Source organism: Macrosteles quadrilineatus, unplaced genomic scaffold, assembly GCF_028750875.1.
Source record: "Macrosteles quadrilineatus isolate MER2022 unplaced genomic scaffold, UCM_ALF_1.0 Scaffold_8__2_contigs__length_117827958, whole genome shotgun sequence".
Taxonomy (NCBI): Eukaryota; Metazoa; Arthropoda; class Insecta; order Hemiptera; family Cicadellidae; genus Macrosteles; species Macrosteles quadrilineatus.
Window position 1 is genome coordinate 29,109,090 of NW_026542601.1, and position 243,793 is coordinate 29,352,882.

General features: G+C 35.0%; 3 protein-coding genes across 6 annotated transcripts; 2 read left to right on the forward strand and 1 right to left on the reverse strand.

Annotated features, from left to right (window-relative positions):
- The first annotated feature begins 4,920 nt into the window (after nucleotides 1-4,920).
- On the forward strand, nucleotides 4,921-16,645 carry LOC129000057 (60S ribosomal protein L38). The gene is made up of 5 exons (XM_054426915.1): nucleotides 4,921-5,010; nucleotides 5,149-5,186; nucleotides 8,763-8,823; nucleotides 13,604-13,726; nucleotides 16,581-16,645. The coding sequence occupies exons 2-5, from the start codon at nucleotides 5,184-5,186 to the stop codon at nucleotides 16,604-16,606; spliced, it is 213 nt and encodes a 70-aa protein (XP_054282890.1). The 5' UTR covers nucleotides 4,921-5,010; nucleotides 5,149-5,183; the 3' UTR covers nucleotides 16,607-16,645.
- Nucleotides 16,646-26,210: 9,565 nt separating this feature from the next.
- On the forward strand, nucleotides 26,211-63,672 carry LOC129001339 (casein kinase I-like). Of its 3 annotated transcripts, none has more exons than XM_054428613.1 (10): nucleotides 26,211-26,363; nucleotides 26,494-26,571; nucleotides 26,682-26,792; nucleotides 50,027-50,175; nucleotides 51,033-51,261; nucleotides 51,677-51,847; nucleotides 53,300-53,448; nucleotides 59,077-59,215; nucleotides 60,286-60,412; nucleotides 63,071-63,672. In XM_054428613.1, the coding sequence occupies exons 2-10, from the start codon at nucleotides 26,496-26,498 to the stop codon at nucleotides 63,120-63,122; spliced, it is 1,203 nt and encodes a 400-aa protein (XP_054284588.1). In that variant the 5' UTR covers nucleotides 26,211-26,363; nucleotides 26,494-26,495; the 3' UTR covers nucleotides 63,123-63,672. The 3 variants fall into 3 exon arrangements, with proteins under 3 accessions (XP_054284588.1, XP_054284589.1, XP_054284587.1); XM_054428614.1 differs by having other exon boundaries at nucleotides 60,289-60,412; XM_054428612.1 differs by lacking the exons at nucleotides 59,077-59,215; nucleotides 60,286-60,412; nucleotides 63,071-63,672 and adding an exon at nucleotides 54,753-57,020.
- Nucleotides 63,673-70,934: 7,262 nt separating this feature from the next.
- On the reverse strand, nucleotides 70,935-241,735 carry LOC128999264 (unconventional myosin-XV-like). Of its 2 annotated transcripts, none has more exons than XM_054425659.1 (61): nucleotides 241,589-241,735; nucleotides 227,342-227,414; nucleotides 204,068-204,178; nucleotides 156,951-157,039; nucleotides 155,881-155,944; nucleotides 155,401-155,510; nucleotides 153,073-153,181; nucleotides 152,390-152,550; nucleotides 150,068-150,245; nucleotides 130,451-130,574; nucleotides 129,746-129,900; nucleotides 128,394-128,588; nucleotides 127,565-127,699; nucleotides 126,705-126,992; nucleotides 125,902-126,059; nucleotides 124,899-124,988; nucleotides 123,841-123,975; nucleotides 122,996-123,217; nucleotides 122,283-122,388; nucleotides 120,613-120,763; nucleotides 119,583-119,716; nucleotides 115,944-116,117; nucleotides 115,671-115,831; nucleotides 114,554-114,714; nucleotides 112,689-112,909; nucleotides 112,364-112,438; nucleotides 111,699-111,836; nucleotides 110,544-110,737; nucleotides 109,445-109,552; nucleotides 108,694-108,839; nucleotides 106,796-106,934; nucleotides 106,112-106,232; nucleotides 104,600-104,717; nucleotides 103,639-103,725; nucleotides 103,321-103,505; nucleotides 101,376-101,465; nucleotides 100,752-100,853; nucleotides 99,544-99,744; nucleotides 98,677-98,807; nucleotides 97,422-97,645; nucleotides 96,343-96,425; nucleotides 94,089-94,186; nucleotides 93,545-93,633; nucleotides 92,728-92,885; nucleotides 92,175-92,303; nucleotides 91,498-91,626; nucleotides 90,851-90,954; nucleotides 90,221-90,416; nucleotides 89,846-89,876; nucleotides 89,002-89,096; nucleotides 88,115-88,182; nucleotides 87,700-87,793; nucleotides 86,983-87,153; nucleotides 86,670-86,874; nucleotides 86,027-86,199; nucleotides 84,370-84,540; nucleotides 83,535-83,690; nucleotides 81,996-82,200; nucleotides 74,871-74,989; nucleotides 72,192-72,375; nucleotides 70,935-71,372 (listed from the first exon to the last, which is right to left on the reverse strand). In XM_054425659.1, exons 2-61 carry the CDS (start codon nucleotides 227,384-227,386, stop codon nucleotides 71,350-71,352), a joined length of 8,217 nt encoding a protein of 2,738 aa, XP_054281634.1. In that variant the 5' UTR covers nucleotides 227,387-227,414; nucleotides 241,589-241,735; the 3' UTR covers nucleotides 70,935-71,349. The 2 variants fall into 2 exon arrangements, with proteins under 2 accessions (XP_054281634.1, XP_054281633.1); XM_054425658.1 differs by having other exon boundaries at nucleotides 96,331-96,425.
- Nucleotides 241,736-243,793: the final 2,058 nt, after the last annotated feature.

Sequence of the window (243,793 nt, forward strand, 5' to 3'; positions counted from 1 at the left end):
AGTTAAGTTACCTACTGTACTTTGGGCAACCAGATTACAGCACTTTAAAAGTAATTTGTTTTTTGTTTACTGTCATCATCTTATCTTATTCTTATCTAATGGTATATTTTGCAGTGTAGTCCTGTGCTTTACTATTTGGCTGTAGTATTTTTTGTTTATAAACTAAGGTTAATAACTTCAAGTTGATTTGGTTGTTATAGACATCAAGACGTTGCAGGTTGGATATTTTTAAGTAATTTTAGATAACGTATTAAATATAAAATACCCCCGCCGCCGCATAGAACCTGGCTGGATTTCTACTAAAATATTCCCTAAAGATTGTCTGATTCATTTCTTATTTAAATACCATTAATTTTAGTAAGTATTTAGGTTTGCTGCAAATACCTTTTAACACTTTAATACTTTTCAATGAAATGGCGACCATACAAAGTAGAAAGTAGGTATTTTAAGCCAAGTATGAGTGGAGGTGAATGCAGGATATAAAAATATAAGCAAACTACAACAGTTTAATAGGTTTATTATTATTCTACACAAGAATAACGTGGGAATTTTAAATTTACAAATTTTTTTATTATCTCTGTAACCGTTGGGAATACAACAACGCTTCAATATACAAAATTATTTATTTTTTAAGCTCTTCAAAATGGTTTGGAGAGAAATTATGAAGTTTTGTGTTTTTAGGGTCAAAAATGGGAAAAACCAATTTGTACCCCATAAAACCCCTCTTAAATCCCCGTTCCCATAGTCTGAACATGCAGGTTCGCAAATTCGTTTGAATAAACGTAGGTTGACACGTTTTTACCGAATTTCATCAAAATCTGATAATTTTTTTTAGTTATCGCGTTAACGAACACTTATAATATATATGATATCTTCTATATAAATAAAATTAGAGTTTTGTCTGTACTTTGCTCAGAATTATATACTTTTAGGTTATTTTTACGTTTTATACATTAAAGAAGCAGAAACGAGTCTTATCTCTATTTCTGTCTGTCTGTCTGTCTGTCTGTCTGTCTGTCTGTCTGTCTTTCCCTTTGTCTGTAACACTCAAGATGGCATTTTACGCAATCTTCTCCGTGAAAACCAGAGTACCTATCAAAATCCAAGTCATTTTAATGTATTCACTGGATTGGCGAGAGTGTCTTTAGTGATTTAAATATAGCCTCACTACTTTGTAAATGAAATTACGGACGTTCAAAAATGCAGTTTTGTGCGATTTTTGTCAAATTTTCGTTCAATTTTTATCACATAATAATCGTCTATGAAATAACGAAGAGCTGTTCGGATCAAGATTATTTTTTCTAGCTGTCAATGATATGTTTACAAATGTTGTTTACAAATACCGCAACCATTTCGAATCACGTTTTGAAAGCAAATCCCAACCAAGTGAGATTAAAAACGTTTTTCTTACATAACGGATTTAATTAATCGCAAGTGCAATAATATAGTCTTATAGTGTAACCGTAAATGAAATTAAATAACTAGACATCGTCCAAATCGGAACCAGAAATTCTTTGAGTATAAAATGTTTCTTGAGTTTTGACAACCAGAAAGAAGACCTTGAATCAGTGTTGTATAGGGCTGGGACACTGAAATGATCGTCGCCAATAGCTTACAAAAAAGGTTTCCACTCATTGCTTCAATGGCGGTTGTGTAAAGTGTAAAGTAAAAAATCACAACTGCAGTGGGTGATTGTAACAGAGGAAGTGCTAAACTCGCTTTTCCAATGTGTCACTTTCTGTTTCTACTCACCGTGTGATGCAATCGCTGGACCATACAGCCAATAGGCCCATAGCTTATATCTTGGGTACGTAAGCCTACATATTGATTCATAACAACCTTTTTGACGACGATCCTTGATACCGGTACTTTTCCATAGAATACATGGCCTACCTACTTAAGAAATATAATTACAAATGACCAAAACCCCAACATTGTGTGATTTTCGTCACATTTCCTTCTAATGTTAATGTTAATAGATATACTAATCATTGTTTAGAGAATGCGTAATCTATTAAATAACAAAAAGTTGTTTGGGTAAGTTTTTTTTTTCAAACTGACACCGATAAGTTTACGCTATAACTTTTTACGAGAAAATCCAAAAGCAAGAGATCAATAACCTCGGGATATTAATGTATTTAATTGGTCGGATGTACTATAGTTCTTAGGTAGGTTCTTACGTAGGTACTGGTTCTTTTCCTTAGAACCGTAGGTAGCTGCTAGAATCATTTTTACGTAGGTACCAACACAATGAATGAATGAATGAATGAATGAATTATATCTTTATTCCAACAAATATTTACAGAAATTTGTACACAAATCATATTTAAAGGAGAAAAACATAAGTGAATTTAAAGAATAACATAAAATTAACCTTTGCATTACATATATGTTTACAAAGCGTACATGTTTATAAAGAATAAGCCGACATGGGCAGCGAGCCTGTGCGTCGACTGCAGTTGCATCCAAACATTACATTATTTATCAAAACAAAATCTAAATAAATAACAGAAGATATGATGAGGTGAAGATATGGTCTAAATGGAGTTACAAGAGCAAACCATGTGAAAAAAAAAACTAGTGGCACAATTAAGTTTAAATAAAAAATAATATAACTACGGTACTACGGTTTTCAAAGTGTGTCTAGAGGGGGGTGTAAACTACATCACTGTAGTTTACAAATTAGTTATCGTTGGTGTTGCACCTTATTTATTAGAGCCGTCCGTATTCAATTTAAGTGATGTCTTAACTCTGTATAAGTTTATTTGCTTTTTCTGTCTGGATTCCAAATCTTAGCTTACCCGGTATGCTAAGAAAATGATATAACCTATTTGAGTAAAACATTTGTTGGGCAAACCATCATGAATTGTTAACGCCTTTATATTGTTTATGTATCAATAGTTCGTGGCCTTTTTTGGATTGTTGTGTGTATGTCTGTTGGTAACGCATTAATGTCCTTATTTCTCAGTGTTTCACGGAATGGACAAGAGCACCTTTGATACTGAAAATGTCAACCGGAATAAAGTGTTAAATGGCGAGGTTGAGGTAGTACTTTAAATACGTTTAAGTTAACCGATGTGGAAAGTAACTTTCAATTATAAGCCTACTTTAGGGCTACGCTTCATGGATCTATAAAACATTTTTTAGTTTAATCATTGGACATATGGACCATAACGATCCGGGTGACATTTAATTGCGAAGCATTTATTTTGGCTTGAACTGTCAGATACTGTATTTGCGAAGGTTTATATATAATAGTTTTGCCAGCATATCTGCAAATGTGCAAACTAACTGCTTTTCTTAATCTTAATATAAGAAGGTTTCAACTGACTACTATAAGATCCCCGTGCGTAGAACGGGCACACAGCTAGTATATAATATATATGAATTTGAGGATGGTGTTTTTGGCCTCTGTGGACCTCAAATGAAAAAGTAAATTGGAGGTCTTACCATGAGACCAACGGTAATAGCTCATTCCTTAAATTCGCTAGAACAAGCTCAGTCAATCAATAGGCCACTACAATCGGTCATGCCACAAGGTGTGTATTTTAACCCAAATATGAGTGTATAGGATGAATGGCAATGGCGCGATCTTATGTAGGTAGGTAGTCTTGTTGGTGACTAAGGCCGAAGTTTTAGACACAGCTGTTAATTAATAGCCCATAGAGCCAATGGTAGCTAAAGGGACCTACAGTTTATAGTGGACTCCGAACCACATTTTGGCCTTGTAACTAACGAATTGGTCTAATTATCAGGATAGCACTGCGACTGCGGGTAGTCATGGTACTCGCTAGTGCGGACGTTAATCTACACCAGGGAGTTTAGCATCCACAGTGCATGGCCACAATTCGTGACCTCCTAGTAGCTGGATTACAGGACACCACAATCCCTGTCTAAGGCCCCTATTAGCCGTGAGCAACATGTGGCGAAGCTAGCGGCGCCGCCGGCGTAGCCGCCGGTGGCCCACAGTGTTTTGGAACCTGGAGACTAGTCGCGCGACACATTCGTAGCTCGCTCAAACCGCGGAATTCACCACAACACTAGTGTCAAACATGGCTTTCAGCAGTTCGGAGCTCCTTCTACTTGTTCTCCTGTTAAAAACAAGGAGGCGAAGAATCAGGCAGTTTAGGAGACATCCTAGTGCCTAGGCTCAGCAAAGGCATTTATTACACTCTGTTCGACACACTTAAAAACACTTAAAAAGAGTAGATAAGTGAGCTTGTTAGTAGACTGAGTAATGCCCGCTGGACCAGTGGCCCTGCCAGTCGCTCCAAAATGTGAACAGTCCGATAATAAAGAAACCATGGTGCGACGTTGTGGCACCACCAGACTGGTGTTTTAGAAAATTGCAACCCTGAGCCGTGCACCTATCAACCCCATATTTGAATGAAAAGTCTTGATGTACGTTAAAAACTCCACTGAAAAATATAAGTTTTTTGATAAACCCTCTCCTAAGGGCAAGAACCACCTAATAAAAACAGCTGATCTTAGTCAGTAACAAAGCTACACATATCATCACACACCATTCTACACTCATCTATCACTTATATTTGAGTTAAAATACGCACCTAGGAGGCGTCCCCATCTCAATGAATACCTAATAATAATTATAAATTAAAATAGGATCTGGGTCTGGAAATGATCTCGCTTGAAATCCTTCAGAATAGAAGGCGAGCACTCTAAACACTCGGGTGTCTTGTTGCTATATCAAAACAATGTTAAAAATCGGTGGTAAAGAGGTTTGTTACTGGAGTGTAATGTTAAATAATGTATGGAGTTATTTATGTATTTGAATATTGTGACTCAAGCCATGCAAGTTACTGTGTTTTATATGGCAATAAGGTACATTTGATATGATTGTTTTATATACATGTTTTAGGTGGTGTTTATAGTTTAGGTGTCTTTGAGTATAATATATGCGCTACCGGATGCATGTATTGTAAAACAATTGTTTACATGTCTTTGCTTACTCCTGAGCTTCCTCCTTTTAGAACTAATCTTCATTGACAGGTTGGTACGGAAGTTATTTCATCGAGTTTAATCTTGAATTAAATAAGTTAAAAGTTAGTATTATCTAACGTTAACACATAAGCTACCGCAATTTATTTTATTTTAACCCTAAACAATATAGTTGATGTCTGATTTCAGGTTAGATACATCTGCCTGCTCATCTAACCTCAAAAATGGTGAGTCGAATTATCAATCACACCTAGCCTGGTAGGCTATTGTATTATCATTAGACTATTTATTTCATTTATGTTACTATCATTAAATAGTTCCAAAGTTGTTGTGTGAGTCATGGTAAAGTACATTCATCATGTCAGTCATTCATTAATTAGAAGTTCCTTTTGGGACCATCAATGTTAACATCGGAAAACATCGATGTTTTCAGGGCAAAAACATCGATAATCAATGTTTTTATTTCGTTTAGGCCTAGATCAAGTTATGTAAATGTTATAGGCCTATAAGTTACGTCGGCTGAACTTTACTTAACTAACACTCCACTCGAATGAAAATAGGCCTATTGATTGGTATAACTTATCGATTGTTCGATAAGTTACCTATATCATTTGGTTAGTTAGGTAAGGTTAACCTAACATAACTAATCAAACGATATATCGAATGAAACAATAGAATAATCAATATTTTTATTAGAATGAGTGTTGGACGTAATGTAAAGTGCAACTGTTACTTCCACATATTAACCCTCCGAGTGTCATGCGTCGCTGCAGCGACTCACGAACACTGTTTACGGCAAAGGCTCTATGACTGACTGAATCGGATTGAACTGGATCGAGTTAGGTATCGTTCTTTTCCTTAAAATTTAAGCTTTCTCCAGAGGTCTGTCTCAGCGCTGTATGTTCTCTGAGCCGATTGTAATTGTAGCAGACAGCTGACGTGCGTATTTGTAAATAGCTTGGTTATCCTCGGACTGATGACTGATGTGTTTTATTATGTTTATCATTGTTTTAGTGTTAAAAATCAAAAGTAGTGATATACGTGGTGCATTATAAGAAGATTTAAGTGATTTTGAAGGGCTGGTTGATGATCCTGAAGAAGTAGGTAGTGATATTGATGTAAATTATCAGCCAGATTCCTAGCTATGGTTAGGCTATGCATTCTTAGCTAAACGCAATGTACTGAAATCTGTTTTTCACACATAATTTATTCATTTGATAACTTACCTCACTATATGATTATATATTTGTAATCCTCATAAAATTTAGAACAAAGTGGCTTCAAATATTTATAGGCCTATAATTTATACAATTTCATTGAGCGCGAACTTATTTTTTTTTTTAAATTTTCCAAAATATTTTTTTTTTACCTAAAAATTTTTTTTTAACCCAATGTTCCTTATGTTTTATATAGGCCTATAATATTGAGGTAATTCTGAGCAATTACTTGGTCAACCCCAATTTTTTTCATATTTTACTAGTTACGGTCATCAGGAGGTTCTCAGAAAGCAAGAACAAGAGACATATAATTCAAGGCCCGCAAGGCCATCGTACAGGTTGCAGAGCGATAAGAAGGTTCAAAGTCCAAGCGATAACAGTGGCTTGCGGGAGACGCGCGGAAGGCCAGATGTGACGGTAACGTTATGGCTTTGGCTAAACCTAACCTAACCTAACTTATTATGTTTTTTTAGTCTCAAATACATCTCTAAGGCCAATTGTAACAGTACCGTTACGTTAAGTTAGGTTAGGTTAGGTTAGGTTAGGTTAATTAATAACCTAACTTAACCTAACCTAACCTAACTTAACCTTGCGGGGCTTGAATTATATGTTTCTTGCTTTCTGAGAACCTCCTGATGACCGTAGTAAAATATGAAAAAAATTGGGGTTGACCAAGTAATTGCTCAGAATTACCAATATTGAAGCCCATGATTTTCCAAACAAAATGGTATATAGAACAGTACAATTAACATTGTTTTTAAGCTTCTCAGATCCGTTTAAATAAAACCTTGCAAATGAGCTAAAAATAGGCAGACATTAAGGCCAAAACAAGGGACACTCGGAGGGTTAAACATTTTTTGGGTCATAGGCTATGCTGCTATCTAGCCTATTAATTTGAGGATTAAGATAATGCTTAAACTTGACTATAAGGAGACTAGAGTTATGAGAACTTGAGTTATAAGTTAGTAGGCTAGGCTATAACTTAATTTAAGGGCTGCACTTTACTTTAGGTCCTACACTCATTCGAATGAAAATATTGATCCATGTATCGATTAATCGATTGTTTCGTTCGATATAGCCTATCGTTTGGTTAGTTAGGTTAGGTTAACCTTACCTAACAAATCAAACGATATATCGAATGAAACAATCGATTAATCAATATTTTCATTCGAATGAGTGTAGGACTTGAAGTAAAGTGCAGCCAATTTAAGTACATTGAACCAGAAACTAGATTTTTAGATGTTAACATTGTGTCGAAATTGCCCTAACTAATGTTTGGGCCTACTGGGCGCCAAAACTAAACATAGCCTAGGCTGAACACCGATTGTTTAAATGTTGTTTAAGTTACCTGTAAGTTATGTTAGGCCTACTGAAATTCTTGAATGTCTCTGTCGTCATTACTGTAACTTATACTGTTACATAACCTTCTGAGCGTCCAACAGAGACACCTTTGCATCAAGCTGTTTTTTATCAAATTGCAGAATTTAATTAAAAACTATGTCTAGAGGCTATTTTAATTTGAGAAACTAATATAGGCTATGTTCTCATAATAAGGGTAGCCCAACTAACCGAATTTCCATTTACCTGGCTAGATTTCTAGCCTACTAAAATATTCCCTGAAATTTGTCATATTTTTTTCCTAGCCTATTTAAGTTAAGTGAACAACATAAATTTTAATGAGTACCTAGGTTTGCTGCTACAGGGAAGGTATTAAGGAGTGTTTTTATTTAAATGTTGATAGGCCTAATTTAAACAAAATTGCCAGATTTTATCTAACACAGAGGATACGCGCCCGGTAACCGGACGTGGATTAGAAGTCCGGCGGTGACGTCACCGGGTTGTGGGGGCCCGGAACGCCATTTTCACAACCATACGATGTAGGCCTACAGGTATTGGTGTTCGTGGTGTAGTGGATAGAGTGCTCGGCTGATATACAAGAGGTCCTTGGTTCGGAAACCCATCGGTATCATTAACTTTTTGTTAAAGAATTTGCTTTGAATGCCATTTCTTCATAACTGTAGGTACATCTTATGTTAGAATTTTATTTGGCATTTATAATTTTATTTTATGAACAGAATTTAACATTCATTTTAGATTTTTTCACTATCATCAAGTTTGGTTGGCTAGGTTAGGTTATGACAGTAACTGCCAGACGCCTAATCCACGTCCGGTAATACGTCCATAAACAAGCAAACTAAGTTACAACAGTTCCCTATTTATTCTCCCTTGTAAGAAAGTTCTTTAATTATCTCCTTAACCGTTAGGCATAGGCCTACAACAGGGCTTCATTATGCAAAATTATTTCTTTTTTAAGCTCTTCAAAATAACTTATTCTGGAAAGTAATTGTGAAATTTCATTTTTTAAGAGTCAAAAATGGGTAAATCTAACTTCAACCCCATTAAACTTAACCATTATTGGAAAGGTTAAACGGACATTCTGTAAAGGTTAAACGGCCGTGGTCGGCCTTAAAATAACTGACCGTTAATTCTAAGGCTGGAGCAAGCAAGCTTATAATAACTTGCCCGCCTTGCTGTTTGTCAAAGTATACTTCATAGGCTTAAGCTAACCTGATGTAATTTTTGCAGCCGAGGGAAATTAAGGAGATTAAGGACTTCCTGCTGAAGGCAAGAAGGAAAGACGCCAAATGTGAGTACTGTTAAGTAGGCCTATAGCTTATTAAGCTTAAAATCTGTATATTGAATGCTAAGCAAATTTCCCTATGATGAAGTCTCTATTAACGTAGAGGTGGTATGGTATGACCTAGACCTGGGACTGATTTACTGCCTACCCTATTTTATCTTGATGTTCCCAGAAGCCAAAAACACTTTTGTTAAAATTATACTAGATGTGTTACATTCTTAAAGTTTGTGTGATCTAAATTTGTGTAATCAGTGGCACAACAACCCCATTTTTTTTAGAAAGAAAATATCCCTTGATATGATCTTTTAAAACATACCAAGGCAGTTTTGTGACGTGTACGGCTGGTGACTTGTATCCTGGCACTTGACCGATGCCACGAAATGGCATCACATGGTCTGTAGCCAGCCTACAGTAGAGTCTAGCTATTATCCGGACTCTTCGGGACTGAGTCCAGTACCAGGTTTTCCGGTTAAACCGACGTCCCAAAAACTTGTTAAAATGGACCGTTTGAATGCATACTGCATACAGTATTTTACTTAAATTTAGGAAACCAAAACGGACATATCAACACAAAACTCAAAAATTTTGAGGATTAAACAATAGGCTACTTTCTCCATATGCTATGTAGGAGGACCATTTTTAAACAAATGGTAAAGTAGAGTCTCGGTTATCCGACTTTCCTGGGCACGGCTTCAACTTGAACATCTCCTGTGATCACGGAACAATCGTCAACATGTCCCAACGCTCGTGATGCGATCGTCAACACATCCTGCAATCACAGCGCCAGTGCGAACGTCGGTTTTGTCATTTTCCGTGTTATCCAACCTTTGCCGCGCCCGGTTTAGGTCGGATAATCGAGATTCTACTGTATACATTTATATTTTCCAACAAATGACATGTGCCTATGATTAACAATTTACATGGCAAGATTGAATGTTGCTGAGATTATCATTGGGATTTTAAGGACTTTAAGGGAGCAACCCTTTAGTGAAATCATTATTAAAATTGAACTTTCATATTTTACCCAGAATAATGAGTAGACCTATAATAAATCTCAGCCTTCTAGCTATTAGGGAGATTTAGAATTGGTGATACGGTGAATGACAGGGCTTTCAATTTTATATTTTGATTAAATTACCTACCTAAAGTTAGTTAACTGCATATCAGCAAAATCACAATCTAATCAATATTTAATAGAGATGAGTACAGATCTAGTTAGGCTTAAATATCATTGCGTAAACGTTAAAATTACTAAAATCGAGAATAAAAATGAAAGTTGCTGGTCACAAATTATCAGTCCCTAATGCAGTTTCAATCAGGGAGCACATAATAATAATAATAATAGAGAGGACACGGCGTTTATCCAAATACACTAAAAGTGTGGCCAAATCCGCCATCTTGGTCCGTCATACAGCCTGAATCCAAGACCCGCGAGCACAGTTCGCATTAAAAACCCCACGAAAAATACACGATCATAAACAACATTAATAGTTGACAAAAATTGCTGAAATTTTGCACACTTGTAGATCTGATACTGAGGATAACGATGGTGGTAATATAAAATTATTAGTTATGATAGTAATTGATTTATAAATATTTGTATTACTTAGGCCTATGTAGTTTAATTTTTCACATTCAGACATGAAAAAGTTGTATTGCGAGGAAATTTTTTCCTATTTTTTGGTCAGAGTAATTTCGTCAGCGGGAAAGTTGTGGATAAATAACCAAATTTAACTAGGCTATCCGATTCACCAAAAATTTTTATCGTGCGTGGTTTTCTAAAAATATCAGGTACAAAAGGGGTCCATTGCCGCTGCTCCGCGCCACGCCCGCTGCCCCGCCGGGCCGTTGTCTATAAATTTAGCGTGCAGTGTTTACATGTTTTATTTATACTGTTGTACTGTAATATTGGATAATTAATTATGTAAGTTAAATAAAACTTCCCAAATATTTGTAAAATTACACTCAATTTATTGTCCCAGAAAAAATACAGTTTTATTGAGATGTTGCCTGACTTGATTTTTGTGAAGACTTTCGTTACTTATTTTACAGTAGTAGCGAACTCTTAACATTGAAATATATTTGATCAATCGTTTTAATTACTAAACAAAAATGATTGTTGTCTATTTCATATCCTGAGAAATGTGTACTATTTTTGTAAAAGAACAATCACTTGACTAGTTCTCAACAGGATGTAGGTTATCGCCATCGCACCAACTCTTCAGTATAACAGCGTTACCTTAAGTACAAGTATTTTTTGTTTATGTGTTCTCAAACTGAATTTGCCCCATATTTTACAGCGGGCAGATACAATATTTGTTATTTGATTCTAGAAGTATCAGTTTATTTTTTATTATAAACTAGCTGTGTACCCGTTCTACGCACGGGGATCTTATAATATTCAGTTGAAACCTTCTTATATAACGAACAGCAGTTGGTTTGCATATTTTAAGATATGCTGGCCAAACTATTATACATAGCTTCATTTTATGTTGTTTTTTGTTGTTCCGGATCGGTATGACAATCAATAAAAGGTTAAATTACCTCTGTGTCTGCCGGTCGATCCTATAACGGTAGGCTTACTTTTATTTTTACTATCTGATCTCGTTTGCATGGCTCAATCACGTCCTGGTTGAAGTTCGTTCGCTACGCTCACTCACCTGTATGTTGGAGCTCGTTCGCTGCGCTCACTTTCCTTCAGGTTAGCTCGTTCGCTACGCTCACTTGCCTTCAGGTTAGCTCGTTCGCTACGCTCACTCGCCTCCAGGTTGCAAATTAGCTGTTGTCATAAATGTAAAAGAAATAATAGTGCTAGTGCTGCACCCTGTTGGTAATCCTTGTAACTTTAATGCTATTGAACATCACAGAACAGAACCAACTTGTTTAATTGAAACAGCTGTTAAGATTCAATAATTTCATTTCTCATAAGGTTAACATGGGCTTCCAGAAATTCCACGTCAAAAATCGACAAAAACTTGATTTTCAAGGGTTTACTGTTAAATATCTAACTGTCTCATATTCGATGAAATACGTCTAAAACCATCTCATATATGTATAGTATTTGGAAAATAAGTTTCAGGCGGGACAGTGCTATAGTTATTGAGGAGTAGTTGTAATAAAGTGCGTATTTTAGCGTTACCAAGAGAATGACAGATAGACAGACAGACAGACAGACAGACAGACAGACAGAAATTGAGATAAGGTTTGATTCGGTTTCTCTGACCTATGAAATGTAAAAATAACCAAAAAGTTCATTATTCTAAGCAATGTACAGACAAAACTCTAATTTTATTTATATAGATAGATAATGTATTTTACAGCTGGAAACACTACTTGAATAAAGACCAGTTTTAATATTTCAACAATTATAATTGTATACAGTGTTCTGAAATATAGGAAATAAATTCATTCATTTAATATTTTTTAATTTGTTAAAACTAAACAACACGTTTAGTATTATGGTTGTCTTGTATAAAAATATTTCAATAAGCCTAAACTGATGACTAACTAAGTAAAATAAATTACAACCATTTAGTAATTTCCGAAAAATAGTTTAATCATTAGTAGTACCATACTTTTGTGTGTGTTAAAGAATTTCTCTTTTGCCATTGCCACGTAAAATCAAAACAATATTTAAGTTGAAATTGAAGGTCAATAAATCGGGTGAACTAACCCGAGTGACCCGACACCCCAAAAACTGGAATGGGCTGTCGTAAAAGGGAAATCTAAGAAATTGCAAATGAAATCCATTCGGAGTAACATAAGGATTAACGGGACATCCCTGTACAATGTTCACCCCTAATTCATTTACATTTCCAAGTATTGACTTTTTATGTTTTGGACCAAACAATAGGTCGAATAGTTTATACCATATGCCTACGATTACAATTTACAACAGGTAGTAACAGTAGTAACAACAGGTAGTTGTTCTAATACAAACGAGAAAAAATCACAAATTTTTACTGTGTAATCGATATTTTAAAAATCAACCCCTGAGTGATCAATACACAGCCTGAAGCCGCATTTAAGTGAGACCAGTAGAGCAGGCAGGTTACTTACCTCTAATGTATTTCAAGCTACAGTACAGAAAGAATGACAATAACTTAAGATTTATTAATCTCTTATTTGATTCTAGACTCAAAAGAATTATTATTATTTTCTTCATAAATTATTCAATAATTTTTTTATAAATAATTTACTTCGTAACGTGTAACACTACTTAAATTAAGACCAGTTATAATATCTATTATAGTTTACTCTTTTTTTTTATCCATCCAGAGTACATGCTGAGAGTAATTATGTTTGTGTTTATTGGTAATCCGGAGGCTAACATCAACCTAAACGATTCTTAAACCATTACTTTGGAAATAGCAAGTAAACTCTGATTAAACAAATTTGTGCTTGTCTAATCAGTTGGGAATAATTCATTATAGGAACTTAAGGGTTAAGGTTTTCATTAGATAAATTTTATGTCGGCAATAATACAGTAAAACAATCAATTTACTTTAAGATATTTCCAACAATATACTAATACGACAATGTACTTCCAGAAAAACCTAAGTAATTTTTATACAAAAGTATTTTTACATCTAAACAAAGCCTATGTAAACAACCCTGACTCGAAGCATAGCAGGACCAGCGCGTTGCAGACGCCGGGACTAGGCTAGCGCCGCCATCTTTGTCCGTTTCATCGGCTAGTCAGACTGCCACGCTCCTGCGCTCTGAGTAGCGCTTCTATTTTGTTATGTGTTCGCTGGTTTCAAAAGTGTTTTTGTTTCTGTTTTAGCGGTTAAGATAAAGAAGAATCCTGAGAACACCAAGTTCAAGGTGAGGTGTTCCCGGTTCCTCTACACCCTCGTTATCCGAGACAAGGAGAAGGCAGAGAAACTGAAGCAGTCCCTACCTCCAGGTCAGAACACAACCTAACGTACCGTAGGCCTAGTTCAGGGTTGCCACCAGCCATGAAAACCTTGAAAAGCTTGAATTATGCATGAATTCTTGTGACCATGAAAAAAGGCATGGATTATGCATGAATTTCTCCATTGGACCATGAATTTTCAAAATCAGGAAACATTGTTCTACTAGTATCATTAAATTTTCCAAAATTTCATATTTAAAAACAGTTAAGTAAAACGAACACCAAGAGAGAATACCATTTGGAGACGAGTATTTAAAATTTTCCACGTTCAGAAACAATTGCTTAGTTCATTCCAATTCATTTTGGGTTAGATGCTGATGTCAGCTAAGTCTTCCGATGTATGAGATCTTTGACTGTATATGGTTTTAAAAATCATTAGGTGGCCTACCCCCGCGTATGAGTACAGGGGTATGGGGACTTTAATCACAAAAATAGAAGTTTGTAGACCATGCACGAAATTGAAACGGGGAACATAATAAAACAATAAAATTGAATTTCTGGCTCTCACGCCTGATGTTTTTAGCTTTGTGGATAAAACCACAGACAATAAACTATTAGTTGTGTCTATAATCTGTGATAAAACCAATAAGTACATTGTGTAACAAGATAAACTAGAACACAGGATATTTCATGACATTCATATGGGGGGGAAAACAGGACTTTTTGGCCGGGTGAACGAGACCAAACTCAAAATTAGTGTAACCGAGCGGTCAGACATGTTTAAAGATGATGTTCGTTTTCAAGCGGGCATACGAGGACTGTTTTCCACAGCAGCACGGACTCTATCGAATGTTAGTTGTCTGACGTCCGATCTGACTTTGGACGGCTTGTCAGCTTCTTTTTGAACGCAGAAACCATTGTTTTATAGTTGATTGTCTCCCACATGATTGTGCCACATGACGGAATCAACGTTGCCCTAATAAAAAAAAAATTCACCAAACTGCCGCTGAGTTGTAATGACTCATTATGAATCATTATTTTTTAAATTTGACTCGATAACAAAAGCACGATGCTCAGGTGAACACTGCTCTATGACCACAGATAATGGCATCGTGTAGGCTTTCCAACAAGCCTAACCCCACCACTCTCAGACGACATGTTGCTGAACAGTGTGCTACATAAAATAGATCGGTTTTTTTTGCCGCAACTTGTATGAGCGTATTGACTATGAATTTTTTCAAACTACGAATGAAAACCATGAATTCTGCATGAATTTTGTCATCTCACTATGGTGGCAACCCTGTAGTTGAAATCAATTAAAACTAGTAGTAGTTGAGAACAATATGTATCTATTTCCATGCTTGAATTTAACCCTATCACATTCCTATTTTAATGCTTGAACCTAGAGTTTTGCTGACAATGAGCTGGCAGAGTAGACTTCTTTTTCGAACAGCTGTCCAAATATCTTGAAAATATTTATCTTCATTAAATGCCAAATATTAATCTTGCATTGATTCATTTGTAGGCCTAAAACCCTTTCAAGGGCGTCAGGACATATACAAATTTCTGAACCATTAGATGTTTGTTCTAAAATGAATAGCCTAGATTAGTTTTAAAATCTTAAGAGGAATTAGTAAACTACAGTGTACTAAACACAACTATTGTAATAACAGCCTATAAAAAAATCTAATTTAGACTGTTTAGCTTAGAAGGTCTGGCTGGTAAATATAAAGTTAAAAATAAGGCTACCCTAAACAATAAAATGAGCTATAAGACTGATCTCTAAAGTTTTGGTGTTGTCAAATCAACATTTAAGTTCTATTTAATAAATGGCAACCCAAGAGTTAAGCTATGGTTCCACAGAATTCGGAATTTCTGCCTTGTGATGCGAAATTTGCCCGTTGCAGAAATTACGCCACGTAAAATCCTGATGGGTGGTTCCGCTGCGACTGCGGGAATTCAGTTGTGTCCGAACTAGCGGCAAGTATGGTTAGGAAGAGGAAATCTCTCGTGGCTTTGATGCTTACGATGATGTTGATGTTGTCGATCTTTTGTCTTTATTGGTGTCAACTCATTAGTGATCGGAGTGATATATTTAAGAATCGGGACAGCGAAAGAGCTTACAACAAACTCGTTCTTAAACATTTGGTAGACAATGAAACAATGTTTAAGCGGTACTGCAATGTGTTAAAAGACCAATTTTTATTTTGGTTGATGTCATTAAAGATGACTTACCCGCCAACCCCTCTAATCAAGACATAAAACTTTTGAATGCCGGGATTAAACTAACGGTAACATTAAGATATGTACTAAAATTGAGTAAACGTTCATAAACACCTCTTTTTACCGCACAAGATATAATGTAATTGCAATAACTAAACGGTCCCAATAGTTGATAGCTCATCTCCGCTGGCGGATTCTGTACTGCCGCTGATCTCAGACCAGTATGATTTGACCGCCATGCGGAACCGTAAATTCCGGATGCGTAAACGCACGTCAATGCAACCGGACACAGGGCACTCCATTGAACCAGTGTCGTAATTCCGCAGCGGAAATTTTTGCAACGCACGGTGGAAATTCCACAGTCTGTGGAACCATAGCTTTAAAAGTAAGATAAATTAATTAAAAGTTCTTGTTTAGAATTTAATTGTACACTGTGACCCTAGGGATTTACTGTATTTCAGTTTTAGACATGTCAACAATTGAATTATTATAAGCAGCCAAACCCCTCTTGTAATTTGATTTTAAATAACAAATTGCCAAAGAAGTTTTTTTTAAGTTACCAAAGAATTAGAATAAACTGTGCTTTTTTAAAATTAATGATTAGTTGACTTTCTTACAACTTTATTTTCTTTATTTTTGTATTCTTACATTAGTAAAGTTGTGCTTTCTTTTTTTGTTTCAGGTCTTCAAGTTAAGGAAGTAAAATGAGTGTTTTAATTTTTATTTAAATAAAAAAAATATTTTAAACCTTGTCTATTTTTTTACATTCCTATTGTATTTTTAATAACTGAGAAGTAGTCATAGTGTGGTAAATTTGTTTTTCTTTTGTTATCCATACAAATGACTGTAGTTGTAAGTCTTGGATCTCTGTTGTCCTGATTTCTGAAAAAGTGTGAAATGACTCAATAATGTCATAAAATATCAAAGTAAATATAGTATATATGCTGTAAAATCCATTCGTAATTCCTCCAGACAGTTCGCTTAATCCTTTGCGGTCAAATGGCGACCTATACTTAGAAAAAAATAGAATGGCGAGTATAGGTCGCCGGGCTCCATTTTCCCGACTGCTCAAATGGCAACCTAGACTTGCTGAAAAATAAAAGAAAAATCAACCTCAAAGGGTTAAAAGCTTATTGTACTTATTGCAGCACTGTTTTGTATAGAACAAAAATTGTCAAAACATCATTTAAATATAATAAGTTTGTCATTTAATTAAAAAGCCAACTTAACTTGCAACTGTTTTACAAGCATAACTCAACCAGAACAGCTTGAAGCCACACAGAAAGTTGCCAGGCAAGATTTATAGTACATATACAAATTAATTTAAAAATATACCTACTTCACCTTTTTTATAACTTAAGAGGTGAAACTGAACTGATTTTATTAAAACTAATTCAAAATCATGTTTTGAAGGTTGAATAGCCATCCAGTGAACACAAGGATGTTATTGACATTACACATGTACCAAATTTTTGCAGTTGTCTTTTGGAAATGGCTGTGCTATTTGAAACACTTATTTAAGTTACCAACTCAATAGGTTGGTTAAACCCAAATATAAATGGATAATGGAGTCAAATATCTCCTGTAGCTTTATTGTTAAGACAGTCAATGTTTCTTTAGCCAGTCATTTATTTTTCTCAGTATTTGACTGGGAGCCTTTGGATTTTAAAACGGTAACTGAACCATTACAGCTTGGTTGGCCACATCATAAACAAGACAGAATTTTTCAAGATCAGCTGTTTTTCATCTGTGTGTTGTAATGGCTGTTCATTCCCATTATAAATAAATAAATAAATAATAACAATTAGAACAGGCTAGGTAGCTGAGTGTAGAGTGCTTGCCTAACAATTAAAAGGTTGTCTGAGAAAAGTCAGTAGCTTTTTGATGGTACGAGACTGGACCCAGCTGTTCCTGATCATTGTGCTTTAGATAAATAAATTGCTTTGGCCAATGAAACAGATAATCTTAATGTGCGTTCACATAGAAAGCTGGTTACAAGCGCCTGCAAGTTCCAACCGGTGTGAGAAAAGTCTACATTGTATCAAGCGTGTGCGTTCACAGACAAAGCTTGCACCGGCTAGCAAGCGCTTGCTAAAAGTTCTGACAAGCACGCAAGAACGTTTTGTACTTGTTTTCCGGCTCTTGTTGACCGAACCAGTCAGTAACAAACAACTGTGCCGTATGGATGTCGATGAACTGATATCTCAAGGCTAAAGAAGAGGGGCTGTTTGGGACAAACACCTCAAACTACGTATGCTAATAGAATTTCTTGAGTATGTAACTAAACGTGGTAAACTCCATCTCATATAAGAAAAAACCTTACTTTGTCCAATGTCAGTTGAGGAAATAAGTGGTGGTATTCTGCATACCTACCTCTTCCGCGGTTAATTGCATAAACACCAACTTTCCTTCTAAAATTTTTTTTGACATTTTCAAGCAAAAATAACTCCTTAACCACTTGATGAAGACATTGTCCAAAACACTAAATTCTCAAGCGCTGAAAATATCTTACTTGTAACCAGATTTCTAGTGAACGCACTCTTAAGTCTGTAACAAGCTACACAGATCATCTCACTCCACTCTACACTCATCCTTCACTCATGCATAGCTACTAGTGGCAGCCACCAGTGGCCTTGTGTGAAAGGGCCCTTTAACTATGTTAACATGGCCATACGTCCGTCCCGCTTTACAGCAAGTTCTATGATAAAGAGTGGCTAACAGAATTAGTGTGCTTTTTTTATCAAAGACAGACTACAGCTGGGTTGTATAGATGGGGTGTCTACTTCAGTATCCTAAGTCTGATACATTAAAACAAACATTAAAAAATAAATAAAATAACAAATGGTCTTCTAAGCATTTCCGAATGGTGTTGAGTTGGACACCCATGTAGCAGTGACAACACCAAACTATTGAGCAGTAGACCCAAGGTAAGCAACTAAAGATTAATAATAGCTTATTCCCTATATGGGAAATTCGCTAAAAACAAAAAAAGTTTTTCCTAATCAAAAGGTTATGGTTTTTATGTGGAGACCCTTGTAGGGCTGCCCATTTTTGCACCCAAACCAAGCGCTGTAGACTCGTAGCGGCAGTTTTAGTTAACTTAAGTTCACGAGTACTGAGTCTACTCGATACTTAACGAGTCAAGTACTGACTCTTTACATTACTAGTTAGAATTACTGGTCCAACAGTTATCACACCTCACAATCTAGAGAGCTGCTTGTCTGTTGATCAGAGCACAGGACTTCTATCTTTAAGGGCTGGGTTCAAAATCCTGCCAGTGGCTTCTACGTGTGTTATAGTATAGCCCTCAAAGGTGTTGAGTAATATCATAACTTAGAGCAGCACCTGCACATTAAGCTTGGAAGTTATGAAAATGTTTAAAAAATCCAGAAATGGATTGTCCAAAATAGTTTAGAAAATATTTTGACTCTTGAGAAAACATACAAATAACTATCAAGAAGAATGATTATATTAACCATGAATATTATGACACACCTCGTATGAATATGTTTAAATTGAACCAAGAGGTTTTAGCGAATTTCCCATATAGGGAATAAGCTATTACTGTAGTACTCATGGTAAGACCTGGACCCGGCACCGATTTACTTCTTTGTTTTGAGGTCCCTATAGAGGCCAAAAACACAATTCGTTCAAGTTCATATATATATGTATATACAGGGTGAACAAAAAGTCAAGACCCTCCCCCTCTAATATTTTTCCAAGTAAATATACAGAAATATCCTTTTGGTGGTCGTGCAATCTTAGCAGGAAGTTCCATTTTATGATTTTAAAACTTTTGAGTGTCCCCCCAAAAGGGAGGATATGGGGGGCAACTAAAAATTTTTCAATGTAAACCCCATCAAGTGACACCTAATTCTGAAGTGTTTACAAAAACTTAAAGAATGGTGAAAACTAGAGGTCGCAATCTCTTCTCTATCCAAAATAGTAGCCCGTCAAATGTTGTGGAAAATCAATGGTAAAATTGGTTCGTAATGGTAATATTGGCTACCATTTTAGATAGAAAAGAGATTGAGATCTCTAGTTTTCACCATTCTTAAAGTTTTTGTAAACACTTCAAAATGAGGTGTCACTTGATGGAGGTTTACATTGAAAAATGTTTAGTTGCTCCCCAAATCGGCTTTTGGGGGGACACTCAAAAATTTCGCAGTCATAAAATGAAACTTCCTGCTAAGATTGAACGACCACCAAAAGGATATCTCTGTATATTTACTTGGGAAAATATTAGATGGGGGGTCTTGACTTTTTATTCACCCTGTATACAGTGTGTAAATTAAGTCTGGCACACATTTTTTATCTTTTTTTCTATAGTAGATAGAAGAAATCAATTTGCGGGACTGATTAATAACAAATGTTCGGCACTTTTTACAAATTTTGAAAATAAAAATTCCCTTAAGGGTAAGGGGGGGGGGTAACTAAAAATTTTCAAATGACAACCCCCATCTTGTGACCCCTCATTTTAAAGGTCATTGAAAGACAAATCCAAAGATGTGTCTGAAAAAAAATTCTTTGCACCCTATCCAAGATGGCAGTTTAAAATGTACTTAGGGTTGAACGGGTAAATTAGGTATGGCACACATTTCTTATCTTTTTTACTCTTTGTAGATAGAAGGAATTAATTTGTGGGACTGAGTAAGAACAAATGTTTGGCACTTTTTCATCATTTTGAAAAAGATTCCCCTTATGGGTAAGGTGGGGGTGTAGGGTAACTAAAAATTTTCAAATGACAACCCCCAGGATGCAAAAAAAAATTTTCAGATACATCGTTAAATTTGTCTTCCAAATACCTTTAAAATGAGGGGTCACAAGATGGGGGTTGTCTTTTGAAAATGTTTAGTTACCCCCCACCCCCACCTTACCCTTAAGGGGAATTTTTTTTCAAAATGATGAAAAAGTGCCAAACATTTGTTCTTACTCAGTCCCGCAAATTAATTCCTTCTATGTACAAAGAGTAAAAAAGATAAGAAATGTGTGCCATACCTAATTTACCCGTTCAACCCTAAGTACATTTTAAACCGCCATCTTGGATAGGGTGCAAAAAAATTTTTTTCAGAAACATCTTTGGATTTGTCTTCCAATGACCTTTAAAATGAGGGGTCACAAGATGGGGGTTGTCATTTGAAAATTTTTAGTTACCCCCCACCCCCACCTAACCCTTAAGGGGATTTTTTTTTCAAAATGATGAAAAAGTGCCTAACATTTGTTATTAATCAATCCCGCAAATTGATTTCTTCTATCTACTATAGAAAAAAAGATAAAAAATGTGTGCCAGACTTAATTTACACACTGTATGTGTCCGTTAGCACTATACATAACTCGAACAAGAATGATTCGATTTTGATGAAATTTAGTACAAACGTGTAAACCTACATTTATTCAAAGTGATTAATTTATTTTCAATCAAATCTATTTAAAAATAAACCATTAGCTTTAACGAGTACCTAGGTTTTCTGCTACAAGGAAAAAAATAAAGTGTGTTTAAATGGTAAAATATCAATAGCTTAGTATAAAATAAATAAATTTGCCAAGTTTTATCATAATATATATCTACTAGCTGTAACCCGTGGGCTTTGCCCCGTTTAACTTCTTAATTTTCAAGATGACCTCGTTCGCATGGCTCAATCACGTCCTGGTTGGAGCTCGTTCGCTACGCTCACTCACCTTTAGGTTGGAGCTCGTTCGCTACGCTCACTCACCTTTAGGTTGGAGCTCGTTCGCTGCGCTCACTTGCCTTCAGGTTAGCTCGTTCACGCTAACTCGCCTCCAGGTTGAAGTTCGTTTGCTATGCTCACTGACCTTTTGGTTGCAAATTAGCTGATGTCATAAATGAAAAAGAAATAATAGTGCTGCACCCTGTTGGTAATCCATGTAACTTTAATGCTATTGAACATCATAGAACAGAACCAACTTGTTTAATTGAAACAGCTGTTAAGATTCATTAATTCCATTTCTCATAAGGTTAACATGGGAAACTCCAGAGCCACTGGGGCGGAGCCGATTGGACGGATCACGAAATTGATGGTGTATAAACCTATTCCATGCAATTCTACACGTATGTACCAAGTTTCGTGGCAATCGGTTCAGCGGTGTCTGAGTTTATCACTGTCAAATATATATACAAACATCCTCTTTTATACTTATAGATAAACAAGCAAACTACAACATTTTACAGTATTCTCCATATGAATAACATGGGAATTTTTAATTTTCTCCATTACCAATGACCGTACAAAAACACTTTGATAAACTAAATTATTTGCTATTTTAGATCTTTAAAAAGACCTAAAGAGAAATTGGGAAATTTTGTGTTTAGAGGGTCAAAAATAAGAAAAAATACAGTAGAACCTCTTTAATCCGAACTAATTGGGACCGGGGGTAGTTTGGACTGTTGAATAGTTTGGATTACAGAACATATTGTTGTTTTTACATAACAATAGCTAGGGAAAACTGGAAAATGCTTTATAAAGTAAAATACAGTGTTTATTTAATACAGTATTAAACAAAGGGGAAAACAGTACTGTACATTACAATTGAAATAATTATGGTGCGTATATCAATATACAGTATACAATAAAGAACTACTGTCCTGTGTATAGAGTACAGCAATGAGGCGTTCGGATTAGTGGACGTTCGGATTACAGGGGTTCAGATTAAAAGAGGTTCTACTACTGTATTTTTACCCCATAAAACCCTGTTCCCATGGTTCGATCATGCTGGTTCGCGAACTCATTCAAGTTTATCCTGCCTTACACCTTTCAACCAAATTTCATTAAAATCGGACAAAAATTACTCAAGTTATTATGCATTCATGGACGCATATATTAAAAATATTAATCTATATATATTTCCCTACGTATATAAAAAATTGAACGAATGGTTTTTTTGGCCTCTGGGGACATCAAAATGAAAAAGAAAGTCGGTCCCAGGCCTAGGTCTGACCGTGCCACATACGGTAATAGCTTGTGATCGCTGAATAGCTACTTCTCTTTAGGGAAATTCGCTAAAAGAGTTTTTTCGCAATAGATATTTTTAATATTTAATGAAAGAATTTAAGATAGGGAAGAGGTTGATAGTAGGACTGTGTCTTATTGATACTTGAATCTTTTTAACTGCATAAAAAAGAATTCCATTAATTCTAATGGGCCCTATGTAGCTACCCAATAATTTCCTTTCAAAACAAAAATAAATGCATACACAGTAATAGTAGAATTGCCATTGTTAATGCTCCCTTTAAAAGTAGCTGTATGTTTTTGCATTAGATGTCCAAGTGTTATTTAAATTTATTTTTTGTTGAAAATGTATGAAATTTAAACTACTGTATTAAATGAGTTACTCATTTCTTTTAATATTTTTAAAATAATTGTTATACGTACACTATACAGGGTGTTTTTTTTAAAACTTGCATCTTTATTTATGTAAAAATAGCAATAGATAGAAATATGCAGTTTGTGGGAATCATCTATTGACGTAGGGGGCCCAATTTTTTTGAATTCAACGTTACATTCACATTCCCCCCCTTTCCCCCCTTCATCCAACTTAATTTTTTTAAATAGCAAGGTACCCCTTGTGACATATTAAATAAAAGAGCATGAAAAAAGAAAATGTTTGATGAAAAAAAATTGAAAATCGGTTCATAGATTTGCGAGATATATCCCTCCCCCCTCCCCGGAACTTAATTTTTTTTTATCGCAAGGTACCCCTTGTGACATATCAAATGAAAGAGCATGAAAAAAGAAAATTGTTGGTGAAATTTATTTTTCATTTGATATGTCACAAGGGGGGGTACCTTGCTATTTAAAAAAAAGTTATGGGTAGGGGAAAAGGGGGGGGATTATCTCACAAATTCATGAGCCGATTTTCAATTTTTTTTCACCAAACATTTTCTTTTTTCATGCTCTTTCATTTGATATGTCACAAGGGGTACCTTGCTATTAAAAAAAAATTAAGTTCCGGGTGGGGAGGGGGGGAATATCTCCCAAGTTTATGAACCGATTTTCAATTTTTTTTCATCAAACATTTTCTTTTTTCATGCTCTTTCATTTGATATGTCACAAGGGGTACCTTGCTATTTAAAAAAAATAAGTTGGGGGTAGGGGGGGAAAGGGGGGGAATGTGAATGTAACATTGAATTCAAAAAAATTGTGCCCCCTACGTCAATAGACGATACCCGCAAACTGAATATTTCTATCTATTGCGGTTTTTACATAAATAAAGATGCAAGTTTTAAAAAAAACACCCTGTATACACATGTTTAGTAAAAATTGCATACTCATACTTGAAAAATAAATGTTATCTTTCAAACAAATACAAGTTACAGTAGATATCTCTTTATATTTAAAAAATCCGTAGTTTTATTTGTTTTTTAGTAAATTACTGCAGGCTATTACTATGGATAAAACATAGTCCCTTAGTAGATTTCTCATCCTTATGGAAAAGCTGAAGCCAATTTTATTGTTAGTTCTGTCTGGTTTTCTGTAGATGTTTTGTGTTTTGTTTACAATTTTTTTTATTATTTAGGGTTATTTTCTCATTATTTGTGTCTCACTGTTTGGTTATACAGCTATAGTGGACCAGTGGACGTTGCTATAGCTTACCATAAGCCATTCCCTAAGTTTTACTTAGTAAAAAAGTTTGTGCATTCGACAGAATTTAGTGATTTAGATCAGCGCAATCTGTCGGTGGCTCACATCAACTACGACAATTTTGATAAAAAATCGGGTCGCCGGAATTTAATCCCCCTGGAATTTTACCCCCTGGGCAAAGCTGACATCACTATGACGTAGTAACCTCGTGGCCAAAACTTTGTTTGCGGCCGGAATTTTACCCCCGCAGGTTTGGAAGTCTAATGAAATTAGCCAGAGGGTGATTAATTAGATTAGCGATAAAAACCAGAATTTTACCCCCTGTCCATATAACTAGCGTTTAGACAACTGAAGATATACGGGCCGGATTTTTACCCCCGGAATTTTACCTCTGGATTTTTACCCCCTGGCCGATTTTATAAATTGAATGATTGATTTTCTTATTTCTGTTTTTAATTATTTGTAAGCATTTCATTATTTAGTCGCCTATCTTTCCTTATTTATTTTTTAATCTCAACTAAGCAAACAGAATTCGCTGTTTAATTTTGATGTTCGGGATTTGCATTTGGGGCCAAACTGTTGGTTAATAATAAGTATGTAAAATAAACTGAGTAGCTCATTTAAAGGATAATTGGGTGAGCATTTTTTCGTAAAGAAACAATAAGGCATATTTTGTTATTGTTACAATACAAACAAAAAACATTGTTTTACCACGGTTGTATAATAAATCGTTAAAGAAATCTTCGAATCAATTACCATTCTGATGTTTGTTTATACATCATTTTAATCAACAGTTGGCTTCAAAGATCGAATCCTGATACTCGAATCTCAAAAGTTAAAATCAAAAACCTGTTCGATTAGTTGATGTTACAAATAAATTAAGATAGGCTACTTAATAATAAAATCTTCAATAAATTAAAACAGAATGAAGGTAATTAATCATTCTCACTAATTTATATATCTGGCCAGGGGGTAAAATTCCGGGGGTAAAAATCCGGGGGGTGAAATTCCGGGGGTTAAAATCCCAATCCGGGGCCCAATTAGGGCCGTACACACTCTAGATTTTTATAATTTGATGTGTTCTGATTAAATTCACAACCATGAAAATATATGTTTAATTCCACGTTTAATCCATCGAGCTGATGTCGCAAAATTCAAAAGTTTGCGGTTGGAATTTTACCCCTTGGTTTGTGAAGTCACATTTGCCCAGGGGGTAAAATTCCAGGGGGATAAAAATCCGCTACCCCAAAAAATCTTGCTACAAATTTAACATAGAGATGGAATGTCTATAAGAATAATTATGTTATTTGATTTGTTATTGTCGTCACAATATTATTTTTCCCAAATGTTGTCAGATCATTGTTTTTTTTTTACTGCAAGTTTGAATGTTAGGGTCCACTATAAGTTAGTTCCAGACCTACAAAGTGTTTTTACACCTATGACATAAAATTATGTAATAGTACTTGTTTTACAGAGGCCTAATTTACAGTGATGTCAATTTCAAATCAAAAGTTCAGTATTTTCATGTTTACAAATACTTAAATTTAAAAAGATGATGCATTATTTTCTTATTATTGATTTCTTTGTCAATCAGCTGGTTTGAATTTCCCTCACTTGATTTGCATCCAATCAACGATTTCTATCTCCCACAGGGAGTCAGGTGGCGCCACCCACAGTGAAGCGGATGTTTCTGTAACTAATCGCGTAGGGTCGCGATCATCTGTCGTCTTGATGTCGGTCGGGGTTTTCAATAAAATTTTGTTCTAATTATGTTGTAAACTTTTTATTTTAAACCAAATGTCGTTATAACATTAGGATAGAACCTGACGGTTCGTTGTAGCGCCAGTCCTCGTCTCAAGCACCAGGTAATTTTGCATTATTTGATCTTATTTCACTATCTGCTTAGCTCAACTTCATTAGGAAATTTCAAATATGGCTGACACAATGCGAGGTGTTTATGTTTCCATTGTCTAAATGATTGTCGCTTATTTCCAGATATGGAGCTGAGAGTGGGCAACAAATACAGACTCGGAAGAAAAATAGGCAGTGGTTCATTTGGAGACATATATTTAGGTAGGTTTCTAACTAAATGCGTTTTATATTGGCCAATACGTAGCATGTTCACAAGGGCACATCCTAGGCCTCCTTATGAAAGGGTGATTAAGTAATTTGTACATTTTCAGGAACCAATATTACTACGGGTGAGGAAGTTGCAATCAAGTTAGAATGTATCAAGACCAGGCATCCACAACTCCACATAGAATCAAAATTCTACAAAATGATGCAGGGTGGAGGTAGGCCCAAGTCATTATTCTTTTATCATCACTAACTTAACTTAGGCTAACTTAAGACCTAGCCTAAAAGCTCACAAATAAGTTTAAGAATATTTCAGTGCTGGGACTAAACTAACGTTTGCGGCCTCGAAAGTTCATAGCCCAAGGGTTCTGTAGATACCTAACTTAAGGCCTACACATCAGGGTTTTTCAGCTTAAAGTGTACCCTAACAACTGACAAATGAGTTAAGTTATGAACTTTTTAGGCAATGAAGTTTTTAGGCTTGGTCAGTTAAGCTTAAGTAACTTAGCCCAAGTTAACTTGGGCAAATGCTGTGTGTGAATAAGTTGGCTTTTAAGTTAGGCACATTTCACTGGGCATGACTTATAGCCCACCAATGTGTTTTTAGTAACTTACTTAGGATAGCCTAAATATGGGATAGGTTAAAATTATAGGTCTAAGTTAGCCTATGTCCAGTCTTGCATCTCTACCATGTAAGCTTACCTGCAGTATCAAATACAACGCTAACAATAGGGGTTGAACCGTTCCATAATTCCCTAAAAAATGACAATTGTGCAAATGTCCGCAAAGTAAGTAGTCTTGCATCTCTACCATGTAAGCTTACCTGCAGTATCAAATACAACGCTAACAATAGGGGTTGAACCATAATTCCCATAATTGTTCATAATTGTTCCATAATTCCCTAAAAAATGACAATTGTGCAAATGTCCGCAAAGTAAGTTAGATCCTCTTAAATGACTTTGTTGATGGGTTGGAAAACATTTTCGACAGTTGTCTTTAATATTTTTATAGTACAGTGTTAACTTAGCCATAATTATTGTTCACCTGAAAAACACTACTAAACTACCTACTAATTTTAAAACACCCTGTAAGAGAGCAGATTTTAGATAGGTACCGGTACCTAGGCCTATAGGCTACAATCTTCTTGCAATGTGCCTGATCCACTATTATCAAATTTCTTGTAAACATCTAAACAGACAGGTTTGTAAACAAATTGTCAAAGTAGCCTGCATTCTGAAGGGTACTCCTAACTTAGATTTATCTTCTGGTAGTTTATCCAGCTGACTATTTCCCAAACACTTAACCATATTTTGTCAAGCAATTTTGTGCAAGCAATAGTCGCCAAAATTTGCCAAGTAATCTGGAACTGTAAAATTGAACACAAAACTTATCTGAACCTAATAGGTTACCTACCGGTAATTTCTAATTCTTTGTATACAGCCATGTCTCCTTAATACTTTTGTCATATGAGAAGTTTTGTACAGAAATAAAATGTTGTAAATAGGTCAGAGATTGGTAAATATTGTTACCAATATTTTCAGGGCCGGTTTAACCCATACGAGAACTACGCGGTCGCATTTGGCGCCACAAAAAAGTGGCGCCAACGGGACACATTTTTTTTTTTCAGTAGGCCTATACGAAATTGGAAACATCTTTACTGAAAAGTGAACAACTTAATATTTTTTTCACTCAGAGTACCTATATCCAAAGCACCACACCAAAGGCATTTATTCTGTTTGTACCAACAGCACTTGGAAAATGTGTATACTTGTACAGCACTTCAACTCAAGGACTCAAGGCATTGATTTGTAGTAAGCTGATGCTCGGCAGCGTACAGCGCGGCGCCTGTGGGTTTCATTTCATGACTCATGCTCCATGCTCGAGATAAGCGCGCAGGGCCACTTGTCACAACCCAAGAAACTTCCCCCTCCCTTCTCCCCTGATCACTCACCCCTCCTAGAGCAGAGCAGTACGTTGTTTTGCACTCTTATGTCTACCGCTACTGTTTTTCATTGTAATAGGCTTTATAAAAGCTTATATCGTATCCAAATTATCCTGTAAAAATTGATTTTACATTTAGAAATAAATTGTTAACTTTGGGTTTTGCTAAAGTGTAGGCCTATATCCCACTTATCCACAAGAATTTTTCAACCATCACATCTCCAATTTATTCTGTTTATTTATTCTGCAAATTAGTAAAAGTGTAAAAAATGTTAAATTTTGTGAATAATAAACAGTAGGTAGTTGAAAAACGTCTTTAATTGCAAGTATTCTTCCAACCTAAACTTATAAAAAGTTCTTCCCAAAAAAATTCACAAATAGGGTTAAGTTATGCTCAAGGGTGGGGGGGGGGAATTCTAGGTGGCGCTGATTCCCAGGTGTCCGCTTAACTCTGAAAAATTCCTAGAACCGGCCCTGAATATTTTTGTTATCAACACAGTGTAAAAATTATCAGGAAGAGAATGGTAGGCTTAATACTAGTAAATAAAAGTAGGCTATTCCATAAACAAGTTAATTAACAGGGTTGGTACGGTCAGGGAAAACCTGGTAAAGTCAGGGAATTTAATTATAAACAAATTCTGGAATTTCTCCTGAAAGACTACCTTTTTACAGATACCTATGCTACATTTTGCTCTAGGCCTAGACATGTTTATATCAGGGTGATGACTAATGGCATAAAGAACGACATTAGCACTGATGCACACTTTTATGTACCGGTAGGTAGTTAATGGTTTGGAAGAGGAATCGATATATGTATATAGTTTAAAACAAGTTTTGTTTGGGAGTGATTAAAAATAAGTTAAATATTTACATTTTTTCTAATATTTCTTGATTTTGATTAGTCGATATCGACTTACAGTATACCTGGAAAAAGTATAATATCAGTCCGGAAAACCTGGAAAAGTCAGGGAATTTTATTTTTAAAATTTAGTACCAAACCTGATTAATCTTTGTTAGGTTACAATTTCTGTTAAATGTTATGGTAAGCTTCAAAAATCTCAATACCTGAAATATCTTTGTACCATGAAATCTCAGCATTCGGAAACACAGCTTTAGGTGCTTCAATATCCCTTTCAATCAGAGTCTTGTTTTGCAAAGGTTCTTTTTTTCATTTTAGCAGTTGATTCAACATGCTACTCAGAGTGTATCTGCATTACATTGCATTATATTTCATATGTAGAACTATTTACCGACACTAGTTACAGCTTGATATGTAGGCCTATTATCGAAAAATTGCCTCTGATGCTATTTCCATGGAAGCAAGTGTGAAGGCCTTATGTCTGGTGCAGTGTAACAAGATACTGTTGGTGTGTGTGCTGGGTGTTCTTCTTAATTAAAAATTTGCATTCTAAGGTAGTAAACACTTTTCATAAGCATTCAGAATCCTTATTTCAGCATCTTAATCTGCCGTAGTGACAGATTATACAAAGCCACCCTTTAGCATCTTCTTCAGTACAGTCTTCATCTATCAGTATACTTAGGTTCTGATGGTTTTATATAGTTAGGCCTAGTTATCGGTAGGTTATATGGTTCAACTTAATTGTTTATCAACTCAGTTTTGATAGCTCCAATTCAGAAAAAAACACAAGGCTTAAAAAAAAAATTTTATTACAAAAGTGCAATAAGATTTTTATATTATGGATTGGTCGTTCATCCATTTTTACATCAGAAGCTCACCCAGTGTAGTCTTGTTCTGCCGCTAAAAATTAAAATAAAAACACCAATAATTTATGCAGTTAAGATTCTACTTCTGCGTGACGGATTACTTCTGGCTGTTCACCGTTTTCTTGTCTATGTTGTGTTTGATTGAAATTATCGCTACAGTCATGCATCCAATGAACAATTGTGGCAAACAATTTTGGTTGCGCCAAGACTCCAAAACACAATCATTGTTTGATAATGCACTTGTAGAGTTAAATAATGTTATGTTTTACAATAATTTATATTTATTTTTACGGAAATTAAATGTTTTAAGTGTTATAAGACGTTTATTTATTTACTTTCCGTAAATTTAATAACACGTACGATGCTGATCAAGAAGTTATTTATTTTTAGTACAAACCGGTGTGTTGTTGTCCGGAGATATCCGTTTGAAAGGGGGCCAACTTAAAGAGGTTGTTATGTTACAATGTCTTCATTTTCTCATGTTTTCGTCATTTATTCAAAACCTGTTTTTTTTCTTCAGTAAAATTTTCCACCAGCTCCTCAATATGCTTTATATAGGCTATTTTCATGAAGGACCCTACATCTTTATTACAATGTTTATCATTTTGGCACCTCGTTTATGAGTCGTTGGTGACTGTCACTGTTGTTTACTTACACTTTTATATGATCAGATTGAATAGTATTAATCTCTAATAAAAATATCATGGACAATTTCAGTAAAGATATTGGTATAACAACATTGAAAATGATTCAATACTGTATTTTGTTATACATTTTAATCTCCAGGTTGTTTGGTCAGGTTAGGTAAAACAAGATAGGTACATCACAACATTTATTGATTGACTAGTTTGGAAAGCAAAAACACCATTGTAAAAAATACTCAGTTCTGTGTTCCTGCATGAATGTGTACAAGCATCTTGTCAAATGGATTTTCTTCGTTAAATGCGTGGAAAGTGTGTCTAGACTGGCTGCGGTAAAGCCAAGCAATAAGACCAGAACTGAAAATACTAGTGTCGGGACCACTAGGAGTCTGCAGTTGGCGGCAGCCAATCACAAGACAAGGCTAGTGCGACGTTGCCATATCACCCTAACGGGTCAACACAACTTAATTAAAACGAGAGGTCGTCCAGTGGTCGAAACTCGACCAAAAATATGTAATGTACTCACTTAACTATTTTCACCCCACACTGTAAATAAAACATGTGATTGGAGTTTCCTCCATTTGTTTTGATTTTCTGTTTATATTTCGTTGTTATTTCGTAACCAGCATAGCAACGCATAAGATCCATGTTAATTTTTTACAACTTTTAAACTTATTTTTTGTGCTTATCTTTGAGCCTATTTAAATTTATAAAGGGATTCTGCACACCTACAGGAAAATAGCTTTCCAACGGTATGCGTAGATTTTCCCTACGATGCACACGAGCTGAGAAAAAAGGTTTTAAAGAAACATGCTTGCCTATTAATATATAGATAGATACTAAACAATATTTTTAAATCAGCTGGTATTATTAGATTTGGCAACACCACACTGTCCTCAAGGCTCCTCCCTCAACTACAGACTCTCGTCATTGCTCTCGTGGTCCCGACTGTAGGTGTAAATTGTTGTATATGGCACACAGTGGCGGTTCTTGGACCCTACCTTATCAAGGGTAGTGGGCTACCGGGGGGTGTCCCATAGCCAATGTGAAGGCAACAGAAGGGCACGTTGTCCATTTGAGCCGTGTCCATATTTTGTTAAATTAATAGTAGTTTACAGCAACTCGATAAAACATTTTACAATATTTATGTAGAAATATGTGCACAATTTAGAAAGTCATTAAGCTGTAAATCTGCAATTTACAGACTTTTGAGAGAGGTTGCTATAAAGTATTCATTCATCATAGTGAACACATAATATACAGTGTGGTAAAAAAGTCCCAGGACAGTTAAATATTTAAAAAAATAATGCAAATAGAGCTACAATACTTGGTACAAAGTTACAAGGCATAAAACTCTATTTTAACACATATTCAGTGATCCAATAACTCTTCAGGGGGACGGTCCACAAGGAGTCGGAAGAAAAGCTTAAATGGAAGCATAGGTCAATATGCACATCAAATTAAAGGTCTTTTTTAGTAGAATACAATGCTGCAAACCGCACTTCAAAAGGTTGATCCTGCGCAAAACGGCAGATGTTCAAAGATTTCTTGAATCCGCCATTTTGAATCTTTGAACGACTGCCATTTTTTACTCAGGCATTCTTTTGAGCTTGAATTTACGGCATCGTAATCTACTAGTGAAGACCTTTAATTTGACGTGCATATCGACCTATGCTTACGTTAACAATTTTCTTCCGATTCCTAGGACTGTGCCCCCTCAGGAGTAAGCGTATAATAGCAATGTAAATTAAATGAATCTTTGAACAACTGTCATTTTGATCAGGATCAACCTTTTGAAGTGCGGTTTGCGGCATTGTATTCTACTAAAAAAGACCTTTAATTTGATGTGCATATTGGCCTATGCTTCCATTTAAGATTTTATTCCGACTCCTTGTGGGCCGTCCCCCTGAAGAGTTATTGGATCACTGAATATGTGTTAAAATAGAGTTTTATGCCCTGTAACTTTGTACCAAGTATTGTAGCTCTATCTGCATTATTTTTTTTAAATATTTAACTGTCCTGGGACTTTTTTACCACCCTGTAGATATGTATACAAATAATAATTTGAACTCTTAGAGAGAGCATTTTAATGTTATTAGAATAACGAAATGGGTTGTACATGTTTACTAGCGCTACTCAGCAACAAAAACCATTTAATTTATCTCTAAAATAGGTAGATATTCTTAAAGTGCACTGAGCAGCAGCCTAAAAAAATACTATGTAACTTACCAATATAGCTACAAAATGCTTGAACTCGCATTGTAACATTTGTAATTCGGCTTATATTTCTCCAGCAGATTATTTATCTGCAGAAGAAGTTTATTGTGCTCTTATCATGTCCAATAACATCCAAAGACAGAAACCTTGCCTAAAATGGTAGCCTACCTATCTTGAGAAATTATTTGCAGTATCCTATAGGCTATTACGGACCACTGCCCACTGGGTTGTTAACATGATTGAAAATAACACGACATTTCGGCTATAAAAAAGGCATAAAGAGTAAATACTATTTAAGCAGCTACTTAAAGTATATTCCACTAAACCTAACTTTCCGTAGATGAATTAGCGTAAGCCTTGAGAGTAACCGTTGATTTCGACGGGTTTCACCAAGTCATTCTCTAATTCTCTAGATTTAACTCTTACAGTACTTAGGCTATGAATTTCATCAGGGGTGGCTCCAGGAATATTTTTTTGGGTAGGCCTGACAAGGATCAAGAAAAAGTTTGATCGGGGACGAGAGGTTTGAAGAGCTTTGCCTGCAAAAAAAGGGGGGGGGGGTTTAAAAATTTAAATGCAAAATAATTAGTTTGAATGTTTTCTCTTTACTTACACATATAATTAAATTTATTTATAATTTTTCTGCCCTCTGGAGCCGCCCCTGAGTTTCATTACTTGAATTGTGTTAAATAAAGCCTACTCACTCAAGGCAAACCATCTTTATTCATCAACATCCATACATCTTCTTATTAAAAGAGTACTTTTATATGGGTCTACAACTATATAATAAGCTTCCTTTATCACTGGAAGAGGTGGAATCATTAAAAAATTCCGGTTACACTTACTGTCTTAGCTGTCAGACAATTGTTTTTACAGCATTGAGGATTTTTATCAGTCTGATTGTAGTGGACATAACTTATTGGCAGTGACATAACTTTGTAAATTTTTCTAATAACCTAACTTATTTTATACTTGTTGTTTTTATTCTATACTACACAACACAATGTATCTTTTGACAATTTACCTGCCTGAGTGGAGAAGCGCGCCGTAGGCGTTATGTGATGTATTTTAATAAATAAATAAGAATAACTCAGTCCAAATTAATAGCTAAAGTTGGAATCGGATAACTACGGCTGTAAAACCGAGCTCCACCGTGTCCATTCCGCGTCTGAACCGCCTCGTGTAGAATGGTTCAATGTGTTTCACGCGACAAAGATCCCACCAAGTGTAGTTTGAATACAATTTTAGCGCGTTCACGCTGGAATCCCTTCGCAGTTTTCACGTTTGTGTAGAATAGGCCTAAGAGATCCTAAGCTAGTAGGCCTACAGTATTTTGAAATTTTGTCAAGATTTAGCATAAAACATTAAAGATTTTCTTTCTCTGTATATTTACTTTCCTTCTAATTCAATTCTTGTTTTATTCGTTCAAAAAGGCTAATACACTTGTCTGATTGACTTATCCAGTGTATGCAATCTATGTGTGTGAATGTTAACATTTTATTTTAGTCTATGTAATAATTAATTGCTGAATAAAGGACTACTTCAGGCAGTTTTGAAATATATTTGACCAGTTTCTGCTCTGCTCAGTTCTTTGCCTTTGTTTATTTGGTTAGCTTTCCTAGTCTACCCAGTTTAATGATATTGTGCCATCGAAGCATAACATATTCCGGATGGCTCAGCATTTCCTGTTTAACCAGTCGAACAAAGCATTGTTGATTTTATAATTCGTTTCATGTTGAAGCTGTAAAGAACGTTGACCTTTTAGATAAATCATTGTAAACCTTAGTTAGACTATTGTTATAATATTTTCAAGTTTATACTAGAGTAGAAATGATGTTGGCATGTATAAACTTGTTCTCTCGAAGTATTTTAATGACACATCAAACATTCACCTTAGTAGCATTTATAGAGATATTCGATATAGAGACAGGCAACAATAATTAAATTTTAAAAAATAATACTAATTTTAGTAATTTTGAGTCCTGAAATCTAGAATTTGAGGTTATTTATTTTTGTTGATCCTATGAGAAATAGAATTTGCTGAACTATAAAGCTCTAATAACTCCACTGAATTCTTAGTTTGCATTACAATCTAGAAACATTTTCTCATTTTGGTTTGACAAAGAACATATTTTCTAAGCATTAAATATGACTCCTATAATATGATTATATAGTTTTATATGACTCTTTTCTTTACCTGTGATTCGTAATGAGCTAGACGAAAAAAAATAATAAGGTCGCTAAATTATGTAAAACCTACCAGTGATTATAAATACTCCTGCAGCATAAAACCTGCAGACTAAGCAAATTTCCATTTACCTGGCTGGATTTCTACTAAAATATTTTCTTAAAATTGTCAGATTTATTTCCTATTTAAATAACATTAATTTTAATGAGTAGGCCTACTTAGGTTTGCTGCTACAGGGAAGATATTGAGATGTGTTTTTTATTGCAATGTTGATAGCTTAGTATTAAATAAACAAAATTTCCAAATTTGGTTTAAATCTATGTTTATAATACCCCCGCCGCAGCAAACCTGCTGACTAAGCGAATTTCCATTTGCCTGATTGGATTCACACTAAAATGTCTCCTTAAAAATATCACATTTATTCCCTATTTAAATAACATTAGTTTAACGAGTACGTAGGTTTGCTGCAACTGGGAGGTTAAAAAGGTGTTTTTTTTAAGTGTTAATAGTTTAGTATGAAATGAATGCATTTCCCAAATTTGACCAAAATATGATCATAAACAAGCAAACTACAAGAGTTTACTTATTCTCCACAAGAATAACATGGGAATTTTAAATTTACAGTTTTTTGGAATTTTCTCCGTAACTATTAGACGCATAATAACGCTTCAATATACTAAATTATTTGTTTTTTTAAGCTCTACAAAATGGTTTGGGAATAAAATGCTAAATTTTAAGTTTTTAGGGTCAAAAATGGGAAAAACCAATTTTAGCCAAATAAAACCCCCCTAAACCCCTGTTCCCATAGTCCCATCATGCTGGTTTGCGAACTCGTTCGAATATACGTAGGTTTACACGTTTGTACCAAATTTCATCAAAATCGGATGATTTTTGCTCGAGTTATCGCGCTAACGGACACATATATATATTTATATTAATTTGAACGGATGGTGTTTTTGGTCTCTAGGGACCTCAAAACAAAAAAGTAAATCGGTCCCTGGTCCCTGGTCCAGGTCTTACCATGAGTAGGCCTACTACGGTAATAGCTTATTCCCTACAGGGGAAATTCGCTAAAAACAAATTTAATCATTCAATTTTAAATTTTATTTTGTTCAACTCCGCGCGACGGAATAAAATTAAGCGTTAGTAAATGTTAACAAAGTCAATAGAAAAATTGTAAACGTTGTTGGGTTTCTTCTTGAAACGAATACTAATCAAGATTTACTTCCAACAGCTACTAGAAGCTTTAAATGTTCACAGTTTGTAGCTTGAGATAGATTTATGGACATGTACAATGTCTATTTGTAGGTTTTCCGTTTGGAACAAACACACAAGCAAGACATATAAACTCATAGAAACCACCTCTTCAACTTTTCATTTATGATAGGTAATGGCCACTAAATCAGATTATCAAAATCCAATTATATTCTTGCGAAAAATTCGAAATGTGTCTTTGTGAACTTTTGAGTCTGGTGTACCTCGTAAATACAAAATAAGAATGGCCAAATAGTTCATAAAGCACAAAACGATGAAGAAACTTTAACTAAGCAGTGAATGTAAGGGACAAAACAAGAGGACATCACTAAGTAATTTGGCATAACAGTCAACACTGTATCAACAATTTTGAAAAATAAATTCACCTCAATCGTTTTGCTTAGGCCTACTTCTTACCTGTAGGTTGATCTCTGATGAAAGATTCTTGATTCTATTAATAAATTATGCTTTTAAGGATTGGTTTTATATGATCGGAAAATGGAAGTGTTTTAAACCTTTATAAATCAAAATTTTGAAAGCAGTTTTACAAAGATTTAAATTAAAAGTTAATGATTAACTCTTTATCCCTGTCGAATACCTAAAGGTTTATCTAAAGTAAGAGTATAGGTTTGCTGCGTAGCAGGTTATTTATCTATACGGTATAAGCGGATTTAACCATTGTGTTTGCAATGTTTTAAGTCGCGGTGGACTGGCTGCATTAAAAAGTTGTCAAGGTTGCCTCAATGCAAAACATTGGTTAGACAGATGTGTTTTGAATGTGTAATGTTTACACTGCAATATATTAGCTCATGTGACAAATATCGAGTTAAAAGAACAGATGGTTGGGCACTTAATGAGTTTATTTGTCTCTTGATGTGTCGCAACTCATTTAAAATTTTAGAATATAAGTATAGTTTATTTCCCTAAAAATAATGTTTGGGAAACGGAGTAGCCAGTTAATACTTTTAGTGGATCACTAAACGTTTATCTACATACTTATATGTTGTAAACAAAACATTCAAGGATGATATGTTTACACAATTTAAAACAAAAAGCATTATGTGATTTGTACAGAAGCAACAAGTATCTCTAAATTATAAGTGTGTTTGCATTAGCCGAGAGATATATATTTTACAGTTAGTCTGCAAAATCGTGCTTTAAAAAAATTAAAAATAATAATGTAAATTTTATACTCATTATTAAAATTTCAAACTTTGTGTGTAGTTAGTGAATTTAACTTGTATCATTAATTGTAATAGTTTGTTTGAACACTTTCAGAATTTTTTTAAAGCAGTAATTTATAAAAAGGTTAATTCACATTTTAAGTATTCTATATTTTTACGAAACTTTATTTGTTGTGTCACACGAAGTGAATTAAAAGATATTATATTTGTTTACAATTAGTACGCCTACATTAATTGGTAAAAATATCAAAACCATAAAATTCAACTCATAAGCACAACACATTATTCAAGTTGAACCATTCCAATAGCCCTTATAACATTATGCAAGCTATGCTAGTAATTTACAAGTGAAGTTGGCAATGATCAAGGCTGTTTAGTGGTTTCCTGCAGTAGATATTTATTGTTGTTTCACCTACTGTGATATTACATGTCTAGCCATCTTCCTCTGGGGTTATTGCCATGGGAAGTTTTCAAGGCCATGATCTCTGCCTCTCCCCCTCATTCTCTCTCTCCCTCTCTCACTCAATCTCTCTCTCTTACTCATTCTCTCTTTGCCAGTATTGTTACAGAATATCTCTAATTAACACCTTTCCTCGTTTGATAATGATCTATCGCCACATTACCTCACAAAGATGTGTGTTGCGTGTTTGCCTTGTGTAATCTTGGGAGAGAAAAGTTCCATTGAAATTACAAGAAAATTTAACAATTGGTAATTTGGTTGTTTTGAAATCATTATAAAGCGGTGAAAATATTTGTCTAGTGGTAGTGTAAATATTTTTGATTTATTACTGAAATTGTTTTGGTGGGTTATCATAAGTACCTGCAATATATCATTTTGGTTATTGGTCTTGTGGATTTTATTGGAACATCTTTACTTCACATGTTTGTGAGTTTTTACATTAGAAGTTTGAAGCCAAATTTTCTTATAAAGACATCTGCTCACAAATCATCTTTATTTTAACTTTGTTGTTGTTTTGAGTTAGGAAACAAAAACATCTTTATATCCTTATACTTGACTAAAACAGTTTTCCTGTTATCTATTACATTTGGCCTTTTACATTGCTAGTTTTATGGTTTTCAGCCAACAATACATTCTAAAGCCTAGTTAAGTAAACCGTCTGAATTAATTGTAGAAAATTATCAAAAGTGTTGCAATATATTGAAATAAAAAAAAAATAAGACAAAGGGCAAAATGAAATCCGATTAGCCCATTTAAAAAAAATCTACCAACCCACAAAATTTTGACTGACTTTGAGGTAAGTTACTTCTGTGCAAAATAATAAACACATTTCTTCACTAATGTTTTCCTTGAATACATAAAAACATTCAATTAGTACAAAAAACTATGAAACGCAACAATCTTTAATAACTCCTTAAATCTATATTATTTTTTGTTCCGTACCTATTAACAATACATATTTCTGGTGTATTCGGTAGCAAGAGAGAACTCAAGAGTAAATGCATTTGATTTTCCAGTGTTGTCTAAAACCCGGTAAGTAGAACACAATGTTTCATTGTAACTCTCAATTTCTTAGGAATCATCAGTTGTATCAGTACTTCTTAGTAGGCTAGTTATCTGTTTACTAAGTACTTGAGAGTAGAGTTTTACTCCTAGGTTAACCAAACTGACTCAGTCCCTTATCTCTTATCTCAGTAGTTAGCTCTATATCAGTTATAATTCAGCTTAGGATGAATTCTTTTGCTAGAACGCTCTTAAGAATGAATCATACTTTTACAATATCAACAGCGCTTGATGTACCAATCGTTAGTGTACCAATCTGTCTTTACAAAAGCTCAAGTTTTTGTGTCCCATCTTTTTCTTCTAGTTTTCATAGGCCAATTTGAAATTTCCTTATTTTTCAAATCACACCAATAAGGTTTAAACAAAAAAATGTATTTTGATATATAGTGTTATTCAAGATAATTTATAATTTTTCAGACATGACACAAAAGATATGTGTTAGTCATTATACATTAGCTGTAAAACATTCTTCGACCTTACACTTTTAAACAAATATTTACAGTTTTGGCAAAACCTAATTATGACCATTTTAAAATCAATAGTTTGGCAAGTTGCTTATAATTTTGTGTAACTAACATAGATAAAAACAATCTGCGTTGGTTAAATAATCCAATCTTACGTCACAGTAATATGGAAGTGCTTATCACAAAATGCAAACTTGTTCACACGTTTCATATCTTGGATGTTTACCATCTCTTTGATTTATCTTATTTCCTAAACAATACTTTGAATAGTATGCAATCAATCCATGCTGTACCTACAGTTTAATATAGAACACTATATTTAAGCAGTATACATCGTTTCCCTTGTTTTTTTTACATAATAACTGATTTGTTCAGCCAAATCGCCAAGATGTAGTGCATCCGCTAAGTCAACATATTAAAATCAATTGACTTGAAATAAAATTATATATAACCTGTTTAGTTTGGTTACCTTAATTTTACGTTTTAAACCAAATTAAAACCTTGTTTTTCTTTGGTGAAAATTAAAGAGCTCATTGAAATTTGGATCAAGTATAAACATTTTGAATCATATAAAAAATACTGACATTAAAGTGTTGTTAGTACCCTTTCTGAAGTATGTAAATAAACTTACAGGTTAGATTCACTGGAGTGAGAGCTAGTTGTTCTGTTTAATGTAACTGCCTTAGCCTTCTTTCACACCAGTGCGGTGCGGGCCCGTCCCGTACCGTTGATGCGGGATGTCCCGGAAGGCCTTTTCACTCTAGCTGTCCGGATCTGGGCGTTTCCAGGCTGAAACTTAGTGATTTTTTTTGTGTATTTGTGAAATGAATAAAAGAAAGGTGGTTATGCTTTTTAAAATAAAGCACAATACTCCCTTACTAAATAAGTTATTTGGATCGAAGCCGTGTGTGTTAAATTGCCAATGCATTGTATTTTTAAAAGACATGGTAACAGCTGTGGGTTAAAGAAAGGCAGATCCCCCGATATAGGACGGTCCTGCACCGGACCAATATAAGCCGGCCTTTAAATAAGCTGTTGTAAAAAAAGCTAATAACATTTTTTATAAAAATTTAACCGTGCAAATGGAAGATGGTTTGCTGGGGCGGGTATATTGTCCCACATCACTTGCCTTCAAACCAAACCAAAATCTAATTACTGACCAAATCAAAATACAATTCTTAATCAAACTAAAATATAGTTCTTGTCCAAGCTCCAAACTAATAAAGTGCTCGATATAAATTGTTTCCTCCATATCGAAAACAACAAATCCTAACAAGTTAACAAGGGTACTACAAAATCAACCACTCTCGAACACTAATTTGCAGACTGTTAAAACTACTGATTTATGTACGGGCGAAACCAGCCTGTCCCACACAAGTGTGATAGCTTTGTATTTTTCTTGTACCAAAATAATAAATAATTTTTGAATAAATTTGATAAAATTTAACCTTATTTAGTCACAATGCAAACGTAATTTTTTTTGTTAACTGTTAAGTTAGGTTACAAGAAGAAAAAAAACATACTGTATTTAAATATCAAACACAGAACATTACATGAAAACTTGTTGTAACTGTACAACTTCAGTAACTCAAGCCTTTTGCACATATCTGTCAAGGTAGTTTCTAATATGGGCTTGTGAATCATTTCCTGAATGCAAGGTTAGGTTAGTTTACCCTGTGAGTATAACAACACTCGTTAACTTCTGATAAGGAAAAGCAAGTAGGCTACCTGTACTGATAAGGAAAAAAGACAGTCTACCGTAGTTGGCAAATTTTATACTGGTTTACGGTTAATTAAGGATTTTTGGATTTCGTGCAAACTGATTCAGTCACATGTCATGTAAATAAAAACTGGTGGGTGGTATAAAATAGAATGATAATATATATATTTAAAAACACACATCTAGCAATGTTGAGTAATTTAAAAAATAAGTATTGATGTGGAAACTATTTTATAAAATTCATATTTTTGTCTAAAATTCATATTTTTGGCTCCTGAACTATTTTGGACGACAATAGGTTTACATACCTCCGTCAAATAGTCCCAACGATTAAATTGCTCAGTAGCTTGTACATGTTTTGTTGCGAAGAAAACATTTTCAAATCCTGCAACTCGTCAAAAACACAATTTAAACAAACACATCACAAATATAAAAATGGTACGAATACACAAACCTTGCGCCACACTGGAGTAATTCAGTATTATGATAGCTCCTAAATGTTTGTGTATTCGTACCGTTTTTATATTTGTGTTGTGTTTGTTTTAATTGTGTTTTTGACGAGTTGCAAGGTTGGAAAGCTACTGAGCACTTAAATCGTTGTACTACAGAGGTAAACCTATTGTTGTCTTAACTATTTTCCGTATTAAAAACTAAGTTTGTACCAATATAATGTTGTATCTTGCTATTTATTAAGAACCTGCCATGTAATTGACTACGGTGCAATAATGTGTAGGATACATTTACTCTAATTTAACATGAACTCTATTTACGTTTTATAAAGATAATGTCATTGACTATTCACAGAAGAGACTTCCCATGCAATCTGTTGAGATGGTCACCAACTAATGACAATATTTTGTGTTAAGTGATAAATCAATCAGCTGTTTGCCATGATACTGCATTGGTTTTAGTTAATATTCAACCCATTACACTAGTAAACTCTCTGAAATTCATCTATTTTCTTGGCTTAAAAGTTTCATATCACATGGGAAGTCTATTCTGTGTACAGTCAATGATACTGTAATATCAATTGAATTCTGCCATACAGCTGATTGCAGATACATTAATTGAAGTGAATTCATAATCAAATTCATATTTATTCATGAGGAACATGTGAATGTATATTGAATGGTGTCAATTACAAACTAAACTATTAACCTTAAAAAGTATCAAGATTTTAAAAAAGCAAAAAAATTTTTGACCAGACAAGTGGTACAGGCGATTTTTAATTCACACATGGTAAATCAAATATGTATTCATTTTCTAAAGCAGATTTAAAGAATCGTGTTATTCTGCGTCCTCATCCGATCATAAAGAGTGGGCAAATCAACTACAGTTGTACTACTGTGAAGATGCATCAGTTGAGGATGGTTGGAGTAGTGTTTGCTAGGTTTGTTTGGTTGTGTAAGTTGAACAGCGTAGCTATGGATTAGCAATGGTAATGTATCTAGTGCAGTCTCACACGTAGGCACTGTCTAGTGCCTAGCTGTCCCTCAAATACATCTACAGTAGGTCTGTGATGAATAAATGTAAATGCACCATCTGTCAATTTAAATTTCAATATTACTTTTCAATCTAAACACTAGGCTGTGATTAAACACCAAGTTTGGCTGTTGTACAAGTTTACGACTGTGTATGTGTTTTGTATGGAAGACATTCACATAATTTAAACTGAATGTTATGAAAACCCTGAAAACTGAAATAATAGGGAGACCATTTAGTTCAATTGAGCCTGTTTGGTCAGAACCATTAGCATACGCATTACACACGAGGGTGAGGGTAACTGACGTATTGGTTAGAGTGCAGTGGACGTCTATCACCATTTTTTTTTACTATCTGATAATAATAATTGGGGAAACTTTCTCCGATCCCATCCCGATCCGACACCGACAGAAAAAGTGTTTATCCAATCAATGGTAAAATTTAGCCTAACCAAAAACCAAATTTGTTGGTTGTGACAATCAACATTTTGCCTCATGAACATTGCTGAAGCACAATACAATGCAAATTAAAAATGTCATGTTGAATAATAAGAAAAAAACATATGCCCTTCTTACTTGAATAGATTTTGTCATATGTACTGTACATACTGCAATGCAGCGAGTCTACATGACGATTAAATGAGCAAATAAAAAAATAAACAGCTAGATTAATAACATTTTAAAGATGAAACATTTGATTTCCTAAACCCACATGTATCTTCTTTGCTTTTTCTCTGTTTTATTATTTTGTTGTTTGTAGTTTCCTTGTTTGTTTCTCTGATTTGAATTGGGATTTAGTTGTGTAGTTTTACTCTTTTCAATACAGTACAGTATTTGATTTTGGAAGGAACCAGGAAGAAAACAAACTCTTTTTAATTTAACTTAAGAAAGAATAAGAATATTTTATTTTCTCCATGTTGGAACTATTTTGAGTCAAAGCCAGATTCAGGCCCGTTTTTGACCCTGTCAGCGCCCTAGGCACATCTAATAGTTAGCGCCCCTTTGCAATATATATATATATAACAGGGTGTCCACCGACCGGGAAATCCGGGAATCATGCGGGGGATTTTTGAACCGTGAATGTTGTATTTATACCTGGAGTTTTCAATTTACCGTGATCGCGCATGACAAAAGTGACGTTTCCGTGATCGCGGGAGACGATAATATGTCTACACACGGCCGCAAAGGATGATCAGAATTTTCCGCGATTGCAGAAGACTATGATGGTATCTACAGAGCCGCAACGGATAATTAGAGTATTGCCGCGATCACAGAAGACGATGATAATGTCCACACGACTGGAGGACATTATTAACATTTTCCCGCAATCGCAGGAGACGATTACGGTGTCTTCACAACTGCGGGAAACGATTACGATGTCTACAGAACCGCGGAATACAATAATGATTTCTACACGGCCACTAGGGATGATCACAATAATGCCGCGATCGCTCAAGACGATGATAATGTCCACATGACCGCGGGAAAAGATCAGAATTTTGCCTCATTCGCCGAAGACGGATATCTCCACATGTCCGCGGGAGATGATTACCATTTTGCCAATCGCGGGAGGCAATCACTATGTCCAAACGACCAACAGGGACGATATAATGATGTCTTCACGGCCGCGAGGGGTGATCAGAATTTTATCGCAATCGCGCAAGACGATGATTTTGGCCACACGATTGCGGGAAAAGGTCAAAATGCTGCCTAATTTGCGTAAGAGGATGATGACCTCCACAAGACTGAGGGAGATGATTACCGTTTTTCTACAATCGCGGGAGGTGATTACTATGTCCACACAACCGTGGGGCACGATATGATGTCTTCACGACCGCGAGGAGTGGTCAGAATTTGACCGCGATCGCGCAAGATGAGGATAATGTCCTCACAACCGTGGGAAAATATCCGAATTACGCCTCATATGCGGTAGACGATGATAATCTCCTCACGACCGCTGGATATGTTCATATATTGCCTCGATCATGGAAGACGATAATTTTATGTCCAAACGACCTGACTGCAGAAAATAGTAAGAATCTTGCCGCAAACGCGGGAGACGATTACGATGCCTACACGGCCGCGAGGGGTAATCAGAAGTTTACCGCAATAGCATGCAAATACTACCACGATTTTTTTTTTAATTTCCAAATTTTTGGCGCCCCCAAAAGAAGCCAATCGCGTCGCGCCCTAGGCACGTGCCTACCGTGCCTATTCGGTAAATCGGCCCTGGCCAGATTGAAATAGCACATTTTACAGTTAAAACTGTTTTTGGACATTATAGCTCACAGATTAGGCTTACTGAGGTTAGTCAGATAAGCTGGAAGGAAAGTTAAGATATATTTACCTTTCTGTGGTTTAGTCAGAGTGCATCACTGATATAGAAAGATAAGATTTTTTAAAGCTTTCAGTACAGTAGGTGGTTTAACTTTTAAAACTCACAATTAGTTATTTTATTTAACATATTTTAAAGTTTTAAGGCATTTAATAACCTTGTTGGAGTAGTGTTTTGTTTCAATACTATACTACAAAATCTTTATTTTATCATTTTCCTTGATCTAATTTTAGACTGTCTTATTCCTTGTCATATAAGACTTTAAATGTTAAGGAATTGTATTTATTATGACCAATGGGATAAGCTTTTTATCCTACTTAGATTTTGTTCAACGATTATCTATTATTAACAAATTATGTGTTCTATTAAATAACCTAATTGAACTTGACACCATCACTCTTTTTATAAAACCATTATCTGTAACTTTCTCCTCATATAATAATTAAAGAACAAGACCAACTCCTAAAAAATACATCTGTTGAAAATATCCATCATTAAAAAAATCAAGTTTAAAAAACCAAGTTATTAAACAAATATTCCAAGTATAATCAAGTGTCTCTGAAAAATATTGATTTTAAATTTGATGTTAAGGCTATTTTTTGTGAAATTATAGTTTTGTAATCTACTATCCAATTTTAACTTAAAAAGCTGAACAAACTAAGTTATAATATTTTTCCCTCACACAGGCGTGACATTTAAATTTTGTTTTTCTTCAATTTTAAATTTACAAGCACTAAACTCATCCTGATTATTTGTGTCCTTGCAACCAGATAAGTATTCACAACAACAAACTTATGCTCCTTAATTTACATTTGTTGGTTTACTTTGAGAAGTACCTTTTTAGTACTTAAAGTTTTATAATTTACATTGTTGTAACATGGAGTTTATTACAAAGGATGACTGTAATGCAATACAACTCGTGCAGCCAAGTTTAGGATGTAAGGATTTGTTATACAGGACGAGTTGTTTTACCAAAGTCAAACGTTTGAGGTCCAGTCACACCAATGACATAACATTAGCATTCCAATCTCCATGTATCGAGACTAGCCTCAATGACCTCTCGTCTTGCAGTGACAATTCAGTATTCAGTTATATATGTTTTTTTCGGTTGCCTTGTTTTCTTGAAGATCATAATATTATTCACTGGTGCACATTTTTCCAGTATCTTCCAGGATTACATTAAAATACAAAACTACATTCTACTATTTTTTTACACAACACCAGTCAAAACCCTACACAAAAACCCCACTTTGGTAGCAGCAAAATATTTAAATTAAAACCCCTTCCAGCCAATAGTATTTCCCGAATCCCTCACAATTTTAAACAAAACTCAATCTAAAGCCATAGCCAAGATACAGGAAAGCTCACATAGTATAAACATGTAACCGGATCTGGACCTGACAGCCTGCCAAACATAAAAGATTCAATCATTTTAAAACTATTTATTAAATATAATTCGGAGAAACTAAAGCCCAGTCCATCCACACCCCTGACACTGTCAGTCAAACTGTCCAGGTTTAGCACTGTGATGCGAGTGAACGTCTCGGAACAGAACTCTCGACCAGCATCTACTGCCACCGTTTAATCTGGAATATAATCATCATATTATTCCCAGTACATATTTTCCCAGTATCACCAGCCAAAACCCCACACAAAAACTCCACTTTCATAGCAGCAAAATAGCTCAATTAAAAGGGTCATTAGTGTAGTAGGGTTTCAGATCTTGACTATTAAGTGAATTTGTTTTCTCCTCATACAGAATTGATTCTCTCATGTAAAAGTTATTACTGTTAGAATTACCGAATTTATAAAACCGTCTTGTGAGCATTTGATATTCAGAACAAGTTGTTTGTAAGTGTCAAACGTTTCTCTTTACTTACACATTCAGTTTGTTCTGACCAATGACAGATACCGCGTAGATTCCCTTCACTGTCATAATTCCATCGTTCTCTGACCCCTGATTGTTTATTTATTGACAAAGGTTGACATGGATAAGAAGCGGTAGGCCTACTACAGTAGAACCTCGATAGTTCGACATTTTGTGGACTTAAGGGGTGTCGAACTACTGAAATGTTGAACTATAGAGAGTAAATTGAGTTAATATACAGGAAAGTAAAAACACAAGTTTTAGGCCTATATAGAAATCGCCCAAATTTATTAAATACTAAAAAGCTTAACAATTTCACTGTTCATTAGTCTCAAGTCAACAATAAATTACAAATTAATGTTCAAGTCAGCTTATATCACAATAGTAACCATTATATCACCAAATATCACTTGATAAGATAGCTCAGCCCGTGTCGAACTACAAGGAGTGTCAAACTATCGAAGGTTTACTGTATTATCGTTGACTGTAAATCCTTAACGGTATTATGTTAGAACTCAACTGGTTCAAAGTGATTTAAATAAATGCTCCCCCACCATCTCAATTTTTTCCTCATTGACAAACATAGCTCTAAATATGTTATGTGCAAACTCAAAATATATTATTGCATATATATTTTTTATGTGGTAGGTACCTTATAATTTATACTAGGTTTAAAAAAATATATTTTTAACTATATGACTACAGTTTATGATTTTAAATTTTGATTTTGAAAATAGATTACACGTGAGCTAACTATTCATATACCGTAGTTGGTTAGTAGCTACACTAAACAATCTTAATTTATTAAAAAATTACAGGAATAGTTTATATTTGTCCAAATCTAGTAACAATCAACCCAATCAAAGGTGAACAATTTATTGAACACAATAGTAAGTGAAAGAATATTTCAGTTCTTCTTAGTGTTTAGATTGTGGAAGGCTCATCTTTCGTACTAGTTTAGCTACAAACTAACAACATTCTATTAAAAAAATATTTGTTATATTTTTTAAAATGTCAACACTGAATGGCAAAAAATTAATGACAAAAAAAATAAGTTTCAATAATATTCAGAGTAGAACCTCAGTAACAAGACCCTTGATAACAAGTCACCTTGGATAACAAGAGTAATTTTCTAATACCCTTGATTTCATAATATGCTTAATATAATATGTTATTGCAAACCTCGATAAGAAATTAATCTTAAAAACATTTCTTATTTGGCAATCCCTATGAGAGACTTGTTATCGAGGTCGTATGTAACTTTAAATCTTTGTCTAGACTTTGTCCAAGACCTGTTACATATAGGGGTTGGTGATGTACTGATATGCGTCACTGTCAGTTATTATAAAACCGTGGCTTGCATAACAGTAATAAGAAAATGCTGGAATGTCCAGATTATTGGATTCATAACGTCAACAGTCGACAACGTCTCTCCAACACAACTCGGTTACACAACGGTGACAGAAAACACGCAAACACACGTGACGCATTTCGTTTATTTGCCCTTTAGAATGACGTAGTCTGATTTATTGGAAGTAAAACTAAAAGTCACCAATTGCTTTCGGAATCACTTAATGTTATTGGGAAAGACGTTTTTTGTATTTTTACAAATCAGTTTAAGTTATTGTATGTTTTTATTTTATTTGTTGTAATGTTTTGCATACCAAGTGATATAAATCTTGAAGTAAATCTACATAATTCCGTATAAAAATAAGGTGTCTCTCTTTCTCCCTCTTTGCATCTTGCAAAAACAAGCTTGAAATAATTAACCTGAAATTTCAGATATGTTACTTACCAATGATGACTATTAGTATATTCAGTTTTGATATAGACTTGAGGATATGCTCTTGGGGCTCCAAGTTCTGAGGCAGCATCTTTATCTAACTACTTTAGTTAGTATCAAGGCTTATACTGTCTGATCTATATATTTTCATTTCATTTCATTTAATTTCATTTAATTCATATATTGTAACTGAAAACGTGGAAAGTAAATCTTTGCATTAGCAATTTTTGAGTTTGTATGAGTTGTTTTTGAATCTCCACTAATTTATACAGTACACCTTTCTTAGGCATTGTACCTATATTCTAAACTATTAATTTTTTAATTTTTGTGGGTTAAATAACCCTTGTTGCAAAGTAAAAATAAATATACTTTTAACTGAAATGGCGACCATACGATGGTAGATATTGTAAGTCAAGTATGAATGGAAATGAGTGTATTTCTATAGAGTGGTCGATTCATAAAAAAATGAGGTGCCGCTACTGCAAACTATTAAATGTGATCTTTACCTATTTATGACAGTATTTTCATCTTCCTGAAAGAGAGGTACCGGTACTCGGTTCCGCCGCGTTCCCCACAAATCAAAAACTGCTTCTATGTGATACAAAAAAATTTCATATATTAAAATAGTGGGTGTTAAAAATTATTTTCTTGATCTTGTCTTGTCTTTGAATTAAAAACAAAATATATTTACCAAGATTGAGAGGAATGTTTTTGCAATGAGTGTGATAATTAAATTACCAACAAAGTTAGCATCATTAAAGAGTGCAAGGGAATAGTTATAATTTACTTAACAAGAAAATTATAATGATAGGGAAAATACTAAAAGAATAAGTCAACTTTGACTCTGCCCAAACTTAGCGGAGTTTGGTTATGAAACTCCTGGCAACGTAAAGAATTTACGAAAGAATGCCATATTGCGTCTTAAGTCTTGTTGTGGCCCGATGTGTTGACTGGTCAAAATCGATTGGTGTATACATATATATTTACCGTCTTGTAATGGTTAGAGTCTTAAGTGTGGATGTATCATAAAGTGTTAGAAAGTTATAGTTTCTATAGCCAAAACAGACCTATGAATTTTCAGATGAGAATGATTGGCTGGATTCTATTTTAATGTGGGATGTTTGTTACAGTCGGCATTCCCACTATAAAGTGGTGCGGCTCGGAAGGTGACTACAATGTGTTGGTGATGGAACTGCTTGGCCCGTCACTTGAGGATTTGTTCAACTTCTGCTCACGTCGTTTCTCCCTCAAGACCGTGTTGCTTCTAGCGGACCAACTGGTGAGAGGCAAATTCTCTGGTAGAACGAGAGTATGGATAGATTCCTGTTTACCCTTTGGCTCTGAGGAGCAATGTCGGGCACAAGAGTAACATAACCAAACTTTTGCTTTCTTTAACCCAGTAAACGTTGTTTGGTGCTATACGTGACATGTGCTGTAATAAAAGGATTGAGTTAAAGAACTATTACGCTTTGGGATTTTGGGTAGCCAGTGTTGTTAGGGAATTAGACAGTTAGAGCTGAGCAATGGAAGAGCAGTGCTAGACGTCTCCCCATCCAGGAGACTACAATGGAGATTGAGGCATTTAAATATTGAGGGATTGAATAGCCTACTTACTGGCAGTAAGTAATTATAACTCTTCACAAACTAAATACTTGACAAAGTACAAAAGATTATAAAGTAACAGTACAAATCAGTCCTAAATGATTTGAACTAACTTGTTTCATAAAATAAGTAGTTTACACTGAAACTGCAGGGGTGTATTTCATGGTAAAAAATCAAGAATCTTGGGAAATCGCTATTCTACCAATAACATCTTAACATCAGCCTTCGACTTCTATAACTGTAAAAAGATTATTCAGCCAATAACTCACTGATTTGAAAATCACTCCAGGAGCTACATAACTGTCTGCCAACCATGGATACAACTCCTTGGCCAACAAATATACCCTGATGTTTTTATAAAAGAGGTGGTACTGAAGCTCATGCATCAGCAGATTAAACTCAGTTTCCTCAAATAGATTGCAGCACATGCTTCAGCCATTACATAGAGTTATGTTTGGTCACTATTGCATAGTTTAAGTCTAGTTATCACGATCACTTGTTGATGTTTTACATAATATATGCTTAATGTTTCAGATAAGTCGGATAGACTATATCCACAGTCGCAACTTTATCCATCGGGACATCAAGCCTGATAACTTCCTCATGGGCCTCGGCAAGAAGGGCAACCTGGTGTACATAATAGATTTTGGACTGGCCAAGAAGTACCGGGACGGACGCACGCACCAACACATCCCTTACCGGGAGAACAAAAACTTGACGGGGACTGCGCGATACGCGAGCATCAACACTCATCTAGGCATTGGTGAGCTTTTTTTATTGCTTGCTGATATTATAACAATTCATCAATAAAATTGACTGGTGAATAATCAGCGTCTAAATAACAAGATTTTAAAACAAAATAAGAACATCAATAATTAGTTGCAGTAATGAAAATCATAGCAAAAATATTCATTGTAAAATACCATTATAAGAAAACCCTTTTTGGCTTTCACCAAGACAATTTTAGACATTACTGCTAACAAAACATTTAGGGCATTACTGAACTACTGACTTAGGTGAAATCACCTAATCACATTGTGGTTTATTTGTACAGTACACATTTTAAAGTTGTAAACTTTAGAATTGATCCCATATCACTTACGATCATGATAATTAAACTTGAGACTAATTTTAAAGGTTGGTTAGCAGTAGTGTTGATTACTTGTCTGTTTGTGCAGAGCAAAGCCGGAGAGATGACTTGGAGTCGTTAGGCTACGTGTTGATGTACTTCAACCGTGGCTCTTTGCCGTGGCAGGGGCTAAAGGCAGCCACCAAGAGGCAGAAGTACGAGCGAATCTCTGAGAAGAAGATGTCCACCCCCATAGAGGAGCTGTGCAAAGGATATCCTGGTAACCAAACTCTAGAACCTATTAAAACTATGATTAGGCTACAGTTAATCCCGTCTAACCCCACTCTGGGTTCACCAAAACCATAATAAAATATTTAAATCAATTGGCAAATTAACTAGGCAATGGGAATAGTTAAAAGTTGCACAGGTAGTTGCTCTGGCATGGTTAACACAATTTCATGAAGCAGACGACACAGATCTCATACTGTGATCAATATCAAATAAATATCAGAAAACAACTGTCAATTATCTAAAAAAAATAGGTTTTGTGTATTCAGTTGTAGATTTTGAATATTACAGTACAGTAGACTCCCTCTTATCCGGACTCCTCGGGATCAAGGCCAGTCCGGATAACGGTATTTTTGATTAAACTGATGTGTCCCCAAAAACTCATTAAAACGGACCGTTTAAATGCATACTGTACAGTGTTTGACTTAAATTTAGGAGAGCATTATATTTAGACACGTAATCCGGTGTCTAAATACCGGGGTTTGAATCACTGGTCTCAAATCCTTCCCACGAAAAGAGTTGTTTCAGTACCGCCCACTTCCTGCCGATCTAGTCCGGTTAATCCGATGTGATGATAAAAATTGTCAAATTAAAGAGATGTAATTTCCGCCGAGTGTAGTCTGGTTAAACCGATGTCTGGTTAAAAGGTGTTCGGATAAGAGGGAGTCTACTGTAATTCAAAGACAAGTAAACATGTAAACAAAGTCGGGGTTCTTTTTACAAGAATAGTCTTTAAATTCCAACTATTGATTAACTGAAAAATAGGCCATCTCATGTGGTCCAACTCCCTTATTTCTGGTTTATCTGTTATTATTTTCAGCCGTTCATTTTATTTATTTATTATCCCAATGGTACACAGGATTTGTCTACAAAGCTAAACCTGATCTCCCGTAAAAGACCCCAATATTATGGTCTAGACTCATTCACAAAAAAGCACCAAATATTGTATTACCAATATTTTTACTTGCTACTGTGTAGTTTCATTTATATTTGTAAAATATGATAAACAATCCATTTTTTTTACTAATATAAATGTTTCATGCTAATCTTGTGTCTTGTGGCCTACATTATATTACATCTTATCTTACAGTGACTTAGTTAGATTTCACCGTCTTCAAAATTAAATCTTGCATAATTTACACATATTTTACTAGTGATTTATCTCTGAAAGTTGCTTGATAAGATCTCAATAATCCCCTGATCGATTCTTGGTTTTAATACCCACCTCAAGTGCGGGGTTTGGAAAACAGGACTTGACATTTTATAAGTAAATGAAATAGTTTAAATAATAATGAAGATGGGATGGGTACACAACAGAAGTTACTGACTGTGTTCCTGAATGTATTCTAAGCAAAGTGCGCTTTTCTCAGAAAACTATTGAACGTACAAGTGTCTTGAAGTTAGAACGAGCAGTGCAGTTATTGAAAGTTTTGTCTGTGTACAGCTGAGTTCCCGACGTATCTCAACTACTGCCGAACACTGAGGTTTGAGGAGCGGCCCGACTACTCATACCTGCGTCAGCTGTTTCGCACTCTCTTCCACCGTCAGGGCTTCACCTATGACTACGTCTTTGATTGGAACATGCTCAAGTTTGTAAGTGCCCTAGTTTTCTTATTTATCCACTGAATAAAAAATTAGAAACCGTGGTTATGCCTAGTATGCATAGAGCAATGTGGCATGATATTAATTGTAAGTTTCCTTTGGTTACAAACCTGTTTGAATAAAAGGTATACAGTACACTCCCGATTAATCGAGGTTGTTGGGACCGAGACTACCTGTACCGAAAATCTCAGATAACACGGAGGTTGCGTAGATTTTGAGGTTAGGGTTTCGGTACCTTATTATGGAGTCAAATACTTGTAAAATATATCTTTAAACAACACATAGCAAATAAAAATGATTTTTATGTAACCTTTTTCCCAAATATCGTAGGATTGTTAAAGAAAAAAATGACACATTAAACATGTTCAACACCTTTTTAATCGTCTTGAAAAACTTAAAAGACAGTAGCCTAGTATTAGAATTATGATAAAAACCAACACACACTACATTATTTAAAACAAAACAATAAGGTGGATCCTTCTAGTTTAAAAGGCAGAAAATTACATTTTCAAGTTTGACGTGATCTATATCTTGACACAATCATGTCTACATTAAAACATAGAAATGCAGTAGACTGACTGACACTGCTATTGTTTATGATTATGTTCTGCAGACGACTCGTCCACTCCAGTTTGCCATTGGTAGCCGGCCAACCTAGTTCCATGTGATTTTAATTTTTAAGGTTTTTGCGGTTCATTCTAACTTTTAAAATTAAAATAAAACGTAATAATGGTTATTCCAAGTACTATATTCGTTTCAATAAATCGTAAATTATTTGCTATTTTTACGTTTCTTTAAATAGGAAAATACTTTAATAAAGTAATTATTGTTTTCCCACTGAAAATCCAAATAAATATTTAGGCCAAAAACAACCTCGGATAACCCGAGGGCTCGGATAACCGGGGCTTGGATAACCGGGGCTTGGATAATTAGGAGTTTACTGTAGTAAACGTAATGCAAATTTGCATATGTCAGCAAGGGGTTTATTTATATTATGATATTAGATTCAATGTTTACAGGAAATTCAGTAGACATATTACTAATATTATTTTGCCTAGTATGTATAAAAATATCTGCTTAGGAACAAAGAATAAAGAAGCCAGTAGTCTTTGTTTGCGTTTCATCTGAACTTCAGTTGCAGCAGCAGAAGTTTCGTCCTTTTTAAAATTGTACAAAGATAGCATGGAGACAAGATGGTGCCCACTACAGTGAAAGACACACTGAACAATTTTAAATTTTCCTTGTTCCATTTTCCTCGTCCTCTTCCTGATCCTTTTCCTCCTGTCCTGTTGCAGATGCCAAGAGAAGTTTGGGGAATGAAATGTAAAATAAAAAAAGAATTATCTGTGATGAAGCAGTCTATGGTGAACAAATATGCACTGAAACCTATGAAATGGAAGAAAAGACCAATCAACGAGGTTATTGACCAATCTTTCATCAAGAGCATTAAATCCAGAAGTATCGATGAAGCATTGAAGAAAGAGGCTATAGATAGGGTGATAGAGAGGTTGTTAAAGAAGAAGATGCCAAGTGAGGATGTTGCAGAAGTAGATGAAGCACGTGAGGAAAGTCCAGAAGAGGTGTTTGAGGGATGGTGCTGTGAGGAACTAGACGACATTCCACATGCCTTGTCCTATGGGTGGAACAGTGAGACAGATTTGTATTACGAAAATGTGAAGAAGTTGAAGAAGTTTGTTGAAAGGGGGTCTACTACTACTGTTGGACAAAAGATGGAGGAAAATGTCACAGTGTTAATTAATGAAGGAACTGATGATAAAACTGAAGCTGTAGAAGCAAATGAATTTGTGTCACCAACAAAAAGTGCAAAAATAGGTAACAATTTTTCAGTTGTATTTTTAAATGAAAACACTTCTGAGATGGAATTGGTTATCGGCAATCTTACATTCAGTAATGTAACCTCGTGTTATAAAATACATTGCCTCATAAAACATGATTCCCAGCTCAGTGCGGAATCTTTGCAGATCGCAAGGTTTAAATTATCTGTAATGAGCAATAGTAAGAAAAGTAATCAGATAAGTGCTGAATCTTTCTGTCAAAAATATGTAGTCAGTGAAACCAACAAGCACGGTATGTGTGGTAAGAATTTTGAGGAGTTGAGTAAGAATGTTTTTTACTTTGGAGAATCAACAAGCAATGACCATCATGTTCCGAAAGATGCAAACAGCATGATTAATGAAGTGGCAGACAATTCATTTACAGATGAATTTGGCTCTGAAGAGCCCTGTGAACAATTAACTTTAGAAAATGCGCATTGTGAATCTCAAAACGCTAAGGAAGAAGAAAACCCAGAGTTTGAATGTTCACATGGAGAAAGTATTAACACAGATGAGTGTAAGAAAAACGTTCTAAAAGATGCAAACAGCATGACTAATGAAGTGGTAGACAAATCACCTGCTGGTGAATTTGGCTCTGGAGAACACTTTGACCAATTAACTACAGAAAATACACTATGTGAATCTCAAAACGCTATGGAAGAAGAAAACACGGTGGTTGAATGTTCAGGTGGAGAAAGTATTGATGTTCCGAAAGATGCAAACATGATTAATGAAGTGGTAGACAAATCTTCTGCAAATGAATTTTGTTCTTTAAAACTCTGTGAACACTTAACTAAAGAAAATATACAATCTCAAAACGGCAAGGAAGAGGGAAACACAGAGGTGGAATGTTCAAGTGGAGAAAGTATCAACAAAGATGATTGTGAGAAAAATGTTTCTTTTGTGAAATCCATCGAGAATCTTAATGAAACAAAAATAAATAGATCTAGAGGAGTGAAGCGTCCTTGGGATGTTAAAAGAGAGAAAAATGAAGGTTCCTTAATGAATGTAAATTATGAAATTATTCCTCACTTTCAAAGTTTACTTAAAATGATAGTCTTAGCAAAGAGCTTTTTTAATTACTTGTGTACCAATTGGTCCAAGCAAACAACAGAATTGAAACAAAAAGGGCTTAGCAATGAATACATTAAAACAAACAGAATTAGAAGAAAGTCACGATATCAGATAGCAAATAACATTCGGTTTAAAAATATGTGGAAAAGAAAATGCAAACAACAGTAACAAACAACCCATGCCCAGAGACTCAATTAAAGCTATGTAAATAGTTGTAAAATCGTTCACCAATATTGTGATGACAAGTGTTTTGACTTTTAATAACAATAAAAAAACATAACATAACCATTATTGTTCCATTAACATACCTTAAAAAAATTGTAGAGACAGTTTGTGCTTAGCAAAGAAAAAAAAATAGCAGTGATGGAATTGTAAGACTGATGCAAAGACTGATTAACTAGAACAGGTAGTTTCAATTGTTCAAATTTTTGAAGTTAAATTCAAATTATTTACTTACTATTTTTAAGCTAATTTTTGGTTCCTTCATGGATTTTAAAAGTTATTTTAGTTTGGAATTTTCTGTGTTTTGTCAAATGTGTATTGTTTCATGATTTGTCACATCAGTTGTTTTTAATTTGTTTACTTCAGAGTTTGTAAAATTTTAGCTTAAAATGATGATGTTCTTGTTTCAATTTGATGTCAAATAAAGGTACTCTGCCATCAGTCATTTAGATTATTTTCAATCAAAAGTGTATATCCATTGTAAAATCAGTTCTCGAATTGATACAGGTCAGGTCACGTCTTATTTTACGACTGTTATAATAATAATAATAATTCTTATTATTATGTTTAGGCTATAGTTCTATGGTTTTATACCTTTTTATGAACTATCTAATGTTTTTATCGACACTCTTCTATATTATTGGTTAGTCATTTAGGTGAACTGGTGAAGAGCTATGCGTTGGCAAAGAGAGCGTGTGTGGACTAGTTGAACCCCCTTGTGCTGCGTCGTCGCATCAAGCCCAGTCAATAAATGCACAAACTGCCTTTTTTCATAGCTAAATAGTAGAAAGCTGGATTTGTTATATGTGATAGAATCACTTAAGACGTGTATTTTCAAAAAGTTCTTCTTAAAAAAATCTTCAAAAATTTTTTTTTAAAGAGATACATTTTATTTTAATTTTAATAATCTTAGTGTTTTTGTGTACACAATTTTGTTTTACCCTCTATATAGTTTTACAAATCAAAATACGCTAAATGTTTCAAACAAAAGTTTGCGTGTGTTTAATGTTTATAAATATATTTTTGGTTGTCTGAGTGAACTGATGAAACTGTGGGGCTTCTAGAAAGAGAGCGTGTGCAGGCTACTTTAAAACATCTTCATTCTTCGCAGCATTGGTCGCCGATGTGTTACGCCCCAGTCCTAAGTACTGTCACCATTAATGTACAACAAAATTATTACACTACCTTAAATAAATAAATATAGGATGGAGAGGACACAGCTAACTCACCTGATGAAAGGTTGCAGATGAGTCAAAGAACACATAAAATCACACACATAATTTACTTAATATTTCGCCTCTTTCAGAGGCTTCTTCCATAGCTATCCAAGCTAAATGCTTTTTCCTAAAAACATTACACTACCTTAAAAGTTTTAAGGTAGTGTAATAATTTTGTTGAGTCAAAATAAATAATTTATTTGATCCAGTCTTTATTAAGTTTGCCTTCTGTCTTCTGCTTGAAGATGGTGGAGCAAGTTGTGTCGATGATTGCACCACTTTATTAGTGACTAGCTGTACCCGCGGGCTTTGCCCTGTTTTACTTCATAAGTGAGCTCGTTCGCATGGCTCAATCACGTCCTGGTTGAAGTTCGTTCGCTACGCTCACTCTGGAGCTCGTTCGCTGCGCTCACTTGCCTTCAGGTTACCTCGTTCGCTACGCTGACTCGCCTCAAGGTTGAAGTTCGTTCGCTACTCTAACTCGCCTCCAGGTTGAAGTTCGTTCGCTACGCTCACTCACCTTTTGGTTGCAAATTAGCTGTTTTCATAAATTAAAAAAAATAATAGTGCTGCACCCTGTTGGTAATCATTGTAAGTTTTTAATGCTTTTGCATATCATAGAACCAACTTTTTAGTTGAAACAGCTGACTAAATTCTTTAATTCCCTTTTAATATGAATACTCATAAGGTTAATATGGGGAACTATAGAGCCACTGGGGTGGAGCCCGAAAGGATTTTTGAGATAAGAATATGCCTATATGTTAATCAGGAATGTGAGCTATCATCATGCCAAATTTCAGCAAAATCCGTCCAGTGGTTAATGCGTTTACTTGTCACAAACATACATCCATACATCCAAACTTTCTCATTTATAATATTATATATATTAGTAGGATTATTAGTCATCATTATTAGTCATCACTAACTAATGATTGCACACTGAAATAATCATCCTATAGCCTATTATTGATAATATTTTATGATAAATATGCCCTTTCAAATAGCTTTAAGTAAAATAATCATCATGGTTGACAATTTGATTTTTTTTAATGAGTAAATACAAATATAACCTATTAACTTGGTGCCGAAATTATTGTTACTGACATTTCACCATCGATTCTCGGTCCCCGTACTTTGAAGAACCGATAGAACCGACATTTGACTTTAAGTACCGACCTATCACTATTAAAAAAAAACCTTTATTTACTGGGCTAAAAACCGTTAACAGCTATCTTGAAGCCATCATTACCAATGGTTGTGTATGTTTGCAGGGAGGCACCAGACACTCCGGCACTGAGGGTGAAGCAAGGATGTTTGTGACGCCACCGGGAGATTTCTTCAGTGGCAGCCGGAGAGCAAGAGTCAACACGACCGCAACACCCCACACACCCACCGCGGGACTATACACTTGTAAGTTATACCACATGTCATTCCCATGTTGGATCTGAAGCCATTTTAAGAATAAGAAATAAACGTACAATACAAAGTCAGACAGGCCGGGACCGTGGCTGATTCAAGCGAAAATGTGTGTCAAAAGAGCAGAAGAACAAAAAATGAAAATGTATGTGTTTAACAATAATATTCTTTACCATGGAAAAGAAAATTTTAAAATATTTACACATTACAACTATACAAAAGCAATGATTCACCACTCAGGCATGCATCACTATAATCAGGCACCAGAAGTGCAGTCAAGTGGGAAACCGGCAGAAACACAATCACCGTCCGATTTTGTTCTCCTGTAAAGCAGTAGCGTTCCTAACATGAATATTTTATGTTGGTTTATATTTATGTTCATTTATTATTTCTTAACCGATCTGGGTTACCCGGAATTCAAACTGAGAGGGAATTGACTTAACGGGGTTGTACTGCAGTTGAATTGAACCACTTGCAAATTGTGCTTTTATTAATAACTGATTTCTGTTGAGTACGACTTTTCAAGCAAAATGGAAAGGATGATTTATAAAAGACATTTTTATGCCGCATAAAATATCACAGTACAAAAACTAGGAGCAAAATAGGACTTAAGCTATGTCCGGCTTGGATGGATTTTGACAGCATAGTTGGGGACCTGTTTTACTTTTTTATACTAGTAGTCAAACAGTAAACCACACCAGTACTACTGAAGTGAAGTCTGTTTGGTAGTCTAGTACAGAAGAGGGCACCTATTTACTTTTTTTGGCTTTTATTTTGGTTAAATATAGACATGTGGCAAAATAAACTATAAATAGACTTGATTTATAAAAAAATAAATTGATGGATAAACACTGCAAATAAAAACACTGTTTTCATCAAAGTTATTATTAATTTTTTTAAATATGTGTGATACAGTTACATACTTGTGCTCACAATTTAAGTTGAACATAGATGATATCGTGGATTGCATGTATGCGATTTGAGAACCAAAATCACATTTTGCTTCAATCCCCCGTAGTATCATTTTTCCACTGTACTTCACCAAACTGTGGTTGTTTTGAAAGCAGCTGCGGCAGGCCGAGAGCGAGGAGCAGACCCTGCACCCGAACCCCACCGTCGAGTGTCAATGCGTCTCTCTGGCCACCATCCTGCCGACGACAAGAACACGGCAACCAACAAGTCACTCAAAAAGTATGTGAAGGCTGTCATATACCCCTATATTAACTTAAACCTTAAAAAAAGCTTTGGTTGCATTTTCATCTAACCTTTTGTTTTGTACTTTCTTTAACAAAACTAAAATATCTCAAACATCTTTTTGTAGGAATTTATATTTGCATGTAAATTCCAGGTTGTTCAAAGTTAGTTAACCCTCGAGCTGGCCGGGCGCATTTACAACGTAACGAAAATTGTCGATTTTTGCACAAAAATGAAAAAAAAATTCACTTAATATAGTATTTATTCGGTTCAGAAATGAATAATCTGTCAATTGATGTGCATTTCAACTATTTATACGCCTTTGGGAAATCTTAAAACTCTATGAAAATAAAGCATCAGCTGACGACATTGTCATGGTGACGCAATCGCTTATTACCAGCGTCTGTTGTTGTTTATTTCGTTTTGTGTTTGGTTAGTTTCGGTGTTTTTTCGTTATAAGTTTTATTTTTTATTGAAATGTGAGTTGATTTCACTTCAAGATGAATGATTGTAACTACTGTGACCGATCTAGTGAGTTCCAATTCTAAGTAGCGAGGAGACATGCAATTCAAGTACTAGGCCTAGTGTAGGTTGTACACCGAATATGTATATGGTAACTAGCTGTACCCGCGGGCTTTGCCCCGTTTAACTTCATATGTGAGCTTGTTCGCATGGCTCAATCACGTCCTGGTTGAAGTTCGTTCGCTACGCTCACTCACGTTTAGGTTGGAGCACGTTCGTTGCGCTCACACGTCCTGGTTGAAGTTCGTTCGCTACGCTCACTCACCTTTAAGTTGGAGCTCGTTCGCTGCGCTCACTTGCCTTCAGGTTAGCTCGTTCGCTACGCTAACTCGCCCCCGGGTTGAAGTTCGTTCGCTTTGCTCACTCACCTTTTGGTTTAAAATTAGCTGTTGTCAAATATTTTAAAAAATAATAGTGCTGCACTCTGTTGGTAATCCTTGTAACTTTAATGCTATTGAACATCATAGAACAGAACCAACTTGTTTAATTGAAACAGCTGTTAAGATTCATTTATTCCATTTAAATATGAGTACTCATTAGGTTAACATGGGAAACTCCAGAGCCACTGGGGTGGAGCCCGAGAGTCCGATCAGAATAAAAACCACTTAGTTTTCCTATTTAATGCCTAAAGAATCAGTGTACCAAATTTCAGCCTCCTAGGTAAATGGGAAGTGGGAGAATTAGTGATGAGTGAGTGAGTGAGTCAGTCAGTCAGTCAGTCAGTCAGTCAGTCAGTGAGGGCTTTGCCTTTTATATATATAGATAAAAACTGTTATATGTATTTTTTTTTTTGAAACAAGGTACATGTATTATATATCATTCTTTTCCTCATGAAATGCTGCACAATTTGTATATTTTGGAAAATTATCTTGAGTTCATTGATTTGTGTTATATTACAAAATTATATATGCATATAAATAAAAAAAGTTTACGCTTAGTAAAAGAAAAAATAATCTTGATCCGAACATCTGTTCGTTATTTCATAGATGATTATGTAATAAAAATTGGACGTAAACTTGACAAAAATCGCACAAAACTGCATTTTTGAATGTCCGTAATTTTATTTACAAAGTAGTGAGGCCATATCATATTTTAATGGCTAAAGACACTCTCGCCAATCCAGCGAATACATCAAAATGACTTGGATCTTGATAGGTACTCTCGTTTTCCTGGAGAAGATTGCGTAAAATGCCGTCTTGAGTGTTACAGAAAGACAGACAGAAATTTAGATGAGACTTGTTTCGGCTTCTTTAATATATAAAACGTAAAAATAACCTAAAACTTTATGATTCTGAGCAATGTACAGACAAAACTCTAATTTTATTTATGTATATAGATACTAAAAAATCTTTTTTGTAAATTAAAATTTCATATCTAAAATTTATATAATATTATTCCTTGTTTTTTGCTGAAAAAAATGATGTATAATATAATGTGTTTTCTGGGTTATTTATATATTTTTTTAAGTATTTTAAAAAATGGTTGCGCGGCGCCTAAAAACCCTTGCCACTACAGAGTAAAATGACTGCCAGCTATAGGGTTAAATAGTTTTCTTCTGTTAAACAGTTTTCTTTATGTGCTTATTATAAGTAAAAATAAAACCCATACAGGGTCAAGTGTTTGATTATTTCAATATTAACATCGTTTCTACTCATTTATAAATCAGTTTAAATTTTCTCTACTGGCCTGCATTACATTGTGATATTCTGAATATAAGTTCAAGTTGACAGAATTTAGTTCCTTTCTTGAGCATCGGTAAACAAGATTTGTCTCTTTAAACTCACGGGAAAACCTTTCTGGCACTCACACTGATTGCTTTACTTAGTTGTAATAATTAATTTCTACTGTTCTTGCACAAGTTGAGAGTATTTTACGATAGTAAATGGAAACAGTCCAAATCTAAGACTTTTTACTGACTCTCAATCTAATAGACAGTGTTATCCTTCAAGAGACCATACAATTTAGCAACTGGGTACAGGATCGATCATTAAGAGCAAACCACCAACTTATTGAAGGTGAGCCCTGTCATTTGACTGCTTTGTTAAATTTGTTTAATAAATAAAAATTTCACAAGAAAGTAAAGTTCATCACACTTATAATTGACCTGAGCTGATCTATAATTGTTTGTTTCAGCTCGCTGCCGGGACCTGACGCAACTCCAGCTGATACTCCTCGCAAAAAATGAAGGCATTCTCCCCCCCACCGCTAGATCTAACCATCGTAATGTCAGTGTATAGTGTATCTGTGTCGGAGGGGGGGACGATTTCGTATTTGTTGTTTTGTCGTCTACCGAATTACCTATGGTCGAACCGTAAGTGTTCAGTCGTCGTAGAACCAGACGGTGGGCGGTAGTTAGGAAAACACATGTGCAATTATAAACATCGGTGTTTTTTGTTCTCCACGTTGAAATATGGAAAAATTTTTGAAGTTTGTTTGAAAATTGAGAATCTGTGTCAACATGCGTTAGTGAAAAGTTTTCTATGGACCACTGTCGTAAATATTGTACTGATGTAAATTTTTAGTTTTTCTTGTTATTGTTTGTTCGATGTTATGTTAATCTTTGATGTGTTAGTCTTACGATAATCGGTCGGTAGATTAGCTATTCCTCAGTTAACATGTTGAACTGTGAATCAAGTTTTTGAAAGTTACTTAAGATCGTGCGGATAGGTTAATTTTTTTTGTATAATTGTTTGTTATCGAAAAATTAGCAACAATTAAATTTACGTTTTGTGACAGTTTCGTAGTTATGATTTCATTTAGGTTTAACAGTATCTACACATTTTTTCTAGTTTTTTCCAATTAGGCTTAAGTGGTTTTGTCTAAACATGATGTTATGTCGCCTTAAAAATGTCATTAAAATATAGCCTCGGATGCTTTGGGTAAGTGTATCTTCGCGTATATTAAATGTTTGTGAAAAATAATGTCGCGACTGATTTGTTTGTCGTGCAGTAAATTTATGCTGTGCACAATCGGAGGGAATTTGAGTTAAAAAAAATTGCTTTTTCTTACGGTTATATCGAATACTTAAAAATATTTCATTTACGAAGGCCAACATTATTAATTTCATTTCAATTCATGGTTATTTAAGTTATTTAGAATAATGGTAATACTGTTAAATCAAAGAAACAATCCTCCATTGGCCTAACAAATTAAATACGCTTCCATGTAAGGTCTTGTGCACAGCATTTTCCTGTACATAAAACATGATTCGTGTTTTTCATGTAAATTATCTTATTCTTAATGTAAATTGTGTAAATAGAGTATATGCGGTAACTTTGAAATACAAGTCCAGGTTGTAAGAACCTGTGATGTTTTTAACAAGATTTACATCATTATCTGACTGATTTTTTTAAATGTATGTCAAGAAAAATAAAATCAATACATTTGTTTTAAAAGAACTAAACATTTGTTTGGAGAAATGTTTTTTGCATGTCGGTCATTAATTTGTTTAGTTAGTTACTAGTTGATATTTTTCTAACATAAGCAAATTATGAGTTTGTCAACACATCGAATAACCGCATTGCTGGCACAACGTACCAGAAAGAGTTCTAATTAAGCATGAATTCAACAATTGTTCTGTGAAAATGTTATTGTGAATATTGGTTGTGCTGCTTTTGGTATATTTTTAAGTGTTTTTAAATTGAATGGCATTAATTTTATTTTTGCAAAATTAACTGTTTTAGTTCAGAAACATTTTTTCAAACAAAGTCATCTATACCAATGTAGAAATGTAGCAATGAATCGCCACGCTTTATTCTTAACTTTTTATTTGTATTCACTGTTAGCTGTTAACGGGTTCTGTCTAAAACACATCTGTGAGTGTTTTTACTATGTTTAGTTATGTTGAAAATGTATTACTGAAAATACTAATGTAGTATGATTTCGTATCATATGTTAACTGTAAATACAATCTGTACCATACTTCTACTACTGTAACCTATCCCTTAGTTCGTTAATTGTTTCAGTTAGTTATTTCGTAGTGTCGCTAGAGCTCGTTTGTACTGCATAAACGTATGTTAAATGTATCGTAATTAGATAAACAGGTTTTAATTAATTGTTGGGCGCTAGTTTAACTACCAAATTTGGTTTTGTGGTCAATTTGTATCTCATTTCATACTATTTTTATGTATTGTCACAGAAAATTATTTTATTCAGCTTTGAAGTCTTAAGCGTTAATTATTTTTTGAGAATTTATTTGAGTTATATTTATTTTATAAATTGTGCAAGATTTTTTTTAGGCATTGGGTTACTGTTAAAACAGTTGAGTTGTTGAATCAATTTTTACTGAAATTGAGTATCAACTTAAAAAATCAAACCAAACACATAAAGTATTTACTTTGTATTAAATATAAAAAGCACTAGATTTTGCACACAGATTTATTACTACCAAGGTAAAATAAAACTGCACTGTAATATAAATGTTAATTTTCTTTTTTGCATCCACCATAGACCTTTTAAATTGAAATCTATTTCCAACCCTGTCTAAATTCACCTGAATTGTACTAGATTATTTATAGATTAAGCCTTAAATTAGAATTTTGTTTATTTCTCACTGTATTTTCAAAATTCTTTTTCAATTACATGTGTATTTATAACCTTGTTGTTTTAGTTCCTACTAATCTATTGGTTTGACAAAATTACATTGTATTTGGAAAGGTACTATTTAAAGTACTATACAAATTTAGGAAACCCCAGTCTGTTTGAAAGGGTTGTCTGTAAGTTAAGGCCTTCGACGAGCTCCTAGCATGAAAAAGCGAACTGATTTAAAAACTGAGAGAGACTCCTTTTTTTGTTTTTTGCATAAGTATTTTAACCAATCTCCACATCTACACAAAGCTGAAGTCTTCATGTGGCTGTTAATACAGTTGGAAAAATCATAATTAAGACTGAGCCAACTGGGCATATTTTAACCTAAACACATGTATGAAAGATGACTTTATAATGGAGTGAGATGCCTTGTGTAGCTTTGTTACTGACTAGATCAGTTTTAGCTGATTTCCCATTGGGAATAAGCTAATACCGAAGGTCTCATGGTAAGAGCTGGACCCAGGACCGATTTACTTTTTTGTTTTGATGTCCCCAGAAGCCAAAAACACCATCCTTTCAAATTTTTATATACGTGTGTGTGTGTGCGTTAGCACGAGAACTCGATTGTAAACGAGTTTCGCAAACCAGCTTGACAATGGGAACGGGAATTTGTGAGGTGAAAATTTGGTTTTCTAATTGTTTTATCCCAAAACATAAAATCTCCTAATTACTCCCTAAACCATCTTGAAGAATCTTAAAAGAAGAAATGATTTAATAGGTATATTAAAGCGTTTTTGTATGTTTATTTCCGTACAACTCATAATATTCCAAAATTGTAAATTTAAAATAACCATCTTATTCCGGGGATGCGGAATACTATCCCCCGGAAAACTACCCCCCCAGGTGAAACGTGACGTCACAAAATCTGCTAACTAACCAACATGGAAGCCGACTGGAATACTACCCCCCCTAGACAAATCATGCTATGTAATTTTAATTTTAATTCGACTAATTCCGTTGGATAATAGAAAATGCATGTGGTGAATATAAAACATTTTTGATTTTCGAAATGTTACAGCAAGTTTGGTTGGTTAGGTTAGGTTAGATTAGAACTGCTTGACAACTAAATTTGAGTGTCCGTGACTGGAAAACTGCCCCGCCCGGTCTCTGACGTCAATATGACGTAGGAACCTGCTTGGGGGGGTAGTCTTCCGGCGACCCCTTATTCCGTAGGATAAGTAAACTGTCATAGTTTACCATATACCACCCACCCACCAATTTGGAGTACCAACAAAACTCCAAACTGTACTCGTCAGTACAGTACTCGTCAAACATAATGTTATTTAGATAAATGTAAGTGAAAATCTAATCAGGCAAATGGAAATTCCCTTAGTCTGCAAGTTTACTGCAGCCGGGAACCATTGGTCGTTCAACCTATTGATCACTATTTACTTATTTTTATTGCAATGATGAGGACAGCTGGAACAGGTTTCAAACCAAAGTTACTGACTTTTTTCAGGATCAAAACGACGACCATTTATGACTAAGGAGAAGGGGAAAAACTGTATAAATTTTGACTGTCAAATTTAAACCATCCCACTCCATTATGGTGAAAGTTTAATTGAGACCTTAATTTACAGGCAACCCTCAGATTTATATATGCATACATATTTAAATGAATGTGTGATATTAATCAATCTTACCTAATACAGTGACATGTCCTTTAGTCAATTCTTTTTAGTGGTCCATCAAAGAACATGACACTTAACTGTAATATTAAAATATTCAGTAATTTATTAATCAGATTTTGGAATCAATTTAATAACAATGCCATTGACGGGATCAATATAATTTTACAAAGTCAATTTATACCAAGATAAAAGTTTGATTCTAAAATGTTTCATAACAATTAACGCTCAAAATCCGTTATGTGCCCAAAACTTTATATTTTCCAATTACACTTCTATGACTTATTGAAACCTTTTACAGGTTATAAATAATGAAAAATGCAATACTTAGAAAAGGTTTTTGATCACACACTATATAAATTTGGAGAAAACACTCTAAGTAGTAGAATAACTACTGCAAATTTTAAGCTGTCCGAGAAGTATAGTTGGCTAGCTTGATGACACTGTTCTAACCTTACCTAACCCAACCAAACTTCTCGAACAGCTTAAAATTCGTTATTTGAGTAACTGAACCAAAATTAATCGTTATCTCATTGTTGTGAAAAGTCAACAGTGATTCATTACCCCGGGCCGCTGCAGGCGACGCTACAGAGAATCGTTATCTCTCCCAGAAAGATAATATAAGAACGACAACAATACCGTCGGAAATACCTGGAAATTATTCCATTCTACTAAACAAAGTACCATGTCATTGAAAAACTACGTTTTGTACACTCTAATGTTAATACGAACAAGTTTTGGACTTGTGGGCATGTAACAGATTTTGACCTAATTAACAAGTAGGTTCTAGAATGTTTTAAAAATCAATGTTTAAACCTGCTATTTATATAAATGTCGTCACTATATGATGGGGATATGATAATTAATTGCTGGTTCACATTTAGTTGGCATGATATTTATTAAAATTTTTAACGATTTGCTTGTTTAAAACGAAAACTTAAAATAAGAGGTCAATCTTTAGTACAATCCAGTAGTGGTGTTTTTTTGCTGGTTTTGAACTCTTTAAGTGGAAAAATAGATAGAATCTCTAAAAGTTATAATATAGCTATAGATTGTACTGGTGACAATTATTGCTGGTATTTCTCTCAGTTTCCACAGTTGTTATCGTAACAGTAATGTTATTTCAATAATACTTTAGTTAACAGAAGGATTAATTTAAAAAAAATTTGCGATTCATTAGTTCAAACTAAAAATGCATGGGTTGCAATACTGCCCTTGAACATTTATTTGTCCAAACCACCAACTAAGTGTGAAACGACAGTAGGTTTTGCCTTAGTGTTATAACTGTAACATAACGATGTTGTAAATAGTAGTGTATATCTTAACGACATCCCAATACAATGTGTGTGAACGTTTTTGTTTTATTAAGACTGTACTAAACACTATCACTAAATGTTGAGGAGCACTATTAACTTTGGATACTGCAAGTAGAGAACACTATTATATAATCTGAAGTGTTTTGTGTTCAGTGGTGTTATTGCTTGTTGATGTTGACCAAATTTGATCAAATGATCAAATTTGGTCAACATCTAGACATTTTTACTTGGATAAAAGAGAGGAAAAGCAGGATACAAAAATATATTGTAGTGATCCAAAATTACAAAAAAAAAGACATCAACACACCAAAGCATCACTGAGCTCGGACATTATGGAAATTATCTTCCATAAGTATTTAAGGAAGTGGGATTAACCTATGGTAGCTCCAATCAAACAGGTTTTTAGGGACCAAAGAAATAAAGGAAAACTCTTTTACTTCTTAATTGGCAATCAGGAATTTGTTTGGGTAAAGTGAATTCTTTCCAAAACCAGGTACAATAGAGGAGTTTTAAACCTTATACTTAATAATATTTTCAATTCATATAACATTATAAGAAACAAGAAGGAGGGTTTCCACGGGCAAATTAGACTGTCAATCTGGTCTTGGGAGATGAGAGATGTTGTTTGACTGGCAAAAATATTGGCCAACATTTGAACTTAGGCCCAAGTTAAAACCATGTTATAGGGAGTTATAGGCAGCATTTAACTCATTGAATTGAATCTTGCTCCAAAGATGGATTTTCTCATCCAGTCTTTGTCAGTTTCAACTACACGATTATATTCCAAAGACAACATTATTAGCATCTTAGTCAACACTATTTTCAATTTTAAACTATTTTTATGGAAATCAGAAAACATAAACCCACTCACATTATCACTATTGCTTTACATAGTCTAGTTGTAATCTGTCGTAGTGCTTTTACAAAATCGTTAAAAATAATTACTAACCTTTTATTACTTTTAAGATATAGGTAACAAGAGTAGCAGCAAAGATAACGTCATTTTACATTTCAGGGACTAAGATCCCATCTGATACTGCCGCTTGCATTTATCGCAAACGTTCACACACATAGTATTTACGCTGAACTTAACCACGGCTTTGCTACCATTTAGGGTTGGGAGAGGTGCTAATCTAACGAATAGTCAAGTAGGCCTATTGTTATTTTTGAGGTACTTATTCTAAATGTGCTTTAAACAACTGTAAGCCCTTATATTATTTATGATGGTTTTTTAAAATTCAATTATGGTTTTTGCTTTGCGAATTGTTCAATGATAAGAATTTCAATGTATTTCTCTAAAACTAAGGAGTAGGTTAAATTATCAATTAATAGCTGCGTAAAATTATTTATAAAAACCGTTACTAAGCTTTGGACTAAATAATGCAAACAATGCACTGTTAGAATAGTAATCCCAGTCGTATTCAAAAGAGATTGAGGAATTCAGACCACAAAAACTATTATCTATTTAAAATTAAACACTCTAAAAATAAATTGGTGTAAGTTTCCTTGATGTTAATAAAAGCAAAACTCCAATAACGATGATTAGTTTACTTTTGAGTCGACAGACATAGTATATCTTAATAAAATAGCCTACCACATTTTTTTGAAGAGCCAAGCAATGTACTTGAAGTCTTTTCCATGTACATAGTGCACTCTCCCATCCCCTTGTATCATAGTTTCTATTATGTTTGTACGTGCTAATGAATGACTTTGAATGAATGTGTTTCAATGTTGTAACTGCGACTTTCATTTATTACCTACAAAAAGTATGACATAATTTTTTGTATTAAAATTTTAATGAAAATAATAAAAATGTGTTTTAAAATTGTTGCGGGTATTTCTTTATCCTTTATAATTTTATTATATAATTGTGGTTCTTATTTAGTGGGGAGAAAAAAGTTTTTTAGAATAATGGCTAAAAACTCCATCTGTAACTACTGCTGAAAATAGGTGTTTACCAGACGAGTGTGGTCATTCCCAAGCGAGACGAAGGCGAGTGCGGGAATACCATACGGATCCGCTAAACACATTTTGGAAAGTGATGTACGACAGTTTATGCCATACTACTCTAAGCTAACTTAACAATACAAAAATTGTACAAATCCATAAATATTCCTACTTAAAGGGCTAACAATCAATACTCATAACCTCCATTGAGTGCACTCATTGCCAAACTAGAAACTACTTATCATCTGGTGTCCGGTAAAAACTCGCGTAATGACAGCCTATTGATTAAGCTGGCGGCAAAAAGCTGTTTTATGGACTGAATCCTTTTGTGGGAATTTCGTTCAAACAGTGTAGTGGGACGTAAAAATAATTCTTCATCCCTTTATATTTGTTTTTAGCAGCAGACAGTATATAAAATGTTTGTTAAAGTATAGAATCTAGAGCAAACAGAAAAATCTTAACTCCTTAAACAGATATTACTAAAAATTACAAACTGGTAAATAAACAATGTAGAAAATTTTACGAAATTCACTTTAATTAATTTGGATTTACAATATCATAATTCTATTTTCATCTATAAAAAAATATTAACATACTAAAATGTAGACAGTAATCTCTTACGGCTCCACAGCCAAACAATATAACCTTCAACATCTTTTTTTTTACATTACAAACTGTAAAAGAATATTTTAAATGAGCACCATGAATAATATGATATTCTAACATTTAAAATGGTGGTTTGTGAAAAGTTTCATTATAATATAGCTATAAAAATATATCTTATCTACAATTTGAAGACTAAAAAGAGATTCTAAATACATCAAACTTTCTTGGCACTAAAGAAGTTTCTACATGCACATTTCTTGGAAGACAAAGTGGTAAGCCGGTTCATACGAAACCAGTTGTGGACGGAGTTTGAACTGATTCTTGAAAATCAGTGATCTGCATTAAGCCGTTCTGAAACAAGAAGATAATGTAAAGGTGAAAAGTTATAAAACAGTACGAAATGTGTAACTTTGTCAACCTTAACTTTTGTCTAGCAGCACGGATAAATTTTACCTTGGTTTTCCATGCCGCTCAGATAATTAGAAGGAAATGTTTGAAATAACAACAGCATTGACAATACTGGCACTACAATACCAGAAACAAAACCAACATTGCTTTAAACCGCCACAGATTAGAACTTTACAGTAAAAAACAAAGTTATTCTAGAGTAACTTAGAGTAAATCGGTCCCGGGCCTAGGTCTTACCGTGCCACCTACGGTAATAACTACTTCCCTACAGGGAAATTTGTTAAAAATCAGTAACTTTTCAGTTTAATAACTCATGTCCCAGTAAAATTAGTGACTTCAAAGAGCAGAAAACATACATGTTCCAATTGTTAAGAATTGACACAGACAATAGGATTTTTTACAAAATAAGTATATTTTTCTACAAGATGTTCTTCTACTAAAAATAAACACATATGAAACAGCCTTCTTCTGAGGTTGGAAAAAGAAAAGGTTTCTTCTACTTACATTAGCACTGTGTATATCAATGAAACACTTATTCAAAAATAACCTGTAGTTATGACATCAGACACATACTTTAAATAACATACGATTGAAACCGGTACTCAAGATTTAATTTACGGAGGATGCCCTTCCTCCTAACAAGTAAAAAAGCCTTAAAACGTCCTGGCCAAAAAACAGTAGTTCCCCAAAACATCAGGGTGTACCCATCACCCTGGGACCGCCACTGACTGGTACCATACACCTACATATTGATTGACTTACGTCTATGCAGGCTCATGTACTGCCGTATTAACCGAGTGATCTCATGAGCCTGGTCCGTCTGCAGCCGAGCTACTCTCTGTTGGAACAGGTTGCCACACTTGAGCTCCAAGTAGAGAGTTCCTGCCTCGGCTCGCACCTTGCGTGTAGAGATCACCTCCGAGTAGGACACACTGGACACCGTCTCCTGTACATCAGTCAATCAAGGATAGATTAAATATAGTATTGGTCACAATTCTCTCTGTTTAGCATTATTGTTATATTTGGTTGATTGTGTTAGTCGATGGCTCAGGGGGTATTGCGACAAATGGGAAACCAAAGATATTTATTTGTGTCTCTGAGCTGTAACGTATAAAGGTAACAGTTAAAGTTGACTAGCTGTACCTGCGTAGTTGATTCTTGTACTGTACTGCCTCACTCGTTTGTATTATAGGTTACACATGCCTTAGAGGCCTTTGGAAATAGGCAGGTACAGGATAATAAAAGGCCACTAAAGTATTTAAGATAAAATTATAAAATCCCCAAAATAGCCTCTCAATTTTAATTTTATTTTTAGCTGATTTATGAATTTACTTATAAAAATTAACTATTAGGTTCTAATAATAAATGAGAGTTCATTATATCACCACCAGTTTTTAAACTGTTTAGAATGTTAAATTGTTTAAAAGAACATTTTTTTTACCTAAGGTTTCATTTAGAATTTTCTGTGTGTACTCAAATGAGAGTTGGAGTTTGTATTATATTGTATAGCTTCACATCGATATTATTTAAGAGGCCGTGCCACTGCTGTTGCATATGATTGTAATTAGTGATGGGCCGATTCCAAAATTTCTCGATTCCGATTCCGATTCCGATTCTGATTCTTAAATTTAAGATTCGAATCTCGATTCCGGACTCGATTCCGATTCCAAATTCAATTATGTTTTATGAATGTGTTTAAAATTGTGAAATCAGTACAAGCTTACCAAGCATGTTATCTATATGTAGAATTTAGAATGTCACACATTCAATACACATTTACAAGGTTATTGTAAAATACTAGCCATAGAATATTATAAAATAACTTTTATATGTACTATAAAAAATCATTCATTATCATTATAAAAAATCAGCCCCTATCCAATTCTTGATTTTTAATTTATATACAAACTAACCTAACCTTATATAAACTGTTGGCAGACAATAACGGAACCTGCAAAACTACTCTGCCTATCGGCCATTAAAATACCCAGTGTTCGAAGATTTACCCGTTGATTGCAACACTAAACAAGTTTATTTACAATTTCGCGCACTTGAACATTTATAGGTAGTTAAAACCTTCCAATTCACTGTACAAAATTATATTCCCAAGCCCAAGCCCAAGTCGCTTTTAGGCTATATAAAAAGGACGCTCGCTCTAGTCTCGTTGAGTAGTGACGTTTCGGGACCGAATACGAAGTGTTTTGTTATACTTTGGTAATGAATGGTAGCTGAGCTCTGTTTAGGGATGAGCATCGATAGTAGATGTTTTCGCATCACCGATGTTTTTCTATAGATTTTCGTTGTTTTTCACATCGATGTTTTTGACCAAGTGTAATTGAGATATCGATGCTTTCCGTTACTGGAGAGTACAGAGACCAGACGAAAAATTGAAGAAAAAAATCTATGTCTTAGTCCCAAAAACATCGATGTTTTCACAACGATGTTATCGGTTACTGATAACATCGATGTAGCGATGCAATGATTCAGTTAGTAGCACCAATACTAGAAAAATACCGGTATGGATCATAAACATAAACAAATGACGTTGTTGGCCCGAATCCTCTACGAATAGCGTTGAACATATGTTTTGGCAGTTCAATTTAAGCAATGTGAAATAATGTGTATTTTCGGGCCAAAAATGTCATTTGTTTATGTTTATGATCCATACCGGTATTCTTCTACTTTTCTAGTATTCGTGGTTAGTAGCCTTGGTACCACTGGTTGATCTAAATCGATGCTCATCCCTTTCCTTGTATGTCTTGTGAGCTGTGACGCAATGCTTACTCGCTCCAGTCCAGTTTGCCCGAATCTCCAATTCCCATCTGTTAACTGTTTCTCATTGTAGGCTACTATCTGTATTGAGTTCGCATCTATTATTTTTGCAATACGCTCGCTCTAGTCTCGCTGAGTTAGTGACGATACGACCAGGACTTGTTGTTTGCTCAGAGTTGCAAGCAAATCATTAGCAATCTGAATTTATTTTGTTTCTTTGTTGCTTTATATGACGTTTATGGCTTATTTTAACCAATTTTATCAAAGAATCGAAGAGAGTCGGAATCGATCCCAAACCCACGGAGATTCGAATCGAATGCTCGATTCGATTCCGGCGGAATCGAGAGTATTTTGGAATCGAGAATCGGAATCGGCCCATCACTAATTGTAATAATGTAATAACAGCTGTGTGTATTTTGTTTTTGTACGTTAGGTTTTCTATTCGAAGTTCACACTAAAATGTTCTTGTCTCTTTTTACAGCATCATAAATACAACATCCTAATTATAACTTGTGCTTAGCAAAAGTAAAAAGAAACATGTTTAGAAAATTACAAAAGTTAAACTTAGGGCAACAAACATATAATCAAGAGAGCTGTATTGTGATTGTAACCTTTTAACAAAATAATACACAGTCAGAACCATCTGAAGGAGAGTAACTGGTTACTCACATGTGTGACAAGGTGTAGGAAGTGAACTCCGTGCCTGTTCAATGCCAGGATTTGTTGGTCTCCGCCGCGTTTGACGGCGAAGAAACTCGACCCAAACAGCGGCCACTTGCTGAGAATCTCTGTAACAGGAATACAAACATCAGTAACAATCGTTTAACTAGGTTTAGGGAATAAGCTAGGACCCGGGGCCCGGGACCGATTTACTTTTTTGTTTTGAGGTCCCCATAGGCCAAAAACACCATCCGTTCAAATTCATATATATATATATGTGTGTGTGTGTCCGTTAGCGCGATAACTCGAGCAAAAATGATCCGATTTTGATGAAATTTGGTATAAACGCGTAAACCTACATTTATTCGAACGAGTTTGCGAACCAGCATGCTCGGACTATGGGAACAGGGGTTTATGGGGAGTTTTATAGGGTAAAATGGGTTTTTCTCATTTTTTACCCTGAAAACATAAAATTTTGCAATTTCTTTCCAAACCATTTTGAAGAGCTCAAAAAAACAAATAATTTAGTATATTGAAGCATCGTTGCATGCCTAAGGGTTACGGAAAAAATCGCAAAATAGTGTAAATTTAAAATTACGGGAATGTTGCTGGAAGTCAACAGTCCCGGAAGATCAAATAATTTATACCTGTGCCGCTAGGTCAAAAACTACAATGTTTGCAGTGTCTGTAGATCAAAAGTCCCAGTAAGTCAAATAATACAGTCCGAGCTAAAAACGTGGTCTATGTTAAAGCAATTGACTTATTGGGAATTTGACCTAATGCAACAGCAGTTTTAATATAACGAAATACGGTAAAATACAAGTTCAGTTTCGCTGAGTCAACAGTGCCGGAAGATCAAAAGCAATAAAAGTGAACGTCGATTCAGTGTAAAGTAGACCTCCTGCAACGCTTACTACACCAACAAAACTCGCTTTTAGTTACTTCGTGTTTTGTCATAATTAGAATAGAGCTAAAATTATCATATTTGGTACATAGCTTATCTATTAATGCTTCTTGCCAACTGTTTGGTCAACACTGTAAATAGGTATAGTTTATGTAATTAAAAGCCTTTCGTCAAAATTTGTGGCATGAAATACACGCAAGGACGATCTGAAAATTTCTGGTTATTATATACGTTTGTAAAAGGAGACCCATTTAATTTTAGAACTATTTTATGAGTTATAATGTAGTCTACACATCAACTGTGTAAATGTATTACGCCTCGGAAGGGTTCAAACCTGTCCAAACTATCATATATATTATTAAAACGTAAATGGGGTTTTTTCACATTCTGAATCAACCAGTCGACGGATTTTCATTATTTTTGTGTTGAAAGAAAGATAATTTTGAGGACAAGGGAATGTCAAAGCCATAATTATAATTAAGGGTCCCAGTTTTTTAGAAATTAAGTTTTAATTTTTAAAAAGTCTAGCAGCCGACGCTAACCTTCTTAAGCTAGCTTTTAGTACAATATAATTTGCTTAACATAACAGCTGTAAACATTCAGCATTTGTGACACAAATTCAGCATTTGGAAACAAATTTAAAGACATATTTAGAGTTGACCTATTTATACTATGTGTAATGCTGACCATTGATACATTCAATTCTTAGGTATGAGGATGGCAGATTAATTAAATATGCATAGTAAAATAGTAGGATGTCCAAATGATTTTTTAAAGGAATCTTTGTTCTCATTGATTTGTTTTAGTCCCATATAATTTGTTTTAACTAACAGCTGGTTGAATGTAATATTGTTCTATATAACTACTAGCTGAACCCGGCAGACGTTGTCTTGCCTTTGACTATTTATAATCCCGCGGGCTTTGCCCCGTTTAACTTCTTAATTTTCAAGATGATCTCGTTCGCATGGCTCAATCACGTCCTGGTTGAAGTTCGTTCGCTACGCTCACTCACCTTTAGGTTGGAGCTCGTTCGCTGCGCTCACTTGCCTTCAGGTTAGCTCGTTCGCTACGCTCACTTGCCTCCAGGTTAGCTCGTTCGCTATGCTAACTCGCCTCCAGGTTGAAGTTCGTTCGCTATGCTCACTCACCTTTTGGTTGCAAATTAGCTGTTGTCATAAATGTAAAAGAAATAATAGTGCTGCACCCTGTTGGTAATCCTTGTAACTTTAATGCTATTGAACATCATAGAACAGAACCAACTTGTTTAATTGAAACAGCTGTTAAGATTCATTAATTCCATTTCTCATAAGGTTAACATGGGAAACTCCAGAGCCACTGGGGCGGAGCCGATTGGACGGATCACGAAATTGATGGTGTATAAACCTATTCCATGACATTCTACACGTATGTACCAAGTTTCGTGGCAATCGGTTCAGCGGTGTCTGAGTTTATCACTGCCAAACAAACAAATATACAAACATCCTCTTTTATACTTATAGATTAGGTTTTTGGCGAATTTCCCATATAGGGAATAAGCTATTACCGTAGTACTTATGGTAACACCTGGACCTGGGACCGATTAAATTTTTCGTTTTGAGGTCCCTAGAGGCCAAAAACACCATCCGTTCAAATTCATATATACAGGGTGATCAACTCAAGGAGGCCACCATTGGGAAATCGGAAACGGTAAGAATTAGAGAAAACTTTAAATGGGGGACATTCCTTTTTTTTTGTGGCAGTTAAAGATATGATTTTAGTTTTTTTATCATGCATTTGGATAGAATATGCAATTTAAAAACTTTTTAGCCTTGACATTTTTTCGATAAACCCACTCGATTAGGAGTACAGCCTATGGAAAAATGACTTCTGGTGTACATTTTACATCATGTAGCTCCTAAACGAGTAAGTTTAGAGCAAAATTGCAAAAAGTAAATTAGTCTTAGAATTGCATCTACATTCCTTAAAGACTAAAAAACAACAAGTTTTCCACTTTTCAAGTTTGCCGCCATTTTTTTTATAATATAATTCATATTTTTAATGAATTTTATGGTCTTTTTGGAATGTGGATGCAATTGTAAGACTTTTTTACTCTTCGCATTTTTGCTATAAACTTACTTGTTTAGGAGCTACATGATGTAAAATGTACACCGGAAGTCATTTTTCCATATGCTGTAACTCCTAAACGAGTGGGTTTATCGAAAAAATGTCAAGGATAAAAAAGTTTTTAAATTGCCTATTCTATCCGAAAACATGATAAAATATAGGGAGTTAAAATCATATTTTTAACTACCACAAAAATAAAGGAATGTCCCCCATTTTAAGTTTTCTCTAATTCTTAACGTTTCCGATATCCCAATGGTGGCCTCCTTGAGTTGATCACCCTTTAACTTATAGCCTATATTTATTTATTTATATATTTTCCCCGGGGGAAACCCCAGGACCCCCCACCTTTTTGGGGGGTATTCCATACCCCCAGGCCCCCGGTGACCCCCCCCCAAAATATATGTCTAGGATCGTCCTTGTCTTCTTAACCTATAAAACACGTGGGATACAGCCTTTCTTCACTGATCACGTAATGCATGATTTTCTATAAAGTCTTGGGAAAATAAAAGGTAAAATAGATAGAATACAGGTGTACTGTATGTGGTTTATAGTTTACACACAAATATTCATCAAACTGTGTGATATTTTGTTATTGCAAAGAACAATTTGGGAGTATCGTATTGTTTAAGTCGATGGAAAATCTCTGTTGATCCTGTTTTACAAGCAAACCAAAAAGATACAGTAGTCACCACTCTATGCGACATATTCTAACCAGAAAATTGTAATCGTATGATTCTATAAGCATTGGTAGGATTGCAAAGTACTTCACAAACATTATTTCAAGGGTAATAACAGTCACAATTTCCGCTGACTTTAAAAGAGTCAACTAAAATATTATACTAATGGACACACAACTAAATGGAACAACTAATGGAAATACTCACGATGTACATATAACAGTTCGATATAAGCATTGAGTATACACGTCAGTAGATACGTGTATACCCAATGATATAAGCAACAGTTCTTGCAATTTATTGTTTATTGTTTTTTAGAGTTGTTTCGGACTTACTCACACTCGTATAAGGTTGTCCACGTTTGTCAATGATAATGTAGACATGTTACACCCGTTGTCACGAATATGTTTACAAGTTTTCCGTCTGTTTTTGAATAGCGATACATTTTTTCACATACTTAAGAACCACCTGATTTCGTGCATTACATGTTCGTCTCAATTTTATTTGCTTTAGTAGGCATTATTTTGGTTGATGAGGACTTCAATAGGTCCTTTGCTCATGAAATATATTACTTAATTAATTTTTATTGTTTGGTAAAATGGATTAAATTATCCAGCAAACCCAAATAGAAATAGTAAATATAGTATTTCAAAAAAATCAGTAACATTTTAATAATGTAGCCTACATTATTTCCTTGAATTGCATAACAGCAATTAATTGAGCTGATCCTTATATAAATAAATCAATATGTTCTTCATAGGCATAACATGGGTTCTTTAAGAGCCACTGGGGCTGAGCCCAAGGGATTTTAAAACGTAAGGTTGGTTTGCAAATGTACGTGACACGCTCTTTCTAATAAGACATGAATGGTCAAAATCGCCTAAGAAATGCGGAAGAGTTCAACGGAAAAATTTCGTGTTGGCGTTACAGTATGGTTGAAAAGTCCTGGATTGGCTATATTTTTTTAACAATATAGATAAAGTAGTGAGACTTGGTATATCAATAATAGCCATAAATATCTACTGTCTTAAGCTATTATCACTTTTTTATCCCTTAAGGGGGGTGGCCCACAAAGACTAAGACAAAATTCTTATATAATTTTAATACTATTTTACCTGTTTTTGAAATGGCGACCATACAAATGTATGCATTTTAAGCCAAGTATGAATGGAGATGAGTGTGTGATGAGTGGGCTGTAGGCGGAAAAATAAGAACAAACTAAACTATTTATTAACATAACTTTTTTTGTGTTGAAATTTAAAGACAATGGTATCAAACTCTACACCGAATAATGCTAATTCATAATGGTTATTATATCTATGATCGATAATGTAGCCATGTTGCTTTGAAATGGCGACCATACAAATGTATGCATTTTAAGCCAAGTATGAATGGAGATGAGTGTGGGATGAGTGGAGCGATCTTGTTGTCCTGTTTGTGACTAAGGCCGACATAATCCTTAGACACAGCTGTTAATTAATAGTGCATACAGTCAATTAATAGCAGCAGAGGTCAAGTTTGGTATCAAATTAAAGGGTTTATTCATAAAAATACATTGCCGCAAACCCAAACTCAAACGATGATGATGATAAGTCGCTAAAACGTATCGTTTGAAATTTAACAGCTGAAAATAAGTGAAATAGAAAAGGTTTTGGTTAAATCCATCAAATTGTAATTGGACACTAGTAAATACTAGTGAACTTGTTGCTACCTCCCCCCTTCGGTTTCATTTATTCCTCTCAATCTGTTCAAACCTAGGAGGATTAAACATTAATGTTACCTAATTAATGTTAAATCCTCCTAGATTCAAACCTGAAACACCCAGATCGAAACTCGCCTGTCGTTATTTTACCATCGCTTTTTTTTAAATATATTTTTCAAAAAAGAAATATTATATTGATTTACTTTGGATTTTAAAAATGTTAACGTTTTATTTTGTTAAAGATTTATGGCGATACGTAAATATTGTGGTGTAGTAAAGTATATTATATTGTAGTTAAGTGTTAAATTTTGAAATTTTAGGGTGAATCGAGATGAATCTTTGTTTATAACATGCGTCTCTCCTACCTTAACATACATACCAAGTTTCATAAACATCGGTTGGAAAAGTGCAAAGATAAATATTTGTATGTAAAAAATACAAAATGGTGGATATCTGGTTAACGAAATGATTTTGTTAATAAAGAAAGATGTTTTATAAATAATATGAATGTACTGGTGATCTGTATATTCATCTTTTTCTTGTCCTTAAAAAGTCCACTCAGCAGTCGCATCGTACGATGTAGTTCTTTCCATGCGTTGCGAAATGCTAAATTTGCCGTCCTATCAACCCAAGTTATCTACTGAACCACTGATTGTAAAAAATTCAAAAAAATATATTTTACGCATCACACTTTTGGCTACAACTTTGCCACAGACAAAACCTCTCTAACCCAAAAACAAACAAAAATCTCGCATGCTAACTTTTTCATGTTAGAAATCACGATTTAAAACTATTTCACCATACAAATCAATTTTTATTAATTAGATCGGTAAATAGTTTAAAGTTCCAACAAAATAATCATCGAGTAGGACTAACCAAGAAGCTCTGTGCCAAATTTCAAAATTTTAGCACAACTTTAAGTACACCAAAACACGAAGTTATTGAAGTCATGCGTCGAGAGGACTATCGTTGTTTTTAACAGATTATAATTTTGACCTTCCGGCACTGTTGACTCAGCGAAACTGAACTTATATTTTATCTTATTTCGTTATATTAAAACTGCTGTTGCATTAGGTCAAATTCCCAATAAGTCAATTGCTTTACCATAGACTACGTTTTTAGCCCGGACTGTACTATTTGACTTACTGGGACTTTTGATCTACAGACACTGCAAACATTGTAGTTTTTGACCTAGCGGCACAGGTATAAATTATTTGACCTTCCGGGACTGTTGACTTTCTGCAACGCGTCCAAAATTACCATGTTATTCTTATGGAGAATAAATACACTATTGTAGCTTGCTTGTCTATAGACATATTTTAATGAAATTTCGTTTACTCTGTTAATATTTCAATAAAAACCCCCTATTTTCTTCCCTGTAGCAGCAAACCTAAGTACTCATTAATATTAATAATATTTAAATAGGAAATAAATCTGACAATTTTAAGGGAATAATTTAGTGGAATTCCAGCCGTGTAGATGAAAATTGGCTTAGTCTGTAGGTTTGCTGCGGCGAGGGTATTTATTGTTTGATAGACTTGTATTAACAAGGCATTAGAGTTGGAGATATCCAGGATGTCCCAACGGTTAAGGTATACTCAATCAAATTCCATTCAACTTAAACCTACCAGAAAGAAAATATGTAGACAATCCAATCCGACACCACAACATTGAGCCGTTTTTAAAATAGCTATGCTGATAAAATAGAAAATAGTTAACAAAAGCAATCACAAATAGGTGTATCTTACCCAGCAGTTGAGCCTTGGCCTGTATGCTGTGCAGTCCCTGTACTCCGGGCCAGTGAGACTGTACCAGCTGGACCCACTGGGTGGGTTTGATGTCTCGCTGGGTCAGAGCGGGTTTGGGCAGCAGGAACTTTGTCTCTTTCATGGCCGGCGGATGGGTCATGTCAGCAGCTCGGTGTAACAAAGCTGCCAACTTGGCCACTTCATACTGCCAACACGATAAAACATTAGAACTATCTTTTTTGTGTGTTTAACGCCAATGGCATTTTTTTCCAATCCAACATTAGCTATTTAGTTAGAGAGTACAGTAGAACTAAGGGAGAAGTACGGCCCACCGCGGCCGGCATAACCCTCAAGAGCGTCGAGTGATCACCGAAACGACCCTGCAACAACTTGCCCTGAGCGGGCGAAAGACACCATCTGACCCCTTGGGAGCTGACTCATGCGAGAGAGCGTGAATCTCCCCTTTCGGAATTTAAGGTCTTTTCCGTTTACCCCTGAATGGTTTCATCATCAATTGTCTCTAGGTAAATGATATTGTGTGAGTGTTTAGGGCAATTTTCGTAGAATGTATGGGCCAAGTCTCAGGCAATTCAAAATGATAATTGATTTGTACCTACATAATTTGTTGTATGTTTTTTTCTATCTTTGTTTTTTTTTTTACCTTTAATTGAACCAAAAGCAGAACACATACGTGCATGCTATTTTTGATTTATTTTTTGTATTTCATCTGTTCATTTTTCATTTTTGTTAATCAACAAAATTTCCTATTTCTCTTAAGTTTATTTAATGTTACAATAAATTTAAGTTTCTTTTTTAAATAAAAATCTTATTTTTTGCTGTGTAGATGATGGACTCGATCACTAACCACAGGCACTAGCCCATTTGAGGATCCATATCAATCTCTGAGCTTGTATTTATTTGTACGAGAGGTCGTCCAGTGGTCGAAACTCGACCAAAAATATGTAATGTACTCACTTCTCTATTTTCACCCCACACTGTAAATAAAACATGTGATTGGAGTTTCTTCCATTTGTTTTGATTTTCTGTTTATATTTCGTTGTTATTTCGTCACCAGCATGGCAACGCATAAAATCCATGTTAATTTTTTCAAATTTTCAAACTCATTTTTTGTGCTTATCTTTGAGCCTATTTAAATTTATAAAGGGATTCTGCACACCTACAGGAAAATTGCTTTCTAATGGTATGCGCAAATTTACCCCACGATGCACACAAGCTGAGAAAAAAGGTTTTAAAGAAACATGCTTGCCTATTAATATATAGATAGATTGACTTTGTTATTAAAATAAAGCATGTATAATTTTTTTATTCATTTTAATTTTAATTGTTTAATTAATTCATTCATTTATATGGTATCTGGGTAGAGAACTGACCTTGCTTAGGATTAAACCGGCAACCTTTTGATTCAAGGGTTCTAGTATTATAACACTGAGCTCTTTACAAGGTCATAGAAAAAAACCTTTAGGTCACGTGCTGTTTTTTCCTAATTGGTGTGTGTTTCTTATTTCCTAATAAACTCACCACAACATCTTGAGGAAGTTGTTCGTTAGGTAAAACTAACAGAAGGCCTTCGAGATAGTCCGGAGCAATCTGGTTGAACAGCACCTGTACGTACAGCTGACAGTCCAGACGCAGCGGGAAATGCCACACAGAACGGCAGAATATAAGGTAGAACACCTGTGAAAGGAAGATATGAGTATAAAATTTATTTGGAATTTTATTAAGGAGTTATGCAATTTAATAAATCTTTCCCCAACAAATTCTATTCTAATGTTTAAAACGGTTTACAATACCTGCAGTAATCCTTGGTTGTTGTAGTGGTAACTAGTTTTGGTTTATAATCTTAATCATCATCAGGTCTACAACGTATAAAGTAGGTATCGTACAACGTATTGTTTGAAGGTCGTCAACAATTTAATCTAATGATCGCTTGTGCTATGTCACAGAAACTGTATGGAACCAGTCATGCAACTTTCCTCAAAATACTTCTCACTTGTAATGGTAGAGAGAGAATATCTAATAAATGTCACCTTCCACAATACAGAAGAGCTGCAATCTCTCATGATCAATGATCAATTCACATATTTCATTCACCTGTTGGTTCTTGCACAGTTCCGTGGTGACGTCCAGTATGTACTCCTCCCTGGCTAGTGGCATAGTGAACGCATCACCTTCCACAATACAGAAGAGAGAATTTCAATGATCAATACACATATTTCATTTACCTGTTGGTTCTTGTACAGTTCCGTGGTGACGTCCAGTATGTACTCCTCCCTGGCTAGTGGCATAGTGAACGCATCACCTTCCACAATACAGAAGAGAGAATTTCAATGATCAATACACATATTTCATTCACCTGTTGGTTCTTGTACAGTTCCGTGGTGACGTCCAGTATGTACTCCTCCCTCGCTAGTGGCATAGTGAACGCATCACCTTCCACAATACAGTAGAGAGAGAATTCCTCCATCTCCAGAGGATCATGGACATTGATGAGCGAACACATCTCCTGGATAACATCTTGCACCACCTGTGGACCGATGCATCATGGGAGATTAAACAGAAGATTGTACAAAAGATGTTTTCAGGGATGCAAACTTGAAACACTAAATAGGAGATGTAGCTTCTTCCCTAAAGTGAGATTGGAAGTAAGCGAAGAGGGTTTTCTTATTTTGGGCCAAACTATTACAGAAGAACCTCGCTAATTCGAATTTCAGAGGAAAGACCATATATTTCGAACCATGGGAAGTTTGAAATATATAGAGTTTGATTTATAGAGGTCAGAATAAATACAATTCGAATTATGGAGGTCCCAGTTTTAAGTGGAGAGAGTTTGAGAGAACGGAGACTAATGAACTTGTCGTGGGAACATCAATAAGAGCGTCAGTTCATGTTTGAACAGGCGTATTTTTTGTCCTGAATTCAAATTACAGAGGCTTACAATAACACAGTTTGAACTGTAGAGGTTAACTTCGAATTTTTGAGGCAACAGTTTGAATTACAGCAACAAAATTCGAATTGTAGAGGCTCGAGTATGTGCAAATTCAAATTTTAGAGGCGGTATTAAGCGTAAAAATCACTTTGAATTATCGCATTATCGGTAATATTATTTTTAGAATTATAGAGGTTTTCTGAGGGGACAGACAAACATTTCTAATTATAGAGGTTTTCAAATTATGGAGATTAGAATTAGCGAGGTTCTACTGTATTATGACTTTCTCAGTCACTTTAAGGTGGGTGGTTATCTGGCTCTACAGAGGATAGAGTATAGGGAGTCCCGCGTTATACCTGTAGATGCTGTCTACACAATCCCTGCATTACACGTACCCACAAAAATCTGGAAATATTATAGCTGATGGGGGGAGAGCTGATCAAAATATGTTCCTTGCCACCTCTCAGCCGGTACAGTCCAGTTTGCCTTCGGCATTCTCACAATATTTTTATAGCACATAATGAATATTTTTCCTTTTTTTATAGCTGTGTATATTCATAACCATGTATATTGGTACCGCATATAAACCAGACTCCCTCTACCGTGATATTTTATGCTATTTCAGTATAGTATGAACAGTGAACACGGTATCAGGTAGGCTTATGCTAGACTTTGCCACTCCTGACTGTACTCAGAATATGCTTATCACAGACATCTGCAGTTGATTGTAATTTTTAAAATTTTAGCCAGGGTATAGGCTGGGATGAATTTTTTTTTGTGCAAAAATCCTACAAACTGTCAGACAACTGTAACAAAAATATTATTCTTTAAGCATTTAAAAATTTCCAATAATATAACATGTTTCAATATTATACATCTTAAATTTTATTTGTAGCCAATTTGCTATAGCCTGCCAAAATAATGTAGCATTTTTAATATGTGTATAGCAAAATTCTAAAAATGCTACTGCAGATTAAAACCTGATTTTAGCACCCTGCACTTCATTCATTTGTTGATTTTTTCATATGCTTTTTGGTCTTATCCGACCTTCTGCCCCTGCCATGGTCGGCTTAGGTCTACTCACCGTTGTACTCTTGGTGTTGATGACTGTCTCAGAGCCGCCTGGTAGTCTGTACAGTTGTCTCTTGCTATTACGTCCGGCACTCACAGCTGTTACCTCTTCTACACTCGGGACATTCTTACGTCCTCCGTATCGCAGCGTCTTGCGCAGGTTTTGTAGACAGACGTTAGCGGTTCCTGTGCAAAAACGTCAGGTAAAACGATCATGAATTAGTTATCGCTAATAAGAATGGATGTTGACTGTTACTCTAAAAAAGTGTTGCTGGTGGAAATTAATGTTGACACTTTTTTGTGAGTGGGCAAATTAAACTACAATATAGTTGAAATAAAAATCAAACCTCAGCAATACACATTGGCCCAGACTATTTGTTGTAACTGTACCTAGACAAAAGAATTCTAAACAACCCTATTTCCTGAAAAGATTTGACTTTTTCTTTATCTTCACAGGTGAATCTTCAGTTTGAAATAAGTAGTCTGGTTGTAGTATCATCAAAAACAAAAGTCATTGGGATTGACACTATATGAACTTGTGACTTCAGAATTGAACAATCAACACACAATCCACTTTTATATATTACATAATGGTAAAAAATTACAGTTTGAATACAAGGTTAAACTATAATGTTGATTGATTCTTTTCAACTAACCATGGAAAGCTCTGCGTTTGTCGTAGGCGGCTGTCTCCAGGTATTTGAGCAGGTAAGGTCGCAAAGTTTCCGAACATGTAAAGTATGCAGCAACAATACTTAACAACCTCCACCCTCTTTGGCAACTCTCGCTCTTGTTGTTTGTCGTCTGCTTCATCAGCTGGCAGTAGACTTCATCTCTCAGCTGTTCATGTTTGTGACAGTGCTGCCGACATATATTCACCGTTATTAAATTTCTCAGGTGTATTAGATAAAATTCCTTGAGTTTATGTACTAATTTTACAACAGGATCAGATTGTAGATCTTGACTCACCATCAGTATCGTGTAGACGCACTTGACCTCCGTGAGGTCAGGTGTGGTGGGGAGGTCACCCATGTATCTCATGGCACACTGGAAACACTCCACGGCCAGCTGATCCAGAGCAGGGGGCAACTTCAGCAGCGACTCTGAGATAGGCGCTGGCGAGTACTTTACTAGGTCTACCTGCGAACACAAAAGAGGTGATGACATGTTGTGTTAGGGAATAATAGTGTCACATATGGGACCAACATGTAAAATGTGAAAGTTAAAAGTGTTCGTTAAAATCTCAATTTTGTTAAAAAAATGTCAATGGTGTGGATAAACAAAAAATGCACAAGAGATGTTAAAAATGTAATGTTACTTAAAGCTTTATTTATGTTATCCAACGTTAAATGGAAGTAATACTGTAAAATAATGTTTTATCACTGTACTATGGGTTTAAAATTATACCCTTTATCTATAGAGGGCTCAAATCTTCTAGTTCTACTGATTTCTTGGATAAGACTTGTATAGTTGTTTACTAGTTTTAATTTTTTTCCCATATTATATTACATTTAAACTGCCCATTTCGTTCATGCTTTCAGAATGACCAAGACGTTCAAAATACAGTATTCAATAACAGCTTGTGTAATTAATTACAATTATAACTTTTTTAATAGCTAACATTGTGATATGGTTTAAAAATTAACGTAGGAATATTCGCTAGAAACAATCTACTTCAATCCCTACCTGTTCTTTCCATGTCCAGTCACCCTTTTTATGACCTTGAACGACCTTCAGAGACCCACTAATGTTTCCGTCAGGAGTCTTTAACATTTCAAACCTGCAAAATCACAGGCAATAATACAAAAATCCTTCAAAATATGCAAATAAGCAAAAAATATGGCAATAAGCAAATAATAAGCAACAATAATTATACAATTAGACAATTGATAATTAGTTTTTCGAGCTCCAATCTTCCAGCTCTGCCAATAATCTTTTAAATTTAAATATTAATCAACCTACCAATTGATTATTGTGTCTCACTAACAAACAAATTTCACTTTTATGTGAAAAACATCAAATTACCTAGAGTATTTATTTACTAAAGTAACCTTCCAATTGATAGAGACTAAGGATAATCCAAAGTCTAGAAAATACTTACTTTTCAGGACTCTGGCGGAAGTGATGCATTGCAAATTGTAGCAACGAGTGTTTTCCGTCGTCTGCCATCTGTATATAAAATTTAAAATAATTATTGCTTTAAGTAAAACTAACAAAATTTTAACAATAATTAATTAACATAATAAATACAGAATTCAAGCAAGATGAATACTTTAGACCGAAATGGCGACCATATAATAGGTATTTTAAGCCAAGTATGAATGAAGAGTGTAGGATGAGTGGCGCGATCTTGTAGTCTTGTTACTGACTAAGGCAGACATGTTTCTTAGACAGGACTGTTAATTAATGTCCCGTACAGCCAATGACAACTAAGGGACCTACAGTTTGAAGTGGAATACGAACCACATTTTTGCCTTGTAATTTACAAATTGGTCTAATTATCAGGATAGTAATGCGGATAGTTGTAGTAGTACTCACTAGTGCGGACCTTAACCCACACCAGGGAGTATCTCATCCACAGATCATGCCTATAAATATGCACAATTCCTAATCAGTGGTACATCTAAAGGTAATCATAAAATATAGTTCAAGTAACTAAGTGAGAAATTCTACAACAAAACATGGTATCAATTTTTTTTTACTTTTTTCATTGACCACCGAGAACTATCAATAAATTTTTACAAAAATCAAAGTGGGCAAGCAAACCTTATGGAATATTTTCATAGCAAAAATGGACCCCAACTCCATGTTTGTGTATGTTTGTGTTGATCGTTCCAAATCATTGAGTTGGGCTCTCCCTAAAAATGATATTTCTCTTTCCACAAACATTTTGCCTTATTGGCTTCATCAAATCTTGGCTGAAAAATCAAAAGAAGCCAATATATATATTTATAAAATCTGATAAAAATGATTAAAAACTAAACTCACAGTAGGCGTGTGATCTCGTGGGCTTGGTATATCCCTTTCCCTCTCTCTCTCCCGGTCCCTTGGAGGGGTGATGAGACGCATATCAGTCTGCCAACCTGACAAAAAATTCTCCCTTAGTATATTTAACTAATATACTAATAAACTATACTAATAAACTAAAATATTAAACTATAGATATTAACATTAAAATTCCCAGATGATTCTTTGCAATGTTTATAACAGTCGTTTAACTCTTTCAATGAGGCCGTCATGTTTACTCTTGAAAATTCCACTTATCTCAATGATAAGGAATCAGTCGCCGGCGACTGACCCGCACGCAATGTGTTAAGTTACTCGTCCTCTTTCAAGAAAGTAATTGATTTTTTGCTATTAGACAACAATACTGTTGTCATTTTAGAATCTTCAGGAGAATATAAATGCAAACAACAATAGTTTTACAGAAATAATCTAAAACAACCTAAGTGCTGAATTGTAACAGAAGTTTTAATTAAAAATTGTACTCAATCTTATTATAAAAAAAAAAAAAAAATATTGTATGCCATTAGTGGGAGAAAGTACTAAATTCAGATTACAAAATTGTCTTCTGACAGATCTACCACATCTTAGACTTATAAGACTTATATTACAACATCACCTAATAACATACTTCCATTAGTGGTGATTGGCAGAATTTGAACCAAGGTCCCCAGCACAGAAGCCCTGTCCTCTAACCACTAATGGTCTAGTGGTTTTACATATTCTTAACCTTTGTTAATTTTGCTGACAAAACATTTAGTTTTGCCATACCAAGCGTTATAGTAGCCTACATGAATAAACTAGAGAAGAACAAAACTAAATAACTTACCTTTATGGTCGATAGGTTTCACTCTCTCCTCCTGAAAATAATACATTTGATTATTCAGGTTTGTAAATTGTATAGGAATAGAAATAGTTTATATATAGTTTTAAATAAAAACTGTTCAAGTTCTATTGATTTATAAGCTTTTAACTTTTTTTTTAATCTTTTAAAATAAAAATCAAAACTTATACAAAAATTACTAAAAAAATACAACTTTAAAATATTAACATACAAAATTGAAAAAAAAGCCTACTTAAAAAAATAAAAGTTATTATGAAAGGTTTATAATTAAAACAGATTAACAACAAATGAATTCAAACAAAATGCGTTCTCAGATGGCATGGGAAATTTGATTTTCTCCACACAGGCACTCCTGCTTACCACCATCCTGGCGTGGTGCATCTCGCGATTAATGGTCGTGTTGGCAGCGCCGGCTGCTTCGCGTGTGAACGCATTGATGATTGCGTCTATCTGGCGTGCGCGTGCTGTGTACAGTGGGAAACGCTCACCAGAGCTCAGCACCAGTTGCAGTGAGCCTCCGCCCTTACTGACTCCAGTCTCTGCGATCTCCTCTAGGCTGGAACATAACGAGGAATAATGAATGTAAATTATAATTTATAGAAAGTAAAACCAAATACAATAGTAGCTCAGTCATATGGACTAAAGTGGTCATAGACTGAAAGTTATTGCTGGTTCCATACAAACCCTCTAGCAAGTCTTATCACTTATCACAACATTCTTTTTGTAAGTTTTTTAAGCTGGAAAGACAGTAGAGTGAGAGAATAGATTATTTCTCTATGAACAGAACACATTTCTAAACCTTGTGTGTACTTAAATGTTTTATACTGTTATGAATTAGTTAAGACCATGTTAAATAGAATGTCTAATCTGTGGTGGATGGGTAACTGTTTTCTACAGTAGATTTGAAGACAACATTATTATCTTCTGTCTTATCACCCAGTTGCAAAGCACATGTAAGGTAAGCAGTTTTGTACTAAACTTAAGACGTACCTGATAGTATGGACGACCCGCAGATGTCCGTTGTCTTTCCTGGCGAGGCGCACTCCAAGATGGCTGATGGCAAGCATCTGTACGTCCGGGTAGTGGTTGCCTCCCTGCAAAAAAAAAAATAGAAACAGTTGAAAAACTCCCAAAAATCACAGTGAAGTTGAGATTATAGGATAACAAGTTCAACATCAAATTACATATTTGTAGAAACATTCTGACAGATATATTTTTTGAAAGGTATAAAGTTCAGCTGGTTTACACCACAAGTACACAGGCTTATAGGCACACAAAAACATTACATAACTTAACATTGATACTTAGTCCTATGGTATTACTTTTTCAGATTGCAGATTGATCAGAATGTCAATTTCTCAAGATTTATGAGATTTAAATCTAAACAATACTCTAGTAAGTTTCACCCTAGAATTTCTAGACTACAATAACACGTCAGATACATCAGTGAAATATTGAATTTATTTTATTAACAGATTTCTCTACGATCTACTCTCAGAAGAAGCCATACACTAGAAAGAAATAAAGTCACTGAATGTCAAACAATTTTATTAGCACTTATATAAATAAATAAAAAACTATAAATCCTGAAAATTGAACATTTTCTTAATAAATGTTTCCATAAATTTTCTACTCACTGTTACAGGGAAGATCCGAGAGAAGTAGGTCATCCAATGCCTGGCTGTGTCGACGACGGCTCGTTTGGTAGAAGCTTTGTGCTTATCTGATTGATAGTTGGCCGCTGTAACTCCAAACCTCTCCAACAGCTGGTAAATAAATATCACAAAATATTACATTTTATAAAATTTGGGTACAAGTCAACATTTTTATTTTCCAAATATTTAGTCATAACAGAAAGTTTAACAGATGTAATTTAAGAATATTGAATAAAAAGTAAAATCGGTCTTTCCATGAACTTCAGAGAGCCTAAACTCTGAAAACATTCAGAAAAGTTGTTAGTCAGAAAATCAATACCAAGACTATGGGGGGTATCCATGTTATTTGAAAATAACAGGAGATGGATTATGATTATCCCAAAGAAATAAATTGTGTTCAATTCACTAAGTATTCAACACATTTGGAATCACTATTTAAAACAGGACCTATTTTCAAACTTTTGAAACTATCTTTATCATAAGTCTCAAAATACTTGATCCTATCCTAAAAAAAATTACAAAACCCAACAAAGTTAAAACTATAGGACAGATCAAGTCAACCATCCGTCCAACCAATAACTGTCCTGTAGAAGAGGTTCGCATACTTACAGTAGTTATAAACAACTCGGCACTAAACTACAATGCATTCACAAACAAACCTGCAACATTTCGTTGCGCTCTTCCCGGCTTATTCTGGGCGTCTGTTTGTGAAGACAGTCGTTGATGATTTGACAGAAGATCAAGTGCAAAACAAGCGGACTTGACACCACTTCCTTGGGAGAAAACACCTGTGGGGAAGACATACTAAATAACACATCCCGTTCCATAGAACAAGATTCATTGCTTAAAATGTATAAAAGTTTGGTAGTAAATGATAGGTCTATAATTTGTTATGTTAACCAACTTTTAGAATACTACTTAGGAATGTTTGTACACATTCTTTAGACATAGAGGTAGCCAATTCATTAAATTGACAAAGAGAGACAGACAATAAAAGATGAAAATTAGAAGGAAGACAAGATTAAACTAAAAGAGAAGAGAAGTTGAAACCAGCCAAAAGATAAATATTATTGGACGTGTTATTGTGAATTTGGTCAAGGTCTATTAATGTAGAAAAGTGCATCGAAGGTAAGAAAAGTTCTCAACAACATCAATTTGACTTCTGATCTTGAACCTTACTTTCTGGTAGATAATGTTCCTGAATCAACTAACCTCTTTTCGCACGTTGAGTTTCCAAGCGACCCTGTTGTAAGTGAAGTGTGCGGCAGAGGAGGGGGGATGGAGCCTGGTAGAGGGGTGAGCCTCCGGGGGAGTTGGTACGGAGGGGAGGGGGTCAGCGACCGTGCCAAGAAACTCTGACGACTCCTCCACTGTAATAAACATCAAAGTATAAAATCACCAGATAACATGTAAAACCAGGGAATACGTTAACTGATATTTCATTTTTATTTTGACTTTTGTGTGTGTTAACACCAATGGAATTGTCTACCCTTTTCCTTTTGTAAATTAAAAGCTCAAACCCTAGAATTATTCCTATCTGACGTTGAACTTTTGTTAATAATCAATAGTACCGTTAATTGATAGCGCAATGACAAATATGAATCTATGTCCAGAAACAATTTTGCCCATGATCAAACCCGTAACCTTCAGATTTGAAATAAGCGCTATAGCCCATACAAACCTTTCTATGTCAATATTGTTTCAGATTGATAAACAAAAGTGTAAAATTGAAATTATAACAAAACATTGTCATAAGAAAATTGTGATGATATGGTAAACTGGACACAATAATAACATAATAATCTGTTGGTTAGAAGGAAAAATTGTTAAGATAGATTAGGCTACATGAAGTAAGATGTGTTCAAAAGGAAAGTGCTAGAATATTAAATCTTATAATTAGCTAAACGTTCAGAAAACATTTTAAAGTTAAAACTAAACAACCCAAAATTTCCAATTTTTAACAAAAAAATAAGCTAATCTAAGGCTTTGACAATAACGATAAAGTAAAATAATTTTTGACAATACATACTGTCAACAGCATCAGAATGTGAAGTAGACATTGTGAACATGCTTTGGTCGTAGACATCCCGAGTAACTGGCTGTATGGGTGCCATGTTGCTGGAAAAATTACAATTCATTAAAACTGTTACACATAAAAATAAATTCAGTAAAAAAAGAATGGGCAATATCTAATCTCAAACTAAAACTGTAAGTATATCCTCAACGGCTGAGATACAAAACTGATAAGATATTAATAAAAAAGGTCAGTGCAGTGTACATGATGAATTAAAACCTAAAACTTACAGGTCGGAGAAAAATATGGGGGAAAAAATTATTGACAAATCATAAAACTTAAACAGTAAGTTTATTCTTTGAACAGACAAGATAAAATATAAAACTGACAAGGTCGATACTCAATAAAACAGTTCCCAGCATAATATATTTTAAAAAAATTTACAACTGTACAATTATTTGAAATAATCATTAACAAATCACAAAGAAGGTAAATCCAACCAACTTAACTTTAGTACTTTAACATAACACAAAATTTCTCCGTTTTAACCTAACCTCACCTGTGACTGTAGAAGCTACTAGATCGGGAAGGTGGCGCAAGAGGAGTAACGGGAGGAGGAGGTGGTCGGACACCACCCATGGACGTAGACTTCTCCACCTACAGAAGACAAGAATTTGATGTTGGTAATATTGAGTTAATGTGTAGAGACTAAAGTATGATTAATAGAACTTCCCACAACATCATCCCTTAAAGAAACCCTATTAGCATGATGGGGCAAGACTCTTTCACCTGGTTTTTTAGTGTCAAAACTTGAGGAGTTCACGACTCGTGGAAGATTCCATTCTGAGCTTGGCGTTCATGAATAAAGTATTCTGTGTTGAGATTTAGATCATGGGTTATTTTTGCAATTAGGTACAGACCTACGATTCCCTGTGAGTATGACACATTTGGGGTTTCACACTGGGGTATATAATAAGAGTTTACAAAAGAAAAAAACATATAACACCAAACAACAAACACAAATAATCTGAAACAAACACTACAACAACACACACTTAAAGCCGACAATCTGAAAATTAGATATGTTAATCAAAACCTTATAAAGAAGAAAAAAGTTGTCGTTTTCAGCTTAACCCAAAAGACTAAAACTTTGTTATAATAATCAGACGAGACAAGATCACTCACTGGCTGTTACGAACACAAACTTGAAAATTTTGAAAAAATGTAAAAACTATATCTTTGCATGTATATTGGTTCATATGCATTCACTATGGTAGTTTCAGATAATTTTACAGCAACAATAAGATAAAATACCCAGTGACCAAAGTCTATCAGGGTGTCCACCAGGCCAACCAGAAAAAAATCATGAGTAATTCCAGGTAGTTCAGGTCGTACTTTTCATTCTTAACTTTCCAACGCGTTTTTGCGCCAAATCCCGCAATGCTGTTTTAATGCCAACACAGTTTGCTATTTTAGTTATTGGAAAAAGCATTCTCAGTTAAAGAAACAACATTTATGATTACTGTAATATTGCCTGACACAAGTATGCAGTTTTTATATATTACTGATTAAATAATCAGGAAATTAAAAACTAATCCTTAAACCTAAAATTTATTGATAACTTCTTAATAATAGTGAAATGTCGATACCAAAATTTATCGAATCTCCGTACCGACACCAGAAAAATAGATTCTTAATAAATACTGATAATTTTAATTTTAACAAAATTTCTGTAAGGATTTCTACACCAACCCATGTCTTCATGTTCTTTCATATAGTATGTAGTTTTGGAGTTATGGGTTGTTTTTCAAGTGGCCTACAGAAATAATTAATGCAGAAATTACAAAAATTTCACATAGCCAATTTAAGTTTTAAACCCTTCTACACACAATAAATAAATACCAAGTTAAAGGTAAATGAAGATATTACAAAAAATAAAAAATAAACTTTCTAGAAGTGTGCAAGAAAAAAGTTATCATCATCTTCCGCAATAGTAGCTTAATTTTAATCATTTACCACAGTCATCATCGTCAAGCAATAGTTTTTGGACATAATCATCGTTTCCCGCGGTCACAGAAACGTCATCGACATCATGCGCGATCGCAGCAAAATCATTAAAAAATCCTGCGGCCGTATGGAGTTTTGAAATCATCATTGTCTTCCGCGGTCATGGAAACGTCATCGGCATCTCCCGCAGCCACGGAAACGTTATTGTCATCTCCCGCGTACACGGAAACATCAATCGGCAAATTGAAAATTCCCCGTAAAATAAGAAATTCCAGCATAATTCCCGGTTTTCCTGGTCGGTGGACACCCTGTCTATCCCATTAACATATAAGTTCAGGTTTAATAAGAAATTGTCTATTGTCCGAGAATTAAGGAGATAAAGGACAGGATATAGAAGGCTTACCTTAAAAATTATAGGCATCCCACTTCACTAAAGTAACACAAAAGTAAACAAAAGGATACACTTAATATATTGTGTTACTTTAGTGAAGTGGGATGCCTACAATTTTTAAGGTAAGCCTGCTTATCCTGTCCTTTGTCTCCTTAATTCTCAAAGAAAAATTCAGTAATTTGATAACACTTTTATTGTGACCAGGCTTTAATGCGGGATTGTTTTTACATTACTTCAGGCTTGGCCTAAAGGTTGCGGCATTACCACTTAGCCAAAATCTCCCAACCCAAGGCCTCAGAGACCAAACTCCCACATTCTACCACTAGACCAGCCCACTTTTAATTTCATCACACTGGTCGAGTACAACTTTTGTCGTTACTCGATTGTTGTTTGTCAATGTTACCTGGGTGCGTACAATGTTTGTTTGTTGTATCTCCAATCGTTCCTCCTTGATGACGGCTCTAGGCTCAACACTCTCAACACTTCCCCATCGCCCGGCTGGAAACAACAATCACATGTTAAACACAACATGATTGAGCCAAAAAAAAAAAAAAAACATTTTACACCTACACAAAAAATAGAGCTTTTCACCAGTAAAAATTGGATGTGTTAAGAACACACCCAAATATAAAAGTAAAGTAGGACCTGTCTTAAATGAAAATAAGGGTTAGTCATTTAGGGTAGCCAACATTTTGGTTTTTTAGCATCTAAGAACTATATAAGAATAACACAATAATGTAACTGGAAGTAGGGGCTACATGTACAAAAAATACTGTGTGTACATGTACATGTACAATGTATTGTAAGTTCTTTGAGAAAATAAATATATATTCTATTCTATTCTATGTACACCAGAGGCACATGAAAAATAAGAGGCTCTGACAAAACAGGATTAGAGGTAGTGAGAAGTTGGTGGAATCCTTTAATGAAAAAAGGGTTTCATGGTATAAAGAAGGGTATGACTTAATTGAACATTGTGCCGCACGATAAATCTCCATCACCAAACCATACTCCGAGCCTTAGTCTAATGAAATGTCTGTGGATAACCTTAGAAGCATCAAGAATCCATCTCCTTCAAGATTACATTAGACTGAGTATCCAAGTTTATTACTGTACCGTATTTTTTACAACATCGGCTATTTGATAACCAAAGTAGATGTCCCATATACACGGACTAGCTTTAACAATATTTTTGTATTTAAAAAATAAAATAGAACATAGGACCTAGTTTCTCCCTGTTTTTGTTACTCACTATTAGAAACTATCACATTAACAATTAACACATTAACTACCAAGTTAATGTGGAAATAATAATGTTACAATGAGTTTCCATTCAGTCTGGCTAGGTTAAAAAGTTGGCGTATTTGAAATCAGTGATATAGCCTACAGGTCCTATAGGATAATAGCCTATAGGTGACTCAATTTATTTTTTTTCAATTCTTCAGAGAATTTCTTTTAAAAAATTTACAAACACAAATTTAAAACACCACTTACCTAGTTGCTGAGCCAACAGATTCTTGCGATGGTTGTCAAGCTTGGTGGGTCCTGGGGTGGGCGGAGTCATGTCAGGGATGGGCGGCGCTCGGTGGGCCGGCCGTCCTGTGCTTCTCAGGCTGTGATTGGCCGTCACCATCTCCAGCTTGTATTTCATCTCCGAGCTGATTCTCAGTTTGCCTACACTGCCTGGACTAGGTCGCTGGGCGCCTACCTCTAAAGATCTAGAAGGTTATGTTTTCAATTACACTCAAAGAATCATCAACAACCCAAATGCACTCAATATTAAAAAAAATAAACCCTCGTAAGGATTAAAAATCTCAACTATTAGTCTTTTTATAAATTAGGTTCAATTATCTATCTTAAATTTAACATAGTTTTTATAACAAAATGTAAATCCTAGAGTTTCTTGTTTTTCAAGATCGCAATGAATAATAAATATGCTTATAGTCACCTTAATATATTTCTATCAAAGCAGGATTAATCTAAATAAAGCATTTTATAACAAAAGATACTTTATATCCACAAATAAATATTGAATACAAACCTGAATCATTTGTACATTTATCAAGCCACCTCTTGATTATTATCTACCACCATTAACTTTGGACAATACAACAAAACTACTTACTATACTATTGTGAATTTAGTCTATTTAATGTTTTAGTGCTTGGGTATGGACTAAATGTTGCTCTACAAATTTATCACTCTATTTGTTAAAATTACTTTAAAGTTAGTTTCTTATAAAAATAACTATTTGCAAATGAGAAATCAACTTAATGAAGTATGCTCGCCATGGGGATGACATATCTAAAACACAGAGGATACGCGTCCGGTAACCAGACGTGGATTAGGCGTCCGGTAGTGACGTCACCGGGTTGTGGGGTCCCGGAACGCCATTACCACAACGATGCGATGTTCGGCCAGCGTTGTTCGTGGTGTAGTGGATAGAGTGCTCGGCTGATATCCAAGAGGTCCCTGGTTCGAAACCCATCGGTTTCTTTAACTTTTTGATTTTGTCACAGATTTTGCTTTGAATGTAATTTCTTCCTAACTGTACATCTTTTATTAGAACTTTTGGCATTTATAATTTTATGTTATGAAGAGAATTGAACCTTCATTTGATTTTATTCATTATCAGCAAGTTTGGTTGGTTAGGTTAGGTTATGACAGTAACTGCCGGACGCCTAATCCACGTCTGGTTACCGGACGCGTAACCTCTGCGTATCTAAAACTAATCTATGTTATTACTCACTTGATGGCAGATTTATGGACTTGGAGGTCATGTTTGATGTTGGGAGTTGAAGTTTGAATCGACTGATCTGGGATTTCAAACTCCTCCCACTCAACGCTACCACTGACTCCACCATCAACTTCATTCAACTCCTGAAAATTTTCAACTTATAAACATATCAATTAAAAACTTAACTCAAAATCTAATTTTAAACTTCTTATTTACTCCCATGGCAATTCAAACCCAAGAAGATATTTGGCTTCACCCAATAATTGCCTTCAATTTCCTTGGTACGGTCTATCTTCTTCATCGGTTCCCAACATTCTCATGCCTTTGTTTACCCTACTTGATCTTTCCACGTCTGTGAGTTCCGGGGGACTTTCCCAGTCTGAGGTTTTTTTTTTATATTTGTATCATAGTTTCATCTTCCTTCATTTAACACACCAGCCTATCTCCAAGGTCTATTTTTGCAACAGCAGCACCGCCTGGTGCTTAATACAGATTCCTAAGTTCCCTATTTTGCTTGATTCTCCATTTTCTTTTTGTCGTTCAAAGATTTATCTGAGCGCCTAGCTAGTTTTCAATTATTAAAAGCTTTATCTCAACACCTTTATCTGTAACGTGGAAGCCATATTCCAAATCATTATGCAAATAATCTAAATTAATATATCAGTAGTCTCTAACAAGTCTCAAATATCAGTAGTAATAGAAACCACAATTTATGTATCCTACAATTAGGCTATGTGATTAAGTTATTATGAAAATAGTTTTAACTAGACAATATTTTTTATTTATCTCACCAATGAAAAACTCTGTAGGTGATTGTTATCACCCAACGATACCAAGGAAGAGTTTTGTAATGTAATCATTGATCTATTCTAGACCTACCTGGGAATGTTTCCTGCGTTGTTTCAGTTTCATCTGCATCTGCATGAATGGCGACTCATTGTCGTCCTTAGGCGGAGGCCAACGCCACTTGCCGATCCTGACAGTCTTGGCTCGTCCGTACGGGTCCATGAACGGCCGCACCTCGTTGGGATCACCCAACTCTGGTGGGGGCGGCATTGGTGGAGGCGGAGGCACCACGGACTGTAAATATATTAGAAAGAAAATTATGTAAAAATATCTGTTTTGTAGAATAAAAATTACAATACCCAATGGTAAAGCGTAGACTTGAATCTTTGATTATTCATAATAAAACTTATACATTTCATTCTCAAGCAATAGTTATTGGCAGTTTTAGAATAAAAATGGACGTAATTGAATTGGACCACAGATAGGGTACGCTTATATAAATTACTGACTTCTGTAGCATAAGCCAACTTTTTAATCCAAGTCTTTTAGCATCTTTTATGTCACATTAACTATGTCAGTAACAAAAAACTTTGGGAGAAAATATAATTATAGATTATTTTACACTCTGTGAGTGGCTCATTATGTTTTTTTTATTTATTTATTTTTTTAATAATAACCTAAAGCTGGTTTATATGGATGGGATGACTACTTCAGTATTCAAAAGTCAATCCTTGTATACTTTTAGATGATTGATCAATATGAACCATCTGCAACTAGTCTCTGAATTGATGGGGACAAAAGATAGTTTACAACAATTTACTATTTTATTTTCACATAATTAATACAAGGTCGCCACTAAAAATTAAATTAATGGTTTAATTTAACCAAAGATACTTTCTTAATACTTTCTTATTAAAGCCCATACAGCTAATGGCAACTAAGGGACCTACAGTTTATAGTGGAATCCAAACCACATTTTTGCCTTGGTATATTCAAATTGGCGGATAGTCATAGTACTCACTCGTGGGACGTTAATCCACACCAGGGAGTATTGCATCCACAGAGCATGCCTATAAATATCCACATTAAGTACCACTAGAGTAGGAAGTGACCCATCCATATTTTAAAGGTCAAACTGCAAAATTCATGAGTCATTCACTGTTTAATGTTTTCAAGATTGAGTGAGTTCCCTTTTCAAAAGTTGATTTAAAGGAACTACTACAGTATTTTACAAAAGGTACTATGGTGATGGGCATTTGAGTATTTTTACTAATAAAAGATGTACTGTATAAGTAACTTACTTTGATGTTGGAATCCACCGATGACTTCCGACTCTTCAATTCAGACAAGACGTTAGTAAAGGCAGAATGAGGCGAGCCAGAACCAGACCTATTGTGCACCTGCTGTAAAAGTAACAACGAGTGAAATAGAGTGAAATTTTACTGGTATGATTTCAATCAATCGATTCTTTGAAATGGTGACAGACACTTAAATGCATATTTTAGGCTGAAAAAAATGCAACGTGAGTGTAGAATGGAGTGCAATGATCTACGTAGCTTTGTCACAGACTAAGAGCAGATGTATCTTTAGTCAGGATTATTAATATCCCAACTTTGATCAAGGATAGGTGGACCCAGTTTCGGTTCATCAAAAAGCTTTTGATTTTTCTCAGGATCGCATCGCGACTTTAGGCAATCATTAGGCAATGTAACCACTCAGCTACCCAGCTATTCTTTTACTCATAATGAGTTGTTGTGGTATTGTTCATATACATATTGTCAAATCCTTAAACCAAGAATTTTGTTAATATAATGAATGATTAGGTTGGCGTTTTTATCTGCAGTATATTACGTATATTTTGACATAAACCGTTTCATCCTAGATCACCGTTTAATTGACCTTTTAAGACCAGAGTGTTTATTTACCTGTGCTTTGGTGTTAGACAACTGGGGTGGAGCTGGTCGACCTTTAGGTGGAGATCCGACCCAGGGTGGTGGCGTCTCATTGACTGCAGGCTGTCAACAGAACAGTAATTTATTAACTTGTCATTTTTACAACCCTAACTAAACTAACTCACTGACGAATAAGCCATTTGATTGAAGTATTCAATGCATTTGCAGGGGATGTTTTTCAAGTTAGGGCCGTTTAGTTTTTGTACAGCTCAACAAAACAGCTCGCCACTTACTGCACTTACTTGCATTATTGGGGAACAGAATGGCGCCACTTGCAGTTCTGTAGCTGACGAGTACACTAGTCTAGAAGTGTTTTAAAATTAATGAATCTCCTGCCACATGTGAGATAAGGTCTGTCGGTCAGTGATAAAGCCCCCCACACACTACCAGACCAGACCTCCAGACCAGACCGTCTGGTCTGGCGTCTGGCACTTGTCTTATCGTGTGTGGGACTGTCTGCAGACCGATTTTCTCGGACCAGACTGTCTGCGTGTCTGATGGTTGAACCCTCAGACCACAGACGGTCTGAGGTTCCCCCACCACTATTTTTGTCTGGTCTGTGAGTGTGTAGCGCTGTCTGTCAGACGGCCGACCATCGTGACAGGCTTCATCCATTTGTTGGAGTTCTCACCATGGTCTCTCAATTACGAATGTTAGACCGTCTGGTCTGGGAGTGTGTAGAGCCGTCCAAGACGGTCTGGTTGCAGCCAGACGGTCTGGTCTGGAGGTCTGGTCTGGTAGTGTGTGGGGGGCTTAAGTTTTTTGATCACAAGAATATATTTGATGCTAACATTCATCGCCAGATGACTGAAGTTTATGGCCCCAATGCAATGATAAAGAGGGTAAGGAAGGGAAACGGGTTAGGGAGTGTGAAAATGGCCTTGAAATCCTTTTTCCTTTGTGGTCTGCTGTGAGAAGTCTGGGTACCCATCAAAAACACAATTCCTTCCAAAATGAAAATTTTCTCAGCCATTTTAATATAATGCAGGATACTATAGTATAGAGCAAAGTAGCAACACATAAAAACAGTAATTAAGACTTGAATGGATAATCTATCTACATTATTAATACACTATAAGAAACTTTGTGAACAATAAGGCTTTTTTGTTTTAAGATTCAACCCCACATATTACATACCAAAATGTTCATCTAGGTATAGATTTGCAACCTGACCTTATATTTTTGAAAAAGGTCCCTTGGTCTCTGGCCCATTGACTTTTAAAAATTACCATGTTATCCTTATGAAAAACGAAATTGTTTACATTATGATCAACTGGATAATTTAATTGCTGTTAATATTTTAGTTGCAATTTAAGGAAACAGGTGCTACAAACATTTACTGATTTGGTTGAAATGAAATATTTACTATTTGAATTTGGGTTGGCGTGAATAGTATAATGGAAAAAGGCAAGAAAGCCTGGACAATTCGATATACAGTACTAAAATGGAAACTGAATTAACACTGTGCTGCATTTCTTGAGCAATTATTAAAAGAGCATATTTGCAAACTATGGAAACATAGGCAAGTCATAGAACACCACCAAGTGGAAGAAATAGAAATAATGTTTTTTTTTTATAATTTATAATCGTTATTTTATTTTGGACAACGTAAAAGCAGGTATGAGTGGGAAATATTTGTAGAAAACACTAAAAAAAACAAGATCAGCTTTTGAAAAATGATGAAGATATTTACAAGAAATGTTGATTATGTTGATCTGTTATGTACATTGTGAGTATATCCATAATCTTTGAGTCGACTCTTTTAAAGGCATCGGAAATTTATTAAAGTTATTTGTTTTAAAATAACACCTGTAATACTTCGTAATTGCTCAAATTTGAGCAACAGGTACTTATACACTAATGACGCTTAAAAGTGGACAATAAACAACACATCACATCACAGCTACATGACACTAACCGTGGTGGCCTGCTGCTGCAGAAGCTGTTGCAGAGCCTGGTTCTGCGCGAGCAGCTGTTGCTGGATCTGTATGTTCTGCGCCATGGCAGACTGCAGGAAGGCCCGGTGTAGGTTAGCTTGGTAGGCAAGGACATTTGGGTCGTTCTGCTGGTTGCCGTTTGACTGGTTGTTGGGCAGACTCAGGCCTGGAAATGTATTGGGAAATGTAACATTGTAAAATGCAGTCTGGAAATGTATTAGAAAGAGTAAAAGTAATCCTTACTAATAAAATTTAAACTAAAAAAAAACATTTAACTAACATGGCATTATTTGCTTTACCTTGCATGTTGTATATAGGCACAGGCATGAACCCAGGAGGCATTGAGGCTGGGTCTACCGGGTAACCCATACTAGCAGCTCCTGAACCTGACAATCCAAGGTGGTACATTAGGAAACTATGTTAATAAATGTAAAATGAATTGTTACTAGTTCAGAGGAATTTATAGAATGTCAATTAAGTTGCAAGTAGGGATGGTGATGCAAGAAAGACAGAAAACTCCTTCACCACTTTGCCCCTACTCTTAAAAATAAATCTCAGCGCAATTATGGGATGGCTGTAGAGAGTAACACAGGCGATGGTGGCAGGGGAAGGGACCTAATGTGCATGTGCATGATTTGATCTATACAAAAAGAACAGATCTTGTAAATTCCTAATGAAATGTTCAAACTAATTCTCAAACAAGAATCTCCTTTTCTTTCTTTAAAGTAGATTTATGTTATATTTATCTGAAGGAACTGGCTCTTTATTTCAGTTTAAACAAAATAAATGTTGAGATGACACAATTTCAGGGGTAAGTACAAATTAATTTTGCAAATAGGAGTTTGTTAAGTAAATAGGCCCCTACCCGTAAAAAAGCAAAACTCCTTAAAATAAAAAAAATAAATAGCGTGTACGAGATAAGCAGAACACATTGAACCCGTCAGCACAAGATAGTACCTGAAGTGAGACTGAGGTCTTGCGTCCGTCCGGAAAGTTTTTTTTTTTTTTTTTTTACCACTATACAGTTGTCCATGTGTTTTTTTTTAAATTGTGATTTTCCAACTTTGGCTGGGTTTGTACTATTATTGTTATGTTTTCGATACTTTATCTCCTGATCAGATTTCAAATTCCATATGTTGTAACTTACCAATCATTATGTACAATGTACACAATAATCTCTTACATAACATAAACATAGATATACCATAACATAGCTCACCATTACCGATAATGAACTTAAAATAAAGAAGTGCAATGTACCTGATGTGTTGTAAAGAGGCATGGTAGGCATGAGCAGCGGAGGTGACATGAGTGGAGACATGACAGGCTGAGGAGACATTGGCATGTTGTACATCTGCTGGTGTTGTCCATGAGAGTTCTGCAACATAGAGTAAACAGCTGATCATTACAGGAATACATTACAATCATACAATTATTCACTCAATACTACTCTACTACTACTTTTATCAAAAGACTACTCTTCATTAAGAGTCTTCTTCACCCCTCCGAAAACAGGGCATCCCTCGCACCCTATGGAATGTGTGAAGATATAATGTTAAAACTTTTTTCTGTTACAGATTAATGTTGGTTCTAGGGCCCTCATACGTGATATATCCAAGAAAATGAATAGTATAACTAAAAAAAATCTGAAAGTAACGTAAATTTAGTCACTTTTAAACACTAATAAAACTAAATACTTTTTTTTCATTTTCAACCTTTTTAGGTATAAGAGCTCTAATATTTCAACTATTCAACTATATTGATACCGGATAAAAAAAAAATTCTGCTGGAAAACGGCCTCCGAAACTGAGGACGAAAAATACATGTTTTGTCGGAGGCTACTTCGCTAATAGCCTTTACAAAACTTGGCTCAGGTGGCAGATGAATCACCGACGTGTCGATTTAGTAGTAATGTGTTTACAATGTTTTCAGAATGGCGTGCATAATGACCCCGCACTACCTGCCCATCTTTAAAACCTTTCCCCCAAGGCCATATCCCCAAAACGCAACTACACCAGGGGTGAAGAAGACTCTTAAGTTAGGGACTATAACAAATTAAAACGTACATATATGATTTTTTTTTTTTTGTTGTTGTAAGGGTAACAAAATTTATAAAAAAAAATCTTAGTTTAATACTATTTTCAATTGACCGCCTCAAAAACAGCTGATAGCCAGCAGTTGTGGCAAAGTTGTTTCTGCACATGACCTTCTGGGGCACTGGCATCGTGGAGGTGGGGAATAACCCCTATATATATGGCGCATACAGTACGAAGTCAGTCAAGTAACCAGCGAGCACCCAGGCACATCTCTCCTTGGTAAGTGGAGTGGAGTACAAGAAGGAATTTTGGATTTATTAGTCATTATTATTTGTCGCTAGGCGTATTTTTCATTGATATCCAACCATTAAATCATTCTAGTTACATTGTCATCACAAAGTGATAAAGATGTCAAAAGAGAATCCGTGAGACTGAATAAAGAATTTATTCCGAATGGAATGAAATTCAGTTTGCAGTAAACCACAGACTTAACAATACACAATATTTTGCTTTAAGTTAGGACTTCTTCATAGGGTCCATTCAAGAGAGAATTTAGTCAACATAACCAGTGTAGTAGAAAATCTTTAAGCCTCCGAACTCTTAATTTATCATGAAAATAAGCTGAACCTATCTCTTAAAAATTGGTAACACAGAGATAAAGTGACGTTAAATAATCCACGCCCAAGGAAAGGAACCATCAACTCTCCAATTTAAGGATAACAAAACACAAACTTACATCTTGTTGTGCCGTATGTCCTCCTCCTTTGATTGTGGCTACCAGCATCTGCGGGTCTGTCTTGCAGTCAACAAACAACGGGTCAAACACATCTCTTATGAAATCTTCTTCTCCCCCGCATCTGCTCAAGAATGAATGCTATTGTTTTACACTGTTTTAGAGCAATTATCTAGTTACAAGAATGTAACATCATAAAAATATGACAAAGCATAACCGAGGATAAAATAAACAAACTGGACAAGGACATAAATTGGATGAAACCAACCTTAAAATAACGTCTTCAGCATTAGCACACTATATTTAATCTAATATAATAAATCAACTATAATATAGTAAATAACTGTTTTAGATAAACAACTCAGTTTTAAATCTGAATTCTGCTCAAATAAAAATCTTTGACTATTGGCAGAATATTCATCCAATTCATATGTTAAATCTCTATCAAGTTTTTAAATAAAATAAAAAAAACTTATGTCAATTACTGATTTACTACTTGTGAACTGTAAAATATTTCTTTACATTAACTGTCTCACCAACAAAAGCTAAAGAAAATATAATTTTATACTATAGCACACTATTTGAGCAGTTCGTTCAACCATGTTCAAATAAACAAAATTGGATGCACCTGAACCATATGGACGACATCAGTATTCAAAATTGAATTATACAAAACAATCAGCTGACCTAGATGAGCCTCCTTTGATGGAGGCAGCGAGTGACCTTGCGTCCGACAGCTGATCCAGCACTGGGCTGAACAAATCGTCCAGGAACTGATCCACATCCGAGGCTTGCGACGGAACTCTCACTCTCCTCACGTGACTCGCTGAAACATACAATTGTCGCAAACTATTAACTATTCACAAAAAAAAGTAACATTTTACTGTTGAAGAAAAATATATAAAATATTGTATAAACTCTTTGATTATATGGGTGGAACTAAAAATTTCATTACTACAGGGCTGCTTTAGAAAATGGCGAGAGGTTTTATGTTTATTTGGGGGTGCAAAGAGAAAAAATCCCAGGCAATAAAAGAGCGGAGGGGGGGGGGAGGCTCAAATACCGCCTATACCACAGACCCTCATTTTCATATGTAAAAATGAATTCACATTCAAATTAGGTGAATATGCTACCTAATACGGCAAGTTTTTTACCAAGCTAAACTGAAAGAACACATTATTGTAAGCTGTAGAATATGTTTGCCGAATAAAATATCAAAGTAACAAAAAATAAGGGAGAAAATATAATTCTAGAGTGTAGCATACTCCATAAGTGAGTCTTTCAACCATATTATTTCTAAATAAAAAAAAACATTCCTGCAGATGATCCACATAAATGGAATGTGTACTTCAGTATTAAAAAATAAAATATACAAAATAATGGGCTTGTACTAACAAGAGAGACTGGTCTCAAATCTGAATTAGGAACAATCCTATAAGTATTTTGAAAATTGTGCTTATTTAGGACAGTACAGTAGTAGTTTTTTTTAGCTAAATCGTTTTGAAGTCAAATTGAGTTTAGTTTTTAATCGTCAAACAGTTTTATCCAACAGGTTTCCAGGAAATTGCATGAAAAACAATGATTTGGGAATCTGAAAACCATTACAACCGTGGATTTTCAGAAGTCTGTTGACAGTAAAAATTCTCTTTATCTTATCATTTTATTGATTTAAGTTATATTATCTACAGAAAACGAATTCCAAAAAGGGACGCAAAATAAGACTAAGATTTTAAACTGTTATTACTGAAAGTTAATACATTAATATACTATAAAACTTAATAGATAACTTTTTATTTTGCAGTTATGAATATTGTTTGTAAAATCATTGTGCTAAATTTATTTAATAATTTTATTTTTCAATATTTATGATGAAGGAAAAGTATTCTTCAATCAAGCCAATCTTCTTGCGAGTTTTTCCTTGAAGTTCTTCATTTCCAATCCCTGTACCTAACAAGAGTTTACAAATGTTTCATGTTCATTTGAGTTTAATGTTGTGGAGTCATGTAATTGCTGGTTAAAATATGTTACACATTTCATGGGCGTTTTGAAGCAGACGAATAATAATTAGGAATGAGATCTAGGGCGTTTCTCTGGGCTTTTTCGGGGAGGAAGACTCCAAAGAGTGTAAAAAACAGTACCACTGAGAGCAGCTATATAACTGGAAATGTAGAATTTCTGAAAAGCTGTAAAACCAGACATTTTGAAGCGGGTAAGGGAGGGGAAGAGAATAAAATTTTAACTTTACTACTATGGTAACTGACTAAAATGTGATCTTTCATTTTTGTGAACTTTTTTCCCTACACTCGACAAAGTCCTTAATGGAAACAAAATATTGTGTTTTGTGTCTTATTTGTGTTTTTACCTACACTAGTACTTCTTCTAAGGTAAGCAGCTTCTATTACCCTTTATTCTACAATTCAAAATACTTGAACAAAACTAATATGCGAATCTTGATTGTTAATAATGAGAAAAGAACAAAATTGGAACAATATTCATTTTAAACAGAGGACAAACATATTGATCGCATTGAGAGCATTTAAAAACAGACTTGGATGTATAGAGTACCACAGAATCCTGAAACTTACCTAGAGATGGAGCTTCACTAGTGTCGGAGAGAGCAGAGCTCTTCACACCAGACTCAGACTTGTCCGAATGCCTCGTCTCAATCTGCGCTCGACTAGAGTGACTCCCAGGTGCGGCACGCTTGCCTGCGTACTGGGACTTGATAAACCTGGAAAATGTAGGTCATTTCAAGGTTATGAACCAGAGGCAACAGGGTTTAGTCTGGGTACATTATCAGGGGTAGCCTAGAGGTTACAGTGCTCAAATTCAAATCTAATGGATGCAATTTTGCCATTGGAGTATCAATTTATGGAACTAACAAGGTCAAGATTAGGTAGTAACAAGACCAGGATATGGTCAGTTCCTTTACGAAAAACAGAAGCTGATGGCAAAAAAAAGGTAAGGTCTATTTTTTTAGAACCTTTAACAGGCTTATCTGAGGTAGGAAAAGTTCAGCCTAGCACATGAAACACAACTGTGAATCAATGTAAAATATTACCATTTGAATTTAAACATAAACATTTTAATATTTCACTGTCATTGATTAATTAGCATTTATCAAGAAACATTTTGAATGGGGAGAAAGAAAGAAAGTGGAAATTGAGACATTCCTCTTCAATTCAGAGAGAGCCTATGTTTTTACTGTTTGGATTTCTTGTAAGTGTGAATATTTATGTCATGAGAATCAAAATTTAGAAACAGACATTTGGATCCAAGCAATTAAAAATCTGTAAACCATAATATTCAGTAAGGTAATATCCAGAACTATCATACCTTGGATGACCCCTGATGTAAGATCCTTTGTCATCTTCACTCCTTGTGCTCAACTCTGGGAAGTCAAACTCCAACTGGTTATGAGACACCAAGACGTCTGAAGAAGCTCTGTAGGGGAAAACGATACAGATATTTATTTTAGCTCGCAAAAAGACTATTTAAAATCTTATTTACACTCAATTTTCCTTAACACTTAACCTCATGGTAACTATGGAACAATGCCATCTGATTGCAACCATCAGCTGATTGGTTAAAGAAATTAAGAAAACAGCGATACCAGCAGCTTGTTTTGCCTGCATGCGGTACAAGTAAATTGGGTTATTAAATAAAACAACCTATAATATAAACGCAATGTATCATTTTTTTTTATTAACTTGAATTTGAAATTTAGGACTTAATTGTTTTGGATTTGGATTTGAAATTCTTAGATTTACCAATAGAATATGAACAAACTTGATTGAAAGGTAAAGATTTGTGGGAATAAACCACATCACCGCCAACAATATGATAAGGTAAGAATCAAGCCCTATCAGCTGATCGGAGGGCAAGCAGACAGCTGTAGTCAAACACTTGCAGACCAGCGCTCCTGCCGAAAAAACCAGAAACGACCGGCCAGTAGGTTTGTCGATGGTGAACTCTCACGGTGTCAGGACCTGTTACTTCTCTCCAGTTGGTAAAGTACCAGTAGGACTAATGGCCAATTAGTTAATTAACTTTTTGGGGGAAAAGAGGGGTTAAGATCTTTTCAAAATTAGTAAATTTCAATCAGCAATAAAGAAAACAATGTTAACTAAATAAAATTACGTAATTATCAATAATTCAGGCTTGTTGCAGGCATCTAATCATGGCATGGGGTTAATTTAGAATATTAAAAAAAATTTAAAAAATGTGTTTATGTAGTTAATTTATTTATCCAAGACTTATCAAAGCTGGCTTACGCTGGGAAGGGTTTACGAGAGTGCTTTAGGGGAATGGATCTAGCACGGTTACATTAAAATGTGGCTCTGAGAGGATTAATTCCAGTCAGGACCGCACGGATTGTGAATTATGAGTTTTTCTAACTGACCGCAGACAAACCACTAGGAGACATCCCACTCACCCAGTCAGGCTGTATTTTCTGTTCTCTCCTCGCTGACTGACACTCTCAAGGTTGTCTTCGTCCGCTCGGTTGCTCGTTGTCTCCGCTACCTCTGCCTCAGCTATCCGCTCCATCGAGTGGTAACGCTCGTTAAGTCGTGAGTGTGACAGTCCAAGCGTATCGAGCTTGGAGCCTACAGAACTTGCAGCTGCAACCTATGACCAGAAAATAAGAATAAATATGGTTACATAAAACATAATTCATTTTATTATTTATCAGAACTTAGTAAATATTTTGGAAATCTTTCTTAATTTTAGAATAAGAACCAGAATAAGAATGCTCAATTGCCATTACCCTGGTTTACATGCATGGCACATTCAAGGAAATGTCTATTTCTCTGTACGGACACAGGTTTAAAGGTAATCCTTACTTTACTACTAGTTTTAGTACTGGGGTAATCATGGAACTTGACAAGTTAACAGTGGTACTGTAGATAGAGTGTTGAATCTCCTGTGAAAAAAAATACTTTTTGCGGGGGGATAACATTAACTTAAAGGGGATATCATTGAAATCCCCGAGCACAAGTATTTGAAAAACATAATTTTACAAAACTGTATATGCGGAACATGGATACTATTTATTTCAATTCATACATTAAGTTATAAAAGTGTAGGTTTGTTAAATTAAACCCATGAATATTATATAAAATATTATGAATATTAATGGTTACTTTATCCAAGGACTACTGTACTGATACTGAAGGATTTGGATGGACTGGCAAAAATGTTGACGACAATATTTTAATTTAGCTAAGCCAACCATACATTAACAACCTTTTAATTTAGTTATGGTAGCTTAAGGTTGTCAAACTTTAAATTTTGCTATGCCATCTAAAAAACGTTGACAAACTTTCAATTTGGCTAGCCACCAGCTTAATATTGCCAACAATCTTTTAATTAGGTTCGTCCAGACAAATGTTACCTTTAATTGATTTTTCACTCATAACAAAAGAATGGAATTGTTTTCACTAAACAACAAAACATTTCAACCAAAATTCGATTCAATAGAAACAATAAGACTAATAAGAGGCAAATTACTAAGATCCTAATCCCAACTACTAGTAGTCCCAATATTCTAGTGTCTTAACAATCATCCTCCACAGTTGGCGCTACTGACCGGAGACAGCAGATTGTCCAGACTGCGAGAGCGGCCGGGCTTGTCGAAGTATCTGTCGTTGAGAGCGGACTGACGGGACAAACCAGAGTCTGTCGTGTGGTCCCGGGAGATGGATCTTCCCTTGGCAGATACTGGCACCTAGCAACATAGGGTTTGTGTTTATTCACTTAATTCTGTCTTATTTTCAAGGCCATTAGCATTTCCTAACATTTTAAAGTCCAGACCCTGGGGAGCGAGCTTGTCTAGTGGTTAGAGCACGGGATTTTGGTCCCTTAAGTCCTGGGTTCAAATCCCACCAAATCACCAATGGAATTTATCTAAGTGATTATGCCGCAAGCCCTAGGTCTAGCCTGAAGTACTGTGAAAAATGAAAAACGATCCCAGGCTCGTGCCTAGGAAAATAAATGGTAACATCTACATTGGAATTACATGTACTCAAATTAAGGCACAACAATTGCTGTAAATAATTTGGATTTTCTGTTCATGTATAACATTATATTAAAATTAAACCACTTGTGTAATTTCCAAAAAGACTCATACAGTAGTATCAAAACTCCCAACATTTCCCAAACGATTTAGGCATATTATGACTAAACCAGTACTGCTTAGTCAGAACTATTGCAATTATGCTGAGATAATGTTGATTTGTTTCTATAAATACTCACCACATTGACGGGTGGTGGTTGTGGCGGAGGGACAGTTGGTCGTCTGTTGGTAGGTTGGGGTTCAGCTGGTTGTACCTAAACAAAACCAAAATAAACAGTGTTACCAATTTGACACATACTTTCCCATTAGCTTGTCAAAAACCTGTTATCATGTGTAAATGGTGGGAGTACAGTAACTTAGATATTTTACGGTGTAAATCACAAATGTTGCAATACAATTTTCACTGTAATTTTTACAGAAATCGGCATTTTATCATTTTGTTTAGAGTTAAAAGGACTAACGTAACTTGGACAAAAAGAATAAACAACATTTTATTTTACTTACCTTTGTGCTGATGACGGGGGCTGACTTCTGCACGGGGAAGGCCGGAGGAAGTTCCAGTTCAGAGATGGCGTCCAACACATAGTCCAGTCCGTTCCTCTCACCAGCCTCGTCCAATGACAGAGTCCAGCCGTGGGACTCTGCCACTCCCCGAGCCTGCAGAACTGTAGAGCAAAGGTCCTCACAACGTGTCCACGAGTCTACTGACGCTGTTGTGGTCTCACCTGTACATTTAATAGCACCATTGGTTGTTGGATACTGAAGTACACATCGCATTTAAATAAAGCAGCAGTATCATATTTTTATATTAAAAGGAATATACTTCAGTTGAATGAAACCACTCACAGTGAGTGTAGTTGATATGACATAAAAAACTATGTAGTTAGTGTGGACTATGTAGTTTACAATAAGTTATTCTTTCAGTCTGGCTAGGTTGAAAAGTTTGCATTTTGACAGATATCTTTAGTTCAGCAGCAAACTTCCAGTGACTTGATTCGAATGAAATTTAATTTTCCCCCAAAACTGGTTACAAATTTAACAAGGGAGTTGAAAATCTAGTTCCATCCAGAGTCATAATTCGGCTTGGAAATTGAAGTTCCTTTAAAAACACTGTGAGAAGATTTCTTCAACTGGATACTTCTAAGCTGTAGAAAAGGATACTTTTTGCCATGAAAGGTATTTATGAACACAATTATGAAGTAGTTAAGATCGCACTGGGTCGGGATAGCAAGGACAGACGGTACTGACGTTCCGCAATTTTTTAATGGACTGCTCCCACTGGATCGGTAGGTACGGGATGTACAGCTAATAAGGACTTTCCTCACTTTTATAGTAGGGTGCACACACTGGATTGGTCAGTACGGAACAGACGGACGATAGATTATTGTATATACCAATACCAATTATTTAAGATGGGGACGCCGCTATGTGCGTATTATAACCCAATTATGAGTAAAGGATGAGTGTAGGATGAGTGACAGAATCTTGTAGTCTTGTTAGTGATTAAGGCCTTCCTTAGACACAGCTGTTAATTAATAGCCCATACAGCCAATGGCAACTAAGGGACCTAAAGTTTAAAGTGGAATCCAAAATAAATTTTTTCCTTGTAATTAACGAATTGGTCTAATTATCAGGATAGCACTGCGGATGGTCGTAGAACTCACCAGTGTGCGGACGTTAATCCACACTAAGGAACATCACATCCACCGTGCATGCCTACAAACATTCACAATTCGTGACCTCATAGTAGCTGGATTACAGGATGAAGCCACCGTCCCGGATACCTCCATAGTAAAGCCTGGTATTTGTGCTAAAAACTACCTTATAAAAAAGCAAAATGTCCAAACCGAAACACGTGCGCACACTACAGATGGCGCGGGTCGGTGGATGTCAGATTGGTGCGGCACATCAGGATGTTCTAGAAATCTTTTTCCAAACTTTCTTCGGACGGCAGAAGGTGCGAATGGTCCTGTCCTGACCTTGACGGCCTAGTGCAAGCACACATAGGCAAATCAATGCTTAACGTTTTTTTAAAGTCCCGTTCGTACTGGCCGTCCGTCGGTCCTTCCGTCGGTCCGTCCGTCCCGGCCCAATGGTAATCAATGGTACTTCATTAATCAAAAGTCCTTCACTCATATTCCCCTTAAAATACACAACCAGGTGTATTACCATCATATAAATCTAACTTTAATCCTAAACTATACCACTATTTAATATGTTAAGTTAATTATGTTGAATTATGTGATGTGACACTGTTCTTCGCCATAATACAATGAAACTCTTCTATGCTATGATACAATTTCTTTACAGTATGAAACAACTGTGATACCAATAAGTGTTATGAGACTATTCTGTGTTGCGAAACTCACCGTCGGGGAACTGCAGTTGCAGCGCCATGTTGACTCTCTTCCTGTTAGCTCTCCACTCTATGAGGGACGGAGGCAGAGAGCGAGGCCACTGTCCGTGCGACTGCAGGAGTTTGTGTTGACACAGAGCCTTGTAGCCATTGTACGCGTGGTCTGACACATACCTATGGGAGATAGTAGTGGTGGATATAAACCCTGGCTTTGGATACCGGACACATTTAAAATATAGTTGTATTTTATTAAATAAGTGCATCTTTAACTGTCTGACAAATATATCTCAAAAGTGAGAGTGTTTAATTTATGATGTATTTTTACTATTTTTTAAATAATTATTTATTTTTATTAGATAAATAAAAGTACAAAGTGTTTATGATAAATAAAATAAATTTAAATGCAAATAAGGAAAGAAATTCTTCTGTTAGTGTCCACATCAGTGGCACATTCATTGAAAGTATGACAAACGTTCTTAAGAGTCTGCAGGAGTCAATAATTTTGCATTGTTGTTGACTGTCAGATACCAGGCTAAACAGTGGTTCCTAGCGCCGATCAGCAAAAACATGCGTTCACATTGAAGCATATTAATCATGCACCGTAAGCTTGATTACCAAGCGGAAAATGTTCTGTGATTCTTAAATATATTTACCGTGTGAATTGCTTTCTGGATTTTTAAAATTTTTGTTTTAGACGTTTGAAAAATTCACAGTTTAAGTCAATATAGTTTGATAATAATAATAACAATTAAAATTTGAAAGCAAATCACATCCACGGTTTTAATAGCTTAAAATGAGATATTTTGCAACTTTTTTATTTTAATAAACAATGCTATACCATATATATGCTTCAACCATTAACATTGCCGTTATGGACAGAGTATCCAAGATGGCTAGCGGTCCTGCCGACTCTTAAGTGTAAGTGGCCAACATTTTTGTGGGTAACCAAGCGATCAAACCCTTCTTACACAAAGTCTGAGACCCTAAACCACTAGGCAAGCAACACAACAATCTTGCAGAATACCAAGTTTTGATTCCAATTTAGAGGTAGGGATAAAATGTTTTCTAAACATCCATATAGATAGTGTGGCTGCTTTAGTAGCTATAAGTTGATGGGTTTTGTTACTCACTTGAGCAAGAACTTGTAGAGGTGGTGTGATGGAGGGAAGACAGACAGACAGTTGGCCATCAGTAGCCATCCTCTCTCGTTATTGGCCACCACGTCGTTGCGCCATGTCTGGTTGACCAACTGACACAGTATCTCATCCCTGAGTCGCTCATTGCTGATACCCTATGTTAGGACAAAATATTAGTTATGTATTATGATGTCTTACAGTGTTCCTATAGTCTGTGAACTTAATTTTCTCAGGTCAATAGTCTCTTTTTACACTTTATTATCTTACCTTATAGGCGATGTAATCTCCGAGCGCTTGTTCCTTTTTGCCACTGAGTGAATCATCGTTCATGAATCTCAGGATCAGTTTGAACAAGGCGAGCGAATCAGCAAAATCGGAATCTTTTGCCTTATTCAAGAACGGAGTCTTGATTGGCTCCCTCTTCATTCCCCAAACGTGTGACTGGAAATAAAGCAAAAAAACGATGGTTAGAAGCACACATGTAGTATGTCCATTTTTTTGTAAAATGAGATACCGCTACCACTGAATTGGTGGAGTCTTCATCTTTACAACTGCACACTCGTTATATGTCCAATATAACCCAAAAATTTTAAATAAATAACAAAAGAAAATACAGAGTCTTGAGTATTGACTCATTATAAAGTGCACACCTGTGTTATGTCCTTAAGTTTTACAGAGTAATAGTAGCTTTATTACTGGGTATCTTGGTTTGTGTGCACACACATCTTATGTCCGGACGTAAAACTCTTGTGCAGAAGAATATGTTGTTGTGTTGCTCACAGGGTATTACACAACTGGACATGGAACTGTTGTGCAGTAAGATTTTATTCCTCTGTGGTCAAGCAGCTGATTGTAAGTACATACCAGATTTATTTTTATGCACACATGCCACATGTCCGGGACATAAAACTGTTGTGCAGAATACGCTTGTACTTTAATTCCAACAGTTCGTTAAACATCTGGACATGGAACTGTTGTGCAGTAAGATTTTATTCTTCTATGTTGGCTTTATCAGTTTTTAAAGAAAGGATTGTTTAAAAATGGATCCTAAAAGTCGAGGATTGAAAATGTTGGAGATTTTAAAGCAGAAAACAGATAGAAATGCTCATCACAAACTATTTACAAAGGTGGAAAATATTTCAGCTTTGCTATGCTCCCCTACAGGTAAGCCAGAAGTGCTAAAAAGAAACACAGAAATGTATGTCAAAAGTTCCTTTGTGCCTTATTTCAGATAAGCACTCAAATAATTTAACTGGCTTTGGAAAAAACATCTTCAAGTAGAGTATTTTTATGAGAAGATGGTAGGAAAGGCAGGCCCGTTCCAAATGCTTCAAAGCCTGAGGAAATAGAACATGTTAAAAAACACATAGACAGTTTCCAAGGATGGAGTCGCACTATTGTAGGAAGGACTAAAAAAAACTCTGTCTCTCTCCAGAGTTAAATGTTTCTGAACTTTACAGATAGTATGTGACGAGTTTGCACAAAGGAAAACGTAAATCCTGTAAAAAATGGTGTGTTTCATTCAGTTTTCAAATCCTATGATCCTCCCCTGACAACATTTGTCCCTAAAAAAGATCAATGTTCCAAATGTAACCAGTATTGTGCTTCAGTATCGGGCTGCTGAAGATAAAACTAAATTTGGTGAGAACTACGAAACACATGCAAGGCGAAAAACAGAAGCAATGGACATGAAGAAGAAAGACATGAACTCTAAAGAAAAAGATCAAGTAACAGCTACTTTTGATTTACAAGCTGTGTTGATGGTACCATTTGCTGGGGACTGTAAAATTTACTATAAACGGAAACTTTCTGTTTACAATTTCACAATTTTAGATTCTAATTCAGATGGATTCTGTCATGTATGGGACAAGAGGAATGGAATGAATGGTTCAAGTGAAATCCGTACAGGCCTTATAATATACATGAAAAACCTACCTACTCATTTCAAACATGTTACAACCTATTCTGACACCTGTGGAGGGCAAAACAGAAATCAGTTCATAGGCTCTGCAATGTTGTATATTGTAAATAAGACAAACATTGAAAGAAAATGTAGATATGAAGTACATGGAACCTGGCCACACGTACTTTGAAGCAGATTCCATGCACTCTACAATTGAGAGAGCACGTAAACACAAAAAGATTTACACGACTGAGGAATGGGGTGTACTTCTTGAGATGTCTAGGAAAAAACCCAAACCTTACAATGTTAAAATTCGAAAATATACTGTAATGACATTTATGATCTAACAAGCCTAGGCAAACTTGCCATCCAAAATAGGACAATCAATATCAAAAGAAAAACAGTTAATTGGTTGAAATTGAAATGGCTGAAGTTTGACAATTAATTGATTAAAATAAATTAAATTGATTGTAAATTAATCAGTAAATTAATTGATTACTGATTGATTGGTTATAAAATATAAATTCAAAATTATTTTTTAACTTTCATGCTAAAATAAATGTCATAATTATTCTGCAATGAATTGTGTAAAACTGGCAAACCAGCCCTTTAATCTCTGTTATAGATTTAATATTACGTTTTTTTTCTACTGTTTTAGTCACATGTTTTATTTTTACTAACAGGGTACTTGCTATTAATGATTAGTAATTGAAAGTGTCATATGGTAAAATAGAAGTCTTGTTTACGTTCAAAAAAGAACAGGAGTTATCCTAACTATTAATTTTAAACAATCTCTTTTTAGACACTTTGTGTTATGCACAGATGTTTTATGTCCGTGGTTCCAGGTTTTGCTTAGTGCACAAGAGTTACATGTCCGACTTCTTCCAAAATATAATTTAATTTCTCTCAAAGTAGACTAAATAACGGTAAACAACTACTTAAAACATAAAATATATTAAATAAATAGGCATTCATATTTTACCCTAGTATATTAAGTATAATTAAGGATTTTAAAATAATGTTAGAAACAAAACTTCTTTTTGCGTTTCTCGAAAGTTTGGTAAAATGGACATATCATACGTGTGTTTCTAACCATCGAAATCATGCATAAAGGGGTAAAAAATAAAAATGGTTGAATGATTAACAGTACTTTAAACGTTTTTTTAGCTGATCGGTGTAATCAATTACCTAGTATAGAGTGTGTTTTAAACTACATATGTACGATGGGATGGACGTATTGCTTAAGGATCCAGAATAGAAATAGCGTGGAGGAAGTCAAGGCAGTCTGTGGAAACTGCAGACCATTTCTTTTATGAGTACACAGCTCTGAATGAGGTAAGGGAAAGCACTTTGTGAATCATGCTTGTAAGCAGACACATACCTCAGAAAGACAGGATTCTGCAGTTCATCAAGCACCTAGAGGTTGAGAAGCACTAAGGGGCAAAATGTTATGCCCAAAGAGTCAACATGTGTCTAATGTACTATAAGGTTTTATTCTAACACAATCAATCAATACTCATCTCAATATCCATCCAAAAATAAAATCTTGAGTCAGACTATAAGGAGTCTACTATACAAGTAAGAAATACAAATAACAATACTGAATCATTCAAAAAGTAATCCAAAACAGTGTATTCTGCATTTGTCTTGATCAACACAATGTTCTCCTATAACAAATGCAGTTAAAGCGAGAAGAATCCTAATTTTTCTGGACAGTTTTGATGAACAGTCACAACTGCTCCAGTTTGAGCAAAAAGAGACTTGCAAAACGCCATCCACCGCTTTGTAGTAGGTAGCCATTTAAAAAACAAGCCTGTTACAGTCAATCAAGTAGCCAAGAAAAAAACATTTATATCATAACAAACATGTTCTTCTGATTGCTGTCATCAAGACAAACAAAGAATCCACCAATTCAAATTTTGCCTCATTTCTTAAAATCACCCTTTAGCATATATAAAAGTATATCCAGGCCTATTTTCAATGAGTATTAACTTGCACAATACCTTAAAGTAGATGTTGGTGAACTTGGAGAAAGCGTGCTGGTCGATGTCTCCAGGTAGAGTAGACGGTTGCGGGCGTTCGACAACCGGACCGACCACCTTGACCAGCTGTCGCTCACTGTGGGGCGGCTGCCAGTCTGACAAACATCGGAAATTAGTAACATGGTGGTACGATGTTTTCAATCAGAAAAATGTACTCAATAGTATGTAACCAGCAATATAGGCAATAAGAAATTAGCCTACATAATTTAATAATTATTTAATTATCCTTAGAGAGGTATGCCAATTTTTTATGCAAATACAGTCAAATGTCAGTGATCCGACACTTACTGAACCATGTGAGTGTCAGAATAACCGTAAAGATTTTGGTAATGGAAAATAAAATAAAAATTAACCAAACTTGTGTAAACTCAACTTATAATACCTTATTACGTACTCTTGTGACTATTACAAGTTTAAATAATCAGCTCAGCCAATGTTTAAGAATAAGAATAAGAATAAGAATCCATTTATTGTCATTTGTCAATTTACATTGCTATAGACAACGTCAAAGAAATACATTAAAGTGCAGTATAAAAGGAGATGAGTACAATGTACTTGTCAGGATAACAGATTATAAACTGTTTATGAAGTACAAAACACTAAACAAAAATTTGCCAATGACATTTAGTGCTAGTGCAGCTTCAGGTACGGAAGGAGTCTGAAAATGACCGACCAAAAGTTGGGGAGGAGGAAGGCAATAACCTTGACTGGGTTATGTACCGCACAGTATTAGGTCTTATTCCAAACCCAGGAGGCGCTACGGTGCTCATTTTTCAGTACATTAATATTAGATTAAATTTGATTCATCGTAAATTATATTGTAGATTACCGGTACCGATGATATTTCTACATTGACTATATATGTTAATTCTAAGGATCAAGAGACAAATTTGGATCAAAGAAGTTTTTTTTTAAATTAAGACAATTTGGACTAAGCACGGCACGTGCGACGTGTGTATAACTAAATGTATATATAATGTTCAGCATTTACCATCTAGTTTGTTGAAGATAAACGCCAGCTCCGCAGGGATGTCTAGGTGGTTGACGCCAGCAACTGCGCGAGATGCTCGCTCCTGCTCCTCCTTCTGGGCTTTCACCTTCGCTCGCTCACGCGCCATTTCGGCTCTCTTCTTCAACTCCTCCTTTAAGTTAACGTAGGTTTTATGAGACAATGAAGTTTCAAAGTATGGAAGTGCAAGTACTGTATTGCTATTTATAATTGAAATCTCTATAACTCAAAGAACCTGTAGCATATGTGGGATAGTTTTTCTTCGACATTGTGTTTAAATCATTGTATTCAATAATTAAGCAGTAACTTTGAGTGGAAAGAGAAAATTAAGAATTTGAATCCGGTTTAAGCATATGTCAGGGATTTTATTGATGTCAAAAAGGACATTTACAAAGAAAATGCAAGGGTCAATACGAAAAGGAGGTAGTAGACAGTCTTTTAAGACCCAAGCATTTTTTCTTAAGTTTGAAACTGTTTTTGAGAAAATAAAATAATATAAAAAGTAACAAATTTAAAAAGTTGTATTGTGTACACTGTACAGGCTGTGTGATTGTATTTGGTGGGTACATATAAGTTTTCTAATAACACGCTAAAACAAAACACTTTACACATTTAAATTGATAGGGGGAAAAACTAGTAATTTACACATTTAAATTGATAGGGGGAAAAAACTAGTAATTTACACATTTAAATTGATAGGGGGAAAAAACTAGTAATTTACACATTTAAATTGATAGGGGGAAAAAACTATTAATTTACACATTTAAATTGATAGGGGGAAAAACTAGTAATTTACACATTTAAATTGATAGGGGGAAAAAAACTAGTAATCCACTAAACATTTACACATTACAGTTTGACATTTACACTATAAGCATTACAACCTTTTTTTACATCACTTCTAGCAAGTAAAGAACCGATTGACGACTAGTATCACACTAACCCATGTTAATATGTGATGCTTTGTTTAGTAAGGTCACATCACAGCCTTCGCTGACAAAGACTTGCAGTTCACAACTTTCTCTTTATTTTACATTTGAGCGCATTAGTCATGAAGTGTACCAGTGTAATTTATGAGCTTAAATTATAATCAAATACCATGTGAAAAAGTCCTAAACTTAGACTAAACATCGGCATGTTAATAATGTTATGTTGAGTAACCTTTATGTTTATCTACAAGCCACAGAACTATATTGTTTTTTTCTAAGCTAGCTGAACTTTATCTAAAAAAAAACCACAATCAAAATCAGCCACACTACTTTTTCTTGAATTAAAATATCACATACAATTAATTTAATAATGAATTGATGTCAGGATTCCGGATGTCTCAAAATTTGGATCTATAAAATACAAATTGTTAAATTTTGATAATATGTTCTCAAAGCAAATGGATTGAAAGGCAAATATAATCGTCAAAGCTTTTCAGTTTGTCCTGTAAAAATTATTGCTTTAATGTAGTATATTATCCAGACAGAACTACAATGTTTCACAAAACAATGCAACTAAATCCCTCTTTCGATAAAAACTAACACAACAAAATGTGTTTTCAACTGTTTTTAAAAAGCTGTTTGAAAAGCTCAATTGAGTGGCTTGAAAAAAAATCTCTGTAGGGAATTATTTTCCCCACATTTGTTATTGGCAGCCCTGCTTACCTTCAGCTGTGTGTAGCGTCGTCGCTGCTGCTTTCCTCGGAAGTGAGCTTGAGCTTTCACGACCCCGCGACGAATCTTGAGGAACTTCTTCCTCTCTTTCCATCCCCTGAAAGCAGAAGTAAATAATTAATTTCTATAATGTGTTCTCTACCCCCTTGGGACACTGAATGATTTTGCTGGATAAACCAAACCAACTATGGAAAAGACATGTCTGGTCTTGGGCTCCGGCAGGACCCTGACTCCTAAACACCCCATACCATTACATCCCAACACTTGATCCCAAGATCAAATACAGTAAGTAACCTAATTGGCAATAGACATAATATGTCTATTTAAAGCTCAAAGCCTCAAACTGAATGGTTGTGATCAAGTTTAGTAGAAGAGTTGATTAAAATGGTAGCCTATTTTCTTTTTTTGTGTTTTTCAAAGTTTTTTTTTATCCACTACTTTAAGTATTTGTTGTTTTTGGTCTGTGTTGAGTATTGGCTAGATGATCAATGTTTGGCTTTTTCAAAGAGTTTGCCAATGTTTGGTTTGTGTATTTGTTTACTAATCTTGTATTAATCTAGGTTCCTTCTTATTTGAAGACGGGAACAGATCCTACATTATCAATTTTGTGAGAATTTTTTTTACCAAACAAGAAAAAAAGTTGTCAATAATCCTAACATAAATTTACCATCACCAAAAATGAACTTTAAACTAGGAATCATCACCTCATAGCTGCCTGTAGCTTGACAGCGCTGCGCCGCGCCGCCTGGTAGTGCTTGCGCGCCAGGAAGCCCCTGACGTTGCGCTGCACTATGGCGGCCGCACGGTGGAGTATACTGGCACGCTCATGCTCCAGTACTCGCTCCAGACTCTCTCGTAGAAACACCTTGGTCGAGCCCAGCTGATATTGGCCGGAGTGGTCTTGGAGAATGAGGCTACATATCTCCCTATAGACAGAGACGAGGTATTCAGAAAATACATAAATGCTTGGACAGGTTCATGATGTAACATGGGGTACAAGAAACATGGGTTTTAAGCATTGTCAGTAGGAGGATACAATTTCTCGAATAAACTACCCCCCTTGAGTATGAAGAGTAATGGACATTGTATTTTCATGTTACTGGTTTTTACCAATTTTCAAAATGAAAATAAACATAGTTAAGCTATCCACTTTCAAAGTGTACTGCTGATGATTGAATATCTCCGCTGACAAATGTTGCAAAAGACATATTATGTAAAATTGAGATATTTAAAGAACAACGATGCAAATTACATTCCCTACTGCTGCAAGGGATGTTTCTTATTGTAAATCTAAATACATAGTTTGGCAGCACTTGCATGCAATTGAATGTGCAGTAAACTGGTTTTGTTTGCATTGGCACAGCCAGAAAATTTTTCTTTTCTAAAAATATTCACTTTTGTCATTTGCAATGTTGTTTGGTACTGAATTATTTATAAGTGTATTTTTTATATTTTTCAAACTCACTGTGTGAGCAAAAACATGGTTATACGGCTTATAACTTAATTGAAAAAAGTTGTTAAAATATAATTGGTTTAAGATAAAACTTACCTAGAGGGCGTGCCCCTTGGAGGGAGGTTTCTGCGAGGCAGGAGGTACCGATATCTGTCTGCAAACTCTGGGAATCTGATACGGACTGGGTATCCGAGTTTACGGATCCGTATTGTCTCAAGCATCCCTGAATACCTGAGCAGAACAAATTCTCTTAAACTAGTGAAAAATATATTTCTCTTTAATTCATTTTTAAATAAATTTACCATATTTAATTTTTTTTCAAACAACTACTATCTTGTAAGGTTTTTGAAGGCCAGCTTATTGAATCCTAGATGATTATATTACAAAATCAAACAAAAAAAGATTTTTAGACAGTGACAAGTTTCTAATTTGATTGAATCAGTAAATTAATAATGATCAATGATCATTGGGTTTTGTAGACTTCCCATCTATATGGACCAGCTGTAGCCAATTTTTTATTAAAAAACGTTTTAAAAAGAATGTAGTTGTGTGAGCCAGTCATAGAATGCGCTAGTGTCTAAAATTCAATTGTATACCTTATTTTTTGTTGCTGACTAGGTAGATGGGTCATAACAGTTGCTATAACTCATCATAAGTCATTCCCTAAGTTTGACTTAGTTAAAAAGATTGTGTATTCAACAGAATTTAGTAATTTACCAATCTGTAGGTGGCTCACATAAACTACGACGATTTTGATAAAAAAAGCTGGCTACAAATTTAACATGGGGATGGAATGTCTAGGTTTTACGTATCATAATTAAAGATATAGGTTAGTCTTTAGTCAGATATATTTTGAAAAGATTTCTTTTGAAAAAATTAAAATAAAAATAGAAGGAAAGAGGAAAACGATACCTTACTACTGTTGGTTGACTTTATCAAAGATTTGAAAAAGCACAGCCAATAAACAATTTAATAACGATTTATGCTAACAATAATAATGAACCGTTATAACAAATTTACACATTATATAGCATTATCTTTCAAGAATTTACTTTTTATCAAAGCAATGTGTGTGTTTTTTGTTTACAAACAATAATTTTATTCAAACAAAATATTTTTATAATTAGTTCAATAAAAACAGTAAAAAATATTACCTGAGTTGTTCCAAGACTGTTGGCATGTCAAATTTCATTGCAGCTTTGTCGTTGTTGGGTTTAATGCAACGGACAAACCATGGATTGCACCTGAAAAAAGTATTTTAATAGTAGAAATATAGTAGTTTACGCATTGCGTAAAGATAGTGTTTAACGACACAAGTAAAATATTTAAGGTACGAGCCTTGACAAGTGCCTTAAAAACTTCTGCGAGTGTCGTTAACACTATTTACCCAAGTTGACTACACTACTTTACCTACGATAGTGTTTTAATTACTAAAAATAACTACTCATAACTTCTAAGAAAGGTTATGTTTTCGTTTATAGCCTCTCATTGCCACTGACAGTGATACAACAAAACATTGTACCAAACACTACTTGCACCACTCAACAATTAAATTGGTCTGAACTGAACAGCTGATTAGTGGAAGTTCAAATCATTACAATTTTACATCTTCTCTCTCAATCCTTGAACCTCACTGGCCTGTACCCGTGTTGTTATGAGTAAAAGTATGCTGTTATGACAGTAAACAATAATGTTATGTGAAACTTTCCAATTCTAAGAACTCAACTGAAACGGCTACTTTAAAAAACGGTCGTGTAGGTAAAATTCATTATAGTTTATTACAGCATTTTTTAGCATCCCGAACATCATTTTAATACCACACTACTTAACACCTACATTTTATAGAATTTTGAACACAATTTTAACGAATCTAGTATAATGGTCTAATGATTCTTAATGAAAATTCTGTGATACACGATCAGAGAAAGAGTTAATTCATTTCCAGTAAGTAGGGCACACCCACTAACCTCCCTCTACCTTCCAGCCTTAGGTTGTCATACAGACCTGATAGTTCTATTAAATGGAGCCTTGTATAATGATGCCAAATAGACAGCTAATTTTTTTCCCACCAATATTTTCATATTATTGATCTTTAAGTTTCTTTCCTTTAAACTATAGTTTAAACTATTGGACCAAAGGTTGTAAACATATAAGTACTTTGACATGTTTTCCAGAAGTTGCTGAAGAGAGTCATGAAACCTTGCAGCGACCGTGGGAGTTCTCGGCTTCATGGTGACAAACCTTCCGTTGCTCTTGTTGAGGGTCTTATTGGCTTCATGGGAACTCCTCACTGCCGTGAACATTTTGCTCACCATCTGTGAAAATAGCAGTTGTAATCTCACGGTAATCAGAAATAATATGTCTCATAAAATTTTTTTTATTTTATGAGAAAAGCAATAGGCTTAGGAATAAGGAACTGATACATAAGCTGAGAGGGGGTTTCTTTATAAGGAAACTGCACAAAGTAGCTACTGGCTACTCTACGACTAAAGTACCGTAGCATGCTAATTTCAAGTAAGCCTAATGACATTAGAATACGGTATTTAAAAAATATCAAAAATGAGACAAATAAAATATTTATTTGTAAAAACAAAACAACAGAAGCTAAGCCAAGCTAACTAAATAAATTTGCTTATTTTTCAGTTAGCTGGTTCTAAACTATGATTAAATTAAAATTTATCTAAGATTGTTGTTAGACTATCTCAAACTCTCCATAATCCTCACCCTTTCTAAATTTAGATTAATTAACAAGAAATAATAATAATTTATCCCTATGGTTTAACAGTCCCAACAAAACACAATTCTTTTATTTTCCACTAATGAACTAAAATCAACAGCAAGATGTGCCAGGCCTTCAAGTATTCCTGTTTTTATCCCTAACGCTTAAAAATCAAAACTAACAAGACGGGTAAAATCATTACATGTTTTGTGGTCAAATCAAACTCAAATTGGTAACTCACAGGCAAAGAACTGGAAATCAACAACTCGACGACGTCAGGCCTTAAAGTATCCCGATTTTTGTCCAAGAAACCGTCCACATTGTACCAAACTGGGCCTGCGTAGTGACGGATACCGAACTCCGGTCCATTCAGCCTCGGGCGAGAGTACAGCTCGTTGAGAGCGTGGTTGTAGTGGCACTTCTCTAGGAACGAGAGGTCTGTCGCGCGGGGGAAGTTGCTCTCGTCATCCAGAAGATGAAGGATCCCCACGGGCTTCTTAGATAACAAGTGAATCACTGGTAGGTTGTCCTGAAAATGAAAGATAAAACATTGGCTTGTGTTGGATAAAAAAACAGCTTTTTTAGGCATCGTAGATAAAATATGTTTTGCAACAAAAATGTTTGAGCTTTTTTACAAATTCTTTGATATTTTAAAAACTAACATTTATTGTTAAAACCAAATTCTATTTTAGTTTCTTATGTTGGTTTGGATTTATAACTTTTTTTGTGAGTGTGTGTGTTTACCTACTCCAATGGAATTTTATTTGTATGGAAACGGCTTAAACTGTGCTCTTACCACTGTGTATCATTGATCTTTCGTTAGATAGCATCATTCATTTTTTTGATAACTCAAGGAGAAATGGCATATTTGTCCTGAACCTTCTGCTCGGAATAAAATTTTCAAATATGAAAGCAAATACTCTAAGGAACTGAAGTTGTGTTTAAACTAAGTGATTGCTACAAATTTTACATTTTTTAAAGAATAGTTTTGTTTTGTTACTTTTGTTTTCTCCATTCTTACAAAAATCTGCTTCTCTATTTTCACATTTCTTACTCTTATTACTTACTGATTTCTAAGTTTGCTTAAGTGCATGTACTCACAGCATAGGCAATATTCTGCCATACTATCTTCTCCTTGGCGTACTCCTGTTGTTCCAACTTGAAGATGTGTTTGTTAAAATAGAACTGAAGGTTTTCATTGGCATAGTTGATGCACAGCTGCTCAAAACTGTTCTCCTAAAAATATAGTAGATTATTTAGCTAGATTATTAATAGATTTTATTTAGATGATTCATAGATAATTTAAAGATTTTCTACAGATTGTATTTAAAAAATTCTTAGTTATATAAAAAAATCGTGCCATTTTAGTTCATGAGTTTTTATGTTTCTTTTAATTTAAATTAGTTTAATTTAAATTAGTTTGATTTAATTTAGTTTAATTTAATCTAAACTAGTTTAATTTAATTATTTAATTTAGTTCAATTTTATTTTAATCTAAATTAACCAAAGTTGTAGAATCGTAATCGGTATCGGAATCAACCAATTCAGGAATTGGCCCATCTCTACTGAAGACTATTCATCAATGTATGCTTCTCTTTGGTAAAATTGGAGTGGTTTGGTGTCTCCTCTCTTATTGTAGGTTATTTTACTAACATTAAAATTATAATAAGTTAAACTGAACAATATATTTGTAAAACTATTGGTTGTCCTGTGGAGTTATGTTAAAATATAGCCGATGTAAAATGTTACATATACTGTAAAATAAACTCTAAAATAATAATAGGAATATTAAGGTTGGTGTCAGCACACTTATGATCAGACATGAAACACGAACAAAAAACAGCTTAAATCTACTTTGCTTTTTAACACTCTAATGATGATCATAATAGTCAAAATATATCAATAAATGTGAAAAACAAGAAGACCATACCTTAAAATCTTCAAACCCGAAAATATCCAGGATTGAGATGGCAGCAGTTCGCTTTGTGCCTTTGAACACAATATGGTTGATTCTAGCAACAAGCCAAGCAAATAGCGAACTGTACAGAGCCTTAGCGAACGCATCTCTAGCATCCAAAGCTTGATCGATAGTCAGAGCCGTAAACAATCGTTCGTTGCGGGCTTCCTGCAAACATAACAAACATCTCGTTATTTTACTAAATTAAGATTTGTAATTAGACCAAACTGTAGTAATGACATTAGTTTACTGGAGAAGATAAGATAGGATAAATTTAGTTTCCTAACGAGGTAGCTTCCTACAGTATGACTATAATGTTCTTTACTTGTTGTAATACAAGTAAACCTGTAGATCAAAAACTTAAACTAGCAAGATAGATTAATATAAAATAAATTATAGTTCATGTAAAAAAAATTTCAACCAAAAAATAAACATAAACATTCTACTGTATTGTCATTCTGCATTGTAGATCTTAGTGTTCTACCCAGTCAATTCAAGATGGCGGCTAAATATGCTAATGTTTCTAAACATGCCTCTACGGTACAAGCTATAAACACTCCAAAACTAATCTGTTTCCAATGATTGTGTGCTTTTTCATGGATGAGCTTGGATGGATGAGATGGATGGATGATGGGTGACTAGAAATAGATGGGTATAAATGATTATTTAACGATGATTATTTATTTAATGATTATTTAGAAGCTAAAATCCCATGTGAAAAACACTAATTTACAGATTTGCAAAATGATTTTGTAAATACTTAAGGAAACAATTATGAAGTTTTAGTTCATCCAGGGCATAGTTTGGATCTTTGTGAATATTTTACAGTTTATTTCAACTCGATAAACACTTTAATAATGCCACGAGGTTCTTTTTTGTAGGACCATGTTTACGTGGTAACCAGCCGACAGGTGGTACCCTCATAGGACCAAAACGACTAATACCTCTAAAGCTCTTTTACACAAGAGTGATTTTACAGGCTAAAATCCAGATATTTTACACGCAACTCGTTAACTAGTCTCAGTAAATACTAGCCATACTCGCTCTTATAGCTGTTATTAAGAGAAGGTCTTGTAAAATTTGCCTCTACCGGTGTCTTTAAATGCCACTCACCAGATTTTGACTGAGGTAAATCGTCAAACCATTCAAGTGTATTTAAGCAACATATAGAATTAATCTTGATGACGTCGAAGGAGTTGGTTAATAGCAGTAGTTAAGTTAAATGTTGTTCTAGTCAAAAAGCCAGTGTTTTTACTCGCTCGCTAGCAGCATGTCAACTTGCCCTGTGTAATCGAGCCTTTAATGTACCAGTACACTATTCTCACCGTAGTTTTGGTAGTCAACGCCTGCTTGATACCGTCGACGTTCAGCTGCAACAGATGTCCAGTCCATCGAATCTCTGCGTCCGAACCGATCTCCACTCCTTCTTGACCGTGCTTCAGCTGTTTGCGGTGGAAATACACGTTGCCCAGGTGTAGTACTATGACAAAATGATGTTTAAATTACTATGATGCAATACTAATGGAAGATAATTACTGTAACACTCAATAACCACTATATCTCATAAGAAAATAGCTGAGTGGTTACATCGCTTGCCTTTGAATATGAAGGTCACCAGTTCAATTCCAAGCGAGATTGTTTTCAGACCTAGATGCTTTATCAGCATTTGTCATTGAGATGCCAAATAATGCTATAGATAGTAACAACACCAGGGGTTTGGACCATTTCCTAATAAAAAACTTTTAAAAAACCAAAGGCATAGTAACACCCAAAATATAAAATACACCTATAAAAGAAAAGATAAATATATCAAAAGATCTGAGAATGGGAATTTTTTATTTTCTGGTTCACAGATACTCACTACAGATCTTTTTGGCCAAAAATACCATGTTAAAATTCTTTTCAGTGCATAGAAGTTCACTACAATTATTTTTGGACTTAAAAATAATATACTGTTTTTTGTGTGTTTTTTTACTTCTCAAAGCTTGTTTATGTTCTTTTTTATCTCCAGAAGCTCACTACAATCATACCTGAAGCCAGAATGCGGAAGATGGTGTCTTGCTCATCAGATGTGAAACCGAGTACTTGCATTGCTGAGAGAAGAGATTGGAAATCTTCTGCGTCATATTTCCCATCAATTTCACAGCTCCCTCCCTAGAATGCATCTCAAACTAAACACTGCTTGGCAAGAGCGTTACTGTGACAAATGTGTTAACAACTTATTATGAATATCTAGTTAGAAAAAAAGCATTTGATGTTATTGACTAAAAATATTTACGTTGTTGTTTGTTATTTTACTAAACTGAATTTTGGCTTAAACAATATTGGGCTTGTAATAAAACTGATAAAGTAAAACTATTTTTTTATCTTGAGGATTGATATAACAGGGTTGTCAGCAGGATCTATAAACGAAATTCACGCATTTTTCCCGGTTTTCCCGGCTAAAAAGTACGGAATTCCCGGCGTCTATTATACTTATAAGAACGGCACAACACAAGTTACACTTATCAGTAAATTAAAAAAAAGCAAGCCAAATTGCCCAAGGGACTACGTAAGCCCCGACCGATGAAACGGTGAACACTTTGTGACACATAATTAATTAGTGACGCACTGATGGTCGGGCAGGAAGGGGGTAGCGCGGTGGGTCATTATGGGTGCCATTTTGATAACATCCACTCATAATACTATATTTGGCTAATAGTTTGTTCAGAATTATCAGAGGTTTTTTTACATTGCCCAAACACGATATTAAAATACACATATAAATATGTAACAAACACATTAAACATGGCTACTTCTGCTCTATTTTGACATCCAGTGTTTAACGCCTACGTGGGTCTTCGGGCGCCACGGTGCGGCGGGGTTGTAAATTTTAAATCGGCGATTCTGAAGCAGTCATTCATGTTTACTCGACGTTTCACAGGTCGACTTTGGCTAGTGTTAGTGTATGTAGACTTCACATCTTGTAAAATCTGAAAATCTGCTTATAATAATTGTGTGTGTCATGATTGTGTTGTATTTTACATAGTTCTTTAAAGTAACGGTTCATAAGTGCATCCAAAATATATCTCCGTGGGTTAGGTGTAAGAAAGGGTCATGAGGTCCTAGCTTTATCAGTTGAAAAAATTATTTTAATCACATTTCCCTACAAACTCATGTTAGATGGCAACATAATAGAAATTCCGTTCGAAAATGGCATCTAAGTCAAGAATTGATTGCCCTGGCAATCTGGGATCGACCCAGCGGCCTTCTGATTTGAAGGTGTTTGCTATAACCACTTGGCTACATACAGTAGAGAATGTTGGTAACATTTGACTTGAGTGTGTTTGCATAGTGATTACACTTTTGAAATAACAAGAAACTAATAGTAAACAACGAAACGTCCTCTTAATATACCGGGTGGAACTAACGTTTTAAATAATCCGATCGGTAAGGATGATAAGTTTTGACAGCGTGTAACGACAATCTGTTGTAGGTGTGGAGCTATAGGAATTAAATATATACATATATACATATCTACGAGATTCGCGCTTTGCAACAAGGCGAAGAAGAGAACAGAGAACGACATCAATGCCACACATGAATACCTGATGATTCATGAATTGTTCAATACAAATACACCGAATGTAATTTTCCGCGCTTTTATTGAGAAACAAAACATTTGAGACAAAAGATATTATAGATTTGTTTTAAATCTTAAAATATGCATTGTACAAAGGGGCCAATGCGCAAATTGCGCGTTATAATTGGTTCAAAATTCGACTGCTGTAGAGGTGTACATTTAAAATTCATTTTCATCAACTGTTCGGACTCCTGTTTGTTAACTGACTATGGTTAAAAAATCGACAGAAGGTAATCAGCTGTTAAATTACTATTCACGTTTAAAACCGTTGTAAAGACAGTTGTTCAGAAACACTGACTTTTAAAAGTCCCTTCTAGAAATAAAAAGGCTAGGGGAACGAAGCACTAAGTAAATTTTAATTCCAATTATTATTCGTCCCTCCGATAAATGATAAACTTGAAAATTACTTCTCAATCCACAGAATTATTCTGTGCTCAACCACTTCAATCACTTTTCTGACCGCGAACAAATATGTTAAATGTGACGGCCAAAAAAGTGATGTTACAGATAAAACCCATTATATATAAATTCAAATTTATTTTAAAAATTGAAATCTTACTACACATTGTAGTCTGCTGTAGAACAAAGAATAATATTACATTAAATTTTGCAAGTTTGATTAAACCTAATTATGATAGTTGTTATATAGGTGGTTTCTTATAATATTAATAGAAAATTTTATGGCTGTTAAAGATATTAAATATAGCACTTGATATTCCAACTTGAATTTCTTCCAAAATTTCTCAACTTGTTGAGGAATTGTTCCTCTTGATCCAATGAGTAGTCCATATACTTCGAATTTTGATATTTTATATTTCTCTGAATAATATGGGATAGTTTTCTTGTAAATATTTACTTTTTCTTCATGGACTTCCTGTGGCTGATTTTCATTTGTCTCAAGACGAACTGTTGGGTCTATAATGAGACCGAAATCTTTCTCCTTGTCTATAACAATGATGTCACTCCGCCTCACAGAGCCCTCTTCTTCTATAGCCGTGACCTCTTCATAGACCTCGTAACTTTTCTTTCTGAATTGATCTTTATTAAATATATAAAGTATATATTATTTTTACATAAGTATTAAAGATTTATAGAATATGTATAAAAGTGAGCCATAACTATAGTTTAGTATGGAGTTGTATTTTAATTAAGTTAATATAACATTTATTCCAAAGCGTTGTACAAAAAACCTCAATATTAACATAACTTTTATTAAATAATTTAAGATAATTGAAAACATGATTAATAAGGATGACAATGAGAAAGCTCGTTTGAGATTGTACAAATCATATGCATACACATCAAATACAAGTGGGCCAAGATATACATACATATTATATTGAACACATGGATAAACTTGTGAATTATTGACCAGTCAGGCAGTCCATGTTCTACAGATCTGGTGAACAGCTTGCATCAGCATGTGTGAATGTTCACAAGAGGTATGATTATTGTCCAAGGTAACCATTGATTATTTATAATAAAAATTGCATTGAAACTGTCTGTAAATTTCGCTAATCTTAATCACTATGCCTTTTTTTAAAGAATGGACATTTTGAGATGAATTTTTTTCTTCAGTTAATTATTTTAAAATATTTCAATAACTGTTATGAACATATGAAGCAGTTGTTACCATAGCAACTAAAATGTTAATCATCAAATGCTGTTTACTTTTCTATTCTGATCTTTAATATAACACAGTTACTTCTATTTCAACACTCTGTCTTTTTATATTCTAATATTTCCACTCGAAAGTCATCTCAGTTTGATCTTTAATATAACACAGTTACTTCTATTTCAACACTCTGTCTTTTTATATTCTAATATTTCCACTCGAAAGTCATCTCAGTTGGCGACGATTTGGTAAAAAACTATTATCAATTCTTGTTTTATTCTATTATTTTAAAGATATTTTATTTTGTTAAACATTTCAACTTAAAATGAATGAAGAACAATTTGAAAGACTCATGAATGTTTTGGCTGCAGCTCTAGGTAATAAAACTTCAACTCCTCAGATCAATCCTTTTGAACATTTTGATCCAAATAATGATAAATTCAAATCATATTTGGAACGTTTTGAAAATTATTGCAATTTGAAGAACATTAAAGAAGACAAGATGAAAGCTTAACTCCTGTGCTCATCCATTGGTAAGGAACATTACAATAATCTGACAACTCTTTTGGGCCCAGACAATCCTGTAAAAGACCTTAATTTTTCAAAATTAATCGAACATTTCACAGTGATGTTGTCACCTACAGTATCTCATATTGTTGCACAACACTATTTCCTCAGTGTTTCACAACAGTTGCATCAATCCATCTCTGATTTTGTCACAGTCCTGAAAGGTAACCTGAATGATTGTAATTTTTACACTTCTTGCAATCAATGTGAAAGTAAAATTTCAATTGCTGACAAATTTCTCCGCCCTCAATTTGTTAGAGGACTAAAAGACAATTGGATACGTGAACAACTTCTACAAGACACTAATCTCAACAGTTTTGACACACTCCTAAAAAAAGCAATTGCCCTAGAAGCTTCCCGCTATGAATCAAATAAAATTTCTAATCCTGTCACACAACCATCAAGTGAAAATGCAGATACACACAAAATTGATAGGCATTCAAGGTCTAAAACAAAGGAATATCAAAGTTTCAAGCAATTTAAGACACACAAATATGATGACCGCGGTTCCAATAGATCTCAATCACAACATTTCCGTAACAAAAGCTTAAAAAGACACGTTGACTACAAAGCTTTGGGTATTGATGGACTTTGTTTCAAATGTGGTCGATCAAACCATCAGTCTAATGAATGCAAAATTAATCGGAACAATCTTAAATGCACTTCCTGTGGAAAACAAGGCCACATATCAAAAGTGTGTATAACGTCTCTACTAAAGAACTCTAAAACAAACACCCTGTTGTCTCACTACACAGAAGATGAATCCAGTCACCCAGATGAGTATGAAATCACACAAATCAACGATGTGGAAGATCTTTACATAGTAGGACCAGACTCAGACAAATACATGGTTACAGTCACTATCAACAACAAGCCTCAAACATTTGAAGTAGACTCTGGTGCACGATTTTCCTTAATCTCAGAAACGGACTTTGATAAACTTGGACTTAAAGTGCCACTTCAACCAACTCCTATCTCATTTCGCTCCTACTCTGATCATATAATAAAACCTAAAGGTAAAGTAACTGTCTCAGTCTCTTACAATACAAAATCACTAAATACTGATTTATTTATAGTACCTGCAGGTCATTCTGCTTTGTTAGGACGAATTTGGATTCGTGGACTTGGAATTGAACTCAGTGAGGTAGACAACAGAAATCAATCACCGATGAATACAGTTGATGTTAATTTAGTTCCGTCTCTAGAGGATATATTCGAAAAATACTCAGAAATTTTCGAAGAAAGAATCGGATGTGTTCCCAATGTTGAAGTCAAACTCCAACTCAGAGATAATGAAAAACCAGTATTTACTAGGGAACGTGATGTCCCTTTCGCTTTACGAGAGAGAGTAGAAAAGGAACTTACAACCCTCGAGTCTCAAGGAATCATAACTCCAGTTGCATCAAGTGATTGGGGTTCACCATTGGTTGTTATCCCAAAGCCAGATGGAGGAGTCAGACTATGCGTAGATTACAAGTGTGGGGTTAATTCAAAACTTGTCTCATCTAACCACCCCATTCGACGCATTGATGATGTCCTACATAGTCTCCGCGGATCAAGATACTTCTGTAAGTTGGATCTTCATAAGGCTTATTTGCATCTAAAAGTCGATGAAGAGGGAAGTAAGATTCAAACAATATCAACCCATAAAGGAATGTTCAACATGAATCGTCTCAGTTTTGGAATAAAAACAGCCCCTTCTGAGTTTAACCGAATTTTGTCACAACTGTTAAACGGATTATCAAAGGTAGAAGCATACTTTGATGATATCATTTGTCACGGTGAAACTCTCGAAGAGTGTATGAAGAACCTTATTGCATGTTTGGAATGTCTCAAGAAGAATGATCTACATCTTAACAGAACAAAATGTGTTTTCTTCAAGGAAAGTATTAATTACCTTGGACATGTGGTGTCATTCAATAAGATTCAAAAATGCCCTAAAAAGGTTGAAGCAGTTACTCAGATGCCTCGCCCTCGAAATGTTGATGAGTTAAGACGCTTTCTTGGCTTAGTTACATACTATGCAAAATTCATTCCTAACTTCTCTTCAAAAACACATCCGCTACGATGTTTGCTTCGAAAAGGAGAAAAATTCTTTTGGTCAGCTGCTACTGAAGCCTCATTTCTGAATCTGAAATCTGAACTTTGTAGTGATACAGTTCTTATTCCTTTCGACCCATCAAAACCAGTTATTCTCACAACAGATGCTAGCCCAACTGGAATTGCTGCAATACTCAGTCATGATATCGATGGTCAAGAAAGACCAATTGCATATGCATCCAGAGCATTGACTCAGGCTGAAACCAATTACAGCCAACTTGATAGAGAAGCTCTAGCAATCATCTACGCAGTCACCCATTTTTACAATTACGTTTTTGGTAAAAAATTCACTCTTGTCACCGATAATGAACCATTGTCACATATCTTTCATCCAGGACGTGCCCTGCCACGAATGACATCATCTCGCTTATTGCATTATTCTTCATTCCTCAGTGGTCTTGACTATACAGTTCAATGCAAGAAAGGGAAAGAAAATGAAAACGTGGATTGTTTGTCTCGAAGCCCAGTTCAATCATCAATTTCATCTGAACTAACATTCGACAAAGAAATAAACACAATCAATGCAGAAACCTTACTTCAAATCTCCAGCACTGTTATAACCGCAGAAACGATAAAAGAAGAAACAGCAAAAGACCCTGAGCTTCAAGTTCTTTTGCATGAACTGAAAAATAGTCGCAAAGATAGCCCTTACATGATCTCAGACAACATACTTTTCCGATCAGATCGAGTCGTAATTCCCAAACGTCTTCAAAATCAAATTCTAAATGAGCTCCATGAATCACACCTCGGAATTACTAAAATGAAACAGCTTGCTAGAAGATATGTATATTGGGAAGGTATGGACAAACAAATAGAAAGACTAGTGAAAAGCTGTGAAGCTTGTGCAAAAGTTCGTCACAATCCACCAAAGGCTCCGGTACATCCGTGGGATCAGCCCGATGATAACTGGGAAAGAGTGCATATTGATTATGCCGGTCCATTGGATGGAAATTATTTCCTCATGTGTGTAGATGCAAAATCAAAGTGGGCAGAAGTTCGCATTCTTCGAAATGCTCCTTCCTCAGCAACGACGATGGCACTACTCCAAAACATTTTCTCAGTCCATGGGTACCCCTCGTTCTTAGTCTCGGACAATGCCACTATATTCAAAAGTGAGGAATTTATCAACTACTGTAAAGAACGTGGGATTTTCCAAAAATTTACTGCTCCTAACCATCCTGCAACAAATGGCCTGGCGGAACGAAACATACAAACCTTAAAGAGAAGACTTATTGCTGCTGCCGATGATCCAACCCCAATTACCACAAAGCTACAAAACATTATGTTCAGATATCGAGCAACACCTTTGGCATCAGGCAAGACTCCAGCAGAGTTGTATTTGAACAGGAAGATTCGGATTAGACTTGACACACTTCTCCCTAACCCAAAGGCAAAGCTTCCATCAAAATCGATTGCTCCTCTTCGCGTCCGCTCTCTTAAAGTGGGGGAGAGGGTTCAGGCAAGAGTTCACCTGGGAAATAAAGACATATGGCAGTTTGGTACAATCAAGAGAAAATTAGGTCAATACCATTACATTGTTGAATTGGATTCTGGACGAAGTTTAAAACGACACATAAATCAATTGATTTTGACTCTTGTATCCAAGAAGAAAGTTACCTTTACAACACAAAACAAACAAGATAGTTCTGTTGTTCCAAGAAGGATTCCTATTATAGACTGTCAAGCACCACCACAAGAGATCCATCCAGAGTCTGAATCAAATACAAACAATCCAACAGAACTAGACGATACTCTAAGGGAAGAAAATCTAGACAGACCTCAAGCCACAGAAGAAAAAGAAAACAAATTAACTCGTCCTTCCAGACAGCGCAAGGTTCCGTCCTATCTTAAGGACTTTGCTCTCCAGCGATTAAGTGGGGGAGAATGTTATGAACATATGTAGTTGTTACCATAGCAACCAAAATGTTAATCATCAAATGTTGTTTACTTTTCTATTCTGATCTTTAATATAACACAGTTACTTCTATTTCAACACTCTGTCTTTTTATATTCTAATATTTCCACTCGAAAGTCATCTCAATAACATAAATGTATTCAACATTAAATGTTGTACCATTTAAACCGTATTTCTATTTTTTAAATTTATACAATTCTACATTTCGTATTGTTCATACAAAACACACAATAGAGGTAAAAGTGACAAGTTGTCAAAACATTCAGCATTCAGCTTGAAACAGCAAATTCCTTTTGTTACTCTGTTTTGGTAACTTAAGTGTTTTGTCTGTTTATTATTGTTAATATCCATTACTTTGCACAAAATATTCCGAAGTAAAAAGAGTATGGATTCATTGATGGCTTAGTAACCCAATAATTTTCCTAACTAGTAGTAGTAGCAAAATTTTATAAAAATTATCCTTGATTATGAAACTAGAAACTACCGTTACATTGTTACAATTTCTTGGAGTTTTTCCAGTTGTATTGGAGAAGAATATATTTTTTGCCAAAAAGCGTAAGTATTTTGGAAGTCCACTGTACACACAAATAAGTTATACATTTTTAATACTACTAGGAGTGTACTAATGTAATGTAACACGTCAAAATACATTTAGAATTGGTGAATTAAACACAATACCTTAAATAGGTATATTTATGATAGCTCTATGACGAATTCCAGGCTAGATTTTGTTTTGTAAATCCGAACTAAGATGCTAAATTGACAGGGAAAGTAGTTAAATAGACTGAAAAGGAGTGAATACCGTACACTCAATAAATAAAAAAAAACAAATTTCAACAATCTTTCATCTTAAATCAAATGAAGAATGATGAATGTTGATTTGAAGTACAGTAGCTGATGTTGTTGAACAAAATATGTTGTTGTTGAAGTAATATACAGAGTGTCCCGGAACTCTCTACCAGTATTTTAGGGCATTGCTCCTGGGTAAGAAACATACCTAAATATCATATTTAAATTTCCGGAAGTCCTTAGTTATTACACAGCCACCATTTTGTTTTTTTCAGTTATATTTTTTTTTTAGAATTGTTAAAGATATGAAATGGAAAATTTGCACAAACATTTATGACAACTAGACAAAGCTACCAAAAAATTATGACGATTTTTCAGTCGTAAAAAAAATGGCGGCCATTTAAAATTGTGTTTCTTAAATAACTCAAAAATCGTTGATTTTACAAAAATTTTAAAAGAATAACTTTTTTAAGGCAATTTCATTACAAATCGATTGGCACCTTATTTTTTAGATTGGACGAGTATTAACTGAGATATGGCAACTTTAGTGATACGTGACCGCTTTCAGCATGCGCTGCAACTCCAGCGGTCACAGACTTCTGGACAATTTAAATATGATATTTAGGTATGTTTCTTACCCAGGAGCAATGCCCTAAAATATTGGAAGAGAGTTCCGGGACACCCTGTATACTATACTAATGTTTAAAGTAGATTCTGTTGTTAAAGTAGATGCTTTTGTAGAAATCGACGCTGCTGTTCAAGTCAAGTAAATACTGTTGTTGAAGTATAGATGCTGGTGTTAAAGTAGACACTGTTGTTGAAGTACATATACCAATATATAAATAGATGGCGTTTACTAGGTAGATTCTGAGGTTTAAGTTGATGTTTGTTGAAGTAGACGCTGAAAACTTCTCTTGTCTGGGTCTATGGACAATACACAGACAATTATCTTTATTTGTGATTTCTTAAAGAAATTCAATGACATCACAAAAACTAAGGGACAAGGACAAGGCTTTCGTGCAAGTCATGTTATACGAGTGACATTAATTAAATGTGGTTTTTTCAGGATCACAGCCACGGCTGAGAAAGCTCCTCATATGTTGCACTATTGGTCAGTTTGCTCTGACAGCCTCTAACCTTAACAGAATTGTCCTCATGATGTCTGCAGCCCCTCCAGACATGGTTTTGACCATGGTCATAACCGGGTTTTACCAACTCTACGACACAGTCACCATGCTTCTACCACTGATCAACTTGAAACATTTCCATAAATGTATCGAACTAGGGAGAAAGGTTATGGCCTCGAGTGGTGGTCATATGCCGAAATGTTCACATGCCTTCTTAAATTACTTTTTTCAGAACATGCAGTGTATTTTAATCATAGTACAATTCAACTTCCTATTAACGGTTTTGGGGATTCACAGGTGACTATTACAATAATTGAAGGATTAATTACAAACTAGTGTGCCTGTTGCTCGAAATCGAGCAATTGTCAAGTACCGGTATTATACAGGATTTATTAAAAAAATAACATTCATCTTCTATGAGTGCTTAAAATCGAGCAATTGTTAAGTACCGTTATTATACAGGCGTTATTTAAAACTGCAGTAATAACAGTCATCCTTATATAATTCTATAAAAATCTTTACCAGAAAATTTTGGACGTCTGGTAAGTCGCAGAAAAGTGGGAGGGGTCTTAAATTAAAGGTCTTGACCCCAGGGACTCGGGAAAAATAGCAGAATTTCCATTAAGTTACCAGAAAACGAGATATAACGTAAAATGTTCTCCATAAGAATAGCATTAGAAGCCATTTTCTGCTAATTTTTGTTTACTTCATACAGCTGATCGTGATTTATCATCAAGCCATTACGCAATGTTAACATTTGGATTATACTTATTTGCCAGTAAGTTCAGCAATGTACTATATAAAACCAGGGATAACGTTACCTATAATAATTAAGACTTTTTAGCTACGTTATATAGAATATGGAAATATATTATTTTACTGTGAAACTTTTCAAACTTGTGTTTAACAAGAAATAACCACATTGAATAAATAATTAACGAGCTACCTTAATAAACCAGTATTTATTCACAACCAATTATATGTTTGCTGCCTTTATAGTGTGGCCTTGCTTTAGCAGAGTTAAATCTATACTTACTTGATACTTGATACTTGAAGATTTCCCACTGGAAGCGTCACTGCGCCGTGGTCGTCAAAAAAATATTGGCCTTTCATTTATCTTCAAAATACTCTGTCAGTCTCTTCAATAAATAACTCTTGAGTAACGTCTTGAATTTTTCTATTTCTTTAATATTTTTGATTTCAGTTGGGATCTTGTTATAGATTTTGGAGCACATAAATTTAGGGCCATTTGCTACTAAAGTGGAGTTTACCTGGGTTAGGTGGACATTTTTACATTGCCTTGTGTTGTAGTTGTGGAATGCTGCATTTATTAGGAACAGTTGTGGATTCTTCTTTACGCTCAGTGCTGACTCCAGGATAAAAAGTGCTGTCATGGTAAGGACCTTGGCTTCTTCAAACAGTGGCTTACAGTGTGCGAGAAATGGTTCCAAGAAAATAGATCTTATTATTTTTTTTGTAGGAGAAGTACTCGTTGGGCAGCTGGGCTGTTTCCCCATAGTAGGATCCCATATTTCATGATGCTGTGAAAACAGCCATGGTATATCTTCATTAGTACTTCTTTTTCCAGGAGTGGTTGGAGCCTTCGAACCATATAGCAAACTGCCGTGAGTCTCACAGATATGTTGTCGATATGTTTGTGCCATCTCAGGTCATCACTGATGGTTAGGCCAAGATATTTTACAGAATTATCAATGTTAATGGTTGATCCTCCTGAGCGCAGTAAAGGGCAACAATCTGGTTTTTTTCTATTGTGTATCTGAAGAGCCTTTGTTTTACTTCTATTCAGTAACAGTTTATTGTCGTTACACCAACTACTCATTTCGTTAAGCCCTTCTTGGGCGTTGATTCTTAAGGATCGAGCATCACTACCTCTTACAAGGTGGCAAACATCATCGGCAAACAACCAGAGTTTTCCTGTCGTTATTGAATCAGGCAGGTATGTAGTGATTCGAATGATTTATTGAAAATAACATCAACAAAGACAAACAACAAACTGTTTTTTACACAAAAGATATGGCATATATACAGGGATATCTATTCTGACACATAGATAATATATTGCTTTGTTTGTTTAAATATTAGAATAATTTGTTTTATATTATTGAGCATTTTAGGGACAAGCCACTAGTTATTTTCAATTTCGATAAGTTTAAAAGACTCAAAGCTTATGTAACTAATTGAAATACTCACCCTATTAATAACGGGTTGAAATAATAAACACTTATTGTAAACATATTTTAACATTTTTTAGAAGCCGGCCTTATTTTTAGTGTTTTATACAAACGTTTCCCGACTTATAGCTGTTATCAGTAAACTTTTCTTGCGTGTATCCATTTGATCTGACGTTAGGTAGGTTTTCTTTACCACTGTGACAATATGATTTGTATATTCTTCATGATTTTTTTACTTGCAAAATAAGTTGCATAGCGGAACTGGTAAAAATTATTCATCTCTCCAAGTGATTGTTTATCTGGATTCTAGAAAGGACATGACGTTAATATAAGATTATGGTTAGCTCACTTTTGGCTGCTTGGTGGGGATTTTAATTTACAGACAACTCTATTATTGCAAACTTAAACAAAATTAAAGTTGTAAAGCTTTTGGAGTGAATTGCACTCGTTAACACCTCCAGGCACCGTAAACCTATTATAGCAAATACATATAAGTACATTATAATCATCTCACTCCAGTTCTACATCTCACTTCAGTTCCACATCTCACTCCAGTTCTACATCTCACTCCAGTTCTACATCTCGCTCCAGGTCTACATCTCACTCCAATTCTTCATCTCATCCAATGATTTTTTTTTTTTTTGTCCGTTTATGTTATTGGCGTTTTTGTAAGGGAACGGCCTAAACCCTAGTCTTGTTACTATCAAACTGACCTTTTGCTTGATGCATCATAAATTAATTGATCAGCAAAGGCTTCTGAGCCAGAAATTATCTCACTTGCTGGAATCAAACCAGCGACCTTCAGATTTGAAGGCAAGCAACATATCTACTCAGCTACCCAGTCAATTAAACCAATCATTAGAACTTAGTCAAAAATATTCACCCATAGAAAGTGTCACCACTTTTAAAAAAATATGCTAACACAAGGGCTATGAGTTGTTACTGTCTTGAGCACGTTGTGTTGGACAGCTATAAACATTTCTTCTTATCACCTGAAGAGTAAAAAAAAAAATTCCTTGTGTTAAATAATCGTTACTTGTTTGGTCTAGATATGTTCACTTTATTCACTTGTAAATCAATTTTTCAGATCAAAATACCAAACTGCTCTCCTGGCATTGGAAAAATGCAATTCTATAATTGTTGCAAACACAGTTAACTACACATTTCTAACAGTTTTGAACATCGCCTCGATGTCCTACAACCAAATCAACCAAAGATTATCAAAATTGTCAAATGGGAAGTTGGAAAAAGATGTGACAAGTGAAAAAATAGAAAATCTGCGGAGGAAACATTGGAAAACTGGCAACTTGCTTGTTCAAGTTTCCCGTGCATTTTCTTTTTACGTTTTTCTATTCTGCAGCACAACCTTCGTTAAAATGACTTTCCTTGTGTACCTACTGTGTGTGACCCCTGGAATCTGGAGCTCCAAGTTTGCTGAAAATCCTAAAACTTTCATCGCTTTACAACTGACACTCTACTCCATTTGTGGTTTATTGATTGATTTTGTCATTCTGTGCTCTGCTTGTCAGCAAATACTTGATGAGGTTGGTTTTTAAAAATATAATTTACTTAGACTATGCTACTTTTGCTGCATTTTAAATTTAACTGTAGAGAGAAGTAGACATTCCCCACTCTTGTTTAAATTGTAGCCAATTCTGGAATGAAAATTAACACAGTTAAATTGAGCCTTCGACAGGAAATTAAATTTACTGTAGCACACATGGTTAATATGTTGTATTTGAATGAAAAATTGACTACATACTTTCTATATAGATGTGAACAATTTGATATAAAAGAACACTAGCTCACAAAGATCTTTTAGGACAAAAGAGCCAGGCAAAACAATTTTATACTTTTCAATTGCTTGTCCTAGTACCCTAGTACTAAAACCACAGAGAAGTAAGGATCAGAAGAAAACTGGCTAATGGAACGACCTTGCGCTTTCAGCTTTTGTATGTTGTGCGTACGTAAGCGCTAGGGCAATACAACAATAGTGAAAACTCGAAACAAACAATAGTAGTGGAAGAGCTTGAGTGGTGATCATTGTGTGAGAGTTCCTATTGCACAGAGCACAAGGTCTTTGTCGAGCATGAGCGTTGTAGTACATGATGGCAAGAGGGGAAAGGAGTGTGAAAGGGGTTAGGAGAAGCAAACCAACAGTGGTGGTTACTGGGGTTGGACACCAAAACTAGTGCTAGACACCAGTGACTAGAGCTTGGCACCTTTTAAGTGCACCACTGAATGTTTCCTCCGTTACTTATTTCTATGTGCTAAAAAAACCAAAGAGTAAGCATATTATAAAGTATCCACCCTAAAATATGAGAAAACATTAATTTTATTGGTCTTCAGGTAACAACAACCTATAGTAATCTTCAGTTTTATAGAATAAGCAGTTGATCAAGTCAAAGTCGATGGTTTGATTTATATGGTACATTTGGATAAACCAATTTAATTAAGAAAAGCAATGTTTCTATTATATCCAATAATTGTTTTTCAAACCACATTTCAGAACCATTATTTAATTCCTTGTGGTTGTTTAAAACAAGATTTTAAGCGATTTTTACATTAGGAGTTTGGATAAAGAGTTCCACAACTGTATTGTTAGTTTAATTTTATAGAATGATTTTTTACTGTAAAAACTTAAACATGCCAGCCTATTTACTGTATAGGTTGATGATTGTATTTATTTTACAGGAAAATAAAACGCCAGTGATTTTATACCGTATTTGGAGGAAATAGTCTGTTGCTTCAGAAAACAGCACAATCCTAGAAGTAGGTATTTTATTTATAAATCTCTCTTCAAGGATATCACAAGAGACGATATACAAAATTCTGATTGTTTAGGTACCTAGCCAAGTGATTATAGTGCTTGCCTTCAAATGTGAAGGTTGCTGATTAGTTTCCAAGCAAAGCGAATTCCGATGATTGCTCAACCAGATCAGTGTTGAAGGTAACATCAAATCAAGGTTAAGTTTATTACAAATATTTTTATAAGTTTTGCATTATTTAAGCATCTGCTGTATTCAAATTATCAAGCTCAAGGTTGTATTCTGTTACAGATTCGTAAGTTTCTGTTCAGCATCTGGTCCAGGAACCTTACGTTGAATGGTTGGGACTTTTTCTATGTTTCCAAAGCCATATTTTACGAAGTAAGCATACAATATAAACTGATAACTAACTATGTTACTGAATCATATTAGTTTATTGATCAAAATGATGATTAATATAAAATCGATATTATAAGCCAAATGACAAACCAACCGATATTCGTGAACTAAAAGTCTCAATACGTAGTTCGAATTGAGTACGTAGTATATTTATCTCAGAACTAGTAGATCGAACTTGTACCCTTTGCTTCTGAGTAGTGTGCAAAGTGCAAACCTAGTAGATTAATTCTTTAAATCGAAGTGTAAAAACAATGGCAGAAATTTAATATACAACTCCATCATTAAATCAGTTGATCATCAAATGCTCCTATATGATGATATGATTATCGAGAATAGAGTAGTCTTAGATTGATAGGGGTTTACGGTTTCACAAAACATTCACACTACATTGGTTAACTAAATAAATAAATAAATCTTTATTGTCACATAACGTTTACAAAATATAGCAATGTTGTAAAATAGGTGTTATTGTCAATACAGTATACCTTAAAACTAAGGAGTTATAAAAGAATAAAATAAACTAACGCTATGAAAATAGAAATAATTGTTGTAGACATAATAGATAAACTTAAACATTGCATTTAAAATACCAACTAATTACACATCTTGCTTGATCACATAAAAACTCATCTATACTATAATATGTTTTCCTTAAAAGAAAATTAGTAAGGAAAACATATTAACTCGGTCATAGTAATGGAATATACCTTTATTTATGAAAACCGATGGTGCATAATATCAGTTTTGTCTGTTTCAGGTGGTTTCACAGATTGTTTCATACATAATTTTGCTAATTCAGTTCAAAATATTTCAGTAGTTGTAGATTTCCAAGAAAAACTAATTGATGATTAAATTTATGGACCCAAAATAATCTGGTGTATTTTTTTATAACATCAGTCATGAAATATTTGTATTATTTTACTCTTATAATTTGAAAACTAATAACAATTTATAAAAGATTAACCATTAACAAATTGTAGTAATATTTATAACTTTACAAATAGTTAGCAATATATTTCCCAACAGCGGCAGACTGCATTCTTACTCAATCGATAAGTAACTTAATTTACGAAGGTTGGAGGATTAAAATTTTAACAAACATTGTAGCCATGGATGGATATGTAATAAATCAAATAAATTAGGTATTTTTTTATAAATGTTTAGTTCATCTAGTTTTAGCGAATTTCCCATATAGGGAATAAGCTATTGCCGTAGTACTCATGGTAAGACCTGGACCCAGGACCGATTTAACTTTTTGTTTTGAGGTCCCTAGAGGCCAAAAACACCATCCGTTCAAACTCAAGAAAAACAAAAAAAATTCATCCGTTCATATATATGTGTGTGTTAGCGCGATAACTCGAGCAAAAATGATCCAATTTTGATGAAATTTTGTACAAATGTGTAAACCTACGTTTATTCGAACGAGTTCGCAAACCAGCATAATCGGACCATGGGAACAAGGGTTTATAGGGTAAAGATGGGGTTTTCCCATTTTTTACCCAAAAAATAAAAAAAATTTCAATTTCTTTTTTTAACCGTTTTGTAGAGCTTAAAACAAAATAATTTAGTATATTGAAGCGCTGTTGTATGCCTAACGGTTACGGAGAAAATTAAAAAATAGTGTATTTTATAATTCCCATGTTATTCTTATGGAGAAAATTAAAACTGTTAAAGTTTACTTGTTTATGGATATATGTTGATAAAATTTGACAAATTTATTTATTTCATCTTATACTATTGACGTATGGTTAAAAAAAAACTGTTTACCTTCCCCGTAGCAGCAAACCTAAGCACTCGTTAAATCTAATGTTATTCAAATTGTGAATAAATATGTCTTATTTACGGAAATATTTTAGTAGAAATGTAATCAGACAAGTTGAAATTCGCTTAGTCTGCAGGTTTGCTGCACGGGGGTATTATTTCCTTTCATGATGATATTTTTCTTGTGTTGGTAGTTTATAATGTTGTATTTCTTGTTACCTATTAATAAATTTGTGTTAGTAAAAATAAAAAGTAAAAATATAAGGTGGTGTTACATTTTGTTCCTTTTAGCGAATTTCCCATATTGGGAATAAGCTATTACCGTAGGTCCATGGTAAGACCTGGACCCGGGACCGATTTAATTTTTTTGTTTTGAGGTCCCCAGAGGACAAAAACACCATCCGTTAAAATTCATATATATATATGTCCGTTAGCACGATAACTCAATAAAAATGATCCGATTTTGATTAAATTCGGTATAAACGTGTAAACCTACATTTATTCAAACAAGTTCGCGAACCAGCATGATAGGGCCATGGGAACGGGGGGGGGGGGGGGGGGGGGGGGGTTTATGGGGTAAAAATGTGGTTTTCCCATTTTGACCCTAAAAACAAAAAAAATTTTGCAATTTCTTTTTAAACCGTTTTGTATAAATATTTTGTTTTCCTTATTTTTTATGTTATATTTTTTATATAAATATAATATAAATATATTTTATATTTATATTATATTTATTTTTTTTACATATTTTTATATTATTATTTATATTTTTTATATTATTTTTATATTCTTAACTCTATTACCTTAAACATTAATTGATCAAGCTAGTACAGTAGACTAGTCATTTGGTCAGTTTCAAACTCAAATAAAGGCCACACTTCTTACTTTGTGTGTAATAATTGTTTAGTAATGCTTATAAAAGGTTACTATAAAGTTGTATTACAGAGCATTCAATTTTAAACAAGCTGCTAATCGATCGAAACGCGTGCCAATCGATGATAGATTATGAAAAAAAGTTGCTGAGGTTTGTGCCGATGTCAAGGTCAATTGACAAGAAGTAAACAATTGCCGAACATTTCGCGAATGGCTAGTAGACAGTAGTACACAACAGCTGCGCGGTTAAGCCGAAACACGGTAGAGTTAATTTAGTAAAAGAGTTTGTGCACAAATACGTTAAAATGTTACAAACTATTTTCAAATTATTATAACCTAAAAAAAAACAATAAGATAAGATAAAAATATAAACTTGATGCTATTCGAAGTCAATGGTAAAGGTAGGTCCTAACCTCACATTGCGCTCAGCTATCTCAAAAGGCAGAGTTTAACGAGACAAATAATAACTTGTGTTGATTGTCTTAAATTTACCCATGTCTGAATGATGTATGTAAAAACAAATTCGATTATAATTACGGATTTTGGTAAATAATAAAGACAACACAGATGTTAAACATATACGTTTATTAGGTAGTTCTTAAAATCCATTAACTCTTAAAATTCACTCGGCACACATTGAAAATTGAGGCAATTTTTAGCTAAATAACCGAATTTGAATTTGAACATAGTTCAACATTTTGCAGAATAAACGTATACATGTAAGTTTGCAAAACAAAATAAACCTACCGGTATGTCGGTTTAGTTATAACAAAAATAAAACTTAGATATGAAAAAACAAATGACAATAATATATTTTGATAAACAACATTAGTTACATGCACTATATCTCGTAGATATTGGTAACTTCTACGAGCTTGCCTGTATTATTTATTCAAGTATGTCGCCTACTGTGATTTAACTTATTCCATACTTAATTACTAATGCATATATTATTTAGTAAGCCTGTCTGTATTATTTATAATTTATCTTATGAAACTTATTTATTGTGCATGTAAACCTTAATTGATGTAGTTTGATTGCATGTATCTCTCTGATTACCTTGTTTACTATTTATTGACATGATCTATTGCATTTTATGTATAATGTTTAATGATCAAATAAATCTATCTGTCGTTCACGGACACAAAAAGAATCCCGATCTATCCATCTACCTACAATAACATTTATGATATAAACTAGAAACAAACAGTAAAGACAAAAACACACTGCAGAAGTGCCGCTGCCGGCTACAGTCAACAGTCCTGTGAGAGTGGAATGGAAGTTGGATGGAAGTCAGTTGCAGTTCAGCACAATGTAGTCTGCTTCCGGCGACCGGCGGCGTCGGCTTCCCGCGTAGGCCTATTCATGGTGGTAGATAGTGTACACCCAACTTACCTTCTGCTTCTTCCGAACCATCGCCACTCGCCAGTAAACCGTAAATTTTGGTTTACTATAAAATCAATCAAGAAAGTATTGCAAAACGGTTTATAACTAATAAAATTACTTTAAAAAAACTGTAATAATGATATCAATTAAATTCACTGAATAATACGATTTTCACGCATATTTCACGGCTGTTAAAATTCACACATAATTCCCGATTTTCCCTGAATTCCCGGCCGCTGACAACCCTGTATAAGGAACCTTATTTCACCACCACAGGAGTGCAGGGGTTTTAGCCAACTGAACCCACTAAAAAAATCCAAACTGCGGTTATAACATTTTCTTTTGAAAGGGACTTTCCTCTAAGGATTCCTAGAAAGACAAGTATGGAAGAGACTTATGAGTACCTACCCCCTTTAGTTTATAGGAGATTGTAGCACTTAAATCAATGATAATTTAAATTGGTTTTTGTGCAATGTTAAATCCAAAGATCAGTCTTCAAATATTCATTTGGAACTAATCCCAGCAAAACTTACCTGGTTTAGGTAGAAGTACTTGTCGGCTGCCAACAGACCGTACTTGAGCTTGGTCTCATCACTCAGTCCAGCCAGTAGCTCGTAGAACACATGATAGTTGCGTTCATCAGGAGCTTGTGTCACTATACGCGACTTCTCTAGCAGATACTCCGTTACTTTGGCACCCAGAATCACTCCGCTGTGGATGAAAAGTTTTCAAATTTAATAATAGGTAGTCAAAACATTTTTTTGAAGTAGACATATTAAATTTACTTACGTTATTTGTATAGGCCTAATAGGCCCTACCTTTGAGCCTAGTGGTTAGCGCCTCAAACTTTGATGCGAGATGTACGAGTTCGATAACCGGCAAATACACAAAACATTCAAGGGATTTGGACTGCATTCCCTTAAAAGCGCATGATACAGTTGTTGTCTCTCACTAATCCAACACTAGTGTACATGTTGCTCGAATTTGAGCAATTGCAAAGTATTACAGGAGTTAGAATAATAGTCATATTTACAATGAGTTTAGAAGAGTCAACTCAAAGATTACCGGTGTGTAGCTCAGACCATGTTTATCTTCGTTATTGATAAACCTAAAGCATTCCGGCCGGTTTTCTCCTTCTCAAAATGCCTCGCTGTACAGGCAACACAGGTCATTGATAGAGGGCCAATTGAGAACAAAAAGTTGTTTTGGGGTAGTGTTAGGGCGCATTTGTAACCCAATAGTTGAGATTGTCCAGGGTCAGGTGCTGACTGTGATGAGTTAAGCCTATTACGCGCCACTGTTCTGTAGCTGCGGTCATTATCATGATTACGCCCCCTGTCTATGTTTCGTTGTCGTCGCATCGGAGGCATTTAAAAGAAAAAAAAAACAAATAAACAAATTATAGCTACTCAAAACAACGATAAATGCACAAATTTAAGTTACAATCATGCTAACACGATCCGTCATAGCGACACAAAACAAGGATAAATACACAAATTTAAGATACAACCATACTATCACGATCCGTCTTGGGGGTTATGTTTACACAAACTCAAATAGTAAATAAATGTACTCAATGCGTTTTGTTGAATTGAAAAATAAATAACAGCAATTAAATTATACAGCTGATCAAAATGTAAACAATTATGTTCTTCATAAGGATAACATGGGAACTTTCAAAGCCACTGGGGCAGAGCCCAAGGGACTTTTTCAAAAATGTAAGGCCAGTTTGCAAATCTAGGCGACACGCTCCTTCCAAAGAGACGTGAATGGATGAAATCGGTCAAGAAATGGCGGAGGACTTCAACCGACAAAGTTTCATGTAGCATATTAATTATATAGATTTTGTAGTCCAATATACTCGGTAGTTTACCACACTGCCGACAGTCTCATCAGTGGGAAAAGCCAGTCTTTGCGACAAGATTCCCCACACAATAGTATACTCACCGTCATTGTATAGCCTAGTATTTGTACTTTTTGTTAACCTAATTGTGTTTTTAAATTGCGCGCTTGATATCTATTAATAATGCGTTAGAAAATAATGGTCATATTTTATCTTGATCAAGTGGATTAAGGAAAAACCCCATCTTGATTCAAAAAATTTCTTCTGAATCAAAATTCAACACTATCCCGGTCTTTTACCTGTCAGATTATCAGGAGACAGCTGAACTTTCATTGAAAATACTACTGAAAGAAATACAGTTAAACTAGCTACAAACAAAACATAAATACCTAGAAAGAACATAATATACTATTGTTGCTAAGTTTTACACTGAATTATTTTTTTTTTCTATACATTTTTTACCTCCCATCTAAATTAACCTCTTCGCAACTCGAGTCTACGCACAGGCCCTGCCTATGTAGACTTTTTCCTTTGTTATAGAAGGTATTTGTTTTTTTTACACTTTTGTTTGCTTTATTTCTACAGTATATAATTTTTATTGTGTTATCTAGTAAGTAATGTTTGTTGTATTATATTTAAGTAAAGAAAAAAACAATGTACTCATATGTATATAATTAATGGGAAATAAAAATATTATTTCATTCATTCATAGAAACATCTCAACGCTATAGCTGAGTAACATATTTACTGTGGCAATGCAAACACTAAATTATTTGAAATGTATTTGAGCTTATGAACATTTCCTCCTTCCAACAACAAATAAAATAATACAAAAACCAAAGACAAACAAAATTTAGTATTTGACAAAAAATATGAAATTTAAAATCAACGACCATAGCTAGCTGAAATATAATCTTTTCTAAAAAAGTTCCGTCATCAACCATATGGCTTTACCTTACAAGATAAACCAATATATCAATTATATGAGAAGTTCAGAAAATTAAAAACTTACTCTTTGAAATGCACTTCCAGGAACTTTCCAAACCGAGAAGAGTTGTCGTTTCGGACGGTCTTTGCGTTACCGAAACTCTCCAGGAGTGGGGACGCCTCTAATATCTGCTCTGTGATGAGATTGGAGGGGGCTTTGTTGACTGCTGCAAGATACTGCATAACCTGTCATATGGGACACATAATAGTAGTTAGCATTGATTATAGTACCTCCAACACCGTCCTATAACATCTAGTTTAGCAACAGCCCTGGTTAGACTATGATTTTTATCATCTCTAAGGGACTCCAATCAGATAGTAAAAACATTACAAAAATTATAAACATTAGGTTCTCAGGTATGTGTATCATATTTCTTATTCCTAAGAAATACACTTCTAATTCCTTGAGACTTTGAAAAAAAATATTGGATTTTTGTTCCTTTATAATTTTTAAAGGAATGTGTTTTAATGTTCATGTCCTGTACTACATGCTCCCAACATATGATCATCCTTATCAATTGACTCTATGACTGATTCAACAAAATTCACAATTGACATAATAGTGGATGGGAACTTATCTTTCCTAAACAATTGGATGTCTAGAAACGCATGTAAGCTTTGTGTTTTAAATTTGGTAGTCCTCAACAGAAAATGACTAAAAAGTAGGACATGAAGTTGTCTGCATAATAATTTAGCGTAATTTCTCACCAGTTTTGTACTCTCAGTTTTCCCGCTACCAGACTCCCCAGAGATGACGACCACTTGTGAGCTCCTGGGCAGAGCTGCGTAAGCCGCAGACCCGATGGCAAACAGGTGCCTGTAAACAGTTGACACTTTTTAGTTACTAGTGTTTTTCATGATATTGCCACAGTGGAATATGGAAAAGCAGAATACAAGCTGGGCTATTTCGAGTAAAATGTTAAGAATTAAAAGATCAGAAGAGGGAACAGAACAGTTTAAGACAGAGTAGAAAAAGCAAGAAAAAGATGGTTAGGACTTGAGATAAGAATTTGTGGTATGGGGGGAATAATACCAATTGTAGGGATGGTCAAGTCTCGAAATTTCGGGAAATTTTCGGGAAATTTTCAATCTCGTTACACGAGACAAGATTACTTTTTGGCCGAGATTTTTATCGAGACGAGAAAAAAAAAAAATTAAAAACGCCTGCAGAAAGTCAATGCAATACCCGCAATACAGGAGCGTGTTGTAGTTGCGTTTCCTTTTCGAAGGCGTTCTTATTTAATCAATTCTTTTAATGTAAATATTACTTTAATTCTTTTAATGTAAATATTACTTTCATTATTTTAATAATATAATTTTAATAACATTTGAGAAGTTTTGTTAAGTGTAAGCAGTGTGAGGAATGTTTTGTTACTATAAAAAAAGTCAAAACAAGTAACTATTATATAAAAATTAATATTGCTTTTATTTTATGATTTATTTTATTTTAGGATAAGTTGAACTCTATCCTAACTGATATCACCATGTTTCCTAATCGTAGGCATTTTTAATAAGTTAGGCGTGATTAATAAAAAAATGTTATGCTGATGTTATTTAATGAAAGATTGTAAATATTCTTGCCTATTATCATTATTTTAGTATTTAAACAGTCATCTAACAATGTTACAAAATCAGGTAAAAATTTCGAACGTGCATTTCCCGTTGTGTATGAGAAGAGAAATCTCGTTTCGATCTCGTCTCGAAATTTTATGAGAAATAAAAAATCTCGTCTCGTCTCGTCTCGAACTAAAACTCCAATCTCGTCCATCCCTAACCAATTGTAAACATAGAACAAGGTTGATAGATTATGTGAAGAGGGATGAAGTAGAGAAGAGTGAAAAGGCAAATGGTAAAAGAAGAACTGAAGGATTAGGAGCAGATGGAGAGGCCCACTTGCACCTTAGAGTTTGTCACGCTACTATCTTTGAATGCCATATTCCCATTCTAAAATGTATCAAGGGAGAAGTAAGGTAGGGAACTTGCTTTTGGACAACCGTGCGCTTTCAGCTCTAGTATGTTATACCATTATGTTATGGAATATACTTGTGACTAGCAAGGTTGAGCCCAAACGGTGAGCACTGTGTGGAAATTCCTATCCCACAGGATCTTCCTTCACCGTGAGCGTTGTAGTACAATGAGCGTGTCGGGGAGGTGTTGGACTTTGACCTCAGCAACTAGTGCTAGACACCACTTAAGTGTACCATTTATTGAATGTTTCTCTGTACTTAAGTTTTTTGAGGATACATCAACCCTGTGCTTTTTGAAGTACAGTTTACAATGGAAATGCAGTCTGAAAATCATCCCCTTGTAAAGGACTAACAGTTTTTATAACAAAAAACTAAGTGATCTTTTATTTTGTTTAAAAAAAAAAACTGATCATTAGGAGGAACGATTCTCTCAGTTAAAGGACATACACAGGGTTTTTTCTTCAGAGAAGTAAGGGATAGAAGAAACATTTAACGGTGCACTTAATCTACCACTCAGCCTCTGTTGTCTAGTTCTCCACTACTAGTCGTCAAACTCCCCTACTAGTTCTCCTTTCCCCCCTCGCCATTATGTGCTCTAACGCTTACGCTGGAGGAAGACCCTCTCTGTGCGAAAGGAACTTCCACACAGTGCTGGCCGCTCAGACTTTTCTTTGCTTGTCACATCTATATTTCTCCAAGCGCAACAACATACTACATACTTACTAGCACAACATACTAGAGCTGAAAGCACACAGTCTCCCATTTAAGCAAGTTTTTCTCTGTACCTTACTTCTCTGTGGGGTTTTTAAAATAGGCTACCACCTCTATCTGAACTATAAACTGTACTCAAAGAATATGTGTTCTTAGAACCTACACCCAGTAGGCATATTTTGTTTTATAAAAATGAATTTAAACTATCTTATAGGCTACTTCATTTCACAATCAAACTAAAGTATAAGATCATCTTTGGTGGAACCAACAATTCTTCTATTGTTGTTAAGACAGGTATTTACAAATAGGCCTACCTATAAAATTTACTTAACAATCAGCTGTACATGTTTATACTTACGGAGGAAGTGTTCCTAAAATCTGCCCCTCGTACTTTTTCACGACGTCCAGGCCATACATGTCGTACATCTTGTAAGGATTTACAGCTACAAGAATACTGCCAACGTAAGTCTGAAATTTTAAATGTAAAAAATCAAATTTTTACAAAGAAAAATTTTCAAACACATTCTTTTAATAGTAACCTTAGTCAGAAATAAAGTAACACAAATACTATAATAATTTAGAAATAACTCCCTGTCCCAAAAAAACCAGCAGACTAAGTTAATTTCCATTTTGCTGGTTGGATTTTTACTAAAAAAGGCCTTAAACATGTAAGATTATTGGTCCCTATTTAAATAAGATTAAGTTTATTGAGTAGGTACCTACTTAAGTTTACTGCCACAGGGAAAGTAACAAAGTGTTATTTTGTTAGATAATATGAAGTAAAAATACATTTTGTCTAGTTAGGCCTACAGATTTTTAGTAAAAAAGGTCTACTCACGTAAATAAGTTCTCTGTCGTAGCGAATTTTTAAATTCCATAGTAGCGACGCTTCGTTCAGGTCCCTGAAAAATTTAAATAATTTTTAAGTTGAAAACAGGCCAACAACTGCAGGCAGTTTCATCTCAAACACAAGGCAAAAAATAATTTAAGCAACAGAGTAGTAAGTAGTAGCTAAGGGAGTATGTTTAATCTATGGTAGTAGAGTGCTGTATTTCCTTAAATTTTATTCATATCTCACTATTCAAGCTTCTTCTGTAGGGTTTTGAATACCGTATACACTTGAGATCAAGAATCAAGAATTTTTATTTCCACAAAATGCAGGGTTACATTCGATATTCAAAACCAGGGATATCATATTATTACTGTGTAAACTTACCTATGTGTATATACAGCACCTGCCAGACAAAAACCCAGGTGTTTAGAGAATTTTTGGGGAGCTTGACAAGCAGGGGCTTTCTGGAGACTTTAGGTGTTAATAGAGGTATTTTATACTATTACTATGCAGTACTGGAAAATTGCAAATTTGGTACGTTAATCTATGCCACAGTCAAGTGCTTAACTAATGAAATATTTACAGATTATTAATTCACATTAGTGACATAAGTCACATTGTTGTCAGTCAACTGATAAAAAGAAAACATTTAGGCTACAATCACTAATGAAAATTGGGGATACCGTTTATTAAAATATTCAATGGGTTTTCGGGGACATCCGGGATCCTCTACTAGTTAATACAGGGCCTCATTCTGGAGATCTTGCATATCTAAAAGACCCAATCACCCTGTGTATTGAGAAAACTACCTTTTTCATGTTAGGGTTATTATATTAAGCCAGGTTATGGCTTGTATACCCGGTTCGGCCAGATTTATGAGGGTTTACTGTACAAAACTACACTTCTTTGGGTCTACTTAGTACCTACTTAGTCATGACTGCTGGTAGCTATTGTGTAGAGGTTAGTCGAGAAGAACACCGAATACACATCTTATACAACTTAGATTGAGTCGCTAAGTTTTCTGAATTGTTCACAAGGAGTTATAATGTTGGACTAGTTAAACTGAAGTTACTTACGAGAGTTGTATCATGTCTTCGACACCATTCTGTCCGAGATCTTGCCTTCTCCTTACCCCAGTTGCGGAAGTCAACGAGAAAACTTGTGGCTGAAACATCACACAAATAAATTAATATCGGTCTGTATACAAACCATGTTATCTGTGGTGCTGTTTAATAAACTATTGACAAGCCATTCGTCTTTCCAAAAATCTGAGTCACATCCACCAAGGGAGTTTAAATACTTACTTAATGTGTATTAGACCTATTAACCTAGTCTATGTTTAATTTTTTTTTCACATTTTAGATGGAATTTAAGTTATTGCCAACTTAAACCCTGAAATAAACTGACAAATGAAGTTTATCTATTTATAAATGTTTTAATTTTTGAGGAACGTTAAAGTTAACTTACTTATTAACATTGAGTAGGCTATACACGTATAAGTTAAACTCAATGTAATAATAATAACACTAACTAATACAGTACTAAAACAACAACTACTATTTTTGATTACTACTACTATTTTTTGATACTATTTTGTTTCCTGTCATTTCAAGTTGTAATGTTTTTTCATTGTAAAGTGGCTATGCCGTTGGGTATAAAGGCTGCACTTTACTTTAGGTCCTACACTCATTCAAATGAAAATATTGATCGATATATCGAATGAAACAATCGAATAATCGTTATTTTCATTCGGTTGTTTGTGTAGGACCTAAAGTAAAGTGCAGCCGGTATAAATAAATAAATAAACAAACCCTATGTTGTGTCTCATATATGTTTTATTATTTAGCTCTGTTAAACGAACCAAAATTATTCAACTAAAATAATGAAGTGATCACCTGACACCTTAAGGCCTGATGATGGTTCAGAAAAACTGAAACTAGTTGTCAAAAACAGCAACAACTAGGCCCTATATGCAGGTATCATAAAAAGTTAACAAAACCCCTCCTTACATGGATCTCACTAATAAACAAATAGGCCTAACCACTAAAATGTCAGTTATAAGTTTGATAAGGAAAGAACAATTACTCCAGTAGGCTACCAAGTGATGATAATATGAAGGTTAAATGTTTGTATGTCTATGTTTTGTTTAGTTAGGCCTAATTATGTTTTGACTTGAGCTAGCCTATTTTAAGGCAATTATTGTGATGACTTAGGCCTACTATTATAGAATCTTACCAAAACATTCCAAATTCAAGAAAGATGCCCAATTCAGGATCTTCATAATCAGTATTGGAAGTTGAAATAAGTTATTATAAGTCACAAACAAACCCCTGCAAAGCCTGTTAGGATAGGACTAAAAAGAAATTTAATTTACAAGTGCTAAGTTAACTAGTGCAATGAAGAATCCAGTTCCAGTAACTCATTGAAAGAACGAAAGAAGCCAAAGTTAACCTAGCTTTCAGGGAATGTCAAGTGTCAAGTGAAGTGTTACAATACAACACAACATAAAACATAACAACAACAACCAAAATCAGCTGTCAAATAACATTTCAAACACAGATTTATTTAAAACAGCTGGTTGGAGTTTTTTCACTCTTTCGGTCTTTCACGCTGAAATCGATTAATATAATAAACCGTTGATCATAAACTGTGTTTAGCATCAAATGCGTACGGCGGGCATAAACATATCATTAAATTGTCTCCAGCTGAAATATAAATTTATTAAATTCTATGTAATTATTTTTTGTCCAGCGAGTAATGTTAATATGAGTACCTACATAGTTTACGTAAATTATCTTCATTAGGTTTGGCCCACAGAAAAATCCCATTAATTAGTTTATAGTCTGTGGTTTGGCCTCGCTGAAATATTTCATTCATCACAAGCGTAATTTTCCGCCAAACATTTACTTGGGGATAGTACCGTAAAAATATCATCAAGCAGTAGCGGTTCTAGGGGGGGGGGGGCAGGGGCTAAAGCCCACCCGAGCCCACCCCCCACCAATTGGACCATAGAAAAATTAATTTAATATTTCGTCTTAAAAACGTAACAGAAGTATTTGGGTACAGTTCTAGACGTAAAAAAACGTTAGAAAGTCGCCAAACGAATTTAAAATACAATTTTTTTCCGAAGGTGGAACACCAGACCCTTTCTCCTTTTGTTCCACTACACCCCCAAACCCCACGGTAGCGCCCCCTTGACAATGTTCAAGAACTGCCACTGCATGACATCAAGGACCGTACATAAAATGTCTGCTCTCCATATAAACGTTTCGCGGACGTTTCTCTTGTCTTTCTCCGGGCCGATCAGTCAGCCGTGTAGTATTTGCCCCACTGCCTGGGGGAAGGAAAGGACCACCATTACATCTTTACTCTATGCTCGACAGACGAAGAGTTGCTGACCGTCTGTGTTTAGCCGTTTAGCGTTTAATCGTAGTTCCCATGACGGCCACCGGCCACCGACAGCGCTAACAGTGCTTTGCATATTGCATAAAATTGCATATTACTACCGAGTATGAACATTTTAATGGGCTAATGGGCCTAAATAGCGTTACACTGCAAAATGGAGAAGTTTAGTTAAATTGCACTTTAAAGCGTTTAGAAGTTAATTTAGTTTTCAACCTAATAAGCATAGTTTAAGTTTACCGTGTATTATTTCTGATTCAAATAGTCAATCAAATCAATTATTTAAGACTAGGTGAAACCCGTCGAAATCGACGGTTATTTTCAAGGCCATTCATCGAACTGCGATAAATTGAGTGAAATTGTACATATTTTGAGCATTTAGCATTGTTTAAAGATTAATAAGTGTAAAAAAATAATGATATTGATATTAATTGCATTAGTTACCAAATATGGTTTATCATTCAATGAATAAAATATCTCCCATACTGTACGTCATCAGAGTTATTAGTATATTATCTGCTATCTCATCGTTTGGAAGAACCTTTAAATAGTATTAAAATCGTATTGGTGGATCTTTTGTAGCTAAACACTTCCGTGATTTCATCAGTGTAATGCAGATTAATCTATGATTTTATTTGAAAAAATATCTGTTTGTTGGGATGTCAGTTAGTTGTCTCAGCCATATCAATTACATAAAGTTGTCAATATAATCTCTCTACGGAATGTTAGGTGTAGTGGAATATACTTGAAGTGAAGTTGGCTTTTATTCTTAAACTGTTAGGGGCCTCCTCATTTATATGCGGCTTCATTGGCAACAAATAATGCAATGGCATAGCAATGAGGCATTTCCAAAAAGCAAAAATAATGTAAATTGGCTGTCACGTAAATATTGACGTTTACGTGCATTGTTCATCAACGTATCTTAACGTATCAACGTAAAGGATGATGTGATCTAGTTTAAAAGGAATACAGTATGACCTTTCTGTCATGACAGTAGCTGCTTAAATATTATTTACTCATTGGGCCATATTTACAGCCAAAATGTTGTGTTATTTTCAATAACATATAAGTAAGTTACATAGATTTTTTTGCTGCTGATCAGTGCACTTTAAGAATATATATTTTAGAGATAAATTAAATGGTTTTTGTTGCTGAGTAGCGCTAGTAAACATGCACAACCCTTTTCGTTAGTCTAATAACATTCAAAGGCTCTCTAAGAATTAGAAGAAGTTCTTATTTGTATACATATCTATATTATGTTTTCACTAAGCTGAATGAATACATCAAAGTAACCTCTCTGAAAAGTCTGCAGTATATTGCAGTTTTCCAGCTTAATGACTTACTTTATCATGCAAATATTTCTACATACATATTGTAAAATGTTTTATCCAGTTGCTGTAAACTACTATTAATTTAACAAAATATGGACACGGTTCAAATGGGCACCGTGCCCTACTGCACTTGTAGGCTATTTTTTTGTATTGTATTACACAATTGAATATTTTTCCAATGATTGAAAACATGTATGACAATTATCTCATGAACCTATGATGATCTGCCTAGTATGATAAAAATAAAGACAAAAATGGTGAAAAGGGCAGTCACCAACCCGTAAAATAGATATAAGGTCAATAAGAAATAATTTTAAGAGTTACTATGATAAAAGGATTTCCACTGATTTCGTCATGGAACACGTTATATATTGCAAAACATGATATAATACAGAATGAAATTAATTGAGCGGAGCGAGCGAAGCGAGCGAAGCTCTTATACGTCGACTTTTATGCATTTCGTAATACGCAAACTCCTCCTAGACGGCTGAATCAATCGTTTTCAAATTTTGCATGGTGATAAAGACCATATCGGTGAGTGCCAACATCTATATGGCGTTAAAAAAGTCTCTCAGGAATCCGTAGAAAAATGAAACTGAAAATCACATTTTCTTAACATTAGTCTTATGGGTTGCTAGGTAACCATGTTAGCTGAATTAAATAACAAGTAAAAAGTAAACAAAAGATTTGAAGTTTTAGCATGTGTTCATAATAAGCCAACTACCCACAGTATACTAGGAAATTACAAATACAGTACAAAAGGAAAAACATCACTTGTTAATATTGAGCAAAGATTATACTTAAGATTACTCGATACATTGTAGTCAAGGGTAGCAGTGCGAAGTCTAGGATCTGTTTATGACGAATACATTAAGGTATCTGCAATCCTAAAATGCTATGGGAAGGGAAGGAAACAGGTCCGTGACGTAGGAAGTAGTGAAGGAAGTAGTAAAGGCAATCATAAAATGCTATGGGAATAGAGGGAAACAGGTCCGTGACGTAGGAAGTGATATGAAGGAAGTAGTAAATGCGAGCAGTCCGGAGTGTGGGGACTGTTTATGACGATAAGATTAGGGTATCTGCAATCCTAAAATGCTATGGGAAGGGAGGAAAACAGGTCCGCGACGTAGGAAGTGGTGAAGGAAGTAGTCAAGGCGAGTAGTCCGGAGTGCGGGAACTGTTTATGACGATTAGATTAAGGTATCTGCAATCTTTAAGTGCAATGGGAAGGGAGGGAAACAGGTCCGCGACGTAGGAAGTGGTGAAGGAAGTAGTCAAGGCGAGCTGTCCGGAGTGTAGGAACGATTATGACGATTAGATAAGGGTATGGGCAATCAAAAATGCTATGGGAAAGGGAGGGAAACAGGCCCGTGACGTAGGAAGTGGTGAAGGAAGTAGTCAAAGCGAGCTGTCCGGAGTGTGGGAACTGTTTATGACGATAAGATAAGGGTATGGGCAATCCTAAAATGCTATGGGAAGGGAGGGAAAGAGGTCCGCGACGTAAGAAGTGGTGAAGGAAGTAGTCAAGGCGAGCTGTCAGGAGTGAGGGAACTGTTTATGGCGATTAGATAAGGGTATGGGCAATCCTAAAATGCTATGGGAAGGGAGGGAAACAGGTCCGTGACGTAAGAAGTGGTGAAGGAAGTAGTCAAGGCGAGCTGTCTGGAGCGTGGGAACTGTTTATGATGATTAGATTAAGGTATTTGCAATCCTAAAATGCTATGGAAAGGGAGGAAAATAGGTCCGCGACGTAGGAAGTGGTGAAGGAAGTAGTCTAGGCGAGTTGTCCGGAGTGTTGGAAATGTTTATGACAATTAGATTAAGGTATCAGCAAACCTAAAATGCTACGGGAAGGGAGGAAAACAGGTCCGCGATGTAGGAAGTGATGAAGGAAGTAGTCAAGGTGAGCTGTCTGGAGCGTGGGAACTGTTTATGATGATTAGATTAAGGTATTTGCAATTCTAAAATGCTATGGAAAGGGAGGAAAATAGGTCCGCGACGTAGGAAGTGGTGAAGGAAGTAGTCTAGGCGAGTTGTCCGGAGTGTTGGAAATGTTTATGACAATTAGATTATGGTATCAGCAAACCTAAAATGCTACGGGAAGGGAGGAAAACAGGTCCGTAACGTAGGAAGTGATGAAGGAAGTAGTCAAGGTGAGCTGTCCGGACTGTGGGAACTGTTTATTACGATTAGATAAAGGTATTTGCAATCCTAAAATGCTATGGGAAGGGAGGGAAACAGGTCCGCGACGTAGGAAGTGGTGAAGGAAGTAGTCAAGGCGAGTAGTCCGGAGTGTGGGAACTGTTTATGACGATTAGATTAAGGTATCTGCAATCTTTAAATGCAATGGAATGGAGGGAAACAGGTCCATGACGTAGGAAATTGTGTAGGATGTAGATGTGTGGATTTATGTATCTCCAATACTACGGTGCTTTCAGAGTGAACTAATGATTTTCCCCGAGCAAAGCTCGGTCCCCAGGTACTATAATCAAATGACGACACTAGCTTGAGGTTCGTGACGTATGAAGAGGTTAAGGAAGTAGTAAAGGTGAACAGTCTGGAGTGTGGAAACTGTTTATGACGATTAGATTAGGGTATCTGCAATCCTAAAATGCTATGGGAAGGGAGGAAAACAGGTCCGCGACGTAGGAAGTGGTGAAGGAAGTAGTCAAGGCGAGTAGTCCGGAGTGCGGGAACTGTTTATGACGATTAGATTAAGGTATCTGCAATCTTTAAGTGCAATGGGAAGGGAGGGAAACAGGTCCGCGACGTAGGAAGTGGTGAAGGAAGTAGTCAAGGCGAGCTGTCCGGAGTGTTGGAACTATTATGACGATTAGATAAGGGTATGGGCAATCAAAAATGCTATGAGAAAGGGAGGGAAACAGGCCCGTGACGTAGGAAGTGGTGAAGGAAGTAGTCAAAGCGAGCTGTCCGGAGTGTGGGAACTGTTTATGACGATAAGATAAGGGTATCTGCAATCCTAAAATGCTATGGGAAGGGAGGAAAACAGGTCCGCGATGTGGGAAGTGGCGAAGGAAGTAGTAAAGGCGAGCTGTTCGGAGTGTGGGATCTGTTTATGACGATTAGATTCAGGTATCTGCAATCTTAAAATGCTATGGGAAGAGAGGGAAACAGATCCGCGACGTAGGAACAGGTGAAAGAAGTAGTAAGGTGAGCAGTGTGGAGTGTGGGAACTGGAAACCGTTTGTAGCAGTTTTAATGTATCTGCAATGCTGAAATGCTATGAGAAGGGATGGAAGCATGCCCAAGACATAGGAAATTGTGAAAGAAGTAGTAAAGTCTAGCAGTACGGACAGTGGGGATGTTTGTTGCAATTAGATTAACGTATCTAAAATACTAAAATGCTATGGAAAGCGATGAATATAGGTCCACGACGTAAGTGGTGAAGGAAGTAGTAAAGGCTGGCAGTGCAGAGTGGGGGAACCGTTTGAGCAGATGGATAAGTGAATTTGTAATACTTAAATGCTATGAGAAAGGAAGGAAACAGGCCAATGACGTAGTAAATGGTGAAGGAAGTAGTAAGGCTAACAGCGCAGAGTGTGGGAACTGTCTTTGGCAATTACATTAATGTATCTGCAATTCTAAAATGCTATGGGAAGAGAGGGAAACAGGTCCACGACGTAGGGTGTGGTGAAGGAAGTAGTAAATGTGAGCAGTGTTGAGTTTGGGAATGGATTAATGTATCTGCAATGCTAAAATGCTACGGGAAGAGACTGTAGACTGTAATATGTTAAAAATGATTACGAAGCACAAATTGATACATATTTTCGATACATGCAATCGTTTACAATCGAAATTTACAACTGAGTTGACAACAGCTGATTTTTACTCCATAGAGGCTAAAAACGATTTTTACTCCCTAAATATTAAAAATGCTACTTTAGACCCGCAGCGCATGCATGAAAAAATACTGTTTTTACTGCAGTAAGACAAAAACAACATAATATGAACCCTTGATGACTCCGCTCAATTTTGTGGATGCCTCTGCGAACGCCACCTAGTTTTTAAATCAGACAATAACATTGCAAATGCTTCTTTTGGACAATTCAGTAGCTCCCAATAATTAATGTGTCTTGTTTAAAATACAATTTAAAAATTAACAGCTGTTTCATTAAAAAGTATTCATGGCCAAAATGTAAACAAATCTGTAGAGGGATCTTTAAAGGCTTCTGGGGCAGAGCCCTAAGGGAATTTACTTCGTTTTTCTTTTGATAACTCATTTACAGACCAAGACCTTTCTTTTGACACCCCTACCAAGTTTCTACGCCCAGCGGTTCTCTCAAATTAGTGGAGACAAAGTTTCCAGTTAAATTTTTAGATTCCCCCATGTTAATCTTATGGGAGAAAATCCAACTTTGATGGAAGATCCTGCCCAAACTAATAAAGATATCAAAAAACGAAAAACACTTTGCAAAAATACAGATCAGGGCAATTCTTTTGACACTTTAATCATCGAAATCGGTCAAAAAATGAGGGAGGAGTTCTGTTCTCAAAAATTGGCTTAGCGTATTATATAATATATAGAAGATAGATAGATGGGGACACTACTATGGGAGTATTATAACCCAAATATGAGTGAAGGATGAGTGGCGCGATCTTGTTGTCTTGTTAGTGACTTAGTCCACACCTTTATTAATTACCATGATTACTAATGGACTCTACTATAAGAGAGGTAGATATTTATTTTTTTTACTGCAATACACTATTACAAAAATGTACAATATTTGATGGCAGTAGAAAACAATAATATATAATCACACAGTAAATAACGTTTACAAATTATTGTATGCCAATAAAAATAATAATATAGTTCTTATACAGTGATTGATCACTGCAATAAATCCATATATCAACAATTTACTTTATCTTTACCCGGTACCTAATTTTTAAACGTTACACTTATCGTCATTTCTATTTGCACAATAATCCAATAATAAGATTCAGGAATCTTGATTACGGTACAAAAATAGACTTTCTTACCTCTTATGTAAGTGAAGTTTTTATCTACGAATTTGCTGTTGTCTAATAATTTCGTTTCATGCGCAACACGTCAAAACAAAACCGTGAATGCCGCTGTTGGAAGTGATCGATGCATTTTGTTCGTTTCATGTTTTACATGTTTTGTGTTGCATTGCATGTGTAATTAATTTAACTCATTCATTTTATGTTGCTACGGTCCCCTTCGTTAGTTATTGTGTAGGTGGATCGGCTTTAGGATTTTTGATGAAAAACCACACAGTAATAGTTTATGTAGTTTTAATGTAGATGAAAGAAACGAAAAAATGTCACATGTTAGGCTACACAACTTTACTAACTAAAGCCTACTTTGAAACTATATAAGAAGTAGTTGATACTGTTATTACTGTTCAATAACTAAAATGTGGAGTGGTGATAGTTCTATTATGTCGAATAACTCGAGGATATAACGTGTAACGGTCGCTACTCAGTACGCACTCAACTCACATGGCGTCACAAGATGGCGTCGGCGTGGTCTGTTATCCACCGCGCACACGTACAGCTCACTCCCTCAACGTTCTATCTCAGACTGCCTTCACTACAAGAAACGAAATACTTTTGCAACACGCACCCCCTGGTGGTCTTTTTTGGCAACTCTGTACTTCGTTACCGGCGCTCCGTCAAGTGGCGCGCCTGGTGTTTAATTCTGCAAATAGTTATTGATTTGTTTTTTAAGAACTATCGCTGTCGTCCGTTTTCCGTTATTGAATTTGTGTTAGTCCTTAGATTTAATATTATTTAATTTTAAAGATTTGAACCATCACAGATTACCCCCCTGAATTTTTATAAAAATTTTTTGTTTACGAAATATTTTTTTTAAAAATTCACGATATCGCGTATCACCACGTCCACTTACATTGTAGGTACCTATAGATAATATCATATAAAACATAAAAATAACTTTTGCATTGAGCACTTATATTGTTCCTGAATTCTCAAATTCTACCTACTATTAAAGTCAAAACACCAAAATATAAATAATATGTTTGGATACCTTAAAAACAATAACACTGTTGCAAAGCGTCTTTTTCATACTAATATTTCACTTCATAGAGCTACAGATACCAATAACAAACCTTTCTTCTTCTTCTTTTATATGTAAATAAAAATGGATAGGTAGATCTTAAATCACTAACCCTAGGGTTCCAGTGGCTTATATACTCTAACCTACGTAGAGCTCCCAATTTGCCCTTATAAAATCATACACCTCAAACATTTTTTTATACATTAGAAAACCCAAAATTACTTCACATTACAATCTTTTCATAATTACCTTATTTCCTACCTAATATTTACACAATATATATATATATATATATATAAGAAATAAAAAACATTAATACAACAATTAACTGAGTTATGAAAAATAAGTATTTCCATAATAAATCAAAAATGGTCACCATTCATTGTTGCTTCAAATCCAGGAGATGATGAAAAATTGAAATTGCGGAGGTTATCCTAAAAATATTGTAGGCCTATATCTATTCAAAGTATTTCTTTAACTGCCTAACATTGTATGTACCCTTGATTTTGTTTTTACTCTCATCCCGCAATACATATGCATTTTCCATCTTGATATCAACTATCAGATATGGTCCCTCATATAACTGGTAATATTTCTTAATTTTCTTTCCCAGTTTATCCGATAAAGGGTGACTCTTAATCAAAACTTTGTCTCCTATTTCGTATTTCACAGTGGTATTCTTTGTATTAAACATGTCTTTTCTCCTTTTTGCCTTATCTCTCAATTTGTTCTTAACTAAAGCTAATACTTCCCCATAATTAAATGAATTTGATGGGTAGTCTATTAATCTACTGAATATATGATCACAACGTTTACCAAACATCAATGTGTAAGGAACTTGTTCTGTAACACTACTGACGGAAAAGTTCAAACAGTCTTCTATATGACTTAAATATTCTGTCCACTTGGTATGTGTTTCATAACAATAAATCCTACAAAGGCGGTTGATTTCTTTGTTATACCTCTCCACTGGGTTGCTTTGTGGATTATATATTGATGAATGAATACATTTAATATTTAACTCACCTAACCCTTCATACCATTTTTTCGAACTCATTTGTGTTCCATTGTCGCATAATATACACTCAATTTTCCCTACTGAAGACAAATAGTCTTTCACTTTGAGTAAAAGAGTCGCTGAATTTGGCTTTCTAATCGCATATACTTTTACGTATTTACTAAAAATGTCTACCATCGACAGTATATATTTTGCTCCAAACCTACCAGTCGGTAATTCCCCAATAAGGTCTATGCTTACTAGTTGTAGTGGCCTATCAGCCAATATTGGCTGAAGTTCTCCTATTTGTCGTTTGTTAGTATGCTTTGTCTTTTGGCATAGATCACATTTCTTTAGCTGTTGTTTAATTACCTTTTCCATATTCTTAAAAATACAAAAATCCCTCAAAATCAAATACACTTTATATCCCCCAAAATGTCCATACTTTCTATGTGTATAGTCAACCAACTGCTCGATCTTACTTTGAGGTACGCATAATCGCCAGTGTTGATCATCGTCTTTCTTATTTTTAAACAATAACCCATCATGAACTTTGAATGTTTTGCTAACTTTATTTTTTAAATCATCGTTATCACAGTTAAGTATGTCTATTACACTACTCCATATTACGTCGTTTGCTTGGCTTGCTCCGAAATCTTTCAATATATCCCGGACTTCTTTTTCCTCATATCCAACCTTTAATTTATTCTTATATACTTTGATGTTATTATGTACCTTATCATCCATACCGCCATCTCCGACTCTTGACATTACATCACAAACAATGTTTTCTTTGCCCGGTAAATATTGAATGTCTAAATTAAATTCCTGTAAAACCAACGCCCATCTAAGCAATCTCCCGTGGGTTAATTTGCATGTATTTAAAAACGATAATGCCTTATGGTCCGTCTTTACAATGATTTTAGGATGACCTGTCAAGTACGCTCTAAATTTATTACAGGCGAATATTAAGGCGAGTAACTCTTTCTCAGTTATTGTGTACGCCTTCTCTGCCTCTAGCAGCTTTCTACTTGCAAACATAATTACTTTCTGTTCTCCGGAATCGTCTAGTTGATACAATACACTAGCTATTGCGTTATCTGATGCATCAGTCCCTATATAAAAATCTTTATAGAAATCAGGATGACTTAGCATTACTGACTTAAGAAACTCTTCTTTCAACATCTTAAAATTATCAGATTCTTCTTTGTTCCATTTCCACGTCTTTTTTCCACTTAACAAATGGCTGAACTTATTAGTCATATCAGAGTATTTATGATGGAATGCCCTATAGTAATTCATAAGTCCCAAAACAGACTGTAATTCTTTTAAGTTTTTTGGATCCTTCAAATTCAAAATTTTGTCTACTTTTTCAGGATCTACTTCAATACCCTTAGCTGAGATTACATAACCCAAAAAATTCACTTGTGGTTGTAAAAAATTACATTTACTAATTTTTACTGTAGCACCATATGTTTTTAATCTATTTAGTACTAAGTCTATGTGATGTATATGTTCCTCTAGTGTCTTAGAGTAAATCAAAATATCGTCAACATATGCAATCATAAAATCGTCAAAATCTGAGCCAAAAATGTGAGTCATTGCTTTAATAAAACTAGCAGAAGATATTTTAAGTCCAAAAGGAAGTCTTTTAAAACAGTAATTAGCCCCATTGAATACAAATGCGACATATTTTCTAGATTCCTGATTTAACTTTACTTGTAGAAAACCTTGGGTTAAGTCAATCGAGGTTAAATATTTTGCCCCCGAAAATCTTTGCAAAATATTCTCTATTTTGTCTGTACGTTCGCAATCATTGATTATGTATTTATTTATGCGCCTACTATCGAGACACAGTCTGATCGATCCATCTTTTTTTGTTACAGCCACTAGGCTATTGCTAAATGGACTATCTGACCTCTCTATTATCCCGTCTGCTAATAACCGTTCAATTTCTCCCTGTACCTCTTTTCTTTTATGGAATGGAATTGGATATGCCTTACCTATAAAAGGCTTCTCATTTGTTAAATTTATTTTAGTCTCATAGTCTTTGATCAAACCTGGTTTGTCTGAAAATACCTCACTATGTTTATGCAAAACCTGGGAAAGCTTATTTAATTCATTACTGTTTATTTCATGATTTCTTAGTTTAACATCTTGTACTACCTCCACTAACTTGTCCTCTACTTTTAACCCAGCATGGCTCACTCTAACCTTTATTTCATGACTATTATCACATGCAATACTATTTATACTACTGTCAGCGATTTTATTTTGAGCAAACTCCAACTGGTCCTCGTCAGCTACTATACGTACATGTTTATTATAAATAATTTTTATTCCACATACGTATTCCTCGCTATCACTCCTGTTTAAAGCTATTACATGTCTTCTGTCCTTACCTTGTAACTCTACTGTATATTTGGCATAGTCTAGTACTGCCTTATATTGCTCCAGGAAATCACTACCCAAAATTGCAGTTAAAGGAATGCCTCTCACTACAAAGCAAGATATGTCAAATAATTCATCCCCTATTTTACAAGGTAACAAAATCTGTTTATGTATTTTTTTGGATTTGATTCCTGTGACCCCCATTATTGATATATTGGTTACAGGTAACTCAGGAATGTCTATAGTACTTTGGGATTTTATGATGTCAAACATATCTTCAGACAGTATTGTAGCCTGTGAACCAGTGTCCACTACACACTTGATTGGTACACTCCCTACCATTACATTTAACTCCGGTAACTCTGTCCCTAATCTTCTAGACATTTCGCTGTTAAAGTTACTTTCATTTGTTAATTCATCTCTGAGATCTGGACTGCCTAAAAGTGTACTATGGTTCACCCCTATTTTTTGTTTCTGCACTTTATTTCCATGATGTATTATAAAATCATGGCACCGTTGGTACACTAGTCTCAGACCTTCTCTATTTAGATGCACCTCATCAATCCTATTAATTCCCCTTAAGTAAATATGCTTCTCAAATAGTTCCTCTCTACAGGCATCATTATTCATAATTATGTCACTAATTTCCATATATTTAATTTTATTCATGCCATCAAAACTTTTCAAAAAATTATTAATTTGATTCACTTCATTAATGTGGTTTCTGTTTATTTTAACAAGCTTAGGTACCACTGGCACACCTATAATCAATATGTTTCTCTTTAGATCTATTAATTTTTTTTAATAGAGCTCTATACAGGCTACACACTTGTTCTACGCTGTCACCTCCTAACAGATTATTTATACCTATCCAGGTTACTACATTAATACTTAAATCATTCGGTCTTTCCTCAACTAATTGGCTTAAATCCTGTATTTTATTCCCACTTACACAAAAATTAATCTGGTTTTTCCCATTTTGCGAGCGCCCAATACTATTATGCAATATTTGATTCCCCAATCTAACCCCAAAACTGTCAGATAACAACTGAAAACCTTTAATACTTGGTTCATAGTTGTTATTTGTAATATTATTCTGAGTTCTAGTCATATTTATTTGTTTCGTATTATCCGAGACGCTCGCCGCCTTATGTCACTTTGGAGAACCGTCGTTTTGATTAGGCCTATTATACCTTCTATTGCCATTTACTTCTGACTCGTTACTGTTTCTGTACCCCCCTGATCTTTGTCTTTGAAAAGAGTCATTTCGTCGATTATCAAAGTTTTTCGAATTTCCCTGGCTTCCTTCAACACTATGCTTGCTTTCGACAATGTTCGACAATTGTCTTAATACTACTTCAAGATCTTCCTTAGTATCAACGTTCCTGGCAGTAGCGATTGCTAGCCCTAAACTATGTGGGAGGTGTCGAGCAATTTCATTAATAAATTCTGTCATGGTGAATGGTCTATCTAAATAGGAATTTTTATCATAATACTTTAGTACATAAGCATACAGATCAGACCTACCCTGAACAAACTCCCCTTCACCTAACAAGTCATTTTCAAATTGTCTCTGAATGCTTTTGTTCCAGTATTGTCTCCTAAACGCACATTCAAAATCATTGAAAGAGCCAAGAGTCATAATTACGTCTCTTGCCCATAAGTTAGCTGGTCCTTTTAAATATCTTAACAAAATTAATTTGTTAGTCTCCCATGAGTTTTCAGACACCTCCGAGAACTTTTTGGCAAATTTTAGAAAATACATGGGATGGACGTAACGCTCATTTTCTCCATGAAAATCTACAAGATACATTTCGGCGGCACAACTAGTTTGTTTAACTAAAAACTCGCTACCTTTATTTGTTTTACTTAAATTTTCATTGAAAGTCGGCCCTTCGTTAGTTAAATCAGTTTGTGATGTAGGCCTACTTCTAAGCTCCCTAATATCTTTAATTAACTGGTCCCTAACGTCAATTAGTTCACTTTTACTTAACCTAAACTTTTTTTCAACTTGTTCATCATATGAAACTAACTCCTGCTTAAGCTGACTCTCTATTTCTGACTTAAAGAACTCTCTCCACCTTTCTTGTTCTACAAGGAAGTTACTAATTGTTTCTGAATTGTTTTTAACTAACGTACACTGCTCAGAAACTACGGTCTCGACTCTGTCAACTCTATCTTTTACATTAACTAATTCTCTTTTACAATCAACAATTTCCCCCTCCATCAACTCCACCTTTGAAACAACAATGACTGATTTATTCTCAACAATTTCAACTTTAGTTTGGATTTCACCAATCATTTTGTCATGCCTATTTACAATAGAATCTAACTTTTTATTAAACTTTTCTTCAAAATAGTCAAATTTCTTATTTAGTCGTTCATCGACTGCCTTAACTTCATTTTTAACTTCATTTAGCAACTCTGCTGTCTTATTAACAAAAAGGTCCATTAGTTTATTCATAAAATCATCAGAATTTAAGTTAGGCCTACTGTTAACCTCTGACAAACTAGGCCTAGCCATTTCAGTTTCATCAGGACTAGTCAACTGTTTTTGTGACTCACCCCCCTCTTCCGTATTCATATTTACATTATTTAGGTCTAGCCCATTTAGTCCTACCTGCTGTAAATCTATTTCAATATTTGGGTCATTTTCCTTAGTATCACCCATTTTATATTTTAAATAAATCAGTGGACATTCCTCAGAAGATATCGAGCCAGAATCGCTCATCAGGCTAATTCTTAATAAGTTTAAAGTTAATTGCCACTGGCCCTTCACAATACACTAACTTAAATAATAACTTAGATTAGGCCTATGCCTACCTTATTCACTTACTTAAGTAAAAACGTTTCTCAAGTCGTAAGGTCGTCATGTCGTGAAGTCGTGGGATCATCTGGTCGTAAAGTGGTCAGGTCGTCAGGTTGTCGTGAAGTCTCCAGGTCGTCAGGTTGTCGTGAAGTCTCCAGGTCGTCAGGTTGTCGTGAAGTCTCCAGGTCTCCAAGTCGTCAGGTTGTCGTGAAGCCTCCAGGTCGTCAGGTCTCCAAGTCGTCAGGTTGTCGTGAAGCCTCCAGGTCGTCAGGATGTCGTGAAATCTCCAGGTCGTCAAGTTGTCAGTATATCACTCATCAGGTCGTCAGGTTGCAATTCATCACTCATCAGGTCGTGAGGTTTTAGCCCTCAGGTTGGCGCGCCATCTGCTACGGTCCCCTTCGTTAGTTATTGTGTAGGTGGATCGGCTTTAGGATTTTTGATGAAAAACCACACAGTAATAGTTTATGTAGTTTTAATGTAGATGAAAGAAACGAAAAAATGTCACATGTTAGGCTACACAACTTTACTAACTAAAGCCTACTTTGAAACTATATAAGAAGTAGTTGATACTGTTATTACTGTTCAATAACTAAAATGTGGAGTGGTGATAGTTCTATTATGTCGAATAACTCGAGGATATAACGTGTAACGGTCGCTACTCAGTACGCACTCAACTCACATGGCGTCACAAGATGGCGTCGGCGTGGTCTGTTATCCACCGCGCACACGTACAGCTCACTCCCTCAACGTTCTATCTCAGACTGCCTTCACTACAAGAAACGAAATACTTTTGCAACACGCACCCCCTGGTGGTCTTTTTTGGCAACTCTGTACTTCGTTACCGGCGCTCCGTCAAGTGGCGCGCCTGGTGTTTAATTCTGCAAATAGTTATTGATTTGTTTTTTAAGAACTATCGCTGTCGTCCGTTTTCCGTTAAGCTGGGTTTTCCTAGACGCGGAGTCGGCCAGCGGAGAGCGGACAACGGAGAGCGGACTCAGCTTGTCTTAGGTAATTTAATGTTACTGTTTTCCTAGCAGCGGAGCGGAATGCCATGTTAATTTCAATTCCGCTCTCCGTTGTCCGCTCTCCGCTGGCCGACTCCGCGTCTAGGAAAACCCAGCTTTATTGAATTTGTGTTAGTCCTTAGATTTAATATTATTTAATTTTAAAGATTTGAACCATCACAATGTTTACATGTGTAGCTAGCTAAAATTACTCTTTCTTGCTACAAATCTAGTCAGCAGCACTTTATTGACAAAAACAAAACCTACCGAGATAGCAAGGAGGCATATTTTGTTCTAATTCCACTATTTATTTAGTTTACTTTTAATTCCATTAAATTCTTAATTTAGCTTTAAATAAATTAAAAGTTATATTGATAATGCCTTTTATGAATTAGCTGTATGTTTACATTCCCAACAATATAACAATTATTATTAATTTTTCCAAATTTTAGTTGAGTTTTAGTGGACTGAGATTAATGTCAAGGGGGAGGTTTGACCTATTAGAAGCATGAATTACTTTGAGAATATATAGCAACAAGTTTATGGTTTGTTGTTACAAAAAACTTCTCAAAATGTATGGCGCAAGATTATGTAAATATATGCGATAAATGGAGAGAGAAATAAGCATAACTAATGTACATATTTGTAAAACTACGATAAACAATAGTAACATCTTCAAATATGGCACGTGATTTCAAATTGATTTAAAAACCTAACAAAACTTAGCTTTTCGTTTTTATATTTATTCCATTTTACGGTAAATGGTTTATTATAGATGACCACGGCTAAAAAAAAAAAAATTGATGATCTTAGTAACAAAGCTACACAGATCATTCCTTTTCTACACTAACCCTATATACATTAGTTAGTCTCCTTAAAATACGTACGCAAACAGAACGTTCGTCCACGGTCCCAATGGAGTGATTAGGCCGGGGACACACACGGTGGTTTTGTCCGCCACGGATTATTTGTCGAAGCTAGTACTTACGGCCACGGCCGAAAACTCGGTAAAGTTTAGTTGCAACGCGTTGATCAAGTTCAACCAACCAATTACGCGTTGAATATAAATACCAGTAGTGTAGCTTATGTATAGAATCGAAAAACTGTTGATTCGCCAAAGCATTTAGGCTATATTATTTCCTCTAACTTGAGAAAATGGAAATGTAAACAAGAATGTGTTAACCTATGCCCTATGATTCATGTTCCAAATACAACTACTGTAGTAACCTTTGTAGCGCTTTAACGTAGAAAATCAAATTAATAAGGTGTATATTAGATACCTCATTTATAACTCTTTGTGCCAAGCTTACAATTTAATTATCGTACGACTTTTGGTGTAGGGAGATCTTATATAAAGAGATAGCTCTTTTACTACAAGAGACCAAAACTTGTTTACTGATAGTTAAGCTTAGTGTGGCGTATTATGGTGAACTCTTAGCCGCCGATTAATTTTATTGTGGAATACTACAGCTAAACATCATTGGTGTTTGACGAGATGGGTGCACGCCTAATGCCTTATGGGTAAAGATAGTAGTTCTGCGCTTTAACCACCCTAGCCGCTCAGCTAAAATTCTAAAAGATTCAGTTTTCTTTAAGTTTTCCATTTTTTTACGAGCGATACACCATGGCTGATGCTGATTAGATCAGATACTTAATACTGACCCTTCAGGAAATGTGTTATTATATTGCTGGTTACCATATACATTTTTTCTGTTAAATTTTGAAACAAATAAGTTATATCCATTTTATTTCGAGTTTAGTTTGAGAATGCAATTATGGTACACACCATTGGCGTTTCAAAATAACATTAAATATGTTCAAACTACAGGAATCAATTTATGAAAGATTATCAGGGTAACGTTAGTATATGGCAGAGATTATTCCAAAAAGTTAGTTTCATCGCAATAAACCACTGACACCCGTCGACTGAGAAAGAAATTTACATTTATTTTCAACTATGACTTATATAAGTTTGATATGCGTACATTGATTGCTACACCTCAATCATTCAACATCCCTAAATCACAACGAACTCATCTAATAATTTACACATAGACTAGAAAGATGCTGCAATTTCATATTTGACCAATCCTTCACCTCCTAAAATTTCATCAGCTTCCACACTACCAAGGCTGTGCGTTTCTCTTATCAGTATCATACCTGCTCGATAAGAACTTGCACGCAGAGCTGAGTCAACCTTGGTACAATCCTCTCCACTCTCTTCCTGGACATCAACCTCCTCTGGCTGTGTCTCCGGTAGACCATCCTGATAGGACAAGGCTTCTCAAACACTTCTCTATTAGTCTTCTCCACACACAACATTCTTTTCTCCGCACTAGAAGTAACTTTTCTTACACCTGTCCTCACAGTACACTTCGTATCTTTGCAACAAGAGTTCAAGGAGTTGGAAGATCGTTCGAGAGGTTTTGGAGGTTCCAACTCCATGTAGATAGGATTGTCATGTAGGAGTTTATCACTTTGGGTTGCACTTTTCTCCGAGTTGGAACTATCGTTTTCTAACATTTGATAAGGGGTGAAAGGTAAACTTTGACACTCACTCACTTCGATGGGCCTTGAGCAAGGCACACTATAACCGGGTTCTTCTACACAGAAGTCACTGCACACTGAGAAATCCATTTCGACACCAGTTGAAGTAGTCGCAGTTCTGTCAGATCTTCGGTCGTCCAAGAACATTCCGGAGTCTAGACTGTTTGTTTTCGAGTAGTAATTTTCAAAATTTCTTTTGCAATCCAAAGAGTCAAATTTTCTCCCTGGGAAATAGTTGCCTTTGATAAGTCTCAGTCCGTTTTCGTACACTACCGTCTTCTGGTATGAAAAGTCACCACGGTATAAATCAATCGACTGGAAATTATCTTCTTTGATTTTGTAGTAGTTATCTTCTTCGCTGCTTTCCTCACTGAGACTTTTCAAGTAGAATCCGTTTTCGTTCTTTTTTTCGACGACGTATTGACTGTCGATATCACTGATGCTGATAAGATCCGGTTCTTTACGTTGACTCTTCAGGTAAAATCCATTTTCGCTTTTCTTCTCCACGCTAACGTATTGACTATCACGATCACTAATGCTTATCAAGTCTTGTTCTTTTCTTTGGCTCAAGTAAAATCCATCCTCGTTCGTTTTCTCCCCAGAAACGTACTGACTGTCAAGATCACTGATGCTTGCATGTTCACTTCTAGAGCTGACACTAAGGGAAGCCCAGCTTGTTGTTTTGCTCGTCAGACGAATCAAGGGTTCAACAACTGGTGGTTTGATCTCGTCCATTTTGCCGCACACGCGAAACTGGCCACCGCCTTCGGGATCTCTTCGCTGACTGCGGTGCGGTCTTCTCCCGCTCTTCTTCTCCCTCTCTTTTCCCGCCTAATCGCCGGCTATGGGGACCGTTTCCCGCGACACTGACCCAATTTTTACGTCCGAACAATAAGTGTTATATTACTATTGATTTGCATAATTTAATTGGATGGTATTTTAATTACTATACTTTGATTAAAAATCAACTAATGGGCTCGTAAAATTATATTGGACGCTAACAAAACTAATATATTCGTAATTTTTAGTTCTTCAACATAAGAAACCAAAGAGAAAGATAACATAGGTAAATTATACAATGATTATGAAATATTTTCAAATAAATAATTTGTATAAAGTGTAACTATTAACCATTTTCATGTTTATATGATTTATATTTTTTGCAATAAACCACAAACATACAAAAATTTACACAGCATGGAAATAAAGTGACGATCCTGTTAAATTTATATTGGTTAGCTGCAATGAAAACTTTTACAATAATTACCTTTTTATGCAATCAATACTTTCTGTCATACATTTGTCCTCAAATTGCACTCCCACTAAAAATCTATTGGAGCATATTTTTCGCACCGTGTTGCAAATATTTGAACCTCATCTTCAAGCTTTGCTTTGAAATAATCACACTCATCTGTAAGAATCTTCTTCATTTTCCCGCGACTCTCAATCTAGATGAGTACTGAGATCGCATAGTCCGTATCCATGATCCGCTACCAAGTCCCAGGTGCACTAATCGCGTATAATTGTAGGACACCTGACCATGACTGAGGCACCTGAGGCAGGAATGTCCCCTGCTCATCACAGGTGCTCTGACAGTTACAGTTGTGGAATCCCAGCTTTCATAGACGTGCTGACAATACTACTGAGACAATAGTTGTGATTTTCTAAAATACAAGTAGTCAGCAGAGATTCTTCTTTGGCTTGCTATACTGTGAGGGTATAGAGAGAGTTCCTATGATTTTCCAATCGCGGAATTCCAGATTTAGTAGACGTGTTGACAATATAACTGAGACAATACCTCAATAGTTGCGAATTTCTAAACAAGTGTAGTATGCAGAGTGCAGAGATTCTTCTGATATACTGTGACGACGGTGGTGAAGATACAGAGAATTCCTATGATTTTCTAAACTATAAGTGTATAAATATCCTACGGAAATTATTTAGTTTAGCTATACTACTAAAACTACAGGTAGTGTGCTCTACGGTATATCTTCAGCTACGGTCTATTGTGAGAGGAGGATAGTGTACTGAAAGAATACCTGTAGTTTCTAACCCATAAGTATTGGCCTACTCTGCAAACCTCTTCAGCATTGCCCTATTGGGCTGATAATACAGAGAATGTTGATACATGTAATTTTCTAAATCACAAGTGTGAAGAATCTTCAGATATGGCTGTGCCAAGGGAGGGAATGTGGTTATGATATGAAAGGACAAGTTCTATATTCTATTTTAAACTACAAAAATGTAGACATAGTCCGTGGAGACTTTAACTTTGCCGACAATAGAGCTACTCTTGGTACTCTTGATTTTTCAAACTACATGAGTAATTTATGAAACTGCTACAGTTGGAACGATAATAGGGTTGGTACTGAGAGAATAACTACAAGTGCGAACTTTCTCTGTAGAGATTCTTTAGTTTTGCCATATTGTGTCGAGAATAGAGAGGCTGATCACAGAATACTTAAGATTTTTTATACTGAGCCAAGAATTCGAGTATGGTAGGTACAGAGGCAGTACCAGCGAGGTTATAAATCACAAATATACTCTAAATAGACTTTTCATGCTCAAATGTAGCCTAGAATAGATGCTACTGAAAGAATAGCTGAGATTTTCTTCATCTTCTTCAGCTTTAAATATTCAAAATGCCTTTTGAGCACAGTAAAAGATTATTGACCAACAGAAAAAAAACAAATTTGATCTTACACCAAAGGTCAAAATCACAAGAGTAATTTTTTTTACCTAACCAAAACATCAAAACTGACGAGATAAAATAATGCAGCTAGATTTGAAAATAAAATCGGATACCAAGAACGGGACACACAAACTATACAGAATTCTTACCAGATCAAATAATCCACAAGGATGATTCAAATAGTCATCACAATGAGAAATCGAAACTCAAACTGTCGCCGGATGAAAGAATATAGGCCAGGGAGATCACGGTCTTCGCAAGTGACACAATTTGCAGCCTGGGACGGTATGGCACAATACTAACAATTGGGGACCGTTATCATTGGGATATATCTGGGCCGTCTCTACGTGGATAATGCTAATGATAATACTGTGGTGCAGAGAAATATGGCCAAAGAAAACTTCAGTATCCATCTGTCAGAATCTGCATTGTATTGTAAGATATTATTACAGATTCTCTAATCATGGTACATGGGACTGTCTGAAATGATACACTTCTTCGCGGCAAACCTGAAGGAAATTAAAGGAAACTCACGTATTGACTTTCGATACTAAAAGTAAACCTTGTCTTACTGTAAGTAAAATCTGAATGTGTGTGATTATGGCAGGTTTCGTTTAAGTTTGCTGGTTCTAAAATCCTAGAATATGAACGATTGTTAACGTGTATTTCAGTTCTGCATCCATTTTATTACGGATAGGCCTATAATAAAATATACAGCTAGTGTTTCTGTGTGTTTCAATTCTCATTACGTTTGGGCGTACTGATTATGACGAGATGCGTAGTTTTGGTTCAAGGTTACTTGAGCGAATACAAGGACTTCATAGCTCCATAGCACAAGTGGTAATTTATGATTAATATAGCTTTCATTTGGTTAAACTTGCTTCAAAGATGATTAAAAACAATACATAATAAATGAAACAGGTTCAAATAATAACGCCTTCTACAATATACCAGACAGTAACATAAATTCGTGTTTTAGCTTTTCTATAAAGATGATAAATCTATAAGGGATACTCTATGGTCTATTTAATATTTCAACATTTATGTGAATAGTGTAAGTAAACTTCTAATCATAATAAAAAATCTAAAGCTTATTTTCATACGTTACAAAATCAGTAAAGTTTGAATTAGTTAAGGTCGACTTAATATTTCCCTTTATTTTAGAGTTAAGTTTACAACGTAACTGTAGGCCTACTCTTCGGTATCAACTACAGAGGGTGAGTAAAAGATTAAAATACAAAATACGTAGGTCTGATTTGACTAAAAATATAAATAGTTAATAATCTTAATAAGACACTCTAAAAGGAGTCTAGAGGCAGAGCTCGGTACTTCGGAGCCCGAGGTCCCAGGTTCAAATCCCACCAATCACCAATGGATTTATACATGTGATATTTCCACGACCCTCTAGGACTAGCCTGAAGTAATGTGTAAAACCGTTCCAGGCTAGAACTAGCGTCCTAGCATGTGAAGGTGGGACATAAAAAATACACCCTACATATATATATGTGCAGGACGGTAAAAATAACAAAGATTTGTCTTCAGATTATCCATAAGGAAAATGATTTAAAAGAAAATACCAATAGTAACCTGGAGTTGCAGTATTGATTATTCAATCTCATAAGTAGTTTATGTTGTTAGAAACCAACTCGTACTACTTGCCTTATCTAAGAAACTTGGAAGGGTCATTCAACATGATCAAGCAAGTTTCGCTACGGCCAAACTTAAGTTTCAATTTAACATCTTAAGTGTTTGACAAGAGTCTCATTGACTTAAGTTCTCGACGTCGCTAGAATTAACTTTGCCTCTGCTTCTCCGAATGACTTAGGAGATTGTTTACGGAGTAATTTACACAACTTAAGTTAAAAGCGTACATTTCCTCAAAGGCTATTCGTGTTGGTCGAAATTATATTTTACAATTTTATACAGGGCTAATGTAAAATATAATGTGTTATTTTATCTTAGTATTCGTGAAGTTTTTCAACCTAAATACTGATTAGTTAACATTGTTTTTACATCAAATTTGGAACGCTTTTGTAGACGGACGTAAAACAAACGTTTCGCAAAGTTTCGGTATTCAGTCTCTTCAGAGCGTTTTCAAGTTATGGAATAGCTACAAAGTTTAAAATTGTACTCTAAATGTGTGAAAATAACTGCATTAAAGTATCTAAAAGCTATCTAATTTTTTTTATAATCGTGTAAGGTTTAAGATATCACCTCTTTTCGTAGGCTACAGTATCCAGTGGGGAAAAAATTCGAATACATCCTAAATTTCGAAATAAAAAAATATAAAAAAACCGTTATGTTTATACACTTGTTATAAAAGACTGGCCAAACAGAACATTTTAATTAAACTTACAAATAGTATTTCAGAATCTAAATGTTAAATAATTTTCCAATTTTATAAGAAGAAGTTTTTGTTTCAATCCTTTACTTTAACAGACCAAACACACAAAAAAAGTATTTTTCGGTTTTCTTGAACCAAAAAATCCACATAGAAAATCATTTGATTAATCAATTAAGTGTTCTCTATCGCATTACTCGCCGGCTAACCTTACATCCCCTATTACTCTATCTATATCCTATTACTGCAGCCAGGTGCAGATGTCGGAACTGTTACTTGTCACGGTTGTAACCGATCCATCACAGGAACAGGTGGATAAATCACAGTGACAGCGCGACGGTTGGTTGCACGCAGTGTATCTTATTGCTGCATATCATATCAAGTAGAACTGAGCTATTTGCCGTCGGATAGACATGTTACTACACAACTGAGTAATGGTTGCAGTGTTACTTTCATGCCGAGTCATAAAGAATGAATTGCGGGCAATTTTTATACTAAGTGGATCGAGGAAAAAGTGTTCCTTGTTCTACTTGCTCATAAAACATTCAACAGCCCGACAGAATAGAACTACTTAGTGATCTAAAGGTAGTGAAGACCGTTAGGGAATAAGACACATGGTTTGAGATCATTAGTTGTTACGCCGTTGATATTTTAGGGTTTTTTACAATCAAAATCCTGGTTTTGGTTCTGCTGGGTATCGGACCAGCAAACGTTTTGAAAGTGATGATTGAGCTAAGGTGGCCGGTTGCGAACCAGCAACGTCATTATCTGCGACGAAATTTTGCAAGTAGACTTCTCGTCCTATTGTATATTCTGAAACCTCCTTTGATGTCGTTCAGGCCCCATTACTTTTGAGTGCACCACGACCACTTAATGTTTCTTTCTTTATAAAGACATATTTTTTGCGTGAGTTTCACTATTTGAATCAAACCCCTACAAGAATATCAAAAGTATACATGTTACACGTGTAGATTTATTTTTCTTCGTACAATTCCAAAATAGTCCAAAAATTATTTAAACTTTTAAAAATATTTGTAAACTGAATGCTTCTCATGTTCGTTTATCTACGATTTGGATTCGGTTTTATATTTTCAAAGTTAGGAATTATAGATTCAAAGCAATATTTTAACCATTGTTGTGTAACAAATTTTTAATGTGTTTACGAGCTATGTTTGATTTAAAACATCAACAGGTACGTTTAAAAATCATGATCCAATTTTTCGATCAAATAATACGATGTGGCGTCGTCCTGTAATCCAGCTACTAGGAGGTCACGAATTGTGGATATTTATAGGGATGCACTGTGGATGCGATGCTCCCTGGTGTGGATTAACGTCCGCACTAGTGAGTACTACGACTATCCGCAGTACTATCCTGATAATTAGACCAATTCGTAAATTACAAGGAAAAAATGTGGTTCGGATTCCACTATAAACTGTAGGTCCCTTAGTTGCCATTAGCTGTATGGGCTATTAATTAACAGCTGTGTCTAAGGAACATGTCGGCCTTAGTCACTAACAAGACTACAAGATCGCGCCACTCATCCTACACTCATCCTTCACTCATATTTGGGTTAAAATACGCACATAGTGGCGTCCCCATCTTAAATAATTGATAATTGATTGATGTATTATTTTTTTCTAATCCGTTGTGAGATACCCATGAACCTCTGCGAAACTACGGCCCATAAAACTAATGCGCCATCTTAGCGGTTTTCTCACAGTTTAAGATGTTATCGGATTCCCTCAAATGTATCGCAGCAAGATCGCGTTTAGATGAACAATAAAGATTGAATACGAAAGTAATATCCGACGTAAGTGGCCGATTTATCACGTACGCTGGGCGCTGGTCTCAAAACAACAGCCATTTTCTGTTTCTGTTCAGTGTAAAGTTGTAAAATGGAGAAAGTAAATATAATAAAATGATTCTGGGTAGGATAGTTAATTATTCTAGTGATTTTATCCATGTCTCTAAATAGTTATGAAAATATATACACAACATTATATTGATTATGAACACTCAATTGAACTTGCGCTTGGTTCATTGCAATTATTATTCGACCAATAAAATCAGCTGTGTAGCAGATGGTAGCAGGCAAAAATTTGCAAATTTACACAAAAATAAACAGATCTATAAAGTAAACATTGTATGTTTCTCTAAGTTACGATAAAGACAAATCGGTGTTTACCTCTAACTTAAGATTATTAAAATATCGGGAGCGGAGTATCAGATTGATATTGAAACATCAATATCCCCCATAGTAATTTGAATTAAATTAGCTAATTCAAAAATTTCAGCTTAGTTGGTCAAGCGGATTTTGCAAAACGCAGAAATACGCCGCATTTTTATATAACAATACAGATTTTACCGGTAGCGATTTTTAGATTGTACTATCTGAAACCGACAGTGTTAATTGATATTTAACCAACTATTCACTAATTAGAATTAATTGATTTTGTGACACTGTTGGTGTACAACAACGCTGCCTTCTGGAGCCAATTATTTTTCTCGTTTCCCTCATTGGGAATCAGACATTTCAGACCCGTTTCATAATAACAGCAGTGGAATCTGGTATTCAGCAAGTTACGCCCACATCAATTACCCTGCTGCGCTGTAATGTTTGGGCGAATATATTTAATTGTCTATATACTTTGTGTCTTCATTTGTGTGTTTTTTTTAAAGGCTGATGATTAAAAAATCTTACACATTACACGTAAAACGCAGCTATTACTAATGACAAAGCATATTAAAATATATACCTCGATTTTTTAAGGAATATTGATTGTCTGCATTTAATTCTGTCTAGTCGATTGTCATATAGCAAAATCATACTACAGTATTCCAATACAATTTTAAAGAAAGAAAACATATTTCCTCATATTTGTCTTAGATACTTAGTACTACACACATATGCACGTACGTATAAAAGTATATTATTTTAAATGTTAACAGATCCATCGAACAATTCCCCACATCAACCTGACGCATAGGTAACTTAATGACACTGTCTTTTAATTGCCCACCATCTTTAAAATTGTGTATTCCAATTTTGTATTCCGTAATATTTCTGCCCTATAAGGACCCAAGCAAAGAATAAATAATTCATATTCTTGTTTTAGAGTGTACTCCTGTTATTAATGAGGGGGTTTCTTGTATTGCCTTTTTATGTTTTATTTACGTTTTACGTCAAAATTAAGATTCAATGGCAAAGGTAGATGGGAATTCTGTGTTATTTTTACTATCTACTGTTCCATCTATTTTCATTATTTTCTAATTTTGCATTGTTGCATTGCAAAAAAACAATTTAAAAAATACAGCGTGCCCTGTGGCATGACATAATTCCTTTACAAAAGTAATTCCTCAGCGTTTTATTCACATTGTTGAACTGACCTCACTTACGAATTTCAACCTTACATCCTTCACCATTAGGGAGAAATTCGCTTGCCAACCAAACATGTCGGTAAATCATCAGCTGACTTTGACGATGGCGGGAGATTAAACTAGGCCATCTTGACGTCTTGTTAGACCGCGAAAACTTGTCCGACGTCAACTGTGGATAGTTGACTCGTAGGAATTGATGTAAGCTCAGATAGAATATTTTATTATTCGCCATTGAATTTATGAGGACGTGGGAGCTTGCCTAACCTTTCCGTACGTAAAGTTGCGACTAGTATGTTTTATTAGGTTTAAGGGTTAAGCCTGAGAGGGATTGAATTTTGTCGATTCAGTTGTGAATACCTATTTCAACCCCATAACAATGTTTTAGTGAGTTAAAATTGTCCCGCTATATTATCCTTGATCACTACCGTCATTTATATTTTTAAAATTGTTTATTCTTACTTAATTTTACAGTTTTCAGATGTATTATAGGTGTCCACTACAACCTGTATAATAGCCAGTGGGTATGAAGTACCTTAAGTCATTGAAGTCAGTTAGTTCAAATCTGAAAGAGGACGATCAGAAGTAAGTTCCAAATTCCAACCTCGTCAATATAGGTTTTGAAAGTAAATAATCTGAATGATAATACCTTACAATTGTACAGTTGTACACATCAGGGCAATTTTTACTAACCAAGAACCTCCAAAATACCCCCCCCTCCCCCTATTTTAGTTGAAAAACTACATCATTCAATCATAGGCCTACGTCATCTCAAGTTCAATTATTAGGTTTTTAACATGAATTTAACAGCGAACGGTTCTCTTAACACTCGCGTTAACCCATTAGTTGTGTTTATTTCAATTTACTTTAAAACACGAACGTTCAGTCAAATTTAATGTAGTGCATAGTAATAGTCAATGATAGTACATACATTAAAAACTATCAACGTATAAAGAAAATCGATAAAATTGTCATGAACGGTCAAATTTTAAATCGTTCACTTTGCTTAAGAGTAAACAAGATTTTGGAAATACACGATTCTGAACGAGCCAACTTGTCCTCATACCCTACTCTGGCGACGGAAATGAGGAGTTTCAGTTATTCCAATCAAGAGAGTATTTGTGCGATCGCACGCGACCGCGACCGCTACGACAAAATGGAAGTGGAACAAAAACGCTACCTTGAGGGACGCCTGACCGCGCCTGACCAACAAGACTAGTTATCCCACGTTTCCCGATGAAAATCCCTTTCATCCCACACTTGTGCATGTAAAATCATTTGTCATTCCAGGTTAATGTTTATATCACTACTGGTTTCATTATTGTCACCAATCTGTCGCCTAATTGGGAAACCACACATAGTTTACAGTCAATGTTTCATGTAAATCCAGGTTATACTAAATGCAACTAAATTCTCAGGGTAAAACATTCAGGGTGTCAATCCTCTAACCAGCCTTACGTCATATGCATTGGACATAACCAGGTATTTTAGAATCCAGAAATTTAATTGAAATGCTTACCCTAATTAGTGAAACTTTAACATTTTAAACGGAATTTTAAGGCTTCTGACCCAGATTTTTTTCGAAGATGTGACATCGTTCAACATTTTGTCCGAATGAAAAATAAGAAAACGTTACACCTTGTAAACTGTATTGAAATTTTGAAAATAACTTGAATTCCAACAAACATTTTTCAAATTTGCAGCTATTTCAGAAAATGGCTAAGAAATCTTCAAAACAATTTATGTATCTTCATGAACACAAAAAGATTTTCTTACAAAGATATCTATAAAGATAAAACTTTACAATACCAAGAATAAATCCCCTGGGAGACCTTTTGAAATACTGCTCAAAATTCATTATTACTTCTACGAAAAATACTCTGCAGCGAGTCAGATAAGTTCGTTCTAACAACGGCAAAGCGGTTAACTCTAACTTCCCTTGATTAAATTTTATTCAGTGTTTCAAAATACTTTTGTCCCTTACACAATGTAACACTGAAATCGAAAAATAAATGTACAAAGAAGAGTATTGTTATTTTCAAACAACCGTTTTAACTAAGAACCTTTCAGGATGATTAAGCTGTCAAATACAGAGTTGACTGTTTGAGATGTAAGTACATCTACAACAGATAATTTAACAAACCATATCACAAGCCAAGTTAACGTCGTAAACAACTGTAAAAACTTAATACACCATCTTAAAATTTCTATTAAAATATTATCTCTTTAACATATCTTTTACTATCATAAACAAATCTTTGTGTTTCTTACCTTAGGCCTATATTGTTTCCTTCTAGGTCAATCTATTTAAACGTGTTTTATATTTTTTTAGAAATTAACTTTTGTATAAATATACAGTTGTATGTCGAATTCGCACCGCAAAAGACTTCAGTTACAAAACAAACTGCATCTATGAGCCAAAGTAATACAAGTTTGGCCAGGTTAGTATAGAAGTTTTATTTCCTTAGTGGATTGCAGATTTCTAATTTTCAATCTTTTGTTTTTATGAAAATAAAACGCAAGATAACGCGAGAATACCACCACTGCTGTGAAAATGTGAATATCAAGAATCCTGAAAACAAAGATTTCTTCATGTGAATGTTTACATATTTTATTCATCATGTTTACATGGAGTTATTCACCATCATCATAAAGCATTGCATGAAACACACAATTTTATGAGAAGTGTAAATACATGCACACAACCACTAACGCCACGTTAACTTAAAAGAAGCTACTGTCACAGAAAGTCTGTATGAAGCCCTATCATTTCGATTTCGTAGTCTAGAATTTCCTTGATTGAATATTTCCCAACCGACACTTAATATCGAAACTCCAAGGCCAGATAATAGTGGTGAAGCCTTCCAATACAAATAACCCATCAGCTGTTTAACCCAGTTATGAAAATTTGAAATCAGCTGATCGAAGGCAAGTTTCTACCTCCAACAATTATCCAATTGAGGACGCCCCGTCCAGTTATGTGTTCCCTTCGCATCTCAACTATAATTAGAACGACCGTTGAAATTTAACGGGAAACCGTGTATCGCTAATTTTGATGGATGCAAACTGTTTTGCTGATGGGAGTAACAACTGAGGCGATTTAAGTTGTATTAAACCGGCGGAGAGGTTTACATTAGGCTGGTGATGTGTAGAGTTTTGGAGTGAAATGTAAATTATATATCCCCACCATTTTGAACTAATAGGTATTAGTATGGTTTTTAATAGGGGGAATAATGTTGCAGTTGGTGAATGAGTTAAGATTAGTTAAGAGAAGTTAAGAAATGTTTGCATCAATAATTACTGACAAATGGTATGTAAGAATTGTAGTTATTCACCAGTAATAAATTTCCTATTGAACACTTAAAAATTTAAATTACTCACAAATTGGGAGAATACTATGTTTTAGGAGTTATGTTTCTGAACTAACACAGAAATAGCTCTTAACTCCAATCTTCCCCGGCAGAAATACATTTTTGAATATCTAATCACCTACTTGGGTGCCAAAACAACTATTTTTATTTTATTTTAAATGGCCTTTAGCGATGGTTCGTCACGAAATGCCAGGAATTGAATATTGCTCATCCATATTGTATATTTTCAAATCGACCTCACTGTACTTGATATTTTATGTTTGGTCCTTCGTGCAGGATATTTAAAGATTGGTCCTTCGAGCAGGATCTTTTACGATTCTTCCTTTGTGCCGGATACTTTCAAGCCATGTCTTTTGTACCAAATATTACTAGAATATATTGTAATTCACTACTCTGCTACCACACACGGTGTCTCTCGGTGCACGGAGACTGTTACATTTCGCGCTCCCAGAGGCCTGGGGCTGGAGGGCGGTGTTGTCCGCCTTCTCAGAGTCGTCGACCTCTGGGTACTCATCATAACGCGACGATGTTCAAGAACATGTATTACAAAACTTGCGTCAGGTTCTGGCGCAAATAATCGAATAGGACCGGATTATTTCTGGAATTGGGTGCGGAATAATCGGTGTAGGATGCATTGCACGACGTCCAAGTGCCACGACGTCCAATAATATTTATTCAGTGCCACGACGTCCAAAACATAATTTTTGAGTTGTTGCACGACGTCCAAGTGCCACGACGACCAAAAGTACAGTAACTGCCAAAAATATAGTCTTTCTACAAGCTTTGGACGTCGTGACACTTGGACGTCGTGAAACAGCGCACTATAGAATTGTAAAAAAGTTACATTTGCGGGAGTGTTGCACGACGTCCAAAGTCGCTGCCAGTTGCACGACGTCCAAGTGCCACGACGTCCAATAAATATTTGACTGTTGCACGACGTCCAATATAGCTCAGCGCTGTTGCACGACGTCCAAGCTCCTTCATGATAACCGGTTACGATGACCGGCTACTTGCCGAATAGTGTTCTCTCGTGTAAAATGCTTATGGAACGTTTATTAGTTATATATACATGGGTATATGTTCTTGTTCAGAAATATACATACTATGAATATTTGAACCATTAATTGAATCATCATAAAGTAAAAAAAAAAACATAAAAAGAAAAAAATAAACAAGGCAACAGTTGGAAAACTATAAGGTTTACATGTTTTGAAAAATGATGACATTTTCTTGACAACCGATCAACTTCATTATGTTTGGAGTAAGCTTTTAAATACTAATTTTTTCAAGACTAGATGAATGTACATTGATTAACATGATCTTTGAAAACTATTTTTTATACCCTCATTTTAATTTTTACTAGTATAAGGAATAGAATGCCTTTTTCGAACTGTTTTTTAGGCTTCAATTAAATGTCTTTATGTAGCAAATATGTTTGTTAATAGTATTCACTTAACATTGACTTAATTTCATTTCAATAAATTTTGTGTTTGTGTTTTGCTACACCACTTATTAAATTGCAACCAATGAGAATCTATATAAATAAAATTGGTGTTTTGTCTGTACATTGCTCAGAATCATTCATTTGTAGGTTATTTTTACGTTTTATACATTAAAGAAGCCGAAACAAGTCTCATCTAAATTTCTGTCTGTCTGTCTTCCTGTAACACTCAAGATGACATTTTACGCAATCTTCTCCAGGAAAACGAGAGTACCTATCAAGATCCAAGTCATTTTAATGTATTCACTGGATTGGCGATAGTGTCTTTAGCCATTAAAATATGGCCTCACTACTTAGTAAATAATATTACGGACTTTAAAAAATGCAGTTTTGTGCGATTTTTGTCAAGTTTTCGTCCAATTTTTATCACATAATGATCTATGAAATAACGAACAGCTGTTCGGATCAAGATTATTTTTTCTTGCTGTCACTGATATGTTTACAAATACCACAACCATTTCCGATCACGTTTTGAAGGCAAAGCCCATTTATCCAAGTGAGATTAAAATCGTTGTCTTACATAACGGATTTAATTAATCGCAAGTGGAATAATATAGTGAAACCGTAAATGAAATTTAATAACATCATCCAGGTTAGGAACCAGAGATTCTTTGTGTATAAAATTGTTCTTGAGTTTTGATAACCTTGAATCAGTGTTGTATAGGGCTGGGAAACTTTTTTTATAAGGTTGTTTTTTTTTTCAAACTGAATAAGTTTACATTAAAAGTTGTTTACGAATAAAGCAATGGGAAATAATTTTGATTGCCGATAACTTTTCACGAGAAAATCCAAAACCAAGAAATCAATAACCTTGGGACTTGATTAACGCATTTAATTTGTCGGACGTAATTCTTAACTGTAAACGTTGGTTTTTGGTACTGGTTTTTTTCCTTAGAACCGTTGGCAGCAGCAAGAATCATTTTTACGTACCAACACATCACTGTAATTTACAAATTAGTTATCGTTGGTGTTGCACCTTATTTATACAGTGGTATTACAGCCTTATTCAATTTAATTGATGCCTTAACTGTATAAGTTTTGCTTTTTCTGTCTGGATTCCAAAATGTTAGTTTATGCTAACTAAATGATAACTCATTTAAGTAAAACATTTGTTTAGCAAACCATCATGAATTGTTTACGATTTACGTTGTTTATGTATCAATAGTTCGTGGCCTATTTTGGTAATTTTTATTATAGGTTAAATTACCATTACCAATCTAAATTGTCTATAGTACTTCATTTTGTAAAGTAAGCCGTCATTTCGACAGCATTTCGGGTCATCTTCGGTCCAAGCAAATATAAATTGTTATGATAAAATTTGATGACATTGACAAAGATTTCAAATTCTAATTTTATATGTACTTTGTTATGCTTAAAACGTAGCAAATTCCCTAATTAAGTTCTGTATTTTTGTGTGTATGTCTGTTGGTAACGCATTTATGTCCTTATTTCTCAGTGTCACGAAAAGGACAAGAGCACCTTGATAATGAAAATGTCAACCCGAATAAAGTGTTAAATGGTAAGGTTGAGGTAGTACTTTATGTTGCATATAATAACTATTGGACTATGTTTATTATATTTAGTACTCTTTGACTTCCTTATGAGAATTCAAATGTTTTTGTTTTACATATGGTTTTCTGTTGTTCATTAATTATTCTGTAAATAAGTTTGACCAAAATAGTACATCATAAAAGTTTCTTCCAGTAAAGTATTCTTTTCATTTCATTCTATTTAACTTGTAACAATAGTATTTTATAACAGGTTATGGGTCCAGACACCCTTATATTGTGTGTTACAGGTTTTAAATAGAATAATTTATTGCTTGAGATAAAATCTTTAGTATGGAATTTGTTATGCAAAAAATGGAATTGCTGCATGGAAAGGACAACTGGGATGATTGGAAATATCTCATGCAAATTAGGCTTAAAGGAATCCCAGATGCATACGAAGCCATTTCTGGTAAAATGGAATTGCCAGAGAAACCTAAAGATGAAACACAAGCTGCAGAAATGAAAGAATACAAAATGAAGATGGATAAGTATAACAAAACACAGTCAGAAGTAATGTTTATGTTAGCATCTTCATTAAGTAAGGAAGTAAGAGCTCAGGTAAGAAACCTAGAAAAACCAGATGAGGTTTGGAAGGAGCTGCATAATCTATTTGCGGAAATAGAGGAAAATAAAGCCTATGATATATGCTCTCTGTTCTTCACCTACAAATGGGATCAACACTTGGATATGGCTGGGAACCTATCTGCAATCAAGTCATTATGGGTAAAGCTTCAAGAAGAAATTAAGAAAATCCAATACAAGAAAGAAGATAGTTTACCTCAGATATTGTTGATTTGCAAGATTTTTGAAATCCTACCAGCAGAATATTCCAACTTTCAGACAACTTGGTTAATGATTCACAAGGATAAAGCGAGAAACCTTGACAATCTTACAAATTGGCTGTGTACAGAAGCAAGAAAGCTGACTTCAAAGGAAAATGAGAAAGAAGATACAGCTTTAATGGCGGTCAATAGATCTAAAGAAGCCAAAGGTAACTTAGTAGGTCTACAGAAAAACAGCAAAAACAATGATAAAAAGAAAAAGTTTCCATTCCACTATTGTCACAAGAAAGGACATTGGTTGCAAGAGTGTCAGAAATGGATAGCGGATGGAAAACCTGAAAGAAAACCTGAAAAGAAAAGCTTGGAAAAAGAATCCAAACAAGTAGCACTAACCATATTAAGTAATTGTGTTTTTCAAACCCAGAATACTACCGCATCACATGATTGGTACGTGGACAGTGGTGCTACCAACCATGTTACACATTGTAGGGAAATGTTTACTGACTTTGAACAATTTGAGTTACCTCATGCAGTTACAATGGCAAATGGACAACAGACAAGTGCTATTGGTAGAGGAACAATTTGCATGGAAGCAAATTTGGATGGTATTTGGAATACAGTAAAGCTAACCAATGTATGGTATGTACCTGGTATTTTTGCAAACCTATTTTCAGTAACCGCTGCTCAAGATTTAAATGTAAATAGTAAATTTGTATCGACATCCAAGGATTGCACTTTGTTTGATAGAAATGGTAAACCACTCATCAAAGGACATCGAAGTCAAGGCGGAGGCTTGTTTAAATTAGCAGTAAGAAAATCAGTAGACCTCATGGCTGTTATGGAAGGAGTTCCAGCTGTTAATCAGTTGCAGTTACTTCATGAACGACTAGGACATCAAAGCAAAACTCATGTACAAGAAATTGCAAGGAGAGAACTGAACCTTAATCTCAAGCTTGACAATGAGGTATGTGAAGGTTGTGCTTATGGAAAAATGCACAGAACACAATTCAGAAGCAGAGATGAACACAGAGCTTCAGTACCTGGTGAAATCATTCACTCTGATGTTTGTGGACCTTTCTTTGAGTCGATTGGAGGTTCAAAGTACTTTGTATTGTTCAAGGATGACTTTACTCGCTACCGCAGTGTTTATTTTATGAAGACAAAATCTCAAGTTGTAGAGAAGCTGAAGCAGTTTCTTGCAGAAGTCAAAGTCACAGGCCATGTAATATGTGAGTTGAGATGTGATGGAGGAGGTGAATTCGACAATGAAAGTATTAGACGAGTCCTTCAAGTGAATGGAATACAACAGTTGATCACAATGCCATACACACCACAACAGAATGGATCTGCAGAGAGAGAAAATCGGACCATAGTTGAATGTGCAAGGTCAATGATGCATGCTCACGGTGATCTGCCTCAAGGCTTGTGGGCTGAATTGATAAACACTGCAGCCTATATTTTGAACAGAACTGCTAAGTCATCAGTTGCCGGAAAGACTCCATATGAATCATGGTTTGGAAAAAGACCTACGATAAAACATTTACGGGTTATCGGGACAGATTGTTTTGTCCATATTCCAAAGCAGAGAAGACGTAAGTTTGACAAGAAAGCGATGAAATGCAAACTTATTGGATATGATGGTAATGATGGATATCGTCTCTGGAATTCATGGAAATGTACTGTCATTCGGTCCAGGGATGTAAAATTTTTGAAAGAGCCTATTAGTGAATCCATAGTAAATAGGCCTATATCTTCAGAAGAAAAAGTCCCCGATGAAGCAAAAGATGAGAACTGTTCAGCCCCTGTAGTAGAAAATGTCCCCATTCTCTTTCCTGAAGATGAATCGGAAGAAGATAAATTGACAGACGAGGAAGCAGAACAACAGGAAGAAAACGTTGTGCAAACTCGCCAACTCCGAGATAGAGCTATGGTAAGGCAGCCCATTCGTTTTGAAGATTTTGTGATGAGTGCTGTTATGGGGAACACACACTATGAACCTAATACATACATGGAGGCATCGAACTGTGAAGATCATCTGCAATGGCAAAAAGCAATGGAAGATGAGATTAACTCACTTCACATGAATGAAGTGTGGACACTTACTGAACTACCCAAAGGTCACAAAGCCATACCTTGTAAATGGGTATACAAAGTAAAAACAAATGCCGATGGATCCATAGAGAGATACAAAGCCCGTCTAGTAGTAAAGGGATTTGTACAGAAGAAAGGAATTGATTATAATCAAACCTTTAGTCCAGTAGCAAAAATGCCAACAATCAGAAGTGTTATCGCAGTAGCTGCTAATGAAGGCATGAAACTTACACAATTTGATGTGTCTACTGCCTTTTTGTACGGCAAAATAAATGAAGAAATTTATATGCATCAACCAGAAGGATTCAGTGATAACAGTAATCACGTCTGCAAGCTTAATAGAAGTTTGTATGGTTTGAAACAAGCACCAAGATGCTGGAACGAGAGAGTTGGAATGGTCCTAACAAAACTGGGACTGAAAAAGAGTGATGATGATCCATGTCTTTTTATCCGTAACAACAATGGACATAAGTTAATCGTTGTTCTATATGTTGATGATGGACTCATTGCTTCAACTCATGATGAAGACTTAAATTCATTCCTAGTAGAATTGAATAAAGAATTGAAAATCAAGTCAAAACCAGCAGATTATTTTTTAGGATTGGAGATTTCCAAATCTGGTGAAAATATCAAATTAAGTCAAGGAGGATATGTTTCAAGAATTTTGGAAAGATTCAACATGGAAAACTGCAGATCAGCACCAACACCTATAGTAAAATCTGAACAGGAAGACAAAAGAACAGATGAGACGTCTTTTCCGTATCGAGAAGCTGTCGGAGCTCTTATGTACCTCATGGTTAGTACCAGACCGGACATAGCGTACGCAGTGAGTGTCGTCTCCAGAAGCCTAGAAAATCCTACAATAAATGATTGGTGTCGAGTGAAGAGAATACTCAGATATCTTCAGGGTACTAAAGATTGTGGAATCGTGTACAAGAAGCACATTGGAAGTGGCGTTCTTAATTGCTACAGTGATTCAGACTTTGGTGGTGACCATGAAACCAGGAGATCGACAACAGGACTACTGACTCTGTACGCAGGTGGAGCGATATCATGGATCAGCCAACGACAGCCTTCTGTTCAACTTTCCACTACGGGAGCAGAGATAGTAGCTGCGAGTGAGGCGGCCAGGGATGCAATTTGGTTAAAGCGATTACTAAGCTCATTAACTGAACTTAAAAGTACACCTGTGATCTTCGTAGACAATGAAGCTGCTATATGTCTAGCACAGAATCCAGAGCATCACAGAAGAACCAAACACATTGAAATAAAACACTTTTTCATTCGAGAACAAGTGACAGCAGGAAACCTGGAAGTGAAGAAAATTGACACAAGTGAACAACTAGCTGATTTGTTTACAAAACCTCTTCTTGGACCAAGGTTGAAGGTTTTAAGACAGAAAATTGGACTGGCTTAACGTTCCCATGATGTCTCTAAGGAAGCCTTGAGTAGGGGGAGTGTTGCATATAATAACTATTGGACTATGTTTATTATATTTAGTACTCTTTGACTTCCTTATGAGAATTCAAATGTTTTTGTTTTACATATGGTTTTCTGTTGTTCATTAATTATTCTGTAAATAAGTTTGACCAAAATAGTACATCATAAAAGTTTCTTCCAGTAAAGTATTCTTTTCATTTCATTCTATTTAACTTGTAACAATAGTATTTTATAACACTTTAAATGCCTTTAACCATTGTGGGAAGTAACTTTCAACTATAGGCCTTAGGGCTATGCCTCATAGATTTGTTTTGGCTTGAAACTGTCAGATACTGTATTTGCGAAGGTTTATATATAATAGTTTTGCCAGCATATCTGAAAATATGCAAACCAACTGCTTTTCTTAATATAAGAAGGTTTCAACTGACTACTTTAAGATCCCCGTGCGTAGAACGGGCACACAGCTAGTATCATATAAATAAGTTGCACACAGGGTTCTTTTGTTTCCCCAACTCTAAAATACAACGCACATGAATTGAAAATGTTATAGGTTTAATAGTACTGTAGCGAATCGAATATCAATAAAGTTAACGTATAACAATAAATTTACATATTCCTAGATTATAATTGAATGTGTTTACGAAGGAACACCACAACCTCAAAATTCAACATTACAGTATATTTACTCAAGATTTATTGTTTTCATATAGCACAGTTGATGTTGCCAACTAGCGTGGGAGCGGAAGTCCTGATAAAGGCTGGTTCTCGGAAAAGTAATAAAATAATAAAATTGTAGTTTGAATGAAACATTTTTTTATATTTTGTACAGGATTCATGGGATCCTCAGCATCAAGTACAAACTGCAAAATGTGTGTCGAAGGTCTGATTAGACCTTCCGAGATTTAGACCTTCAGCAACTGATCCGTTTTTTACCTTCCTTTAATTTATTCTTTTTCATGTTGTGCTTCATGTAACATACATAGACTAGAGGGCCGCTCATGCCCTTGACAAATAAATTAACATTTTCGCACTAATACAAATCAATATCGTCATTAGACAAGAATTAAAACATAAAATTTATAAACAAAACCTACCACGGCATATTCTTGAACAAGTATGCCTACAAACCTACGATAAGCATGTTTGTTATTATTATACTTAACCTACAAATGCTATGACTTAGGGCATACCTGTTTTCCTACATAAAACATGCGAACTAATTGCGAGTGCGACGTGAACTTAGAAAAAGACTAGTAAGAATTTACAACTGTGAATTTCTCAGAATTGATTGACAGTTCAGATGAACCTACGGCCACAGACTACGGAAACCTACAGTATTATTGTATTAGTATACTGTATTTGTATTATTGTGTTACTAGCAGAGTACCCGTCCTTCGTACGGGGTTGACATATAAGTATAAATGCTTATTGCAGTTATGGAAGAGGACACGATTAAAAAAAAAAAAACTGGTCTCTTAATTTATACGGTATCCTATTGTGTAGCACACATCTACCATAGTCCTGATGTTCTTGCACCTAGACCATGGAAAAAGTAAAGTTCTCATTGTGTACCACAACTTTTTTTGCTAGTTGGTTCAAATTAGCTGTGGTCATTAATGCAAACAAACAACATAATAGTGCTGCACCCTGTTTGGCAAGCCTTATAACTTTTTAATGCTGTTTAATATCATAGAACCAACTTGTACAGTTGAAACGGCTGACAAAATTCTTTAATTTTTTTAAATATGAATTCTCATAAGGTTAACATGAGAAAGTCCAGAGCTAGAGCCACTGGGGCGGAGACTGAAAGAATTTTTGAGGTAAGAATATGTTAATCGGGGATGTCATCTATCATCATACCAAAGTTCAACCTTGTCGGTTTAGTATTTTTCGCGTTTGCTTGTCACAAACATCCATCCATCCATCCATACATCCATGGTTTGCACTGTAAACAAAAAGCTATCACAATAGTTCCATACCGACAAATAGGAAAAATAGGAAAATATAAATAAATATGGTAAAAGGGTAATTTTCTAACATATTTTAGTGAAATTATATAATCAGGCAAATGGAAATTCAGTCTACAGATTTGCTGTGGCAGGGGGATTATATTACGGTTTACACAAAAATAAATCAAAACATAAACCTCATAACACTCAGGAAAAGGGCCTAGGTTGATAGGGCAATGATTATAGAATCTTAATTATTTCCTATATCCATGATGAATGATTTCTTTTAAAACGAATTATTCCCACTGTTTCACAGGAAACATTTTTAACCATTGTAGTAACATCATTATAGCTTAAAAAGTTGATAGTTTACATAATATTTAGCACATTTGACGGATACAACTTTTTTGAATTCGTCATATTATAAGTGTATGAAAATTCATATATCTGTGTATCAATATCTACTTATCTCATTTCTGTTCAATGGAAGTTATACAATTTCAATGATACCGGTACTTAAATGGGAAGTCTTACAGCTGTTATAAAACTGTGCATACATTTTATCTTACGAGTAAATTTGCTACCAATTGATATAGTATGACAATTCGTTCTACTGCAGTACTTAGAATTCTACCACTACTCACATTAAAACCAACCATATTTACTTTTGGGCTAGTGATTAATTTATTGTATTAATCATACAATATAGTGAATAGTGTAGGTAGTCATTTATTTATTTCGTTTCTATGACATAGCTCTATTTTGTAGAAATCAATTATGCAATCATAACAACAGAAATACTGCATCATTACATTTTACGGTGACATAGTATTTATTTTACATATAAAAAATTTAAGCTAATGCAATAATTAGTTCAATTAGAACCATTGAATATTGAATAATTTAAACATTAATCGAAGACGAAGCGGTTGACAACTTTCAAACAGTTGACTAGGACTAGTTGCCTTCAATAATTGCAATGCGAACTGTATGCACTGAGGTCGGCAAACAGTGTTCACAGTGTGCAGGCACTTTGGACGTCGTGGCACTTGGACGTCGTGCAACAGTCAAATATTGATTGGACGTCGTGGCACTTGGACGTCGTGCAACTGGCAGAGGCTTTGGACGTGGTGCAAATGATACGTCTTTACAATTATATAGTGCGCTGTTTCACGACGTCCAAGTGCCACGACGTCCAAAGCTTGTAGAAAGACTATATTTTTGGCAGTTACTGTACTTTTGGACGTCGTGACACTTGGACGTCGTGCAACAACTCAAAAATTATGTTTTGGACGTCGTGGCACTAGAAAAATATTATTGGACGTCGTGGCACTTGGACGTCGTGCAACACTCCCTCGGTGTAGAGTGACGATTTCTTCGGATGATTGTCGCGAATAGATGTTTGGCGTGAAAACGATCAAAAATGGTCGAATTTTGACTCAAGCCTCTCTAAATGCTACGTAGACATGTTTAGGTTTCACGGCTTATTACTGTACAGTATTAATAATCAGAGGATCGGCGATGTGTACATGCTATATTTCTTCAACTCTTTAGTTAAGGTTGTGGAGCTTAAAATAGACTTTAATAAAGTTTCCAATGGGAAACTCGTCCTATTGCACAGGACCTCAATGGAAACTAGGAACTCTAATACTCAATGTTAATGTTCACTCCTGTCATCAGTAAAATGCTCTTGTGTACATAACTCTCAAATCGCGTCGAAATCGAAATATTTCATGTAGAATTTTTCACACGGGTCGAAAGTGAATCCCACGTAACAGTGATTAGCGAGTTTCAACCTACAGAAGCAGTGCTACCTACAACGACAAGGTCATAAATTCTGTACACCTCGCGGACATCATTTGTGGTAGAAGCGAGAGTGCGTTGATCTATCTCGCAGTTCAACTTTAATTTGACGACCTTATTTGCGTTTCAACGCTTTTATTATGTGTTAATGCACCGGTGAGTTATCAAGATATTTAAACGTATATTTAAAAGGTCAAATCTTATATATTAAAAAAATTTGGTTTTTCTTTTCCGAGTTCGTTTGGCTCTTCTACCCGACCGATTTTCATGATTGAGGTCTCAAATTGAAGCTATGCACGCACAGATTTGCCATCAAGCATCGGCATATAATTATCTATAGTATCACTCGGTTTATACGTAAACAAAATTTGCTCCCCATGTATTTCTTATGGGAGTTAAATTTGGTTTTTCTTTGCCGAGTTCGTTTGGCTCTTCTACCCGACCGATTAACATGATTGAGGTCTCAAATTGAAGGTATGCACGCACAGATTTGCCATCAAGCATCGGCATGTATTTATCTATAATCCCACTCAGGTTATGCGTAAACGAAATTTGCTCTCCATGTATTTCTTATGGGGGTTAAAGTTGGTTTTTCTTTGCCGAGTTCGTTTGGCTCTTCTACCCGACCGATTAACATGATTGAGGTCTCAAATTGAAGGTATGCACGCACAGATTTGCCATCAAGCATCGGCATGTATTTATCTATAATCCCACTCAGGTTATGCGTAAACGAAATTTGCTCTCCATGTATTTCTTATGGGGGTTAAAGTTGGTTTTTCTTTGCCGAGTTCGTTTGGCTCTTCTACCCGACCGATTAACATGATTGAGGTCTCAAATTGAAGGTATGCACGCACAGATTTGCCATCAAGCATCGGCATGTATTTATCTATAATCCCACTCAGGTTATGCGTAAGCGAAATTTGCTCCCCGTGTATTTCTTATGGGAGTTAAATTTGGCTTTTCTTTGCCGAGTTCGTTTGGCTCTTCTGCCCGACCGATTTTCAATATTGAGGTCTCAAATTAAATGTATGCACGCACTGATTTGCCATCAAGCATCGGCATAAATTTATCTATGATCCCACTCTGCTTATACTTAAACAAAATTTGCTCCCTATATATTTCTTATGGGAGTTAAATTTGTTTTTATTTGCCGAGTTTGTTTGGCTCTCCTACCCAACCGATTAACATGATTGAGGTCTCAAATTGAAGGTATGCACGCACGGATTTGCCATCAAGCATCGGCATGTATTTATCTATAATCCCACTCATGTTATGCGTAAACGAAATTTGCTCTCCATGTATTTCTTATGGGAGTTAAATTTGGTTTTTCTTTGCCGAGTTCGTTTGGCTCTCCTACCCAACCGATTTTCATGATTGAGGTCTCAAATTGAAGGTATGCAAGCAATGATTTGCCATCAAGCATTGGTATGTATTTATCTATAATCCCACTCGGCGTATACGCAAACGAAATCACTCCCCATGTATTTCTTATGAGAGTTAAATTTGGTTTCTCTTTTCCGAGTTCATTTGGCTCTTCTACCATTTCCCACCATTTCTACCATTTTCATGATTTAGGTCACAAATTGATGCCATGCACGCAAATATTTCACATCAAGCATCTGCATATATTTACCTACTGTATTACTCGACTAAAAAACATAATTTGATTATTTTCGAATTCTTACACCAATTTAATATGTATTTTACCAGTTATAATTAAATACTATATATTTTGGTCTAAAAACTTTCAGTGAAATATCGTCTTTCATTTAAGCGATTAAGATACTGTATTATTCAATCACAAATCATAAATTTGATTATTTCTCGCATATGATATTATATTTATTTTAACGCTGCGGAGCAGCATGGGTCCTCTAGTCTAATATTTAAACGTTTTTAAATTATTTAAAATCTAAATGTTAGTAGCCTTTGGCAATTCGATTGCAATTAAGCAAAGTTTCTGCTCGCCGAAACTGGAGAAGCATTTATTCCAAACTTAAGGGTGACTTTTGGAAAACAAAGTCTGTGGTCAGAGCATGTGAAATTCAAATCTCTCTGCATAGAGTCTCTCACAGAGGTACTGAGGCCCAGCAATAAAAATAGTAAAATTATCTTCGGAAACGTGTAAATATGTTAACATTATACCGATATACGCGTTGCCATTATTTCGTATGGTTTTGGTCATTCGAGCCGGATTTTAATTTCATCAATAACTTCTTGATCAGCAATGTTCTAGTTTAATTTCATCACGCACATTAGGATACTTTCATTATGTGCAATGTCATGTTTTCGAGTAGGACATTCATCTAATTTAACAGTCAACATAGACTTAACAATTGGATATCCTTATTACACAAGAACGATCGTGAAAATACCACCGCAGGACGTTCTAGTTCTCTACATCCCGGTCTCTTTACTGCTCCAGAATCCTGAATGGATCGACCATGACGACGTCCGACCGCGTGCGAGTGTCCTATGTGGCGGAATAACAGGGGAAAGCCATCCACTGTAGAATGTACGTGTAGAATGTAGAATGTACGACAGTTGGAGACCTAGGGATGTACTCGCTGGACCATTCAAGCGTAACTACCGTGTAAATAGCGTTTACTGTCCCAGGGGATCCACTATAGCAGAATACTTCTTACTTTGAGGTGAATACATTGTGATTGATGGTAGTCAGAGAGAAAGATGTAGCTAATGATAAGAATGATGAAATCATTGTTTCCAAATGGTTTTAACTTAGGTAGACCTACCGAGGAGTCCGCAAAGAGTGTGTTGTTAAAATAATTCAAATTCTGCCTGACACAATAACATTATGTACCAAACTAAAAACTAGAACATCTACTAAAATTTGGCGTCTTTTATGTCTATGTTTCTTTGGAAAAGTAGGAGATAAAATTTAAATATTCATTCAAGAGTAGCATATTCTACGAGAGGCTTATTCAACTATCAACTATGTTCTATTTGAGAATAACATTATCAAAACCTGGTCCACATGAGATTGATTCAACCAAACCTTCAAACAAAAATTCTATCCAGCATGGTATGTTTAGAATCTTGTACAAAAGCAGTCTCTCTAGCCAATATTCCCGTGCCAAACCATGACCCGGTTCTTCGCCAATCGATATCGAACGTTTCCTCCATCGGATGATTCAGTTACCGGATATCAGCACAGTTATTGCAACTATCCGGCATTTAGGGTTCTGAACGGTTAAACACCAAGGTTCATAATTGCAGCCGGTTCGCCATTATTTGGGTCACTGGGAATCATGCATCAGAGCGCTCAGATGCGCTTTTAAATAGTGTTCATGTAAGATGGGTATGAAACAAATGGGTTAGGCTAGAGCAATGATGTAAAGAGCTACTGAGTTGTTTATATCGTTGGGCTAGAGCAGTGTATCAAGATTAAAGTTAAAAGTTGGTAAAGGGAACTTATACTGTAAAATGTATATTTTCAAAATTAAAAAGATTCAAACAATTTCAATGTGACAATTTATAAAACGATTCATGACAATCTGGGGTTGAGTATGATTAGGTAATGTGTATTTATAATATTGACAAGAGTTGGATTGGATCATTTCCGTTGTTGCCTCCACTTTTGGATCTCAAAAAGTACAAAGCATTGTCTTCGGGTACTCTTTCTTTCCCAGAAAAAAGTCTTGCAAGTGAAATTTTGACCTATTGAGGTGTTAACCTTCTGAAAATGGGCGGATCGAAAGTTCAAACCATTTTTTAGACTTGAGTAATAATACACAACTTGTAGGTAACATCGTGTATACCACTTTACACACTTCGCTTGCCCACATGAATCCCTCGTACCGTTAGTGTTGTCACTATCAGCTGATTCCTCACTACGGATAACACTCTAGTGATAACAGTGGAAGTGATCAGCTGGACATTGTGCGTGTGCGATGAGGCGCGAAATTAGAACTACACTGTGTGTTATAGAGGAGGCCATGTGGTAACTAGTTCATGTTGTGGTAAATTGAAGCTACTGGAGATTATGAGGGCTCTTGAGCCAAACTTTCTTGTGGCCTGGAGGAGAGAATGCCTTTGAGGAGCGGCAGTCTTCAAAAGCCAACCATCTAAGCTCAAAATTCTAAGATCACGTCACGTCAAAGAACCCAATTTTCAAAAACTTTAATCGAAGTTAAGGCAGTTGTGATACTCTAGTTTTTTATGATGTACTACTTCAGGATTTTTGGTGTGTCTAGAGACCAAACGAAATCGTAAAATGTTGGACTATGAAATCTCTTAATTTACCCTAAGGATGGACTCACAATTTCTTAATAACAACAATGACTTTCCTTGGTATAAGAACGTCAAGAGTCGTTGGATTTTTAGAATCTTGAAAGAAGGGTCCTTCTGAGAAAAAGAGTTTTTCAAAAAGGCATTTGACTCCCTCTGAAGAAGGAATATTCTTGAGAAGAATGACTTTTCTCAGAAAGAAGCCCACACAGGATCTTAGGAATCTGAGGATTTCGAGGGTCCCGTAAAAAGACCGTGAAAGATGTCTGGTAATGGTGTCTGATGAGGGTGGTTTACATTAAAAGAAAGGCCTGTCTGAAGAGGAAAGAGAGCAAGTGCTTTACGGGTACCAAAGATTCTTTTGGGATACTCCAAGTGGAACCCAATCGGGTAAACAACCAAGTACAGTATATGGATATCATTGTTGCCGCCATTGTAAACTAGACCAGTGACGTTAAATAAACTCATAATACACTTGAACAGAAAGGAATTCGAGCCTTACCTTCCCAGCTATGACAGCTTGCACTGTGAGCACCTGCGCAGGTTTGTGATACTCCAAGACCTCTCCCGGCAGTGCATGACCGACTCCTGGATCGAACCATACCAGCTCTCCCTGAAACACGAATGATAAGTAAGAAATTAATTAGTGCATGAAACAAATCTGACCTTTTTAAGAAGTAATAATTGTATTGCGTTGAGACCCAACTGGACGTATACGGCCACAATTTTACTCTTTTCGACAAATAAACGCTTTTGTGGAGGTTACCTTTTGAAACATTAGGTTTGGAGATTGACTGGATTTTTAACCTAGGAAGTAAGCTTGTAACTAATTATTGGCTCTAGATGCTGTTTTTTTTTTAGCCGGTTGATGTCCACTTCACCATACAAACTCAATGATGATATCTACAATTTGTAAGAAGTCTTCGAAGTGATCAAAATAATGTAAGTTGGTCCTGAAATGCTGCTACAATATGTCCAGTATGATGTTAAGCTTTCCTTAAATGTTTTCTTGGTAGTATAACAGTTATATCTTTACACTCACTTTTATTTGTGTAGTTGTCTCACCACAACTATTTACTACTATGTATGACAAAACCTGTCTCCTGACTGCCAGTCTCTGGTGGATGAAGGGTCGGGAGACAGGTCCCATCATACAGACTATAGAAGAGACATTTCTATATCAATCCCATTCACCATATTTGCATTTAATCTCGTATCTTTGTTCTTTTCCCATGGTCAGACAGAGAAAGTACTCGTGGACTACGGTCGGTGTCGGAAGAACCATAAACTTTCTATAAAAAGCGTTACCTTTCTCTGTACATACTCTCTAGATAATTACGACGAATAGGCATACTCGCCTAATACCGATGGTTAGCATTATAACTATATTAGAGGCTTGAACTTTCAAGTCTGCGATTATGCTAACGAAACATCCACTTAGTGATGTCCTTAAATAGACCGAACAAGGCTTTTATGTATAGATATGTAAATAGTAAAGTTAACAGGGTTTACTTGGATTGATTTGATTACTCCTAGAGATGCATACAACAGCAAGACGAGCATATTCTGAAGTTGGAGTAATATATTGGTGTGAAATATCACTGGCTGTTATCCTTCGGGCCTGGATTCAAATCCTAACAATCGCCAATTGATAAAGCCACGTGATAATTCCATAGGCTAATGGTTTCCATTATATTGCCACCCGATTCTAAGAGGCTTTAGTTGGTTAAATTTCTGTTTAAAATACGTTCAAAACAAGTATGTAGTGATCGATGTTTATAGTTTTGTACTCCGCACTGTTTTTTTGTTTGCAATCTACGATACTTTTTCATCCTGAAACTAGCAACAACTTTAACTTTTGAATGTGTACTAACATCAGTGAATTGGTACTTTCCTGTTAAAGGAACATTCATTATTATCGATGATTTCTTTCCGATACATCGATATTCTATTTTTGATCCGATAATGAACGAGATGTCAGCTGACAACTACGATAAGTAAATATTGATCAGTATTAACAAACAATTTAAAAATATTATATTGAAATGAAAATGTTCTTAACTAACCTTACCAAACCAACCAAACTTGCTGTAAAATTTCCAAATTCCGTTTCATATTACTCTCATGCCTTTTCTGTTAACAAACGAAATTTTTAAATGATACAGCAAACCCAGCAAGTTTGGTAGGTTATGTTAGGTTAGTTTAGAACAGTTTTACTTATTTATGTTTTGCCTAAACAAGATCATTCAGTTATCAATTTGTAATTTAAATGTGTTTGAAGATATAAAAACAGAAGGTATGGATCGTAAAGGAAAACAAAAATATCGATATATCGAAAGAAATCAGGTCGATAATAATGAATGTTCCCTGTAACAGGAAAGTGCCAGTGAATTTATACTTAAAACCGCTATGCATTACACTGCAGCTGAGTACACGAAATTGCATTGCAGACGACTCAATTTCATTTAATTTACCGTTGCAATTGCAATCGGCTCTATGATTGCATTCTGAATAGAACTGTTATCAAGGAAATTGCATCCCGATCTTTCCGCATCAACACGTATGAAAACCGTACTTTGCGCTGAAAGTGTTATGCATATAGATTTATCGACTTCAAAATATAGAGCTGGTCCAAATATGGGTGTCAACTACAGTATACAAAATTAATGTATCTAAACTTTCAACCAACAATCCACTGAGCATTTTGTATTGAGACTCTTCTGCAGAAGCAACCTCATTAATATTCTTTTATTTATGGCGATCGTTCCAAGAAGGTAGCTCCAAAAGTATAAAAAAAACCAAATACTTTATACCTGCACACTTTGACATAATCAACCACCGATGAAAAACCTTTAAACCTCGATTCCGATGGATAAGGGAATTTAACGTTTTGTGGCCTGATGATGTACTCGAGTGCGAAACAGGACTAACCAATTTCAAAGGATCGTTTGACACTAGAATAGGTGCATTACTTAACTTTTCTAAACCTTTTACAACTGTAGAACTAACCGGTCTAAGTTGCAGCGAAGTCTCGTCGTATCCCGCGATACTCCTCGGCCTCTGGGTGACCATGACCACAGTGTTGGTCTGTCCATGGTCCGTCACAAGGGAAGCGGTCACCTTATACACCGGGGTCTCCGGGGACGATCGCGTCCTAAACCTTGACTTGGCCTTGAGATCAGCTGATCCCTCAGTCTTGCTTCTTCTTCTCCCCGTGCACAGTGATGCCAACCCAACCTTACACCCGGGAGGGGGTGATTCACTGGTGTTGACGTTGTATCTTCCCCTGACGACTCCCAGTTCACTCCACCCCCTACGGAGACGGAACCTTCTGGGCTTCTCGGGCGGGAGGGGAGTGCTGGGTGCCCAGAAATGGGAGAGTTCTAGGGACAAGTCCATTTCAGCCGGGAGTCACTTGATGAGTGGGCATTTCTTTATGAAAGGTGGTGTATTTTAGGGTGTTAAATTGTTTACGGGTTGTGATCGTTGCTACATCTTTTGGGTTAAGTAAATTTCCTCTATTTACTACATAGTTTAATTTTTAGAGGTTTTACGTGTTTAAAATAGACTAAGTGAAAGAATCTGAATAAAATCGAGTGAGTAAACATGAATGAAAATTGTGATTGGATAATCATATGAAATCTATTATTTGTTAAGCTTGTATGATCCCTTCACCTATTATGTATTCGAAATGAGACTGAGCACGTTTATAACTACTAGCCTGACACCTAAATCCCCCTTAGTCGATTTCAAACTTAATCACAAAATAAACAACTGACGGTGCAAATTTCACAAAATCTCCATACTCTGGTTTCACTCATCTTTGAAACACTTCTCAACCAACAAACTTCGCAGATTTAGCAACATCATATCACTTCACTTGTTGCTACACACTGTTGAATATGCCGATTCTCTCCATCGCGTTCCAAAACTTCACTAACCACCAAACTCAAAGACGTTTTCATCCAGTTTTCCACGGACGTACAGACCGTATAGCACCCACGGAAGCACCTGAGTCACTGGCATAAACGGTATCTCCACAGACGAAACGCATCCTCGCACATTGTTAATTGTTGTGACGCAACAATGCCTACACTTCCGGTCTACAGCTACAGTCCTTCCGGTGAAGAATGGTCCTTACACCCACATCATGGTTGACTTGTCCGAACAAAAAGAATCTGTGGTTGGTGGTTCAGTGAGTTTGCATCCTTTGAAAGTGACTTTTAGAAGTTCTTGGGATTTATTATTCGCAGTCAGATATTCCTCGGGTGAGAAAAATGTTTCTTTCAATTAGATGTTATTAAGTTAGCTCTTGTCACCTTTATTCTCGCTGACACTATTTTGCAAGTTAGCGTATTTGTATGGTAAAGGGTGCTTGAAGAAGGAGGTTCACATAGACAAACACAGTAACACCGGTCTAAACGCTTGGTTTGGGAATTTTAGCTTTCCTTATTTACTTTGGTGTCATTTGAAGAAAAAATATTCTATTTAGAAAGTGAGTTTCCATATAATTCTTGGTGAAATTTAAGGTACTTCTAGAATAAAGCATTCAGGATGATTATCCAGTCGCTGAGAAAGGTACAGATGGTACACACATAAACCAAGCAGGTATTTTAAGCCAAGTATGAATGGAGTTGAGTGTAGGATGAGTGGCACGATCTTGTAGTCTTGTTAGTGACTAAGACCGACATATTCCATAGACACAGCTGTTAGCCCATACAGCTAATGGCAACTAATATACAGTTTATAGTGGGATCCGAACCACATTTTTGCGTTTTGTCTAATTATCAAGATAGTACTGCGGATAGTCGTAGTACTCACTACTGCTGACGTTAATCCACACCAAGTAGTATCGCATCCACAGTGAATGCCTATAAATGTCCACAATTCATGCTCTCCTAGTAGCTGGATTGCAGGACGACGCCACCGTCCCAGTCGTTGGCATGACAAACAAACCTTCCCAATATGAACTCAAATTGGGAACAATTTTGATCATCGCGAATAATGAATAATTTAAAAAACATCTTCATAGACTGTCATAATTTAAACACTGGAACATGTAATGCTGGTGATTTTGTAATTTACAAAATTGTAGAGTGGAAATGAAAACCGGGTTAAGTGCCAAAAACATCTTTTTGAGTTATTGCAAAAAATATCAATAAAACCATTACTGTTAATTTTTTTTATACCAGATTATTTACAGTAGCTACAACAAAAGATGAGTAATCATAATTTTATGAAACAACTCTTTTTAAAAGTCACTAATAGAATTTATAAATTTTTAAAGTTACACATTTGAGACAAGGAGTATGTCCATATTCATAGTGGTGAAAAGCGAGCTAAGTACCTATACTTCAAAACCATAAAACGGGGTATGTGCAGAGTTAGTAAACATAAAAGATTCAAAATATTTTAACATTTCAGACGGGTAAAATATAAATTAAACAAAATAATATTGAAATCAAGTTTTATTATCATAAAACATCATAAAACCCGTAAGAAACATGAAAGGGTAAACGACAAATGTGTTGGTTTTAGGTATAAAAATTTAACAGTTAACTCTCTGTAAAAGTGTTTACATATTCCTCCTTCAGAAATGGTATCATATTCTTAAGTTCATATTTCTTCTCTTTTTTTCATTTTGTTTATAGCATTCAAGGACTTGTGGTAGGTGTTTCAGAGCCTCTAGCTGCACATTTTCTTTAAAACTTTTATTTTTTACATGGCTCCAATGCACTGAATGTTTTTTTAGGACGTCTCTTCTTAGGATTAACTTCTACTAACTCTGTATCGCCCATTTTAAGTATAAACTCACGTGAACACCTCTACCAAAACTGCCGGAACATTGCATAGCCTCAAAATGGGTTGTAAAGACGCTTGGCACATAGCCCGGTTTTCATTTCCTCAGCTGATGAAGTTGACCCATGCGCATTCTAGCGGCCACTGTTTAAACGTCTTGGAGCTATTGTTTTGCAGATAACCCGCTTTTTAACGTATTGGGCTTGGCAGATAGCACACATTTTGACACTTAACTCATTTTTTTATTTTTTTGCACTTAGCCCGGTTTTCATTTCCACTCTACAATTGATTGTTTGTTTACAAAATTACGATAAGAGTTGCCTTGGATAAAAAGGTTACGACAGAAAAGAGTAGTAGGCCTATTATAAACACTGGGAAATTGTATATGTTTTGAAAACAGACAATACTGTATGTTTAAAGTTCACACTTGCGAGAGGTGTAGACGACACGTCAGAACCGGGTTATTGAAGCGTAACCGTTCGGAAAATCGGGAGTTGAGAAGAAAAACTGCAAGTCATCGTTTCGGTACTGTTCTGAACAGGTTCGCCAACATAACTTACCGTTGGGAGACGAATGGTACAGTTAAAACATTGTATAAATCTATACAATGTATATACATTTTCATCATACTGCAGCAAAAACAGTCGTTTTTAATGCATGCGTTGCGGGTCTAAAGTAGCATTTTTACTCTCTAGGGAGCAAAAATCATTTTTACTCTCTAGAGGGAGTAAAAATCAGCTGTTGTACACAGTTGTAAATTTCGATTGTGGCGATCGTATTGATTGAAATTATATATCAATTGATTTGTTAGGTAAGGTTTTAGCCTATTGTTGTCGATCGCTTTACATATCGATGGTATAATGTACTGTAACACAATCGTTATAGACGAAACGATTGAATCAGTTTATCATCTATACTATTATAAAGAAGAGGTGGTGTCTGTGTGTGTGTTTGTATGAGCTAATCTCAAAAACTACTGGTCGGATCGGGCTGAAATTTGGCATGATGATAGCTCACATTCCCGATTAACATATAGGCATATTTTTATCCCAAAAATCCTTCGGGGCTCCGCCCCAGTGGCTCTGGAGTTTCCCATGTTAACCTTATGAGAAATGGAATTAATGAATCTTAACAGCTGTTTCAATTAAACAAGTTGGTTCTGTTCTATGATGTTCAATAGCATTAAAAGTTACAAGGATTACCAACAGGGTGCAGCACTAGCACTATTATTTCTTTTACATTTATGACAACAGCAAAAGGTGAGTGAGCGTAGCGAACGAACTTCAACCTGGAGGCGAGTGAGCGTAGCGAACGAGCTAACCTGAAGGCAAGTGAGCGTAGCGAACGAGCTAACCTGAAGGAAAGTGAGCGCAGCGAACGAGCTCCAACCTAAAGGTGAGTGAGCGTAGCGAACGAACTTCAAAAAGAACCGAAATTTCTTAAACCATGTCCTCACTCATAACTGCTATAAGCATTTGATACTTATATGCCAACCCCGTACGAAGGACGGGTACTCTGCTAGTACTATTATAAAGAAGAGGTGGTGTCTGTGTGTGTGTGTGTGTGTTTGTATGAGCTAATCTCAAAAACTACTGAACCTACTGGGCTCAAATTGCACACAAATGAAGCTACAGTTCTGAGGATACATATAGAACTATTCCCGCTTCGATATTGTCCTAGGGCTATGCCCCGCGGGCTTTAAAAAATCTGAGGTGAGAGATTTAAAAGTAAATATTGATTGATGTTATCCATGGTAACAAAGAACAAACCTACAAAGTTTAAAAATGTAAACAAGCAGAACTAACTGTCAAATGAGTTTTGATTTCATAATTCCACACAGCTGATGGTTCAAACATTTATTTAAATACTTCACGAATATTAGAACAGAGAGGGTAAGGATCAAAATAATGATGTCACTAGCCTGAATGTAAACATTATTTAACATTTCTTAAATGGAGCTGTCAAACCATAGATCCAACTAGCAACAAAAAGCTGTGGTATACAACGAGAACTTTACTTTTTTCTATGGTTCAGGGTCAGTGGTAGGACAAAAGAACTAAACTTTCTTAAACCATGTCCTCACCCATAACTGCAATAAGCATTTTATACTTATATGCCAACCCCGTACGAAGGACGGGTACTTTGCTAGTTAGATATAAAATATGGACTAACACGATCGGGTGACATTTAATTGCGAAGCATACGTTTTGGCTTTGAAACTGTCAGATATTGTATTTGCGAAGGTTTATATGTATTTATATACAGTAATAGTTTTGCCAGCATATCTGGAAAAATGCACACTAAATAAGCAAACCAACTCCTGTTCTGAATAGAAGGTTTCAACTTACTACAAGATTTCCGTACGTAGAACGGGCAAACAGCTAGTTAGCAAATTAAATTGAAAACAAGTTATAAGTAGTTTTAAGAGGTTACTCTAAATTAGGTTTTCTAACATAGTTTGTTCAAATAATGGTGCAATATGAATATGATGAAAATTATAGTTCACCACACGGGCAAAAAGTGACTTTTTAACCCTCGCTCATTTTCCGACCTCGGCTTTCGTTTGTTTTTTTCGTGTTTATTTACGTAATTATTCCGTTCGTTGCAAGAGGACAGTCCAAAGCATGGGCTTGTTACTATATAAAGTTGGCATTACTATCGCGGTTAACTGATTAAACAATGGAGATCCGACATATTTAGTTTAGGTTGAATCTATAATTTGGTACTCAAGCACAATGAGAACTAATCTAAAATACAACAATTACAACTATTTTACGTTTTAAATAGCTAGTAAAATATTTAACTTATAATTATTTTATTTCCTTCTGCATTCATCAATTGTTTTATTCAAACAATAATAAACAAGATCTACCTGATTACTAATAAACACCAACAAATATCGTTGATTTTATCTTTAGCGGCATCAGCTCCTTGATTAATTACCAAAAAGAAAATATTTTACGAATTACAAAACCTTTTAGGCTATACAACCAAAAACATGCTCTACTGTATTATCAAAATAGCACTTAAAAACGTGAGACAATTAATATATTTACCGAATAATACCCCAACACTAACGGATAAGGGCGAAGGCTGAAATACGCCATCAAACAATAGCACTGAAGTCACACTCAACAACTAGACTATAATACAAAGCTACTGTTAAAAACCACGAACTGTTAAAGTTTTAAAACCACAAACCACGAACGCAACCGTTTGAAAGTTGCGAAAATCACAGGAAGTTTGGGCGAGGCAACCTAACCATACAATCATGGCAAATCAGCTGTTACAACAATGAAACAGCTGATCGAATTGCGAACTTGGAAACACCAACCTTAGGTGACTTCAACATTCGGTTACGCAATTTAAAAGGACTACCATACTGCTATTAAGTTAGGTCCTAATAAATTGCGTAACCGAACAAACTGGTAGTTGTTTGTCATCCGATTTTAACAAACAAGGTCTCATTTGATTTGGATTTAAATTATCTATCTTTTTAATCATAAAAACAATTTTATTAATATTCATGAAATTTGGCATTAGGGATTTTATATGGCCGTCATATTGAAATGTCTTGAGATATTATTTTTAACCTCAGTTTACCTTCTAAACAACACATGTAAACACATTTTGCAATTTCTATCTTGAAAAATGCCAAAGATATGAAATATTAATTTAAATCACAAACAGACCGACCGACAGAAATCTAGGCATTTTAGACCCATACTTATACGACATTTTATGTTTGTCTTAGCCCAAAGAACAAGTCCACAAAATATGTCCAGACAATTTGGAAACAACCTGTATGAATAGAATTAATTTGTATATAGCTTTAGTTAAATAACTAGTTAAAACTGATTAAAGCCACATAATTAAATGATAGTTGGGTGAACATTTCTTAGTAAAGAAACAATAAGGCATATTTTGTTAGTGTTGCAATACAAACGAAAACATTGTTTTGCCACGGTTGTATAATAAATCGTTAAAGAAATCTCGAATCAATTATCATTCTGATGTTTGTTTATACGTCATATTAATCAACAGTTGGCTTCAAAGATCCAATCCTGATACTCGAATCTCAAAATTAAAATAAAAAACCTGTTCGATTAGTTGATGTTACAAATAAATTAGGATAGGCTACTTAATAATAAAATGTTTACTATTAAATTAAAACAGAATGAAGATAATTAATCATTCTCACTAATTTATATATCTCGCCAGGGGGTAAAAATCCGGGCCGTACACTCTATTTTTTATAATTTGATGTGTTCTAATTAAATTCACAACTGTGAAAATATATGTTTAATTCCACGTCTTATCCATCGAGCTGATGTCGCGAAACTCAAAAGTTCGCGGCCGGAATTTTACCCCCTGGTTTGTGACGTCACGTTTGCCCAGGGGGTAAAATTCCAGGGGGATAAAAATCCGCTACCCCATTTAAAAAATGCTTAAATCGCGAAATAATAACATACGATTTTCATCAAATTTCCATGCTACTCCACAAATAAAATATATTGCTTCACTTGAATTGAATATAGTGAACAAGAGTATTGCGTATTCAAATCGTGTTCTCGATTCCCAATAAATGTCAATCCATTCGCTCCACTGAGTCGAATATTGCAACGGTTTTCCTAGAAAATTGAATAAATACCTTCCATTATTGTTAGCATTGGAACAAAACGATTCTGAGGCTTGTGTAAATATACTGGTACATTGCATAGTCAGCTATACAGTACAAACACAATAAATCGAGTGGGACTATTTTGTAAAACTGTTGTTAATTCCAATGATAATTTTGTACTTTAATAAGAATTAGCTGCATAGTTAGCACTTTTTACAAGGAACATACGCAATGGTTGACAAATAAATCCTTATTTGATTTAAGTTGTATAGTAATTTTGTTCAACTGTTTATTTAATCGGAATAAACATTGCTTAAATACCAAGATTATATTAGTTACTTAGATGGTGATATAGGTTATTCATTAGAAATAAAATAAGGTTGGGATACGTTTTTAGTAGAGCTGTATTTGTGTAACATGTGACACCTTCAACTATCGAAAGGCAATAGTACATACACGAGTGTATGACAAGATAGCATTGAACGTTCTGCAGGCGCTCTTCAGCACAGTGACGATGCAATGTATAACACGTTTTTCGTTACAATACTGACATATATTGTACGAAAAACCATAAATGTTATTATAAATAAAAATAGTGGTGTTTACAGAGTAGGTAGGATTAAGGTATTTCAATTGTATGATAACTGAGGCTGTCAAATGCACATAACAACAACTGGTGTATGCTACATTTTTTACTTGTTTATTACTGACGTGCTTACGATGAACAGTTTTTTATATTGCTTTGAATCCTTTATTTTTTCAGAGAAACGCAATTTTCCGATAGGCCATTGTCAAAACGAGTTCTCCATGATGAAATTGGATGGAAATCTTAATTTAAAACAATATTTGATTAATTAATTGGTGCTACAAATCTTAAATCATAAATTTACAACTGAAGCTATTTATACGTTTAGGGATAAAATCAATGCAAGTTTTTTTCGTACAAAGTGTGTAGTGTGTGTTAATGTTCCTCACGCTGTAGGCTTGATTTAAAAACTCAAGTCATATAAAGTAATTTGATAATATGTGGGTTTTTTTTTATGGAAATCGAAGTTTGTAAAATGAAAACAAATAAATTTGAAACTTCAAGTGGCATTTTACAGAACATACATATTTCACAACTGTATCAATCTGATCTATAAATAATAGAATAAATCATAGAATAAAAAAATATGTTTCATCTCTGGTTTAATTTATGTAGTGTTGTGGTTTATATTCTTATTGAATAAACTGTATTTTACAACTGTAGTATACGTACAAACTTTTCGTAACATTGATGTGTATTGAACTTGAGTAAACAGACAACTGAACTCCAAACATATCAACAATTAATTAATACTAGTGCACCTGTTGCTCGAATTCGAGCAATTACAAAGTACAGTATTACAGGCGTTATTTCAAGACGAACAACAGTCATAATTTCCGGTGACTTAAAAGAGTCGACTCTAAGATAGTGTCATCAATCACTCCACTCCAGTTATCGAAACTGAAAACGAACTCACTCTGAAAACGAACGCTCTTGTGTGTATCATGTGTTTACTATGAACAGCTATTAATACAAATTATTCGTCTGTTTAAGTAATCAAAATACTTTCTTCATAAGAAATACATTGGGATTTTGATGGCCTGTGGGGCAAATCCCGAGGACTTTTATTACAGGAATAGGTGAAAGGGGGCGTATATACAAAAAAATACTTAATTTTGACACATCGTTTGTAAAAATCCGTCCATCGTTAACGGAAGAGTAGTGTTTCGAAGAAATCACCTTCACGTATTAAAACATGTGACAATAAAACACCAGCTCACACGACAATTGACAAGATAGCTGTCAAACTGTCTCAGAACTTGTTTCAAATATAAAGTGCATTGTTTGACATTCGAGTATTATAGGAACATGAACTAAATTAAATTCTATCCAAGTAAGGAAATCGTTCTTCCAGCAGGTTGAGCTCTGTAGTTCTAATATAGTCAAGGAAGAAACTTGACAATATCAACACACATTTCCTCCCCTATTCTCTGAACTAAGTGAAATAATTTATTGATTGAGGCAAATATATGACCCGTTTTGCCAATTGACTGATGTATTGAAACAAATATTCTTGGAATCACTAACAGAATGACAGGAAAACATTCTTCACTTAATGACATCATATTAACCCGAATGGATTTTTACTGTCGAGCAGTCAAATATTAAATGTTGTGTGGGGTTTATAAGATGATTAAATTTACATTTATCACGTAGGTCGATAGCTGTTTTTGCAACTGTAGCAGTTTGACACAAGCTTAAATTCAACAAAATAAGAGTGAGGATCAAAGATATTTTTCACCACACTATAATGTTTTCGGCTGTATTACATACGTTAATTGGTGGCTGAAAGTTACATTTTGCTGGCCATGCCAGCTGTCATCGTAATTTGGGGGACCGAGCAGGTTTTTACAGGCCGGGGCCGCAAAATCAGCTTACTTACTTAAAACATGAATGCATTTTAAATACACAATCAAAATCCTAATAGCATTGCAATAGAATTGTGTTATTGTCACTGTTGCCTAGCAACTATTTATTTTTATTTTTACTGATTCCTCAAATTATTTCTTCACATAACCTTAAAGTTGTAGCTGTGTTGACTATCTGTGTGCATTATTACAGTGGTGAATAGTGATAATAGGGTAAAGTGTGGTGAAAAATAGCGTTCGTACGTTCTCGCAGATAGTCTGGGCGCGCGGACCATTGTGTACTAACCGTCCCCCACGCCAAAGCCATGAAGACAGCAGTGAGGCGCTGAACAACCCCAGTGTGCCGTGTGGTCCGAATGTTTTTGGAAATTAGCAATAAACACTCCCCTCTACACTCCCTGCCCTAGTGCGGCCGCGCGCCCAGACTAGCTGCGAGAACTGTACCACGGACCGAAATGGTTTTACAGCTCTCGATCGATAAACTATCTCGAGCCGGCAAAACCTCATTTTCGGCCCTAGGTACGAAATATACTATTATCACTTTTGGCTCCTTCCACACTACCCTCAAGGACTGAGGGTGTGCCTAATGCATTTTACACCTCCCTAACAAAAAAAAAAAAAAAAAAAAAAAAAAAAAAAACGATGAAATTCTTTATTGCCAAGTAAATACAACAAAACTGTTGTAATATTGTGTTACTGTATATTTAATTTATCCTCCCGGTAGTCCTTAGTTAGTCATTAGGCTGATATTAAATGGTCCTGGCAAAAACAGTTAGGAGTCCTTGGAGCCTACACGTTTTAACTCACTAAACAATTACAAAGCTATAAAGACAATCTAATCTCACAGTTCCCTAGATATTTAAATTACAATCACTTTGGTATTTGATCAAACATTTTGAGATGGTAAATAACTCGGCTGCTGATTTTAATGAACAACATTAAGATTGCTCTTATGATGAGCAAATCCAAGATGGCCGTTAGCCTCCATGGACTTCCTTGGAAAAGAAATCACAAAAAAAATCTTATGCCAAAGTGCCCTGGGATAACCTTTTTTCTATCCAAACAAATATTTTGGGATGGTAAATAAAATCTTTATTTTTCTTGAAATTATTCCAAGATTGCCGCTAGCCTCCAAGGACTCTTACTCAGGAACAAAGCTGTCATCTCAACGTAACAGTTTTACAGTTAATTGAAGTAAATATTGAGTAATGCTTCTACACATCTTTATTGGTGTTAAAAATCACTACTGTCCTTGATTGTTGTAATGATTTCGTAAGTAGTTAACTTTTATAACGCATTTTTCAGAGTGAAAAATTTCGTCTGGTTTAACTTTTTAAATTTTGATATGAATGAAATTTAACTCTTAAACAGAGGTCACGTAAATCATTGCATTCAAGAGCGCAAGGTCACCCGGAGCCGGTGGCCAGCGCCTTCAATGAGGCGTTGGCAATAGTGATGCTGCGTTTAGATTGCATACGGACAAACTGCAGGCGTTTCACCGCTGCTGCTTTGGCATTGTAAAGCCATAAAAAAATATATTTTGGCGTGCGCGGTAAAAATCTTCTTCCGTCCTGTTTTATAAATGTAATTTTTAAGTGGAAGCAACTGTAACTGTAGAAAAGATTAATTCGTCTCCTTAAACTATCAGCATTACAACAGAAAATAGTTCTGTACAAATAGACCTGAATTTCTAACATCAACATTAGAAACATCTATAAAATTAGTGTTTTCAGTGACTATATACTGGTGCATAGAGCTTTCTACTTAAGTTTTAAGGGCAATTAAACAAGTAAAATATTTTATACAATAACTAACAAATTATAAAAATTACTAACAAATCATAATAAATAATCAGTAAATCTTTACAAAATCATCCGATTCCTGAGATATTATCCTACTAAAATTGTTTATTAATCCAGTTGTCTCTAATGGATTGGGTTTCTACGAAGTTAAATTCCATTTGAGTTCCAAATCTACGTTTATTAACATTTCCACGAAGGAAATATCGTATAATTACATTTCCTTGTTGTTTAATCACCAACGCATTACATTTTAAGCTTAATTTTCATGGTAAGAAAGTATTAAAATATTTAAAGGGTGAAATTAGTTCATCAGTGTGTTTGTATTTGCCTAAAATACAAAACGTAATTTCCCATTACATTTCTGGCGTTCAAAAATAATATAAAAGACTTAATAATTGGTGATTACAAATTGGTTATCATTGTTTACACTTATATGTAAGAGTTTTAACTCTAAGTGGAGTTAAAATATTCATGCAACTATTTAATAATTGACTAAAGCTCAAGTATTGTAAATATAGTTATTAAAACTAGATTGTCATTTTCTATCTAAAAAGGTGTTGTGTTAATGTAAAGAAAAATGTCATAGTTTTTAGCAAAGTCTAATTCATAAAATCACATTATTTATAGATGCCTGTTCATTCACAAAACGGCGGATCAAATACGATAGACATCAAATACATTTCGTCATACATTTGTCATTATTATTATTATGGATAAAATTGAGACAATTAATTTTAGAAAAGGCCTTTCCGATTTTGGAGTAGTTTTGTTGTTGTCTATTGGTTTCTTGTTATTATGTCAACTTACAGTAAACATAATCTATTTATCCTGTAAATTATTGTTTTTGTTCTGATAAAAAGTAAAAATAATAACATTTATTGTAAAATAAGAGAACAAAAAACGTTGACAGAGCACTCAACTTCATTAACATTATTACTTGAAAACCAGGCTTCAGATCTAATGATAAAAATTCAATTTTTTCTACTCAAAGTGAATAGAAAATAATATTGAACAAAATTAACTCAGTAACTAAATTCTCTCACAAGATTGGGAGAAGTAATAGAAGTCCCAGAAATGTGACATATTGTAATATCTTTTGCTTCACCAATACTTATTGTGTTTTGCGTGGGAGATAGGAGTTATTACAGTTTTCCTAGAACCAACCCTTACTGTCTTTATATCATCCCCTGCAAATATTGTTACAAGGAGAACAATTATCTACTCTCAAGAACTATCAGATCGTGATGACTGCTTTGATGCAAAGATGGTTCAATTATATACTGCAAGGCAACCTCACATTATATTGTAAATAGTTTGTTTTCTTTTAGTAAAAGTAAAAAAAAAATGGAAGGCAAGTCATCAACGTTCTTAGGTTTACCGGTCATTTGTCTTTGCAAATAAATAATTCTGATGGAATGTTAAACTCGTTCAATAGATATTATAGATTAATCAAGTCTATTATTAGTAAGTCTATGTTTTATGCGTGTTTAGTTGTTGGTGTCGTTAGAGTGCGCTTATGTCGACTAATTTTTTCTCTTATTTTAGGCCAAATACTACAATTTGAAAACTGCTCTAGTGAATCCCTAAGGTTTAAAAAGCTGTAGAGAAGTGGGTTAATCTATGATAAGGATGATTAATCTAGGAGATATATTTAACTATTGAATATGATTACGTGATAGTGCTGGCTGAACTTATACGTTAAATCTAAAGCCAATTTGTTGTGTGTATCATTTGTAAACTCCTCCAAATAAATCAATAAAGGAAAAAAGTTACTGAATACCCAATAGTTACTGAAAATAAACATGGCTAATATTGTAAATAAGTCATGGCAATAAGTATGATTGTTATGTCGCACCTTCACCTCCTAGGACGTTAGGTTCTAGCCCGGAACAGTTTAAGGCCTATAAATTACTTCAGGCAAGTCATAAAGGGCCGCGTCATGATCATTTGATAACATTCATTGGTGATTAGCGAGACTCGAACCCGTGACCTTGGGCTCTGAGGCCCCACGCTCTACCACGACCAGCTCGCTACCTACAATATGGATGACAAATCTACGTAAGTAGAAAAATCAATAAAATAAATCAATGGCTAGGATATTGCAAATAAACTTCTGATCATTTGATAAAGTCTTAGGCATATTTGGGGTACTGTATGAATTATGTCAGTTGACGTAAAATTTTTGTAAGTTGATAGTGAGTTAATGTTTACCTCTCGAATTTTCGCGTAAATTTTACACCGTGCACTTTAATTTTTGCTTATAAATTCATAGATTTTAAATCATTAAAAACATAAACATCCGTTAAAGTTTTCTTCGTCTGAACTATATGGTGGATACATTGATTTGGAATAATATTAAATAAATGCCAGTATCAGTTCAATAAACTTCAATTTTATGTTTCTATTTTATGTATATTTCATAATCATTGGGTCAATTAATTACTTAATTTTTTGCCTTGCAACATGTGTTCGTAATCAAATTAAATTATTCTCTATTGTTATATTGTTAAATATTGTTGTAACATATGTTGTATCAAAAAGTAAATAAATTATTGTCATTTCTCTTGTAACCCAAAAAAATTTGTTATCATTTTTTCCCTTTCATATATTCTTTAAATATCACTCTTTCTCAAAATTTTAACCCTCTGGTCCTTCGAAATCTGTACATTACTACGTATCTATTTTTCAATTTCTCTCTAAATAAAATGTTATTCCCTTCTCTAAAATTTATCCATCGGTACTTGTATACTCCTACTCTGAAATCATTCAGTCTCAACGCTCTGTAGAAATGTGAAATTGTAGTTTTTATGAGATTTATTTGTTGAAAAGACAAAGTTTTGCCGCAAGCGCTTTCCTCGAAACGCACGCGGATTACGCCGGGTTTTGTGATAAACACAGCGTACTTTTTGAAAAGCTGATTCCAGCTATTGGAGTACGTCAGAAACAGCTTACGTTCCCAGAACAGAAATAATTTGCTCTTGATGAAACACGCTTTTCCTCTTTACTTTAGTTTGAATCTCTTGTTCACTCTTGGGCCACCAATATCAGTTTTTATTAAACGAAAAATCTATTGTTTTTTATTTGTTCAAAATATATAATTACACTGAAATTATTCATCAAACACTACAAATGTGAGTCTACAAAAGTATATAATTTTTTAAATCGATTAATTAAATTAAATTTGTAAGACTGCGACGAACCTTTGAATTCGTATTTTAAACTAAATATGATTGCAGGGTTTAGAAAGGTGTGATCGATTTGTGTATCTTGTTGCTAACTGTGCAGTTTCTTTAGCTAGGTCCACTTATAAAAGGCCATATGTTTAGGGGGGCCAACTGACTCCAGATTTGAACCATTTAAAAGTTACTGACTTTTCTCATGATAGAACCGGCGACCTCCAACTGTTAAGCGAGCAGTGGATCCAACAACTACTATGTTAAAGAAGAGTTAACATAGGCCTGAAAAGGCATCACAACGAATCAACACAACTACAAAACTGTTATATGACCAATGTCAACAACAATAAGTGACAAGTTAACATGCAATTTACCCGTTTATGCAATCAATTTATCATCAAAGTCGCAGTTGCAAAAATTAGATCCGAGAATTGCTTCTCAAAGCACGCTTAATAACGTTCTTCTGTCATTTCTTTACGTAAACCAATCAAATGTAAAGAACAAGTTTTGCGTAACGATGTCATTTAGCACGTCAGGACCATATAGCGCTTTATGCGTTTCTGTTTGATTTATTCCTACTTCGGTTAATTATGTAAACCGTTATGTTTTCAGATCAGTCATTGGTAGTAAAAACGCGTTATTTACTAAACAATACACATTTTGTTTCTGTGAATTCCTTGTACTTTTTATACCTCGTAACGTCTTGTGTGGGTTCAGTTTTAAAAATATATAAATTTGTTAATTTATAAATGTTTTCTACGCTATTGGCATGTGTTACTGGTTTGTTAATGTTTTTTTACGCTATTGGCATGCTACTTGTATGTTTTCTACGCTATTGGCATGTTTTACTTTTTTGTTATTGTTTTCTATGCTATTGGCATGTGTTACTTGTTTGTCAATGTGTTCTACGCTATTAGCATGTTTTTCTTGTTTGTTAATAGTTTCTACGCTATTGGCGTGTTTTACTTGTTTGTTAATAGTTTCTACGCTGTTGGCGTGTTTTACTTGTTTGTTAATAGTTTCTACGCTATTGGCATGTTTTACCTGCCTGTTATTGTTTTCTACGCTATTGGCATGTTTTGCTTGTCTGTTATTGTTTTCTACGCTATTGACATGTGTTTACGTGTTTGTTATAGTGTTTTACTCCATTGGCATGTTTTACTTGTTTGTTAATTTTTTCTACGCTATTGGCATGTTTTACTTGTTTGTTAATGTTATCTACGCTATTGGCATGTTTTACTTGTTTGTTAATGTTTTCTACGCAATTTGCATGTTTTACTTGTTTGTTAATGTTTTTACGCTATTGTCATGTTTTACTTGTTTGTTAATGTTTTCTACGCTATCGTCATGTTTTATTTGTTTGTCGATGTTTTCTACGCAATTTGCATGTTTTACTTGTTTTTTTAATGTTTTCTACGCTATTGGCATGTTTTACTTGTTTGTTAATGATTTCTACGCTATTGGCATGTTTTTCTTGTTTATTAATGTTTTCTACGCAATTTCCATGTTTTACTTGTTTGTTAATGTTTTTTACGCTATTGTCATGTTTTACTTGTTTGTTAATGTTTTCTACGCTATTGTCATGTTTGGCTTGTTTGTTGATGTTTTCTACGCAATTTGTATGTTTTACTTCTTTGTTAATGTTTTTTACGCCACTGTCATGTTTTAATTGTTTGGTATTGTGTTCTACGCTATTGGCATGTTTTACTTGTTTGTTAATGTGTTCTACGCTATTGGCATGTTTTACTTGTTTTACCAGAACAGTTCAAACCGTGGTCTTAGTAACTATATAAAGACGACGTTTTGTTTGATAGAACCATTATTTGACAGTTGACAGTCCAATGGCAAAAGGGTACATAATAAATAAGTACTGCTCGGCATCGAACCAGTAATATTCAGACTTAAAGGCAAGCACTATAACCGCTCTATATGATTTTAAAATGTCCAAATTATATTAAAATATAAGATAATAACACAAAAAAGTAAGGTGACCACAAAAGTTAATTGTGCGCATGTGCTATCAGTCGAAACGAAATGTTAGATTGTGCTTTCTTAAAGCAACTCACGTTGCATAGTAGTAAAAGTAATCATTTTGTAGTCCACTAAATTCTTTTAAAACTATTTCCCCATTTTATTAAACCTGCAAAATAACAGCAAAATATGATTTTTAAACAAACAGTTATGTTTATTTTAATTAAAATACACTAAATTTAATTATATGTATTTAATTTTAATTTTATTCTTAACAAAATGGTACAACTTTAAAACCTACAGTTCAAAATAGTAAATTTGGTAATCTCGCCATATAATATAGTTATTCCCTTTACTTGTGCATGATAACGGTTATTGGTAAGCTAATGAGGAGAAAGGTGTCAGATTGATATCGTTTTGTTAATTTGGAATATCGCAGAGCTAAAAAATATATATTTTGTACGTGAGTAAAGTATTCAATATAGTTAAACTTGTATAATTTCATCGCAGATCTTTTATGTTCAAATAATAATTGTTCCAGCGATGGTGGGAGGTTTAAATGTATCTTAGGGAGAAGTTTTCTATAAAATGTATTGCTTCAACGCTGGGTTCCTGGAATCCCATAATGAAACGTAGGTTTGGTGCTGTAACTAGACTTCTCAGGAACCCAACCAAACGCATTGAGTACTAATGGTAATGCTGAGCACATACACATCATTACTGATATTCCAGAAATTGCTGTGTTCGTGGGTTTGATACATTATCAAGACACATGCCCTTTGTATATAATTTCACTGTGTATAACCTTTCACAAAATATCTTTAGGCCTGCACGAGTACAATTTTTTCTAACAAATTGCAAAACTTAAAGTTGAGATTTTTATGGTAAAATTATGCATATTTAAGTACACTATATATTTGATAAGGACACACAACACGTTTTTTAGCACCATTTTATGTATTTACTAGCTGTACCCACGGGCTTTGCCCCGTTTTACTTCATAAGTGAGCTCGTTCGCATGGCTTAACCACGTCCTGGTTGAAGTTCGTTCGTTATGCTCACTCACCTTTAGGTTGGAGCTCGTTCGCTGCGCTCACTTGCCTTCAGGTTAGCTCGTTCGCTACGCTAACTCGCCTCCAGGTTGAAGTTCGTTCGCTACGCTCACTCACCTTTTGGTTGCAAATTAGCTGTTGTCATAAATTTAAAAAAAATAATAGTGCTGCACCCTGTTGGTAATTCTTGTAACTTTAATGCTATTGTACATCATAGAACAGAACCAACTTGTTTAATTGAAACAGCTGATAAGATTCATTAATTCCATTTAAATATGAGAACTCATAAGGTTAACATGGGAAACTCCAGAGCCACTGGGGCGGAGCCCGAGAGTCCGATCAGAATAAAAACAACTTAGTTTTCCTATTTAATGCCTAAAGAATCAGTGTACCAAATTTCAGCCTCCTAGGTAAATGGGAAGTGGGAGAATTAGTGATGAGTGAGTGAGTGAGTCAGTCAGTGAGGGCTTTGCCTTTTATATATTTAGATACATACACTGTCCACTCCTACAAGATAGTAAACATATGTAAACTAAGTGACAGTAATTCATTAGGCCGAATCCCCACTGGATTTGATAACCGGGTGACTAATCGAAATCGATCATGGAGATATAAAACAAATGAAATTTGTATCGACCAGTGTAGGGAGATTACCTTACTGTATTACAAACATTATTACAACACATGTAACATTATGTAACACACTGTATTACATTATTACAAACACGTGCAACAGTGAACCTATTTTAGTTTAGTTTATTAGTTTTCACATCTAAATCAATTGAATTTAAAATGTTAAACTTTTTAAAATCATACTTATATTATAAATGTGAAAGTTTGTGTGCATGTTTGTTTGAAGTTCAATCACGCAATAGCTACTAGTCGGATTGGGTTGAAATTTGGAATGACGAAGAGAGCTCACATTCCCGATTAACATACAGACATATTTTTATCTCAAAATCCTTTCGGGCTCCACCCCAGTGGCTCTAGAGTTGCCCATTTTAACCTTGTGAGAACTCATATATAAAAGCAATTAAAGAATTTTGCCAGCTTTTTTAACTGCACAAGTTGGTTCTATGATATCCAATAGCATTAAAAGGTTAAAAGGTTTACCAATAGCATTGACTACATAACACCATCGATCTCTAGAGATCGATGTATAACACTAGTGTATAACGTGTACCTAGTGTTATATAGTCAATACCAATAGGGTACAGCACTAATAATTCTTTTTGCATTTATGACAACAGATAATTTGAACCAAGCAGCAACAACAAAACTGTGAGAACCTTTTTTTTGTTGATTACGTGCAGTGGTAGAACATTATGGCTATGGTACATGTGCTGTACCATTAGTAGACTGTAAATTATAGTAAACCAAATTTTCTTAAAACGTGTCCTCTCCCATTGCAAACGCAAAGCAAGAGCTGCAATAAACATGTTATACTTATACGCCGACCCCGTACGAAGGACGGGTTTTCTGCTGGTTTTTTCATAAACGTTACTTAAACAGACAGTGGGTTTTTTTTATTATTCTTTACCAAATAACTCCTTTAAAGTGTTAAGCAAATTATTTTTTTAAAAACTGAAGCTGCTAAAACAAAACCCTACTAATCTTCTTGTCAGAGGGACTTCGCGAAAATTCGGAACAACGATTTAACTTTCTAAAGTATATTGCACACTCAATTCATAAATGTGGCTTTCTTTGTCCAAAGTATTTAGGGAAATAACGAAAAACGTTTTTAGTGATCTGGTACAAAGTAACAAAACTATATAGTAATGAAGTTGTTATTGTGCAACTTAAAAGTCCAAAATATAGTGGAAGGGTCTATCTATTTGTGAACTGATGGACTTCGATATTTTAGATAAAAAAGGGCTGAAAACAACCGCTACATTGTCACTTGACTAAAAACCACGATTCTAACAAGCTTCTATTGGAAGCTTCTAACAAGCTCATTCAGGGAAAAGTACGGCCCACTACCCCTAATCTATCCTTGCTCTACATAAAATAATAAAGCTTCTCGATGCCTTGTGTATAAAACAGGTTACTTGGAAACATTACTGGCACAAAGAAGCACAAAAAACTTTTTAAATTATAAATCACCCTGAACATCTTTTTCAGAACATTCAAATATCAAAGAGCACCCAAGCCTTTGTTAAGCCACGTAAAACTGTATTGAATTCTTGGAAAAAATAATTGGTTCGGCGTCGGTTCCATATTTTACAACTTTGAAAATAGAATGACACGTGTTTCATAAAATTATTCGATTTATAAAATTGTTTTGAAATTGGTGGTTTCAAAAATAAATGATTCTATTTCAGACCTGCATTATAAGGCTGTGATTTTTTATCGGACGCCTGTCGATAACACAGATTTAAATTTAAAAGAGTAAAAATACTAACATGTCTACTCTAACTTATTTTCAAGCGTACACGTATTACGTGCCTAATAAAAACACATTTAATGTTGTTTGGTTGGAATACTGGAATGCGGCAAAAAACATAGTGCGGCAAAAAATGAGTGTGGCAAAAGTAAGTAAATGCACCAAGTAGTACATTGGCGTGCTATAATCAGTGCAAGAAAGCCCACTTCGACAGGTAACTGTAGGAAATGTAGTATTGACATAATCATGTTTGAATACTCAAATGGTTAAGACAGCTAACCTGCCTTTCTTTATTAGATAGAATTGATGTCGGTTATGTTTAAAAGGATGGAATAAGTCCTTTTGTCTGTTATTGTACTGGAGTTTGATGGTTTACACACGTAGCTATTCAAGTAGAAGCTATTAGCTGTTCAAGTAGAAGAGGCAAATTCTGATCAAACCTTTCATCACATCAACCGTCAAAGCCTTGGAATACGGAACGAATCAAGACAAACCCGTGACAAATTTCTACTACGTACCTTCTCCAGCTCACTGAGCACCAAGGGAGGCGGTTCAGACGTCATCGTGGCCAAGGGCTCACTGGTTCAAATCCTGCAATAGATAAAAACATAAGTGATACTGTTTAAAGACTCGTACAGAATAACATATGAACATGACTTTGTTGATCAAATATGTCAATCAACAAAAAGCAGCATTTCTATGTGAAAAGGTTGTACAAAAAATACTTAAAAGGAAATCAAATACAAACGAATATAGAGAGTGGGTTTTGTTCTATATTAGAAACATCATAAAACAATATATAGTTGTCCACAATTTCTCGATTGTCAATTCCGGTTCACTAGTTGAAGATGTGGTGAAGCTTGTGCAGTAAATGTTTACACTCGATCAAACTTTCCAAATGCTCAGTGAAAAGATATGAAACGACTTGCTACAAACTAAAGTTCAAAATGTGCCAATCGAAGATAGTTTTTTTCTTATATCTCTTCTTATTTTCAATTTTATTTTCTGGCAGTCCGTTAAAACTAATATGACAAAAATGAATATTCAAACGTAGTGTCACAAACAATAATTTGAATGGGAAAGCGTCCCAAAACAATGACTTTCGTCCGCTTTTACTCGATTGACTGAAATGAAAGTCAATTGTGCCAACATAACAATCGGAAATCGACGATCAGCTCCCACCGGATGTTACGGTGGAAATCGCCAATTAGTGACAATCGATAATCGATAAGTACAAACCAATTTTGTGATATCGATGAGTTAATTTGCAACTGCAAAAGCAAAAGCGAGAGTACACAGGTCATAACGTACTAACACACACGTAGCCTACTTACTACCTTTTCGAATAAGAATAGTAGATCGAACTAAAATTCTAAAACTACCAGTAATACCTCAAATTATAGACTAGAGCCGCATCTTCAAAGATGAGTAAGTTAGTAAGTTACGAGTCGCTAGTTAAGGAGATTGGTCAAGTAAAATCCTCTAAAGATCCTAAACTTCTAACTTCTCGATTGCACTAACTTTGTTATCACTTTTAATTTCGCGATACACTGAAATTCTAACAAAATCAGTAATACTTATCTCAAAATATGGAGCATACTGAAACATTTTGAACCCCTGTCGATTAACGGTACGCAAATTAAAAGTAAAGCGCTCCAGTTATTTTTATCACTATGGCTTCCTACAGCTATACACACATAGCTCCTGTAGTATTGATCTGAATAAATAATCTGAATACAGAATATAGTGACATGTCTGTGTAGGTTTGTTACGAAGATGTATTTATTTGAGTGTTTTCTACGGCAATGGCATTTTTACGTTTTAAATGGGCTTGTCTAAACCCTGGTCTTGTTACTATCTAACGGAGACCAATTTTTAGATAGCATAATTTTCATGGTCCAATGACAAATTACTTCAGGGTCTGGAAACAGTATCGTTTGGAATCGAACCAGCGACCTTCAGATTTAAATGCGAACACTATAACCAATTGGCTACCCAGACAATTTTAGGTTGGTTTATTATTCAGCAAGGAACATTTATCAAACATCCAATGATCGAATGCAAAATTCTGGTTCCAGTTTCAAACCATCAAAAAGCTACTGATAAAATCTGTGCCTTTTGGCTGCAATATGAACACTGTGCACTGCGCACTCTCCCCTACGTATAAAATACATCCCAAATGTGTCATCTCAAATGATACAGCCAATCCCAGAGAAGTGAGTTCGCTTCGCTCATTTCCTGAGATCACTCTTTCCTGGAATTAAGAGAGAGTTGTGCCTGGAGAGAATGGAAGGCGCGTCTTTCAACGTGTGTTTGAGAACTGCGCATAAATTAACATCTCAACACCTTTTACGGCTTTCAACACGAATTTTGCCATTGTCTACAAAACATGCTGTTTGGTTTGGTATGAAGCACCTATTGTGTTTGCTTGAAGCCCGTGAAGAAATTTCGTTTGAAAATACAAGTAAAAAAATTGGAGAACTACTTTAGAGAAGCGTAATAAGAATGTAAATTGAAACAATAATGAAGAGAGCTAAAAATGAGAGTTACGAAACAAAACCGATAAATATTTTGAAATTTGGATGATCTAATATTGTTTTATCTTATATACAAATATCATATCACAACTGAACTTCGCTTTCACTGCTTCACTACATTATGACCCATATCGATGTAGAAATTATACGCATTGTTGGATAAATTGGAGTAAAAAATCTCGCGCTTACTAATATGACTTACACTAGGAAAATCCGACGTGTTAAGAAACACTCAAATTGCAGTAATCAGAAATATAATCATTCGCAATACAACCTTTGAGTTAGGCAGATAATATTTATTGATTTTATAGTGCCTTTGACTTTGAATACAGCAAGTAGGCTACTTTTAGGCAGTTCTATTGAATAGTCTGAAACCTGTTTTGATTTGTGTCTGCATTTCTTAGGTTTGAGGCGTTGATGTAGGATAAGTCGTCTTAACTTAGGTAAAAGTTAACGTGAGCTCTACTCTTAATGAAGCACTTGAGTGATCATCTTTGATAGTAAAATATAAGCAGTAGTTTGGAAACTGCATTAATTTCTCGTGATGGTTTAAGTAGTAAAAAAAAGGAAATAAGCAGACAGAAAACAAAAATATGTCTAGAAAGATACACAGAAATAAGTCGCCCCCAATGAATCAAAACGTTTTTTTAAATCGAAAATGATCGACAATGTTCATGGGCCCCCATGGGTGGTCCAAAATTTGTGACCTCTGGCACCGACTATGGGAAAACGAAAGTTGCCCGGGCCCAAATACCTCACTGCGGGGCTGCGGCTGACGACGTTTCTGATTTTCGCTCACGACCACCGTCGGCCTTTCTCAGGGCAGGGAAAACCGCAACAGCAATAAACGCGTTGGTTAAAGTACCAAAACACTATACTCTTCGGTGGAATATATCCTTATACAGGGTGTATAAAAACGTTTCATGACTTTGAAAAAATGTGGTACGAAACGCATATTACATTGAACAAAATAGGTGGATATAGACAGGTTTGATTTGGATGTAAAACCCCCTTTCGGGGAAGAAGTTTAGTTTACCTATCATCAAATTACCTCCTGTGCTAGGAGCCATTATAAATACGAACAATGTGTTTATTTTACAGAGCTTCTGGTAGTAAAAAGTGTTTTACTTAAAAGTAAATAAGTTAATGAAAGCATTAAAATATAAAATCCTGGAGTTTACCACAGCTAATTGACAGAGCAATGATAATATAAACATTGTTCTAAACTACACTGACAAATTATAGAGGGAATTTCAAGCTTCCCATTTGAAGAAAGTTCTCTTCCAAAAAGGGAATCGGACAGTACAATAATTACACACCTAAACGGGAAGTAGGCAGTAGGTGTGGCAGGTCAGTAAGCCACAGACGCACAGGCATTTCCGGTACCGACATGTTACCCGGATACGGATGTAGTTGTCACTTGTCACCGTCACCAGGATTGTCAATGGATAAGATTGAAAAATCCCTAATTTCCCAAACTTGACCATTAAGGTATTTTATGTCTTATATAATTTTATAGAAATTTCGTGACTTACCCAAGGCCGCACTAGATATACGCACTAGGTATATCTTATAGTGCGGCCTTGGTCTTACCGTGCCAACTACGGCAAAGGTTTCTTCCCCATACGGGACATTTCAACCAACTAAACTATTTAATTATAAACAAATGCTGCCTTCCGATATCACAACGAAACAGGCAAAAATGGTAAAATAGTACACAAAAAGGGAGAAACCCTTAGTTAACATTGGCGCACCCAAACATCACCGACAAGATACAAACGCAGCCTTCAGCTTTTACAATAAGTGAGAAGTCTAATAAATTGCACAATAAAAATGTGTTTCACCAGGCAGGTCGGCATCATGTGTTTATTGTGTCAAGTAAGATTTACTATCATTACAATTTATTTACCACTCAATTCGCAGAGTGACTTACTAATGTCACCACTAGACAGACACTTTCCTATCATGTTGACGTCACAGTTGAAACACCCTAGTGGACCATAGAGTACAAAACAAGCGGAACAAAGAGGTTATATCACGTGTAACTGTACCGGAACGATATTACTATGTGGAACCAACCGTGGTAACAAGTTAAGTAATCGTATTATGTAGCTTAATAACGGTAAATGACTGATGTGCTTTTTGACCATTGGCCTTTGGATACTGCAGTCGACGTCTCATCTATATGGACAAGTTGTATCCAGTTTTTTTTATATTTATTTAGTTTTTTTTTTATTTAAGTTGAATTTGAAGTCTCAGATGTGCTACAGTCTAAAATATGTTTTGTATTAGTGTTTGTTTACAGTAAAGGTTAATGACATAAAATAAGGTTACCTTTCAGTTTACCTTGGTTTAAATCAGCGAATTCGACAGTTATCAGAAAATTATTTATCCATACGCACTCCATCGGGTTTTCTGGTCTCTTCAACTGGCAAAAACTTCAACAATGTATAGTTCAATCCATATGCAAAGCATTTACTTTTTTTTAAGAATGTTATGTACTTTTAATCTTGATTGTATTGAACTTTCTAGGGGATATTTCTAGTACGGTAATCATGACGGGAACATTTTTTTGTACAAATGATCATATTGAAGACGCGACTTAGCATAGTAAAAGTATAGTAAAAAGCACGGTAAGATAAGTAAACAACGCCATTCAATCAGTTCGATATTTACAAAAAAACAGTTGCTAAAGATTTTTGAACTACACTTTTTATTACCCTGTTCCAGGAGTATGGATATAAAATATTTCATCTCTTGTCTACTTTAAAGGTTGTTCGGGATAATAACTTTGCAATGATCATAGTGGGAGCTATTTTGTTCAAGAAAATTTCAACTAAATGTTACTAGTGCTAAAGCAAAGCTCGGCCTTCAAATGCTTTACATTGCAAAAAGAAGGCAAGATTGCCAAGGATTCTTGAACTGTTTCATTGCTCAAGTCCGTTAGACCAAGTTAAATGAACCCATAAAAGAACTGGACGAGGTTTACGAGAGGCAAAGGTACTCATCTAGAATATGACCTTGAATAAAACTTAACTTCCAATACAATATTCAATATTACAACATCTACATTTTATCAATTTTATTATTGAATTTACTGAAAGCTTGCTCCCACTGCATGGAAATGAGCATATCGCTACACCTACAGTACTCAAAATAACTTATTTTTATCCGGTGATAGAAAAAGTTAGTTTGTTTTAATTCAAATATTGGATGATAAAAAGTGTCACAACTTTGTTACTTTTGAAAAAAATTGTTTAATTAAGTATCATTAGATTCGTTTTTAAATGTATTAAATTTTATTAGTCTTTGTGTTTTTATAAAATTTTTCGTTATTGATTAAAATCTTTAAATAGCCACCATTTTGACATGGTAAAAAATAGAAAAATGATTTCTTTGTAAGTTCATTTCAACGTAGTTTTACATGGCTGTACCAGATTTAAATATTACAAATCTAAACGTTAAGAAACTATAAAAAAATTGTAAAAAAACGAACAGATAGCCAGAAAACTATGCATGCGAGACCCATAGTTATATTGCAAAATATGTTCGCAAGGAACGCAAGGGACAATCCCACAAAAGCGCTACAGGTTGTTTTGGGACACCGTGTCACGTATTGTGTTTATTAACACAATTATTACAGTCCTTTTGATCCGATTTTGATTAAATTTGGTTTTGAGTGTGTAAGGCTTGTTAAAACTTGATTGGGTTCGTGAACCAGCAGGATCAAGGCATGCTACAGCCATTAAGGGTAGCTTACAAAAACAATTACTTGTGTATACCGAAGCGTTGTGGTACAATCAAAGGTTATTCAGACGATTCCAATTTATAGGTCTACATTTAAAATTTCAATGTTATTCTTATGTGGAAAAAGTAAACTGTTGGGAAATGTGGTAGCTAATGCCTTTGGGTTAGCTGGAATCGCAAACCGAGTTATTTTGATTCATTAACGTATAATGTAAAATTAGGGATGTTTCATTCCAAGCTGTTATGAACAGTTATTTCAACAACGCGGCTTACCGAGAAATATGCCCGAGTTAATTAATTATTCTTATTAAATCATCGCCCGTGTTATGGACTGTTTATATTTTGAAAATGTTTATTAATTAATTCTTGGTAATTATGTGTTCCTGTTTAATGTTTTTTTTTATATTTATTACAAGCTTAGTATAAATCAGTTTATTCTATCTATCTCTGAACTTTATAAAAATTACTTAGTTGTGTTAAACCATAGACAAAAAGAATTATTTCATTCTTTTTGTCTATGGTTAAACACAACGGAGCATGATGATGGGTAGCTCTAGTTTCTCTATACTCCATGTAATATTTCATATATGTATGCACCTTTAAAAATTGAAGAACGGTGTTGTTGGAAGACGTTTCTTGTTCAGTAATTATATAACACAAATACTGTATGTAGTATGGTAATCAAGAATTATGTAATAATTTAATTATTTATTAGTTATTACACATGTCACGTATGAAATATTGATAAAAATTTTGTTTACAAGAAAACTGGTTACGTTCGCCATTATGTATTTCCAAAGCTTTTACCAAATAAAAACTTATAAGAAAACATGTACTTTATCAAGTAATACAACAATTGTAACTATTATTTACATTAAACTTTGTCAGCGTTTTTTCTCAGGTATATTCTTAAATAGGTGTCCGTAAATGAGGACTCCTAGACAAATGTATCGTGAACAAATCAAAATTAACTATAACAATGAATAAACTTGTGTATTGTTGCCAAGGGTACTTACATAGCCTCCACATAAATGAATACCCAAGGATCAAAGGAGTAATGGTCAAGTGCCATTGACTATACACCGTCAAGGATAGTACAGTATCAGGTATCAGTCATAGTACTTAGGCTTTGAGGTTTTAGTCAAAGCAATTCAGTAAACTGTTTGTTAAAGCATTTCAAACAAACAAGCTCGTATTTGCGTTAGTAAAATTGATTTAAATTTATACAGCAAAAAGTAAGATGTAAGAATACAAATCCTGCTATTCAAATTCAGAATACCATTCAATAGCAAAATATTAAACCTGTACTTTCTTTACGCAACTATCTTTTAGCTGGAAATAATTACGTGGATCTATCAATTACTGAATTACGCAAACGTTCCCTTTCTAGATCACTTGCATATTACATTCTATATAATCAAGGCGGAACGAATAAACCGGTACATGATCCGGAGGCATCCGAATGATTACGGAAGCAGCCGAGCGTTTCCGGACATGCCCGATGATAGCCGAACGCTGCCGAAGTCACGCGAGCGGGTTCGGGAAGTTACGTCATTCGCATACCAAACACTACGCACGCCCGTTGCATTCTTGGGCGCATACTCGGCTGTCGCCTTGACCGATGGCATTTAAAGTGTAAATCGCAGCGGCCATTACAGGTTTTTGGTGATAGAACCGAACTCAAAATCTGTTTTGTCTCAGCTAAAATTTATAACGCAAGTGAAAACGCGATTGGTATTTGATTTAGGCCTAATTAATATTTGCTGGAAATAGATATAGCAACAGAGGTTATTATATTTTTAACAAATCCTGATATTCCAAAATAGTTGAATACTTTATCGAATGCCTTTTTTAATGCCTATCCTTATTACATTTCCCAATTCATATATTTCCTGTTAACATTTTCAATTGTTGGTAAATTATAACCAATTACCCTTAAAGCTGAAATATATGGTTATATTTTTATACTGGATGGCATTTGGTGTTAATAGTTGTTGTTTCAAATACCAAATCAAATTATTGCAGTTATATATTATTTTTATACGTGAGAAAACACAAAAAAAAACTAAATGAGGTCCGATACCAAAAAAAAACACAACAAAATTATATCTGGAAATTTTAGGACGTTTCAAAAATATCCTCAGACTTATAAGTATAAGTACAGAACTAATAAAATATGGACATATTCAGGAGGTGAGAATCAGACAAGTACAATACAAAAGATTTTAAATGTCACAATTTGATTCACAATATTCACTTTATCGAGGTCTTCGACGTCTGAAAAGTCAGGAAGTGCAAAAAAGGCTCCGTTCCGTCTGACCTGAAGTGAACTTTCTCACGCACACACACACAAGCACGCGCACAACGAAGACGTGATTTGAATGGCCGTGGCTTGACCACGTGACCTCTTATCTTGACCTTAGGTTGGCAACAATGTTACTGACCGTTACTTGCTTAGTTGGCAGTAAAATACTATATTACATTTGATTCAGCCATTCAGTACACTACGGTGAAGCAGCCATTCAACAATTCACATAGTTTTCTATTTGTGTTTCTTGGCGATTTTTGTAAGGGTGAAATCAATTTCAAAATAAAAAGGTTCCTCGTTATCTGCAGCATATTTTACATAACTTATCTATCGACTCTCATAGACAGCTAAAAGAGAAATAACTTACAACAGCTGCCAGCAGCACACTTATTGCAACTAGCCTAGAAGCTTTAGATTGGATGTCTTCGTATGTTAAGGGATGGAGGCAAGTTGATAAAGTCCCTTACATCGATTCTTTGGGTTGTTGGTGTAGCAAGATTTCCAATGAGCGTTTTGTAAGTGCAGATGTGCCACAGGGGTCTGTTCTTGGGCCCGTCCTTTTCTTAATGTTTATCAATGATCTACCTCCTGTAGTGTCCAATTCTAAGTTACAACTGTTTGCTGATGATACTTCCCTCATTGTGTCCAGTCCAAATCATTCACAGCTAGAGATCAAAACATTTATTGAGAGTAATTTTGTCTTCCAATGGCTATCCGAGAACTTTCTGCATCTTAATCCTCAGAAAAACGTCACTTTTAGACTTTCGTATACGACAGAATTCGTCAAGCACGTCTGAGTCTTTAATTTTACCAGTCGACAACATCAATATAGTTTCATCTTCTAGTGTAATATATTTAGGAGTAATCATTGACAGCACTCTAAAGTTTCACAGCCACATCGACAAAATTCACAATAGGCTTAGTACTAGCGCTTTCCTTCTTCGTAGGCTCTCCTGTTATCAAGACAGACGCGTCCTTCTGACATCTTATTACGGTCTTGTTTACCCTTTTCTTACATATTGTGTGCCCGTTTGGGGTAACGACAAGCTCCAAACTAAGAAAATATTCAAACTGCAAAAAAGAGCAATCAGATTAATCTTTAACTTAAAATACAGAGAGTCTTGTAGATCCGTTTTTCGTAGAAATAAAATGCTGACCTTCCCATCAATTTTCATCTTTAAATCCTTGTCATTCTTAAAAAAGAATTCAACCATGTTTCATTTTCACAAGTCATCTCACCACAGCTTCAATCTTAGAAATAAATTTGACCTACCTATTCCAAAATCCCGTACCGCTTTTCATAAAAAAAAAAAAACAGTCATTCTCTATGTGTATCCATCTTTTCAATTCTCTTCCCAATTCAATCAAGGGCAAAAATGATTTAAAAAAAATGTAAGCATGGTTTGAGGGAATATTTAGTGGATAAGGAATTTTACAGTGTTTCTTCGTTTTTAAAATGTAAATAGTATAGAAGTTTGTATCTTTATTTTTATGGGTCTGATTTTATTTGTTTAGTTTTAGTGACTTTTGCCCTATACATTTCTGTATTATTATGGCAATAAACGATTCTTATTCTTATTCTTATTCCTACGTTCTGTTTTTGAATGTGGTATTTCTGCTTTAGACTGTTTTAGTATATAAAAGCAATGGGTTATCACTAAAAATAGATTAAGAGTACTGCAAATGTGTAAGATTTCCAACATTTTTTACCCAACTATTAATTTGCATACTCAGAAATTTGCTAAGGACACCTTGACTGAGGTCAAGTTAATAAATCGAATGACTAATGAAACTACTGTAAGTTATAGGGATAAAACCAGACTTGCCAATGAATTGATAACAAGAAACACTGAAACAATGTAGTAAATGACTGTCAATGAAAACATGGGGAAAACGTATTGTCTGCCCTGGTGCACCGAAAGTGACGAAACTCTGAGAAAATCTTACTTACTTGCAACAATAGTTGGAAAACATTGAGAGAATTCAGTGACTAGTGAATGATATACAATTGATATTGTACCAATACCGGGAAGACATTCGTCAAAGCTATAAATACAGTTAGTTGAAGGTCGGGTAAAGGTTAGACTCGTCTTGAAGATTACCTCAACAAATCTGTAGGTGAATGTTAAAATTCAAAACGTTTGTTTTAAAGATAGATGAAAATGCTTCTTTGACATTGACTGTCGGATGCAACAACGCGAAAGTTCTATATCAGTGTAGAGTTGAGCATCTAAAGGAAGGAGTTGAAACAAAGAATGCTCCTTTGTAGCTTATCTGGAAGTAAGCTTGTGAAATGTTGTAACTTCAAGGCTAGTTGAACTGACATTTTATCGCATGATATACGCGTACAATTAGACTTACCATATGAATGTTTATTTATTTATTTACGGTCATGCGTCATTTTACGTTAGAGTAAAGTCTGTGAATTGTTTGCAAGTAAACATGTGGTAACAAAATGCATAGGCCTATATATATAAATAACAAACAGAAGTAAATGAATAACAGAACCCTAACACATAATTCTCCGTAAAAAGGTTGTTTAACGTCATAATTATTATTCTACAAACGTAAGATGTTCAGAACAAGATAAACTGTAGCAATAAAATATGAATGGTAGAAAACTACGCGCAAAACCCTAGGCTATATTGGGGTGAACTGAAAGAAAAACCATATTCTAGTTTAAACAACAATTCACAATAATAAGTTTTACTCATTTCATTTTTCTGATTGTAGCCTATTTGTGAGTCAGCAGAGATTCTATCAAAATGGTAAACAAATTGCCTAAGCTTATTAGCATTGGGGAATTCAAAACAGTATAAAATCAGGCGTGTGCTCGAATTGATCCGCGGTCAGAGGGTAGTTTTGGATCATTCAAACTGACCCGGGGGTTTGGCAGGTAGGTAATAGCGTCGCTTGAAACCTGTGATCTGATCCACGAGTCGTTGAGGGAGGCATGGGAATTCTCCCCGTCCTCTACGGGAAAATAAGTTGAGTAATATACTTAGTATTTGCTTATATACCCATACTAATATGATTTAGCCTATTAGCTCATTTGAGCAATTTAATTTATTTGGCTTGATATAGCTAGCCTAGTTTAGTTTTTTATTTAGTTTATTGTGTGTATTCAATTCCGTCCAAATATTCTATAAGTTTCGATATCAAATGGTTTCTACAATTGGCAAAAAGTTAACATAAAGTCTTTCTTAGTGCTATGACTATGGGCGTTCAACACGGTTTAGAGTACAAGTAACTATATCAATGATTAAAACATAAAATTAATACTATTATATCCTAATAATCACACTCAAGTCAACATCTTACAGCAATATCAAGTTTTTTCAAACTGCATACTTCGTCTCGACCGGGTCGAGTTTTCGGAATTCTTCACCCAAATAGACATCGTTACGCAAGACATTTTTACAGAGAAGACGTCAAATTCCTTATAGGGTGAGTGTACCTGTGTATGACCTCTTCCTCATCCTATATCGCATGGTTTGGGTACAAAAAAAAAAAGTATTTTGGACAAGGCAACGTAGGCCTACAATATGCGTGTACATGAAAATATTATATTTTATTCATTATTTCATGGTTTTCTAAAACTATCTGGAATATTCTAGGAGGTCTTATAGCTTTATGAATTAACTATGGAAGTGCGTGATAGTAGTTAATCTGGAATGATCTAGAAAGAATATTCCAGCTTTGTTTAGATAGTACTAAAATTATAGATGATCTTACAGCATTTTATCATTCAGGATTGTTTTTTTATTAATATACACACCAAACAAGGTAGGTATGAAGGTCTTGAATAGAATTAAATATTCCTCCCACTACTAATTACTATATAATCGCCATTGTATTTTGATACGGGTATCGCGTAGTTCGCCGCCAATATTTTAAACATATTGTCAATACAACAATATTGTAATTGTAATAGCAGTAATTACTGATTTATAGTTATGTGTACAAATTTAAATTAAATGCACACTTTTTTACACATTTAGTCGCGGTATTCGCCCAATACTATACATTTAAACACCGCATAAACATTTTAACCTAAAAACAGAACACTAAAAACAATAAACACACAAATACGTAATGTTTTCAGCTGGTATGTTTAAAACAGCTTATCGAAAAACCTTAGCAGTACAGTACTTCCATTAGAAAATGACTGAATCTCTGACAGCCTGTGGTGTAGAGCAGGGGTAATTTTTGACACTTCTGATATTTTTGATATTCTGATATAATTTGTTCCCACAGTCCTTGGACCTTGAGCTTTAAAATGAATCCTCAACAGCCATTCTACCTTTTACGTAGGTCGGGATATTTAATGGGGACCGATTCGCTTACGGAAATAAATTGATAGATTTAATATCATTTACGTAATATGACTTAAATTAAATACAAGCATTGACTATTGGATACTGAAGTAGACATCCCATCTAAATGGACCAGCTCTGTAGCCAGTGTTTTGTTAAAAAAGAACGTAGTTGTGTGAGCCAGCCACATAATGCGCTAGCGACTAACTATTTTGTACTTGATTTTTTGTATTATTAATAGTCATAAGCCAATTCTGTACTTTACTTTAAAGTAAACCTATTTTTCGAATTATGAATCAAGAAACATGAATTCGCACTGAATACTTTTACGTAAATACATCACTTTCATTGTGCGCAAGGGATTTAATAGAATTCGTTTTTTTATGATTACAAAGTAATACGATAACTTGTGTATTAATAATTAAATATAAATCATATTACTAATTGTTTCCATCATTATTATCAAACTACTTTCTGTAAGTATCAAACGTACCAATTTAATAACAAATATATTGTTATCATAAAAAGCTTACAAGAACTAAGAAATACATAACCATATCCTAAACTTAAATAAAAAAACTAGGCCTATATTTTTAAATTTTAGAAAGCTACATCAGACAAAACAAATGGCACCAATGATAATTTACAACAAACGATGTATTATTTTTAAGGATAGTAAAAAGAACCCTGTAACAAATAGAGTAATACTCTAAATGTTAGCGTTCTATAGGATTAGCATAGGCGCTTTAAGAGCCCTGGCTCTGGGGCGAAGCATTCGCTACACACTGAGCTCAGCTTAACATACAAAGATTAAAATGACAAAAAAACCTTCAAAAATTGTTTAAAACTTAGAGTAAGTTATAATCACTCAATTAGAACCCTATAGCAATGTAAGTTATCACTGATGTATTTCTGTAGGTTTGTACTAAATAACAATTAGTTTTTACTAAGTGAAAGATTTTAAAAAACGATAGCAATATTTAAGCCAAATGAACTTAATTGCAAAAATAAGCTTTTAGGCTAAATCATATTACTGGTTGTACAAGGAAGGACTTTGTCTGTTGCTCAACTTATTTTCCCCGTAGAAGCCTGAAGAATTTCCCGTCCTCCCTCAACGACTCGCGGGTCAGATCACATGTTTCAAGCGACCCTATTATCTACCTACAAGACCCCCGGGTCAGTTTGAATGATCCATAACTACCCTCTACCGCGGATCAGTCTGTATGCAGCCAAAATCAGATCATCGGGATTAGGATTCAATATTTGATTCAACCATTCAGCATAAAGCAATATGCCGCATCACACCAGATTTTCAAAATAGATTAAATTCCAGTCCTTCTACACTCATGACTCACTCATGCAGCTTCAATTATACATTAAAGCACACCTGCACATGTCTACCTTCCAAAAAAATGTGAGATTTTATTTGGAATTTACTCTTTAAGATTAGCTTGAAGTAAAGTCATTATGGTTCATGCCTCAAGGTTTTGGAATAAAATACTCCAACGTTTCCGATCAAACCAGACGAAAACAATTGGATTTATGTTTTTATGACCACTGCTTTACACACATGAATACTTCCGCGACGTGGAACTGTTATCAGCTCAATAAATAACTTTGGAATTCCTGTATAAAATACATTACGGTACTATGCAAGCCCTATCTTTACAGACATTTTGGATTGCCCACTTTCTGTCGAACCACTCGTTGAAATCGCCACGAAACAAAGAAACCCCACGTACAAAAATCACATGACAAAACTGCACCAACCTCAAAAGAAATTCCAAAACATTCACCAGATGTCAAATGCCATCGGCCGCACCTAACCTATGAAGACATACGAGGGAATCAACATACCTCATAATCCCGTCGAAGAAACAAAGCAGTAACTTCACAACACCCCACAAAACACACAGAAGCGGTCACGGATTGAATGAAACGTGCGAAGTAAACACTATTCGAACTGATGGAGGATTGTAGACACAATACGTCGAATACGCGGCAGCGTCGTCGACGAATGGCTTTCACTCGGCGGTGTTGCCGTCACCTCTGTAGCCGCACGATGTGGCAACGCCGCAGCTTGCAGCTACCTGGTGGACAGGCGAGACCAATGTTGCCAATCTTGAGAATGAATGGAGCCTTGCGTAACTTGATGTTGGTAACGCAACTTGGACCTCTGGTCTGGACTCTGGAGTCTCTAGTGGGTTTGTTTGTCTTTGGAATCCAGGAAATGTTGCTTGTGATAGAAAATACAGTAACAAAAGTTGTGAGTTTTCAAATGTGCGATTGGAATTGTAATGACAGTAACAAACATTTATGAATTAGCTGAAGAGTGGATTTGCCTCGATATCAGTGCAAGATATCTGTCCTAAAGACACGGGTTTGAATCCCGCCAAACACCTGCATTTTCTATGCAACAATGACACATGGTTGCTTCTGAACTGAGACTGTATGTTAATAATAGGTATGTAAGCGAAGGGCTGTACTGAAACTGCCACGACGTTTTATGATCATAATCCATACCGAAACTGCCACGCCAATTAGTGAGGATTATAAGGGTGTTTTTGAGAATGCTAGAAACACTGAAACTGCCACGGCGGATTCCTCAGGAAGGGGAGGTTGGTTTGGCAACGTGCAGGGAGAAACGGGAATGAGAATATCCCTAACTCATCACAGTGACGATTTTGAAACACAACACTTTACTTTGCTCATAAAGTTAAATGCTTTTCATGTCGCTACTTAAAAGAGGCCATACTAACTTTGTACTTATTTAAATCAAGTATCAATAGAAAAAGACATTTAACTACCGATGAAGTCAGAATTAATATGTTCTAAAGGATTAACACTTAAAGTGCCTTTGACATGTTTGAACATGAAAATTGCTTTTATTTCAATGTTAAGCAATGGCGGGAATTCCCGTCATCAGCACCCAACGTGTTAAGATTGCAATGGAATGTAAAATGCTTCTTACTAAATGTATTATATTAATGCTCTTAACCCGTTATAGTGAATTACTGGCGTTAAAGAACTCGATAAACACATATTTTATCATTGGATTTGGAAGTTTTCAGTTTATAAATATACCAAGGTGTAGGTAGGCATCGTCAAAATTGCACAAGAAGAAACATAATCTAATGCAAATGATAGCACAACAGGATACGTGTCCTGAAGTATAAATAAAACACAATTGTGATAAATATGTTGATCATATTTGGCGAATTCATTGATTTCATCCTATACTATTAATTTTTTGCTAAAAAACACTTTTGACCTCGCCGTAGTAGTAAACCCTAGGTGTTTGTTAAATCGAATGTTATTTAAATAGGGAATAAATATGTCTTGTTTATGGACAATTTTAGTAAGAATCCAATAAAACAAATTGAAATTCACTTCTGCGGGCTGCGGTGGAGGTAATGTATTTAGAAATGAGCTGGGAATACCATGAAAACATGCTTTTCAGCAATGAGTTGGAAATACTGCGCGCACTGCGTTCCAATTGTCTTAGGAATTGGCGTCGAAGTATGAGATCCTTTGTGATGACTAGAATACACAGAATTAAGTTCGAGTCTGTCCAGATCTTGTTTAGTACGAAATACAAATAAAATACAAGACTAGGCCAAGAAATATACAGATACAATTATACTTGTATACATAAGGTGAATAATGTGCAGGTTTACATTAATAATACCAGATAAAAACTTCATAATTGATAAGTATACATTTTAGATACGGTTGGTAAAAAATAAATCTTAATTAGCCTAGGCTACTTGTAGTGATAATTCAGGGTCACTTAATTCTGCCAACCTAGAAACCGGGAATAGCGCGTGAATTTTAACTATCAGGAAAAAGTCCATGAGTTGTAATTGAATTTAGTAAGAAATCGAATATAAAAATGGTAAAATATTTGCCGTAAAATCCACCCGAAAACACAAGAGTTTACACGTTTTGCGTAATCGAAAAACGCCATTGCGAGAAACTACTGTAGAAATGACCACGGACATTGCCGCAATATCGATAAATCATCACACACTAAGCCGCAAGTGCAAGATGATCATTAATTTT

Excerpts from the sequence above, each read along its gene's own strand:
- LOC129000057 (XM_054426915.1), top strand. Across the intron at positions 8,824-13,603 it reads AAGAAGGAAAGACGCCAAAT|CGGTTAAGATAAAGAAGAAT; the intron begins GTGAGTACTGTT and ends TTTCTGTTTTAG. Across the intron at positions 13,727-16,580 it reads GAAGCAGTCCCTACCTCCAG|GTCTTCAAGTTAAGGAAGTA; the intron begins GTCAGAACACAA and ends TTTTTGTTTCAG.
- LOC129001339 (XM_054428612.1), top strand. The coding sequence starts at position 26,496 with ATGGAGCTGAGAGTGGGCAACAAATACAGACTCGGAAGAAAAATAGGC. Across the intron at positions 50,176-51,032 it reads TGCTTCTAGCGGACCAACTG|ATAAGTCGGATAGACTATAT; the intron begins GTGAGAGGCAAA and ends TTAATGTTTCAG. Across the intron at positions 53,449-54,752 it reads ATTGGAACATGCTCAAGTTT|ATGCCAAGAGAAGTTTGGGG; the intron begins GTAAGTGCCCTA and ends GTCCTGTTGCAG.
- LOC128999264 (XM_054425658.1), bottom strand. The coding sequence starts at position 227,386 with ATGACGTCTGAACCGCCTCCCTTGGTGCTCAGTGAGCTGGAGAAG. Across the intron at positions 115,832-115,943 it reads GAGATTACATCGCCTATAAG|GGTATCAGCAATGAGCGACT; the intron begins GTAAGATAATAA and ends GTCCTAACATAG. Across the intron at positions 88,183-89,001 it reads CACGAGATCACACGCCTACT|ATGGCAGACGACGGAAAACA; the intron begins GTGAGTTTAGTT and ends TTTTATATACAG.